This window comes from Urocampus carinirostris, chromosome 20 (genome assembly GCF_059441175.1).
Source record: "Urocampus carinirostris isolate Australia breed hairy pipefish chromosome 20, RoL_Ucar_1.0, whole genome shotgun sequence".
Classification (NCBI taxonomy): Eukaryota; Metazoa; Chordata; class Actinopteri; order Syngnathiformes; family Syngnathidae; genus Urocampus; species Urocampus carinirostris.
The window spans coordinates 17,419,278-17,640,299 of NC_142368.1; the positions used below are offsets into that span (position 1 = coordinate 17,419,278).

Here is a 221,022-nt window from a genome sequence, read left to right on the forward strand (position 1 = left end):
CCCTTGAGCCACCATCAAATCAATAAATGGCTAGACATGTTTATTGTTACCTACTGAATGCCATTATGGTGGCACCGTCTCAAGCAAAGCACCAGAGCACTGAATTTCTCCTCATGGAGATATTCTCCCTAACGTATGTACGCTCATCTAAGCTGAACTATAAAATGAAATATAGGCATTGAGGGCGTCAGCTTATAGGCACCTTTTTGGTTGTGTGTCACCAGTAGTAAATAGGCAACACTTGGGATGGGTGGGTAATACAGGAACAACAATTGAAGGGGAAATCAATGAGGCAAAGGTGAGCACAAACTGGGTCTTTTTTATTAGTAAAACCATTTTTTCAATACACCATACCTATAGAAAAACAATTGTCTCGAGCTGTATCCTGAATTGAAGAACGAGCCCAGAGACGACAATGGATATGGAGTGTCTCGGCTAAAATTCATTAGAGAGCTCTCAAGGTTGCCCAAGCCGAGACATCTAAAGACGTCGCCGCTTCCACAGGTTGGTTTACCAGTACTTGTTTATAATGTGCATTTTCTAGTACAGTGGTACCTCAACTTCCGAATCTAGTCCATTCTTGGAGTAACATTTGTAAGTAGAGACGCCTTTTGAATGTAAATGCTCTAATCTGTTTCAAGCTCTGCAAAAGTATAATTGTTTTAATAAATCTTAAAAGAGCATTAAATACAATTGAATACTGTGCAATAAACAAAAAAAAGTATATAATAAAACATTCATTCACCTATTAAAGGGGGTCGAGCTGGCGTCTCGTGACCAAAAAAGTCACAGGTTTGATTCTCGGCTCCTCAGAGTTAAATGTCAAATCGTCTTTGGACAAGACACTGAAGCTTCTGGTAAGCCGCCGCTATCGATGGATGAGTGTGTGTGTGAATGGGTAGAGTCAGGACCAGGCCAAGCCTTCATGGGGCCCTCAGCAAAATGAGATTTGGAGCCCCCTTTTTCTTGATATTACTGTAGGGTTTTTTGTGTTCTTTTTGGTATTGCTATAGTCGGATTTTTATTGAAGTTCTGTAGTTTTTTTATTGTTACTGTAGTTTTATTTTTGTAGTATTTCTGAAGTATTTTTTTTTTGTACTTCCATAGTAGCATTTCCATACTAGTATTTTGGTCATATTACTGTAGTATTTCCATATTAAAATGTTTGTTGTATATCTGTAGTATTTTTGTAGTGTTGCTGTAGTTTTATTTTTGTGATATTTCCATAGGATCATTTTTGTAGTAACGCTATAATTTGCAGTATTTGTGATGTTCGCCTCATTTAGTATTTTGTAATTTAGTAATATTTCTGAAGTCGTTTTTTTTTTTTTTTAACATTATAGTATGTATTGGTATTTTTTTTTTCTTATTTCAATAGATGTATTTCCAAAGCATTACTTTTGTAGTATTTCCATAGTAGTATTTCTCGTATATTTGTGATATTACTGTAGTATTTTTGGAGTAAATTCTGTAGTAGTATTTTGTAACACTCTATAGTATTTCTTTAGTAGTATTTTGTAGTAATTCTGTAATTTTTTTATTTTCAGAATGAAAGCAAAATACTATATTTGATTTTTAGTTTTGTAGTTATTGTGTAGTATTTTTGTTGTATTCCTGTAGAAGTATTTTTAAAGTGGACACAACAAAGTTGTGGCCCCATAAAAGTCTACCACTCTTGGGGGGCCCCCTAGTGGTTGCGGGGCCCTAAGCAGCCGCTTAGCTCGCTTATGCGTGTGAGTCTCGGTTTTTAAATCCCTTCTAGGATACAGTCCTGAAACAGTTGTACTTAAAAATATTACTATTTATTTTCATACTGATAAAGTTTGCAATGTATTGCTTTAATAAAAAAAATAGTGCCTAAAATGTTTATCATAATTATACACTAACTCGGGGTAAAGGTTTCATTTATTCAACAATCATGACATTTCCAAGCAAAAGTGATCGGTATCGATCGATACTATCCTGTGTTTCCTGGACCAGATCGATACCAAGATTCCCAGTTTCGCCCACCCGTAGAAAATTGTAAGTAGGAAATTCTGCACCTATTAAAATGATGTAAGGTTTGTTCCAAACTCTTCCTTCGTAGCATCCAAAAAGTTATTAATATATAGTGCCACCAGGGGATGCCACATCCGGATGAAGCAGAAAAACCGTACTGTCCTGGAATTGGAAACGGTAAAAGAACCAGTTCTAGTGCCTCATACGGTTCCTTCAGGAGGACTTTTCAGTCCAGCATCAGTCATGGCCGCCTGGTACACATCTGTTGGCAGATAGCAAAGCACAATTGGGGAATGGATTTTGGTACACAAGAAATGTTTCGGTCCTCGTTCCTAAAAAGATTGTAATACAAATAGTAATAGATTTTTTAAAATACTCTTAAAGTTTGCATTGTAGTTCATGAATCAATTTTAGGCTGTTTTTTGAAACGGGACACAAGAAAGCGGCCATGTCACTCAACACACTCCTCTGGTCAACAGCAGGGCCTGACAGCTTTCACTGGTTTACCCCTGCCGCATCATAGTATACGTGTTTGTCTTGCTGTCGGTCACCCTTCTTGAGGGATATGACCAAGGTAGATAGATAGATAGGCTGTTTTTATCATAATTATACACAGGGATGGGTAGGGTTACTTTAACTTGATTACTTTCAATTACTTTTGGATGACTCCAATACCAAATATGCTAATAAAAGACAAAAGAAACTAAATATGAAAAAAATGATGACTCACAACACGTTGTAAGCTTTCTCTCCTGGCTTTGATCTCCGGCAAAAACATAAAATGCGTGAATTATAATCTCTTTTTTGTTGTGAACTAATTACTTGAAGTACAGTAGGCTAGTTCTACTTGACCAGTTGTGTCAGGTAGTGAGAGTTAGATTTAATTCATTAAACTTACTTTATATTGTTTTTTGCTGATTGTAATTTTAGTCATTTGATTCATATTTAGTTTCTTTTGTCTTTTATTAGCATATTTGGTATTGGAGTCATTCAAAAGTCATTGAAAGTAATCCAGTAAAAGTAACCCTACCCAACCCTGATTATACAGTAACTTGGGGGAGTTGAATTATTCAACGATTATGTGATTCCCGAGAAAAAAGATCGGCATTGATTGAACTCGCCTGTATCCATCGATGTCATAGATCACCAGTATCCCTCACCCTCAGGGTAGGTCGGATTAATTTTAAAATGTAATTTCGATATAGTTGCTTATTCCCTGTTGAAAATCGCCGAAAGTCACGTCATCCGAATACTATAATATCAAAATCATGTAACTTCATTAATTTGGATTACTTTTGCGTTACTCGAATACGGAATATGCTCATAGAGTGCTAATAAAAGACAAAACAAACTAAATATGAATGAAATTAGAAAATGTTATCAAAAGATAGATGACAAATGTAGAAGAAAACAAGAACAGGAAGTGTTGCTTTGTTTTCGTTCAGGGCATATCAAGAACCCATTCTTCTAAACACGCGGATAGTCCTGAGTGTGCTGCGTGTGTGGAATCTGAACGAGACCGCGCAGAGAGAGGGGCGCAAACGAACATGGCGAATGTAAACAAATAAAAAGAGTTCAAACCAATGTCAATCTTGCCCCCTGTAGTGTGCAGCATAAAAATACTTATAAATAAAATTGTAATCCTTATTTTTACAATATATATACACCCATAAATGTGATTTTCATGTCACTGTCATGGAATACATTTACAATTTTTGTTGTTTTCTAATTATGGAACTCCGTTACGTGTATTTTGTTAGTCTTCAAGCTTCCCACCCCTTTTACAATAAAAATACTTATAATTAAAATTGTAATCCTTATTTTTACAAAATATACCCATACATTTGATTACATCTTTTTTTCATGTCACCGTCACGGAATACATTTACAATTTTTATTGTTTTCTAATTATGGAACTCCGTTACGAGTATTCTGTTACTCTTTTAGCTTCCCACCCCTATTACAAGCTGCTACTTTTATGCTACTGCGGCTTTAACTACGTTGCGGCTTTTCTTTTTTTTGTGGCAAGAAAAAAAACATTTTGCCTAGCAACAGTTGACCAATAAAAATAATGAGTAGTTTACAGAGGGCCAATTAAATTTCATGATTAATCACAACTTCCAATGATGCAAGTCAGGTGTGCGGAGGCACTTATCGGAGGGAAACGACATGGTGCCCTAGGCACCGAGTATCAGACATAAGAACTGTTATTGCGAAACATTTATGATGCCCTTCTAGAGGAGGAATGAGCCGATGTAGTTTTCCTACATCATTCATATAATGCATAGGTGTCAAACAGGCGGCCCGCGGGCCTGAACTGACCCGGGTTTTGTTGACTCAGCATTTTTTTCCATAAAGACATTCCACTCTCTCAGGCCAGAACGACATTAAATATCAACACCATCTTTTTAACAGACACTCAGGTAGGTTGCCCTGGAGGTGAAAAATGCCATAAAAATATGACACATGAATTTTGGTTTTGCTGACTCAGCAGCTTTTGCAGAAAGACATTCTACTCTCCCAGGCTAAGGGTACAACATTTTTAATATCAGACACCGGCAAATGACATTGCATCGGACGCCATTTCATCATTTTGACTATTATCGCACACTGTTGATCGTCGTTTCGACTATTCCTGCCTGTTAGCATCCTTGTCACTATCAATAATGCTGCTATTCTTTGATCTCCACATCCTATAGGGCGGACCTGCTTTTGTAATTTAGGGCATTAAAAAAAAGACCTATGGAATATGTTGGAATTTCCTACTTGAAGGCTCGCGCTCCTGTTCTCCTTGCAAGTTTAAAATCCATAGCTGTCCTCTCTCCTTGTTTTGAGTGTCTACTAAACTTTAAACCACAGGTGTCAAACAGGCGGCCCGCGGCCCAGATCAGGCCCGCTAAGGGATTGAATCCGGCCCGCGAGACAACACTCAGAGAAGCGCAAGAGAAAAACAAGCTGCAGGTTGAAATGTGTCAAGTTGATGTTGCCAAAGCCAGGTGCCTCGAACAAAGACACTGTACTTGTATTTGTCTGTCTCTCTCTCTGTCTCTTTCTCTCTCTGTGTCTCTCTTTTTCTCTTCCTTTGTTGCTCTTTGTTTCTTTCTCTCTCTGTGTCTTTTTAACTTCCTTTGCTCTAACTTCCTTTTTTCCTTTTCTTTCTCCCTACCTTTCGCGCTTTCTTTCCTCTTTTCTCTCCCTCTGTCTTTCTATTTCTCTTTGGATTTCTTTCCTCCTTTTCCTTTCTTTTCCCCCTCTCATGACTTTTTATCTCTTTTGTTTCTCCCTCTCTCTCTTTTTCTTTGTCCTGCCCTCTCTCCTTTTCCCTCCCTCTTTCTCTTATTTGTTTATCTCTCTTTTTCTTTCTCTTGAATCTACTAGTCCGGCCCCAGACAGAATGTTTGTTCCATCGTGTGGCTCCCGAGTTAAAACGAGTTTGACACCCCTGATATAATGCATACCAAGATTTGACGGTACTTTATTCAATATTGACTATGTACGGGTGGAAACATGTTAGGCTGGTGAGGGATGGGTGACACCAGGCTGTACTAGGAAATGACGCTAGTGGTTAAGTGGTCCAACTAACCCACAATATTTCAACTTTTTCACCCACGTTTCAAGTCCTAAACTTATACATCTGAATTAAATAGTAGCGTCAATGTCAGGTCGCTGAAGTTTCCTTTAATCCTCGAGGGACGATGACAAGCGAATGCAATCTGGACCATTACCAAAGCAACATCTAATGACAATCTGGCACTATTCTCCACAGTATGGTGTCCTTGGTGCTCTTGTCTGGATGTATAGTGCTCACATTTCCAGTAACCTAGCTTTCATTTGCGTTTTCTATCTCGAATTGTTACAAGATCTGAAAACATGTGACCTAAACAACTGAAAACGGCGACCGATGTGGGCTGGGTTTAAAATGTTAGAAATAATTGTGAAAAAGTTCATTTTTATGGTTGTTCTAGCCCCCAATGCGGCTTGTACGAAGAGAAAATTAAATCTTGGTCTCAAATGTATTCAGGAAACCCCTGTTAATTCCTATCAAGTGGGAAATCCCCCTTTTGAATCCCGCCAAAATGGCCGCCGTTTACCTTTCTGTTTTCCGGTGAGCCTCTGATGGCATCTGTAGATGGCAATGAGCGTCATGGCCTCCAACAGCTGGAAGGAGATGTAAACCATCGGGAATAGGAATAGGGGGCCGATCACCTCCGGTGGGAAGGCCAGTTTCAGGATGGTGGAGCACAGTTGAATGTTCTGGCAACCCGTTTCCATAGCAACGGTCCTCCGCTGCCTAAATGACAGCACAGATGAATATATATATATATATTAGGGCTGCAACAACAAATCGATTACTAAAAGAGTCGGCCACAAACTGATCATCGATCCGCCGTGATTTACGTGTTAAGGCACTCGGTACGTTGATTCAAAACAAACAAGGCCTTCAATTTCCTCTTTGCTCCGACAGAGGGCGCTACGAGACTGTATTTTGATGCACAATGATCAGTGATTCTTGACTGATCTCACCATCCTACCCTGATTACAAGCAATCCGAATAAAATAATCTACTTATTACAATGTGTTGGATGAAAGGATTGTGTCTTTTAAAGCAGTCATAGTAGAATACACAGAAAATTACCAGTAAAACCAAAATTACTTCAAGTAATAATACTGCATTCACCAATAATCTGCATTTTATAGGAAAACCCTAACGATTTACTTCGGTTTCTTTGTTTTCGAGATGATAAAATCCGTAGCTCATATTTTCTCCGCTGTATTTGCATTTGGCCCATGACCCACTGACAACAGGTCCGCGACACACTTTCGGATCCTGACCCCCAAGTTGAAAAACACCGATCTTTATCCAAATTTCCACAGTACTTTGTAGACACTGACACGGAAATCAAAATTTCTGTATGAAATATTCAGTTGTATAGCATACTATTGTATGTATGCATGTATACTGTTAGGCTATTTGACACTTAGATTTTTTTATTGTTTTCCATTATTGAATAATCTGTTTTGTGTACTACTTTACCATCTGTTCTAAACTTTTAAATGGATAACATTTAAATAGAGGGAGAAATAAAAAAGGGGATTTTTAAAAATTCGATTAATCGGGGAAAAAAAAACGAAAAATATCTATCATCTATTGTTAAAATAATCAATAAATGGAGCCATAATATATATATATATATATATATATATATATATTATTTTATATTTAGTTGGTGCTGGCTTCAACTTCACAAATCATTACTCGTGCTGTAAGCACAATGCTAATGAGTTGTGCTGGCTAACTGCTACATGCTAACAAGTTATGCCGCCAGCTAAATGCTAACAGGTACATGCTAACGAGTCATAATAACAGCTGAATGCTGACTGCTTCATGCTAGCAAATTATGCTAACGGATACATGCATACTAGGAATGCTAATGGCTATATGCTAACGAGTTTTGCTAATGTCCACATTGGTGCTGGCTTCAACAGCACAACTCATGACCTCTAGTGCTGTAAGCAGAGGAAATGGTGCCCCTAGGACCCTAGCGGTTGAAGGAATCATCCACCCAAAGAATAGTTATTTATTCTACGTACCTTTCGTTCACATTTAGTTACATTTTTAAGTTACCTCAGGCCCTTTAGGGACAGCAATTACGCCGACGTGGCCCTAGGTGAAAATAGGTTAGACACCTCTGATATTCTCGTGGAGCCCGAGCAATATGCCCCGAGATATGTAAAACAAGATGCAGAGAAGTCTTGGCGTGAGAGGGAGAGCTCGTTTAATTATCTTCATCAGCGTACAAAATAGAGGTCTCATTTTTTTCAGAGACAATTGGCTTTTTATATAAACAGACAACATCTCGTATTACTTTCGCCCGTCCCCCTCGCGGTGACGCACGTGTTTATCTCAAAATGCGCGCTACCAGACAGAATGTTTTGTCCTCTTTCGATTTTCCCAAGTTCCCAATTTCCAAGAACTGTTGGGGTCAGCTTGACATCATGTTCCCCGCCAAGAAGAACTTTGCAGAAGAATGATATCCCTTGGCAGCCCAAGGCGATTATTAATAACATTCGCTGACATTTACACCTGGGAGAAACAAGCAGGGAATTTCCCTATTTAAACTAATGCGTTCTCCTCGTGTCAAGCTCGACTCCAATAATCCACAACAATGGACGTGGATGAACACGATAGTAGTTTTTGAAGGAAAAATAAGGCTGTGTGGATGCCTGTTTTTAGCACAGGAAGAAACCATTCAGTGCGACTCACGCTTGGTTCAGTCTGAAGATGGACGAGATGACGTAGCCGAAGGCGAAGCCAATGAAGGGCATAACGGCACCGGTGGTCAAAAGTGGCGGAGACATCACGGTGAGGATAGCGCTTCGGATCGCCGCGGTAGCCACCACAGCGATCACCACGGAGGAAATGGACATGATGGTCAGACCAACCTAATGGAATGAAGTAGGAGTGCTGTTATTTCTTTTGTTCTTTATTTGTTAATTACCCATTGTAGCGCCTTATAATCCGGTGCGCCTTATGTATGGAAAATAGAGGACCAAAAACTATTTTTGGGGGGTGCGCCCTATAACCCGGTGCGCCTTATAGTGCGGAAAATACGGTATATAAAACAAAGGTTTCTACTTGATTTTGACTTTCACAGGTCCCTAATGGAACGGAACCCCTGGAATAAAATAGAAGTTCCTGAACTGTAAAATATCAAAGATTCTGCGAGTCACCTTTGTGATGATCTTGGAGTACCGTGGCCTGTAATGGTTGATGAGAATGCCGATGCCGCAGGGTACGAGAATCATGGCGAGGGACACGGTGATGTCCACGTAAGGGACGGCGTTGTGCAGGTCACCGAAGCTCTGGCAGTAGATGTAGAGCAGCAACGGCATCATGCCCAGAGCCAGCAAGGTGGAACAGGAAGTCATCACAATACTGTAAAAGGAACATGTGGATTCAAGTAGACCTGGGGGAGACCAATGGACCCAGGTACGCAGGTGTTCAAACCTGGCCGGGCCCAGACAACTTGAATAGCAGGTTGACTGTTCCCGGTTCGAGGATCCCTTAACCGGCAGGGATGTTGAGGTACCAGGTCATGTTCTGGCACGCTACTTGAACAGAAAGGCCTTAAGGACGTAGAAACGCTCTGTGTTGTTTGACAGACATCGCGACGGTCTTCGATGAGATAGTGAAGCCCAGAGGGGGCTTCCTCGGCACGCCCATGGGAGGAGTCCGCATGCCATTATGTACACACTTGCTTCCAATCCTATCACACATGACCCTATTTAATGATTGTTTAGATAGCAGATAGGGTTTGGTCATTGCCATTTACAGGCCATTACCATCCTGTCTTTGGTTACCATGTGAACATTTTACTATAAAGGATTTTATACAATTAAACACAAGTTACATTTATTGAGTGCAATGAAACTTTCACTGAGTGGGCTTCAGTCATGCCGTTCCAAATGCAAAATATTTTGACCAAGGAATTTTGATAACAGGCAGCACGGCGGCGCAGGGGTTAAGCGCGTGTGCGGCACAGTCTCGGAAACCTCCTGTGTGGGTTCAAATCCAGCTACCGGACTTCCTGTGCGGAGTTTGTATGTTCTCCCTGTGCTTGCGTGGGTATCCTCCGGGCACTCCGGTTTCCTCCCACATTTTAAAGACATGCATTTCAGGTGGAATGGCCGGTCCAAATTGTCCCTAGGTGTGAATGAGCAAGTGAGTTGTCTGTCCCTGTCTGCCCTGCTACTGGCTGGCAACCAGTTCAGGGTGTCCCCTGCCCACTGCCCGATGATAGCTGGGATGGGCTCCAGCACCCCTGCGACCCTACTGAGGATAAGCGGTGCAGCTAATGAGATGAGATGAGAATTTTGATAACAGGACTGCAGGCATTGTTTTGATAAACGCTCTGGTGTTATGAGTTTTTCAGACATCGGGACGCTCTTCTCCGAGATGATGGAGCCCACGCGGGGGGGGGGCTTTCCTGGCACACCCATGGGAGGAGCCGGCACACCAGCTTGCGGGAAAAGTGTGGGCTGAGAAGGGAAGCAGAAGATCAAGAGAGGAGGCTTGACAGAGACTCGAGCGACACTTATTCAGCTAATTCGGCCATATTCGATGGAGTTCACTTAGTTAAATCTCATCTCTCATCTCATTAGTTGTACTACTTATCCACTTGTTTTAAGAGCTGGTTTGTTTTTGTTGGTCGTCTCTGGTTTTTCTGACTTTCTAACCTTGCTCCGTTCCGGCTTCCCTACATCTGGGTCCACCTGCGTAAAACGTGAGGAATGAACCCACCACTGAAGGACCCACCAGGAAGCTTCCATATCCAAGGGTCCCTCGGCCGCTTCTGAATCCTGTCCCACTAGTGAGTTGCTACAACTGTTGTCTATTCATTTCTTCCCAGGAAATACTAAAACCTTCGAAGGAAACGCTCATCTGTTTTCTGCCTTTATTTTGAAAACCGGCCTTTTCTCTAACCAGAACTAACAAACATGCTGAGGAAAAATCCATTCCTCAACATTATCTCCTTACAAAGTTCAACTAAATGAACTTATGACTGCGGTGTCTCAAGCACAGAGTGCTATGAAAATGATGAACTTTTCCTCATGGAGATATTCTCCCTACCAGGGTTGAGTAGGGTTACTTTAACGTGATTACTTTCAATTACTTTTGGATGACTCCAATACCAAATATGCTAATAAAAGACAAAAGAAACTAAATATGAATCAAATGATGACTCACAACACGTGGTAGGCTTTCTCTCCTGGCTTTGATCTCTTTTGATCTCCGAAACAAACTGAAAATAAATCCAAACAGCTTGCCAACATCATTTTTGCCGTTCCATGTATTCCGTTACTCCCCAAGCCTGCACAAAATTGAGTCATTTGATTCATATTTAGTTTCGTTTGTCTTTTTTTAGCATATTTGCTATTGGAGTAATCCAAAAGTAATTGAAAGTAATCCAGTGAAAGTAACCCTACCCAACCCTGCTCCCTACCATATATACTCTCATCTAAGCTGTATTGAAAACTGCAAATATTGAGTTGTGAGTAGCGAAGACTGTGGTGTTGAAGGATTTTAGACATTTGACGATAAAGGATTTTATACAATCGAATAGAAATTACATTTAATGCAAAAGATATTCACTGGCTGGGCTGTGGGGCGATGTCAGGGCACCCTGGTGGAAACTGTTGTTTACAGGAACGGCGGGAACGGGACGTAAGGCTGACGCAGAAAGGCCCTGATGACGTAGAAACCCTCGGTGTTGTTTTGAGTATTCCAGACATGGCGACGCCCAGGGGGGGCTTCCTTGGCACGCCCATGGGAGGAGTCGGCACGCCATTGTGCGGGGAGAAGATGGCCAATAGGAGAGAGCTAAAGGACTTCCAACGACACTAATTCTGCCGTTTTCGATGGAGTACACTTAAATTGTTAATGAAATGAAATCTGCCCCCGTGTGAAAATGTCGGCTTTCTGGTTCATCTTTTCCCTCAAGAAACGAGCGCGCATAAATTGTTGGGTGAATGAAAATTGTGTTTGGTTAATGGAGTCAGATATTAGTTCCCCACAGTGTGTCTTGGGCAAGTACAGTCTGGTGTCGCCCATCCCTCTCCAGGCCAACACATTTTTCTATCCGGTCTCGAACCAGGGACCTTTCGATGTCTGGCAATCGTGATAACCGTAGGAAAACATGAAGAAAGTTTGTCAGGTTTGCAGTACGGAAACCATAGGATTTTCCATTATCAAATCTTTTTGAAATAGCGGTAGGGAGCCACTAGGGTGCGCTAAAGAGCTGCATGCGGAGACTCCTGTTCCAAAGCCATCCGATACCGATACACGCAACAGGTCGGCGCAGAAGACGGGACACGCCTTCTGGGGTGAAAGGCCGACTGTAATAAATATTACGCTATCGTTGTTTTATCACGAAGCGGGTCATTCCCCTCTAATGACTAGAAGCGAGAGCGTGTCTTCCACAGCAGCGTCAAGGTTATTGAACTTTGCGGTCAAGTCGAGAGAATACTGTCAATTCCGGACGACAGAGCACACCTGATTAAAAGCGGCGTGATCGAATTCACAGGTCTCAGACAGGCGGCCCGCGGGCCAGATCGGGCCCGCTAAGGGATTGAATCCGGCCCGCGAGACAACACTCAGAGAAGCGCAAGAGGAAAACGAGCTGCAGGTTGAAATATGTCCACTTGATGTTGCCAAAGCCAGGTGCCTCCAACAAAGATGCTGTACTTGTATTTATCTCTTTCTTTCTCTTTCTCTTTCTCTTTCTCTTTTTTTTTCTTTTTTTCTCTTTCTCTTTTTTTCTTTTTTTCTCTTTCTCTTTTTTCTTTTTTTCTCTTTCTCTTTTTTTCTCTCTCTTTCTTTCCTTCTCTCTCTTTCTTTCTTTGCCTGTCTTTCCCTCTTTCTTTCTATTTCTCTTTCTTTCTCTCTCTCTTTCTCTCTCTTTCTTTCTTTCTCTTTCTGTCTCTTTCTTTCTTTCTCTCTTTCGTTCTTTCTTTTTGATTATTCTTTTCTGTTACTGATTTCCCCGTTTGTGTCCAGGTATGACTGTTTTTTTGACCCTGACCACGTTTTAATGTCCCGTCCCGACATATGACTCGTTTTTTAGGTCCCGACCACGTTTTGCCCTCCTGTCCCGGCTATCGACCTGTTTTTTCGACTACGATCTCCTGCTCCGGAAGATCCACATCCGCACTCTGAACACGTTTCGATTCTGTGAGCGGATTGTTTCCTGCGTCCAGCGAGCATTGGACCTCTTGATCTCAAGAAACTTGTGGTTAACGTTACGCATCTGGGTCCTAATTCCGTCCTGGTCGTGACATTACTACGCCGAAAGAAAACGATTACGTTATTTGTATCCCTAAACGACAGTGGGATACTGTGGAGAATAGTGCCAGATTGCAACACAGACATTTTTTTTGGTACTGTTTTCATTGGTAGTTGCCTTGGTGACAATTGCATTTTCTCACCGTTCTTCCAGGATTGAAGGAAATTCCAGCAACCTGACAACGGCTCCAATCGATCGGAAAGAGAACAGAAGCGATTTTGACAGTTAACTACCACTGCCGTTTTATCCGGATGTATAAATTGAGGACCGGATTTGTGGGTGGAGAAAAAATGAAATTTCGTGAGTACATTGGCAATCAGGAACAGAGCACAATCAAACCCCAATGTTTTTCACCTCTTATGTGTCATGAACAATGTTGACTGATTTTTCCTCTAGAAGGGCGTCCTAAATGTTTTCAGAAGTCACTGCGTTTTGTATTCAGAGCGTATGCATCGTGGAAAATGAGTTTTTTTGTTTACCTCTGTTCCCAAGACACTTGAGGAATCATTTCTATTAACTGTTTCAAAACAAAAGCTCATAGAGTCAAACAATAAAAGCAAAGAAAATACTAATACTATAACAATTTAAACCAGCGAACCAAAATACCTCCCATGACACTATGTTTCGAAAATAATCAAAAGAAATATCATTTTTTTTTCTCATTGGCTCTGTTGCCATAGTGACAAGGGATTTACAGGTTTGTTTACATTTTTGGTTGCAGCTCATTGCTCTTTTTTTCATATATTTATGTCATTTTGTGGTGTTGCCACAGGAGCAGGCCACTTAAGAGGACAAATGACACCTGGCGTTGTCCTTTTTTGTAGTTGTAGCGCTTCCTGTTTGCCAGTGTCATTTTTAGCTTCTGGTACAGGGTTTTTGCATAGATTTGGCCCTCTTTTTTGCCTGGCAGGCAGGATACAGCAGAATCCAAGTAGGGAGGGGTGCTAAAAGCCTAGTATCGATAATATCAATGTTTGGATCGGTTAACCCAGGCCAGAAATTTAGCGTAAAATAAGCGGCTTACCTTAGGTTCATGTCCCCGTTTATAGCCAAGGCTAAGATGTTGGAGAGGGTCCCCCCTGGGCAGCACCCACAAATCAGGACCACTATTGCTGCCATGTCAGCCAATTGAAAGCCCTGTGAACAACACAATGTTCTCTGGTTGATTAATGGTCATTTGCTAGGGTGGACGCTTTGGCGACATTCAGTGGACATCTAAAAAACTACAAGTCGTTGTTTGACGTGACAAAGCTTATTTTTCTCCTTTGCTTCTCGGGATTGTCTTGAGTCTCTTGAGTTTTTTGAATATGACATTTTGTAAAGGTGTACTCTCAGTCCACATTCTAAATTTAATGTCATCACCTTTTTGGTATTTGAATATACTCCATTTGTATTGCACTGCAGTAAGAAATACATGTTTACAGTTTTTTTATATATTGTACTGCATCAAAAATATGTACTGTATTCGTTTGGCATCAGAATAGGAATTACTATGTTAAATTTGAAGTATTATTAAAAGGAGATCGGTAAATACTTGATACCACTTTTTTGTATCAGTGTCTAAAACCTTCTTTAAAGGGACAGTGTGTGTTATTTGACCACTAGGTGTCGCTCTATGGTGTATTGCAAGCGAATAGGAGTGCAGTAAGGAGTAAGGGATTGAATCCAGCCCGCGAGACAACACTCAGAGAAGTGCAGGAGAAAAACAAGCCGAAGGTTGAAATATGTCAACTTGATGTTGTCAAAGAAAGGTGCCTCGGACAAAGACACTGTACTTGTATTTCTTTCTCTCTGTCTTTTCCACCCCTTTTCTCCCACTCTATATCTCTCCGTCTCTTTTTCTCTCTCTGTGTCTCGCTTTTTCTTTTTCTTTGTTGCTCTTTGTCTCTTTGTCTCTTTCTCTGTCTTTTCCACCCCTTTTCTCCCACTCTCTGTCTCTTTCTCTCTCTCTGTGTCTCGCTTTTTCTTTTTCTTTGTTGCTCTTTGTCTCTTTGTCTCTTTCTCCGTCTTTTCCACCCCTTTTCCTCCCACTCTCTCTCTTTCTCTCTCTCTGTGTCTCTTTTTCTCTTCCTTTGTTGCTCTTTGTCTCTTTCTCTCTCTCTCTCTGTCTTTTCCACCCCTTTTCTCCCACTCTCTCTCTCTTTCTCTCTCTGTGTCTCTCTTTTTCTATTCCTTTGTTGCTCTTTGTCTCTTTCTCTCTCTGTTTCTTTTAACTAATTTTGCTCTAACTTCATTTTTATCTTTTCTCTATTTTCTCTTTCTCTCTTCCTACCCTTTTGCACTTTCTTTTCTCTTTTATCATCTTCTGTCTTTCTATTTCTCTTTGGATTTCTTTCTTCCTCTCCCTTTCTTTTCCCCCTCTCTCATGACTTTTTATCTCTTTTGTTTCTCACGTTCCCCCCCCCCCTCTCTCCTTTCCACCCCTTTTCTCCCACTCTGTGTCTTTCCTTTTCGCTTCCCTTGTTGCTCTTTGTCTCTCTCTCTCTCTCTGTCATTTTAACTTATTTTGCTCTAACTTCCTTTTCTCTCTTTTGTTTCTCAGGCTCTCTCCCTCTCTCTCTCTTTTTCTTTCTTTGTCCCACCCTCTCTCCTTTTCCCTCCCTCTTTCTTTCTCTCTCTTTTTCTTTCTCTTTTTTTCTACTAGTCCGGCCCCCGACAGAATGTCTGTTCTATCGTGTGGCCCCCGAGTTTCACACCCCTGATCTAGATCTATATGTTCAGGGTAGGTTCAGAGAGACTAATAAACCGACCTTAGCTAAGCAAAACGCTGTGAGCGGCATGATACAATACTGGGCCAGGACGGCGATCAGCACTCCTTTCGGTTTCAGTACGTGACCCTGGGAGAAGAACACAAACAAAATGATTAGAATTAGGGTTTTTAGTGTCTGGCTTCCTCCCACCAGAAAGCCCCAACCGGGTTTCCAACTGAGCATAGATGTGTCCAATCACCACACACCTTCCCTTAATTATCTTGACCCTTTATATCAGGGGTGTCAAACTTATTTTAACTTGAGGGGCCACACGATAGAACATTCTGTCGGGGGCCGGATTAGTAGATTAAAGGGAAGGAAAAAGAGATAAAGAAATAGGGAGGGAAAAGAAGAGAGAGGGCGGGGCAAAGAGAGAGGGAGAGAGTGTGAGAAATAAAAGAGATAAAAAGAAGTCGTGACAGAGGGGGAAAAGAAAGGGAGAGGAGTAAATAAATCCAAAGAGAAATAGAAAGACAGGAGGAGAGAAAAGAGAAAAGAAAGCGCGAAGAGAGAAAAAGAGAGAAAAGGAAAAAATGAAGTTAGAGCAAAAGAAGTTTTGGCATATCTCAGCTTGTTTTTCTCTTGCGCTTCTCTGAGTGTTGTCTCGGGGGCCGGATTCAATCCCTTAGCGGGCCACTTGTTTGACACCTGTGATCTAGCAAAAACGGGACAGGCGGGAGTCAGGGTCGAAAAAAGGCTTGCCTAGTATACACTGAGGTTTGCAGACGGACTGACAACAGGGGACAGACAGGACTGTGTTCAAGTAGTGACAGGGAGCCAATCAGAACCCGCGGCGGCTGGCACAGCTGAGTCAAATCTGACAATGGTATCTATTGACATCTATATAGTGTCTCTGGTTTTTGTTAATAACTACCATTCTGGCCTCCCCGCAATTGGGTCCACCTTCGCAAATCGAACAGAATAGAGGGTCAGAATAATGTTAGGAAATTAATATTAAAATCTGTAGCGTTTACCAAATTGTTCTAATTAGTTATCCATTAACCAAACACAAACTACATTCTCCTAACAATGCGCGCTCATTTCTTGATGGGAAGAGACGGACAAGAATAGCTGATATTTTCACACGGGGGCAAATTTAATTGCCACATCCCAAAACATGCATGTGAGGTTAATTGGCCAGTCCAAATTGCCCCTAGGTTGTGGATGAGCTAGTGAGTTGTCTGTCTCTGTGTGCCCTGTGACTGGCTGGCAACCGGTTCAGGGTGTCCCCTGCCCACTGCCCGATGATTTCTGGGATGGGCTCCAGCACCCCCGTGACCCTACTGAGGATAAGCAGTGCAGTTGATGAGATGAGAGATGAGAACGCCATCAAATTAGTGTCGCTCGATCATCTTCCTTTCTCTCGACCCACGTCTCTTCCGCCAGCTGGTGCTCCTCCCATGGGCGTGCCAATGAAAGCCCCCACGTGGGGTCCACCCCCTCGCCTCGATGTCTGGAGAAACTCAAAACAATGCCTGACGTCCTTCGTCAGAGTCCTGTTATTAAAACTCCCCAGCCAAAGCATTCCGCATTTGGAACGGCGTGACCCGAAGCCCACTCAGTGAAAATTTTCATTGCAGCGTCCGATTGGAGTATGTGTGTCAAAGCCTCTACGACAAAGACATCTCTTTGTTTTCCTTATCCTCACTGTAAAATGTGGAGCTGGAGTGCCACGTCCAATTTCCTTGTCACAATATATCCCATGTTGTAACAATGACAATAAAGGTATCTCATCTCATTACCTGCACCGCTTATCCTCAGTAGGGTCGCGGGGGTGCTGGAGCCCATCCCACCCATCTCGGGCAGTGGGCAGGGGACACCTTGAACTGGTTGCCAGCCAATCGCAGGGCACACGGGGACAGACAGCTCATTCACACCTAGGGACAATTTGGACCGGTCAATTCACCTGAAATGCATGTTTTTTTTGGAATGTGGGAGGAAACTAGAGTGCCCGAAGGAAACCCACGCAAGCACGGGGAGAACAGACAAACTCTGCACAGGAAGTCTGGAGCTGGATTTGAACCCACACAGGAGGTTCCCGAGACCTTAGAACTGTGCCGCACACGTGCTAACCACTGCGCCGCCGTGCTGCCCACAATAAAGGTATATTCTTTTCTATTCGATTCTAATGTAACTTGTATTTAATCGTATAAAATCCTTTATAGTAAAATGTATAATATCCTTCAATAATTAGGGGACATGTGTGCAGTGATTGGACATACCTGTGTCCAGTTCAAACCCCGGTTGGGGGTTTCTGGTGGAAGGAGGCGAACCAGATCCTAACAGTGATCACACGCTGTTAAAAATAGGGATCTGGGGCCACCTTGATTTTGGAAACTTCCATTGTGCATCCTAAGGAGATCATGGTGATGAACAAGACGATCACCATGAGGACGTTTATCGTTTTGTCCACTATCGGCGATAAAAAAGGCTTAAAGAGGACAACGCTGCTGTTTGCAGGCGTCGCGTTAAAAAGGTCCGTGCTGGAGTTCTGCGTCGGATCGGCATCGTACAATTGGCCCGCGATGCGATTCATGGTTCGAATCCCCGAAAGGCCGAGACCTAAAAAAAATACATGAACGTTAGAACATCTATCGGATAACACCGCTGAAGGTATTGTCCAACTGGTAACAACAGAGACTAAAGGTGGGTGTATCGTTTTAAATGTCGATTTTATCGATACCGAGCGACTACTTCACTCTCTGTGTCTGTCTTTTTCTCTTCCTTTGTTGCTCTTTCTCTCTCTCTCTGTCTTTTCCACCCCACTTCTCCCACTCTCTGTCTCCGTCTTTTTCTCTCTCTCTCTGTGTCTCTTTTTTCTTCCTTTGTTGCTCTTTCTCTCTCTCTCTGTCTTTTCCACCCCTCTTCTTCCACTCTCTTTCTCCGTCTTTTTCTCTCTCTCTCTGTGTCTCTTTTTTCTTCCTTTGTTGCTCTTTCTCTCTCTCTCTGTCTTTTCCACCCCTCTTCTCCCACTCTCTGTCTCCGTCTTTTTCTCTCTCTCTCTCTGTGTCTCTTTTTCTTCCTTTGTTGCTCTTTCTCTCTCTCTCTGTCTTTTCCACCCCTCTTCTCCCACTCTCTGTCTCCGTCTTTTTCTCTCTCTCTCTGTGTCTCTTTTTTCTTCCTTTGTTGCTCTTTCTCTCTCTCTGTCTTTTCCACCCCTCTTCTCCCACTCTCTGTCTCCGTCTTTTTCTCTCTCTCTCTCTCTGTGTCTCTTTTTTCTTCCTTTGTTGCTCTTTCTCTCTCTCTCTGTCTTTTCCACCCCTCTTCTCCCACTCTCTGTCTCCGTCTTTTTCTCTCTCTCTCTGTGTCTCTTTTTTCTTCCTTTGTTGCTCTTTCTCTCTCTCTCTGTCTTTTCCACCCCTCTTCTCCCACTCTCTTTCTCCGTCTTTTTCTCTCTCTCTCTGTGTCTCTTTTTTCTTCCTTTGTTGCTCTTTCTCTCTCTCTCTGTCTTTTCCACCCCTCTTCTCCCACTCTCTGTCTCCGTCTTTTTCTCTCTCTCTCTCTGTGTCTCTTTTTTCTTCCTTTGTTGCTCTTTCTCTCTCTGTCTTTTCCACCCCTCTTCTCCCACTCTCTGTCTCAGTCTCAGTCTCTTTCTCTGTGTCTCTCTTTTCCTCATCCTTTGTTGCTCTTTGTCTCTTTCTCTCTCTCGCTCTCTTTTCCACCCCTTTTCTCCCACTCTTTGTCTCAGTCTCTGTCTCTTTCTCTGTGTCTCTCTTTTCCTCATCCTTTGTTGCTCTTTGTCTCTTCCTCTCTCGCTCTCTCTTTTCCACCCCTTTTCTCCCACTCTCTGTATCGGTCTCTTTCTCTCTCTCTGTGTGTCTGTCTTTTTCTCTTCCTTTGTTGCTCTTTCTCTCTCTCTCTCTGTCTTTTCCACCTCTTTTCTCTCAGTCTCTGTCTCTTTCTCTGTGTCTCTCTTTTCCTTATCCTTTGTTGCTCTTTGTCTCTTTCTCTCTCTCTCTTCCACCCCTTTTCTCCCACTCTCTGTCTCAGTCTCTTTCTCTCTCTCTGTGTGTCTGTCTTTTTCTCTTCCTTTGTTGCTCTTTCTCTCTCTCTCTGTCTTTTCCACCTCTTTTCTCCCACTCTGTCTCTGTCTCTTTCACTCTCTGTGTCTCTCTTTTGCTCATCCCTTGTTGCTCTTTGTCTCTTTCTCTCTTTCTCTTTTCCACCCCTTTTCTCCCACTCTCAGACTCCGTCTCTTTCACTCTCTGTGTCTCTCTTTTTATCTTCCCTTGTTGCTCTTTCTCTCTCTCTCTCTCTTTCTTTTCCACCCCTTTTCTCCCACTCTGTCTCTTTCACTCCCTACTCAGAGTCATCGAATTTATAATGAATTCCATTTTTGCATTGTTTTACCGGGATTGTTATTTTTGTTAAGTATTGTCTTACGAGGTTATTACTACATTCACTATCACCAATATGATCCGATCCAAGTAGTCGCTTAGTATCAAAAATATCGATATTCGGATCCATCCCCTATTGGTAATAAAGCATTATTCCTAAAACAATCAGCAGAGAAGTGCAAGGTCATCAGCTTTTATGAAAGAGGAAGAAAGGTCGCCCTGGGATTGATTAGCAGTACTTTCCAACAACGTAGTAATCAGTTGCCATCAGTTCATAGTACGCCTTCTAAGGTATAACTTACTTCAGAGGTCGGTAGAGTAGCCAAAAATGTACTGATACTTCAGAAAAACATTATTAGGGTAGGAGTAAAGAGTAGTAGTCCACATAGAATTATTCGGATAGTATAGTAAAATAAAAAAAGTGCTTGGTGAAAAAAAACTACTCAAGTACTATAACGCCTTAGTTACTGAATATTTTTTTTACGGAGAGAAAAAAAAAAGCGAAGGACTCGAAGAAATGCGTGTACTTTCATGGACGGAATTTAAGTGGCGGTTTCAATGTAGCCTAATCCACCGGAGTAAGAGTACTGTTTCCTTTTCACAAATCTAATCATGTCAAAGTATAAACTATAGTCGTTTGAAAATACTCCGAGTACGAAATGTCCCAAAACGTACTCAAGTGAATGCAAAACGGAGTAAATATTACTTGTTACTACCCACCTTCAGCCTAGTATTTATTGTATACGTTGGGTACTTTGCAAATACTTTGAAAATTTTGGATACGTCGTCATTCAGAAATGAGAATTTCTTTATACCATTTGTTCTTTGATTGCTTAGTAAATATAATCGAAAATAAAATACTACAGTATTGGTAGATCCTTGTAGTTACTTTGTGTGTCCACTACAAACTGATACTAAAGAAATTCAACAAAAATACTACTAAATGAAAACAAAACTAGATATCTAATTTGGTGCTTATAAACGGGGACCTAATACTGTGTACATTTTGATTCAATACTGAAAAATAATGCTACTGCAGTTATACTATACTGTATTGCCAAAATCCTACTCCGGGAAAATCTACAAAATCAAGTACTACGAAAATACTATTAAAGAAATACCACAAAAGTACTACTACACAAATACCACAAATATCCTAAAAAAATACTACAGTACTCCTAAGACGACCGTTCTACCTCCAGAGCTTTACAATGCACTTTACCCATTCAGACACACACTCACACACCGATAGCGGAATCAGCCATGAGAGGTGTCTACCTGCTTACCAGGGAATTAGGGGTTCAGTGTTTTGCCCAAGGACACTTTGACACTTAACTCTGAGTAGGCGGGAAACGAACCCACGACTTTTTGGTCACGAGACGAGCGCTCTACAATGCACTTCACATTTTACCCATTCACACACACACCGATAGCGAGGGGCTTATCGGGGGCATCAGGGTTTTAGTGTTTTCCCCAAGGACGCTTTGACACTTAACTCTGAGGAGCCGGGAATCGAACCCGCAACCTTTTGGTCACGAGACGAGCGCTCTAAAATGCACTTCACATTTTACCCATTCACACACACACACCGATAGCGGGGGCTTATCGGGGGCATGAGGGGTTCAGTGTTTTGCCCAAGGACACTTTGACACTTAACTCTGATTAGGCGGGAATCGAACCCGCAAACTTTTGGTCACGAGACGAGCGCTCTAAAATGCACTTCACATTTTACCCATTCACACACACACACACCGATAGCGGGGGCTTATCGGGGGCATGAGGGGTTCAGTGTTTTGCCCAAGGACACTTTGACACTTAACTCTGATTAGGCGGGAATCGAACCCACGACCTTTTGGTCACGAGACGAGCGCTCTACAATGCACTTCACATTTTACCCATTCACACACACACCGATAGCGAGGGGCTTATCGGGGGCATCAGGGTTTTAGTGTTTTCCCCAAGGACGCTTTGACACTTAACTCTGAGGAGCAGGGAATCGAGCCCGCAACTTTTTGGTCACGAGACGAGCGCTCTACAATGCACTTCACATTTTACCCATTCACACACACACATACACCGATAGCGGGGGCTTATCGGGGGCATCAGGGGTTTAGTGTTTTCCCCAAGGACGCTTTGATACTTAACTCTGAGCAGCTGGGAATCAAACCTGCGACATCTTGGTCACAAGACAAGCGCTCTACAATTCACTTAAAACTTCACCCATTCACACACACACACTCACACACACCGATAGCGGAATCGGCCATGAGAGGTGCCTACCTGCTTATCGGGGAAAATAGGGGTTCAGTGTCTTGCCCAAAGATGATTTGATATGTAACTCAGATGATCCGGGAATCGAACCTGTGACCTCTTTGGTCCCGAGACAACCGCTCTAACACCTTCCTAAGACTGACAAAAATGTGCTTACCTTTGAAAGCATGTGAAGTGAGCACCACTTCTCTCTTATTAGTGTGTTGCTCTTTTTATGGCTTGTGTTCTCACAGGTGACCACTGCCCTTTGTCGTAGGGTAGGGCGATACTGGGGATTTTGGTATCGAGCCACGTAAATACAGGGTAGTATCGATTGATACCGATCCGATATCTTTCGTCTGGAAACATCAAGAACATTGAATGATTGCATTCTCACAGGTGACAACTGGCCTTTGTCGTAGGGTAGGGCGATACTGGGGATTTTGGTATCGATCCACGTAAATACTAGGTATCGATCAATATCGATCCAATATCTTTTGTTGGAAAATGTCATGATCATTGAATGATTGCATTCTTACAGGTGACAACTGGCCTTTGTCGTCGTAGGGTAGGGCGATACTGGGGATTTTGGTATCGATCCACGTAAATACTAGGTATCGATCAATACCGATCCGATATCTTTTGTTTGGAAATGTCATTATCATTGAATGATTGCATTCTCACAGGTGACAACTGGCCTTTGTCGTCGTAGGGTAGGGCGATACTGGGGATTTCGGTATCGATCCACGTAAATACTAGGTATCGATCAATATCGATCCAATATCTTTTGTTGGAAAATGTCATGATCATTGAATGATTGCATTCTCACAGGTGACAACTGGCCTTTGTCGTCGTAGGGTAGGGCGATACTGGGGATTTTGGTATCGATCCACGTAAATACTAGGTATCGATCAATACCGATCCGATATCTTTTGTTTGGAAACGTCAAGATCATTGAATGATTGCATTATCACAGCTGACAACTGGCCTTTGTCGTAGGGTAGGGCGATACTGGGGATTTTGGTATCGAACCACGTAAATACAGGGTAGTATCGATTGATACCGATCCGATATATTTTGTTTGAAAACGTCAAGATCATTGAATGATTGCATTATCACAGCTGACAACTGCCCTTTGTTGTAGGGTAGGGCGATACTGTGGATTTTGGTATCAATCCAAGTGCATTGTAAATCACAGGAGGTAGAGCGGAACTCTTGGGACAAAGTGGTCGCAGGTTCGATTCCCAGCTCCTCCGGGTTGAATATCAAAATGTCCTTGGGCAAGACACTGAACCCCTGATGCCCCCGATAAGCCCCTGTTATCGGTGTGTGAGTGTGTGTGAATGGGTAAAGTGTGTATTGCAGAGCTGTCGTCTTGGGACCAAGTGGTCGCAGGTTCGATTCCCAGCTCCTCCGAGTTGAATATCAAAATGTCCTTGGACAAGAGACTGATGCCCCCAATAAGCCCTCGTTATCAGTGTGTGAGTGTGTGTGAATGGGTAAAGTGTTAAGTGTATTGCAGAGCTGTCGTCTTGGGACCAGGGGGTGGTAGGTTCCATTCCCAGCTCCTCCGAGTTAAATATTAAAGTGTCCTTCGGCAAGACACTGAACCCCTGATGCCCCCGATAAGCCCCTGTTATCGGTGTGTGAGTGTGTGTGAATGGGTAAAGTGTGAAGTGTTTTGCAGAGCTGACGTCTTGGGACCGAGAAGTCGTAGGTTCGATTCCCAGCTCCACCGAGTTAAATATCAAAGTGTCCTTTGGCAAGACACTGAACCCCTGATGTCCCAGATAAGTGTGTGTGTGAATGGGTAAAGTGTTAAGTGTATTCTAACGCGTTTTGGAGGTCCTCGGTGACTGGTAGAGCGCTACATAAATCCAGTCCATTTATAAACTAAAGACTAATTCTGAACAACTGCTAGTGATCGTGACTAAGCTACGTCTTAATAATCTCATATAATAGACTGCAACACATTATCCGAACTACGACAATGTTACGCAGAAATCGTTGAAATAAAAATAAAGGATCATCCGGCAAAGACTACACTTCCCGCACTCCCGCCGAGAGTGTGCGCATGCTCAATAGGTTCCGCGACCTGGCGTGCGGCTTCCGAATCACGTGGAATCGGTCCGCCTGGATTCTGTCCAAACAGAACTGGAAGGAGAGAGCAGATGCTAGCTCCTGGTAGCTAGCTAGCTAGCAAGCAGTCGGACTTGGAACCTACGATCCCCGCTTGCTGTGCACAACAAATTCATGTTGTTTTCGAAAAGCTTCTAAACTTGACCGTTCCGTCGAAGAATGAGTGATAACGATGACATCGAAGTCGACAGTGACGTAAGCGAGACCAACTTTCCACATGTTTTCGTGTCATATTGACATTTAGCGGAGTTAGCCGCTCTGCTAACATTAGCTACCCCGATAAGACTCGAGACTTCAGTATGGAGACTTGACTTTAGCGCTAACTCCTGTTTTTGACGCTTGACTGTTTTGTGTAGAGTTTTCAAGTAATTTGTTCAAAACTGTTCTAGTTCTTCACAATGATGCCTACATTTTTACTTTTTGTGGTGTGTTTTTTTGCAGGAAGACTCGCCGAGATATCACAATGTGGTGCGTAATTCTGTGTTGGGTGTTGTCTGGTTATATTTACAGTTTATTTTGCAACAATTGTGCTTATTTTATTTTATTCTCATCGATCGTGTGTCTGTGACCAAAATCGAATGCGAAAGCAACGGGTCTCGTGATCAAGCGAGATGTTATCGTATTTTTCTCCTGGATGGAGAGCAAATGATCTACAAGACTCTTAGAATATTAGAATACCCTGTAATGTGATTAAAATGGTAAATGGTCTGCATTTCTATAGCGCTTTTCAAGTCAATGAAGACCTCCCAAAGCGCTTTACAATGTGCTTCACACTTACCCATCCACCCACACACTCACACACCAATAAGGAGTCAGCCATGCAAGGCACCTACCTGCTTATTGGGGGCGTTAGGGATTCAGTGTCTTGCCCAAGGACACTTCGACATATAACACGGAGGACACGGGACTCGAACCTGCGATCTCTTGATCCCAAGACGAGTGCTCCACCTAAAACACAAATTTTATACGTTCTGGGTTTATTATTAAATAAGTCTGTTGTTTTCATATTATTATGTCATGCACTATCCCAGGTAAAATTATGTTAGAAATAATAAAGTAACTATTATAAGAGTAGTGATATTATTATAAATTGGAGATTAAATTTCTTTGTTATGCCTAAAACACACCTATATTCTATAGCTTATGCATGACCCATAGTTCATGTTGACAATATCTGTGTATTGGTTATTAATGCTACATCTGTTGCAACCTGGTCATCCTTTTTATTTTATTTTGTATTGTACTTTAATTATTTTATATTTCAATTGTATTGTTTGTTATTGCAACTATTTCAGCCTGGTCGTTGTGGAACCTCATGTGCAAGGTTTTGTCATTTTTCTCATGTTGAGGTTTTTGAGTTTTTCCTTGCCCTCATGTGGGTTTTAGAATAGAATAGAATAGATCAGGGGATGGTGTAATAATTGTCCAAATTTGCAATAATCTGTGGTCTGTACAGCCCTTTGTGACTCCTTGTGATTAAGGGATATACATAAATACATGACTGAGGTTTTTGAGTTTTCCCTTGCCCTCATGTCGTTCTTAGATCAGGGGAAGGTGTAATAATAGTCAGTAGTTTGCAATGTGCAAGGTTTTGTCATTTTTCTCATGTTGAGGTTTTTGAGTTTTTCCTTGCCCTCATGTGGGTTTTAGAATAGAATAGAATAGATCAGGGGATGGTGTAATAATTGTCCAAATTTGCAATAATCTGTGGTCTGTACAGCCCTTTGTGACTCCTTGTGATTAAGGGATATACATAAATACATGACTGAGGTTTTTGAGTTTTCCCTTGCCCTCATGTCGTTCTTAGATCAGGGGAAGGTGTAATAATAGTCAGTAGTTTGCAATGGTCCGTGATCTGTGCAGCCCTTTGAGACTCCTTGTGATTAAGGGCGTCACAAACATGACTTGGCTAGAGGTTTTGAGTTTTTCCTCGCACTATGTAGGTCTTAGATCAGGGGATGGTTTAATAAGTCTGTAGTCTACTGCCCTTTGAGACTCCTTGTGATTAAGGGTGTCACAAATAAGCATGACTTGTTCTAATCCTCTTTTGGGACTGTTTTCTTCTTATGATCTTGAAGTATTGGTTGCCTTAGAGAGGGATAGGTGCCACTCTGCTGTACTTGCCCAAGACACACCACAGAAAATAGTGCCCCTACTTTGATAGTGGTGTAGGGAGATACATACCTCCCACCCACCGCAACCAGCAAGATACATAAAGGAATAGGGGTAGGCGCTTAAAAGCTTCGGCCTACTCCATTTAGGTACATGTTTGTGTATTGTACAACTGTGTTTGTGCAGAAAAGTAAATAAGGATTTTTGTTTTTTTTGTGTTGTGCCTAAACAAAAAAAAGTATACTAGCAGCCTGTAAGCCATATTTGGCAATCTTAAAATAGTATCAGGTTTGCGATATTTTTGATTTATAATAAATCCAGAATGTTTTTTAATTGAATTACAGAAGATATACAACTTCATCTCAATATTCTAATTTTCTGAGACAGTCCTGTAGGATTTGCATCGCAGACTGTGCCCCCAGGCTTCCCGGCCCCCACACACCCAGCCTCAGTCTAGACCAGGGGTGTCAAACTCATTTTAACTCGGGGGGGCCACACGATAGAACATTCATTCTCTTGGGGGCCGGACTAGTAGATTAAAGAGAAAGAAAAAGAGAGGGAAAGAAAAAGAGAAATGGTGGGACAAAGGGATAAGAGAGGAGAGAGAGAACATTTGAAACGAGATAAAAAGAGAAATAGTGAGAGAGGGAAAGAAATACAAAGATAAATCAAAATAAAGAAAAGAGAGAAGGGGAAAGGGAAAAGAGAGCAAAAGAAAGTAAAAAGACAGAAAGAAAGGAGAGAGAAAAGGAAAAGTGAGCAAAAGGTAAAAAGACACAGAGAAAAGGACAAGAGAACAAAAGAGGGTAAAGGAAGAGAAAAAGAGACAGCAAGTGAAAGAGAGTGAGAGAAAAGAGGAAGAGAGATATAAATACAAGTACAGCGTCTTTTTGAGAGGCACTTGGCTTCGGCAACATCAAGTAGACAAATTTCAGACTGCAGCTCGTTTTTCTCTTGCGCTTCTCTCAGCGTCGTCTCGCGGGCCGGATTTCATTCCTTAGCGGGCCGCCTGTTTGACACCCCTGGTCTAGACAAAAGCAGAGCAAACTATATTTTGTCCAAAAGCTTTTACAGCTGCACAGCCATGTGCCGTTGTTTCTAGGTTGTTATATTCACCAAGAAATACAGTGAATAGACTATCATAATGCATGGCCGGGTATTCCGTTCCAACACACAGCAGAGGGTTGTTTGACAGCAAGTAATGCTGCATATATGGCGGAGAGTGACACTGGAATAGATGATGCTGGTGCAAGCATGCATGCATTAGTGGGGGGGTTGTTAGGGAAAGAGCTGCAGCGGGAAATTCTCCCGTGAATTGAGGTCGTTCTACTATAGGGCTTGCAGTCTTGAGCGTGGAACACAACATGGCGCACACACCTTGCACGATGCACAATGAGTCAAATTTTCCCCCTGTTAACCTATTCTACATGTCCTCATTTTATGCATTCGTTTAAGCCAATCGATCACCCAGTTCCAAGATTTACTTACCATTAAGGCCGCAACTCATGATTTTCATCATCGATGAAACTGATTTTTAAAAAACGCAATTTGAATTTCCTTCTCTACTAAAATATTGACGTTCTAGACGGATAGAACAATAAATGGTAAATAGTCTGCATTTCTATAGCGCTTTTCAGGTCAATGAAGACCTCCCAAAGCGCTTTACAATGTGCTTCACACTTACCCATTCACACTCACACACCAATAGCACCCATGCAAGGCGCCGACCTGCTTATTGGGGGCATTAGGGATTCAGTGCACAAAACAACAGAATATTCTGTTGTATAAAACAATTTAAAAAAATCATGTGTTTGTCAAATAACTTAACAATAAACAAACATAAAAATGAATAATATACACCTGCAAATGTCCAATGTACTCTTTTCCTACCACATTATCCAAGTGTTGAGTTAAACGTGTCATCATTATTTTTAATTATTTTCTGTTTTTTTCTGCAGCAAATTTTCTGTCCCTTTAAAGGTTTTATGTCAATTTTGTTTTGGAATGATGCAATGTTCTATGAAAAGCATTTAAAAAAAAAAATACTTATTTGGATACTTATAAAAAAGGTCTTAGGGTGCCCCCTGTCAGGTCAAAGTGGTACTACAACCATATAACTTCGCCACAGAATGAAATATACAGACGCTACCCTACTTATGACCATTTGACTCGCGTAAAACGGTATATACGGAATTTTTTTTGAGGACATCCGGACATTGCTGTAAGTTAGATTTTGTATTGTGTGCTCTACCAGCGTGTGGCCCTGTGAGAGCTCACCCAGCATCCACCCCAAAAAAGAAATCTGGATTCTACTTCCTGGTTCGTGTGTAAACCTACTACGTGGTCTATATTGCTAGAATTTTGACGTTTTTATTGTTTAATATCTGGTGCATCCATTCAATACGGTTGGTGTAAAGTGTAAAGAAGAGACGAGCCGTTTCTTTTGAAATGAAAGTGGAATAAGAAAGCTTTGATGTGGTTGAGAAAATGGTCAGAACGCTTTTTTTCATGCAACTTTTTGCCATGGAGGAGGACCTCTTGAAGAGCATCTTCCAAATGTAAGTCAAACTCAACTTTATCTTTATAGAGTATATTATGTTATGAAATGTTTATTTTTTAGTACAAAACAATACAGGTTACTTATACAAGCCTTAAACATACTTAGATAAACCTTAAACATAGAAAATGTAGCACTAGAGCAACTTACGAACGATCATCCGGAACCCCATTCATAACTAGAGAAGCGTCTGTATAGAAAAAAACCCAACTAAAGGTACTTCTGCAGCAGGGTGTCAGTGCGGATCTTTTCATAATTTTGTTACCGCCGCGGAATATAGACCTTGGACATGTTGAATGTGTTGCAGAATCAGATACTTACACAAGATTTGATATCGGCCATTGCAGGCGGACAAACGGGCACACCACAATGCTCTGGAGCGCAAGCGAAGGGACCACATCAAAGACAGCTTTCACAGCCTGCGCGATTCAGTGCCTGCCTTACAGGGAGAAAAGGTTGGTAATGGGATTGGCGCACACCACACTAATGGAAGAAAGGCTTTTTTTTTTTTTATTCCCTTGCCTAATGTCACTTGACTCTAGGGCTACCACTAAAGACTGTTTTAATAGTCTAGTAGTCGCCAGCTGCTGAAAAATGGGCCCAATGGAAAAGTACATCTTTTGTTGAGCATAGTGTGGATTTTTGCACGATGCAAAACCAGTTTGGCGTAGCGCTCGGTCAGTAAAAACTTATCATGAAGCCATAAATATCATATTGAACGTTACTTGAGTTTTACAGAGGCGAGTCAGGGTCCGTTTCCATCTCAAGCCAGACGTGCTTTTTAAATGTTGGTGCATCATCGAGGTCCTGTCATGACACGCAAGGTCTGCTTTGCAAATTTGGCAAGTTGTGTTTTTATGTGCCTTATCCAGGATTAAACGCTCCCAAACTTAGTAGTGTCGGTATCCGTACTAGATGTTGACACATCTAGATGTTCACGTTGCCGCTCCAGACACGATTGCGCATGTGCGACTCTCAGTAGAGATTAGTATATTCATGTAATGGCAAGGTTCCTGTGGATCCTTAAACAGTCTTAAAAGGCATTGAAAGCATTATTCTTACAATAAGGACTGAATTGGCATTAAAATGTCTTAAATCCCATTTTAAAATGTGCACACATAAGATTTAGTAACATTTATCATGTTTTCTTTTAACGTGGCAACATCACATCTCATCTCATTAGTAGGGTCGCTGGGGTGCTGGAGCCCATCACAGCAATCATCGGGCAGTGGGCAGGGGACACCCTGAACTGGTTGCCAGCCAATCGCAGGGCACACAGGGACAGACAACTCGCTCGCTCATTCACACCTAGGTACAATTTGGACCGGCTAATCCACCTGAAATGCATGTCTTTGGAATGTGGGAGGAAACCGGAGTGCCCGGAGGAAACCCACGCAAGCACGGGGAGAACATACAAACTCCGCACAGTAAGTCCCGTAGCTGGATTTGAACCCACACAGGAGGTTCCCAAGACCTTAGAACTGTGCCTCACAGGTGCTAACCACTGCCCCACCGTGCTGCCCCGGCAACATCACGTATCCACAATAAAAGAAGTGTCGAAACGGTGATGTGGTATCAGTCAGGCCCCTCAGCGCGGACGCATGTCTTGGGTATTACACACAATACACATAGCAACCTGGGACAGAGATGTTTACTTTGGACAGTGGGGAAGTGTTAATTTAATGAGAAGCGACTGTCTGCCGAACGATTTTCGCCATGGCTAAAATCTGTGCCAGGTAATGTGTGTAGGGATTTTCTAGCTTTAATTTTGAAAATCGTTAGGATTTAAATGAATTATTCTTTACTGCAATCAGTAAACGAATTTGCCTCTCGGTGTTGCTTGTGCTCCACCATAAATCTTTCAATTACTCTAAGGGTTGTTGGAAATTTCTACACTGATAACAAAATTAAATTACGTTATTACTTCGAGTTCTGATATGAATTAGTCATCCCAAGAAAATGGAATCAGTGAACCAGGCAGTTTGAAATTGGACACACAATTTATTAACATAGAGAATCAATGATAAAAAGGGGAGGGAAGGGGTGCTGGAGACTATGGGAGTTTTTGACTGCTGAAAGTCTGGGAGTTATTAGCTCAAAAACAGTTTCCTGTTGTAATGCTAGTCGATTTGGGGAGATTCCCTTGTACAGAAAAAACTCATTGAAGAACCAGCAAACATGGAGTAATTCTGAAGCCGTCATCTTACTTGTCGTTGTGGAGAGATTTGGTCTCGTGCTCTGGATGGTCGCAACGTATGGCCCATGTGCTCAATTCAAGGCCGCAGTGCAGAGCCTCTATGCGCGTGGTCTCTGATACTCTCAGTATCGGGTGACGGTGTTTAAAATTGCTAAATTTGTTAAAAAGCCGAAGGAGTGAGAAATTTGCGTAACGTTCTGTCCTTACAATCCAAAGAATTGCGTACGGTGAGAACATTATTTTATCAATTTATATCCGTGGATGTTGTAATTACATTCACAACTTCATGTTATCAGATTTCATTATGGTACATGGTTAATTGTTACGCCCAGGATCTGTCCAAAAGGGGATGTAGTCGTTCAATCCACTCCAAAGTTCTGAGTTATTTGAAACAAAGAATGTGGAAGTCATTTTAGTGCTGTTTTTTTTTTTTTTTTTGCCCTACATGTGTAGATTTTTGTCGACAATGTCAACTGATCGTTGCAGCCCTATTCAATTGACGAAGCACTCGATGGGATGGACTTTTGAGAGCGTATGCGTGAGAGAGTTAGGGGGAGAGGATTGAAAAGCTCACGTCTGCCTGCTTTGGGCGGGTGTCAGGAAGTCGCAATAGGAAAATGTCTCTGCTCTCTTCCTGTTTTGACACAAAAAAATGCAGCAAGCGGCCTGTTGAGAAGCTGCCGTTGTGGCGTTAGTCAGGTGTTTTGCACAGTTTTGGGAGTAACCAGTACACTAACTCGTCAATACAAATTTGTAACTCAATTGTCGTTACATGTTGCTTTACTCCACTTTTTAAAAGCAGATCATGAATTTCAATTTCGTGTGTTTTCCTTCATTCTTAAAACCGACAATCAGTCAGCAATACAATGTTAAATAATACCATGCAAGGATGGGTGTATTCATATGTACCTACATAGTATAACTAAATATAGTTACGGTGGTGCTGTTTCAAGCACAGAGTGTGAGGTCATGTAATTTTTCCCTACTGATATTCTCCCTGCTTTGTTTAAGCTGTATTTCGATTGACATTCTTAATTTCTGTCATTCTGCCAGTATAATGTCAGTTTGTACCAGCCTATTGTTAGATCAAAAATAGGAACATCTCAAAATAGCAACAAGACAGCGATTTTATCTAGGCATAAAAGTCTAGGAAAAAACATTCTTTTGATCCGTGCTTGATTTATTCCTTTGAGAATTCTGAAAAAAAATTGTCCTGTATTGTCTGGTATTTGAAGGATTTAAAGTCTGGGGCAATAATTACAAAAGTTCACTACAGCCCCTTTTTATCTTCCAAAAACGTGCAATTAGAACCATCTACAGGGTAGGATATCGAGATCATACTAATATTTTATTCCTGCGGTCCAAATTATTAAAATTAGATGATTTAGTAAAATTTTTCACTGCACAACTGCTATTTAAGGTCAACAAAAACATCCATAAATTATTCATTCAAAAAAAAGGAAATTATAACTTAAGGGGCTGTAGTGAATTCATAATCCCAAAGGTGAGAACCACCAGGAAAAGTATGTGTGTGTCTGTGTGTAGAGTCAAACTTTGGAGCAATTTACAAGACAAGATCAAACAATGTCCAACTATTCACGTGTTCAAATTTAAATACAAAAAAAAAAACATTCCTGGCGTAATACAGAGATGAAGAAAATCTGGTATGAGTGATACGAGAAATTGGGAATAGTGCGTCTAGAACTATGGTTACCTTTGTGCTATTGTTGCTATTGTTATATCATAACTGTTATTGTTAATATTATTACAATTGTTATATAATTGGTGTGTTTAATAGGGAAAATGAAAGGGTAGGGAATATAAGCATTTGCTTCTGACTACCACTTTTCGAACATCCATCCATTATCTGCACGCTTATCCTCAGTAGGGTCGCGGGGGTGCTGGAGCCCATCCTAGCCAACTCCGGTTAGTGGGCAGGGGACACCCTGAACTGGTTGCCAGCCAGTCGCAGGGCACACAGGGACAGACAATTTGCTCGTTCATTCATACCTAGGGACAATTTTGACCGACCAATTAACCTGAAATGCATGTTTTTTGGAATGTGGGAGGAAACCCCCGCAAGCACTGGGAGAACATGCAAACTCCGCACAGGAAGGTTGGAAGCTGGATTTGAACCCATGACCTCAGAACTGTGCCGCACGCGCGGTAATCACCGCGCCGCCCCTTTTCGAACATATTACATACTATTATTTTGTTGTTGAGTTATTGTTTTTGTTTTATTTCAATGTTCGAATAAAGTTTTCATTCATTCATTATGGACATTTATTATCGTTCATGGTTGTGAAGATGCTACCTTGTTTGACCAACCTGTGAGGTGAAAGTCCTTGGAGCAGTGAGGCACGAGTGAAGCGCATTGCTACTCGGAGATTAGGCGTTAAAAGTATTGACGTCACTTTTCTTTTGTATGCGTCTTTTAACAGCAGTCTACCAAACAGGCGTCCCGAGCTCAAATCCTAGACAAAGCCACAGAATACATTCAGTACATGAGACGAAAAAATCACACGCACCAGCAGGACATCGACGACTTGAAAAGGCAGAACGCGCTGCTGGAACAACAAGGTAAATGCTCTTCTAGTCGCCGGCGTCCACGCCGCCTTAACATGAACCTCTGCCGTCTTGCCAAGTGCGCGCCCTGGAGAAAGTGAAGGGCTCTTCCCAGCCGCAAACCAACTATTCCTCGCCCGACAGCGGCCTGTACACCAACCCCAAAGGCAGCGCCGTGTCGGCCTTCGACGGCGGCTCCGACTCCAGTTCCGAATCGGAACCCGAGGATCCTCCCAACCGCAAGAAACTGCGCGTGGAGGACATCTAGAAAGTGGTCGGCGCGCCCAAAAGCAGGTGAAAAGTCGGGAGTCGCCACCGTCACGGGAAGGGCGCCCTCGAAATCGGAGGTGGGCGCTCTGGTTCTGGAGGGCCGCGTGTCCTACATGATTTTGGAGCTTGTTAACGATGCTGGTGTTTGACATCACCTAGAACACAAGTGTCAAGCATGTGGCCCGTGGGGCAGATCAGGCCCGCCAGGGGGTTTTAATCTGGATCGTGAGACGAGACCAAGCGAAGCACAAGAGAAAAATTAGTGGCAGCTTGAGATAAGCAAACTGGAGCCATATTACTTTTTTTCCTTATAACTCTCTCACTTCTTTTTTTTCCCACTCTTTGTTCTTGCTTTCTCTGTATTTCTTTTCCTCTTTTTCCCTCCATGCCTCATTCTCTCCCTCCCTTTTTGTCTCTCTTCTTCTTTGTCTAATTATCACCGACTTTTTCTTTCGTTCTTTTTCCCTCTCCTATCTCTCTCACTCCCTCAAATCTATTATTCTAGCCTCCGTGAGTTTTTTCCCCCATGTGGCCCTGAGCTCAAACGAGTTTGACTCTTCTGACCTAGAAAAAAAACACACCTCCAAAAACATGCGGGATATGCGACCCTCCAAGACCAGCGTGCCCACCCCCTGATTCAAATGTTCTTCGGCCTTTCTACCTGATGCCTGCGCACTCTCTTTTCTTGACCCCGGAGACTGTTGAACTTATCTGCAAACCTCTTCACAACTACCGCCATGATTGTTTTTTTATATCGGGGTGGAGGGCTGGAAACGAAGCTTTTCAGCAGCACCTCAACCTCTTCAAATTTCACTCTCGCAATACTCCGAACCTTTAAAAGACAGTTTTGGTAAGCACCTTTTTATGTTCTTTACCCTGCGCTTGTGGCGACAAGACGTGCTCTTAAGCTCTCCAATGACCTACGCCAACTACTAATGATTAGTACACCTTCCAGTCAGGTATTGCTGGCTGGGTCCAAACATATTTCAGTATTTATTGGATTCCAAATTAAAACCCTAGCCGCACCACTAATCATGCTGTATAACACCAGAAGTCCCAGTATTTCTCTTACCCCCTCCAGAATGACCAGCGGACAGCCAAAAGGCTGTGTTATTTAAAACTAGCTACAGAATTGTACTTTAAATTCGGAGAGGTGGGGTTGTTTAAATGGAATGTGGTACAAAACTAAACATCCAATCTAGTCCTTCAAAAAAGGGACCAGATATATTTTGTCTTCATTTCAATAAGAAAGAAATACTGTAGTAGTTGTCGTATTGTAATACTATGAAACAAATTCTGCAAAAATCAACTACAGTAAGAGTAAACATATTAACTACAAAGATACTAATAGGAAAAAACACTTACAGAAATACTACAAAAGCATGACTAGAGTAACTGTATTATATAAATTCTGCAACGTGAATATTATGACAGAAATACAACAAAAATACTACAAAGGTACTACATATATTCTACCAATAATATATGAAAATACTACAATTTAATAGTACAGTAATATGAAAATTACATTAAAAAAAAACACAAAACCCCCAACATTATTTTCTTCACATTAGCATGCGAAGGATCCTTAGAGTTGTGTTGTTTAGAGTTTTCCTTATTTGCAGATCAATGGTGAAACAAATCCAGTCAGTTGGCTGTCCTTTGAGCATTCTATGTAAGAGAGCCAAACGGCTCAGCAGTGGTACTTCTAGTGTTAAACCCAAAGCTTGAAAATGATTTGGTCATTCATAGACATAGTTATTTTGCCCAAACTTTAGGAAAATCTAGAATTGGTAGTGGGTCGATTTTGGCCTACAGCCCAGTTGCTTAGTACAGTAGACCCCCGGGTTATAGGGTCCCCATCTTATAATATTTTCACATAACCATGAGGAATATGACTTTTTCGGCCATTTCCCCCACCATATAATTATTTCGCATGCTCAAAAATTCAAACTCTGCAGTGTTTGTGTGCACGTCTGAGTTGTTTGCTTCATACGTCCGCGAAAAGCCCGTTTGCGTCACAGCTTCATGAGGATGCTGACATGCTATCGGCTTGACTGAACTCCTTCCCACAATGCTCGAGTTCTTTATTCGGTTCAGAATCTAGGGTTACAAACTTAAATTTGTCGAGCCATGGGTCCAAAAACTTGAAGGCTTTTAAGTGTAAAGTTATGGAGAGAGGACAACAATGCATTTTGAACTTACAAGGACAGCTTGAGAAAGAAAGTTCAACTTGTTTTAAAGGCCCCCAAATGGGCCTTTTCCTAGGTTACAAAAGATCTGCCGCAGAAAGTGTGGAAATCAAAGAATAGAAATATGACTGACATTGGCACTATCGGTCATAGTCAAAAAAATGAACTCGCAAGTTTCCAATATTAAAAATTCTAAAAACTTATCAAAAGCACCCGCATTGTTACCCTTGCTAAGGGATGTAGCCTAGACCGATCAATGACTGTAAAGACGATTAAGAATAATACGAAATTGAAACATCAAATTATTCTAGGGGCATGACAATTCTCGCAAGTTGCAAAATCCGTTTTCATTTTAAGCGGCACTTCCTTCCCCTTTTGCATCCACCCACTAACCCCACTATACCAGCTCACTTCAGGTCAAACCAAAAGGTAGATATGTGTAAAGAATTAATTTAATCGTATATTTTTTTAATCATGTACACGTATGTAACATGCAAGTAGTACTTACTATAACTATCGCGTTACTGATGTTTAATATGTATAGATGTTTTGAATATTCGACCTGGGGTACATTATCTAATTGCCATAAGATTCATGTCGTATCTGGGGGCGGGGGGTCTACTGTATAAGATAACACCAGGTGCTACATAATGCCCCACTTTTTTATTTTTTTATATATATATATTTATAAATATTTGTTGTGCTGCCAGTAGCTGTTGATTTCACATCAATGAATACACAAAAAAACCAACACGCATTTGCTAGGGAAGTATCCCCAAATTTCCGAATATGGGAACCCCCAATTGTGGCAAAATATTCAAAGCTACCTAAGACCCCCCCCCCTAGGAACAAAAGGTCGCCCACCTCAGTCCCAACAAATTGCAGTTTTCTGCTGCAACACATTTTGTGATTGAGATTGAAGAAGAAAAAAATGTCACTATTCCTAAAAGTGTATAGTTTCTTATGTATTTAGCTTAAAGTGATGGAACGACTTTAGGTGGCTGAACACATTAGGCAGCTTTTGTGATAGAAAAAAAAAAAACAGATTAGTACTATTTGGATGTGTTCCAGCTGAAATGTATGTTATGCATTTTCTTACCGTCACTGAAGATTTGTCTTAGACCGGAAGGTTTTTTTTCCTGTCGTTTGCAGTAATCGAAAGCCATCGAAGACCACCCCCCGCGAATACGCGTTCCTGAAACTTTCCTTATGGAAACAAAAAGGGCAAAGTAAATTTGTCCAGGACGCGTGCATCCCATCATTGTTTACATTCGGGAGTATGAGTAGTGCACTGTTTGTTTCCTGATTTCATTCCGCGGAAATTACAAGTATGTTGTACATACTGCCTGCATTTGTCTTGCAAGTTGAGGCCTACCTTTAATATGAGACTATAAAATAAAATATTTTATCCTTTATGCCTTTTGGTCTCTTGTGTTTTGTTTGGGGTTTGATTATTTCACGTCTTCCTTGACGTTAAATATATGCAGTCTACATATTTTGATTCGTCCTTGTTTGGCATCCCTACCAGAAATGTGTGTAGAATAAATTGACAAATGTTTAGATTGATTCTCCCTCTATAGTCTAATCTGTTTAGGGCTGTTTGCTGGAGAAGTTTGATGCAATTGTGAACAAAAAGAGCACGTTCAAAAAGATTGGGAGTTTAGCATGTAGTAGGAGGATTTTGCAGGATTTTGTATGTACCGCTGACCATGAGCCTTATAATATGGTGCGCCTTATGTAAGGATCAAAATTGAGTTGCACAAATCTCGCAACTACGGTAAGCAGCTACCGATTCGATTTGTCCCCTGGACAAGAAGGCGTTTCATTTCCTAACCAATGTGTCAATCATTTGAATAGGTCATATTGGCTAAAGTTATTCAGAGGTAAATGTGGCAGGTCTTTTTTAACCTTTAAAAGTTTCTATAGACAAAAGCGAGGTAAAACAAAAGCCTGCAATTTGCCGAAAAAGATGTGAATCACAAGTTAGGTTAAGTCTACAGCAGAGAGAAAATAATTTTACTGGTCTGTTTATATGTAAACGGGAATTATGGGGCTAAATAGACAGCTGGCAACCTCCATTGATGCAGAGATGCTTTTGGGCGTTTTTAAAAAAAATATTTGTCGGCATTATTGTGTGTTTTGGAGTACGGAAATTTCCTACACGGTTGGATTCACCAGGCTCGCGGATGTAGGGAGGCTATGGTTGCGCATTATCATCAAATGGGATGGCGACGTCTTTGGTGAGTTACCCCGACTTTATAGTTTTCGGGTATCTTGTTTCAGAATCATGGCGATGATTCTGTGATGAGTATATTTTAAAATGGTCAGCATATCTTGAATCCGAGCTTTCTAATGATATGTGGCATAACTGATTTCAGTGACGGGTGACATCGTACCCGTCTGAGACAAGTATTTGCTTCTCAACAGTCCTTAAGGGGTTAATAAAGATTGACTGACCTACCTGACTTTTGTTGCTGTTCCTACTGTAGCAGCTTACAGTACAGTGCGCCCTATGTATGGGAAATATATGAAAAGATTTTACGGTAATTGGTATTACTATACATAAAATAATAAGTTCGGAGCTCCTGTCTTCCCAAAAAGTGCACATTATTCCTAAATTTGGAAATGCAGGCCAACCGCTGCATTTTTCTGAATTGTGTGAAATTGATAAAATATGGCATAAAAAAATCGATTGAGGTCACTCAGGTGAATTGGTTTAGCCCTGACCGCTTGTTGTGAGGGACAGTTGGGGGATGGGCATCTGTTTGGAAAATAAACAGATGGAAATTATATGTATTTATTAATTAAGCATTTTCGGATGTTTGCCATTTTTATGTAGTTTATTTGTATTCATTATTTAAGCGTTCTTTGATATTAATCGCAATTTTTTAGGCATTTGTGCCATTGCAAATTACATCTACCGCTTGTATTCATGTTAATTATTGGGGGCGCTCAGGGGGGTCTCGCCCAGGGAGTCATTTAGTGTAGAACCACCACTTCCGGAGCCAAACTGAGTTTGACAACCCTGCCCTACAACAACTCTCAATCACATCGTAGGTTGACTTTTACATTAACTTGAAAAAAGCCGACTTAAAAACGTTTAAAGTGTTGTACAATTTATTATTATAATCCTGAAAAATGTTGCTGCGTTATCAGTCATGTAGAAATGTTGTTGCGTTTACCTGCTTGAACTATGTTTCCAGTTAATGATTACATTATGCGCTACAACGAGCAAGCCAGTCTCACTTCTTCCTCTACACTATGGCTGCCGCTTAGTGGAGGCGTTTTCCATCGGGACGGACAGCTGGTGAAAATGCCGGAAAGCCTGAGCCACCTTCTCCGGGCAGATGTTGTAAACGGGATGAGTGGGTGCCTATGGAAGAGCCAAAAAAAAGACCCCCATGATTACCACAGCGTTGCAAATCAGACTGTGAAAGTCAATGACAGGGAGGCACTAACAAGTAAACACTCAAAGAGGAAGCATAGGACTTTTCTGTTGTCGCTACCCCGACGTGCTAGTAAAGGAACTGGATATTGAAAATGTCAGCTTGACACTACATGATTTCTTTATGTGAAACCACATGTGCTTATGCCAAGCATTCTACAATCAATTTTGACTTCTCAGGGGCTAATGCCTCCCATCCACATTGGCAGGTAGGTTAAACAAATGCTGATCAATTTGCTTGAGTAAAAACGTAGAACCTCCAATTTTTTGTGAGTTTCGGAGTATTATTGTAGTCCTATACAGACGCTGCCCTACATACAAACGATATAGGTTCAAGACAATGGTTTGTAAGTTGCTTCAGTGCTATATTTTGTATGATAATGGTTTGTATAAGTATGTTTAAGGCTTGTATAAGTAACTTATATTGTTTTGTATTAATTAATAAAAATTTCATAAAATAATAGGCTCTATAAAAATAAGTTTAACTTACTTTTGGAAGATATGCTTCAAAAGTTAGGCGACTTCCTCCTTCGTGGTAAAAAGTGGCCGAAAAAAGCGTTCTGACCATTTTCTCAACCGCATCAAGCTTTCTTATTCCACTTTCATTGAAAAACAAACGGCTCGCCTCTTCACTTTACACCAACCTTATTGAATGGATGCACCAGATATTAAACAGTAAAGATGTCAAAGTTCTTAGCGTGTTGGAGATGCAGTATAGAATGTACACACACTAACTAGGATGAGGAAGCCGATTTATTTTTGCTGAGAACTTTCACAGCGCCACCACACGCCGGGAGCGACGGAAAGAAGCACTACAGTAATTTCCTGTACAAAAGCTAACTTACAGCAAAATAATTTTTCGGTATCCTGAAAAAAAATGTTCGTATCTACCGTTTTTCGTAAGTCGAACGGTCGTCAGTAGGGGAGTGTCTGTATTCGTAGTGTTTTGGGTGGTATTACGAGTGTAGATGTATTTTTGTGGTAGTGTTTGTAATATTTCTGTAGCACATTAGCCTAATACGCGAAATGTCCCTGGTTCGAGCCCGGGTGGAAATATATGTTGGTTTGGAGAGGGATGGGCGCCACCAGGCACACCACAGGATCAACTTCGCAACCCTAGTCGTTAAAAGCTGTCCAACCAAACCTGTGAAGTTCTGTTCTTATGGACTGACGGACTAAGTGTACCCAATTGGAAATGCTCCATACAGTCGTACAGCAGACTAGCAAGGTGGGAAATTATACTGATACATTCGATGAGGTGGGATTTAGCCCCATATTTTCATAATTGCTTTTATGCTTCACTAGTCTGGGACAGCGGTCAGCAACCCAAAATGTTGAAAGAGCCATATTGGACCAAAAAACTAAAAATTGTCAGGGGCTACAAAAGATTAAAAGCCTAAGTAAGCCTTAAAATGAACACAACATATGCTATATATGTATCTAAATGAGCCTAGTGGCCAAATTAAAGTTGAACGAACAAATTATTTTTACTTTACTTTTTTTTTCTGTACTTCTACAGCACTTTCTATTCCCTTGAATTCTGAAACTTTAATAGCTATTTAGTTAGTAATGTGGCAAAGTCCAATATTTAGGATTCCCCAAAAAAGTAAGATATTTTGTCCCTCTGCAGGACCAAAGCGACACTAAAACTCCCAGAGTCACAACGGATTAGTGTGCACTCTTATTTGCATTGATTTAACATAATTAATGGCTCATAAATTACATGATACAACAAATCGGTAAGCTAATTAGTTGCCAACGCTTTTAATAATCAATTTTATCGATTAGTTGTTGCGGCGCTAGTCAAATACAATGTTTTCGTTTTTCAGATTTCAAATTTAACAAGGTACCAGGTAAGGCTTCAACCCATTGTCTTGCCTATTTTTCAGCTAAAATGGCTGTGCTACACTCATCTGCATTCTTGCAAAAAAAAAAAAAACAAAACAAAAAAAAAAACCCTTCTGTTTCCGTGTGTCCCAACTCCGATTACTTCATGTTAGTAGCACTTGCAAAGTTTTTTTTCCGTTGGGGACAAAATTTGAGTTACCGTCCTAAAGAGCCCAAAACTATCATTCTCCAAATGGTTAAAGAGAACTAATGCAATAGATTGACTTTTGGGTGTCATTATTTTATCAGTACCTTTTATTTATCAATGAGAAGGGTAAGTCAGTTACTGATGGCATAAGGTCTACTTAGGGTTTCGTGCTAGCAGTTGTTTCCGCCTCAACCCTTAGGACGGCGCACGGGGGGCTTACCAATCGGTTCTGTTCCTTTCCAAGGACCATCTCCTGATGGCTGTCTGGATTCCCAAAATGCTGCGCTATGGAAAGGCCGCTCAGGCAGTAACAGGTATGGTAAAAGTCTCTGGATCTGCAGTTGGGACATGGACGCGTTGTCAAGCAGATGAGGATGAGAGTGTTACGCTATTAATAAATTGTGTGTCACACTGACTTGCCAGGCTTATCTAGAAGCCCGCCGCTTGGGTTCTGGCAGCAGAGGAGGATGTATTCTTGCAGAGCTTGTTGCTCGAACATCCACCGATGATGACTCAGCTCGGTCTCCCCTGTTAAAAATCATCGAGTTTGATCTGGTCGGCTGTAAATTTGAGGCATAGCGCCCTTACCTTCTTTAAAGAAGGCCCTGTGGAGGAGTGGTAATAATCCAGCCTGCCAGTAGGAGTAGCAACCATCCACCAGTTTGTTGCAGCGGCCCTGGAAACCCCCTTCGAATCGCATCTGCCTGCTGACGACCCACCTCTGCAGACCACACGGGATGAGAAAGGCGCAGAATAACCTTATGTACCGCAATTTTGGTAGAGCAGAGTGTGCCTGGTTAAAAACTGCAAGCTCAGATTTAATAAATGTTGCCTTTGTACTAGCTGCACCGGATTCTAAACTGCAGGATTACGCAAGGGCTGCAACAACGAATCGATTCAAATTGATTCTTAAAAGCGTTGGCAACTAATGACCTCATCGATTCGTCGTATTGGTCGATTTATGAGGCGCTAAGCATGCTAAGTCAATGCAAATACGTGCATTGGATCTTGCTGTGGAGTTAGAGTTGTAGGACCACTTTCGTCTGCAGGGTTCATACGCCTTCTTCATAGCCAAATTCAAGCACTTTGAAGGACAAGTTATAAACTTTTCCACTACCTTCAAAGGAAGAAATCCAATTAAAAATCCAATTAATCTTTTGTTGTTGTTGCCCAAAATAAAGTCGCTATCTTGCTGCTAGCACATACTTTGTCCTATTTTAATCAGTTTACTATTTATGATCTACAATCTTTTTGTGTCAATGGCTGCTATAAACTAACATGAATTCTGCCATTTTTTAAAAATTCACACGCAGTTTGGCTATGTCAACACTTTAAAAAAAAAAAAAAAAAATCATCGATTAATCGAAAGAATGATCGATCAATTCATCGATATCAAAAATAATTGTTAGTTGCAGCCCTAGATTACTGGATACTGCTGGAAGTGTGAATTTCCCTACGGCGATGAATAAAGTTATCTATCTATCTATATATCTAGATTAAACTGCCATAAAAATGAACTAATTCGAGTCTATTTCATACATATAGCCCGGCAAACATGGCGGCAACTGCGTGGGGAATTGCCGTCGACGCTGTTGGCTGCAAAATGCCAACAGCACTGTGCCCCGGCACACCTGCTTCAATTTTTAGCTGCATCGTTTGTTCAGTTCTGCTCTGAGATGTTTATGTCATGTTTTTGAAACATGTGACCAACCAAGATGGCGATAAAAACGACAACGTATAAAAAAAAAAAGTGTGCTGTTTATTTCCAGATGAGAGCGCTAGAGGAACCATACTGTGGAGAATAGTGCCAAATTGCAACACAGACATGGAATTCACCTTTTTGTGCCGTCATTGGCGGATGTCGCAGTACTAGACCGAATTACATTCACTTGTCGTTTTCCGAGGATTAAAGGAATCTTTAACGACCTGACATTGAAGCCGATGATACGGAAAGAGAACTGTAGCGTTTTTGATGGATAACTTCCACTCTGTTCATTTTGGAGTGTAAAGGACTTGATTTGTGGGTGATATCGAGAGTAGTTTCTAAATATTGATTAAAATACTCTCATACCTTCCATTTTTTTTCTCTTGTTGTGCATTTTATAAATAATGTTGGCAAAAATATGGACTCATTCCCCTTGAAGGGCGTCATACATGTTTCCAGACATCACCGCAGTGTTTTGTTTAGAGAGATGCTTTTCCTCAGTACCGCACTATATTTGAAGCTGCAGTATTGAAAATCTAGCAGACAAGTATCTGCTTGTAGTCCGGAATTTACGGTAAATCTTACAAACACAATTAATTGGCAAATTCCTCACCAGTAAGGATTTGAGATCCAGCATGTGCTCTTTTCCGAGGATAACCAGTGCGGCTGTGCCGCAGAACGTGTACCCGCCGTGGGCCTCAAGACCAGGTACCCCGCTCAAGCCTCCTTCCCAGTTCTGACAACTGCAAAATCAAACATGTAGGTGTGGGGATTGTTCACAAATTGATTAAAAAATAGAATAATGACCTCGCTTACCTGACGATCCAATTTGTGGTGTTCTCGAACAGTTTGGGTGAGATGATATTGGTTAGCGATGCTACTGAGGCTGCACAATAAGCGCTCCTGTAAAAAGGGTACATTGAAATAAAGGGAAATGGCTTTCGTTTGCACAGTAATTTGGACACGAACACTACCAGTGTTGGGAATAATGCCGTTATAAATAACACAGTTATGTAACCAGTTATTTTTTCCAGTAACAGGGTCATCTGACTAATTATATTTTCCGCTAGTACCATTACAGACAGTCAAAAGCGGGGCTTTACTTTGAATAAATGTTGGCTTGGAAGGGTGTTTACTTTTGTGTGACTCGCAAGTAAACCATACCATACAATTGTAAACATGCCTAATAACAGTGTAGTTTTATGGGTAATGTAGTTCTTATTTCATTAAGCACATCACATTACATAGAGAGGGATTAGAAAGTCACATTATATTGTTATACTGTTGACTTTTGTGAGCAAAATATTTTAAGTTCAGTTGCAGCTTTCTACTTGACTAGTTGTCTCAGGCTGTGAGAGTTTAATTTTTTTTTTACACTGAAGTGTTAAACACTATATATTGTTGAACTGTTTACTTATTTTGTGTGAAAATACTTGAAGTAATGTAGTATATGTCTATTTAAGCAGTTGTCTGACTACTGATTGTGATTTATTCTAGAGAGAAAAACTCACTTTATGTCGTTTAACGAAATATTTGAAGTACAGTAGCATATGTCTACTTGACCAGTTGTCTCAGGTTGTGAGAATTAGATTCAATTCATTAAACTCACTTTATATTTTATTAAACCTTTTGCTGTTTTTTGTTGTTGCATTTCAAGTGTAGGATCATCTGTTGCTGGTGAGGTCCAGGGTTGGGTAGGGTTACTTTAACTGGATTACTTTCAATTACTTTTGGATTACTCCAATAGCAAATATGCTAATAAAAGACAAAAGAAACTAAATATGAATAAAATGATGACTCACAACACGTGGTAAGCTTTCTCTCCTGGCTTTGATCTCCGGCAAAACGAACATCAAATGCGACAGAAACAAAATGAAAATAAATCCAAACAGCTTGCCAACATCATTTTTGCCGTTCCATGTATTCCGTTACTCCCCAAGCCTGCACAAAATTTAGTCATTTTATTCATATTTAGTTTCTTTTGTCTTTTATTAGCATATTTGGTATTGGAGTAATCCAAAAGTAATTGAAAGTAATTAAGTTAAAGTAATCCTACCCAACCCTGGTGAGGTCTAATAAATATTACATGGTTCAATAACAACTACCGTATTTTCCGCACTATAAGGCGCACCGGGTTATAGGGCGCACCCTGAAAAAATGGTTTTTGGTCCTATTTTTGACATACATAAGACGCACCGGATTATAAGGCGCTACAATGGGAACGTCGACAAAACAGTCAGATAGTTCAGTCCAACTTATTACCCCCTTAACATTCCCAAAGCTTGCAAAGACGCAAATACGTGTCGAGAACACGTGCGGATGCGGTGTCCGTACGATGTCACTCAAATGCATCGTTCCATCATTCGGAAGGTTAAAGTATTGGGATTCAAGAAATGCCATCCATTCCTTAGTTTCTATTTTCTTTTTCGCTCGCACCTTTACTGTATATATGACAATAAACACTTGGAATTGAGTCTCATTTAAAAATAGACACTCCATTCCATCCATTATCTGCACCGCTTATCACAGAAACATCGAGTTCAGTCTGAAACAAGATACAGGGATAATATAGAAAGCCGGAGTAGCTCACCGAAGTCGTTGTGTTCATAATAATGTGCAGCCGTGGTCCTCTTATATCCGTGAGTTTAGTAAATCCAGAAGAATAAAATACTTACAAATACAAAATAGTAAAAAAATGCTTTCTGTATGCCGTCAGCCACATGCTATACGCATTCATCTTTTTCGGCCAATTGCAGGCTTTGTTTTGCTGTTTAAGCCAATGCCAGCCTGTAAATGACAAAAAGGATCCGCGTCTTGACCTCCGAATAACTTTAGCCAATAGTGATCGATTCAACTGATGATTGACACGTCTTTTTGGGCCAAGTGCAGGCTTTGTTTTGCCGTTCAAGCCAATGCCAGCCTGTAAATGATAAAAAGGATCCTCCCCTTGACCTCCGAATAACTTTAGCCAATAGTAATCCATTCAAATGATGATTGACACATTGGTTAGCCAATGAAACGCCGGTAAATAAATCCCAGCATACACCGCTGACTACTTGGCGTTCGGGGGGAAATCGAGTCGGCGGCTGCTTGCCTTAGTTGCAAGACTTTGCGAATTAATACTGATCCATAAATAAGGTGCACTGTATTATAAGGCGTATGGTCAGCTTTTGAAAAAAATAAAGGCTTTTAGGTGCGCCTTATAGTGCGGAAAATACGGTACTTGTCTGTTCTCCTTTCAACTGACTTGAATCCTGAAAATTTAAATTTCTTTGACATACAACAACTTCTTTGTAAAGTAACGGAAAAAGTTACTTTCCTTGGTAACTAGTTACCTTCACTATAGAGTAATCCAGTTACCAACTCAAGGTACTTTTTGGAAAAAGTAGTGAGTAACTATAACTCATTACTTTTTTTAAAGTACTGTGCTCAACACAGACTACTACTGACTACTTTTCCCTGCATGCAATAATAACATTGGACAAAGAATATTGGATTCTAGAGCAATCAGAACGAATCATTTACATGCCCAGAGACAACCCCCCCCTGTATATAATTGGCATTTGTGAGTTTTCAGATAACAAAAAGAGAAGCGGGAGAAATGTCATTACACCAATAGACGTCATTTCCACGATTAACTTCTGACATTTAAGAATGATTTATTTCATGTCACTCATCAAAACCGTGAAAACTAGTACAATTTTCCAGGAACAGGGTATTCCAGGCTTGTATGTTAGCAAATATTGATTGTTCATAAAGGTGTGATCTTCCATCAACGTGCCCGGCCATCATTTTGTGGCACAAGTATGTTATAAAGCAGGGATGTCTTTGTTTCCTTATCCTCTCTGTAAAATGTGGAACTGGAGTCGTCCAATTTCGTTGTCAGAATATATCCCATGTTGTAACAATGACAATAAAGGCACATTCTGTTCTATTCTATTCTATTCTAACTCAGTTGGGCTCTGGGGTCAGATCCAGACTTTCTGTTCTGCGGCCAACTCCAATTTTTTAGCTTTGTTTTTCAGTATTCTGCTAGATCGTTCAGTCGCCATTAGTAACCTACCCTACATTGGCGTAATCAAGGGTGACAAGGGATTTTTTCTAAACACAATACTTTTATTCACAAACAATGTAGAAAATATTTTCATGTTTGGCGTTAAACCCCACCCTACATTTGCATATTGCCCTATTTTCATTACAGTGTGTATTTTCCGTAGCACTATTTAAATACAATTTTTTTATTCTATATCTTTTATTTTATTTTTTTATTTTTCAACACAAGGATACTGCTGGAAGTGTGAATTTTCCTACGGGGATGAATAAAGTATCTAACTATCTAAATGTGTTAACTGGTTTTTTTTAACAATTAAGTGAATGCTAAAGCAACTCACCACGCTTTACAAATATTACACTGCCCTCTAGTGATCGGGAGAGAGCATTTGGTTTGTATTTAATAAAAAAAAAAAAAAAACATAACTTTTGATAGAAATGACCTAAATCAGTGGTTCCCAAAGTGAGAAACTGGCAGTAGGGGGGCTGCTGTCCGAAGTCGAAGTCAGAAGATTAAACGTAGTGCGGTTGTGAAACCGCAAAGCACTGCGTTTTTTTTCAAGGTTTTGAAGTGAGTGATGGTGTTTTGGCCAACCACAACTGTTACTGTTCAAAAAGCGCCGACCAATCAGAGGCAAGTTTTAATAATAGCACAGGCCAATAAACCGTGAGCTCATTGAGTGTCATGGCGGACTCCGTAAACATAGTCCCAGAGTCAACAAACGAGAAGGAAACAAAGCTTGCACCGAAGAAGGGCGGTGCATCAATTGTATGGACCTCTTTTGGTTTTGATGAAGCGGACATGACACAGAAGAAAACGCCCGTTCCAGAATTTACTTTTGTGTTGTTGCTAGGTCCAGAAGAAACACAAGTCATTTGTACCAGCACCTTAAAAAGGGTCACGGCATGTAAAAAGGATTACAAGAAAAAGAAGGTGCATCTACAAAAGGACTGAGAGGTAAATAAACCTCCATCAAAGCGGCATTTGCGCCCTTCACGCCGTATAAAAAAATGGCTAGGAATACACTGGGGAGCCAAGGTGGACGCCAGCCTGCAAAAGCTTGGGAACCATTGACCTAGACTCGCTTCTTCTTTTAAACATACTGAGAAATGTATTAATCATCCAATTGGACGGATCTAGCCTGCAGGTCATATGTTCTACATGCCTCTTTTTTTATATATATATATATATATATATATATATATACACACACACACACACACACCGTAAATTCCGGACTATAGAGCGCACCTGATTATAAGCCGCACCCACCACATTCCGGGAGGAAAACCGATTTTGTACATACACAATCCGCACCTGTATTTTAGCCGCATGCGCCCACATTCAAAATATGTAATACAAACACGAAATTAACCCATACCCGATACAGTCCAACAAACAGCCGGCAAAAAGAAAGGAAAATGTTACCGGTACTTAAGATTTAATGCAGACCTGCAGAGTCCAAGTGCCCGTTGAAAGTAATCCAAGTAAAAAAAGTGTATATTTCCAAAGGTAAGAGTGGGAAAAATATATATCCACTATTGTCGGCCGCGTCCACAAACACGTCTCACCTTTACTCCACTTCCCGTCAGCCCGCATTTGCCCCGCCCCTTCTTTTTCATTTGCTTGTTCAAAACATTTCAGAATAAGTGTCTCAAATGAATACATTACAAAAATATACAGTTGCAAATACATAGTATACATGGTTACACATATTTACAAAGAAAGACGGTACACCGAGAGAGTTTTCAAAGCTTTAATAATAATATTATAACTTTCATCCCAAACCGTGCCTGTGAAGGGTAGCAAAACGCTACTAGCAACACGCTCGCAACACAGTAAACAGGTCTGTTAAAAAAACATACCGTGCTTGTGGTAAGCACGGTAACCCGTCCTTATCTTCTTCCTAATACAGGTATCAGAATGGAGATTTTTATTTTCAGCTGAAATAGCCAGGGTCCAGGAATAAAGCAGGGCGGAGCCCCCCCAGACCCCCCCAACAATGCGGCCAATTTTTCTAACGGCCGCCAGGGTGCGCCAGAGCAATAAAGGAAAGAGTGAGACAGTCGGATTTTGAATTTGTTTGCTACGCAAGAGAAAAAGTGAAAAAGTCGGAATGCCTTTGGGGTTCAAAAACAGCGGAAATCCGCGGATCCGCGGAAAATTCTGATCCCTGCTAATAACTGACGTCATCAAAGTCGTCTTCCTTCAGTATGGGAAAGAGACTTTGTCATATAGACGTTGTCCCACGCTCTACCTTTTGTTCAAAGACACGCTACCGTCACGGTCGCAAAGTATAGGTCACATGTGGTAGCTCTGTTTCTTTCTATATCGGACTGCTCGATTGCGTTTAGCTTGGAAGTTGCATCATGTGCCTTTCTTTTTGCAATTTGCATGATAAGAATATGTCTACGCTGATTTAATTTGTGCATAAGCTAAGAAGTTGCAGTCTAAATCTTACCTTTTGTACTCGAGCCCCGCTGGCGGCCGTTAGAAAAATGACATAAATTGGCCGCATCACTGAATAAGCCGCAGGGTTGAAAGTTTGGGAAAAAAGTAGCGGCTTGTAGTCCGGAATTTACGGTATGTATATATATATATATATATAATGACAGAAACCCCTTACCTGACATCCACCTCTCCTCCCACATGCATCACAAAGGAGCCATCCGGCTGCTTCACTGACCATAGGAAATCCAAAAGCTTCTCCCTGGAATAAGGGGAAAAAAATGATATGCTAGAACCGAATGTGTGTCTAAAGCGGCTACGACCAGCCTACCTGTCAATGACATTGTAGGCTTCCTCCGTGCCAATAATGCAAAGAGCATTGACAGCGGCGTATGTGGGTGCCAGGTGGGCGTGCTGTAAGGGTCCGCCTCCGAATCCCCCCGTTGGGCTCTGACATCGGGCCAGGAATTGACACACACTGTTATAGAAATAATTCAACGTTAGGGTTGTCGCATATTGCCATATTCGACTAATCGGTAATATTTCTATTAATCGCAAATATTTTTCACATCAGCGAGTATAGTCTTTTTCCCATTCATAGCTCCCTTTACTGTGTACTCGTCTTTCTTATCACAGCTGAGAACTTGAAGCAAAGAAGCGATATTTGTCTTTTACAGTTTATTCAATTTGCATTCACTTTAAATGCGATGAAATCTTAAAAATTGAAGCAAAGCAAAGAGACAAGTATCTGCTCTGCTGCTGTATTGGCCCGTGGTCCAGATCAGGCCCGCCAAGGGGTTTAATCCAGCCCGCAAGACAAAAATGAGCTGTACTTTTAAATGTGTCCACTTGATGTCACTCAAGCCAAGCACCACTCGCAAAGCAACAGAAGTGGCATCTCTCGCTCTCCTTATCTGTCTCTCTCTCTCTGTTGCTCTCTCTCTCTTTATCCTTTTCATTCTCTCGCTCTATGCATTTCTCTTGCTTTTTTCTCTCCTTTTCTCTTTCTTCCTTCCTCTATTATTTATCTTATTATTTATCACCCTCTCCTTTTCTCTTTAGTTCCTTTTTCTCTTTTGACCTTTCCTTCTTTTTTCTCTCTTTCATTCTCCGGCTCATTTTTTTCCTCTCTCTTTCTCTCTGTCATTTTCTCTTTGCATATTCTATTTATCTTTTTCTCGCTTACTCTTTCCTTTTTAGTTTCTTTCTTTCTCTCTTTTTTTCCTATTGCTCTCTCTATTGTTCTCTCTCCATTTCTTCCTCTTCCTCGGTTTTTCAGTCTCTCTAATATTTTCCTCTCTCTCTTACAGTGTCCCCCTTGTTTTCATTCTCTTTTTATCCTTCTATTCCTTTTTCGTTCCCTCAAACCTTTTTGTTCGGACCCTGTGAGAATTGTTTTGTAGCATGTGGCCCCCAGCTGAAAAAACACCCATGGCTTAAAGCACAGGTGTCAAACAGGCGGCCCGCGGGGCAAATCAGGCCCGATAAGGGATTGAATCCGCCCCGCGAGACAACGCTCAGAGAAGCGCAAGAGAAAAACAAGCTCCAAGTTGAAATATGTCCACTTGATGTTGCCAAAGCCAGGTGACTCTCACAAAGACACTGTACTTGTATTTATCTCTCTTTTTCTCTCTCCCTCTCTCTTCCCTTGTCTCTTTCTCTCTCTGAGTCTTTTTTTGCCTCTAACTTCATTTTTTCCTTTTTTCTCTTTCCCTCTTCCTACCCTTTGCGCTTCCTTTTCTCTTTTCTCTCCTTCGGTCTTTCTATTTCTCTTTGGATTTCTTTCTTCCACTCCCTTTCTTTTCCCCCTCTCTCACAACTTCTCTTTTTATCTCTTTTGTTTCTCCCGCGCTCTCCCGCTCTCCCTTTTTCCTTTCTTTGTCCCGCCCTCACTCCTTTTCCCTTCCTCGTACTCTTATTTCTTTATCTCTCTTTTTCTTTCTCTTTAATCTACTAGTCCGGCCCCCGACAGAATGTTTGTTCTATCGTGTGGCCCCCGGGTTAAAATGAGTTTGACACCGCTGACTTAAAGTGTGTGAGTGTGTGTGTGGAGTATTTTTTCTCATTGGTGCACCTCAATGTGTTCACATTTTTAAGACTATTCGAAACTGGATTCAAGACATTCTAATGACAATATAAGGCCTTGATTTTAGAGTAATAATTTCAATGCATTACAAGACTTTAAGGATCCGCAGGAACCCTGATCATAGAAGCATGTAATGCAGGTGGGAAAATAATTGACAATTTTTTGTCAATCCTGATTATTGATGTGGCAACTCCTCATCTCCAGAAATTCCTTATCATGACACATCCTGGGAATGCAATAACTTTTCTCTGTAATGAGTAAAATGCGTTATCGATAAAACTTTGCAACTCCACTGCGTTACAACAGGCTGAGTTATTCCGCTTCTTTTTAAAAGCAGATTGTGAATCGCAACGTCTTGACGGTTGCTCCTTTGCTCATGAAGTCGTATACAACCCTCCTTCCGACAGCAACACGACGCTGAATACTGTACTACAAACTCTCATGGCCAATTTTCCAATTTCTCCCCATTGTGCCTTCTGTGCTCGTCATGGATTGTCCATAAGGAACACAGTGTTAAAGGATAAAGGTGTCACTAGGACAACATTGGCCTGAACTCTGGATTTTGTGAGTAAGTGGGAATACTTCAACCCTTCTCTTCTTGAGGAAGTAGAGTCGTGGGACTCTGGGATCAAAGTGCCTCGGAATATTTTCTATAGCAGGGCAGTGGATGAGATCTGCTTTGAGTTCCTGAAGGATCTGGAAGTATTGGGGCTGTTCTGACAAACATGCATCTACAACGTCACACGGACATTTTGGGCAGTGCCCCTGGAATTCAAAATTGGAACGTGGTACCCCTCTATTAAGAAGAGCCGAGAAACCAAACGTCAGGCAGATAAAGTTACATAACCAAATCCAACAGATCACACATGGTAAAAACTAAGGCTGGATGCCAATAAGCAAGCAAAGCATGTTCATGATAAGATGAAGAAAGTCTTGTTCCATTGCAAAGCAAAGAGGAAGGTGGAAGAGTGAGGGACACAAGCCCCATATTAAAAAGTCAAGTCGGAAGCACCCAAGCATCTCCCATGTCGCCCTCCTTTCTGCATTACTGACCAGCTGGAAGCAATCGAGGCAGGGATTGAACCAATTTTGTGTTTATTTTTTTTGTGTAATGGAGCATAAATTCCCACAGAGGGCGAGAGACATCAGAAAGCAAAGCGACACAAGAGGGATGGCTGCGCAGAAGATAAGAAAAGAACAAGAGGGAAGTGCATTACTCTAGCGGCACTCGTTTCTGTTCCAAGTTGAACACTACAATCTTATTTTTGTAACCAATTTCAATGAACGGTTTTGAAGTGATTGAAGTAAAAAATAACAAAAAAAAAAAAAAGGAATCAACAATTGTCCATCCATTGCATTGCTGAAAAATATTTCGCACTGGTACAGAGGACCATTGGTGCAAATCACTGTCGACCAGAGGTACCACATTTAAGAAGCACGTTCCTTTTTCTATCATAGCCACATTCAAACACTCTTAAAGAATTTTAAACCCAATTTTGCGAATTCTCCAGTACCATTAAAAGAAGAAATCTGGTGTGAATCATGCATATTGCAGAGTCACTGATTTTCAATTTTATATGTACATTTACCAAGACATGAATTTGAAATCGTGAGGAAATTGCAAATAGATGTGTAGATGACAGTAATATGTAGCTTACATTTTCAGTTGCAGGAAATTCTTTGCTTTACAGTTAACTACTAGGACACTACCATAATCTATCACATGGCCAATAGTAAATCTCCACAATTCATAAATAATCCTTGCAGTAATACTCATAGAACTCTGTTTAGGTGCAGCATGCACATGTACTCTTAGGCGCCACCTGTAGGAAGCAATGACGCTTCATAAAAACTAATGCCAGCTCTTGCGAAGCCACAGAGAGCAGCGTCAGTGTAATTTTAAAGTAATCTTGAGAAACATGACAACAATCTCAAACATTTACAAGAATTTTACCCAAAATGTAAGCAGTTTTTAATTCTTAAACACTTTGATTTCAAGCATTTTAAGGATTTCAAGCATTTGTAATAACTGTATTGTCAAAAGGCAAGTAAAGCTGCATTGGGATTCAGATGAATAAAATAGATTATGCGACGATGTCTTGAACATGGATGCAATGAAAGCTTTTGTAGGGAAGCTTTAACACAGGTTGTCATGGTAACAGAAACCAGGGCCAGCCAGCTGTATGTAAGGTTAAGTGTGCAGTCATTACGGCACGTGATTATATGGGAGACTGAAAAAGAGACCCCCCAGTGCATTGGTGGGCTGCTAAATTAGGAGTGTGAGGGATCGAACGCTTGGTGTACAACAGCGTAAACCTGAGTGTGCGTGTGACTCACTCGGATGCCACGGCAGCAGGAACAGGCTCCTCAAGTAACTCCAGACTGTGAAGAATCCAGAAGCAAAGCCATGGTCTGCTTGCATCTAGACACTACAAAAACCAGATGGAGACACTAGATATTACATATCAATAACAAGAAAAAGTCCCTGCCTGATGTCATCGGCTTTCAAAGGCTCAAGCTGGCCTCATCCCTAAATTCTATCAGTCGTACCTCATAAGAGTCTGATAAGTGCCGTAATCCCTTCTTGAGATACTGATAGTGTTGTTCCCGCAGTAAGTTCGGCCTGCGGAGCAAACATATTTTGAATTTTCAATGCGTTTGTCAAATTATACATCAGCACATTTCATGAATTTTTAACAAACCTATTTAATAGAGAAAATATTTAACCTTCAGCTTTTTAAGGATAGTTAAAACGACACATCCGCACTTTAAAATGTAAATTGATGGACAAGATGGGATTGGACGTGATTGGAAGAGCCATGAGGACCTGACAAGACTTATGCCCCATCTCCACGACACGGTTCTGGCCTTCCTTGCCTCACTTTGCATCTTTTTGGTTTTCCATTATAAAAAAGTAACCCGTTCTATGTCCCTGGGAGCCCAGCCTTAGGTACCCTCTCTGTTGAGGTTCTATACCCCGGACTGGAGCTACGTTGGGGCACTACTGACCAGTGACTATTTAGAGAGGGTAGTAGAGAAAAGAAGGTTCAGTTTGTCCTCCTTGCTGCTTTTAAAACAGCGTTGCACGTTTGTTGCACGAAATGTAGCACCTTGGTCTTCTGAAGAGGTGCCGTGTTTCCTAACTCCTAACCAATCGATGATGAACAAATCCACAAACTGTAACCTTGTTGCTATCAAGTACATTAACATCCATTGTCGCTTGTCTGAGTGATTGTGCTTCTGGTTCGCGCTGAAGATTTGCGCCAAATATGACACTGAAATGACGTCAAGACGCAGCACCGACCTACATTTGGAAAGGTACCCGGGGAGAGGCCGAGCGACACCAGGCCAGGCGAGGCGAGGAAGGCCAGAATCGTGTTGGAAAAGGGGCTTAAGTGAGAGCCTATGACTAGAGCCCACACCCTGTGTTTTCTTGCAGTTCGGCTGGGAATGGCATCACCTCTGTTCTTGTAGGAGACTGTGGACCAACATTTAGGTTTGTCTCGTATGCCACGGCTTGTTGAACCTACATTTTGAGCACTTTCTCCAAAACCTTGCTTGGAGATGTCAGCCAAATTTGTGTCTTCTTGGGAGGCCAATTCAGCTCTGACTTCACCAACTTATTTGAAATTTGAAGCAAAACTGAAGGTCTTCATTTTGCTCTGAATGACAATAGTCTGCGGGACACGACAAGGTCTTCATTTACAGTCATGTTTCAATCGGAGTTGAGATATCGTCCGTTGAGCGGCTGTCTGACTTTTGGTTAAGGTTGAGAATAATGCTCAAATTTTGTACCTTACGGGGTAGGATTTCACCATTCTCTTCCATATTATAATTCTTCATCCTTAAATCCCAGAAATCCTTTGTTGGTTCTTTAATTTCTTTCTCATCATATTCCAACTCTTTCTTTCGGGAAGTTCTCAATTTCTTAACTGCATCCTTTGGAATATTTGAATCATTCAGTTGTCTTGTCATCTTTTGGAATAATCCATTCTATACTCTTTCCAGGGCTGATTAAATCCAGTGCTTATTGTCGGCTTTCATTGCTTTGGACGTCATTTGCAGTTGTTTAAGTTTCTTGGATATGAAGTTTTGTCACGAAGGGAATGAAATTCACAGCAAGTACGAGAAGCATCCTTTGTCATGAGACCATGGAAGTGAATTAACAATAAATTGACAAAAACGACACTTAATATGCTTGTGTAATTTTCTCTATGTTTTCATTATGCAATTTAGAGGCGGAAACTAGGTACGCTGGTTGATTTTGACAATACAGCGCTCAAAGCTGAGTGAACCAACTCAAAATGCCCAGCAGGTGGGGACAATGCATTATGATGGTGGTAGAACTAGGGTTACACGCAATTTGAAATCGGAAATTCCCTTCTTACTTTTTTTTATGAAACGTTGAGGTTGGGAAATGTTCACAAACATCAGGGTACATACTGTGGTATGCTGTGGAATTGCTTGTAAACGTTGATGACTTCTTCAATGCTGCGTTCGACCCTTTTCTGTTGCAACAGGGAGAACATAGAGCCAAAATTCACAATTTGACCAAAACATATGATCTGCATTCACTGGAGCCACTCATTAAAAATAGTAGAATGTTGCTGTAAAGGGTAGCACCTACAGTTATGTACATTGTTTGGATTCAATATTTCAACCCCCTTGTACTTTAGTTCATTTGAAACCAAGAACAAAAACATAAAAATACTTTCCACATTAGTTTATGCAAACTGCCATCTCACAAAATAGCACACAAACAGGAATCTCCACTCAAATAACCTCTTCAGAACCTGAAACTTAAAGTGTGTTTGCTTTTTATTTTTATGTTTTACGAAAACGTTTCCCTGAGTTTGCGAATCATAGAATTAAGCGTTTTGATACTTGTGCAAAAACACCTTGTGCCTTATTATCATATAGTCCCTTTAGGTGTCTTTTTCTTTCTTTTCTATTTAGTTTTGTTTTTCATCCTTACTATTGTCACTTTGAAGTTAAATACTCAATGACGTTCACCATTCCAAATTACCCAAAGGGAAAAAAAAATTCAATTCTTAGACTGTGTTGTGTGGACCTTTTTTTTCCCCCGAGTTCAGGACAGTACTGTAGTGCTTCTTTCCGCCACTACGGGTGTGTGGCGCTGTGGGAGCTAACCCAGCATCCGCACCGAAGAAAAAAATCCCCTTCCTCTTCGGTGTGTAAACATACTATACTGTATCTCCAACGTGCTAAAAACGTTGATATTTTTATAGTTTAATATCTCGTGCATCCCTTCAATACGGTTGGTGTAAGGTGTAAAGAAGAGGCGAGTCGTTTCATTTGAAATGAAGGTGGAATAAGGAAGCTTGTTGATGCGGATGAGAAAATAGTTGTATCGCTTTTTTTCGCCTACTTTCTACCACGGAGGAGGAAGCAAATGAGAAAAAGCAAAAGAAAAGAGAGCAAAAGAAAGACAGAAAGAGCAACAGAGATCCAATATGAGAGAGAGAGATAGACAGAGAGATCCAGAGAGAGAGAGACATAGACAGACAGAGAGAGAGAGAGAGACATAGACAGACAGAGAGAGATCCAGAGAGAGAGAGATCCAGAGAGAGACATAGACAGACAGAAAGGTCCAGAGAGAGAGAGAGAGAGAGAGAAAGAGAGAGAGATCCAGAGAGAGAGAGACATAGACAGACAGAGAGATCCAGAGCGAGAGAGAGAGACATAGACAGACAGAGAGATCCAGAGAGAGAGAGACATAGACAGACAGAGAGAGATCCAGAGAGAGAGAGAGAGACATAGACAGACAGAGAGATCCAGAGAGAGAGAGACATAGACAGACAGAGAGAGATCCAGAGAGAGAGAGACATAGACAGACAGAGAGAGAGAGAGACATATACAGACAGAGAGAGATCCAGAGAGAGACATAGACAGACAGAGAGATCCAGAGAGAGAGAGAGATCCAGAGAGAGACATAGACAGACAGAGAGATCCAGAGCGAGAGAGAGATCCAGAGAGAGACATAGACAGACAGAGAGATCCAGAGCGAGAGAGAGGGACATAGACAGACAGAGAGATCCAGAGAGAGAGAGACATAGACAGACAGAGAGATCCAGAGAGAGAGAGAGAGACATAGACAGACAGAGAGATCCAGAGAGAGAGAGACATAGACAGACAGAGAGAGAGATCCAGAGAGAGAGACACAGACAGAGAGATCCAGAGAGAGAGAGAGATCCAGAGAGACATAGACAGACAGAGAGATCCAGAGAGAGAGAGAGAGAGAGAGACATAGACAGACAGAGAGATCCAGAGCGAGAGAGAGAGACATAGACAGACAGAGAGATCCAGAGAGAGAGAGACATAGACAGACAGAGAGATCCAGAGAGAGAGAGAGAGAGAGATCCAGAGAGAGAGAGAGACATAGACAGACAGAGAGATCCAGAGAGAGAGAGACATAGACAGACAGAGAGATCCAGAGAGAGAGAGACATAGACAGACAGAGAGATCCAGAGAGAGAGATCCAGAGAGAGAGATCCAGACAGAGAGATCCAGAGAGAGAGATCCAGAGAGACAGAGACATAGACAGAGAAGCAGATAGCTCCAGAGAGTGAAACAGAGAGTTGGAAAAAAGAGAGACAGACGGACAGCCAGACAGGGCTAATAACAATAGGGAGGCAAAAAGGGAGAGCAATAGAGAGGAAAAAAAGAGCATGGGGGAAAAGAGTGAGATAAAACGTGATACGGAGAAACACAGAGACAGACAGACAGTTGGATAAAGAGAGACATAGACAGAAAAACAGTCGGAGAGAGCAAAAGAGAGCGAAAGGGAAATATACTGATTTGAATATTATCTTATTATTTCTTAACACGGCTACTCTTTTATCTTTTTTGCGTGTGTAGGGAAATAATGATATTTGACAATAGCAGAATGTGCTCATCTTGTGGAAAAACCCAATGCAGCCTCATGGACCCTAACTCCGGCGGCCCCCAAGTAAATTGAGTTTGAGCCGCTAGCACTAGGGCTTATCCGAGCCGCCACTTCACTTACCTGTTCCCGAGATGTGACTGTTCCCAAGCCGTCGTCGACAAACATTTCAACGTAGTGACACTCCCGGAAACACCGCATAGGAGTTGTTACGACGTCCATTATGATGTAAAAACCTCCTTGTCGTCTAGTTCTTACCGCTTTTTGCTCTTTGTCGGTACTTAGCAAGCTTCTATTTGAGGTTGGAAGCAAAGCGGAAATGACGTCAGGTGACTGGTACGGGAGGGCATTGGGATAAAAATATTAGCCTCGTTTTTTTTATTTTAAATTACTGGTTTTCTCGAATACAATTTTTAAAACGTCATATTGTCAGATATAACGAAATTGTGAAAATGCTTAATTGCTGTTAAAATTGTCGAGAAAAATTGTTCAAACCTCACATTGTTTATTTGCTGTTAACAGTGTCAATAAAATTGTTCAAACCAAAAACCAAAAAACTCTTGATTCTATAAAGTTAAATCATTATTTATTCTTGGTTTATTTGTTTTTTAACTGGTGATGTACCATTGCTACACAAGAAACACAACAACTAAGCAATTTGATAAATATCAGTCGCGGGTGGAGATTTTTCATTCTAAAACCGGATAACGAAATGTGTAACCTTCAAAATAAAGTAACACTCGTCCCACCTCTTATAAGATTTAAGATAATAGTTAAAATATAATTATACTGATATTCAGGATATTTGATTCAACTGTAATATTGGAGCTTGATTGGAATGTAAATTCGACGAGGAAGTCATCAGTGAAAAAATATATATATTTAAGCTTGACAGCGCTTCACCGCACCCACTGTGATGAAAATTCCGGCTCTTTTTCGAGATCCGGCTCTTTCGACTCGGCTCAGTAAAAGGAGCCGACTGTTTCAGCTCCCAAGAGGCTCTTTGGATTGTTTTGTCGCTTTAATTCATACATTACCGGTGTATCGTGTAATATTATGCACGGAATGACGTAGAAAGAGGGGAATAAAGCAAAAAATGTAAAAAAAAAAACGATTAAAAAAAACAAACAAAAAGAGAAAAGATCATAAAATTAAAAGAAATGAAATAAAAAGGAGAAAAAAGGAAAAACAACAACAATAAAAAGCTGCAAAAAGCTAGAAAAAAATAAACCAAAGGAAAAAAAAGGGGAAAAAGGGAAAATGAGAGAAAAAATGCAAGACAGGGGTAGTAAAAACCTGGGGAGTAAAAACAAAATAAAAGAAAATAGCGTGGGGGTAAAAAGTAGAAACAAACAAGGAAAAATAAATAAAACACTAAAAAAATAAACAAAACAAGAATAAAGAGAGAAAAGAAGGTGAAAAGGGGAAGATAAAATTAAAAACCTAGGGAAAAAAACAAAAAGAGAAAAAAATAGAGGAAAACCAAAAGCAAGAAAAATCTTGATAAGCTTTAAAAAAAACATAAAAAATACGGTCCCTTCAATTGTTATACTTCCATTTATGTAATAAACTAACATTAAGCACAAAACGAATTAAAATTTTTAAAAAAAAAGTATTATTCTACAAAATCATAACACCATTCATTTTTTTCACTCTACTGCAAACCTTTAATCTATTTAAACTTTGAACCTAATAACACTCAGCAACTTTAAAGTCAAGCGAGATGAGAATCTCGGAAAAACCCACAGAACAACCGACTCTTCAGTACAATTAAACTTCAAAAAACAAGAATAACCTTTAAATGTTTGAGTTAAAATACAATTTGAACATTTCATACACCCCAAAAATTTCAAAGCCAACTAAAAACCGATATATCGACTAATCACAAGAGGAAAAAAGAGGATTCTGCTGTTAAAGGATTCAAAGAGTCGGCTTTTAGAGCCGTTTCTCTCACGAATGACATACAGGAGCCTGAAGACTCCTTCGGCTGGGGAGAGTCGCGACAAGAAACACATGAAATCGGAACCTTATCGAAGCCAATATGGTTCTTTTGTGGGGAAGCAGCCATTGGTCGCCGAGTTAAACGACTGTCAGCCTTAGTCTATTCGCTTCCTCCCTTTGAATCCATCACCATGGCTAAGCAGTATGATGTGCTCTTCCGACTCTTGCTTTTAGGCGACTCCGGCGTCGGAAAAACATGCTTGCTATGTCGATTCACCGACAATGAATTTCATCCTTCTCACATTTCGACTATCGGTAAGTACCAGTATACGTAAAATCCCTCAAACACATAACGTCTCATCTCATCTCATTAGCCGTACCGCTTATCCTCATTAGGGTCGCGGGGGGGCTGGAGCCCATCCCAGCCATCTACGGGCAGTGGGCAGGGGACACCCTGAACTGGTTGGCAGCCAATCGCAGGGCACACAGGGACAGACAACTCATTCACACCTAGGGACAATTTGGACCGGCCAATTCACCTGAAATTGCTGCATGTTTTTGGAACGTGGGATGAAACCGGAGTGCCCGGAGGAAACCCACGCAAGCATGGGGAGAACATACAAACTCTGCACGGGAAGTCTGGAGCTGGATTTGAACCCACGACAGGTTCCCATGACATGAACTGTGCCGCACAAGCGCTAACCTCTGCGCCGCCGTGCTGCCCACCAACAACGTATTCCGAAATATTCCAAAAAGGAAAACATAATGTGTCTTTCTGTCATATTACTGTCACGTTTAGGGCTGCAACAAACAATCCTTTTCAGTATGGACGACCAGTGTTCATTTTACCTGTGAAAAGTGATGGGTCCCGGGGACTCGTCCCAACAGAGATCTATGGGTCCCCCAAATTTGGTGTTATCAAGGTTGAAATTGTAAATCGGCGACAAATATATAATATAAATCTATATATTCATTCAGTTTTAATCATCAAATTATGAATTCATTTTCTGCATCAAATTATTGTTGGTAATATACCAATTAAAGGGATAACCACAAACCTGTCTTTTTTTTTATTTTCTCCTTTTATACTTCCTTTTTACTTCTTTATACAACATAATTCGTAATATCAATCATCAAAGCAAGTGAGCCATTTGAGAGCCGGCTCTTTTTAATGAGTTGAGCCGAAAAAGCCGGTTCTCTAAAAAAAGACGGACTTCCTTTCACTACACAACGAGATCTCGTTGGTCGAGATCGGCGTGCAGACGAAAACTCGAACCGCGAGACCAAAACAACAATGGCGGATCTGCCTGACGAAAAGTTTGGAGTGCGGTAAATCTTTGTTAAAAAATGATAATGACAATTTCGTGTCAAAAAAGTTGCGTCCCGGGGACGCACGTTGATTTGAGACGATGCGTCCCCAGCAAAGATGATGCGTCTAGGACGCGGGGACGCGGGCAAACGAGAACACTGGACGACTCAGTCGATTATTCTTTCGATGAATCGAAAAATCGTATTTTTAGATTGAAATGGTAAATGGACTGCATTTATATAGCGCTTTTCAAGTCAATGAAGACCTCCCAAAGCGCTTTACAATGTGCTTCACACTTACCCATTCACACACACACTCACACCAATAGGGAGTCAGCCATGCAAGGCGCCTGCCTGCTTATTGGGGGATTCAAATATTGAAGTCTTGGACGATTGGAAAATGAGTGCAACAAGCAACAGGATATTCTATAGCAGGGGTGTCAAACTCATTTTAACTCGGGGGCCACACGATAGAGCAAACATTCTGTCGGGGGCCGGACTAGTAGATTAAAGAGAAAGAAAAAGAGAGATAAAGAAATAAGAGAAAGAGGGAGGGAAAAGGAGAGAGGGCGGGACAAAGAAAGAAAGAGAGAGAGTGGGAGAGAGCGTGAAAAACAAAAGAGATAAAAAGAGAAGTCGTGAGGGAGGGGGAAAGAAAGGGAGCGGAACAAAGAAATCCAAAGAGAAATAGAAAGACAGAAGGAGAGAAAAGAGAAAAGAAAAGGGCGAAGGGTAGGAAGAGCGAAAGAGAAAAATGAGAGAAGGAAGTTAGAGCAAAAGAAGTTAAAAAGACACAGAGAGAGAAAGAGACAAAGAGCAACAAAAGAAGAGAAAAAGAGAGACACAGAGAGTGAAAGAGACAGAGAGTGCGAGAAAAGGGGTGGAAAAGTGGGAGAGAGAGAAAGAGAGAGAAAGAGAGAGAAAGAAATACAAGTACAGTGTCTTTGTTCGAGGCACCTTACTTTGGCAACATCAAGTTGACGTATTTCAACCTGCAGCTCGTTTTTCTCTTGCGCTTCTCTGAGTGTTGTCTCGCGGGACGGATTCAATCCCTTAGCGGGCCTGATCTGGCCCCCGGGCCGCCTGTTTGACACCTGTGTTCTATAGTATAAAATAATAAAAATAATCCGAAATAAAGAAAAGTACATACAATTGTATGGTATGAACCTGCAAATATTGTCATATTATATTTAGACATACAAAACAAAAACGAGGAAAGAGCGATACGATTTATACTTAGCAAAATATTTATCCGCCAGAAAATATTAAAAGTGTAAACCTACTTTTCAAAATGTTGTCAACAAATTTATTATTTTAGTTAAGTGATCAAAATTTCCAATGTGCAAATTATTTATAATATACTCTGTGTTGGGATTATTAACATGTCATCATTATTATTTTCTTTAAAATTGGTTGCTTGGATACCTTAACCACTATTTCTAAAGTGGGATTTTATTGAAGTTCTGTAGCTTTTTTGGAGTGTCACTGTAGTTTCATTTTTGTAGTATTTCTGAAGTCATTTTTACTTAGTATTTCCATATAAGTATCTCTGTAGTACTTTTGTTGTACTAATGTCAGAGCTTGTGTCCCACATCAAAATATATACTACTTAAAATTTGTATCGCCCCGGCAGTTACTTAGTATCCGTCGGAAATCCTGGTTTGAAAACAAGGTGCGAGCAGAGTTCTTTTATAAAAATGTCATCAAATAGTGCAAACTAAAAGCATATGGATGTGTTTATGGCAGTGCGCTGTGTGTGCAGAGATTCGCCCACTCTTACCGCTGACCCTATTAATCTGGGTGCTTGGCTGCTGTTTTCAAGTGGTTACAGTTTGTTCTGTGAGTTTTCATCATAAAATGTCTCAACACTAAACATACATTTTTAAATGAGCTTCCATATAAAGCAGGGGTGTCAAACAGGCGGTCCGCGGGCCGGATCATGCCCTCTGAGGGATTGAATCCGACCCGCGAGCCAACGCTGAGGGAAGCGCAAGAGAAAAACGAGCTGCAGGTTGAAATATGTCGACTTAATGGTGCCAAAGCCAGATGCCTCTTACAAACGCTGTACTCTTATTTCTCTCTCTCTCTCTCTCTCTCTCTCTTTTTCACTCTCTCTTTTTCACTCTTTCACTCTCTCTTTTTCACTCTCTCTTTTTCACTCTTTCACTCTCTCTTTTTCACTCTCTCTGTCTCTCTTTCACTCTTTCTGCCCCTCTTTTTCTCTTTCTTTGTTCCTTTTTGTCTCTTTCACGCTCTGTGTCTTTTTACCTTCTTTTTCTTTCTCTTCCTTTTTTCCCTTTCTCTCTCTCTACTCTCTTTCTCTCTCTCTTTATTTCCCCTTCTTTCTTTCTCCCCTTTTCTCTTTCTATTTCTCTGTGGATTTCTTTCTTTCTTTCTTTCTTTCTTTCCCCCTCTCTCACTATTTCTCTTTTTATCTCTTTTGTTTCTCAAATTCTCTCTCTCTCTCTTATTTCTGTCCCTCTCTTTCTCCCTATCTCTCTTTCTTCGTCCCATCCTTTCTCTTTTTCTCTCCCTCTCTTTCGCTTATTTCTCTCCCTTTTTCTTTCTCTTGAATCTACTAGTCCGGCCCCCGAGAGAATGTTGGTTCTATCGTGTGGCCCCAGAGTTAAAACGAGTTTGACACCCCTGATATAAAGGGTTACTCAAACACGTACAACCAAAACTATGTCTTTTCGTTTAACACTGTCAGTGTAAACTGTATTTGAGACTGAGATCTGCTTATGACAGGTTGGAATTCTTTATCTCCGATTTCTCCTGCACCCCTGTTTCTTGGAAATTCAAAATCCATTAATGTCTTCTCTCCTTGTTTTGATTAAAACTTAACAGTTAGAAATTCAAATTCAGTCCAATGGTACACATCTACTTCCGATATTAACTTATGTCTTCTGCAGGGATCGACTTCAAGATGAAGACCCTGCTAATAGATGGTATCAAAGTGCGAATCCAGATATGGTGAGCGTTGATTTGTGTGAAATGTGTTATTCCCCCAGGACCGTTTTTTACAAACTTGACTACGTTTTTAGACACAAAAGGGGTTGGATTGAAGTACTGAATGGAGTCTCAGTCTATGGAGCAAGATAGTTGTAAAAAGGGTGTATTTAAGAAAGAGAGCGTGTACTTGTAGGAAGGCGACTTGTACCTGTAACAGTCAGATACAAATCCTCAATCGATTTGTGTATTTTAAATATTTTTGGGATGTGGAGTAAAAATTCTATCTACAGCAATGTTCCCTCTAAGCTGCGCGTGTGCGCAATTGCGCACTACCCAGCGCTTTTCCGCGCACAAGAAAATCTAGCCAGCTCACAAAAATCAGGGCTCGAAATTGCTAATTAAGAAGCGAATTAAGTCAAAGTTACAGTGCATGGAGGTAAAAAAAATACACGGGTTCCCCTGACGTTGTGTCCTAAATGCGGTATTTTGAAGTCGAGTCGAAGTAGAACGAAGTTGAGTAAAGTCAGTAGAGTTTTTCGAGAACCGGCTTCTTCGGCTCGGCTCACTAAAAGGAACCGGCTCTTTTGGGTCCTTAACGGCTCTACAGGTTGTTTTTGCTTCTTTCATCCCTATATGACCAAATATTATGTAAGATTATGCACAAAATGACTTAGTAGGTCGAGACATTTGTAGTTATATGACATACCATAAGGCTGACCCTAGAGGGAGCTGACGTAATTGTTGGCCATCTTGCTGCTATGTGTACCATCAAAAAATAGAACAAAAAAGAAAAGAATAATAAAATGAAAAAGTTGAGAAAAAAAGAAACAAAAGGAAGAGAAAAAAAGAAGGAAAAATTTAGAAAAAAGCCAGAAAAAAAGAAAAGAAAGAAACAAAGGAAAAAAAGTAAATAGAGAACAAAAAGAAAAAAGTAACAGCTAGGAAAAAATAAACACAATGAGAGTTAAAATATATAAAAAAAACAGGGAAAAAGAAGAAAAGGTTTGTGTTGCATTCAAATAAAATACAAATACACGGTAAAAATACACGGGTTCCCCTGACGTTCTAAATGCGGTATTTTGAAGTCAATCTCGAAGTCGAACAAAGTTGAGTAAAGTCGGTAGAGTTTTTCAAGAACCGGCCTCTTCGGCTCGGCTCACTAAAGAGAACCGGCTCTTTTGGGTCCCAAACGGCTCTTTGAGTTGTTTTTGCTTCTTTAATCTCTACACGACCAAATATTATGTAAAATTGTGCAAAAAATGATTAAAGGAAGGGGGGGAAATAGAACAAATAAGAAAAAAATACCAAAATGAAAAAGCAGTGAAAAAATCAGAAAAAAAGAAAAGAAAGAAACAAAGTAAAAAAAGTAAATAGAGAGCAAAAAGAAAAAAGTAACAACTAAGAAAAAATAAACACAATGAGATTTTTTTTAAAGGAATTAAAAAAACAGGGAAAAAGAAGAAGAAGTTTGTGTCGCATTTAAATAATTTCCAATTATACCAAGTCAATCTTGAACCAACATTGTACTTCCACTCAAAAATGTAATTAAATACAGTTGGTTATCGTGCAACCGACTAAATAAACCCCCAAAAATGTTAGTATTATGCGACAAAATATATCAGGAAATAAAAAGAAACGGATATCTTGTGAAAGAATTGTAAGAACAAATGACATTTGTAGGCCGTACAACTTTTGCAATAGTACATGAGTCAATTCATTCAGTGAATTTTCTTTTTGCATTGCCGGAAACTCAGCAAAATGTAACGTGATGTCAAGTTTTGTACATGTTTGATAATGACTTAGTTGCCACACTTGGGATTGCCGTTGCTCACTGTTCTTTCAAGCGTTGGTCACCGACTTTGTGTGAACGCTCAGACCCGTGGAAAATTACAGGGAACATTGCCCGGAAGTAGTAGTATTTTGTTCCGCTTTTCAACTTAAAGCTCAGATAAAAACGATTCATTTGTGTAAAACACTCCAAATAAACGTAGATCTGTTTTTAGTATTATATTTTAAACACAGTGTTTTTACGGGTACAAGTCGGGGATTTTTGGGGTACAGTTGCGGGTACGAGTCCTTATTTTTAAATACAGCTATCTTTTTTAATAATAGTCTCCCCTTTTTCCCTTTTTTTGAACATAATGGCAGTTGTCTGTTTTCTCAGGGACACAGCAGGCCAGGAACGCTACCAGACCATCACGAAGCAGTACTACAGGCGAGCACAGGTAGTCATTTCTGTGGGACAGTAGCGCCTCCTAGTGATACAAATCAAGTCATTTGTTAAGAAAAACAACAATGATTTGAATGCTAATTAAAAGTACATGCATTTAAAAAAATACATTTGTATTTATATGACATACCATAAGGCTAACATAGAGGGAGCTGACATAATTGTTGGCCATCTTGCTGCTATGTGTACCATCAAAAAACCAAAACCTTTTTTTCCCCCCTCCTTTTTTGGTCTTTTTTCCCCTGTTTTCTTCCATCTTTTTTTTTAGCTTGTTTCTTTTATTCTTATTTTTAATGTCCTTTTTACTTTTTTTACCAAGTTTTTGTTCTTTTCCTTTTTCTTAGTTTTTTCCTTTTTTATTTCTCTCTTTTCTCCTCCTTTTCCATTATTTTTCTTCTTTCTTTCTTTTACTTGTTTTTCTTCTCTCCCTATTCTCCTTTATTTTTCTGTTTCCCATATTTTTTTGTGTCTTTTTTTCTTCCTTTGTTGGCTTTTTTCCTTTTTTGTGTAAAGAAAAGTGAGAAAAATCAATTGAGACGCAAAATGTTGCAGTTTTGGTCACTTTAAAGCTCCGTAGTTTGTATTCTTGTGCTTTGTAGCATTCGTTTTCGTTTGCACTACACAACACGGTGATATCTATTGGTCGAATAATACGTGCAGCACCTTTAAAGAACTAAGAATCTTAATTTGTGTGTGGGATGTGTAAAATAAATTGGTGTTTTTGGCGCCCCCTAGAGGTTCTCATAACACAATGTCCTCAATTTGCATATATTCATCAAGGAAGCAATAAGGTCAGTTGATCAAATGGTTTCTAGCGTCACATAGTGGTTCAAAACTCGCAACACAAAATTTCCTAAATTATCATTATTATTTTCAACTCGTCAAGAAAAAAATTGGGACAGTTTTCCTGTGAATGCATTTATAACACATTTGATTTACAGTATAATGGGAGTAAAAGTACCCAAAATTGGGCATTTTACAGCAATGTAAAGCAGATATTAGTATTCCTCACTTCATGACCGTTATTACTGTAGAGTTTTTGTTTTTTTTTAGTATTCCTATAGTCTGATTTATTGAAGTTCTGTAGTTTTTTTCATACTGTAGTTTTATTTTTTTATTATTTTTGTAGTATTTCTGAAGTATTTTTTATGTAGTATTTTCATAGTAGTATTCTTTTTAGTGTTTCTGTGGTACTTCTGTTGTATTTTGAAAGTAGATTTTTGTTGTTATTGTCTATCTGTAGTATTTTTGATTTTGTTTGGACAGTTTGTTTGATTGTTACTTTGTACCTCCCTTTATTATTAAATAGTAAAGTCAGGTCAAAACATATTTATTTGTGACGCCCTTAATCACAAAGAGTCTCAAAGTGCTGCACAGACTACAGACTATTAGGGACTACAGACTATTATTACACCATCCCCTGATCTAAAACCAACATGAGGACAAGGGAATACTCAAAAGCTGAGGTAATTCCAGGATGACCAGGCTGGAATAGATGTTGCATGGGGCATCGTCTAACTCAGGGGTGTCAAACTCGTTTTAACTCTGGGGCCACACGATAGAACATTCTGTCGGGGGCTGGACTATTCAGGGGCCGACTAGTAGATTAAATTAAATAAGAGAAAGAGGGAGGGAAAAGGAGAGAGGGCGGGACAAAGAAAGAAAAAGAGAGGGAGTGAGAGAGAGGGAGAAACAAAAGAAAAAGTCGTGAGAGAGGGGGAAAAGAAAGGGAGAGGAAGAAAGCAATTTAAAGAGAAATAGAAAGACAGAAGGAGTGAAAAGAGAAAGGAAAGCGTGAAGGGTATGAAAAGGGAAAGAGAACAGAGAGAAAAGGAAAAAAGGAAGTTAGAGCAAAAGTGGTTAAAAGACACAGAGAGAGAAAGAGACAAAGCAACAAAGGAAGAGAAAAAGAGAGACACAGAGAGTGAAAGAGACAGAGACAGAGTGGAAGAAAAGGGGTGAAAAAGAGAGAGAGAGAGAGAGAGAGAAAAAGAGAGAGAGAGAGAGATAAATACAAGTACAGACTGGGAGGTCGGTGGTTCGCGCCCCGGCCGAGTCATTCCTAAGACTTAAAAAGTGGTCGGCGGCGCCCTCTGTTGGCTGCGGCTGCATCGGCTCGCTACAACGGGTCAGGTGCAATCGACATTTCGTTCTGTGTACATTGTTACACAGAATGACAATACAAGGAAATTATTATATTATTATTATTGTCTTTTTTCGAAGCACCTGGCTTTGGCAACATCAAGTGGACGTATTGCAACCTGCAGCTTGTTTTTCTCTTGCGCTTCTCTGAGTGTTGTCTTGCGGGCCGGATTCAATCCCCTAGCGGGTCTGATCTGGCCCACGGGCCGCCTGTTTGACACCTGTGGTCTAACTTGTGTTCCGCCCCTTATTTGTCAACCATTTTGAAAACACACTTGTGAAACCGGATATAGCTAATATCGATACATGTGTTGCATTCATCATGAAGCTTATGTAAGGCTTTCATAATTATTTTTTTACGGGGGGTTTCGTGGTCCAATATGGCTCTTTTAACATTTTGTGTTGCCGACCCCTGGTTTAGAGTGTGTCGGGTCTGTAATAGGAAAGAGGGATCTGGAAGTTTGTGTTTTCATGTGTTTTGATAACAAACTACTTTCCCTCAGGGAATTTTCCTGGTCTACGATATCACAAGCAAGCGCTCCTTCCAGCACATTATGAAGTGGGCCAGCGATGTGGAGGAGGTGAGGGGCAACACAAGTTATGATAGTATTATTATTATTATTTGTTTTAAATGAAGTCATTTTCTTTCAGTATGCTCCAGTAAAGATCCAAAAGATCCTGGTGGGGAACAAGTCCGACGTGGCGGACAAGAGACAAGTGGCCACGGAGCAAGGTGTTGAGGTGTGTTTGGCAAAAAAAAATATTTTGATTATTTTTTTTTACTGGAATCTCTGAGTCTGAGATATTTTCAACACTTTCAGTGTCAGACGATTCTCTCAAACAGGAAGTGCCATGTTGACTCCTTTTTAAAGGCTTACAGAAATTGAGTTTCTTAGTTATATTGTCAAGACCGGAACGGAGACAGGACCCACTTGCGTTACGTTTCTCTCAGTTATATTGGAAGGAAGGAAAGGATTGCACCCACCATACGGTGATCGGAAGCAGGTCGCTCTGAACGCGGAAGTGGGACTTCCGTGGCGAGCGATGGCGGTGTCGGGAACGGACAAAACGGGTCAGAAGCCGGGACAGGAGAGCAAAACACGTGGTCGGGATCAGAAACGAGTCGAAAGACAGAAGAGGAGAGTAGACGTGGTCAGGATCAAAAAACGATCAAAGCCGGGAAACAGATGGGAGCAAAAACAGGTGTGAGTCAGGGTCGAAAAAAGCTTGCCTAGAGTAAACTGAGGTTCGCAGACGGACTGACCAAAGGTGACAGATAGACGTGGATTTAAATAGTGACAGGGAGCCAATCAGAGTCCGAGGGAGTTGGCGTCAAAGGAGCGGGCACAGGTGCATCACATCGGTAATCATGACCTATATAGGCATAGGACACATTAAAAGCTAGCTTGAATCCTCATTTTTCATTAGAAAAACAAGTAAATGAAAAAAGTATGTTTCTAGCTTTTTGTCAAGACCAGAACGGAGACAGGACCCACTTGCGTTACGTTTCTCTCAGTTTTATTGGAGGAAAAGAAAGGATTGCACCCACGATCCACCGATTGCTGGTCGCGGGAAGCAGGTCGCTCTGAACGCGGAAGTGGGACTTCCGTGGCGAGCGATGGTGGTGTCGGGAACGGACAAAACGGGTCAGTAGCCGGGACAGGAGGGCAAAACACGTGGTCGGGATCAGAAACGAGTCGAAAGACAGGAGAGGAGAGTAGCCGTGGTTGAGATAAAAAAACGGATCGTTATTCAGGACAGGAGAACAGATGTGGTCGAGATCAAAACAGGTCGTAATTCGGGATGGGAGAGCAGATGTGGTCATTCGGGATGGGAGAGCAGATGTGGTCGAGATCAAAACAGATCGTAGCGGGAGACAAACAGGAGCAAAGAACGGGGCAGGCGAAAAAGGGCTTGCCGTGAAAAAACAAAGATTCGCAGACGGACCGACAAAGGGGACAATTTGTTAACAAGCTGCAGCTGGCGCAACACGGGCGGGTCCAATTGGGCGCTATGGCAACCTTGACACTTTTATCATTGTGTCATGAACAACAGTCCTATCCTTCTTGAGTATTTTGTGACATTTTACACAAGAACTCTGCTTGCACCTTGTTCGAAAACCAGTATTTGGGACAAAAAATGTTGGTCAAAGTGAACCTCAACGATCTTAAGTGACTTCAGAGGGGAGGGAAATTGTACTATTATATACACTTCTTATCAGTGCTAACTTTGCAGTCGCTCAAAAAGTGACTGTAGCCTTCAACCAGGAGGAGATGTCATCTGGTGGTGTCCAACTATCACTGGGCGTTTAGGAAAACGCAAGGCTGGCCAAAGAAAAAATACACAGTGAGCAGCCAGGCTAACCAGGAACCAACATTGAACGATAGCTGATCAAATTACACGCGGAGGGCAGCCAGGCTAACCCACACCAACGACAAAAAGCAGATACGACTTAAGCGAAAAGCGCAAAGTCGACCAGGAATAAACCAAGAGATGTGGCAAAACTGGCGCCAAGACTTGGTTACCCAGCCAGACAACACGCTGTGGGCAGCCAACGAGCGCTAACCGTGAGCAAACAAAACATGAAAGCCGGGGAGCTAGCCGGACCAAAATATACCAACAGTGAGACACACGGCGAAAAACACAAACGAAAATTCATCATCGCCTACCTCCAAGCAGAAATAAGCATTATGCAATCGCTGTTCACTACAACCGATGTCTGTTTCGGAGCTGGCCTCACATGTTGTGGTAATGGGCTTCTTTTGAAAGTGTCGCGTTTCTTCAGTTTCGTAAGATGGTTCAATTTTTAGGATAAATTTCTCACGTCTCCCATATTTTGCAACATATCTGCAAGATTGTGGGGAGGAACACGACACGTTCTGTGCCTAATTGTAAAAGAAAATCTATTTGGGAATACCTTACTCTCAGAACATTTTACTAAATGTAAATCAGTTTTTGTATTTTCTGTCTTCCAGCTTGCCCGAGCCTACGGAATGGATTTTTTTGAGACAAGTGCTTTCACCAACCATAACATAACAGAGGTGAGAAAAGTGTTTTTGTATTGGACAAAAACTGAAATGTCTCTCTTTCACAATACCGGTTTGGTGCCACATCTCGCTTCACATTTCGGTCTGAGGCCAGATGGCCAGATTTGTTTTTTTCTGGTACAAAACAGAAACTTAAAAGAAGGAGAGCAGACCAATGTTTTGCTTTGTTTTGGTTCTACAAATCTCACATAGAAGGAATGCTAATGTCATGTATTTGATAGATTTCGTTTGTTAATTTCTCTCTTGTTCGTTTACAATGAATGGGACGAGATGTATTCATCTTTTTGGTATTCACTCAACCGGTGAGGGGAACATGGCACAATCAGAGGGAGTAAGAAAGAGAGGGACAGTGCAAGAGAAAGTGATAGAAGGAGAAAGCAAGGGAATGTGTGTGTGTGTGTGTGTGTGTGTGTGTGTGTGTGTGTGTGTTTGTGAGAGAGAGAGAGTGAGAGAGAGAGGCAAGGCCGTTTGTGTGAGAGAAAGAGAGCAAGACTGTGTGTGCATGAGAGAGAGAAAGAGAGAGAGAGAGAGAGAGAGAACGAGAGAGAGAGAGAGGGCAAGACAGTGTGTGTGAGAGAACGAGAGAAAGATAGTGTGTGTGAGAGAGAGAGCAAGACAGTGTGTGTGTGAGAGTGTGAGAGAAAGAGAGAAAGAGAGAGAGAGAGGGCAAGACAGTGTGTGTGAGAGAGAAAGAGAGCAAGACCGTTTGTGTGAGGGAACGAGAGAAAGATATTGTGTGTGAGAGAGAGAGCAAGACAGTGTGTGTGTGAGAGTGTGAGAGAGAGAGAGAAAGAGAGAGAGACAGAGAGAGAGCAAGGCATTGTGTGTGTGAGAGAGAGCAAGACAATGTGTGAGAGAGAAGGAGGGAGAGAGGAAGACGGTTTGTGATTGAGAGAGAGCAAGACCGTGTGGGAGAGCTAGAGAAAGTGTGTGTGTGTGAGAGAGAGAGAGCAAGACAGTGTGAGAGAGAGACAGAGGGAGGGAGAGAGAGCTAGACTGTGTGGGAGAGGTAGAGAGCAAGGCAAAGTGTGAGAGATTGAGAAAGAAAAAGTGTGTGTGAGAGAGAAACAGAGTATAAGAGAGAGCAATAGAGTATGAGAGAGAGAGCAGGAGAAAGTGTGTGTGTGTGTATGAGAGAGAGCGAAAAAGTGAAAGCAGGATTAAGTGTGTTTTAGAGAGAGAGAGAGAGAGAGAGAGAGAGAAAGCGAGAGCAGGATAAAGTGTGTGTTAGCGAAGAGCAAAGAGAGTGAGAGAGAGAGTGTGAGAAACAGAAAGCAAAAAAAAAAACGAGAGTGCAAGAGCAGGTAAAAGCGAGGGAGCAAGATAAAATGTGTGTGTGTGAGAGAGAGAGAAAACTAGTGAAAGTAAGAGTAAGCAAGAATGGGAGAAAAGTGAGAAGGGAGAAAGTGTGAAAGAGAGAGCAAGAGAAAGTGTGAAAGAGAGGAAGCAAGAAAAATGTGTGTGTATGAGAGAGAGATAGAGAGGGGGCCCCACCAAGGGGGTCGCGAGTCGCCGCCAAGGGGGGCCTGTTTGACATTAGGAAGTTTTTTATTTTTACTGTCCTGGAATAAAGTGGGGCAGCAGCGCTCTCATTGGCAGAGAAAGCATCCGCAATCTGTACATACCTAGCCGAGAGAATGAGTATAAAGTGTAGACACGGAGTGTTGCAAACCCTCCTGTGAGCAATGTTCCCTCTAATTTTCCTTACGGGTCTGAGCGTTCACACAAAGTCGGTGAGCAACGCTTGAAACAACAGTGAGCCACCATAATCCCAAGTGAGGCAAGATAATCAATTATCAAACATGTCCAAAACTTGACATCCTGTTACATTTTGCTGAGTTTCCGGCAATGCAAAATTATTTTTCACTTTTGAATGAATTGACTCGTGTATTATTGCAAAGGTTGTATGGCCTACAAACGTCATATGGTTTTACAATTCTTTCACAAGATTTCCATTTCTTTTTCTGGTATCTTTTGTCGCATAATACTAACATTTTTGGGGGCTTATTTAGTTGGTTGCACGATACACAACTGTATTTAATCACATTTTTTGTGGAAGTACAATGCAACAAGATTGACTTAATGGAATTGGAAATTATTTGAATGCAACACAAACTTTTTCTTCTTTTCCCTGTTTTTTTAAATTCCTTAAAAAAAATCTCATTGTGTTTATTTTTTCCTAGTTGTTACTTTTTTATTTTTGTTCTCTATTTACTTTTTTACTTTGTTTCTTTCTTTTCTTTTTTTTCAGAATTTTTCCGGCTCTTTTTTTCTCTTTCTCTCCTTTTGTTTCGTTTTTTCCTCAGCTTTTCACTACTTTTTCATTTTCTTTTTTTTTTCTTTTTTGTTTTATTCCCCCCCTCCTTTAAGTAATTTTGTGCAGAATTTTACATAATATTTGGTCGTGTAGAGATGAAAGAAGCCAAAACAACCTGAAGAGCCGTTTGGGATCCGAAAGAGCCAGTTCTCTTTAGTGAGCCGAGCCGAAGAAGCCGGTTCTCGAAAAACTCTACTGACTTTCTTTTTCAACTTCGTTCGACATTGACTTCAAAATACCGCGTTTAGGAAACAGCGTCAGGGGAACCCGTGTATTTTGACCTTCATGCACTGTAACTTTGACTTAATTCGCTTCTTAATTAGTAATTTCGAGCCCTGATTTTTGTGCGCTGGCTAGATTTTCTTGTGCGCTGAGAATGTGCACGCGCATAGATTAGAGGGAACCTTACCTGTGACCCCATAAAAATATTCAACAAGATTGAGAAGACGGGGAGAAAGACGGGAATAAAGAAGAAAATGAAAGCCTCCTGGAAACTATGACGAAGAAGTTCAACAAAGCATGTAACAGTCAGCTTCATTGCGACCACTGTGTTAGAAAAACAGCTGTGATTGCTATGTTTACAAATGTCGGCAGCAGACAGCATGAAGCCAAAAGCATTACGGTGTTAATTAACGATCAAATGGCGTTGATGAGACGCTTCAGTTTTTTTGGAAGGGGGTCACGAGAGGTTTCCTTCTTCCAAATGGGGGTGCCACAAAAAATAACTGAGAAGCAATGATTTACAGGAATATTTTTTTATCACTTTATTTGAGTTTATTTATTTATGAATTTATGTTTCTACTGCAAATTCACCAGCCTTCCTGTGGGGGGTTTGCATGTTCTCCCCGTGCTTGCGTAAGTTTCCTCTCACGTTCCAAAAACATGCATGTCAGGTCCAAAATGTCCCTAGGTGTGAATGAGCGAGCGAGTTGTCTGTCCTTGTGTGCCCTGGGACTGGCTGGCAACCAGTTCAGGGTGTCCCCTGCCCACTGCCCGAAGATAGCTGGGATGTGCTCCAGCACCCCCGCGACCCTACTGAGGATAAGTGGTGCAGATAATGAATGGATTGATGAATGGATGGATGTCTCGTCTGACTGATGACTACGCCTACAGTATTCTTTAGACCACAGGTGTCAAACAGGGGGCCTGCGGCCAGATCAGGCCCGCTAAGGGATTAAATCCGGCCGGCGAGACAACACTCAGAGAAGCGCAAGAGAAAAACGAGCCGCAGGTTGAAATATTTCCGCTTGATGTTGCCAAAGCCAGGTGCCTCGAACAAAGACACTGTACTTGTATTTATTTCTCTCTCTCTTTTCAACCCCTTTACTCCCACTCTCTGTCTCTATCCCTTTCACTCTCTGTGTCTCTCTTTATCACTTCGTTTGTTGCTCTTTGTCTCTTTCTCTCTGTGTGTTTTTTTAACTCATTTTGTCCTTTTTTCCTTTTCGCTCTTTTCTCTTTCTCTCTTCCTACCCTTTGCGCTTTCTTTTCTCTTTTCTCTCCTTCTGTCTTTCTATTTCTCTTTGGATTTCTTTCTTCCTCTCCCTTTCTTTTCCCCCTCTCTCACAGCTTTTTATATCTTTTGTTTCTCACGCTCTCTCCCTCTCTCCCTTTTTTTTCTTTCTTTGTCCTGCCATCTCTCTTTTCCCGTCCCTCTTTCTCTTATTTCTTTATCTCTTTTTATTTCCCTTTAATCTACTAGTCCGGCCCCAGACAGAATGTTTGTTCTATCGTGTGGACCCTGAGTTAAAATGAGTTTAACACCTCTGCTTTAGACTATAAGTCCCTCCGGATTATAAACTGCACCAGCCCTAAAAAGCATAATCAAGAAAGAAAGATCATATATGTCGCACCGGAGTATAAGGCTCATTTTAGGACGAAATGTATTCAATATTGATTTATTCATCCAACACCGAAAACATGCATGTCATTTTGAAAGGCAATCAAAACTAAGAGTGTAGAGGTTTAGTTCTAAATCACTAAATCCAAAGAAATGATCATCCTCTGTGTCACTGTAGTAATGCGCCGCTTCCTCCTTCCGCCTCACTGTCGCTTACGTCAAACGTCATTTCCGCTTCTCTACAGTAGCTTTGAGGTGTAGTGTGTCGTTTTAGGTTGGGTTTTGGACCACTCCTCGGTGGAGAAAAGTATACATACAGTAGAACACGTACGGCTTCCATGCACCCATTTAATGAACACGCAACAACTCGAACTCACAGTTTCACGTGCGAACTCTCGAACTGGGCACCCCGCTTGCATCATCATGACGCACCTCACTTTCTGCGCCTACGCAAGCTTTGCAAACTCTCCTTCTGTTTTTCGGCCGCATATCTCACTATTTGCAGCTTGTCCATTCATTATCTGCACCGCTTATCCTCAGTAGGGTCGCGGGGATGCTGGAGCCCATCTTCGGGCAGTGGGCAGGGTACACAGAGAAGGACAACTCACTCGCTCATTCACACTTAAGGACTATTTGGACCAGCCAATTAATCTGACATGCATGTTTTTGGAATATGGGAGGATATCGGAGTGCCTGGAGGAAACCCACGCAAGAACGGGGAGAACATGCAAACTCTGCACAGGAAGGCTGGTTTTGATCCAATGACCTCAGAACTGTGCCGCCGTGCCGCTATTTGCAGCTTGTAATCTGCAGAATATGATTTTCTTTTCTGTGTCATTACATTCTGTCTTCTCAGTTGTTTTTATAAATACCGTAAATTCCGGACTATAGAGCGCACCTGATTATAAGCCGCACCCACCACATTTTAAGAGGTAAACCGGTTTTTTACATACACAAGCCGCACCTGTATATTAGCCGCATGCGCCCACATTTAAACATGTAACACAAACACAAAATTAACCCAAACCCGACTTTAAGTCCCGCGATTGAAACTAAATGGCCTTCATTGAAGTCCACAGTCCAAAAATCACAGCCGGCAAAATGAACGGAAAATGATATCGGTACTTAAGGTTTGATGCAGACCTGCAGAGTCCGGGTCCCTTTGAAAGTAATCCAAGGAAAAAAGTGTAGATTTCCAAAGGTAAGGGTGGGAAAAATATATCAGATGAACACATTTACTCACGCAACTCCTTTTTCTTTAACCAACTTTTTACCCCCTCTTCTTTCCTTGTCTGTCCCTCACCTTTAGCGGTCCCCACTTAAACTCGGCACCCCGCGTTTGTTCCGCCCCTCATTTTTTGTTCACCCGTGCAAAACATATCAGTATAAGTGTCTAAAATAAATACAAATAAATACATGACAAAAATATACAGTTGAAAATACATATTATACATGGGTTACACATATTTACAAAGAAAGACGGTACACCGAGAGAGTTTTCAAAGCTTTATTATTAATAATATAGCTTTCATCCCAAACGGTGCCTGTGACAGGGCAGTTAATGGTAGCAACACTCGAGCGCCGCTAGCGGCCGTTAGAAAAATGACATAAATTGGCCGCATCACTGAATAAGCCGCAGGGTTGAAAGTTAGTGAAAAAAGTAGCGGCTTATAGTCTGGAATTTACGGTACCTGTGTGTGCCAAAAACTGCGCCCCCTAGCAAACATCACTCGGGCATAGCTCACTAAAATGACTTCGTATCTCATTTTGGGGGGAAATGTCATTCAAGAGTAAATCACAGAGCATTTGTTCTTTTCATAGAAATCCATTTTGAGCAAGTTGAAAATATTTACTTTGCTGTCACTTCTGAACATTCTTGTTCCTGTATGGCAAGGTTGAAAGGATCAACACAGGCCTGGAGCGCCCTCTTGCGTTTTAGTGTGAGAATTACATGTGAAGTTATATACCGGGTAAACATGTGTTTCTAATTTTCATACCTGTCAAGCTCCAGGTCTCAATGGCCTTACAAAATGTCCCTTACAAATTACAAAATAATCTTACACCATATTTTATTTTTCAAAAGGGGTTTATTTATGTAGTTTAACATGTTATATTGTACATGTGTTTCGTTATATTACATATTGTTAATGAACATTTTGTTGTGAGATACTGAGTTGCTCGACATGAATGAGGTTTATTATCAAAACAGTTCAAAATTGAAGTCGCTTGGACATTCACCATAGAAGGAAAAAAGACATGCAAATATAATTAAGTAGAATTTTCTGATTCAAATTATGAATTCATTTTCTGCATTCAATTATTATTGTTAATATACTGATTAAAGGGATAACCACAAACCTGTCTTTTTTTCATTTTCTAATTTTATACTTCGTTTTTTCTTAACTTCTTTAGACAACATAATAATTTGTAATATGCATCAAAGCAAGTGAGCCGTTTAAGAGTCGGCTCTTTTTAATGTGTTGAGCCGAAAAAGCCGGTTCTCTAAAAAGAGACAGACTTACTTCCACTACACAACTACCACGGAATGATGCATGATGGGAAATCCCTAGGCGGCAGACGGATGCGCACAGTAGCATAAAACCGCTCGCTTTGTATGCAACGAAAAAAATGATACCGAGATAGAGGCTACTGCGGCGAACTCCTCTGACTCGATTGATTTGCCATTTCGTGATAGTCGGTGTATACCGGATGGTACCCATCATTGACAAATTTTCGTTTTTCCGTACAGATTTCCTTGTACTTCGTACACGTCTTAAAATGCACAGTAAACATACTTTCTACAGCAAAAAAATAAAGTAATTGGTTTTACAGATGGTATGTTCATTTCGAGATGTATTTTTCAGGGTATCCATTTTTCTTGATTTTATTATAATTTCACATGTATCAACTTTCATTCTTAAGAAAGGACAATATTAATATTTACCTGATTATTGGTTTCAGTAGTCTGTGAATGGTTGACTATTAAGATAGTACCGTAAATTCCGGACTATAGAGCGCACCTGATTATAAGCCGCACCCACCACATTTTAAGAGGAAAACCGATTTTGTACTTACACAAGCCGCACCTGTATACAAGCCGCATGCGCCCACATTAAAAAATGTAACACAAACACAAAATTAACCCAAACCCGACTTTGTGTCCCACGATTGAAATTGAATGTCCTTCATTAAAATACACAGTCCAAAAATCACAGCCGGCAAAATGAATGGAAAATGATACCGGTACATAAGGTTTGATGCAGACCTGCAGAGTCCGGGTCCCGTTGAAAGTAATCCAAGGAAAAAAGTGTATATTTCCAAAGGTAAGGGTGGGAAAAATATATATCCACTATTGTCCGCTGGGTCCACAAACAGGTCTCACCTTTACCCCACTTCCCGTCCCCCCTCGTTGTTCCGCCCCTTCTATTTTATTTGCCCGTTTAAAACATATCAGAATAAGTGTCTCAAATCAATACATTACAAAAATATACAGTTGGGTTACACATATTTACAAAGAAAGACGGTACACCGAGAGAGTTTTCAAAGCTTTAATAATAATAATATCACTTTCATCCCAAACCGTGCCTGAGACAGGGCAGTTAATGGTAGCAACACGCTCGCAACACAGTAAACGGGACTGTCAAAAAAACATACCGTACTTGTAAAAATCACGGTAAACCGTCCTCATCTTCCTCCTTAGAACTGAAGCCGTCAAAGTCGTCTTCCTCAGTGTCGGAAAGAAACTGTCATATAGACGTCGTCCCACGCTCCCAGTTGCAGTCTTCCTCTGTGCATATAGTCCACCGGTCTAAATCTTACCTTTTGTACTCGAGCGCTGCTGGCGGCTGTTAGAAGAATGACATAAATTGGCCGCATCACTGAATAAGCCGCAGGGTCGAAAGTTTGGGGAAAATGTAGCGGCTTATAGTCCGGAATTCACGGTAGTTCCAGCCCGAGTGTCAGCCGGAGCACAATGTTGGAGCATGCCACTGCCTGTGTTTGAATTCGGTTCTAAAACTGAAACCACTTCCATTTTGTGTTCTGTCAAGGCCTTTACACGGCTAGCCGAGCAGGTTCTGGTGGCCAACAAGAAGGACCTGGACCTTCTACGGATGTCTCTGAACGACAATCTAAACCTGGCTGCTCTGGAAGAAGCGGAAGGACTTTGTGACGGTGTTTCCGCAGACCAGGACAAAGGCTGTTGGTGCTGAAAGACCGAAGGATGCGTGGCGAGTGAGAGACGGACACTATGGAGAATGGCGGATTTTTTTGGGAAAACTGTTGTGGATTATTCATATCGAACTTCAGGTCAGGTCAGAGAACTAGTGCCTCTTTCCCCACAGGAGTCCATCCTACTCTTAGAACACAGGTGTCAAACGGGCGGCCCGCGGGCCGGATAAGGCCTGCTATGGGATTGAATCCGGCCCGCGAGACAACACTCAGAGAAGCGCAAGAGAAAAACAAGCTGCAGGTTGAAATGTGTCCGCTTGATGTTGCCAAAGCCAGGTGCCTCGAACAAAGACACTGTACTTGTATTTCTCTCTCTCTCTCTTTCTCTCTCTTTCTCTCTCTTTCTTTCTCTCTTTCTCTCTCTCTCTCTCTCTCTTTCTCTCTCTCTCTTACTTATCCACCCCTTTTCTCCCACTCTGTCTCTTTCACTCTCTGTATCTCTCTTTTTCTCTTCCATTGTTGCTCTTTCTCTCTTTCTATTTTTCTCTTCCATTGTTGCTCTTTCTCTCTTTCTCTCTTTCTCTTTCTCTCTTACTTATCCACCCCTTTTCTCCCACTCTGTCTCTTTCACTCTGTGTCTCTCTTTTTCTCTTCCATTGTTGCTCTTTGTCTCTTTCTCTCTCTGTGTCTTTTAAGCTCTTTTGCTCTAACTTCCTTTTTTCCTTTTCTCTCTTTTCTCTTTCTCTCTTCATACCCTCTGCACTTTTTTTTCTCTTTTCTCTCCTTCTGTCTTTCGATTTCTCTTTGGATTTCCTTCTTCCTCTCCCTTTCTTTTCCCCCTCTCTCACGACTTGTCTTTTTATCTCTTTGTTTCTCACGCTCTCTCCCTCTCTCTCTTTTTCTTTCTTTGTCCCACCCTCTCTCCTTTTTCCTCCCTCTTTCCCTTATTTCTTTATCTCTCTTTTTCTTTCTCTTTAATCTACTAGTCTGGCCCCCGACAGAATGTTTGTTCTATCGTGTGGCCCCCGAGTTAAAATGAGTTTGACACCCCCGTCTTAGAAGAACAGTGGACACTCTTAAGACCGATACTGGCCGAGCCGCTTTATGGGAAACGCGCGTGAAGACTTGGCCCAATAACTCAAATTACAATTATATATCCAGGAGGTAGCCGATACTGGAATCGATTCCAAAGAAACACATAATAGTATCAATTGGTTCCGATACTGGATACATTTTGTTTGGAAATGTCATGATCGTTGAATAATTGAACCCTCTTGTCAGAACCAGAACAGGAGGAGGACCCAGATGCGTAACGCTTCTCACACAAGCTTTATTTTACGGGAATGGGGCAGTCATGCACGTTAACACAAACGCTAGTGATTCGGTGATCGTTGGGCGGAAGAAGTAAGACAGAAGTCCGGCGTGGAACAACAGGAAGCCGGAGGCCGGCGAGATCGATACCAGATGCACGAGCAGATACCAGACAGACGGGGTCGATACCGGTACAGGATGGGACAGACAGGATCGACATCAGATACAGGAGACTGGAGACAAATATCAGACAGGATGAGTCAGACGAGATCGATACCATAAACCGGCGATTGTAGCAAGGTATCAGACAGGACGAGACAGACGGGTTCGATACCAGACACTGGAGACCGGAGTCAGATATCAAACAGTACGAGATAGATGGGAATGATACCCGATACTGGAGATTGTCGCAAGGCGTCTGACAGGACGAGACAGACAGGTTCAATACCAGACACTGGAGACTGGAGTCCGATATCAAACGGGACGAGATAGACGGGAATGATACCTGATACTGGAGATTGTCGCAAGGTATCTGACAGGACGAGACAGACAGGTTCAATACCAGACACTGGAAACTGGAGTCCGATATCAGACAGGACCAGATAGACGGGATCGATACCGGACAGGATACACAAGCAGGAAAGTGAACAGAGTCAAAACACACGTCCTGCGGGTGCAGAGGTTCGTTGACGGACTGACAAAGGGTGAGTGAGAGCACTGAGCCTAAATAGGAGGGAAGCCAATCAGTCAACGAGCCGCAGCTGGCGCCAAACGGTCGGGGCCAATTGGGGGCAATGGGCAACCATAACACCTCTCCCTTGAGTTGGCTCATATCAGGCGTCTCCAAGCTTTTTCGATTTTTACTAATTAGCGCAAAGAACACCCAGTTTGATATGCATTTCTAAAATAACTTCCATGTTGTTACTATGTTATTACCAGGTTAATTATTACTAGGAAATCACAATGACCCAGCTCTGGTGAGCTATTTTCAGAACAGGTCAGCCGGCACCCTCAGCTGTCCTTAGAGGGCATCTTGGTGCCCGCTAGCCCCACGTTGGAAACCCCTAGCTTATATTTCCGATAAACACTATACTGTCAGGACCAGAACGGAAACAGGACCCAATTGCGTTACGTTTCTCACAAGTTTTATTGAAGGAAAGGGGAAGGGCTGCGCCCACGATCCGGTGTACGCTCGGCGCAGGAAGCAAGTCGCTCTCGAACTGTTTGTGATCCGAACACGGAAGTGGATATTCCGTAGCGAGCGATGGCGGTGTCAAGGACGGAAAAACAGGTCGATAGCCGGGACAGGAGAGCAAAAATGTGGTCGGGGTCAGAAACGGGTCAAAAGCCGGGACAGGAGAGCAGACGTGGTCGGGATCCAAAAATGGGTCGTAAGCTGGGACGGGAGAGCTGACGTGGTTTGGATCAAAACAGGTCGCAGCCGGAGACAGACGGTAGCAAAAACAGGACAGGTTGGAGTCAGGGTCAAAAAAGGCTTGCCTAGTATACATCAAGGTTCGCAGACGGACTGACAAAAGGGGACAGACAGGACCGGGTTCAAATACTGACCGGGAGCCAATCAGAACCCGCGGCAGTTGGCACATCAGTAATCATGACATACACAAAGATTTTAGGCACTAAAATGTTTTTATGTTTCATTAAATAACTACAGTCCAAACTTTAGCTGTATAAAGAAATACATAAAAAATATTTCTATTACAACCGATAACAACGAAAACACAAAGGTCCATAAGAAAAACTACACTTTCCATTGCACAATATTTTGCAAATAGTGTCAACAATACACTCTAAAAACCTTAAACAGTATACAAAATAGAATACTACAACAACTGTTAAAGAGCTAAAAGTCAAAAGAGTCAAACCAAAAACTAAACAATGTAACAAACAAGCTCTTTTGGCCCTGTCGCCATCGTGACAACAGATTTACTGGGTTTTGGTCAGGAACAGTAAGATGTTTACATTTGTAGTCGCAGGTTGTTGCTCTTTTTTCAGGTGTTTATTTTTCTCATATTGTCTTATTTAGCTTGTGATAAGGGTGGGTTCAAATTTGGCCCAATCTTCTGCCTGGCAGGCATGATGCAGCAGTTGGCCAGGTAAGGAGAGGTGATAAAATTGTGCCTGTCAGTCACGCAAACAAGCATAACTTCGACCAGGTGTCAGGGAACCATGAATGGCTCTTTTTACAAGCTCATGCAGTATGGCTTGGAGATAGAGTAGTAACTTGTAATTTTTTTGATGTAATATCGCATGAAAACCGATTGTCGCACTTCCTGACTGTTCACAGGGTTCGATCCACTATATATAGAAAACAATTTTAACTACATTTCACAGTCAAGGTGTCCCACTAACAGACCCCGTTTTGGCTGTTAATCGCTAAATAATCCTTTACAAGGAAGCTTATGGATGAATCTATGTTCATTGGCGAGACACCTAATGATAAAAAGTCACAGAACAAACTTTACATAACTATTAGCTCTAGCAAAGCACCAAGAGCAATCTGATTGGTGAGCGGAGCTAGACACAGGACGAGCACACTCCTCGGCATCTGCACTGAAGGTAAATAAGTTGGTATTCTCATTTGCTGTATTTGGGGACATTTTTACAAAAGAACTTTGCTTGCACTTTGTTTTGAAACCATTCATTAAAACTATGATAAAATGAGCTGCAACACTTTTAAGTAACAGCAGGGAGGGGCAAATTTTAATGGGTATATTCATATTGATATGAGACACAGGTTTCTTGCTTTCTGATATTTAATATTGATATTAAGATCAATCCGCCCAATTCAAGTTTATTTCTTACACTTTAAGCCTGGCACGCACTTGGCGCAGTTTTTCAATTCTTTGTGTTTATTTACAACACGTGCTTTCGGATCATGTGACCATTCGAGACGAGCACATATTTACTACCGCGGCGAAAGAAAACGGGAAATGAGGGCTTTGTCCCGTGCAATGTGAGCCTTATATACGCGAGGGCGATACCGTGGAGAATAGTGCCAGATTGCAACACAGAAGTCGTCTTGTTTTGTGATTGTTTTTGCTGCGGTAATGGACCACATTGCATTCGCTTGTTATCGTTCCTTGGGGATTAAAGGAAACCGCAGTCACCCGACTATGACGCCGATAAATAATAAATAACTTCCGCTGCTGTTCAATACACAAAAATGAATTGAGAACTTGATTTGTGGGTGAAAAACTTGAAATATTGTGAGTATGTTGTAAATATTGAATAAAGTACCAGACTGTCAAACCTGTTTTGCTCCTTTCATGTATAAAGGATTTTATACATTTGACTATAAAGGATTTTATACGATTGACTCACTTTAATGCAAGGGCAGGCTGTTCGAAATACATAATATTTTGTCTAGGACATTTTGATACCAGGACTCGTGGATTTGCTGTCGCAAAACGACAGGCGATGTTGTGGGAGAGCCAGACCTCAAGGCGTGCAAACTTGGCACGCCCATGGGAAGAGCCGAGACGCCATCTTGCGGGTAGACATGAGCCAATAAGAGAAAGCTAAAGAAGTGGAGAAGAAGGCTTCACACAGACTCCAACGTCACTACTTCAGCCATCTTCGATGGAGTACACTTAGTACTTCTGTTAGGAAAAATAAACACCCGCTCCCGTGTGAAAGGCCTTCCTGGTCATTTTTTTCTCTCAAGAAACCAGTGCGCATAATTGTTGGGTGAATGTAGTTTGTGTTTCGTTAATGGAGTTCGAACAATTTGGTAAACGCTACATTTTTATAGTTAAATTCCAACATGTACAATATAAATTGTGTTGGCATTTCTCTCGAAGGGCGTCATAAATGTTTTCAGATGTTAAATGCAAAAGAGCAGCTCGCCGTTTTCCTCTGTGCCGCTACAATAAAAGAAAAGAGCAACATATTAAAAGCCACAGTGTTTGAAATGTAGCAAATGTCGCGGTTCCAAGTCTGGAATGAATGACCATTGAGGGCTGGATTCTGACATGTGAAGGATCTTGGATTTGTTTACAAGTCTGGTTTCCGTTTTATCAAATTACTCCCTGTAAATTTAATACTGTGCATGGTGAAGGATATTATACGATCGAATACAAATTACATTTAATGCAAAAGATATTCACTGGCTGGGCTGTGGGGCAATGTCAGGGCACCCTGGTGGAAAATGTTGTTTACAGGAACAGCGGGAACGGGACATAAGGCTGATAAGATAATCAGCACATCCAGACGCAGAAAGGCCCTGATGACGTAGAAACGCTCGGTGTTGTTTTGAGTATTCCAGACATGGCGACGCTCTTCGACGAGATGTTGAAGCCCGGGGGTTTCCTTGGCACACCCATGGGAGGAGCCAGCACATCATTATGCGGGGAGAAGATGGCCAATAGGAGAAAGCTAAAGGACTTGAGAAAAAGGCTTCACACAGACGCCAATGACATTAATTCGGCCGTTTTCGATGGAGTACACTTAGTTAAATTGTTAATGAAATTAAATCTGCCCCCGTGTGAAAATGTCAGCTTTTTTGTTCATCTTTTCACGCAAGAAACGAGCGCGCATAAATTGTTGGGTGAATGTAGGTTGTGTTTGGTTAATGGAGTCAGATAACTAATTCGAATAATTTGGTAAACGCTACATTTGGAGATTAATTCCCAACAATTCATAACATTATCTTAAATATAAGTCCAAGTTGTGGTAATGCGCCAGGTACCCGAGGGACAGACTTAAAGACAACGATGTCACAGAACGGGATTTATTGAAATTTACTGTGTCGAAAGACCAGAATCTGTCAGGACCGGAACAGGAAACAGGACCCACTCGCGTAACGTTGCTCACGGTTTTATTGGAGAGAAGCGAAAGGATCATACACACAATTCGGAGATCGCTGGTCACGAAGTGGTATTTCCGTGGCGAGCAATGGCGGTGTCGAGAGCGGAAAAAAACAGGTCAGTCGCCGGGACAGGGAATCAGAAAATGGGTTGTTATTCGGGATGGGAGAACAGACGTGGTCGAGATCGAAACAGGTCGTAATCCGGGAAGGAAGAGCAGACGTGGCCGAGATCAAACAGATCGTAGCGGGAGAAAAATAGAAGCAAAAACACAGGACAGGCGAAAAAGGGCTTGCTGTGTAAAAACGGAGATTCGCAGACGGACCGCCAAAAGGGGACTGACAGGACAGAGTTTAAATACTGACAGGGAGCCAATCTGTCAACAAGCTGCAGCTGGCGCCACACAGGTGGGGCCAATTGGGCGCCATGGCAACCGTGACACACACAGGCGCGGCCAATTGGACGCCATGGCAACCATGACACATTCTAAAAACATACAAAATGTGAGAAAATCGTAAAAAAATTGCATAATATCTATATCATTTGGCAAATTCAACTTCTGGTAGCTTTTTGGGAGAATGCCTAGGCCTTGTGTCCCAGGTGGATGCAGCAATGGTACAACTAATGGCGAGCAGCCAAAAATAAAACATAGATAAGAGCTAAAGCAGCCAGGACACGGCAGGATAAAAAGCTACTAAAAAAGGCTAGCCAGGACCGATTGGCGGAAAAACGGGAGGATGGCCGACCAAAAGCATGCAGTAAGCAGCCAGTATAACCAGGAGCCAGTGACAAAAAAAAGATCCATGGCAAATACCATGAACAAATTATCACAGCAGGCTTGCCAAATGCGAACTGGGACCGACCGACGGAAAAACAGGAAACTGGCCGACCGAAAACATGCAGCACACCTACAACGAAAAACTATCATGGCAACAAACACTAACCCAGCTGGGAATAAAAAACAATGGGCACAGCAGGCTAGTCAGCTAGCCGACTACTTACTGGGCTAACCTGGACCAAACGAAACCGGAAGCCTTTTGGGGCCTGGACAGTAGTATACCAATTGCAAGACAGGTGGCGAAAAACACAAAGGAGAAGTCACAATTACAATTCGCCCCATGCTGCCCCAGTCTGATGCGGGGATTATAATTCATGCGTTTGTTACCATTACGGTAACGTACTACTCTCTGGTCTCCTGAAGTCCAAATTTAAGAGCCTGCAGCTGGTACAAAATCCTGCAGCAAGGCTTTTAACTAAGAAAAGAAACTTTGATCACATGACCCCGATTTTGGCTAAACTGCATTGGCTCCCTGTTAGCTTAAGATGTGATTTTAAGGTTCTGTTGGAAGTATACAAAATCATGCATGGATCAAGGGTGTCACAAATTAACATGACTTGACTGAGGTTTTTGAGTTTTTCCTTGCCCTCATGTAGGTTTTAGATCAGGGGATGGTGTCATAATTGTATTTTGCATCAATCTGTGGTCTGTGCAGCCCTTTGAGATTCCTTGTGATTGAGGCCTATACAAATAAACATGACTTGACTGAGGTTTTTGAGTTTTTCCTTGCCCTCATGTAGGTCTTAGATCAGGGGATGGTGTCATAATTGTATTTTGCAATAATCTGTGGTCTGTGCAGCCCTTTGAGACTCCTTGTGATTAAGACCTAGACAAATAAACACATACCTGTCAACTTCGCGTACAAACTGTCGTATTATGGCGTACAAAATACAAAATAATCGTACACCATATTTGTTTTTTTTCGGAATGATGCATGATGGGAAATCCCCAGGCGGCAGACGCATGCGATTGACGAATTTACATTTTTCCGTACAGATTTCCCTGTACGTCGTACTTGTCTTAAAATGCATAAAAAACGTACTTTGTACGGCAAAACCGTACTGGTTGACAGGTATGTAAACATGACATGACTTGACTGAGGTTTTTGAGTTTTTCCTTGCCCTCATGTCGGTTTTAGATCAGGGGATGGTGTCATAATAGTCTGGTCTGTAATAGTCTGTTGTCCGTGCAGCCCTTTGAGACTCCTAGTGATTAAAGGCATCACAATAAACATGACTTGACCTGACTTGACTGAGGTTTTTGAGTTTTTCCTTGCCCTCATGTCGGTTTTAGATCAGGGGATGGTGTCAGAATAGTCTGTAGTTAGCAATAATCTGTGGTCTGTGCCGCTCTTTAAGACTTCTCATGGGGGATTACCTCATATGCGATCTCTTCCTTTTCCTCATGTTGAGGTTTTGAGTTTTTCCTTGCCCTCATGTAGGTTTTAGATCAGGGGATGGTGTATCAATAGTCTGTATTTTGCAATACTATGTGGTCTGTGCAGCCCTATCTTGATATATCCTATGCCTATAAAGCTACCGAACTCCATTTTCTGCAGCCCATGAAAAAAAAGTCAAAAATTGTCTGTTACCGGTTCCCAATTCAAGAAAAATAAATGAAAAATATATGAGTTAATGAAAACATCAACAAACAGGTAAGCAAAGGAAATTAGGAGGAAAAGGCAGAAAACTGGCGGTATCTAGCGAGTTATCGCAAGCTTTCACTAGCAAAACGTGCGGTGTGAAAATCGCTTTTGACGGCCATGTTGCCATGGTAACCAAACCTGTGATCGCGATCGACTACGCTAACCAGAGATGAGATCAATCCTTCTTTTAGATGTAAAATTAAATGTTAATTTTCATTCATGCCGTTAAATAAAAACACCTAATACGCGTTTAAAACCTTAGTGAACCCTTTATTATTATTATTTATCTTTATCTCAACTTGTTTCAGTAGAGGTCGCTGGCAACAACTCGTTGCTATGGTAACCTGCTGCCAGCCTTGTGTCCGTAGCACAAATCTTGCTTTCGTTTCCTCAGTCAACGCGAGACGACAGGCTGCAAATGTATAGGCTTCGTTTGCTCTCGCGAGAGTTGATTCGTGGATAAGATTGATGGGAATTCAGGCTCTTTATAGAGAACGGGCTCTTTCGGATCGGCTCACTGAAAACAGAGACTCCTTCGGCTCCCTAACAGTTCGTTCGATTGTTTTTGTTGCTTTATTCCAAAGATTATTGATTATTAATCAACATTAGGCATCGAATCGATTCATTTTAATACATTGATTGTGCTATGATATTACTATATTCCATACACAGTCAACATTGACCCTTATATTTGTTTTTTACTGAGCAACCACAAGCGAAAGAGAGCGAAAGAGAAAAATAGAGACAGATAAACAAAGAAAGAGAGAGAGAGAGGGATTGAAAGGGAGACAAAAAAGAAAGAGAGAGAAAATAAAGAGTAAGAGAGAAAGAAAGAAATACAGTGGGAGAAATAATAAAAAAGAGAGAAAATGGATAGAATGAGAGAAAAAGGAAAGAGAGAAAAAGAAAGGGAGAGAAAATAAAGAGAAGGTGAGAGAGGAAGAAAGAGAAAGGAATACAGTGGGAGAAAGAATAATAAGGCTGAGAAAAAATCGAAAGAAAGAGAGACAAGGGACAGTAAGAGTAAAAAGGAAAGATAAACAAAACAAACAAAAAGAAAGAGGAACAGAAATATACAAAAAGACAGATATTGAGAGAGAAAGAAAGAAACAAACAAATAAACAAAAAAGGAAAAAAGAAAGAAAGACAGAAAGAAAGACAGAAAAAAAGAAAAGAAAAAAGAAAGAAAAACAGAAAGAAAACAGAAAGAAAAAATTAAGAAAAGAAAGAAAGTAACAAACAAACAAAAAAGGAAAAAAGAAAGAAAGAAAGATGGAAAGAAAGACGGACAGAAAGAAAGACGGAAAAAAAGAAAGAAAGAAAAAAAAGAGAGAAAAAAAGGAAGAAAAAAGATAGAAAAAATGAAGGAAAGAAAGAAAGAAAATAAGAAAGAAAGAAAATAAGAAAGAAACAAAGAAAAAAAACAAAATAAATAATGAAAGAAAGAAAGGAATGAAGATAGAAAGAAAGGAAGGAAGCATGAAAGAGAGGAAGAAAATAAGAAATATAGAAAGAAACAAACATGAAAGGAAAAACGAAAAAAGAAATAAAGAACGAAAAAAGGAAGACAGAAAGATAGGAAGAAGGATAAAAGGAGGAAAAAGAAGAGAGAAAGAAAGGAAAGAAAGGCAACAAGAAAGGAAGAATGAAAGAAAGAAACAAAAAATAAGAGAATTCAGGTTTTGTGCCAAAAAACGTTACAAAAATGACTTTACTAATAGGACATTTAATCTCACTTTCTCCCTTTCTATTTCTTCCTCTTTCTTTCTTTCTTTCTTTCTTTCTTTCTTTCTTTCTTTTTCTTCTGTTCATCTGTTCAGCCTTCCTTCTGTTTATCCTTCTGTCCTTTCTTTCTTTTTTCCTCTCTTTCTTTCTTTCTTTCTTTGTTTCTTTATTTTTTTCTATCTTTCTTCTGTTTGTATTTCTTTCCTTCCTTCCTTCCTTCTTTCCTTCCTTCCGTCCTTCCTTCCTTCTTCCCTCCCTTCCTTCCTTCCTTCCTTCCTTCCTTCCTTCCCTCCTTTCGTTCTTTCTTCTGCTTGTCCCCCTGTCCGTCCTTCCTTCATTCCCTCGTTCCTTCCCTTATTTCTATCTTTCTTCTGTTTGTCCATTCTTCCTTCCTTCCCAGCTTCCTTCCTTCCTTTATTCCTTTTTTCTTTATTTCTTTCTCTTTCTCTCTCTCTTCCTTCCTTGCTTCCTTCCTTCCTTTCTTTCTTTCCTTCTTTTTTTCTTTCTTTTTGCTTTTTTGCTTTCTTTATTGCTTGCTTCTTTCATTCTTTCTTTCTTTCTTTTTGCTTTTTTATTTTCTTTCTTCTTTGCTTTCTTGCTTTCTTTCTTTGTTGCTTGCTTGCTTGCTTGCTTTCTTGCTTCCTTTCTTTCTCGCTTTCTCACTTCTTGCTTTCTTACTAGCTTTCTTTTTTTCTTGCCTGCTCTTTTTTGCACTTGCTTTCTTTGCTTTCCTTTTTTCTTTTCTTTCTTTCTTTCTTTGCTTCTCATTCTTTCTTTCTTCCTTCCTTCCTTCCTTTGTTTTCTATCTTTCTTCTGTTTGTCCCTCTTTCCGTCCTTTCATCCTTCCTTTCTGTTTCTTTGTTTCTTTCTTGCTTGCTTTTTTTGCTTTCTTGCTTTCTTGCTTTCTTTCTTGCTTTTTTGCTTTCTTGCTTTTTTGCTTCCTTGCTTTCTTTCTTTTTTGATTTCTTTCTTTCTTGTTCCCTTTCTTTCTTTCTTTTTTGATTTCTTTCTTTCTTGTTCCCTTTCTTTCTTTCTTTCTTTCTTTCTTTCTTTCTTTTTTTCTTTTTTGCTTTTTTGCTTTCTTTCTTTCTTGCTTTCTTGCTTTCTTTCTTTCTTGTTTTTTTGTTTTCTTTCTTTCTTTCTTTCTTGCTTTCTTTCTTTTTTGCTTTCTTTCTTTCTTGTTTCCTTTCTTTCTTTTTTGCTTTTTTCTTTCTTTCTTGCTTTTTTGCTGTCTTGCTTCCTTGCTTTCTTTCTTTCTTGCTTTTTTGCTTTCTTGGTTTCTTTCTTTTTTGCTTGCTTTCTTTCTTGTTTCCTTTCTTTCTTTCTTTCTTTTTTTCTTTCTTTCTTTCTTTTTTGCTTTCTCGCTTTCTTTCTTTGTTTCTTGTCTGCTTTCTTCTTCCTTCCCTTGTTTTCTATTTTTTTTCTGCTTCTTTGCTTTCTTTCTTTCTTGCTTTTTTGCTTTCTTGCTTTCTTGTTTCCTTTCTTTCTTTCCTTCTTGCTTGCTTTTTTGCTTTCTTTCTTTCTTTCTTTCTATCCTTCCTTCCTTCCTCCCTTCATTTCTTCGCTACGCCCTCCCGCCCTCTCTCCCTCTCTCCCTCCCTTTCTCACTATGTTTCTCCATTTCTCCCTCGTTCTCCTCGAGGTGCCGGCTCACAGAACCGCATCGTTCGCGAACGACGCATCCCTGGCGACGAGGGGCGCCGCAGCGGACCTCATCCGCGGCTGCAACTTTGCAACAACTTCCCATTCGAACGCACGGAGGAGGCGGACGGCGGGCAGGCAAGCGAGCGCTCCCTTCGCGCTCACACTCTCAAAGGCAACGGAAAGAATGGCCGCTTTGAGCCCTCTTTGATCAACCGAGTCCACCCTCAACGTTGTTTTTTTGGCATCCCTCGATGAAGATCGGCGCCAGACTCGAAAGGTGCACGTTTGCTGCCACGCGAACGAAGCCGCCGTCACAACGAGAAGGTCGGACCAAAACCATATTTTTTTCCCCCCCGTTCGTTTCGTTCGATTTGTCTTCCCTGGGGATGTTTTATCATTGGCGTTTCAGTTGACGTGACGCTTCTTCGACAGCGAAATAAGCGGAAGAAAAAGTTGTGCAGCCGGCTGAAAAATATGAGATCGGGATCCATGGCACCCTACGTGGTGGTCGCGATCGACGACGGGGGTGGGGGTTTTGATGTCTTGGATGGTTGTGACGTCACCAAACGCCATTTCGTCGTTATTCCGCGTCGAAACGGGCTCCGTTAGGAATGAGTGTTTCTTGACTGCTTGCTACAGGAAGCTCTCCGGGGTCGATACCATCCGCGATGTCGAGCTGAAAGTCGGGGGTGGGAGGATCAATTCAAAGATCGATATTGTCGATACGAGCCATGTGTTTGCATCCTACTCTTCTGGGATCCAGACTTCACTCCTCCAATGTTCTCTATGTAGATCAAGGGGTGGCAAACTCTCATTTTAGCCTGGAAAGAGAAAAAAGACAGAGGTGGGAGAGAAAGAAACAAGGGAAGAATAATAGGAAGACAAATAAAGAGAGAGAAGAGCAAAAGCGAAAGGGAGAGACAGAAATACACAAGGAAAGAAAGATAGAAAGAGAAATATATAGAGAGACACAGGAAGAAAGGCAGGGAGAGAGAGAGAAAAAGAGACAGTAAATGGAAGAAAGGGAGAATGAGAGAGAGAGAGAGAGAACATTAAAGAGAGGAGGGGAAAGCGAGGAGAAACAAAGAAAGATAAATACAAAGAGAGAAGGAGAGAGAGAGAGAGAGAGAAGAAAAAGAGAAAGAGTTAAAGAAAGGAAGAGAGGAAAAAGAAAGATAGAGACAGAAGGAAAAAAATAAGAAAATAAATATAGAAGAAGTAAAAAGAGAGAGAGAAATAAAAGAGAGAGTGAGAGAAAATTAAAGAGAAAAGGAGGAAGAGAGGAGGGACAACAAAAAATGAATACAATGAGAGAAGAAGAAAGAGAGAGGTGAAAAGAGAGAAATAATTAAAGTAAGGAAGAGCGGGAAAAGAAAGATAGAGACAGAGAAGGGGAGAAAGAATGAGGAAAAGGAATAGAGAAGGAGAAGTAAAAAGTGAAAGAGAGAAATAAGAGTAGGTAAGTGAAGAGAAGGAAAAACATGGAAAAATGAAAGAGTGAGCGAAAGAGAGAGAGAGAGAGAGAGAGAGAGGAAATAAAAATACAGGCTTTATTTAAAACTGCAGCTTGTATTTTGTCTTTTTTTTCTCTTGAGCTCCTCTCAGCCTTGTCTCGTAGTTCGGATTCAATCTGTCGTTAGTTCCGAACTGGCCTGCGGGGCGCATGTTCGACACCCGTGATGTAGGCTTGTCAAACATACGGCCCGCGGGCCGTATCTGGCCCGTTGGATGATTTATGCTGTCCCACCGTAAATGTTTGTAAAGGCGCTTGAAATCCTTAAAAATGCTTGAATTTAAATGCCGTGTTTCCAAGGGTTAAACAAGTACTTGAATTTTGGGTGAAGTGCTTGTCGATGCTTGAAACTGTTGCCACGGTTCTCAACAGGTCTGCTCACAATGACACTGCTTTCTGGCAACTTGGCCTTGCCATTGCATTTCTTCTAGCGATTAACGGCAGCTGGCATTAGTTGGTATGGTGTTGTCCTATGGAGGTGCATGCTACACTTAAACAGTACAATTTGTATCTGTGCGAGGATTGAGTATCAAATATGGATATTTACGCATAGAATGAAGGTAGTATTTAAAAAAAAATCTTTTATATCTTTAGAAATTTTATATTTAATCCTTAAATATATTTGTGGCACTGCAAAATACACGATTCCTTTCGATTTCTTCTTTAAATGGTACTGTAGTAATTGTAAAATTGGCTTTGAAAGTCCTTAAGTGCTTGAATTTGGCAGTGAAAACTGTTTCCCGCCACTAGAGGGCAGTAGAGTAAAGTAGAATTACAGCTCTGACGTCCATTTCGGTTTTATTGATGTTAGATCCCGTTGACTGCTAAAAGTTGTACTTTGTATTTCTTTTGTTTTTTTATATGGAAGCAGTATGACGGTCGTAGCTCTTGAGATTGTTTGTTTGTGGTGAGTTGGTTCCGATGTAAAGCTGCGTTTACTCTCCGGCCCACCTAAGAACATGAAGTCTGGACCTGTCCCTAAGTCCAACTGACTTTGAAAAGCCTGATGTAGCTGCTGCAACTACAGAAAATGACTAACTTGTTTTCATTTGTCTGGTAAAGCGGTCTGCTACTGTTGCAACACCACAGATTTACATAAACACGGGAAAAAAAAGCTCACTCTGCAGAGAGTAAAATAGCTGCAACCAAAAACGTAACTAAAGTATGTTTCTGGACAAAAAGCTGTTGTCTCCATGGCGGGGTCAGCAACCTGCGGCTCTAGACCCGCATGTGGCTCTTTAGCGCTACCCTAGTGGTTCCTGGGCCTTTTTAGAAAGTTGGGGAAGAATTTATGTGTAAGGATTTTGTAGTTTTCTTTAAAAAGGACCGTGATTAATATTTGCCCACTAGATGTCGCTCTACCGTGTTGTGTGACCAAAGAGGAGTGCTCAAAAGCACCAGGTAGAAAACAAACTATGGAGATTAAAAATGACCCCCCCATTTTTTTGCCTGTGCCTTTTGAGTATTTTTCGGTTTTCGAGTACCCGTAGCAGCACGATGGCAGATGATTATGTCAGTATATAAATGCAAATTTCTTGACTTACGAGTAGAAAGAAATACATGAGTAATTTTTTTTACTTTTTTTAAATCAAAGTTTTTTGTGTGTTTTTTGAAAAATTAATTACGTTTTTCTTCTATCACAAGGAGGCGCTAAATAATACACACTGTTCCTTTAAGACAGGTGTGATCAATATACCGGCTTTTTCATTTGGCCCGCCAAACAATAATGGTCACAATACAATGACAATATATAGAGTATATAATGGTAAAGTACTTCTAAAGGAAAAAAACAGGGTGCCAACTTTGTCCCCAATTTGTGTGTCTACAGCAAAAATACTACTACAGAAATACTACAAAATTACTACTTATTTAAATATCAAACATAGTGCTTAAAAACAGGGACCTAATATATTATTTTGCTTTCATTCAAAAGTAGTATGGAAATACTACTACAATATCAATAGAATAGAAAAATACTACTACATAAATATTACAACAGAAATACTACAAAAATGCAACTCCATACATATTACAAAAGTACTAAAGCAGTACTACAATAACACCACAGAAATACTACAAAAATACTACAAAAGTACTACTAATTCAAATATCACACTTAGTGCTTAAAAACAGGGAAATACGACTACAATAACATTATAACACAAAAATACTACTACAGAAATATTACAACAGAAATACTACAACAAATATACTGCTACATAAATATTAAAAAAAAAATCTAAAAATATAGTACAAAATACTACGAAAAATTCAATTGCATAAATATTCAAAAAAAAATACTAAGAAATACTACAAAATGACTACTAATCGAAATCACATTTAGTGCTTAAAAACAGGGACTTGTTATATTATTTTTATTTCATTCTTAAAAGACAAAGATAGTATAGAATACTACTACAATAATATTACAATACAAAAATACTACTAAGGAAATATTATAACAGAAATAGTACTAAAAAATACAACTACATAAATATTACAAAAATACTAAAGAAATCCTTCAATAAATACAACCACATAAATATTAAAAGAATACAATGACATAAATATTACAAAAATACTAAAGAAACACAACCACATACAAAGTGAAAAAATACTAAAGAAATACTACAAAAATACCACAAATTACTACTTATTTAAATATCACATTTCGTGCTAAAAACAGGGACCTGATATATTATTTTGTTTTCATTTTTAAAATAGAATAGAATAGAGAATAGAATATACCTTTATTGTCATTGTTACAAAATGGGTTAACATATTGTGACAACGAAATTGGGCATGACACTCCAGTTTTACACATTCACAGTGAGGTATGAGCCAACAAGATAAAGGAACAGAGAAGATAAGGTTATAAAACAAGGGGGATAAGGCTATAAGTATAATTTACATGGTATTTACACAAGAAATGTCGGCATGTGGGATGTTACATACAGTGTTGTCGTGATACCGTTGGTATCGTAAGGGTTGTGCAATATTGCATTTGGTGCAAAGTCATCATAGTGACAAAAATAGTAAAGAAATACTACTACAATAACATTATAATACAAAAATACTACTACAGAAATACTACAAAATACCACAAATTACTACTAATTTAAATATCACATTTAGTGCTAAAAACAGGGACCTGATATATTATTTTGTTTTCATTTTAACAGACAAAAATAGTAAAGAAATACTACTACAATAACATTATAATCCAAAAATACTACTACAGAAATACAACGACAGAAATACTACTACAAAATAAAAAAAAATACTAAAGAAAACTCCAAAAACAATTGCTACATAAATGTGAAAAAAAATACTACAAAAATACAAATACATCAATATTAAAAAAATACAAAAGAAATACTACAAAAAATACTACAGAAATGCTAAAAAAAATACTACTAATTCACAGATCACATTCAGTGCTTAAAAACAGGGACCTGATATATTATTTTGTTTTAATTTTTCAAAGACAAAAATAGTAAAGAAATACTACTACAATAGCATTATAATACAAAAATACTACTACAGAAATACAACGACAGAAATACTACTACATAATTAAAAAAAAGACTAAAGAAAACTACAAAAACAATTGCTACATAAATATGAAAAAAATACTACAAAAAATACAAATACATAAATATTAAAAAAATAACAAAGAAATACTAAAAAAATACTACTAATTCACAGATCACATTTTGTGCTTAAAAACAGGGCCCTGATATTTAGAGGCTTTACGGTAGCGCCCCTCCGAGATATTCATATATAGGGTAACCTACCTGACTGCCTTTAAGAGATTGTGTTGATATTCAATGTTGTTTTGGCTTAGGAGTGTAGAATGTCTTTTTGGGAAAATGATGAGTCAACAAAACCAAAAATGCTGAGTGAGCTTTTTTGGGCAGTTTTCTCATCTAGGGTAATTGGCCTGACTCTCTGTGAAAAATGTTGTTGATATTCATTGTTGTTCTCTCGGGAAGAGTGGAGTTTCTTTCTGGGGAAAGTGCTAAGTCAGCAAAACCAGCCATGTCAGCATTTTGTGCAGATTTCACATCTAGGGCAACATGCCTGACTGCCCGTAAAAAGATAGGGTTGATATTCAATGTCGTTTTGACCTTGGAGAATGGAATGTCTTTCTGGGAAAATGTTGAGTCAACAAAACTAAAAAGGCCATCTTTATGGCAACCTAACTGACTGACTCTGAGAGATGTCAATATTCAATGCCGTTCTTCCTGGGAGAGTGGAATGTCTTTCTGGAGAAAATGCTGAGTGAGTGAAACCAAAAGCAATAAGTTGACTTTTGGGGCAGAGATCAACCCCTCTTACTATCTGTGGGGAATTAAATATCAAAATGCACCGTCTACCAAATTGTTTGAATGACTCCATTAACCAAACACAACCTACATTCACCCAACAATTTATGCGCGCTTGTTTCTTGATGGAAAAGATGAACAAGAAAGCCGACATTTTCACACGGGGGCAGATTTCATTTCATTAGCAATTTAACTGAATCAAAAATGGCCGAATTAGTGTAGTTGGTCTCTGAAGTCCTCTAGCCTTCTCCTCTCGGCTTTCCGCAAGATGGTGTGCCGACTCCTCCCATGGGCGCGCCAACAAAGCCCAACGTGAGCTTCACAATCTCCGAGACGAGCGTCCCGATGTCTGTGGTTCCTCAAAACAACGGCAAGCGTTTCTCAATACATCGCCTGCTGTTCTGCGTCTGGATGTGCTGATTATCTTATCAGCCTCCCGTTCCCGCCATTCCTGTAAACGATACTTCCTACCAGGGTGCCCTGAACTTCCACTGCTCATTGAATAAAGGCACAGTCAATGAATAACTACAGCATTAAACTCAATAAATGTAACTAGTATTCCATCGTATAAAATCCTTTATAGTCAAATGTATAAAATCCTTCAGTAATAAATGTAGTTCTGGCCTGTAAGAGTGAATGTCTATTTAAAAAGGGATTTAACTGACCATAACACAGATGCCAGTGTTCATTTGACCTGTGAAAAGTGATGGGTCCCGGGGACTGGCATGCTCAAAAAATCTATGGGTCCCAACAGAGATCTATGGGTCCCCAAAATTGAGTGTGCTCCATGACCTTACAAACTGTCGTATTTTCCCTTACAAAATACAAAAAAAAATCTTCTTTTTTTTTCAAACACGTTTATTTATGTGGTTTAACATGTTATATTGTACATGTGTTTCCTTGTATCATATATATTGTTAATGAACATTTTGTTGTGAGACACCGAGTTGCTCGACATGAATGAGCTTTATTATAAAAAAAGTTCAAAAATGAAGTCGCTTGGACGTTCACTGTAGAAGGAAAAAATACATGCAAATATAATGAAGTAGAATAATACATTTTCTTGGTCAAATTATGAATTCATTTTCTGCATTCAATTATTGTTGGTAATATACTGATTCAAGGGATAACCACAAACCATTCTTTTTTCATTTTATGTTTTTATACTTCCTTTTTTTCTTAACTTCTTTATACAACATAATCATTCGTAATATAATGCATCAAAGCAAGTGAGCCGTTGGAGAGCCGGCTCTCTTTAATGAGTTGAGCCAAAAAAGCCGGTTCTCTAAAAAGAGATGGACTTTCACTACACAACTCGAACTGGAGATCGGTGTGCAGACGAAAACTCAAACCGTGAGACCAAAACAACAATGGCGGATCTGCCTGACGAAAAGTTTGGAGTGCGGTAAATCTTTTTAAAAAATGATAATGACAATTTGGTGTCAAAAAAGTTGCGTCCCGGGGACGCACGTTGATTTGAGACGATGCGTCCCCAGCAAAAATAATGCGTCTAGGACGCAGGGACGCGGGCAAACCAGAACACTGAGATGCTATTCAAAATTCCAAAATATGTATTATTTAACTGATTATGCCTCTCAATGTGAAGGATATAAACTTCCAAAAACAAGGGCTCAAAATTACTAATTAAGAAGCGACTTAAGTCAACGTTACAGTGCATGAAGGTAAAAATACACGAGTTCCCCTAACGCTGTGTTCTAAATGCGGTATTTTGAAGCCGAGTCGAAGTAGAACGAAGTTGAGTAAAGTCAGTAGAGTTTGTCGAGAACCGGCTTCTTCGGCTCGGCTCACTAAAAGGAACCGGCTCTTTCGGGTCCTAAACGGCTCTTCGGGTTGTTTTTGCTTCTTTCATCCCAACATGACCAAATATGATGTAAAATTATGCACAAAATGACTTAAAGGAAATGGGGAATAGAACAAAAAAGAAAAAATACCAAAATGAAAAAATAGTGAAAAGCTGGGAAAAAAAGAAACAAAAGGAAAAGAAAAAAAGAAGGAAAAATTTAGGAAAAAGCCAGAAAAAAAGAAAAGAAAGAAACGTAGGAAAAAAGTAAACAGAGAACAAGAAGAAAAAAGTAACAGCTCGGAAAAAAATCAACACAATGAGATTTTTTTTTAAAGGGATTTTAAAAAAAGTAGAAAAAAACACGGAAAAAAGAAGAAAAAAATTGTGTCGCATTCAAATAATTTGGGCAAGTCAATCTTGTTGCCAACATTGTACTTCCACTCAAAAATGTGATTAAATACAGTTGTGTATCGTGCAACTGACTAAATAAGCCCCCAAAAATGTTAATATTATGCGACAAAATATATCAGGAAAAAAAAAGAAATGGATATCTTGTGAAAAAATTGTAAGAACAAACGACGTTTGTAGGCCGGACAACCTTTGCAATCGTACATGAGTCAATTCATTCAAAAGCGAAAAATCATTTTGCATTGCCGGAAACTCAGTAAAATGTAACTTGATGTCAAATTTTGGACATGTTTGATAATGACTTAGTTGCCACACTTGGGATCGCCGTTGCTCACTGTTGTTTCAAGCGTTGCTCACCGACTTTGTGTGAACGCTCAGACCCGTAAGGAAAATGACAGGGAACATTGCCGATGAACACTAGCCCAGTTATTGCATAGGTCGTATCAACAGTGGAGTGCTGTCATCTTGTGATGCACCTCTGCCTGCAGATAGTCAATTTTGCATGAGTGGGAGGCAGAGTAGTAGGAGGGCTGGTGTGAACATTGCCTGCGGAAGCCTTATATAATATTGGATGCGACCGGCTGTGTTGAATCCTCAACCCCGTGTATTCGGATTGAACAACATACTTGCTCGGGATGAGGTCATTTGGCGTCGATGGGCAGTCTGCTCGCACGGTAAATTCAACTTAGGTGCCGGTTTTCGTCTCCCGAAGCGAGAAGACTGGAGTCTAACTCGAGGACAAAAACATGGGGATTATAACCCAATGGCGAATTGATCAACATCCCACAGTAGTTATAAATAACGCTGTTGCGGACTCTCCCCTGAGTTGTTTACGTCGCGTCTTTTCGGATCATGTATAAATAGCGACTGCCGTATGGTTGGATAGCGATTACAAATGTAGCATTCCATCCATTATCTGCACCGCTTATCCACAGTAGGGTCGCGGGGGTGCTGGAGTTCATCCCAGCTATCCTCGGGCAGTGGGCAGGGGACACCCTGAACTGGTTGCCAACCAGTTGCAGGACACAGAGACGGACAACTCACTTGCTCATTCACACCTAGGGGCAATTTGGACCGGCCAATTAACCTGACATGCATGTTTTTTGGAGAGATCATGCAAACTCCACCCGGGGAGGATACAGTGGCTGCACACTATCAACCCAGCCGCCTCTTTGCAAAAATAATGATAAGAAAAGGATCATAAAAACTCTTTAACTGGCTCATTCACACCTAATGACCAATTTGGTTAGGCCAATTAACCTGACATGCATGTTTTTTGGAGAGATCATGCAAACTCCACACGGGAAGGATACGATGGCAGCACACTATCAACCCAGCCGCCTCTTTGCAAAAATAATGATAAGAAAATGATCATAAAAACTCAACTCAACTTAACTTGCTCACTCACACCTAGGTAACATTTTGGTTAGGCCAATTAACCTGACATGCATGTTTTTGGAGAGATCATGCAAACTCCACACGGGGAGGATACGGTGGCTGGAATTGAACCCTGGACCTCCTCACCGTAGGGTTGCACACTATCAACCCAGACGCCAATTTGCAAAAATAATGATAAGAAAATGATCATAAAAACTCCTTAACTTGCTCACTCACGCCTAGGGACCATTTGGACCGGCCAATTAACCTGACATGCATGTTTTTTGGAGAGATCATGCAAACTCCACACGGGTAGGATACGATGGCAGCACACTATCAACCCAGCCGCCTCTTTGCAAAAATAATGATAAGAAAATGATCATAAAAACTCAACTCAACTTAACTTGCTCACTCACACCTAGGTAACATTTTGGTTAGGCCAATTAACCTGGCATGCATGTGTTTTGGAGAGATCATGCAAATTCCACACGGGGAGGATACGGTGGCTGAAATTGAACCCCGGACCTCCTCACCTGACATGCATGTTTTTGGAATGTGGGAGGAAACCCACGCAATCACGGGGAGAACATGCAAACTCCACACAGGAAGGTTCGATCTCATGACCTCAGAACTGCGCCGCACAGGCGCTAACCACTGCCCTGCCGTGCTGCCGAATATAGTATTTACTCCCCTTATTAATGATTGCCTTATAAACACAACGTGACACCTATTTACCCAGAATCAGAAAACCGCGACAATAGTAGCAATGATTGTGTCCCACTTGATGTTTGAAGTCTGAAATGTGGCAAAAAAAAGTTCAAGGGGGCCAAATACTTTCGCAAGCCACTGTACGTTCAGGTGGAGACTGATAAATGAGCTCTTATCATACCATAAGTCCATCAATCAAGCGTGTGTGTTTTGATTGAGCGAGAGCATAAAAATCACGCTGAAGTGGAAGTGATGAGCTCTTATCATAACATTAGTTTGTAAATCTGGATTTAAAGCAGGAGGTCCCACTTTTTTCAATTTGCACTTTTTCTTTTAAGTTTGTTTAGGTCATGGTCATCGGTTGCATGATATATTTTTTTCATTTAGGTTTTTGTAAAACTTTTCGGGAGTTATTTAAGTTTTGACGCATCCTTATTTGAGTTGTAGCCTAATTGTATCTCCTGCGCTGTTCATTTTTGGGGGATTTCTAAAAATGATTCTTTGTTTCTTTTTGCCTTATTACAAATTTCAGTATTCAAGCTTTTATAGCGAATGAATATCAGCTCCAAAATCGGCTTTCAGCATTCTCTTTTTACAGGGGTGTCAAACTCATTTGAACTCGGGGGCCACACGATAGAGCAATCATTCTCTCGGGGGCCGGACTAGTAGATTAAAGAGAAAGAAAAAGAGAGATAAAGAAATAAGAGAAAGAGGGGGGGAAAAGGAGAAAGGGCGGGACAAAGAAAGAAAAAAAGGGACAGCGAGAGAGAGCGGGAGAAATAAAAGAGATCAAAAGTCGTGAGAGAGGGGGAAAAGAAAGGGAGAGGAAGAAAGAAATCAAAGAGAAATAGAAAGACAGAGGGAGAGAAAAGAGAAAAGAAAGTGTGAAGGGTGGGAAGAGAGAAAGAGAAAAGTGAGAAAAGGAAAAAAGGAAGTTAGAGAAGTGAGAGAAGCGCAAGAGAAAAATGAGCTGCAGTTTTAAATATGTCCACCTGAAGCCAGTTAACACTTGCAAAAGAGCTGTGGTAGTATTTCTCTATTTCTCTCCAACTCTCTTCTTTTACATTTTTTTCCTCCCTCTCTTTCTCCTGTTCACTCTCTCTTTTCCTCTCTTTTCTCTATTTCTCTCTCACTCTCCAACTCTATTTCTTTCTATTTCCTTTCTCTGTAACTTGTGCTGTAATTATCTTTCTTTCTTTCTTTCTTTCTTTCTTTCTTTCTTTCTTTCTTTCTTTCTTTCTTTCTATTTTTCTCTTTCCTTCTCACCCTCTCTTTCTCTCCCTTTTTTTGATCCCTCTCTCACCTCACTTTGTCTCTTTTTCCCCTGCTCACTCTTTAACTCTTTCTTTCTCAGTCGTTTCACTTCTCTCATTCTTTTTATTTTCCTCTTTTTCTTTCTCTCTTCATTTCTCTCTTTTTTTTTCTTTATTTCTCTCTTTATTTCTCAAGTATTATATCTCAATTCTGCTCTCATTTTCTCTCACCGTTACTCTTTCTCCCTATCTGTTTATCGCTCTCTCTTTCCCTCCCTGTCTTTCTCTCTCTTTTTCTCCCTTTCTCTTTCTCTTAAACTTACTAGTCCGGCCCCCGTGAGATTTTTTTATAGCATTTGTGGCCCCCAGCTAAAACCAGTTTGACACCCCTTGTATATATCCAATTTTTGTCATATTTTGTGAATACATATATATGCAGAGATCCTCGTCTACATATATCAATAGACCATTTCATCATATTGGAATTAAAGCAAAGTCATATATTGCGCCCCCTGTGTAATATTTGACCACTAGATGTCGCTGTATTGTGTAGTGCAGCCCAAAATAAGTCTGAGGAAGACTACAAACTACAGGGGCTGAAAGTGAGCAAAAAGCACCATTTTTCTTTTGATTTTTACTCAGACTTTTTTTCAAAGAAAGACAAAGGGAAGAGAAAACTATTTTTTTTAAAAGGAATAGAAATGAGGGAAGAAGAATTAAGAAATAAAAAAGGAAAACGGGAATACAAAAAAAGTGGAGGAAAAGAAAGCAATACAAGGTAAATGGAGAAAAAAAGGAACGAAAGAAAAGAAAGGAATTAAAGAGAAAAATGACAAAAATGAAAAAAAACAAAACAATTTTCTCTTCCTTTTCCTTTTTTTTGAGTTTTACTTTTTTCAGTTTTTCGGTTTTTCTCCATTCTTCTCTTTTTTCTTTTGGTTTTATTTTTTTTCTATTTTCCCTCTATCTCTGTTTGTTCTCTTTCTCTGTTCTGTCTCTCTCTCTTACCCTCTCTGTTTTCTCAGTCTTTTATCTTTTCTTTCTCTTTTCTCTCTCTCTCTCTCCGTCTCTCAATTTTCTTTCTCTCTAATTTAATTTTTTGCTTTCTTTCTCTCTCTCATTCTCGCTTTCTTTTTCTTTTGTCACTCTTTATCTCTCACTCTTCTTCCTCTGTCTCTCTTCCTCTCCCTATGTCTCTCTCTTTTTATTTATTTCTTTTTTTCTCTCTACGTCACTCTTTCCCCCCTCTCTTCTCTCTCTCTCTCTCTCTCTCTCTCCCAATATTTCTCTCTTTCTCTCCAAACATTGTATTTGACACATTCTCTCTAATTTTCTTTTTTTGCTTTCTTTCTCTCTCTCTCATACTCGCTTTCTTTTTCTTTTTTCACTCTTTATCTCTCACTCTTCTTCCTCTGTCTCTCTTCCTCTCCCTATGTCTCTCTCTTTTTATTTATTTCTTTTTTTCTCTCTACGTCACTCTTTCCCCCCTCTCTTCTCTCTCTCTCTCTCTCCCAATATTTCTCTCTTTCTCTCCAAACATTGTATTTGACACATTCTTTCTAATTTTCTTTTTTTGCTTTCTTTCTCTCTCTCATTCTCGCTTTCTTTTTCTTTTGTCACTCTTTATCTCTCACTCTTCTTCCTCTGTCTCTCTTCCTCTCCCTATGTCTCTCTCTTTTTATTTATTTCTTTTTTTCTCTCTACGTCACTCTTTCCCCCCTCTCTTCTCTCTCTCTCTCTCTCTCTCTCTCCCAATATTTCTCTCTTTCTCTCCAAACATTGTATTTGACACATTCTCTCTAATTTTCTTTTTTTGCTTTCTTTCTCTCTCTCTCTCATACTCGCTTTCTTTTTCTTTTTTCACTCTTTATCTCTCACTCTTCTTCCTCTGTCTCTCTTCCTCTCCCTATGTCTCTCTCTTTTTATTTATTTCTTTTTTTCTCTCTATGTCACTCTTTCCCCCCTCTCTTCTCTCTCTCTCTCTCTCCCAATATTTCTCTCTTTCTCTCCAAACATTGTATTTGACACATTCTCTCTAATTTTCTTTTTTTGCTTTCTTTCTCTCTCTCTCATACTCGCTTTCTTTTTCTTTTTTCACTCTTTATCTCTCACTCTTCTTCCTCTGTCTCTCTTCCTCTCCCTATGTCTCTCTCTTTTTATTTATTTCTTTTTTTCTCTCTACGTCACTCTTTCCCCCCTCTCTTCTCTCTCTCTCTCTCTCTCCCAATATTTCTCTCTTTCTCTCCAAACATTGTATTTGACACATTCTCTCTAATTTTCTTTTTTTGCTTTCTTTCTCTCTCTCTCATACTCGCTTTCTTTTTCTTTTTTCACTCTTTATCTCTCACTCTTCTTCCTCTGTCTCTCTTCCTCTCCCTATGTCTCTCTCTCTCTTTTTATTTATTTCTTTTTTTCTCTCTACGTCACTCTTTCCCCCCTCTCTTCTCTCTCTCTCTCTCTCCCAATATTTCTCTCTTTCTCTCCAAACATTGTATTTGACACATTCTCTCTAATTTTCTTTTTTTGCTTTCTTTCTCTCTCTCTCATACTCGCTTTCTTTTTCTTTTTTCACTCTTTATCTCTCACTCTTCTTCCTCTGTCTCTCTTCCTCTCCCTATGTCTCTCTCTCTTTTTTTATTTATTTCTTTTTTTCTCTCTACGTCACTCTTTCCCCCTCTCTTCTCTCTCTCTCTCTCTCTCTCTCTCTCCCAATATTTCTCTCTTTCTCTCTAAACATTGTTTTTGACACATTCTTGTAACGGTAGGTCTAGGCCTTTCCATGAGTGGCTATTTGGAGACGACCAGTTCATAGCCCTTAAAACATATATTCATGTATTTTACTTTGGTCAATTTTTAGACATTGTGAAAGAGTTTTAGATGTTTGACTTATCTCTCTTTGGGTGGATTTACCTTCGACACTGATTTGAATACACACCGTAAATGGAAACATATTTGCGTTGGGAATTGATTAGCTAACCAATGTGTCAATCATCATTCGAATCGGTTACTACTTGCTGAAGGTATTCGGACCTATTGGAGGCAATATTCACTTTATCAAACCGGTCTGTATTGACTAATGTTGGCTGTCGACCGTGAAAAGAAGCCTGCTATTGGCCGATAGTGGTGTCAATCGAAAGGGACGTAGATAAATACCTTATAGGGAATGATTTCACGAAAATGTTTACTTTTGAAGGGGGGTTTTGGAAAACAATATTTCAAGAAGCAAGGTCCAATGAAGCAGACACCCTTTTAGGCGTATTTTTATTTATGTGTCGGCATTATCGTGAGTTTTGGAATAAATATTTTTCATGGTTTGATTTTATGGATTGTCCTAGATGTAACGAAGCCATTTTCACGGACATTAAAAGAATTTGATGACAGCCAGGGGACGTAATGGTGAATTATGCCGGCTTTATAGTCTCGGGGTATCTTGTTTAGACTGATCATGATGTTTCTGTGATGAGTCTATTTTGAAACAGTATCTTGAATCCCAAGAGTTGAAACTATATTTACCAATGTAGCGTTTACCAAATTGTTCGGATTAGTTATCTGACTCCATTAACCAAACACAAACTTTATTCTCCTAACAATGCATGCTCGTTTTCTTAATTTTAGGGAAACATATTGACAAGAGACAGGCATTTTCACACGGGGGCAGATTTACTTTCTTAATTTATTATTAAGTGAATTCCATCGAATTTTGCCGAATTATTATTGAATTAGTCTAATTAGTTCTCCGATCTGATCCCCCGTCTGTCTCTGCTGTCCCTCTCCGTCTTCCGTGCTCTGTCTGTTTGACACGTCGGGGTATCGGCCCCTTTCATGGACTCCTCCCGTGGGCGTGCTGACTCCCCACCTCATCTGACCGGTTCGTCACGAAGGCCCCCACCTATGGGGTGGGTCAGGTGCCAGCTTCACCACCTCCTCTGGCAGACTTCTCACGTGGCCTCGACCCAGTCGCCACCTCCTCGCCAAAAGACGCCGCCATGTCTGAAGGACTCACAACAAGAAAGCTCATCAGAAAACCTTGTCTCCTTTTCCCGTGTCACCCCTTGTCCTCGTTCTTGTTTTTCTGTATACCGTATTTTCCGCACTATAAGGCGCACCGGGTTATAGGGCGCACCCCCAAAATATTTCTTTGGTCCTATATTTTCCATACATAAGGCGCACCGGATTATAAGGCGCTACAATGGGAACGTCGACAAAACAGTCAGATAGTTCAGTCCCCCTTAACATCCTGAAAGCTTGCAAAGAAGCAAATACGTGTCTCAGACATGTACGGAAACAGTGTCTGTACGATGTCACCAAACAAACATTTCTTAGTTTCCATTTTATTTTTTGCTGGCAACTGTGTGGACAGCAAAGTAAGAATTTTATTGTGCAGGGAAACGGGGTTCTTTACTGTGCATATGACAATAAACACTTTGAATTGAATTGAGTTTCAAAATAGACTCATCACAGAAACATCAAGATCGTTCTAAAACAAGATACCGGGAAAATATAAATCCGCATAGCTCACCTAAGTTCTCTTGCAGCCATCACGTTCAATAATGATACGTAACCATGGTCTTCTTACAACCGTGAGTGAAGTAAATCCAGGAGAGTCAAATATTTACAAATACAGAATAGTAAAAAATGTTTTCTCTATGCCGTAGTTCAACCCAACGTGTGATTCACATTCCATCTTTTTCGGCCAATTGCAGGCTTTGTTTCGCCCCTTTAGCCTATGCGAGCCTGCAAATGATAAAAAGGATCCGCCCCCTTTACCTCCGAATAACTTATAGCCAATAGTGACTGATTCAAATGATGATTGACACATTGGTTAGCCAATGAAACGCCGGTATATAAATCCCAGCATACACCGCGGACTACTTCGGGGGAAAATCGAGTCGGCGGCTGCTTGCTTTAGTTGCAAGACTTTGCGACTTAATATTGATCCATATATAAGGCGCACTGTATTATAAGGCGCATGGTCAGCTTTAAAAAAAATAAAGGCTTTTAGGTGCGCCTTATAGTGCGGAAAATACGGTACATAATTCTGGTCCAGGCCACACTGGCCTTCCCTGTGAAAAACCCCACTGCATTCAACAAATGTAATTTGTGTTATAAATCCCTTATAATCAAATAAATCTAATAAAAAATCCTTCAGGTTCAATGTTTTTTTTTTCTCATGAGTTGAATGTTTTGTGGAAGCATTGATAGACAGCCATCCTTTGCCATCCCGGTGTGCTTCCGGATGAATTGTTCCCCGTGAAAAAAGGGTCCAGTCCTAGTACATGAGATGTGAAACGGCACGTTTTGTTCCAATGAATGCTCTCCAGTACTCGCTAAATGTCCCTCGCCGCTTTCTATTCTCTCTCTCACCTCCTCCTCCTCCATCCAGAAATTCCTCTCTCCTCCCACGCACTCATCCACACATAGAAACAGGCATGAGTCTTTTGGCACATGCTGCTCGGAGAGGTATGAGATACATGGGTGATTAGTACTGGAGAGAGAAGAATTAGATCCTAATTTGAAACACCTTTAGGGTCCTTTCGGGACCTTTAGGGTCCTTTCGGGACCTTTGGCCTATGTGAATTGTATAGATCCGAGGGGAAAATGTTTTGAGGTGAGGTTGGGGGGGGGTACTGTGAGATTTCCCAGAGGTAGTGCGCTTAAATCAAAATCAGTTTAGTTTGTGCTGGGAGGAGTACTAGATTTATGCATAACGCTCATTAGGTTATATCTCATTTTTATTCACGGTACCAGAGACGAATGGTGGACAAATCGGAAAGTCGTGCTGAACGATAGAAATAAATAGCACGACCAGGGAAACAAGTCTGTGGTGCACAGGTGTCAAACAGGCGTCCCGCGGGCCAGATCAGGCCCGCTGAGGGATTGGATCCGGCCCGCGGGACAACAACCAGAGAAGCGCAAGAGAAAAACAAGCTGCAGGTTGAAATATGTCAACTTGATGTTGCCAAAGCCAGGTGCCTCTCACAAAGACACTGTACTTGGATTTATTTATCTCTCTCTCTCTCTTTCTTTCTCTCCCTCTCTCTCTCTCTCTCTCTCTCTTTCTTTTCCACCCCTTTTCTCCCACCCTGTCTCTTTCACTCTCTGTCTCTCTCTTTTTCTCTTCCTTTGTTACTCCTTGTTTCTTTCTCTCTCTGTGTCTTTTTAACTTATTTTGCTCTAATTTCCTTGTTTCCTTTTCTCTCTTTTCTCTTTCTCTCTTCCTACCCTTTGCGCTTTCTTTTCTCTTTTCTCTCCTTCGGCCTTCCATTTCTCTTTGGATTTCTTTCTTCCTCTCCTTTTCTTCCCCCCTCTCTCACGACTTCTCTTTTTATTTCTTTTGTTTCTCACGCTCTCTCCCTCTCTCTCTTTCTCTTTTTTTGTCCTGCCCTATCTCCTTTTCCCTCTCTCTTTCTCTTATTTTTTTATCTAACATGGCGGCGCATGGATACATGCTTGCGGCTCGTCCAGCTAATCTTCTATTTATTGCCGTTCTCTTGTCTTTTTTGCTTTCACTTTTGGACACATGTGTGGCCAAAAACACTTACAGTAGGGACGAACTTATTCGGTTGGGTGGGCGTCTAAATTTCGACTTTTCGGGCACTTTTTATAACGCCTATGATATACCGAGCGAACTTCAAAGAGACCCGGCATCCTTGTGGACAGCTATTCCTCTTAATAAACGACGGCGGCGGCCCCGTAAAGAAAGAAAACAGAAACGTGGTTGCCGTGCAGGTAGATGTGTGAAGCGTGTGAAGTCCAAGCAGCAAGATGGACGCGAGGATGGACGCGAGGATGTAACTAATTCCACCATTCATTCCTCGCCGGACAACCGACGCTTTAAACTCAGCGCTCACGAACGGCCACAACGCCGGGAGCTTTTGAAGATCTCGACAAAGACTACAAAGAGTTCAGCTAAGTCAAATGATTCAGCAAAACTGAAATTTGGTCTGTTAAATATTAGATCGCTTGCTCCAAAAGCTTTACTTGTTGATAACATTATTCGTGATTATAAACTTAACTGTATGGGTCTTTGTGAAACGTGGTTACGCCCGGATGAGCACTTAGCGCTAAATTGTGCCTCTCCCCCAGACTACGAGAGTAGTCATATAGCACGCACGCTGAAAAGAGGTGGTGGTGTTGCGCTAATCTCTGAAAAATCGCTCAAATTTAATACACGTACCTCTAATAATTACAAAACGTTTGAGGCTCTTGTGATGCGGTCCCCTCAATTGTCAATTGATGTAATAACTATCTATCGTGCACCTGGGCCATACACAACTTTCTTAGACGAATTTGCTGAACTTTTGTCTGAACTAGTAACCTATGCAGACAAAATTATAATTATGGGAGACTTTAACATTCATATGAACTCCCCACACAGTTCACTTACTATTGCGTTTAGTTCTCTAATTGATGCATTTGGTTTTACTCAACTGGTTGACTTGCCAACCCATAAAAATGGGAACACGCTAGACTTGATTCTGACTCGAGGAGTTTTAACCTCAAACATTATGGTGCTACCGTGTACTACTGTTATCTCTGATCATTATTTAGTGACATTTGAGGTGCTAACTAAATGTAGAGTTAATAAAGATGAGGGATTTAGCGGACGCAATATAAGCACTGGCACAGTTTCTGAGCTCTTTGAACTCCTTCCTGGAGCAGTTGCGTCCTTTCCTAAATACAATGGCTCGATTGACTCACTCATGAATGAGTTCAATACCACCCTGACTAGTGTGCTGGATTCAATAGCGCCCATAAAACTAAAATCACGTCCTAAAAGACGCACACCTTGGTTTACTGATGAAACTAGAACCCTTAAAAAAGAATGCAGGAAATGGGAGAGAAAATGGCGCGCTACCAAGCTTGAGGTTTTCCATCAAACCTGGTGTGACAGCTTGTTAAAGTATAAAGCGGCCCTTGCCTCTGCAAAATCGGCCTACCTTTCGAAGGTGATTGCGTCTCAAAAGAACAACCCCAAAGCCCTTTTTGACACTGTAGCATCGCTTACAAGGCAACAGCCTATCGCAGACAGTTCGACACACTCTGCTCAGGAGTTAATGGTCTTCTTCACTAAGAAGATTCAATGCATACAGGAAGAAATTGCAAAAGATATTGTTAGTACCACACGTATTAAAGGACTGAAATTTACAGATGCACGACAGGGTGGCTGCCCTGGGAAAATGGCCGGTTTTAGTGAACTGTCACTTGATGATCTCAAACAAGTGGTGAATGCGGCCAAACCGACAACTTGCCAGTTCGACCCGCTCCCAGGTTCACTTATTAAAAGTCTTTTTAGCGTCCTTGGGCCTTCAGTTCTAAATATTATAAATACATCACTCTCCTCAGGTGTAGTTCCAGCAGCTTTTAAGTCCGCCGTTATTAAACCCACACTGAAACGACCCAACCTTGATCCAGAAATATTAAGTAATTACAGACCTGTGTCAAACCTACCTTTCCTCTCTAAAGTACTCGAAAGAGTAGTGGCACAGCAGCTGAATGCTTTCATATCCGAGAATAACCTTTTTGAATCCATGCAATCAGGATTCAGGGCTAACCACTCTACTGAGACAGCTCTGATCAAGGTAACAAATGATCTCCTAATGTCAATGGATTCTGGCGCTTCATCACTTTTGCTGCTGCTGGATCTTAGTGCTGCTTTTGACACAGTGCGCCACAATATCCTACTAGAACGGTTGGAAAAATGGATTGGTCTCTCAGGAGCTGTCCTCTCGTGGTTCAAATCCTACCTCTCAGATAGGACGCACTGTGTTAAATATGGTGAAACGACATCTGAGCCCTTTAATGTTACCTGCGGTGTTCCGCAGGGTTCAGTGCTCGGCCCCCTACTTTTCAACATTTACATGCTTCCATTAGGTGATATTATTCGCAAGTACAATATCAGCTTCCATTGCTATGCAGACGACACTCAACTATATCTTCCGTTGGAGGAATCTTCCACACTAAACTGTGGAAATTTGGAGGCCTGTCTCACTGAGATAAAAGAGTGGATGTCACTCAATTTCTTGCGTCTTAACTCTGAAAAGACTGAAATGTTAGTCATTGGTCCTTCTAAATGCCGGGACTTATTCTCAAAAACTGCTGTGAACATTGACAAATGTCACATCACACAGAGTGACTCAGTTAAAAATTTAGGTGTCATATTTGACCCTGATCTATCCTTTGAGATGCATGTAAAGCAAATTACTAGAACTGCCTTCTTCCATCTTCGCAACATTGCTAAAATCCGTTCAATACTGTCTCAGTCTGATGCGGAAACAATAATTCATGCATTTGTTACCTCCCGTCTCGATTACTGCAATGCACTACTCTCCGGTCTCCCGAAGTCCAGAATCAAGTCTCTTCAGCTAGTACAAAATGCCGCAGCGAGGCTCTTAACCAGGACAAAAAAGTACGATCACATAACACCGATTTTGGCTAACCTGCATTGGCTCCCAGTTAGCCAAAGATGTGACTTCAAAGTTCTCTTAGTATTGTACAAAATCATACATGGACTTGCTCCCTCTTATCTTTCAGATCTGATCTGCCACTATGTCCCGGTCCGAAGCCTACGATCTGAGAGTGCTGGTCTTCTGATGACCCCGAGAGCAAAGAAGTCTTCTGCTGGTTCGAGAGCGTTCTCCATCCGGGCACCGGTGCTGTGGAATGCTCTTCCCCCTGAGATTCGATCTGCAACCTCGGTGGAAATGTTTAAATCTAAACTTAAAACTCACTTCTACTCCATTGCATATGAATAACCTACTCCTCTTGTCGGTTGAAAATAGTTTGTGTAATATAGTGTAACAATCTGTGAAGCCCTTTGAGACTCTTCGTGATACAGGGCTATACAAATAAAAATGACTTGACTTGACTATCTATCTTTTTCTTTCTCTTTAATCTACTAGTCCCCCCCCTCTCTCTCTCTTTCTCTCTTTCCTTTCCACCCCTTTTCTCCCACTCTCTGTGTCTCTCTTTTTCTCTTCCTTTGTTGCTCTTTGTTTTTTTTCTCTCTGTATCTTTTTAACTTCTTTTGCTCGAACTTCCTTTTTTCCTTTTCTCTTTCTCTCTTCCTACCCTTTGCGCTTTCTTTTCTCTTTTCTCTCCTTCTGTCTTTCTATTTCTCTTTGGATTTCTTTCTTCCTCTCCCTTTCTTTTCCCCCTCTCTCACGACTTTTTATCTTTTTTGTTTCTCACACTCTCTCCCTCTCTCTTTCTTTCCTTGTCCCGCCCTCTCTCCTTTTCCCTCCCTCTTTCTCTTATTTCTTTATCTCTTTTTCTTTCTCTTTAAACTACTAGTCCGGCCCCCGACAGAATGTTTGTTCTATCGTGTGGCCCCCAAGTTAAAATGAGTTTGGCACCCCTGCTCTAATAGGTATAGATTTTGGCATGGACAAAGGTGACGTTTTACCATCAATATCTAGCAATCTTTGTTTTATCCTCGCCAATATTGTTTGATAGGGGGGTGCGGGAGGATTTCTTCTTCCAAGGGGGGCCATGACAGATAACGATTCAGAGTCACTGGTGTATTCGACAATGAACGGAACTTTGAAGGACATGAGATAAATAAACCGATTTTTAATTGTTGTGCGTTATACATAATTAAATACAGGACAGTACTTTTCTTACCTTTTTAAGCCCTGACCCATTTTCAGGCCTGTTGAATAAACCTAAGTTGAGGGGAAAGCGGTGGAGGCATTTGAATCGATGCCAAAATGAAAACACATCATTGTAAAAATTTAAAATGTATTTTAAATTAAACATATGAGACAAAAACACCTCTATTCTTATAACTTTATCCTCTGATTTAGTAAATGAATCAATAATATAATAGTAATGATTTGAAATCATATTTATTTGTTTGTTCCTTCGATTTCTAGAATAGAATAGAATATACCTTTATTGTCATTGTTACAAAATGGGTTAACATATTGTGACAACGAAATTGGGCATGACACTCCAGTTTCACACATTCACAGTGAGGTAAAAAACCCAAGAAAATAAAGGAACAGAGAAGATAAGGTTATAAAACAAGGAGGATTTTCTCGACTTACTGTAATTTTTTTCGTGTTTATATATCTCTTCATTTTTGGTCTTTCATGCAATTAACGCTCTAAAAAGAATTTTTTTTTTACTAGAAAGTTGTTATTGCAACATCTGTTCCAGCCTGGTCATCCTGCAAGGAGGATTATCTCATGTGCGGCCCCTTCTCAAGGTGTCTTCATTCTCATGTTGAGGTTTTTGAGTTTTTCCTTGCCCTCATGTAGGTTTCAGATCAGGGGATGGTGTCGTAATAGTCCGTAGTTTGTAATAGTTTGTGCAGTCCTTTGAGACTCCTTGTGATTAAGGGCATCATAAATAAACATGACTTGACTTGACTGAGGTTTTTGAGTTTTCCTTGCCCTCATGTAGGTTTTAGATCAGGGGATGGTGTCATAATAGTCTATAGTTCGCAATAGTCTATAGTCTGCATAGCCATTTGAAACTTCTTGTGATTAAGGGCGTCACAAATAAACATGACTTGACAGAGGTTTTTGAGTTTTCCCTTGCCCTCATGTAGGTCTTAGATCAGGGGATGGTGTCAAAATAGTCTGTAGTTTGCAATAGTCTGTGGTCTGTGCAGCCCTTTGAGACCCCATGTGATTTAGGGCGTCACAAATAAACATGATTTGACTTGAGTTGCAGAGGTTTTTGAGTTTTTCCTTGCCCTCACATAGGTCTTAGATCAGGGGATGGTGTCATAATAGTCTGTAGTTTGCAATAGTCTGTGGTCCGCAAAACCATTTGAAACCTCTTGTGATTGAGGCCTATACAAATAAACATGACTTGACTTGACTGAGGTTTTTGAGTTTTCCTTGCCCTCATGTAGGTTTTAGATCAGGGGATGGTGTCATAATAGTCTATAGTTCGCAATAGTCTATAGTCTGCATAGCCATTTGAAACTTCTTGTGATTAAGGGCGTCACAAATAAACATGACTTGACAGAGGTTTTTGAGTTTTCCCTTGCCCTCATGTAGGTCTTAGATCAGGGGATGGTGTAATAATAGTCTGTAGTTGCAATAATCTGTGCTCCGTACACCCATTTGAGAAAGGGCTATACAAATAAACTTGACTTGACTTGACTAGAAAATCACAATGACCCAGCATCGGTGAGCTATTTTGAGCACAGGTCCCGCGGGCAATACCTTGGAACTTCCTGGTTTAGCTTTTGAAGGTATCACAAATGCAAAAAATAGATGAAATTTCTACTTATAATGCTTCACAAAAAGATGTTTTTCTCAGAAACGAGTATTTTCGAGAAACTTTGGAACTGTTGTTTACAAAGCAGTTCGAAACTAATGAAAGCCGAGGGTCCAAGTTTTCTTTGGATCTTTCCTACATTTATATAGCTACCAAGCTAAGTTTTCGGTAGGCCTTCGAAAATGAGTCAAAAATGGCAAAAATAACAGTTAAGAATAAAGGCGTCTGGTATAGAATGAGTTAATGCTCGCTAGGCGAGCCTTTATGTATCGTTATGAACAGGGTTGGGTAGGGTTACTTTAACTGGATTACTTTCAATGACTTTTGGATGACTCCAATACCAAATATGCTAATAAAAGTCTCTTTACCTGCATCTCTCTCTTTCAATTTTTCTCTCTTTGCTTTTCTTTTCTTTGCTTTCTTTTTCTCTCTCTCATACTCGCTTTTTTTCCCTTTTTTCACTCTTTATCCCTCACTCTTTTCCCTCTCTTTCTCTATATCGCTGTCTCTCTTTCTTTGCATATATTTCTCTCTCTTTTTATTTCTTTCTTTTTCTCTCTCTCTATGTCACTCTCTTTTCTTCATTTCTCCCTGTTTCACTCCACCAATGTGTCAATCGTCATTTGAATCTGTTACTACTGGCTGAAGATATTCGGACCTATTGGCAGGGTTGAGTAGGGTTACTTTAACTGGGATACTTTCAATTACTTTTGGATGACTCAAATACCAAATATGCTAATAAAAGACAAAAGAAACTAAATATGAATAAACTTACAAAATTTTGTGCAGGCTTGGGGAGTAACGGAACACATGGAATGGCAAAAATGATGTTGGCAAGCTGTTTGGATTTATTTTCATTTTGTTTCTGTCGCATTTGATGTTCGTTTTGCCGTAGATCGAAGAGATCAAAGCCAGGAGAGAAAGCTTACCACGTGTTGTGAGTCACAATTGTATTCATATTTAGTTTCTTTTGTCTTTTATTAGCAGGGTTGGGTAGGGTTACTTTAACTTGATTACTTTCAATGACTTTTGGATTACTCCAATGCCAAATATGCTAATAAAAGACAAAAGAAACTAAATATGAATCAAATGATGACTCACAACACGTGGTAAGCTTTCTCTCCTGGCTTTGATCTCTTCGATCTCCGGCAAAACTAACATCAAATGCGACAGAAACAAAATGAAAATAAATCCAAACAGCTTGCCAACATCATTTTTGCCGTTTCGTGTATTCTGTTACTCCCCAAGCCTTAGTCATTTGATTCATATTTAGTTTCTTTTGTCTTTTATTAGCATATTTGGTATTGGAGTAATCCAAAAGTAATTGAAAGTAATCCAGTTAAAGTAACCCTACCCAACCCTGTTTATTAGCATATTTGGTATTGGAGTAATCCAAAAGTCATTGAAAGTAATCCAGTTAAAGTAACCCTACCCTACCCTGGTTATGAATAGCACAGCCCCAAGTGCACAAGCTAGGCCTTCTCTGCGTGCAGCCAAGCTGTTTTCAGCCTTTAATTGCCATTACTTTGCCGCTTCAACGACTGCACTCCGACGATAGCGTCAGTGCTCTGAGGAAAAAAAGAGACGGGTTGAAAAGGACCTAAACTAATTGACTTGACTTACCCTCCTTTTACATCCATGTCGACTGTTCCCACAGGCTGTCTCCTTCTTCTCCGCCCACACGCTCTCCAACCGAGAGAGGAATCAAACCGGCACTCCCCCATTATCTTCCCGCTTATTTACTACATCTGCTGCTTTCTCTCTTCCGGCCGCCGCGTTCCAGATCTTCCGACTATCTGTCCAATTTCTCCAGTCTCGCTATCTCGGCGTGGCCTACTCAAGTTTTCGAGGGCGCATCTTATCTGGATCATCCCTTTTCCTGCTGTAATTTGACAAAAATGCTTGGTGTCCTGCAATGTTCCCTCCAAGCTGCGTGTGTGCGCAATCGCGCACTACCAAGAGCTTTTCCGCGCGCAAGAAAATCGAGCCAGCTCACAGAAATCAGGGCTCGGAATTGCTAATTAAGAAGCGAATTAAGTCAAAGTTACAGTGCATGAAGGTAAAAAGACACGGGTTCCCCTGACGCTGTGTTCTAAATGCGGTATTTGGAAGTCAATGTCGAAGTAGAACGAAGTTGAGTAAAGTCAGGTGAGTTTTTCGAGAACCGGCTTCTTCGGCCCGGCTCACTAAAAAGAACCGTCTCTTTCGGGTCCCAAACGGCTCTTCAGGTTGTTTTTGCTTCTTTAATCCCTACGCGACCAAATATTATGTAAAAATGTGCACAAAATGACTTAAAGGAAGGGGGGGAATAGAACAAAAAAGAAAAAAATACCAAAATGAAAAAGTAGTGAAAAGCTGAGAAAAAAAAGAAACAAAAGGAACAGAAACAAAGGAAAAGTTTAGAAAAAAGCCAGAAAAAAAGAAAAGAAAGAAATGTAGGAAAATAGTAAATAGAGAACAAAAAGAAAAAGTAACAGCTCGGAAAAAATGAACAGAATGTGATTTTTTTTTAAAGGAATTTTAAAAAAAGTAGAAAAAAACACAGAAAAAAGAATAAAAAGTTTGTGTTGTATTCAAAAAATGTCCAATGATATCAAGTGAATCTTGTTGCCAACATTGTACTTCCACTCAAAATGTGATTAAGTACAGTTCTGTATCTTACAACCGACTAAATAAGCCCCCAAAAATGTTAATATAATGCGACAAAATATATCAGGAAATAAAATGAAAAGGATAACTTGTGAAAGAATTGTAAGAACAAACGACGTTTTTAGGCCGTACAACCTTTGCAATAGTACATGAGTCAATTCATTCAAAAGTGATTTTTTTTTTGCATTGCCAGAAACTCAGCAAAATGTAACTTGGTGTCAAGTTTTGGACATGTTGGATAATGATTTAGTTGCCACACTTGGGATTGCTGTTGCTCACTGTTGTTTCAAGCGGTGCTCACTGACTTTGTGTGAACGCTCAGACCCGTAAGGAAAATTAGAGGGAACATTGGTGTCCTGTCAGCTTGGAGCCGTGGTTCACATTGATTTTTTTTCAAAGAGCCCGTTTTTGCCATTTCGACTCATTTTTGAAGGCTTACAGATAATTTAGTTCTGTCGCTGTACAGGCATAGCACATATCAAAAGAAACCTTGACCCTCATCTTTCATTGGAGAGAAAGTTGTCACGGACCAGAAACAGACACAGGACCGAGTAGCGTTCGTTTACTCAGTTTTTATCGTCGCCGGCGACTTTAATCAGGCATGCTTAAGGACTGTACTTCCCTAATTCATTCAACACGTGGACTGAACAACCAGGGGAAACACTGGATCGTGTGTACAGAAATATCAAACATCTAGTTGGATGCGGCCATCTCTGTCTGTCCCTCACCCCCTCATACACCCCCCTCCGGAGGAAAACAAAGCCTGCAACAAGGACAGTACAAACATCTTCTTTGTTCCTCTATCTTCTATCTCCTTTATCTGATTTCTTTATCCTCACTGTAAAATGTGGAACTGGAGTACCACGTCCTATTTCGTTGTCACAATATATTCAACCCATGTTGTAACAAGGACAATAAAGGTGTATTCTATTCTATATTATTTTATTGATAAGAGGGAGAGTAGGGATTGCTTCCACGATCCGATGGTTGACGGACAAGGGTAGCAGGTGGCTGGAAACGCGGAAGTGCCAGCAAGGATGATCGTAGATTTGTAGGAATACTAGTCGTTAGCCGGGACAGGAGAGCAAGAAGGTATCGAGTTCGGAAACAAGGTTGGCAACAGTTGTCAGGCAGGTAGCGGGGCAAAACAGGGCAGAATCAGGTCCAGAAACAGGTCGGCGACAGGTATCAGGCAGAGGAAAACAGGGCAGGAAAAATGTCTGAAAGTGTGAGCTTGCCTAGCTGGGAGCATCGGTTCGCAACGATCTGACGGTGTCCTCCTGAAAGCCGGGGGTTTCAAAAGAGTCTCTTAGCCAATCAGCTGTTGGCCCCTATTGGGCAGTCACAGGTGCCTTGAATCGGCAATCATGACAAAAGTATATTTCTAGCTTTCACTGTTATTTTAGTAAACAACAGTTGAACATTCTTGAAAATACTCGTTTTCTTGAAAACTTCTGAAAAACAGATTTTTGCGAAAGGATGCATTTTAGGCAGAACTTTCTCTTTGGTGGTCTTTTATTGTTATTGCACTTTTGATATCTCCAATATCCAAACCAGGGGTCTCCAAGGTTAACATTAATCCTGATCCATGTAATTATATGAAGACTGCGTGACTATTTTAGTCAGGCTTTTTTTAAATGACCATTATTTTTGTTCAGTCTTGCAATTGCAGATAAAGAATAAATAACACTGTACTATTATACTGTATTTGAGCGCTAAAAGGCATCGTATCCCAATAAATACCAATCACTGAATACACTTTCCCTTGATGGACCAGGACTATGTCAGGTTCAACCCAACACTTGTAACAACAACCTGTATACAAAAAGGACAGAGAGAATTGTTTATGGTTATCTGCAGGGAAGCGAACGGGAGACCGCTTTTTATCACAGTGCCTCCAACTCACTTCGAAGCAGTCTCCCGCCACCCTGCCTTTTATTCAGAAAAAGGTATTTCCTAATTACAAGGTGGTTTCGGATTGCTAAATGCAATTGAAAGTTAAATTTCCAGTCGAAACCAGTTTTCGTGCAAACACTTGGGAAACTTTGCTTGTGAGAACATACTATTTCGTAAGCACAATATTTCAAGCAAACATATAACACACATGAATGATAGTAAAATTGAATAACTTATGTACATTATTCCAACAGACTACTTCTAAAATTGATGGGTAGAATTCGATTGACGTGAGGAGCACCCCTGACATTGTGGGTCCATTGCAGCTTTGACCACTCATTGTTCAAGGGGAGTACTATAGAAAATAAGATTTTCTTTCTCTTTTCAGGTCCAAATGTGTCTGCATCCAGGGTATTCCCTCTTTCTAAGGACAAGATGTTGAACAACATCTAATTTCAGCAAGTCCCCGTTGCTACCTACATCCAATCCCCTGAAATCCAACATCACAATGACCAGTCTCAAGCGTTCCCAGACTGAGCGCTCCGTTGGGGGCTCGGTGCCAGCTACTGATGAGTTCTACACTCGGCGTTTGCGTTTGCCAAATGGAGGGGCGCCTCCGCCCCGCAGTGAGAGCGCACACACTTCATCTTCCCCCGCTGCCGGCACCAACCCCGGAGTCCCTAAGATGGGGGTTCGGGCTCGAGTGGCGGACTGGCCCCCGAGAAAAGACGGAGGAGGAGGGGTTCTCTGGCACATCACTTTGGAAACGGACTCACCGAACTCCACCACCACTAGCTCCTCTGGATCAGGGAGTGGAGATAGAGAGAGAATTATGGGAGGTGGCAGCAGCAGCGGCAGTGGGGGCGTCTCAGCTTCTAGTAATTTGTCAGCCAAGCTGGGGCATCTGATTAGCCCTCAAGACACATCCATGCTCCGCAACATCCAAAATACTCTGAAGAACAAGATGCAAATAAAAGGAAAGGACAACCGTTTTTTATCACCCGATGGCTACCTCGGGTCGCCCCGTAAGGGTATGAAACGCATTCGTCAACGGAGTAACAGTGATATAACAATAAGTGAACTAGACGTGGATGGTAATGAGGGCTGGTCTTTTTCTGGGTGGACTCCCATGCACAGAGAATACGGCAGCACTTCATCCATTGATAAACATGGGGTCTCAGGAGAGAATTTCTTCGACATACTCAAAGGGTATCAGTCATCTGAGGCCCCTGATCAACGGAGTCCTGCGCCAGAAAGGTTAACAGAGCTGCTCACTGTTGCACCTGTGAAACAGACCGCCTTGGATTTGCCTGATGGCTCCCTGGGACCAGCCAGAGGTAGCCCTGCCAGTCGTCTGAAAGAACGGGAAAAACAATTGAAAAGGAGGTCCAAGTCCGAAACTGGCGGAGAGTCCATATTCCGTAAATTGCGCAGCGTGAAGGTAGAGGGTGACACTCCACGAGCGGTGTCCGACGCTGAGGACGGAGGCAGAGTGGATGAGAGTTTACCCCCTCCTAAACTTTGGATGTGCCAGAAAGGCTTTGCCCATTATGATGTTAATTCAATCCTGTTTGACCTTAATGAAGTCATCCAAAGCAGGCAGTCAGGAGCCAAACGCAAGAACACCACGACCGGTGCCTCAGCTGCTGCTGCTGCTTCTGCTTCTTCGTCCCTGTTCTCTAGTCAAAGCTTAGGGTATGGATCGCCTTGTGGCTCGCAAGAAGAACTGAGCAAGGAAGGCGTGGGAGGACATGGACCCAACCAGGCCTTAGACCCGGGTGACGACAAGAGCAACGACCTTGTTCTCAGCTGCCCTTGTTTCAGGAATGAAATTGGAGGAGAGGAGGAAAGGAACATAGCTCCTTCAAAACAGGTACGATTGTGGTCACCTCATAGATATTTCTGACAATTTGGTGGAGAAACCCCTATAGTTCTTTGTCTTGGTGCTTTTTAGCAGGGCAGTATTGGAAGTGGCGGAAACTCGAGCAATTCTAGTAGCAGCCCGGAGGAAGGACCATTGGAGGCCACGCTCACGAGTCGTTTTACCAATGCTGGTGTTGCGGTACTGGAGGCCATGAAAGATGGCCAGAGTCAGCATGCTGACCGGTCCAAGAGATACATTGTGGAACATGTGGACCTCGGAGCCTATTACTATCGAACATACTTTTATCTCAGAGGTAAAGCATTTGTTTATTTGTATAGAATACAAACTAGGGTTAAGCCTCCGTCAGTCCTTCATTTTCCTTGAACCTATGTCTGCCCAGTTCCATACTACGTTAGAGAAGCTTCCACTTGGTGAACCCGAGGGTAATCTTAGGACCACAGTACTGTGTGTGCATGTCCCCATTTAAAAAAAAAACTCTTCCACAGTGCCGCAGTGTTACTAAATGTAGAAGTATTTTATGCATTCCTGATTTTATGTATCGCATTTCTGGTCTTTCATGCGCACCGGATTTTACGGCGCACTTGCAAATTTCCGTAAAAGTTTGTGTCTTTAGGTGCGCCTTATAGTCCAGAAATACTGTATTTTCTCAGGTGAGGGATAAGGCGTTCATGATATTACACCATATTATTACTTTTTCTTAAAACGCTGTTGCCATGGCAACACAATTTTTTTGCCAGGAAAACAGATAAGTGAGACTGGGCTATGAGCTTTACGAGAACCGCATTAGCCACTACACAAATTCATTGAGATTTTTCCTTCATCTAAGTCGTTCATCTACAAAATTAGATATTCTTTTTTATGTACCGTATGTTCCGCACTACAAGGCGCACCTAAAAGCCTTTATTTTTTTTCAAAAGCTGACCATGCGCCTTATAATACAGTGCGCCTTATATATGGATCAATATTAAGTCGCAAAGTCTTGCAATCTAAGGCAAGCAGCCGCCGACTCGATTTTCCCCCGAAGGCGAAGTCGTCCGCGGTGTATGCTGGGATTTATATACCGGCGTTTCATTTCCTAACCAATGTGTCAATCATCATTTGAATCAGTCACTATTGGCTAAAGTTATTCGGAGGTAAAGAGGGCGGATCCTTTTTATTATTTACAGGCCCGAATAGGCTAAAGCGGCGAAACAAAGCCTGCGATTGGCCGAAAAAGATGAACGTGAATCACACGTTGGGTTGCACTACGGCATAGAGAAAACATTTTTTACTATTCTGTATTTGTAAATATTTTTCTCTCCTGGATTTACTACACTCACGGTTGTAAGAAGACCATGGTTACGTATCATTATTAAATGTGATGGCTGCAAGAGAACTTAGGTGAGCTATGCGGATTTATATTTTCCCGGTATCTTGTTTTAGAACGATCTTGATGTTTCTGTGATGAGTCTATTTTTAAACTCAATTCAATTCAAAGTGTTTATTTACAGTAAAGAACCCCGTTTCCCTGCACAATAAAATTCTTACTTTGCTGTCCACACAGTTGCCAGCAAAAAATAAAATGGAAACTAAGAAATGTTTGGCATTTCTTGAATCCCAAGACTTTAACCTTCCGAATGATATTTGGAACGATGCATTTGAGTGACTTGTTGACATCGTACAGACACTGTTTCCGTACATGTCTGAGACACGTATTTGCTTCTTTGCAAGCTTTGGGAATGTTAAGGGGGTAATAAGTTGGACTGAACTATCTGACTGTTTTGTCGACGTTCTCATTGTAGCGCCTTTTAATCTGTTGCGCCTTATGTATGGAAAATATAGGACCAAAAACTATTCTTTGGGGGTGCGCCCTATAACCTGGTGCGCCTTACAGTGCGGAAAATACAGTATCTCAGTTTTTATTGTCAACCGTGAACACTTAGGCTCCCTGGCACCTTTTCAAAAATGTTTGATAATGGAAAATGATATGGTTTCTGTATGAGGACAAACATTTGTAAGTTTTTCCAATGAATATAGATGTATAAATATACAGTATATATATAACACTATGTGTTGCCTTCCTTGCAAAGCTTCTATAAAGCTTTTAATTTTTTGCAGTTCCAAACATGTTTTGTTTTTTGGTCTAATATGGCTCTTTGAACATTTTGGGTTGCCAACCCCTGGACTAGATTAACGGTGACATTTTTTGGGGTTGTGCAATAAAAGTCTGAAAAAAAAAATACACAATTTCCTATGCATGATACAATAATGTGTGAAGATCATCCCAGGGACCATAGAAAACCTTCTCATGGGCCACAGCGGGCCCGCGGGCTTTGGCTTTGACATATGTGCTTTAATACTATGACAAATTCAAATCTGAAAATCCACATTCTGCATTTATTCTCTACCTTGTGTAGAACACTGGAACTACTTGGGGCTGGATGAGAACTTGGGCCCAGTAGCGGTGAGTCTCAGAAGGGAGAAGCTGGAGGAACACAAGGAGCATGGGCAGCAGTACAACTACAGGATCATATTTCGAACGAGTGAGGTAAATGGAGATAAAAGTGTTACATTTTTTTGCCTGGATTTTCACTCTTTTATGCTTTAAGATTGAAATTAGTAATACATGAATCCACCATTTTAGGCTGCCTATGAGGCAGGAGCAGGCGGATCGATCCATATATCGAAATAATCCGTTCTAATCGGGTACTCGGATTAGGCCGATACTAGAGTCCTGGGATCGATACTTCCCCCTCCTCAAATTCTCTCAAAGCGCCGCTTATCTACTCAGATGGCGAATAACTCTCTCTCGTCCAGCCCCCTCTGCTCTTGTGACTCTTTGTCCGAACAAGAGACTGGCAGGCACACCTTTTAGGCCCTTTTACGACCTGGCCACTGATCCGCCCACCCCTACCAGAAGCTAGAAATTACCGCGGAAAACAGGAAGGACAGGGGGGCGTAGTTCGCTACTGTGGCAACAGCACAAATTTACATACAGAGAAAAAAATAGCTATTTGAACACCTTATTAACATTCATTCCTCAGGTGTTCAAATACTTATTTGCAGCTATATCACACAAATAAATTGTAAAAAAAAACATGCATTGTAATTTTCTGGATTTTTCTTTTTAGTTTATCTCTCTCAATAGGGACATGGACCTACGATGGAAATTTCAGACCCCTCCATGATTTCTAAGTGGGAGAAATAGAAAAATAACAGGGTGTTCAAATACTTGTTTGCAGCTATGTCACACAAATAAATCGTAAAAAAAATATGCATTGTAATTTTCTGGATTTTTCTTTTTAGTTTATCTCTCTCAAAGGGGACATGGACCTACGATGGAAATTTCAGGCCCCTCCATGATTTCTAAGTGGGAGAAATAGAAAAATAACAGGGTGTTCAAATACTTATTTGCAGCTATATCACACAAATAAATCGTGAAAAAAAACATGCATTGTAATTTTCTGGATTTTTCTTTTTAGTTTATCCCTCCTAAAGTGGACGTGGACCTACGATGGAAATTTCAGACCCTTCATGATTTCTAAGTGGGAGAAATAGCAATATAGCAGGGTGTTCAAATACTTATTTTCTTCACTGTAAATACATGGAAAAAAACCTTTCCCTACAGAGAGCAACAAACTGTAACCAAGAAATGTAAACATGTTACTGTTCCTAATCAAAAACCTGTAGCGCTGTTGTCACTATGGTAACATAGGCAAAAGTACACGAGCAGATACACGAGCAGATATTACCAGACGGGGTCGATACCGGGCAGGGTGGGACAGACAGGATGGATACCAGATACACGAGCAGATACCGAGCAGACTGGGTCGATACCGGACAGGACAGGACAGCCAGGATCGATACCAGAAACTGGAGACTGGAGTCAGATATCAGACAGGATGAGACAGACGGGATCGATACCGAATACTGGAGACTGGCACAGGACATCAAACAGGATGAGACAGGCGGAATCGATCCGGATACTGGAGACTGCAGAAAGATATCAGACAGGACGAGACAGACGGGATCGATACCAGTCACTGGAGACTGGAGTCAAATATCAAACGGGGCGAGATAGATGGGATCGATACCAGACACTGGAGACTGGAGTCAGACATCAAACAGGGCGAGATAGAGGGGATCGTTACCGGATACTGGAGACTGGCACAGGACATCAGACAAGATGAGACAGGCGGAATCAATCTGGATACTGGAGACTGTACCAAGATATCAGACAGGGCGAGATAGACGGGATCGATACCCGATACTGGAGACTGTAGTCAGATATCAAACAGGGCGAGATAGATGGGATCGATACCCGATACTGGCGACTGGAGTCAGATATCAGACAGGACAAGACAGACGGGATCGATACCGGATACTGGAGACTGGCACAGGACATCGGACAGGATAAGACAGGCTGAATCGATCCGGATACTGGAGACTGTAGCAAGATATCAGGCAGAACGAGACAGACAGGATCGATACCAGACACTGGAGACTGTAGTCAGATATCAAACAGGGCGAGATAGACGGGATCGATACCCGATATTGGCGACTGTAGTCAGATATCAAACAGGGCGAGATAGACGGGATCGATACCTGATACTGGCGACTGGAGTCAAATATCAAACAGGACAAGATAGAAGGAATCGATCTTGGACAGGATTCAAAAGCAGGATACCGGACAGAGTCAAAACAAACGTCTTGCCGGTGCAGAGGTTCGTTGACGGACTGACAAGGGATGAGTGAGAGCACTGAGCTTAAATAGGAGAGAAGCCAATCAACGAGCCGCAGCAGGCCCCAAACGGACGGGGCCAAGTGTGGGCAATGGGCAACCGTGACATGTACTCTTCAACAGTATGATGAATAAAATACTTTAAAGGAAACTAAATATTTGTAATACAACTGTTTCAGTTCAAAAGTTAATTGGGTCAAACCAAAAAAGCAGCAATGTAACAAAAATACAAAATATTGTGTAACAATGTCAACATCAGAACTAAAATACCGTATTTTCTGGGCTATAAAAAGCACCCAAAACCCAATTTTCTTTGCCAGAGATTTAAAAGTGGGCATTGTAATCCGGTGCAGTTGGAAGTACGGTAAATACACAATTTTTTTTTACCTTTTTTGGGGCGGCAGTAGCTCAGGAGGTAGAGCGATCGTTTTAGGATTAAGGGATCCCAGTTCGAATCCCGGCTTGTCCTTGGGTAAGACACTGAACCCGCAACACCCCCAATAAGGAGGTTAGCGCCTTACATGGCTGCTATTGGGAAATGTGAAGCACAATGTAAAGCGCTTTGGGAAGTCATTGACTTGAAAAGCTCTGTATAAATGCAGATCATTTCATTTCATCACCTACAGTACCTTTATGAATTCATTAATTCATTTTAGTTTTTAAACCAGGTTCCCTAATACTTATGTCCTAAGAAATATGTTTTTATCCTTTGTTTTTATTTAATGGGCCTTCTAGTTTGATGATTTCTTCTCGAAGACACCCCTCATAATTGAGAGCGTCTTTTAGTCCGGAAAATACAGTATCTCTCAAGTCTTAATATTTCGAAAATGATATCAGTAGTGCAAATAAAGTGTAACTACGATCAGATTGAATTTGAAAGTTCTAATGTATGTATAATCTTATAATAATTATAATAATAATTTCCTTTGTATTGTCATTCTTTGTAACAATGTACCCAGAACGAAATGTCGATACACCTGACCCGTTGTAGCGAGCCGATGCAGCCGCAGCCAACAGAGGGCGCCGCCATTTTACCAATGTTATAAGTCTTAGGTATGACTCGGCCGAGGCGCGAACCAGCGACCTCCCAGTCTCAAAGCGGGCGCCCTACCATCTAGGCTATGACACACTAACAACATTATTATAGTAATAGAGAAAAGTTTGTATCGATTTTAAGACAATAAAGATCCGCTCCAAGTCATTGCGCGGTATCTATAATATCGCTATTTGGATCGATCCGCCCACCGTTATCTTGAGACTCTCTTAAGGAAGTCTCCAGGGAAGATGATGATCCATGCATGCATGTGTTACTCCTGTTGCCTGCCCTTAGGCTTTATACTATTTGCTATTTTCAGTTCTTAGATAAATATATTAATGTTGTGTCTGTTTGGGAGTGAGTGGAATGCCTATAATATGCTGAATCCTGATCTCTCTCTTCAGTTGGTGTTCCTCTTAAAATTTAGGAAGAGCTGCTCACCTCAATCTATTCTCATCATGTATACAATGCTAAATCCGACAAAGATGTATCAGGGATTATAGTGTTTTAAAAAAAAATGACAATGAGTAAAATAAAATAAAGTCAAGTCATGTTTATTTGTGACGCCTTTAATCACAAGGAGTCTCAAAGAGCTGCACAGCAACTACAGACTATTACTGCACCATCCCCTGATCTAAGACCTACATGAGGGCAAGGAGAAACTCAAAAACCTCAGTCAAGTCATGCTTATTTGTAAAGCCCTTAATCACAAGGAGTCTCCCAGGGCTGCATAGACCACAGCCTATTGCAAACCACAGGCCATTATTACACCATCCCCTGATCTAAGACCTACATGAGGGCAAGGAAAAACTCAAAAACATCAGTCAAGGAAAGTCATGTTTTTTGTGGCGACCTTAATCACAAGGAGCCTCAAATGGCTGCACAGACCACAGAGTACTGCAAACTACAGACTATTACTATATCATCCCCTAATCTAAGACCTACATGAGGGTAAGGAGAAACTCAAAAACCTCAGTGAAGTCATGTTTATTCTTATAGCCCTTAATCACAAAGAGTCTCAAAGGGCTGCACAGACTTCAGACTATTGCAAACTACGGACTATTATGACACCATTTCCTGATCTAAGACCTACAGGAGAGCAAGGAAAAACTCTCAACCCTCAGTCAAGTCATGTTCATTTGTGACGCCCTTAATCACAAGGAGTCTCAGAGGGCTGCACAGACCTCAGACTATTGCAAACCACCTACTATTATGACACCGTCCCCTGATCTAAAACCTACATGAGGGCAAGGAAAAGCTCAAACCTCCGTCAAGTCAAGTCATGTTTATTTGTGACGGCCTTAATCACAAGGAGTCTCAAAGAGCTGCACATAGCACAGATTATTGCAAACTTCAGACCTTTTTCACACAATAACTGTTTTTCCTATCGATAGCCACTAAAATCTAGGCTATAGAGCCCGATACTGATAACCAAAAACTTTGTTTTTACTACATGCTATATTTTTATGTGTAAAAGCAACCCAAAATCTTGTTTTTTTTTCTATCTATCTATCTATCTATCTATCTATCTATCTATCTATCTATCTATCTATCTATCTATCTATCTATCTATCTATCTATCTATCTATCTATCTATCTATCTATCTATCTATCTATCTATCTATCTATCTATCTATCTATCTATCAATACTGTCAATTACTGTTATTGCATACAAATATTAGTTATAAATGTATGCCAGTGACAGCAAAGGAGTACAAAACATATAAACGAAATATTTTCGGCATCTTTTCTAGTACTGTGTCCAAAATGAATCTCTTCAAATCTCAAAATATTAGAAAGAGGACTATAAGGTTATGACACCTGATTGATTAGTATATTGCGGCTCTAAGTGAACGATTATCAGTTCATTTTTCATTTAAAAAACAAGTTATCCTGAAGCTGATACAGGGATAAGATCAATCGATACCAATCTGATACTGAATTTTAAAAAATAAAATCTCAGAGGCTTCTCATTTTTCTCACAAGATCGGATTCATGAAGGTGTGATTTCTTGTTTTTTTATCACGCAGCTGAACACCCTGCGTGGTTCCATCATAGAAGATGCGATACCATCCACATCCAAACATGGTTTAGCAAGAGGGCTCCCTCTGAAAGAGGTGTTGGAGTACCTGGTTCCTGAGATGAATGTTCACTGCCTGCGCCTGGCCCTCAATACGCCCAAGGTCACTGATCAGCTGATGAAGCTGGACGAGCAGGGGGTAAAAAACACAACACACTCATTTGAAATTTAGTGTCCGTCCATCCATTATCTGCACCGTTTATCCTCAGTAGGGTCGAAGCTGCGCGCGTGCGTGCGCAATTGCGCACTGCTCGCACATTCTCAGCGCACAAGAAAATCTAGCCGGCGCACAAAAATGAGGGCTCAGAATGACTAATTAAGAAGCGACTTAAGTCAAAGGTACAGTGCATGAAGGTAAAAATACACGGGTTCCCCTGACGTTGTGTCCTAAATGCGGTATTTTGAAGTCGAGTCAGAGTAGAACGAAGTTGAGTAAAGTTAGTAGAGTTGGTCGAGAACCGGCTTCCTCGGCTCGTCTCACTAAAAGGAACCGGCTCTTTCGGGTCCTCAACGGCTCTTCGGGTTGTTTTCGCTTCTTTAATCCCAACATGACCAAATATGATGTAAAACGATGTACAAAATGACTTAAAAGAAAGGGGGAATAAAACAAAAAAGAAAAAAATACCAAAATGAAAAAGTAGTGAAAAGCTGAGAAAAAAAGAAACAAAAGGAAGAGAAAAAAAGAAGGAAAAATTTAGAAAAAAGCCAGAAAAAAAGAAAAGAAAGAAATGTCAGAAAAAGGTAAACAGAAAAAAAAGAAAAAAGTAACAGCTCGGAAAAAAAGTAGAAAAAAAACACGGAAAAAAGAAGAAAAGGTTTGTGTTGCATTCAAATAATTTCCAATTATATCACGTCAATCTTGTTGCCAGCGTTGTACTTCCACTAAAAATGTGATAAAGTACAGTTCTGTATCTTACAACCGACTAAATAAGCTCCCAAAAATGTTAATATTATGCGACAAAATATATCAGGAAATCAAAAGAAATGGATATCTTGTGAAAGAATTGTAAGAACAAACGACGTTTGTGGGCCGTTCAACCTTTGCAATCGTACATGAGTCAATTCATTCAAAAGAGAAAAATTATTTTGCATTGCCGGAAACTCAGCAAAATGTAACTTGATGTCAAGTTTTGGACATGTTTGATAATTAATTATCTTGTCCCACTTGGGATTATGGTTGCTCACCGACTTTGTGTGAACGCTCAAACCCGTGGAAAATTACAGGGAACATTGGCACAGACCACAGATTATTGCTAACCACAGACTATTATTACACTTTTCCCTGATCTAAAACCTACATGAGGGCAAGGAAAAACCTCAAAAACCTCAACATGCTGAAAATGAAGAAACCTTGAGAAGTAATCCCATTTCCAAGATGACCAGGCTAACAAATAATACACAGAAATTGTCAACATGAAATATAGGTCATTCACCTGTGGATGTCTTCTGGGCTCTTGGGATTTGTGTATTCAAACTTTCAGAATGTAATGCCTGTAGTACCTTAACACATATAGAATGTAGAGGAGAAAAACTCAAAGTGTTGTCTTCAAAAAGAGATCAAAACGATGCCGATACTCCAAATGGTTTAAGTAGCTTCAGATTTACCTTGGGTGGACCTTTTTAGACCTTCATTTCAGGTAAAAATGTTTTGGGTAGAGTATATTGTAATATTGGAGAGTCTGAACAATGTGTACCATTCAGTAGTTGATTTACTTCTGTGTTTTGGATCTTTGTCTTGGTGCAGCTTCCATGCCCCAGACTACCGTAAATTCCGGACTATAGAGCGCACCTGATAATAAGCCGCACCCACCACATTTTAAGAGGAAAACCGATTTTGTACATACACAAGCCGCACCTGTATATAAGCCGCATGCGCCCACATTTAAACATGTAACACAAACACAAAATTAACCCAAACCCGACTTCAAGTTCCGCGATTGAAAACTAAATGTCCTTCATTAAAGTCTACAGTCCAAAAATCACAGCCGGCAAAATGAACGGAAAATGATACCGGTACTTAAGGTTTGATGCAGACCTGCAGAGTCCAGATCCCATTGAAAGTAATCCAAGGAAAAAAGTGTATATTTCCAAAGGTAAGGGTGGGAAAAATATATCAAATGAACACATTTACTCACGCAACTCCTTTTTCTTTAACCAACTTTTTACCCCCTCTTCTTTCCTTGTTTGTCCCTCACCTTTAGCGGTCCCCACTTAAACTAGGCACCCCGCGTTTGTTCCGCCCCTCATTTTTCGTTCACCCGTACAAAACATATCAGAATAAGTGTCTAAAATAAATACAAATAAATACATTACAAAAATATACTGTTGCAAATACATATTGTACATGGGTTACACATATTTACAAAGAAAGACGGTACACCAAGAGAGTTTTCAAAGCTTTAATAATAATAATAATATAGCTTTCATCCCAAACGGTGGCTGTGACAGGGCAGTTAATGGTAGCAACACTCGAGCGCCGCTGGCGGCCATTAGAAAAATGACATAAATTGGCCGCATCACTGAATAAGCCGCAGGGTTGAAAGTTAGGGAAAAAAGTAGCGGCTTATAGTCCGGAATTTACGGTAATCTGGTTTTCCTTAAAGACATCCTGATAAACTTTTGAAATCGTTTTTCCATTAATTTGTCCAGGCCCTGAGGCAGCAAAACAGCTCAAAACCATGATGCACCCGCAAACATTTTTCGCAGTGGGGATGAAGTGTTGATCTTGTTGAGCTTTTTCAGTTTTCCTGTTCAAATGACATTGTGTATTTCTTCCTGTTTCATCAGTCCACAAAATATTTTGCCCAAACTTTCGGTGTGGAGTCCTCCCATAAACACCAATCTTGGCCATAGTTTTACAAATAGTCAAGTCAAGTCAAGTCATTTTTATTTGTATAGCCCTTAATCACAAAGAGTCTCAAAGGGCTGCACAGGTTATTGCACAGACTATTATTTCAGACTATTATTACACCATCCCCTGATCTGGAAACAACATGAGGGCAAGGGAAAACTCAAAAACCTCAACATGAGGAAAATGAAGAAACCTTGAGAAGCGACCGCACATGTGGTATTCCCCTTTCAGATTACCAGGCAAAGGATGTTGCAATTACAAATAATACAGAGAAATTGTCCACAAAATGTATAGGTTATTCATATGCTATGGAGTAGAAGTGTGTTTTAAGCTTAGATTTCAACATTTCCACTGAGGTTGCAGATCGGATCTCAGGGGGAAGAGCATTCCACAGCACCGGTGCCCGGATGGAGAACGCTCTCGAACCTGCGGATTTCTTCTTGGCTCTTGTGATCACTAGTAGACCGGCGCTTTCAGAACGAAAGCTTCGGACCGGAACATAGGGGGAAATCAGATCTGAAAGATATGAGGGAGCAAGTCCATGTATGATTTTGTATAATACTAAGAGAACCTTGAAATCACATCTTAGGCTAACAGTTAGCCAAAATCGGCCTGATGTGATCGGACTTTTTTGTCCTAGTTAAAAGCCTCGCTGCAGCATTTTGTACCAGTTAATATGTGCATATAGATCTTGATCTGTTCCAGTCAGTGGTTCTCAAATAGTTGGGCGGGACCCCTGGCAGGGCGCGAGGCTCCGTCAAGGGGGGCGCGGGCGCAGTCTACTTAGGATAACTTTTTTTTTTCCGTAAGTTACCTCTCGCTAAAAAATGTTAACACTGATGCAGGGACCTGTGAAGAGAGACGGGTTAAAGAGACAAACAAAAGTCTCCTCACGAAAGCTAAGACAAGGCAGTTTGACTTAGCGTACGCAGCACTTCAACCACAGAGGGAGACGAGCAAAGTTTGCCTGTTCTCCCCATGCCTGCAGGTACTCCGGTTTCCTTCCACATTCCAAAAAACATGCATGCCAGGTTGATTGGCTGGTCCAAATTGTCCCTAGGTGTGGACGTGCGAGTGAGTTTTTTGTCTCTGTGTGCCTTGCAATTGGCTGGCAACCAGTTCAGGGTGCCCCCTGCCCACTGCCTGAAGATAACTGGTGATGGGCTCCAATACCCCCGCGGCCCTACAGAGGATAAGCGGCGCAGATAATGGATGGATGGACGGATGTATATTGCAGTAGAATGACAAACATCAAAATGTCCTTTCCGTTTTCCACTGAACAGCTAAGTTTTCAGCGCAAGGTGGGAGTCATGTATTGCATGTCAGGCCAGAGCAGCGAGGAAGAAATGTACAACAACGAATCGGAAGGTCCGGCACTGGAAGAGTTTCTGCATCTTCTCGGAGAGAGGGTTCGACTCAAAGGGTTTTCCAAGTACAGGGCCCAGCTGGACACCAAAAGTAAGTACTTCCCTTCGGGTTCAAAAACCGATTGAGATACATGGACGCCAGGTAAAAGCTTCTCAAATACCTATTGCTGGCCTCTGTGTCCTAATTCCGTCTCACAATACTCTGATTTTGAGCAAAAACATGCACTGTAACCGATATTGTTTTAAAAAGGGCTGTCAAAAGCAGTGTTTCTCAACCAGTGTTCTGTGGAAGACTCATGTGTTGTAACTGTTGTAACTAAAAATTTATTGTGATTTTTGGGGAAAAAGGGAGTGGTCAGTAGTGGTTCACAAAGTCCAGTAATCGAGTTTTATGATTTGAGCCAAATTGATATTTCCGACTACTGATGAGTATTTTCTCCAAATGTTATTAGTTGATGTTACAACACGTTTACGCTTCATTTCCAAAATGCTGCTGCTCTGGTGGTCCAATTTTTGCCCCAAAACACAAATCTTGATAACATCCATCAAAACGTGCAATATAATAAAATGGATTTCGAGATTTTTAACAAAACTGCCTCACCAGTGCCTAGAACTTTTTCAAAACGGACCCAATTTTAGCAAGACTTTTGAAAATGTATTAGTATGTGTACATACAAAGACATTTCTTGAACTCAAATGCTAAAATGAACAGGAAGTGAATGCATTTTAGCTTGCCATTTTTTAGGACTTGCATTGCTTTGTACAGATCACATATATATTATAGCTTTGTGGAGAAGGTGGGTTAGCAATCGCACGACATTTGTTAAGATTTTGGGAAGGCAGGCCAATAGGCAGGCATTACTTCATTCCATTAATGGGTCAAAACGCTCCAGGAGGGGAGCAAAAAATGACTCAAAAGAAAGTAAAATACAGTCCAGTACAAACTCACGGCTGTCAGAGTTCAGGGGATTCAAAGCTTGTTGGCGGCCCTAGGGGCATGGTGGCGTGCCAGATCGTCGTGCCCTTGTCAAGGTTGACCCAATGTGGAATCCATAAATGCTCCTACAGACATGCCCCTCCCATTCCACCAGATAGTGGTAACCACAACACCTCCAGCGGATGCCTCAGACCTCCCGAACTGTGTACGGTGGAGCTCCATCGACGAATCAGACCTTGGGAGGATCTTCAAGATAGGACCTCATCCCCGCCTTGTGGACCTTCAACAATGTCAGGAGCCTCAATCACAAAGCTGGGTTGACCACTAATAGGGGTGCCAGCTTCCCAAGCCTTGCTTGGATTGGAAGGTCTTTAGCAAAGACCAGGGCCACAGCGTGGAGTCTGAGTTTGCAGTTTTTGCCTGATGATGACACAGTTTTCATCTGTAATGAGTGGAGCTGTGTCTGTGATTACCCTCTTAAAGTCAAGTTTGACTTCCTTGGAATTGATGGTGTTCTGTCAAGACCAGGAATGCCTTGCTGCTCCATCCAGTCAGTTACGCCACTCCTGGAGGGCCAACATCAGGGTCAAGAGTTCCTGATTGCCGATGTTGTAGCTCTGTTAGGCCTAGGAAAATCCATTGTCTTTGGCTCTCTGCTGGGATAGCTCCGCACCTACCCCTGTGTCAGAGGCATTTTTTACTCACAACGAACTGTCAGGTTGGGTCCTGGTGACAGCCCATGGGGGAGGCGGTTAAAGCGTTTTCAGGCGTGTGTAAGCGCCCTCCGTTTCCTCAGTCCAAACAAAGGAGTGGAGATAGGAGGTAAGCTAGATCAGTGGATTAGCCACTCTACTGCAGTCACAGATATCCGACGGTAGAAGTTTAAAAACCCCAGTAGCAGTGGCCTTCTAACGGGTGGCGTCGGAACACACTCTTCTCGATCTTAAGGTTGTTCTCAAGCAGCAGTCTCGGCACCAGCCACACTGGCTGCTCACAAAGAAGATCAGAATATTATCCTAGTAAGAGAAACTTGTTCAGCATGTTGTTAAGGACATCATTGACGCAACGGAATGGCATTACAAGGGATTCAAACTGCTCTGCCGCGCTTGCTTTCAATCACGCTGATGGTTGTCCAACTAAATAGCCCAAATGATCATTTCTGTCAAGTCCGGTGGTCGTGCTACTGTTAGCGGGGTGTCACAAACCGTGTCATTGTTCCCTTGACAAAACACACGTTTCTGAGCTGGTTTGCCGTTTTCAGCTGCCACAATGCTGAAATATAGCATCAAAAAACCCATACGTTTACTTCGACTCCCGTTGAAGAGCTTGGGTTCGCAAGCGTAGGAGGGGGATGAAAGAGGTGCCCCTCCACTGCTCGGGGTAGCTTGAACAAGCTGCTGGACGAGCTTGTTCCACATAGTGAAGCGATTAAGATGGGCAATTTAAATGCACCATTTGCTTTGTGCAATCGCAGCGTCTCAGCTGGCCATAACTGCATGTAAGCTGGGCCCATGGAGGTCTGAACATTATTTTATGATTAAGGAAATGAAGACCCAAGCAAAGACATGACTTGTGTTGTCAAGAAGGGGTTTTTAATCGAAAGTGGACACATGATAAGAGGGAAAAATTGCGAATTGAAACAAAAATACAGTATGGTGCACACTCTTGGCTAACAGAGTTCAGTGGATTCAGAGCCGGTCAACTGCAGAAGTGCTAGAGTCAAAGTTAACACGGCACTATCAAGAAAAAACGATCCGACAGCCTATGCTGTTGACACAGTCCAATACGTGGGCGTCCTTGACCCTAATATTGATGGGAAACGTTTGGATGCCTGTGTGTGTGTGTGGTTCAATGTCTCTCCAAGGTTGGCACCCCCTTGGGGGACGGTAGCGTGCCAGGTCCTGACAACATTTTTATTTTGCAGCTGACTCAACTGGTACTCACTCCTTGTTTACAACACACAAGGAGTATGAGATAATGTTCCATGTGTCCACCATGCTTCCGTATACACCCAACAATAAGCAGCAAGTAAGCACGGCCTTCTAACAATTTGTTCTTGTATACCGTAAATTCCGGACTATAGAGCGCACCTGATTATAAGCTACACCCACCACATTTTAAGTGGAAAACCGATTTTGTACTTACACAAGCCGCACCTGTATATAAGCCGCATGCGCCCACATTCAAACATGTAACACAATCACAAAATTAGCCCAAACCTGGCTTTGAGTCCCGCGATTGTAACTGAATATAAAGTCCAAAAACCACATCCGGCAAAATGGACAGAAAATGTTACCGGTACCTGCAGAGTCCGGCTACCCGTTGAAACTAATCCAAGGAAAAAAAGTCTATATTTCCAAAGGTAAGGGTGGGAAAAATATGAATCCACTATTGTCCGCTGCCACAACAGGTCTCACTCACCTTTACGCCACTTCCCGTAAGCCCGCGTTTGCTCTGCCCCTCTTTTTTAATTCGCAAAACATATCAGAATAAGTGTCTCAAATAAATACATTACAAAAATTTACAGGTGCAAATACATATTATACATCGGTTACACATATTTACAAAGAACGACGGTACACCAAGAAAGTTTTCAAAGCTTTAATTATAAAATTATAACTTTCATCCCAAACCGTGCCTGTGAAGGGTAGCAAAACGCTACTAGCAACACGTAACACAGGTCTGTTAAAAAAAACATACCGTGCTTGTAGAAACCACGATAAACCGTCCTCATCTTCCTCCTTATAGCTGACGTCATCAAAGTCGTCTTCCCCAGTTTGGAAAACAGACTTTGTCATATAGACGTCGTCCCACGCTCCCTTGTTCAAAAACACGTTGGCAACACGCTTGCAAAGTAAAGTTTACGTGCAGTATCTCTGTTTCCTTCTTTACCGGACTGCTCGTTTGCTTTTAGCTTGAAAGTTGCGTCATGGGCTTTTCTTTTTGCAATTTGCATGATGAGGATATGTTTACGCTAATTTAATTTGTGCACAAGCTAAGAAGTTGCAGTCTTCCTCGGCGCATATATTCCAGCGGTATAAACCTTACCTTTTGTACTCGAGCGCCGCTGGCGGCCGTTAGAAAAATGACATAAATTGGCCGCATCACTGAATAAGCCGCAGGGTTGAAGGTTTGGGAAAAAAGTAGCGGCTTATAGTCCGGAATTTACGGTATTTTTCATACGATATATATGAATAAAGAAGTTTCATGTCATGTTTTGACCCGCAGCTGCTGCGGAAACGCCACATCGGGAACGACATCGTCACCATTGTATTCCAGGAGCCCGGAGCACTCCCCTTCACTCCCAAAAACATCCGTTCGCACTTTCAACATGTCTTTGTGATCGTCCAGGCGCACAACCCTTGCTCAGAAAATACTTCATACAGGTCAGATCAGCCACTTACGTATTTTTTCAATTCACCTTACCAGATTCTGTTGGTAATGTGCGACCGTTTTTTTCTGGAGGAATTGTGTACAAACCCTCAAATGGTATTTTTTTTTGTATTAGAATACTGTACAGTGATACAGTGGAACCTCGGTTTTCAAACGCCTCTCAGTTCGAACAAATCGGAGTCTGAACAAAAATTTTGAGAAATTTTCGCTGTTCGGTCAAAAAAATCGGAGTTCGAATGCCGGTAATGCGTGAGTGCGTACGCTAGGGTGCGATGCTGAGCGGCGTACGGGTGTTTTAGCCCCTTATTATGCCTCCGAAGAAAGTCAGTGCAAGCAGCAAAGTTGCTACAGGTGAAAAAAGAAAAGTAGTGCGTACAACTATTGCAATTAGGAAAGAAATAATAGCTCCACCGTCCACCTGCGCCTTCTGCTGACCACCACAAAGGTAAGTAATCCTATTCATAATTCTTTTCATTATCCTTTTTTAATTATTTTTACACGTTCATGTTAGCGTAATCTTTCGTACTGCAGATTACGATAATGCGAACGTACGATTAGCCTGGGTTAGCTTCATGTTTACGTTAAACATTCAGGGTGTTGGAACGGAGCCCAACATTCAGGGTGTTGGAACGGAGCCCCCTTTCCAATGAACCGCTCACCACTTGTTGTGGAGACCCGGGTGCTAAATGACTTATAAACGACCTGATTCTTTAATTTTTACACGTTCATGTTAGCGTAACCTTTCGTACGGAAGATTACGATAACGCGAACGTACGATTAGCCTGGGTTAGCTTCATGTTTACGTTAGACATTCAAGGAAAACATTCACGGTGTTGGAACGGATTAAAACGATTTACATTATTTTAAATGGGAAAAATGATTTCGGTGATCGAACAAATCGGTTTTCGAACAGGGTTCTGGAGCGGATTATGGTCGAGAACCGAGGTTCCACTGTACTTCATTATTCAAGATTAATTTGTGCAATGATCATGCTCGTATCTCAATTTATGAAGTAATTGAACAAAAACATCCAACTGAACCCTAAATGGATAGAAAACACATCTTCATGATCATTAAAAACACACTCAAATAGGAATTGAACATTAAAGAAATCCAGTGATAAGATAAATAATTCGATATTAACAAAAGTCATGTTTATTTGTACAGCCCTTAATCACAAAGAGTCTCAAAGGCCGGCACAGATCAAAGACTACTGCAATCTATTATTACAGACTATTATGACACCCAGGGTTGGGTAGGGTTACTTTAACTGGATTACTTTCAATTAGTTTTGGATTACTCCAATACCAAATATGCTAATAAAAGACAAAAGAAACTAAATATGAATAAAATGATGACTCACAACACGTGGTAAGCTTTCTCTCCTGGCTTTGATCTCTTTGATCTCCGGCATAACTAACATAAAATGCGACAGAAACAAAATGAAAATAAATCCAAACAGCTTGCCGACATCACTTTTGCCCTTCCGTGTATTCCGATACTCCCCAAGCTTGCACAAAATTGAGTCATTTTATTCATATTTAGTTTCTTTTGTCCTTTTTTAACATATTTGGTATTGGAGTAATCCAAAAGTCATTGAAAGTAATCCAGTTAAAGTAACCCTACCCAACCCTGATGACACTATCCCCTCATCTAAAACCTACATGAGGGCAAATAATACACATATTATCAACATAAATTGTTCATATGCTATAGAGTAGACGTGTGTTTTAAGCTTAGATTTAAACATAAAACGGAAGTTTATCATGAGGACTTATCACGTAGGAAGTCGTGGTTGCTAAAGTGACAGAGGTGTATGCGTCGTGCGGGGAGAGCACGATAAACTGTTGATGATACTTAAGCACTTACTGTACCCTAAAATTTAAATTACTGTAACATTAAATGATAATACAGTGGAACCTCGGTTCTCGACCATAATCCGCTCCAGAACCCTGTTCGAAAACCGATTTGTTCAATCACTGAAAACGTTTTTCCCATTAAAAGTAAAGTAAAATCGTTTCAATCCGTTCCAACACCCTGAATGTTTACCATGAACGTAAACATGAAGCTAACCCAGGCTAATCATACGTTCGCGTTAGCGTAATCTTCCGTACGAAAGATTACGCTAACATGAACGTGTAAAAATAAAAAAAAAAGGATTATGAATAGGATTTCTTACCTTTGTGGTGGACGGTGGGGAGAGAAAAATCCTCAAAAGTTTTTCAACCTCTTCCAAAACTTGCGGCAGTTGCTCGCTTATAGCGCTAACTTCCTTAGCCGCATCACTTGATTTCACAGCCTCCTTTTTCTTGACTATCGTACTAATAGTAGATTTAGCCATGCTGTATTCACTAGCAAGATCGGAAATTCGTACACCTCTTTCATATTTAGCTATTATGTCTTTCTTAAAGGCAATAGTTGGACCAACAACTTGTTTTTTTTTCACCTGTCCTGCTTGCACCGACCTTCTTCGGAGGCATAATTAGGGGCTAAAACACCCGTACGCCTCTCAGCATCGCACCCTAGCGTACCGGCGTTCGAACTCCGATTTTTTGACCGAACAGCGAAGCAAGAATTTCTCGAAATTTTTGGTCGAACACCTATTTGTCCGAACTGAGAGGCGTTCGAAAACCGAGGTTCCACTGTATACACCAACATTTTTACAGCATCATCTTTTATTTTAATGCATACACTCTTACATTAATTTTTCTGCCTTTGCTGCTACCCAGTGCCATACTACAGAGGGTATACCAGTTGTAGGTCCTTGTCGATGGACAGCCTCTTCTTGGAGATGATGCTCTCCATGGTGGTATATCCCTCTTGCTCAGGGAACCTATGGCTGGCGAGCCATTTATGGCTCTTTTCGAAGATAAGATTCAACAATTTCACATTTCTCTGTGGTGTTAAAAAGTCTGGCTAATTCATCCCGATTTAGGTGCATGCAATGCAACACTGACTGGATCAATATTTCAGTGTAGAAAGGACACATTCTCAAATACAGTTTTCAGTCAGGGTGTCACACCAACATACCCTGTTTTGGCGGTAGGTCGCTATGAAACCCTTTACAGTGGGACCTCGGTTATCGCGGTTAATGGGGACCAAAACCAACCGCGATATGTGAAAATCCGCGAAGTAGCGGCGCACCTTAAAAAAAAAAAAAAAAATAAAAAAAAAAAAATATATATATATATATATATATATATATATATATCTCATCTCATCTCATCTCATCTCACTAGCCGTGCCGCTTATCCTCATTAGGGTCGCGGGGGGGCTGGAGCCCATCCCAGCCATCTCCGGGCAGTGGGCAGGGGACACCCTGAACTGGTTGCCAGCCAATCGCAGGGCACACAGGGGCAGACAATTCATTCACACCGATGGACAATTTGGACCGGCCAATTAACCTGACATGCATGTTTTTGGAACGTCAGAGGAAACTGGAGTGCCCAGAGTAAACCCACGCAAGCACGGGGAGAACATACAAACTCCACACAGGAAGTCTAGAGCTGGATTTGAACCCACGACAGGTTCCCATGACATGAACTGTGCCGCACAAGCGCTAACCACTGCGCCGCCGTGCTGCCATAAAAAAAAATATATATATATATATATATATATATATATATATATATATATGTATATATTAATGGGGACCAAAACCACCCGTGAAAAGTGAAAATCTGCGAAGTAGCGCGCCCCTTCAAAAGTGTTAAAAAAATGTCAAATAAATATTTATTTTTATTTTTTTTTTTTATTTTTTTTTATTATTTTATTTTATTGTTATTATTTTTAAGACCTGCGAAGCTCTGAACCGGCGAACATGGAACCACGAAGTAGCGACACCCCTTCAAAAATGCTTAAAAAAAAATAAAAAATATAAATATATATATTTTATTTTATTATTATTATCATTATTTAGGCCCGCGAAGCTCTGAATCCGCGAACGTCGAAGCGCCAAGTAGCGAGGTTCTACTGTACAGTAAACGGAAGGTCTTTAAACTATGTAGGGGTTCACTGTTGGGATAAAAACCACGGATCCAACTGTAAATAAATAAAAATGCCAGCAAACCACTCAGAGCAATTTGATCGGATGAGAGGTGGAGGTGGGCAGATTCCTGCACACGGTGCATGACTCTCCAATATCTCTCGCTCGGTGCAGTTTGCGCCGAAGGTAAATATGATGATGTTCTTATCGTTTGCAGTATTTTGGGACATTTCTACAAAAGAACTTTGCTTGCACCTATTTTTGAAACCACTATTTCTGACAAAAATAACGGTCAAGATGAGTCTCAACACTCTTAAGTAACTGAGGGAGGGTGACAAATTATAAGTTGTATATTTATATTGGAATGGGACACAGGCTCTGGCAATATTCTTATTTCATAGATTTGATCAAATCATTGAATGACACACAGTGAACTTAAACTTGCTGAAGAATTAGCTTTTGTCTGGGTTTGGCGGTTTTGTTGAATTTTGTCTCAGAATATATGGTGTGGCTCTCTCCCAAAAAGTTTTTAAATATTTTTGCTTTTATAGTTGCCACACTTGGGATTGCCGTTGCTCACTGTTGTTTCAAGCGTTGGTCACCGACTTTGTGTGAAAGCTCAGACCCGTGGGAAATGACATGGAACATTGGTCCACGGGCACCTCAGCTATCCTTAGAGGGGAACCTTGGTAGCGTCTGGAAACAATAGCAACTTGGATTTTTCCTCATATGCTCGGCAATATTTTTGGCAAACGATATCTCAAGTGTCTCGTGTCTTAAGGACCTTGTAAGTAGAGGCAACACGGTATTTCATATTACTGAAGGATGACCTGAGATGGTACCGCCAATAATTCTGCTGTGGTTATATTGTTTTTTTCAATTAGGTCTTTTTTTTAATCATTGTTTGAATCCTCGTAGTCCTCCTTTTAATTGCTGTCTAATCACATTGAGTTGGCTCATAATTGGCTCCTCATGAAGCCGCTTGGTTGCTTAGCAACAACTGACACGTACACAACAATTAATACCATGTTGATTGATTGCTGTTTATACAAGCCTGATGTGATCCAGCAATATTTGGAATTTGAGAGCCTTGACGTAAACACGGGATTTTGGCCGAAAAAAAGCAGGATTTGTAGGTATTGGCACTCGCAGAGTCCTTTGCTCACACACTACTAATGTTCACGGTTTACGGATCCCTTATGGGTTGTCGGGGCAGCAATGAGGACGCAACTCTGGACACGTTTCTCCACTGATGGTTCCTGGCCTGTTCTTGGGTCCAGGCAAAGTTGGCACCAGGCCATTCCTTGATGTTGTCGGCCCAGTTCTTTATCGGCCTTCCTCTCCTCCTGCCGCCTTGGGCTGTGCCCTGGAAATAGATCTTGGTCAGTCCTGATGATCTTGTGATGTGACCATACCCCTGAAGTTTCCGTCCGCGCACAGTTGACAACAGTTCTTCATACCTTCTGAATTATATGTGAAATTACGTGATGACCTCAGTTTTCGATTTGTAATTGGATTTTTTGCTCGAACGTCATCAAGTTGTGAAAATCGGTAATCATACCTGGAATGATCTCGTTCTAAACATTTGACTGTCAAGAAAATTTGTTTTTTCTGGCCTCAAATGAGGTGGCAACATCCAAGCTAAATGAATAAGAGAGCAGCAATACAGCAGGGGTGCTCATACTATTTTAGCATGTGAGCTACCTACAAAATTACCAAGTCAGACACACAGGCATGTTCAAGAACTTTAGTGTTTTTAGTATTCACAGATGGCAATCCCATTGTTTTACAATACCCCACAAGGATGTGTTTTATCACCTTGTCTTTATTCCATATTTACGTATGATTGCAAATCCATTGATGATAACAATCTAGTTGTTAAATTTGCTGACGACACTACTGTTTCTGGTTACATTATGAACAATGATGAGAGCGCATACAGACGGCAGGTGGATAACATTGTGGAATGGTGCAATGGAAATGATTTGATATTGAATTTGGACAAAACCAAAGAAATGATTATTGACTTTCAGATGAAAAACAAAAACCAGAAGGAATTTTTACTTATCAATGGTAAAAGAGTCAAGCAGGTGAAACATTTCAAACTTCTCGGGACTTTTATTTCAGAAGATCTAAGCTGGGCACTGAACTCGGAGAAAATTCTAAAGAAGGCACGCCAAAGAACTTTCTTCCTAAGGAAGTTGAACTCCTACGATGTTCACCAGGAAATCCTAGTTCATTTTTATCGTGCGATTATTGAAAGTGTTTTAGCAAATTCTATTATTGTTTGGTTTGGTCGAATCACAAAGAAAGATCTGTCGAAGTTCAATTCTGTAATCCGCACAGCGGAAAAGATTGTGGGCACCGGTTTGCCATCCCTGGAATCTATATATAATAATAGAATTTTGAAACGTACCTCCAATATTCTTAAGGATGAGAGTCATCCTGGTAATGATCATTTTCATCTCGAATATTCCATTATATGGATTTTTTTTTTCAAACATAATTCAACTATTATGAAAAATTTTACCTGTCCGAATCTTTAATAATTGTAAATTGTAATTTCTGTTTTTCGTTTGTATTCTGAATGTTGAATGTTGTTAAATTTTTAAATTCTTACTTGAGCCGAGACAACGAGACAATTTCCGATGATTTTTATGTGAAGATTATTGGTTGAATAAACTATAAACATAAACATTCTTAGGGTCCAATGTGCCCTCTGATAGTGTTGCGCACCGTTTTGTTTGGCACATGGGCTAAGGAGCTGATGCCTAGAAGTTTCCCTTAGCGTCACATCTCCAAGGCATGGATTTTCTTTTCAGTTTTGCTGTGAGAGTCCATGTCTCACTAGCGTAGAGGAAGATCTGATCTTTGAATTCACTGCCATGTTCTTGTTCCTCCAGCTGGGTTTAAGTCTGGCAAGTGCGGCCATGATTTCTGGTTCCGACCCCTCCTTTGATATGACATCTCCAAGATATTTAAATTTGGTGACAGGTTCTAGCTCTATGTTTTATGGTGATGTTTGCGGCGATACCTTGGGGATTTTTGGTCATTACTCTTGTTTTTTCTGTGCTGATTTTTATCCCAAACTGGCATGATGCTTTGTCCAGGCGATTGACCAGATCTCTGAGTTCTGTCTCCCGCCAACCCAGCAATATCATCAGCAAAATGGAGGTTAGTGTAGGTGTATTCTCCAATACTGACTGTACCTACATGTTGCTCCAGAGTTTAAGACATAATCCTCTCCAGGATGATATTAAATAAAGATGGAGAGAGAATGCAGCCTTCCCTCACACCCAATGGGGTTCGAAACCACGCTCCAATGGTACCATTGCTCAATATCGCACTGTTGGCATTGGCATACAGTTGTTTATTGGTTTGAACTAGAAACCTCTATCATGTTTTTGTTGATTTCAAGAAGGCATTTGGCAGATTATGGCAAGGCGCTTTATTGGCTACCGTACTACAAATGTAGATAAATCAAATCACTGAGTGCAGGTGGATTGATACTAGCCATCGATTGTACTTACTGACTGCCTTAAAGTGAACATTTTTTTGCTGTTTTGTTTTTAGCATGGGCAAACATGAGTCACAGATGTTTGGCAGACTCACTCAGAGATGCTAGGAATTACCGTAAATTCCGGACTATAAGCCGCTACTTTTTTCCCAGATGTTCAGCCCTGCGGCTTATTCAGTGAAGCGGCCAATTTATGGAATTTTTCTAACGGCCACCAGCGGCGCTCGAGTATAAAAGGTAAGATGAAGACCAGTAGAATATGTGCGCCAAGAAAGACTACAACCTCTAAGTTTTAGCATACATTGTCTGTAAAATTAAGGTACGTTCCGATAATGAGGAAGACGCCCTTGATGGCGATGGTTACTAGGAGAAAGATGAGGACGATCTTCCATGAATTTCAAAATTACGGGATGCATATTTTTAACAGTCACGTTTGATACATTGCGAGCGTGATCCTACTAGCGTGTTGGTACCTTTCAAAGTCACGGTTTGGGATGAAAGTTATAATATTATTATTAAAGCTTTGAAAACTCTCTCGGTCTACCGTCTTCCTTCGTAAATATGTGTAACCATGTATAATATGTATTTGCAACTGTATATTTTGTAATATATTTATTTTAGAGATTTATTCTGTTATGTGTTCTACGGACGAATCAAAAATAAGGGGCGGAGCAAATGCGGGCTGATGGGAATAGGGGGTAAAGCTGAGTTACCGGTAGATCTGTCTGTTGTCGCAGCGGACAATAGTGGATATATATTTTTCCCATCCTTAACTTTGGAAATATACATTTTGTTTCCTTGGATTACTTTCAACCGGACTTTGCAAGTCTGAATCATACGTTGATTACAGGTATCATTTTCCTTTTATGATGCCAACTGTGGTTCTAGAATTGCATACCATCTATGTAATTACAATCGTGGAACTTACAGCCAAGTCTCGGTTAAACTCGTGATTGTGTCACAAGTATTATCGCGGGCGCACGCGGCTTATACATGTGTGCGGCTTGTGTAAGTACAAAATTAGAAAATCACCTAAATAGTGGTGGGTGCGGCTTATAATCAGGTGCGCTCTAAAGTCCGGAATTTACGGTATGATAAAGAAGGAACATTGTACATTGTAGTCAAGATGTAGTTCTTACGCTAGTCTGTTTTACTTGTGAGCTGTATGTCACACCCACCCAACACACAAGTCCTCTCTAACATACCCCCATGACAATAAAGACAATTCATTTCAATTCAAAGTCCACAAAGCAGAATACCAGCAATAGCTAAAGCGCAAAGTAGCGAGGTGTCTCTGTACTAGGTTCACTATACAACGTCCCATAGCATTAGATTGAAGGAAGCTTGAAATTGACACCCATATGTAAATTTTAGTGGAAATATGTCACGAGATGTTGTGCATGGAGTCCATAGTAACGGCTGACTGAGCGGTGCTGAGTTTGAACAAATAGCAACAAGAACTGGATGTTTTATAATATGACAGAATTGTGGGTTGGGAAAATCCAAGGCAGAAAAGGAAGCAAAGATCCCGGTAGTGTAGCTTTTATTCCAGAGATGGGACAGGTAACCCAAAGTGGCAGTCATGTCAAACATACCGCCTACATGCCAAATCTGGCCCCCTTGAATGATTTACTCCCGCCTTACTAGGTCATTTCTATTCAAAAGTTACATTTTTTTTCTTTTTTTTTTACAAGAAAACCAAACTCTCTCTCCATCTGTTAGAGGGCTGTTTTGAGTTAGTATAGTGTGGTGAGTTGGTTCAGTATAAAATGTATTGTTTTCTGACTGATAAAAGAACTATTTCACACATTTAATGTCAAACATGAAAATATTTTCCCCCATGTGTTTTAAGAAAAGATCCCTTTTTAATCCCGATTATAATATGTTAGGTAGGCTACTAAAGTAGGCTGAGTGATGAAATGAAATGATCTGAAATGATCTGCATTTATATAGCGCTTTTCAAGTCAATGACTTCCCAAAGCGCTTTACATTGTGCTTCACATTTCCCAATAGCGGCCGTGATCTGTGCAGCCATGTAAGGCGCTAACCTGCTTATTGGGGGTATTGGGGGTTCAGTGTCTTACCCAAGGACACTTCGGCATGTAACACGGACAAGCCGGGATTCGAACTGGGATCCCTTCCTCCAAGACGAACGCTCTACCTCCTGAGCTACTGACATAGGAGCAAAGGAATTTGAATGTTATTTTAATATTAAGTTGTTTAAGTTCTAAGTTGTATAATTTAACAAGATATTTTTATTTACAGCAAAATAATAAATACTTTATAAGTGATTTAAGGTTTAAATTGAATATTCTTGTCTGTTTTTATTCATATTTATGTTCCAAAAACATTCCGTTTAAGTGTGTTCAATAAATGTTTATCCTGGTTGGCCCTCGACCTTAAGTGTGTTTTGAATTTTGGCCCCCTGTGCAATTGAGTTTGGCATCCCTGACTTAAATGGTTGGTTGGTCGGTTGGTTGGGTCGGAATGGATGGATGGTTGGATGAAAGGATTGATGGATGGAGGAATCCCTTAGAGTCGTAGGAGCACCATTTCCTGTTGCATGTCTTGGGCAAGTACAGCCTGGTGGTGCCCATCTCTCTCCAGGCCAAGAAGCAAAGCTACAATTTTGGAGTCGACATGTTTTTACTTATCCTGTTCGAACCAAAAGGCTGGATCTGGCCCCAGAGCCAAACTGAGTTTGACATCCCTGCCTTACAGCCTGTGGTTACAGACTGTTGGCCGATCTAGATTCTCTGGCCTATATGGACTGGTATCTTCTGCCTGGAAAAGGAGGTTAGGAGGATGTGGCTGGTCCTGGCAATTGTTGAGAATTCTTCTTAAAAGGCAGTTGGTGTGGGTTGTGCTGACCTCAGGTAGAGTTGATTCTCCTGACAGCTTTCACCACCCACTGGGGCACCTGCTGGTCAGCCTTAGCAAAGCTGGAAAACCACACTAAGCATCTGTACGTCAGTACACTGCTGATGGAAAAATCGTAAGAATTTTCCATCAGAGGTTTGGGGATGTGAGTGCTCCTCAGCTTGCTCAGATAGTAGAGACTAGAGAGGCTGCTGTTCTTTTAGCCCGTTACAATGAAATATTTATAATAGCTGGACAATCAATTTTAGCTGAGGAAAAACTGAAAGCTTTTGCCCTGGCTTATGCAAGGTCGAGAGTTTGCTCCGAGACCCACTTCTCACATCTCTTTTAAAGACATTTTATGGATTCTTTGAGGAACAGATTTGAAATATGGTCAGTTGCCCTCCTTAGATGGGCGTATTTTAAAATGGTGGTCAAGAGGCCCCTGTAGAGAAGAGCAATTTAGACATGAGTATTTCAAACAATTACCATTCAGTGTGCAATTTATCGTTTTTAAGCAAGATTTTAGAGTAATTTGTTTATTCAGCTTCACTCTTTTTTCAAATAAAACAGCAGTTCAAGAGACATTTTAGTCTGTTTTTATGATCAATAGCAGTAAAGAGACTGCCCTTTTAAATGAAATGAAATTATCTGCATTTATATAGCACTTTTAAAGTCAATGACTTCCCAAAGCGCTTTACAGTGTGCTTCACATTTCCCAATAGCGGCCTTCTATTGCAGCCATGTAAGACGCTAACCTGCTTATTGGGGGTGTTAGGGGTTCAGTGTCTTACCCAAGGACACTTCGACATGTAACACGGACGAGCTGGGTTTTGAACTGGGATCCCTTGATCCCAAGACGAGCGCTCTACCTCCTGAGCAACTGCCGCCCCAGATTTTAATTGATTATGGGCACAATTTGGATCTTATTGAACTTACACTTCTGGTGCTACTGGATCTCAGATCTGGATTTGATACAGGAGAGCACCACATTTTAATAAATAGATACAGGAACGCTTGTAATGTTTTGACAAAGTTTTATTCCTACCTCACTGACCGTCATATCTCAAGAATTGTTGTTCCTCATTATAATTAATTTGGATTTTCTATGTAGAAGCAGTAGAACAACTTGGTTGTGTTTTCTTCTTTACCTTGCTGTCATGTATACGAGGCATTGGAGAGCTCGGGCGGTTGCACTACCCTTAAGAATAGAATAGAATAGAATAGAATTGAATATACCTTTATTGTCATTGTTACAACATGGGATATATTGTGACAACAAAATTGGACGTGGCACTCCAGTCCCACATTTTACAGTGAGGATGTAAGGAAAACAAAGAGATAAAGGAACAAAAAAGATGTTTGTACTGTCCTTGTATAGGCTTTGTTTTCCTCTGGAAGGCGGGTGTATGAGGGGGTGAGGGACAGACAGAGATGGGCGGATCCAACTAGATGTTTGATCTTACCGTACACATGGTCCAGTGTTTTTTTTCCCTAATTGTTCAGTCCATGTATTGAATGGATTTGGGAGCTTAGCTGAGGATGTGTTTGACACTGTTTTAATTCTATGGACTTCTGAAATTTATCTATTGATTGAGTTTTGGTTACAATGGTTTTTTTGTAAACTCCAGAGTATATTTAAAAGCTTGAATGCAGATCTAATTAAAATCGACAGTTCTGGGTTCGCTCGTCGCTTAAGATTGAATACGGCTCTTCTAAACGTCATTCGAGTGCTCCAATACTTAATCTCACATAAGCCTAGGCCAAGAAAAGTATATCAATTGTTCTTATTAGGTGGCTTTGTATAAACTGCACTTCTGGGATTCTTGCTTGGTCTGGTCATTATCGAGAAGACTTGGAAAAAACGCAGTTCAGCAAAGGTGATAGGTCTGAAAATGAATCACCCAGCATGACTCTTTGACTTCAGTTTGCAATCCTGGGTTTTAATGGTTTTTAATGTCCGTATGGTCTTGTCCTAGATCTAGATGTACCTTGGCTTGGATCTTGCATCTTCTTTTGGTTAGATTTTTTTGTTTCATTTTAAATTGATAATTTCTCTTCAGGCAATGTTGCTACAAACATCACATCACCAACTTTACAAATTCGCCCCCACCTGCATCCCCCCCAACCCAGCAAAGGAAAAGATCAATCAAAATTGTTTGGTAAAGCACTTTTTGGTCGATGATTTTGTGGGTATTTATTGGGGACGCCTTAACACGAAATCTAGCTAAAGACACTCACGGAGGTCTAAAGTAAACGTTGTAAATTTTTAACAAAAATCGTTTTAGCCGTTTAGGAGCCTATAAGTCACGCACACACACAAATCAGGATTTGTAAAGTAGTTTAGATTTAGATTAGATAGACACAATTGAGACAATTTGAGTGGTCACAGAGTTGCACAGCAGAGAATGTTACAATGTTTTTGTTTTTTCTCAAATCAATCAGTAGCAGAAGTACAGTAAGTGAGATAAAACAGATGGTCCTTGTGCCGATTGCTGTTCCTAAAAAGTAGCAGACATAAACAAAACAAACGTGGTGTTCTCGCAGACAACAGAGCTCTCCTTTGTGGATTTCACGGCTTTATAAAGGTGCCGGGGATGACAGCACCCCAAATGTTCTCCATGCTGACGCCATTAGTGTGAGTTATGATGATGAAGAGGCTCTTGAGCTGATTTTTTTTCAACTGTGATTCAGAGGATGTATCAGAAGAAGATGGGGACGAATATAATGCAGATTATGAAAAGAAGAAAACTCTGAAGGTGAAAGACAGACTTTTAAAAAAATGGCAAAATAACCTGGTACTTAGAAGCTGATAAAAATCCCAGCAGAAATTCTGAACAAAACTTCAAAAGGTATGCCGTTTCCCATGCCCATGACATTGTCTCTACATTCATACTCATCACACAAGTAATAGAAAAACTATGATCTTGGATATGACAAATCTGGGATGAGATTGACCTGCAGGCCCATTTAGTGCTATCACTTTTAGCATATGTATACATGACAAAGGTGAGGCTGCAGCTAGTCTATGGGATGGAGAAAATGGATGGTCAATTGGGTCACAAACAGTGTTCCCTCTAAGCTGCGCGCGTGCGCAATTGCGCACTGCTCGCACATTCTCGGCGCACAAGAAAATCTAGCCAACGCACAAAAATGAGGGCTCAAAATCACTTATTAAGAAGCGACTTAAGTCAAAGTTACAGTGCATGAAAGTAAAAATACACAGGTTCCCCTGACGTTGTGTCCTAAAAGCGGTATTTTGAAGTCGAACGAAGTCGAGTAAAGTTAGTAGAGTATGTTGAGAACCGGCTTCTTCGGCTCGGCTCACTAAAAGGAACCGGCTCTTTCGGGTCTTAATCGGCTCTTCGGGTTGTTTTTGCTTCTTTAATCCCAACATGACCAAATATTAAGTAAAATTATGCACAAAATGACTTAAAGGAAGAACAAAAAAGAAAAAAATACAAAAATTAAAAAGTAGTGAAAAGCTGAGAAAAAAAGAAGGAAAAATTTAGAAAAAAGCCAGAAAAAAAGAAAAGAAAGAACTGTAGGAAAAAAGTAAATAGAGAACAAAAAGAAAAAAGTAACAGCTCGGAAAAAATAAACTCAATGAGATTCTTTTTAAAGGAATTAAAAAAAAAAAAGAAAAAAACACAGAAAAAGAATAAAAAGTTTGTGTTGCATTCAAATAATTTCCAATTCTCATTTCGATAAATAGATATCGGGCGGAGCCGTGTAAATAAAAAGTGAATCTTGTTGCCAACATTGTACTTCCACTAAAAAATGGGATTAAGTACAGTTCTGTATCTTGCAACCGACTAAATAAGCCCCCAAAAATGTTAATATTATGCGACAAAATATATCAGGGAATAAAAAGAAATGGATATCTTGTGAAAGAATTGTAAGAACAAACGACGTTTGTAGGCCGTACAACCTTTGCAATCGTACATGAGTCAATTCATTCAAAAGAGAAAAATATTTTTGCATTGCCGGAAACTCAGCAAAATGTAACGTGATGTCAAGTTTTGGACATGTTTGATAATGAATTATCTTGCCACACTTGGGAATTATGGTTGCTCACTGTAGTTTCAAGCGCTGCTCACCGACTTTGTGTGAACGCTCAGACCCGTGGAAAATTACAGGGAACATTGGTCACAAACCCACTTTTTCATACCTACTCAAGCCTGCCTCAGTTTGATGACCGAGTGTCAAGACAGGCAAGCCAAGGTTATTGATAAATACAGCTGCAGAAGGATGACTGTCTATTGGTCCAAGGCCATATTCCACAACATCATTGATGTTTCCTCCAACAATGGCTTTCCAGTCAGGAGAGACATCAACCCAACCTGGAGATCTCAAAGAGAGAGGGGTGTTCTGGAGCAGCTAGGAAAGGCTCAGGTAACTCCACTCATTGAAAGAAGAAAGCATATCCCCCGCACAGAAGCCTGAGCAGCAGCTATGAAAGCTATTCAGAGTGAAGGAGCTCCTGACAAACATGTGGATACGGTTACCAGGGATTTTAGTCCTTCCCTCAAACTGAGTGCTGCAGGTGTAAAAATAACCTCTGTATTGTATTGCACTCTATTGTATTGTCTTAAGTTGTTCTCTGAAGGGAAAAAGAAAGAAACTTGAGTCATAGAAATGACTACCGTAAATTCCGGACTATAGAGCGCACCTGATTATAAGCCGCACCCACCACATTTCGGGAGGAAAAACGATTTTGTACATACACAAGCCGCACCTGTATATTAGCCGCATGCGCCCACATTGAAAAATGCAACACAAGCACAAAATTAACCCATACCCGACACAACAGAAACATCACAGCCGGCAAAATGAACGGAAAATGATACCGTTACTTAGGATTTAATGCAGACCTGCAGAGTCCAGGTGCCCATTGAAAGTAATCCAAGGAAAAAAGTGTATATTTCCAAAGGTAAGGGTGGGAAAAATATATATCCACTATTGTCGGCCACGTCCACAAACACGTCTCACCTTTACTCCACTTCCCGTCAGCCCGCATTTGTCCCGCCCCTTCTTTCTCATTTGCTCGTGCAAAACATATCAGAATAAGTTTCTAAAATAAATACATTACAAAAATATACAGTTGCAAATACATATTATACATGGTTACACGTATTTACAAAGAAAGACGGTACACCGAGAGAGTTTTCAAAGCTTTAATAATAATATTATAACATTCATCCCAAACCGTGCCTGTGAAGGGTAGCAAAATGCTACTAGCAACACGCTCGCGACACAGTAATCGCGTCTGTGAAAGAAAACATACTGTAATTGTAGAAACCACGGTAAACCGTGCTCGTCCTCCTCCTTAAAACTGACGTCATCAAAGTCGTCTTCCTTCAATATGGGAGAGAAACTTTGTCGTGTCGTCGTCGTCCCACGCTCCCTTATACTAAAACAAGCTAGCACCACGCTCGCATAGTAAAGCTTATGGGCTGTAGCTCTGTTTCCTTCATTATCGGACTGCTCGATTGCGTTTAGCTTGAAAGTTGCGTCATGTGCCTTTCTTTTTGCAATTTGCATGATGAGGATATGTCTACGCTAATTTAATTGGTGCACAAGCTAAGAAGTTGCAGTCTTCCTCGGCGCATATATTCCACCGGTCCAAATCTTACCTTTTGTACTTGAGCGCCGCTGGCGGCCGTTAGAAAAATGACATAAATTGGCCGCATCACTGAATAAGCCGCAGGGTTGAAAGTTTGGGGAAAAAGTAGCGGCTTATAGTCTGGTATTTACGGTAATAATGCATCCAAAACCTCTTTTCACCCATTTTTTTCCTCTAGAAATCCAAATAAAAAGGGATAACTACATCACCTATTGTGGTGAGGGACAAGTTGTTCCTACAAGCAATATAAAATGTGGTGTTTAAAAATCAATTAATCTGATAATATTAAGGCAGTGGTCTGTAACCTAGGGCTCGCGAGCCATATATGGCTCTTTCTATGAGTACCTGTGGCTCAGAGACAAATTTGATTGTATGCAAATTTTCTCCATCTCGTTCAAAACTTGAGTCATTAATCCTGTTTAGATACACGCAAAGTATAAGGCAGTACTTCGCAGAATATATAGGGCACGTTTTTCCTCTACAATTTACAGTTAAGGTGTCACACCCAAAAAAAAAGTTTTGGCTCTGTACAATGCTAAAGTATCCTTTATATAAAAACTCACTAAATAATCTGTGTTCAGTGTTCAGATACCTTATGATGAAATCCACAGAACAAACTGTAAATACGCCAAAACACCGGAAGAGAACGTAAAGTTATTTGATTGGGTGAGTGGGAAGGATGGGTGGAGCTATGCAAAAAGTGCAAGCACTCCCTCCCATCTCTCGCCCTACGCCGTCTGCGCCAAAGGTAAGCACATCAGGCTCCCTGTTTGCAGAATATTGTGACATTTTTACAAAATAACTGCTTGCATCTGGTTTTGAAACCAATATATATGAAAAAAAGGGTCAAAATGAGTTAAACCGATCTTGAGTAATTGCAAGAAAGAGACAAGTTTAAAGTGGTATGTTTGTTGATTTTGGAACACGGGCTCTGGCATTATTCTCTTTTCATAATTTTGATCAAATCATCAAAAATAAATGGGCTGAAGACTAAGCTTTTGTCTGGGGCGCGGGTTTAGCAATTTAGTAAATTTGTCTCATAATTGTCAAGATGGACTGAGAAGCAGGAAGTCGGAACTCATATGCGTAGACGATCTGTCACTTTATTTAGGAAATAAAAGTTGTCCAACACACAAACGGACCAAAACAGGTTTAAAGGCAATCAAAATTACAAACTAGGCATTACTCAGAAAACTCAAAAACCTCAACATGAGGAAAATGAAGAAACCTTGAGAAGGGACCGCACATGAGGTAATCCAGAAAGGAGAATGCTCTCGAACCTGCGGATTTCTTCTTGGCTCTTGGGATCACTAGTTTTAAAACGTCGAGCTGATGAATCTTCATTTGCGAAAGGACTTACGATTTTCAAGCATGTTTTGTAGTGTACAGGCTTCCTTCTTTGCTTCAGCCTCCTCTTGTACCCGTCACATACTGCGAGTGTCTTTTGTATAATTGGGTGTCGCAGCTCTCCGCCGTGAGACTTATCCTACAAGCAATCAAAGGTTTACTGTCTAAACCAGACTTGGAGAAACATATCCATTCATTTATCTCTATCAGGTTAGACTACTGTAACGGCCTTCTGACTGGACTTTCTAAGCGAGCTGTAAGACAGCTGCCAAACATCCAGAACGCTGCTGCTCGGGTCCTGACTCGAACCAGGAAATACGACCATATTAGTCCTGTGCTCAAGTCTCTGCACTGAGAATAGACTTTAAAACAGCTCTGCTGGTGTTGTAGAAAATAAACTTGCATTTGTAGAATAGATTTGAATACATTTAGAAAGAAATGTAGAAAGACTTGCTTACAGTTGGGAGAAATGTTGCTTACATCTCGGGAAGGTCTCGGCGGACGAATTAGTATAAACAATCCTCCTTCAGGGAGGACAACAGATAACGGCAAAGGGCAAGGTGACATAAACTGGCATAAACTTAAAAACACTTCCAAATAAGGACGGAACTCTGGGCATGTACGCCTTCAGGCGTGAAAAGGGACGGGGCCAAACCGGGTACACGTGCTATGTTGAAAACTATAAAGATCCACGCATATCTGTGATTCGGTGAGTCTCTTGTTGAAATTGTGTATCAATAAAAAAGAACTCCCTCTTACGTCATTTTTGATTCCTGCATTCTTTGAACACGTATGAGACGATTCATCAAATTGGTCTTATCTTCATCACTGGTGCATAAGTCTCTTCATGGTTTAGCACCAAAGTACATCTCGGACCCTGAGAACCTCAGGGACAGGCCTTCTGCTGGTGCTCAGAGCCAGGACTAAACAGGGTGAAGCTGCGTTTCAGTTCCATGCAGCTTAACTCTGGAATAGTCTTCCTGATGAAGTCAGACAGGCGTCTATTCTGACAATGTTTAAGTCCAGGCTGAAAACAGCTCTGTTCAACTGTGCATACAACTGAAAGGCTTCTATCTGCACTCTTCACTTTTACCTTATTTTAATTCATTGATTTTTATTATGTTTTATCTGTGGTTTTGATGCATTTTAAAAACCGCATTTTAAATTTTCAATGTCTTTTATTGTGTGTTTTTAACCTGTCTGCCATTTCTGTAAAGCACTTTGAATTGCCTCGTGTATGAATTGTGCTATACAAATAAACTTGCCTTGCCCTATCAGCTCTAGTATTAGACAAGGTGATCCATGACGTCTTTACGTGTGCTGGGCATTGTGAGTCTGTGTGGGCTGACTCCTTTGCAGTCCTATTTATGTCAGTGAGTGACACTGTCTGTGAAAAGACCATTTTGGTTTGGTATGGAATAGATTTTTGAGCCTCACATAGAAAGATGAATCTAGAATAATGCAAAATATTTGTTTAAATAAGACATTGGGGTCTTTTTGTTTTAATTGTTATCCATGTTAAAAATCACGGTATTGAAACTGTTTTTTGATGGTTGAAACTACGTTTTTATCAAATCGGCTAATACAGTGCAAAAGTGAGCACCCTTATCACGGATTTAGTTATACTGTATTCCCAGATCTGCGAGTACCGTATTTTCCGCACTATAAGGTGCACCGTGTTATAAGGCGCACCTTCAATGAATGGTATATTTTAGAACTTGTTCCATACATAAGGCGCACCGCATTATAAGGCGCTACAGTAGAGGCTGTAGTTACGTTATGCAACCATTAGATGGTGCCACGCTAAAGGGAATGTCAACAAAACAGTCAGATAGGTCAGTCAAACTTTATTAATAGATAACAAACAAGCTTTCCATAACTCCATTCACTCCCAAAATGAATAAACAGCTGTTTTCATATTTTCTCTGAGGTAAAGCATTTTCTTGACACATCTTTAACATCATTGAACAACAGCAAGGCATAACATTTTACTTTTCCTTCATTTAGTCAACACGCAAAAAAACGTCTGATACTGTTATGGTAAATTAAACGTTAGTGCGATCGCAATATAGTGACACTCGTAATGTGCAAAACAATAACAATAAAGCAATAAGATGATAACTGTAAAATGTGAAACGTAAACAGACACCAAGTAGGACCACCTCTAAATTCTTTAATGTTAAGTTCCCGTGCCAGCGCTGTTGCCTTCATTCGAATAGTTATTGTACTGACACTTCTACCTTCTGCTCTTTGTTCAACAACCCACTGTTCAAGTGTGTCCTCTAACTGTGGCCATTTTGCTTTTATTGCCACGCAAACTTTGTTTAGTCTTCCTTACTTGGCCATCGATTCATTAATGTTGAACTCTCTCGCTGCTGCTCTATTCCCGTGTTCTACTGCGTGACTGATCGCCCTGAGTTTAAACTCTGCGTTATAGATAGATAGATAGATAGATAGATAGATAGATACTTTGTTCATCCCCGAAGGGAAATTCACATCTCCAGCAGCATCCCTGAGCTGAGAACAATCGAGAACAATCGAAAACAACACGGGAGCTGCTGGAGTGGCTGCCATTCGTGACGGCGCCGGAAGAAAAGATTCAATTTGAATCATTTACAAACAAACAAACAATTGAATCATGTACAAACAAACAAACAAAATATTCATGTTTCAATAAGTGGAGTGTTAATAAAATATTTCTGATACTGATATAACCAGATAAAACTAATTTTAAGTTACCTGTCCAAATGAATGTTGTGCCATCTCACCTTTCCCACTCTCTCTCCTGCAGTTGACTTGCTGCTGCTCGCTCCTGAAACTAATACTTACCTCTTTGTGTATTGCCTGCATATGGCGACACCCTCTTTCAGCTTGTCTGTCAGAACCTTGATCTAAGCGTGTCCCTTAATAGGAGCCATTTCAGGGTCTTTATACAAACGCACAAATAATAATATTTTTCACAAAATAATTTGTAAAAGCAGCTCATATATCTAGCAAAATATGCATTTTTTATCCAACTGATATTGGGCACATCTTACCTTCAGCGCGATGCAAATTAGCTGAAGCTACGGCAAGCGCTGAAGCCCATAAAGTGCCAAACGAAAAAGACAGTCGCAGACGCCCATGACTTAACAATTGAATAAGGTACCGGAATACAGTGCAACCTCGGTTTTTGAACGCCTCTCAGTTCGAACAAATCGGTTCTCGACCAAAAATTTTGAGAAATTCTTGCTTCGCTTTTCGTTCCAAAAATCGGAGTTCGAACCCCGGTACGCTAGGGTGCGATGCTGAGCAGCGTACAGGTGTAGATTGCCCCCGCCCCGCGTGAAGAACTGTTGTCACGTGAGCGCGCACTTCTTTTTGCTTTTGTTTTGAATATCGGTGAACGGAGTGTTTTAAGCCCTAATTATGCCTCGGAAGAAGAGTAGTGCGTACAACTTTTGCATTTAAGAAAGAAATAATAGTAAAATATGAAGGAGGTGTGCGAGTTTCCGATCTTGCTATACATACAGCATGGCTTCTGCTGAGCACCACAAAGGTAAGAAATCCTATTCATAATTTTTTCTTTATCCTTTAACCGCTCACCACTTGTTGAGACCGGGGTGCTAAATGACGTGTAAACGACCTGATTTTTTTATTTTTACACGTTCATGTTCGCGTCATCTTTCGTACGGAAGATTAGCCTGGGTTAGCTTCATGTTTACGGTCATGGTAAACATTCAGGGTGTTGGAACGGATTAAAACGATTTTACATTACTTTTAATGGGAAAAACGATTTTCCGTGATCGACCAAATCGGTTTTCGAACAGGGTTCTGGAACGGATTATGGTCGAGAACCGAGGTTCCACTGTATTAACAGTAATACAACAAAAACACAGATTTTGTGAGAATTCCAAAAAAACATTCAAAACAATCAAATTTTAACTCTGTTACATCCATGTGCCAAACGTCTTGTGTTCTTTTCCTCCTTTTCATATATAGTGTGGCCGTTACCCGCTCCAAAGATGTGCCTTCATTCGGACCCCCCATCCCTGAAAGCGTGACCTTCCCCAAGTCTTCGGTGTTCCGTGACTTCCTACTGGCCAAGGTCATCAACGCTGAGAACGCCGCCCACAAGTCGTACAAGTTTCGCGCCATGGCCACTCGGACCCGTCAGGAGTACCTTCGGGACTTGGCCGAGCGGCACACCACCGGCACGCCCATTGACCCGTCGGGGAAGTTCCCTTTTATCTCGCTGGCCCACAAGAAGAAGGAGAAGAGCCGGCCGTACTCTGGAGCTGAGACCCGCAGCCTCGGTGCCATCACGTGGCTTGTCCACGCAGAAGATCCCAGCACCGGAGGAGAAATCGAGGCAATTCTGGCAATTTCCAACGATTTTCTCATACTGTTGGACCTCGACATCAAAGCTGTGGTTTTCAACTGCGCCACAAAAGATGTGATTGGGTGGACGCTGAGCAGCCCGGTGTCTTTGCGGATATTCTACGAGCGGGGAGAAAGTGTGTCTCTAAGGAGTGTTAGTAATAACACGGAGGATTTCAAGGAGGTTCTCAAACGTCTGGAGGTGAGAACTGGCACTATCCTGACCATCCTTAATTTTAAGTCCAATGTTGTTGATTACAGGATTTATGTTTCTAAGTCAAATCTGCTATTCATATACCGAATTTTCCGCACTATAAGGCGCCCCTAAAGGCCTTTTTTTTTTTTTCAAAAGCTGACCATGCGCCTTATAATACTGTGCGCCTTATTTATGGATCAATATTAAGTCGCAAAGTCTTGCAACTAAGGCAAGCAGCCGCCGACTCGATTTTCCCCCGAAGGCAAAGTCGTCCGCAGTGTATGCTGGGATTTATATACCGGCGTTTCATTTCCTAACCAATGTGTCAATCATCATTTCAATCAGTCACTATTAGCTAAAGCTATTCGGAGGTAAAGGGGGCGGATCCTTTTTATCATTTGCAGGCTCGCATGGGCTAAAGGGGCGAAACAAAGCTTGCGATTGGCCGAAAAAGATGGAATGTGAATCACAGTTGGGTTGAACTACGGCATAGAGAAAACATTTTTTAGTATCCTGTATTTGTAAATATTTGACTCTCCTGGATTTACTACACTCACGGTCGTAAGAAGACCACGGTTACGTATCATTATTGAACGTGATGGCTGCAAGAGAACTTAGGTGAGCTATGCGGCTTTATATTTTCCCGGTATCTTGTTTTAGAACGATCTTGATGTTTCTGTGATGAGTCTATTTTGAAACTCAATTCAATTCAAAGTGTTTATTGTCATATGCACAGTAAAGAACCCCGTTTCCCTGCACCATAAAATTCTTACTTTGCTGTCCACACACTTGTCAGCAAAAAATAAAATGGAAACTAAGAAATGTTTGGCATTTCTTGAATCCCAAGACTTTAGCCTTCCGATATTTGGAACGATGCATTTGAGTGATTTGTTGACATCGTACAGACACTGTTTCTGTACATGTCTGAGACACGTATTTGCTTCTTTGCAAGCTTTCGGAATGTTAAGTTGGACTGAACTATCTGACTGTTTTGTAGCGCCTTATAATCCGGTGTGCCTTATGTATGGAAAATATAGGACCAAAAACTATTTTTTGGGGGTGCGCCCTATAACCCGGTGCGTGTATTATAGTGCGGAAAATACGGTATATCGGTCTATCCATCGCCTGCACCGGTTATCCTTACTGGGGTTGCGAGGGTGATGGAACCCCTCCCACCCTCTTCAGGTAGAGGGAAGGGGAAACCCTGAACTGGTTGCCAGCTAGACGCAGGGCATTTGGAGACATACAACCATTCACACGCTCACTTACCGACACCGATTGACAATTTGACACTGTCAATTGACCTGGTAAGCACCCAGACATGGGGAGAGCATGCAAACTCTGCACTGGGAGGTCAATAGCTCGAATAAAAGCTTGGACCTCCATACCATTGGACTGATGTGGTAACTGCCCCTACAGGACGTATTCCTTGGTGGTTTCCCATCCAAGTACTAACCAGGCCCAACCTAGCTTAGCTTCCAAGAACAGACAATATTGGGCGTTCTCAGAGTCGAATGGCCGTAAATTGCGTCGCACCTTCATAAAGACCCCCAAGGGGGCAACTGGCCTCGGTATGACGTCTTTACTGACCGAGACCATACAACTTTGACAAAATAATAACTATAGATTTACAAATAAAAACACAGAAAACAGAATTGCAGTTGATTGAATGGTCTTCAGGCAGCACGGTGGCGCAGTGGTTAGCGCGTGTGCGGCACAGTTCTAATGTCTTGGGAACCTCCTGTGTGGGTTTAAATCCAGTTACCGGACTTCCTGTGCGGAGTTTGTATGTTCTCCCCGTGCTTGCGTGGGTTTCCTCCGGGCACTCCTGTTTCCTCCCACATTCCAAAGACATGCATTTCAGGTGGATTGGCCGGTCCAAAGTGTCCCTAGGTATGAATGAGCGAGTGAGTTGTCTGTCCCTGTGTACCCTGCGTTTGGCTGGCAACCAGTTCAGGGTGTCCCCTGCCCACTGCCCGATGATTGCTGGGATGGGCTCCAGCACCCCCGCGACCCAACTGAGGATAAGCGGTGCAGCTAATGAGATGAGATGAGATGAATGGTCTTCATTGTCATTATCCAAAAGTAAAACTAAATTGGAGGGATTCTCCTTTCAGTTCAAGAAAGCAATTTAGAGAGCAGTCGATTAGCTGCGCGCTAGTATCGAGTGTCCTGATCTCCGCAACGATTACAATTTAACTGTCCTGAATGTAGCGGTTTCCAAAAATTGTAACTCCATCATCATTCGTTTCATGGCTAATAGACCTGGCGTTTTCAAGATAGCGCCGTAGCGGTGGCTTATTTTCCATGTAACGAGCCACTAAAAGCTAGCGGTCACTATGCTTTCCGGTTTGTATACGTAGGCAGTGCCCGCCCGCTGTTTGACTGACAGTATACACCAGCCTACCATAGTCACACCCACCCAACTCAGAGCATCCTCCCTAATCTCTAACAGAACACAATGCATAATAAAATGATATCAATGACAAAAACGACAAAATCAATTGAATTTAAAAATCCACAGGGTGAACCAGTGATAACTGAAGCGCGAAGTACTGGGGGTGGGGGGGGGTAACTGTTTATAAATATATATAAAGATTAGTCTATCTGTATTTTTTGCCTGTATCACTTTGTTCTAGCACTTCAGACAAAGGCTGCCATAGTTAGTGATTAGCTAGCAACACTGATGGGATTTTGTCTCTAATTTTCTTCAAAAAGACCACTGGCCAACATGCTTCTTATGACTCATACACCTACACATTGCGCAAGCCATTCTCTTCACAAGCTGTTGCCATGGAAACTGGTCCAGGGCGAATTTGTTGTTTTGTACAATTCCCAGTTCTTTTGAACTCATACGTTTCCCTGTGGTCTAACTACCTATGCATCTGCTCTTGGTTTAGTGCTAACTAGTGCATGTCAGATTTTGCGCGTTTTGGTGGAATACATAAACAGTAGTACCTCTTTATACCAGCACCCTTAAACATCGGAATTTCAATTTATAAGTTTTATCTGGAAAAATATTGCCGTGCATACGACAGAAAATCCAGCTCAAGAGCATTCCCAGAGGCTACCAAGAGACTGCTCGAGACCTTGCACCACTTAAGATCACTCACCGCCAGCATTCTAGTTTGCACAGGCAAACTACTACAGACAGAAAAATAGATATGCTGTAAAGAAAATGTGTGTACGTTCATTTAAAGCTACAGTAACTTTCATTTTAAATGAATAGTAAGTACTTGCATAGCAACAGTCTCTCAATCTCACAACCTCAGCCAATTGCTCCCCTTGTTAAGTGTTGCAATTCCACTTTTTAAGCGATAATTAACCTTATAAACACAATGCGGCACCTATTTACTCACAGTAAGACAGACAATATTTGCAATATGTTGCCGCTGCTACCAGCGACTGAGAGGATCTGGATTAGACCCGAATCTTAAATTTCCTCTGACTATTTTACGGAACTGGATGAGGGAATGTTGGTATGAGGGTTTTGTTTTAAATCAAAGATTATCATAAAGAACCCATACTAAACAGGTCCAAGAGACTCTTGCGGGGAGGTTTGTTGCTGGTGATTTTCAGTCAGTGTCAAATTGTTGATGTTATTATTGTTCCAGATCGCAAGAACATTGTCAGACATTAAACCAGACCTTGGTACAGCCGACTGGTCTTTCGGAAGTGCACAAAGGTCAGAAGTGAATGAGGATAAGGGCATTCATCTCATCTCATTAGCTGCACCGCTTATCCTCAGTAGGGTTGCGGGGGTGCTTAAGCCCATCCCAGCAATCATCGGGCAGTGGGCAGGGGACACCCTGAACTGGTTGCCAGCCAGTCGCAGGGCACACAGGGACAGACAACTCGCTCGCTCATTCACACCTAGGGACAATTTGGACCGGCCAATCCACCTGAAATGCATGTCTTTGGAATGTGGGAGGAAACCGCAGTGCCCGGAGGAAACCCACGCAAGCACGGGGAGAACATACAAACTCCGCACAGGAATTCCGGTAGCTGGATTTGAACCCACACAGGAGGTTCCCAAGACCTTAGAACTGTGCCAGCACACGCGCTAACCACTGTGCTGCCTGATAAGGGCATTGTGGGAAGCAATTCTGTCTTTCTGAGCTGAATGAAGAGAACAGCATCGTGGGAAGTAATTCCATCATCCTGGGAAATAAAGGCACGGCGGCACATAATCACAACGTTTGTCACTTGCGAGGCTTAGTTTGAGCTTAACAAAGTGAAATTATATTCTGTCTACTCTAACATATCAGTTAGAGTAAATAAAAGTAGTGTGATAATGAGATATTACCTGATGCCTTTTATGTGTCATTTATATCCCTAGGGGGTTTATTGGATGAGAACTGGTGCACTCCACGCTGCGATCCGGTTTGATTACTGTTGCAATCAAAGTTATGCAATTGTGAACAACCGTCCATGTCCCTAGTGATTTGATGGCAACAGGATCGGCGATGTTAGCATTGCTCTGTTCGATCCTCATCGCTACCATTGCTGCGCAATTGTGGCCAACAATCAAATTTATCGACTGATCAAATATTGCACAAGCATGGTAACGCATTTCCTATTTATTCAGCATAGAAGGCCGGCTTATAAGGCGCACCTTCACATTTCTGGCCAATTTGTTTTTTTTGGTGCGCCTTATTTTCCGGAAAATATGGTAATTCGGGAGATGCTGTTACCAGCATTTCTTCATGTTTTGGTAGCATTCTGCCTCCGATTTCTCACCCCATGTTGCAATGTTCCAAAGTAAATCCGTGAAATCTACTTCCAGTCTTTTGTCCCAAAATTGCTTCACTGTTTCAGATTATGTAGGACGATTGTGTCACTCAACACAGCTGGAACCCAGCTCTAAAAATGTTTTTGCTAGCAAGTCGCGGCACTGCGGAAAATTCTTGCAGGGTTAGGGGTTATTTGAAGAAGGATGACTACTTCAAAGCTAGACATTGTGCTGACTGAATGAGGATATCCATGTCGGATTTTCGTGTTTTACACTACATGCGTGTTTTTAAGTCCCCTGATGGCCCAGTTCATTTTGTCGTAAAAATCTGTTTCTTTCACCCCTCATGAACAGTTCCTGACAAAAGGCTGCGAGACTTCAGAAATGACACTCCGTCGAAATGGCCTCGGTCAGCTCGGCTTCCACGTCAACTACGAAGGCATTGTTGCTGAGGTATTTTTAATCGTCTCTATCAACTGTCATTTATTAGTAGTCAGGTCAAGTTTATTTGTGACGCCCTTAATCGCAATGAGTCTTAAAGGGCTGCACAGACCACAGACTATTGCATACTACAGAGTATTACACCATCCCGTGATCCAAACCTACATGAGGGGAAGGGAAAACTCAAAAACCTCTGTCAAGTCGAGTCAAGTCACGTTTATTTGTCCAGCCCTTAATCAAAAGGAGTCTCAAAGGGCTGCACAGACCACAGACTATTGCATACTACAGACTATTACCCCATCCTCTGATCCAAACCTACATGAGGGGAAGGGAAAACTCAAAAAACCTCAGTCAACTCGAGTCACACCTGCCCTGTTCTGGTTAGTCTTTGTAGAAGTCAAGTCATGTTTACTTGTGATGCCCTTTATCACAAGGATTCTCAAAGGGCTGCACAGATCACAGACTGTTGCAAACTTCGAACTATTATTACGCCATCCCCTGATCTAAACCTACATGAGGGCAAGGGAAAACTCAAAAACATCTGTCAAGTCGAGTCAAGTCACGTTCATCTGTCCAGCCCTTAATCAAAAGGAGTCTCAAAGGGCTGCACAGACCACAGACTATTGCATACTACAGACTATTACCCCATCCTCTGATCTAAACCTACATGAGGGGAAGGGAAAACTCAAAAACCTCTGTCAAGTCGAGTCAAGTCACGTTTATTTGTCTAGCCCTTAATCAAAAGGAGTCTCAAAGAGCTGCACAGACCACAGACTATTGCATACTACAGACTATTACACCATCCCCTGATCTAAACCTACATGAGGGGAAGGGAAAACTCAAAAACCTCAGTCAAGTCGAGTCACACCTGCCCTGTTCTGGTTAGTCTTTGTAGAAGTCAAGTCAAGTCATGTTTATTTGTGATGCCCTTTATCACAAGGATTCTCAAAGGGCTGAACAGATCACAGACTGTTGCAAACTTCGAACTATTATTATGCCATCCCCTGATCTAAACCTACATGAGGGCAAGGGAAAACTCAAAAACCTCAGTCAAGTCGAGTCAAGTCACGTTTATTTGTCTAGCCCTTAATCAAAAGGAGTCTCAAAGGGCTGCACAGACCACAGACTATTGCATACTACAGACTATTACCCCATCCTCTGATCTAAACCTACATGAAGGGGAAGGGAAGTTTCAAAAAAACCTCAGTCAAGTCGAGTCACACCTGCCCTGTTCTGGTTAGTCTTTGTAGTAGTCAAGTCAAATCATGTTTATTTGTGATGCCCTTTATCACAAGGATTCTCAAAGAGCTGCACAGATCAAAGACTGTTGCAAACTTCGAACTATTATTACGCCATGCCCTGATCTAAACCTACATGAGGGTAAGGGAAAACTCAAAAACCTCAGTCAAGTCGAGTCAAGTCACGTTTATTTGTCTAGCCCTTAATCAAAAGGAGTCTCAAAGGGCTGCACAGACCACAGACTATTGCATACTACAGACTATTACACCATCCCCTGATCTAAACCTACATGAGGGCAAGGGAAAACTCAGTTTTTTTAAGTGAGTTTTTTAGTATATATTTTTAACGATATTTTAATGAAATATTATTTGTGTTTTGTTGCTCAGGCCCAAGGATGGGTGCGTTAATACGGTATCAAAGGAGAGTGCAGAGAACGCTGCTGCGTTTTCCCAATGCACAGAAATCAAACTTAAATTGTATTAATTTGATTTTGTTTAGCTTTTAAAAAGGCTGTCATTTATAAATACATTCTGCGTTTTATTGCACTCTTTTTGTTGCTGAGATTAGCGGCACATTATGCACGTTCCATTTTGTAGTTTTTTTCAAATCCTCAAAATAAAAATGACATAAAAATTGAATTTCTGTATTGCATTTCTTAAATTTAATCAAAGCAATGAAACATATTGTAATTCATTAATATTATAATGAAGTTGAACTTCAGGTGGTATCTTACAACAGAGATGGTGCGTCATTCTCCACAGGATGCACTGCATCCAACTGAGTTATACAGAGAGTAGGCTAATATAGCTAATATAGATACACACAGGATGTGTTGCATTCATTGTGAGGCTCATATAAGGCCCTTATTTATTTGCCTTAGCCAAAAACCTTTGAAACGCTTTAAAATCTTGCCTAACTCTAGTTAAAAACCGGAAACCCTAGGAACGGTTTATAACCCTAGCATTAAGGCCAAACCCTAGTTGGAAACGCTAGGGGCGGCAGTAGCTCAGGAGGTAGAGCGATCGTTTTAGGATTAAGGGATCCCAGTTCGAATCCCGGCTTGTCCGTGTTACATGTCGAAGTGTCCTTGGGTAAGACATTGAACCCCCAATTACCCCTAATAAGCAGGTTAGCCCCTTACATGGCTGCACAGATCACGACCGCTATTGGGAAATGTGAAGCACAATGTAAAGCGCTTTGGGAAGTCATTGACTTGAAAAGCGCTATATAAATGCAGATCATTTCATTTCATTTCATTTCATAGTTCTAACCCTGGGAACGCTTTTTAACCCTAGTTTTAGGGCCAAACCCTAGTTGGTGACCCTAACCGGAATCACTAGGTCTACTTTAAAACCCTAGTTTCATGGCCAAACCCCGGTTGGAAAGCCTAGCTGGAAACCATAGGAACCCTTTCAAATCCTAGGAACGCTTACAAACTCTAATTTTGGGCCCAAACTGTAGTTGGAAACCATAGCCGTAAACACTTTAAAAACCCTAGTTTCAGACTCCTGTGATGTTGGACGACACAATACAGTATAAGCAAAAACTGCCATATTGTGTTTTCTAGCCAACGTCAAGCAGAAAGAAACAGATTTAACACTAACTGCTAGAATGCAGAAACCCACTTCAAGTTACTTAAATGGTTAACGGTCTGCATTTCTATAGCGCTTTTCAAGTCATTGAAGACCACCTAAAAAGCTTTACAATGTGCTTCACACTTACCCATTCACACACACAGCCGATAGCGTCGTTACCCATGCAAGGCTCCCTACCTGCATATCAGGGGCATTAAGTTTCAGTGTCTTGTCCAAGGACACTTTGACTTTTAACTCGTAGGAGCCGGGAATCGAACCTGAGACCTCCCGGTCCCAAGACGAGTGCTCTCCCTGCATGGCGTATCCACTATTTTAACTGCTGTGACACACACAACCGATAGCGCCGTCAGCCATGCAAGGCTCCCTACCTGCATATCAGGGGCATTAAGTTTCAGTGTCTTGTCCAAGGACACTTTGACTTTTAACTTGTAGAAGCCCGGAATCGAACCTGAGACCTCCCGGTCCCAAGACGAGTGCTCTCCCTGCATGGCGTATCCACTATTTTAACTGCTGTGATGAATTGGAATATAAAGCGTGCAAAGTATTTCATTTGTTCACCATTAGATCAGACGAGGACAAAGCCGGTCCTTCAGGGCTCCGTGTCCTCCCTGATTCTGGAGTTTTTCTACTCCAAATCGAGTGATTCCAATCACAATTGACTTTAACAAGCTCCTACCATCTTGCTAACGAGCTGATCATTTGTTTAACCAGATTTGATTAAGAGAAACCCTTTCGAAAACGTGCAGGGCATGCGGCCCTTGAGGACTGGGTTGCTCACCTCTGCATTACATGTTAACTAGCAGAATTTTGTGAGGTCACTAGTAGAGGTGGTGATTTTTCATGATATTAGAGCCTCATCATGTCACGAAACGGGTCGGAAAGCAGGAAGTTGGAACTCATTTGCGTAGACGATCTGTCACTTTAATTGAGAAAGAAAAGTTGTCCATCACGCAATCGGACCAAAAACCAAACAAAGCAGGCTCAAACGCAGGCAAAACTACAGACTAGGCATTTAACGGGATTAAACAGAACTTGCAGGAATCTCTATGAATGTTACATTCATTCATTAAAGTCCACAGTCCAAAAATCACAGCTGGGAAAATGATACCCAAACTTGATGCAGACCTGCAGAGTCCGGGTCCCGTTGAAAGTAATCCAAGGAAAAAAAGTGTATATTTCCAAAGGTAAGGGTGGGAAAAATATATCAGATGAACACATTTACTCACACAACTCCTTTTTCTTTAACCAACTTTTTACCCCCTCTTCTTTCCGTGTTTGTCCCTCACCTTTAGCGGTCCCCACTTAAACTCGGCACCCCGCGTTTGTTGCGCCCCTCATTTTTCGTTCACCCGTGCAAAACATATCAGAATAAGTGTCTAAAATAAATACAAATAAATACATGACAAAAATATACAGTTGCAAATACATATTATACATGGGTTACACATATTTACAAAGAAAGACGGTACACCGAGAGTTTTCAAAGCTTTATTAATAATGACATAGCTTTCATCCCAAATGGTAGCTGTGACAGGGCAGTTAATGGTAGCAGCACTCGAGCGCCGCTGGCGGCCGTTAGAAAAATTACATAAATTGGCCGCATCACTGAATAAGCCGCAGGGTTGAAAGTTAGGGAAAAAGGTGGCGGCTTATAGTCCGGAATTTACAGTAGATATGTAGTCCGCCAAAAGATACGGAATAAAACCTAGTCAAGTACGTTTACAGTTTCTCTCAGTAGTAGTTTGCAGTTCAGATGGAATCATTCCAAGAACTGAACTTCAACACATGCTGAATTCATCCACTTTACTGGTCTTTTACCTTCCATAACAACTTTAAACTTGCTTTACTCTGTGCAATTGTCAAACAGGGCATTTTGTCCATTTCAATATGTTTGAAATGTGAGCGTTTATGAAACTGTCTGCTTTGTACAAGGTGGAGCCGTACGGTTATGCCTGGCAGGCAGGCCTGCGTCAAGGAAGTCGGTTGGTGGAAATCTGCAAAGTGTCCGTCGCCACGCTCACCCACGAGCAAATGATCGATTTTCTGCGCACTTCTGTGACCGTTCGCGTTTCTATAATTCCACCCTATGACGACGCCACGCCACGCAGGTAGGTGTGAACCAAGGAAATAGATGACGCCTTCATTGGTTGTCACCAAAGTGCTTTTTTTGTCATAACATACATGACAACAACTGACTTACTTGCCACACTGTTCCACTGTTGTCCATCATCTCTACACCTCTGCGAAATACTCTTGCATTCACCTCTCTCACCACACCATCCAGGTACACATTAAACAGCCATGGTGACATCACACACCCCTGTCTCACACCAGTCAACACAGGGAACCACTCACTTGTCTCACTCCCTACTCTGGATGGTGTTATGAGTGCACTGTAGGAAAGAGGTCTAAATATAATGGAAGCTAGAGCTCTTGTTGGTGATAGAAAGGAGTGGAGAGGTGTTGTTAAAGGATAGTGGGATTGTGGACGCGTTCTTAAGGATGCGGCAGGGGTAAACCAGTGAAAGCTGTCGGTCCCTGCTGTTGAACAAAAGAGTGACATGGCCACTTTCTGGTGTCCGTTTCATCTGGAAGGAAAAGCATGACCAACTTAGGTGCCGAGGTGCCTAACTTGTTTTGGTGTTTGGGCAATTGGGTTGGCCATGGTCCAAAAATGTTTGTGTGTTTTTTTTTGCTATTTTTTTCCCTTTTATTTTCTTTGTTAGTGTATGTGTTTATCTTGCTGTCGGTCAGGGATATGACCAGATAAATACATGACAAAAGTTTGATTTTCAGTCTTGTATGTAAACTTGATTTGTAACCTTGGACTCCCTCGCCACACTAGGGGCTGCACTGAGCTCTATCGCATGCCAATGGCGGACTACAAGAGCAGCAGCAGCGATAGCAGCTCCATTGAGTACAAGTTCCCCTTTCGGAGCAACAATAACAAGTGGCAAAGAACCTCCAGTAGCCCCCAGCAGTCTCTGACTGCCTCACCGCAACCCCACACACCCAACAGGGCTGTCAGCCTTGGGAGCTCCATTGGGAAAACGTTGTCGGCAGAGAAGCTCGAAAGGGGTGGCGTGATCCCACGCAGTGTCAGCAGTGACGGACGCCCGTTGGACACAAAGAGGTATCCTGTACCTTTTGGTTTTGGACGTGCATGAGTAGATACGCTGTTGTTCAAAAGTTTGTGGATGCTTAGAAATATCCCTATTTATTAATTAGGATAACATGAAATGAATCAGAAGCACACGCTATCTAATGTGGCAATTGACCATTTGAACTGCAATGTTTTATGTTCAATATCTACATAGGTGTATATAGGCCCATTTCCAGCAACCAGCATTCTAGTGTTCTAACAGTACATCCATCTACTCTAAATTCTGGACTATAGAGCGCACCTGATTATAAGCCGCACCCACCACATTTAGGGATTAAAACCGATTTTGTACCCACACAAGCCGCACCTGTATATTAGCCGCATGCGCTCACATTGAAAAAACGCATTACAAACACAAAATTAACCCATACCTGATACAGTCCTAAAAACACAGCCGGCAAAATAAACGGAAAACGATACCGGTACTTAAAATTGAATGCAGACCTGCAGAGTCCAGGTGCCCGTTGAAAGTAATCCAAGGAAAAAAGTGTATATTTCCAAAGGTAAGGGTGGGAAAAATATATATCCACTATTATCGGCCGCGTCCACAAACACGTCTCACCTTTACTCCACTTCCCGTCAGCCCGCGTTTGCCCCGGCCCTTCTTTCTCATTTGCTCGTACAAAACATATCAGAATAAGTTTCTAAAATAAATACATTACAAAAATATACAGTTGCAAATACATATTATACATGGTTACACATATTTACAATGAAAGACGGTACACCGAGAGAGTTTTCAAAGCTTTAATAATAATATTATAACTTTCATCCCAAACCGTGCCTGTGAAGGGTAGCAAAACGCTACTAGTAACACGCTCGCAACACAGTTAAAAAAACATACCGTGCTTGTACTAAGCACAATAAACCGTCCCCATCTTCTTCCTTAAATCTGACGAATACCCCAAAGTCGTATTCCTACAGTGAGGGAAAGAGACTTTGTCATATTGACGTTGTCCCACGCTCCCTTATCATCACGTTCGCTAATTAAGTTTACTGATTCCTTCTATGTCGGACTGCTCGATTTCGTTTGGCCTGAAAGTTGCGTCATGTGCCTTTCTATTTGCAATTTGCATAATGAGAATATGTATACGCTAGACTAATTTGTGCTCAAGCTAAGAAGTTAAAGTCTAAATCTTACCTTTTGTACTCGAGCCCCGCTGGCGGCCGTTAGAAAAATGACATAAATTGGCCGCATCACTGAATAAGCCGCAGGGTTGAACGTTTGGGAAAAAAGTAGCGGCTTATAGTCCGGAATTTACGGTATTTATTATCTGCACCGCGTATCCTCTGTAAGGTTGCGGAGGTATTGTAGCCCATCCTAGCTATCTTTCAGGCAGTGGGCAGGAGACACCTTGAACTGGTTGCCAGCCAGTTGCAAGTCACAGAGAGACGGACAACTCACTCGCTCATTCATACCTAGGGACAATGTGGACCGGCCAATCACCCTGACATACAGTGGACCCTCGGTTCTCGACCATAATCTGTTCCAGAACCCTGTTCGAAAACCGATTTGATCGATCACCGAAATCATTTTTCCCATTAAAAATAATGTAAATCGTTTTAATCCGTTCCAACTCCCTGAATGTTTACCTTGAATGTTCAACGTAAACATAAAGCTAACCCAGGCTAATCGTACGTTCGCGTTATCATAATCTTCCGTACGAAAGATTGCGCTAACATGAACGTGTAAAAATAAAAAAATCAGGTCGTTTACAAGTCATTTAGCACCCTGGTCTCCACAACAAGTGGTGAGCGGTTCATTGGAAAGGGGGCTCCGTCCCAACACCCTGAATGTTGGGCTCCGTTCCAACACCCTGAATGTTTACCTGAATGTTTAACTTAAACATGAAGCTAACCCAGGCTAATCGTACGTTCGCGTTATTGTAATCTTCCGTACGAAAGATTACGGGTGTTGATTTAACAAGAAATTCCAACAACGTGTAAAAATAAAAAAAGTAAAGGGTAAAGTAAAGAATTATGCATAGGATTTCTTACCTTTGTGGTGGTCAGCAGAAGGCGCAAGTGGGCAGTGGGGTATTCCCTGGCAAGATCAGACCCTCGCACACCTCCTTCATATTTTGCTATTATTTCTTTCTTAAATGCAATAGTTGTACGCACTACTTTTCTTTTTTCACCTGTAGCAACTTTGCTGCTTGCACTGACTTTCTTCTGAGACATAATTAGGGGCTAAAACACGTCCTACACCTATATTAAAAGCCAAAGCAAAACGAAGCACGTCCGCACGCGATATCAGTCGGTCACGAAAAGAGCGATCTACACCCGTACGCCGCTCAGCATGGCACCCTAGCGTACGCACTCACGCATTACCGGCGTTCGAACTCCGAATTTTTTGACCGAACAGCGAAGCAAGAATTTCTCGAAATTTTTGGTCGGACTCCAATTTGTTCAAACTGAGAGGCGTTCCAAAACCGAGGTTCCACTGTACATATTTTTGGAATGTGGGAGGAAACCGGAGTGCCCGGGGGAAAACCCATGCAAGCACGGAAAGAACAAGCATACTGTGTACAGTAAGGCTGGTGACTGGATTTGAACCCATGACCTCAGAACTGCCGCGGACGTGCTAACCACTCAGCTGCCGTGCCGCCCTCTAATGGTGCATTGCTTTTGCTAATTGCGTCAGAAGGCTAACGGATGATTGGAAGAGCCTTGTGCAATAATGTTAGCACAGCTGAAAACAGTTTTGCTGGTTCACGGTTCATGGATCCGGCGATGGGTCGTCCAGGCACCATTGATGATGCAACTCTAGACACTGACGTTTCCTGGCCTTGTTTGGGGTCCAGCGCCTTATTATGTAACAACTATGGTAATTTGGTAACTACAGGCAGAAATAACTGTACAACTTAGCAAAGTCAAAGAAAGGTTTAATCAAAACATGCTATTTTGGCCTCCCTGTGTCATCTGACTTTGTGTTGCCCCTATGCCTGCGTGGATTTCCTCCAAGCGCTCCAGTTTCCTTTTCATTTCCAAAACCATGTCTTTAATCTAGTCAAGTCAAGTCAAGTCGAGTCAAGTCAAGTCTTATTTGAATAGCCCTGAATCACAAAGAGTCTCAAAGGGCTTCACAGGTTATGACACAGACTATTTTTTCAGACTATTATTACACCATCCCCTGATCTGGAACCAACAAGGAAAAACTCAAAAAACCTCAACATGAGGAAAATGAAGAAACCTTGAGAAGGGACCGCACATGTGGTATCCCCCTTCCAGGATTACCAGACAGCAAAGGATGCTGCAATCACAAATAATACAGAGATATTGTCCACGAAAAGTATAGGTTATTCATATGCTATAGCGTAGAAGTGAGTCTTAAGCTTAGATTTAAACATTTCCACTGAGGTTGCAGACCGGATGTCAAGGGGAAGAGCATTCCACAACACCGGTGCCCGGATGGAGAACGCTCTCTCTCGAACCAGCGGAACACTTCTTGGCTCTTGGGATCACCAGAAGACCAGCGCCCTCAGAGCGAAGGCTTCGGACCGGAACATAGGCGAAATCAGATCTGAAAGATATGAGGGAGCAAGTCCATGTATGATTTTGTATAATACTACGAGAACCTTGAGATCACATCTTAGGCTAACAGGGAGCCAATGCAGGTTAGCCAAAATCGGCCTGATGTGATCGGACTTTTTTGTCCCAGTTAAAAGCCTCGCTGCGGGATTTTGTACCAGCTAAATACTCTTGATTCTGGACTTCGGGAGACCGGAGAGTAGTGCATTACAGTAATCGAGACGGGAGGTAACAAACGCGTGAATTATAATCTCCGCATCCGACTGAGACAGTATAGGACGAATTTTAGCAAAGAGTATGGTACATCCACTCTGTGTGTCCTAAAATGTCTTTATTCCAGGATATCGCCAAGCAGTGAGAGCTACAGCCTTGCTTCCTCCCTGGCTCTGGGTCGCTCGGCACACAATCGCAGCTCTCCCAGCAACTTGTCATGTTCCAACGATGCCTCCGGCAGCTTAGCTCACTGGAAACAGAAGTCCATGCCTGAGCAGTAAGGGGAAAAGAGAGGCCGGCTTTCTGCTAAAGCCGTCTTTTTTTTAAGGATTCTAGTCCCCACATACCACTGGAATACCCCAAATGGCACCATATCTTTATACAGGTTCGCAGGAAGTCGAAACCTCCCAAAGTCCAACGAGAGACAGGCTATCGGAGAGGGCGGATCAAGTGCAAAATCTATCGCCGGTTGGTCCCGGTTGGAGGAGGGAGCTGTTGAAAGAGCCGCAGCAGGTGATTTCCCCAAAACATTTCAGGTTTATCAGAGACTAAATCAAGGTTATTTTTCTGCTACTGATTTGTGCAATATTATATACAGACGCTGCCCTACTTACGGACGTTCGTAAGCTGAATTTGTTCGTAAGTTGCTTCAGTGCTATATTTGTCAAGGACCAAGAACGGAGACGGGACCCAATTGCGTTCGTTTTACTCAGTTTTATTTAGAAGTAGGAAAGGACTTGCGCACACGATCCGGGGATTGGCGCTCACGGGTAGCAGAACGCTGGGAACGCGGAAGTGGCACTTCCATGTCGAGCGCAGGCAATGTCAAGAGCGAAAAAAAATAGGTCGATGGCCGGGACGGAGGAGTAAAAACATAAACGGCTCCAGGAAAAAGGTCGGCAACCGGAAACAGACAGAACAACAGGGCAGGATAAAGTCAGGAGTCACAAAAGTTTGCCTAGTGTGTAGCGTAGGTTCACAAACGATCTGACGGGTTCTTTCAGGAAGACGGGAGTTTAAAAAGATTCCAACAGCCAATCAGGGTCCGTGGCTGTTGGCGCCAACGGTGCCCTGCATCAGTAATCATGACAATATTTTATATGGAATGTATGTTTAAGGTTTATGTTTAAGGCTTATATAAGTAACCTGTATTGTTTTGTACTAAAAGAATAAATATTTTATTAAATAACATGCTCTATAAGGATAAATAAAGTTAAGTTTAAATTACTTTTGGAAAATGAGCTTCAAAAGTTAGGCCAATTCCTCCTCCATGGTAAAAAGTGGCCAAAAAAAAGCGATCCAAACATTTTCTCAACCGCACCATGCTTTCTTATTCCACTTCGTTTCAAAAGAAACGGCTCGCCTCTTCTTTATACTTTACACCAACCATAAAGAATGCATGCATGAGATATTAAACAATAAAAATGTCAAAGTTCTTAGCGCGCTGGAGATACCGTATAGTATGTTTACACACAAACTAGGAAGAGGAAGCCGGATTTCTTCTTCAGGGTGGATTCTGGGTTAACTCTCACAGCACCACACGCCGGTAGTGGCGAAAATAAGCGCTACAGTTCTGTCCTGTACTCGGAAAAAGTGCACAATACAGCAATGTCCGGATATTTTTCGACGTCCCCCAAAAAATATTCTTATCTCCCGCTTTTCGGAACTCCAATGTTCATAAGTAGGGGAGCGTCTGTACACCTTTGAAATATCACATTTGTGTCACTTGTATTTACTTTTTATTTTATAATGAGTAACATTTCGTTTTTATCAGGACTGAAAACAGGGTTCATACGGGTGCGATTATTTTAATTTTGAGTTTTCAAGGATTGAAAAGCGCTTTCTTTTTGGGTGTAGTGCTTGTATTTATTTGAAATTGTGCGTGTCTCTAAACAAGTCTGCTTAAAATTACGCCAACAGTGCTCTCTGGTGGATTCCCTTTGTCGTCGAATTTTTTCTTACGCTGTGATAACGGCAACGGGCATTAGTTTGTATGGAAATGTCTTATGAAGCACCATCGCACCCAAAAGCGCATGTGACACCTAAACAGGGCACTATGAAAAGTGTAATAGTGCAAGGATTACGAATCAATAATGGGAATTTATTATAGGCGATCAATGTTTTTTTTTTAACGTAAAACCGGTAATTTTCATACCATGGCTCGTGTCATTTCGGTAATTTTTAACCAGTCAGGGATAACACATTCAATGACCACACAGTGCTGAAGCGGAGATTGTCAAATATCATGTACAGTGGAACCTCGGTTCTCGACCATAATCCGTTCCAGAACCCTGTTCGAAAACCTATTTGTTCAATCACCGAAATAGTTTTTCCCATTAAAAGTAATGTAAATCGTTTTAATTCGTTCCAACACCCTGAATGTTTAGCATGAACGCAAACATGAAGCTAACCCAGGCTAATCGTACGTTCGCGTTAGCGTAATCTTCCGTACGAAAGATTACGCTAACATGAACGTGTAAAAATAAAAAAAAGGATTATGAATAGGATTTTTTACCTTTGTGGTGGACGGTGGGGAGAGAAAAATCATCAAAAGTTTTTCAACCTCTTCAAAAACTTGCGGCAGTCGCTCGCTTATAGCGCTAACTTCCTTAGCCGCATCACTCGATTTCACAGCCTCCTTATTCTTGACTATCGTACTGATAGTAGATTTAGCCATGCTGTATTCACTAGCAAGGTCGGAAATTCGTACACCTCTTTCATATTTAGCTATTATGTCTTTCTTAAAGGCAATAGTTGGACGAACAACTTGTTTTTTTTTCACCTGTCCTGCTTGCACCGACCTTCTTCGGAGGCATAATTAGGGGCTAAAACACCCGTACGCCTCTCAGCATCGCACCCTAGCGTACCGGCGTTCGAACTCCGATTTTTTTGACCGAACAGAAGCAAGAATTTCTCGAAATTTTTGGTCGAACACCGATTTGTCCGAACTGAGAGGCGTTCGAAAACCGAGGTTCCACTGTATGACTGTTTCAAATACCACATACAGCTTCCCATGTCATTTGGCACTCAGAAATGGTAGAATTGGCTATACACAAACCTTTCTCATAGTTAAATAGTGTGTGGAGCACGAGAGATGAGCCTGCATGTATCTTACACACAGTGTTCCCTCTAAGATCTCATCTCATCTCATCAAGCTCTCACATTCTCAGCGCACAAGAAAATCTAGCCGGCGCCCAAAAATGAGGGCTCAAAATTACTAATTAAGAAGCGACTTAAGTCAAAGTTACAGTGCATGAAGGTAAAACTACACGGGTTCCCCTAACGTTGTGTCCTAAATGCGGTATTTTGAAGTCGAGTCGAAGGAAAACGAAGTTGAGTAAAGTTAGTAGAGGTTGTCGAGAACCGGCTTTTTCGGCTCGGCTCACTAAAAGGAACCGGCTCTTTCGGGTCCTAAACGGCTCTTCGGGTTGTTTTTGCTTCTTTAATCCCAACATGACCAAATATTATGTAAAATTATGCACAAAATGACTTAAAGGAAGAACAAAAAAGAAAAAAATACCAAAATGAAAAAGTAGTGAAAAGCTGAGAAAAAAAGAAACAAAAAGGAAGATAAAAAAGAAGGAACAATTTAGAAAAAAGACAGAAAAAAAGAAAAAAAAAGAAATGTAGAGAAAAAGTAAATAGAGAACAAAAAGAAAAAGGTAACAGCTCGGAAAAATAAACACAATGAGATTTTTTTTAAAGGATTTTTTTTTTTTTTTAAACACGGAAAAAAGAATAAAAAGTTTGTGTTGCATTTAAATAATTATATAATAATCATTTTCATGCCGGACACGTTTCCATCGTTTAAACTTTGCAGATGGTCTTTATTTTTGTCCTCCATGGTCAGAGGCAGCCACACAAACGTTCTTCTTGTTTGTCACTGGATTTGAAATTCAGTGGATTTTTTAAATTCTCCACCCTACTCTGACTCCTGCAATTACATAGAAATCTATCTTTTTGTGGTTTGTTTCAAGGCCTGGTTTCTTTTTTTGTCAGTCTAACGGTTCAATGAGAGTCCGGCTCAGGCTGTGGTTTTAGCGCTCTTCATGTCTTTGCTCCTACCGTGTAATCATTTTTTACTGAGGCTGGTAAACAATGAGGATGTCCTTCCATCCATTATCAGCACCGCTTATCCTCAGTACGCGGGGTGCTGGAGCCCATCCAAGTTTTCTGCGGGCAGTGGGGAGGGGACACCCTAAACTGGTTGCCAACCAGTCGCAGGACACACAGGGACAGACAACTCACTCGCTCATTCACACCTAGGGACAATTTAAACCGGACAATTAACCTGACATTCATGTTTTTGGAATATGGGAGGAAACGTGGGGAGATTGTGCAAAAATCCACACGGGAGGTTGCGGCAGCTGGACTTGAACCCTGAACCTCTGAACTGTGGGGCTGCACGCTAACCAGTTTTCCCTCTAAGCTGCGCATGCGCAATTGCGCACTACCCAGAGCTTTTCTGCGCACAAGAAAATCTAGCCAGCGCCCAAAAATGAGGGCTCAAAATTACTTATTAAGAAGCGACTTAAGTCAAAGTTACAGTGCATTAATGTAAAAATTCACGGGTTCCCCTGACGTTGTGTCCTAAATGCGGTATTTTGAAGTCGAACGAAGTTGTGTAAAATTATTAGAGTATGTCGAGAACTGGCTTCTTCGGCTCGGCTCACTAAAAAGGAACCGGCTCTTTCGGGTCTTAAACGGCTCTTCAGGTTGTCTTTGCTTCTTTAATCCCAACATGACCAAATATTAAGTAAAAATATGCACAAAATGACTTAAAGGAACGGGGGAATAGAACGAAACAGAAAAAAATCCAAAATGAAAAAGTAGTGAAAAGCTGAGAAAAAAAAGAAACAAAAGGAAGAGAAAAAAGAAGGAAAATTTAAAAAAAAGCGAGGAAAAAAAAAGAAAATGTAGGAAAAAAGTAAAATAGAGAACAAAAAGAAAAAAGTAACAGCTTGGAAAAAATAAACACAATGGAGTTTTTTTTCAAGGAATTAAAAAAAAAGTAGAAAAAAAAACAGGGAAAAAGAAGAAAAAGTTTGTGTTGCATTCAAATAATTTCCAATTCTATCGAGTGAATCTAGTTGCCCACATTGTACTTCCACTCAAAAATGGGAATAAGTACAGTTCTGTATCTTACAACCGACTCAATAAGCCCCCAAAAATGTTAATATTATGCGACAAAATGTGTCAGGAAATCAAAAGAAATGGATATCTTGTGAAAGAATTGTAAGAACAAACGACGTTTGTAGGCCGTACAACCTTTGCAGTAGTACGTGAGTCAATTCATTCAAAAGAGAAAAATAATTTTGCATTGCCGGAAACTCAGCAAAATGTCAAGTTTTGGACATGTTTGATAATGATTTAGTTGCCACGCTTGGGATTGCTGTTGCTCACTGTTGTTTCAAGCGTTGCTCACCGACTTTGTGTGAACGCTCAGACCCGTGGAAAGTTACAGGGAACATTGGCGCTAACCACCCATCCGCTGTCCCGCCCACAGTGCGGATGTGTCCTGAACAAAAGAAGCCCTAGCATTGTAATGCAACATATGTTAATGTGGTGTTTTAAACATTCCGTAAATGCAAAAACACTTGAGTCTTTTTCCCATGAGAGCGACTAACTATTGAAGGTAAACTTATGTGGCACCCACCGCAAAAGAGTCAGTGCCATGCTTTTGTATTTTATACATATCGTATTCGACATGCACAACGTCTTAACAATTTGGTCTGAAATCTTTGTAGAAAACCAGATCTGTTCTCGTCCAGCAAGATTTTGTTTAACGGGTGTCCCAAAAAATGTACAGTGCTGTTGAAACTTAAAGCGGTGCGATGTGACTAACCAGAATTTCTCTGCTTTTTTCAGTATATTTTTTATTGTTACATGCGAGACAAGTTAGCAATAGGTGCAGGTATAATGGCGGCGCCCTCTGGCTGCGGCTGCATCGACCCGCTACAACGGGTCAGGTGTATCGACATTTCGTTCTGTGTACATTGTTACAAAGAATGACAATACAAAGGAAATTATTATTATTATTATTATTATTATTATTATTATTAGTAGATTGTCATAAAACAAACAAGACCAAGCATTCTTAATAGGTACACTTCGAAGGCGGTGCAATTGGACAAATAGTTCAAAAGAGTGTGTTAAAAAAAAGAAGTGTCTGCTGTTGACTGTACAAACTCAAAACTATTTTTATTCCCCCCCCCCCAAAAAAAAGTAGGATTGAGAAATCCTAATATTTAGTTGCAAGGCCACAGTTTTTTACAACTGCTTCACATCTGTGTGGCATAGAGTCAACCAACTTGTGGCACCTTTCAGTTGTTTTTTCACTCCATGGTTGCTTAACAACGTTCCACTATTCATTCCTATTTCTTGGTTTTGCTTCACAAACAGCATTTTTTATTTCACCCCACAAGTTCTCGATTGGATTGAGATCTGGGGATTGGGCTGGCCGATCTATAACGTAATTTTTATTGGTTTGGAACCAAGATTTTGCTCGTCTTGATATAATTGGAAGTTATTTGAATGCAACACAAACGTTTTCCTCTTTTTCCCTGTTTTTTTTCCTCCTTTTTTTAAATTCCTTTTTTAAATCTCTCTTTTTAAATCTCATTGTGTTTATTTTTTCCTAGTTGATACTTTTTTCTTGCTTTTTTTGTTCTCTATTACCTTTTATTCCCTTTATTTGCTTCTTTCTTTTCTTCTGGCTTTTTTTCTGAATTTTTCCTGCCCTTTTTTCTCTTTTTCTCTCCTTTTGTTTCGTTTTTTTTCTCAGCTTTTCAATACTTTTTCATTTTGGTATTTTTTCATTTTTGTTCTATTTCCCCCCCTTCCTTGAAGTCATTTTGTGCACAATTTTACATCATATTTGGTCGTGTAGGGATTAAAGAAGCAAAAACAACCTGAAGAGCCGTTTGGGACCCGAAAGAGACGGTTCTTTTTAGTGAGCTGAGCCGAAGAAGCCGGTTCTCGAAAAACTCTACTGACTTTACTCAACTTTGTTCTACTTCGACATTGACTTCAAAATACCACATTTAGAACACAGTGTCAGGGGAGCCCGTGTATTTTTACCTTCATGCACTGTAACTTTGACTTAAGTCGCTTCTTAATTAGCAATTTCGAGCCCAGATTTTTGTGAGCTGGCTAGATTTTCTTGTGCGCGGAAAAGCTCTTTTGTGCACCGTAAAGTTGTTGAGTGGTACTTTCCATTAACCCTTGTGTATTTATTTCATTTCCCCAGAGGCACCAATCTCCAAATCAAGCCAAGGGTACTCTGGAGGACCCCGCATTCAAAGACAGGAACAGGTCATCCAGCTGTCCCCTAAGAAAGGCAGCCAGGTATGTTTCTTATTTATTGGAATGAATGAATGAAACATTCAGACCACATGTTGTGTTCCAGGAGTCTCCAACCTTTTTCAGGCGTCGAGCTACTTTGTGTTACTACCAATTAGATAGGAATTTTTAAAATAGAAAATAAATGGCTTGCTAAGTAGCTAAAAAGGCAGCTTGATAGTAACTGTTATATTATGAAAATAGGTCTCTTGGAATGCTGTCAGTAGCTCTATTAAGTTTACCATTACCGTATTTTCCGCACTCTAAGGCGCACCGGGTTATAGGGCGCACCCCCAAAAAATAGTTTTTGGTCCTATATTTTCCATACATAAGGCGCACCGGATTATAAGGCGCTAACAATGGGAACATCGACAAAACAGTCAGATAGTTCAGTCAAACTTAACATTCCGAAAGCTTGCAAAGAAGCAAATACGTGTCTCAGACATGTACGGAAACAGTGTCTGTACGATGTCACCAATCACTCAAATGCATCGTTCCAAATATCATTCGGAAGGTTAAAGTCTTGGGATTCAAGAAATGCCAAACATTTCTTAGTTTCCATTTTATTTTTTGCTGGCAAGTGTGCGGACAGCAAAGTAAGAATTTTATCGTGCAGGGAAACGGGGTTCTTTACTGTGCATATGACAATAAACACTTTGAATTGAATTGAGTTTCAAAATAGACTCAAACATCAAGATCGTTCTAAAACAAGATACCGGGAAAATGTAAATCCGCATAGCTCACCTAAGTTCTCTTGCAGCCTTCACGTAACCATGGTCTTCTTACAACCGTGAGTGTAGTAAATCAAGGAGAGTCTAATATTTACAAGTACAGAATAGTAAAAAATGTTTTCTCTATGCCGTAGTGCAACCCAACGTGTGATTCACATTCATCTTTTTCGGCCAATTGCAGGCTTTGTTTCGCCCCTTTATCCTATGCGAGCCTGTCAATGATAAAAAGGATCCGCCCCCTCTACCTCCGAATAACTTATAGCCAATAGTGACTGATTCAAATGATGATTGATACATTGGTTAGCCAATGAAACCCCGGTATATAAATCCCAGCATACACCGCGAACGACTTTACCTTCGGGGGAAAATCGAGTCGGCGGCTGCTTGCCTTAGTTGCAAGACTTTGCGACTTAATATTGATCCATATATAAGGCGCACTGTATTATAAGGCGCAGGGTCAGCTTTTGAAAAAAATCAAGGCTTTTAGTTGCGCCTTATAGTGCGGAAAATACGGTACTTTGATAATCACATTATACATTTTAGTTGTTGTAAAATACACAACATATTTATCCACATATTTGACTATAGTATTTACTTGCTGATCAGTTCACTTTCAAGCAATGGCCTTATCACATTACCTTGAAGACTCAGCAATGTGCAGTACATATCTTGTACAGGAAGTTCCTGTTTTTTGGATTTGTAATGTGAGGTCTGAATTCCGAGTGTTGTAATGCTGCATGTACACCCTTTTTACTATAAGAGAGTTGACGAAACATTGTCGCAACATGGTCCGGAGTACACTTTGATTTTACCTTTATTTTGAAACTTTGTAATAAATGTCGTCGACTGTTTCTCTCCAGCTCTATTTTTTTCAAAATCCAAATACTCGTAAAAGGAAAAGAGCATGCAGCGAGACATCAGAATGTCCTTTGTCTTCATTACCTAGAAAAGTAAACCGGGAAAAAAAACTTCAAAGGGAGCTAGATAGCTAGCTAAAAGAGTGAAGGGCTAACTAAACAGCTGGATAGAAAGCTAAGAAAAAGAAAAGCAAGATAGCTAGCTTGAAAGATGGCCAATAGTTGTTTTGCTAACTGGCAAAAAAAGTTGAAATGATAGCTAAATAGCATGCAAATAAATGTAAAAGGCTAGCTGGAGAGATAATACGGTAAGAAGATAGCTAGCTATTAAGCTAAATGTTACCCGGATAGCTAGCTAAAAAAACTGCTTATGTTTTTGGACCTTCACATTATAAAACCCATACATTGGAATTTAGTTTGTTGTATTTCCTGTAAAATAAACCAATAAATAAGAAAAGAAAATCGCATCTTAGGTAATTGCTTAAAAACAATTATCAATACTTGAATAGATTTTCTTTGTCTGTGAAGCCCATGAACTGGGATTTATTTATTTTAAGTTCTAAAATAAAAACTCATGTTGTTAATATGTTTTTAGCAGGTCAATTAAGGGAATCAGTGTAAAATAGACTCAGTCAACAAATAAAAAAACAAAACATTTTACTAAAAAATCACAATGATCCAGAACTAGTGAGCTATCTTCAGAACAGGCCCGTAGGGCGCCTCAACTGTCCTTAGGGGGCACCACGTTGGAGACCCCCCGCTGTATAAAGGCCCATTCTTAAGTCTTTTTGTGTGTGTTTTTTTTTCAATTTACATTTTTTCTCAAAAATAAAATATGCGATGTGAAACGACATGACAAAGGCCATTTATTTCTCACTGTTTTTTTTTCCCTTTCCTGGGTACAAGAAGCCACATAGGAGACACAAGTAACAAAATTGAACTTTTTTGGCTGAATGCAAAGCGTTACGTTTGGGATAAGAAACTGCACATCACCCCGAAAACACCATCCCCACTGTCAAACATGGTGATGGCAGCATCGCGCTCTAGGGTTGCTTTTTATCAACAGGGACTGGGAATAATTAGTGTTGATGGGAAGATAGATGGAGCCAAATCTAGGGTGATTTTGCCAGAAAAAAACTGTTAGGTCTGCATGAGACCAGAAACTGTGGCACAGGTTCACCTTTCAACAGGACAATAACCCTAAAAATATCCAAAATCTACAATGGAATTGTTTCAAACTACCGTAAATTCCGGACTATAGAGCGCACCTGATTATAAGCCGCACCCACCACATTTTAAGGGGAAAACCGATTTTGTACATACACAAGCCGCACCTGTATATAAGCCGCATGCGCCCACATTTAAAAATGTAACACAAACACAAAATGAACCCAAACCCGACTTCAAGTCCCGCGATTGAAACTAAATGTCCTTCATTAAAGTCCACAGTCCAAAAATCACAGCCGGCAAAATGAACGGAAAATGATACCGGTACGTAAGGTTTGATGCAGACCTGCAGAGTCCGGGTCCCGTTGAAAGTAATCCAGGGAAATAAGTGTGTATTTCCAAATGTAAGGGTAGGAAAAATATATCAGATGAACACATTTACTCACGCAACTCCTTTTTCTTCAACCAACCTTTTACCCCCTCTTCTTTCCTTGTCTGTCCCCACTTAAACTCGGCACCCCGCGTTTGTTCCGCCCCTCCTTTTTTATTCACTCGTGCAAAACATATCAGAATAAGTGTCTAAAATAAATACAAATAAATACATTACAAAAATATACGGTTGCAAATACATATTATACATAGGTTACACATATTTACAAAGAAAGACGGTACACCGAGAGTTTTCAAAGCTTTAATAATAATAATATAACTTTCATCCCAAACCGTGCCTGTGAAGGGTAGCAAAACGCTACTAGCAACACGCTCACGACACAGTAAGCGGGTCTGTTAAAAAAAACATACCGTGCTTGTAGAAACCACGATAAACCGTCCTCATCTTCCTCCTTCCTCGCAGTTAATGGTAGCAACACTCGAGCGCCGCTGGCGGCCGTTAGAAAATTTACATAAATTGGCCGCATCACTGAATAAGCCGCAGGGTTGAAAGTTAGGGAAAAAAGTGGCGGCTTATAGTCCGGAATTTACGGTAATATGCGTTCGAAAAGCCCAGCTGAAGTCCATACCTCAATCTTATGGGCATTTGTGTAAAGATGTGAAAAATTCTGTGCACAATCAATGTTTCTGGTTTAAGGTGTGCAAAAGATTTGTGGCTGGCATCCAATCCTTAAAGGTGCGGTGTCCTTTTTCTTCTTTTCGCCAGTCGGACACGGCCTACTCCGGTCACTCCAGCTGTAACACACTCTCCAGTACAGCCTCCAGCGGAGGCCACAGCGACAGCGATAAATGGGGATGCCCTGGTGGGGACCAAGGCGAGCCAGAGCCCAACGGCCTGGGAGGCGGAGGCTACCTGCAGGGTTCCTCGGCCGACCCCGGTATCGACAGCGGGGCCTCCTCTCAACCGCGGTCCCATCACAGCAGCACTGGCTCCCTGCTGGCCCCTGGCGGCGGTCGTGAAAGCAGGGAGCGCTCGCCATGGCACAACCCCACCGAGGGCGGCCGTCGGATGTTGGAGAGGTCGACAACTGCTGCGGAGTCCCCGGTGCCTCCGGCGGATCGGGGCAGCGACAGTGCCGGTCGAACTCCTCCCACTCATCTCCTCGTTCGAGACAGCAGCACCTTCAGTCTGAGCGACGGCGGATCTCACTCAAGGTTGGTCGGGCGGGTCTTAAAGGTGTTCCAAAACAGATTTTCTATTACACTTTGGCACAGAAAGTGTAGTGTTCTTCCCAACAATTATGCAACTACAGTATTGTTTATGTTAAATATTATATAAACTCTTTGGTGACAGCATTATTCAAGTAAAAACAGATATTACCGTATTTTCCGCACTATAAGGCGCACCGGGTTATAGGGCGCACCCCGAAAAAATAGTTTTTGGTCCTATTTTTCACATACATAAGGCGCACCGGATTATAAGGCGCTACAATAGGAACGTCGACAAAACAGATAGTTCAGTCCAACTTATTACCCCCTTAACATTCCCAAAGCTTGCAAAGACGCAAATACGTGTCGTGGACACGTGCGGATGCGGTGTCCGTACGATGTCACTCAAATGCATCGTTCCAAATATCATTCGGAAGGTTAAAGTCTTGGGATTCAAGAAATGCCAACCATTCCTTAGTTTCTATTTTCTTTTTCGCTCGCAACTTTACTGTGCATATGACAATAAACACTTGGAATTGAGTTTAATTTAAAAATAGACACTCCATTCCATCCATTATCTGCACCGCTTATCACAGAAACATCGAGTTCAGTCTAAAACAAGATACAGGGATAGTATATAGCCGGAGTAGCTCACCGAAGTCGTTGTGTTCATAATAATGTGCAGCCAATGTCCTCTTATATCCGTGAGGGTAGTAAATCCAGGAGAATAAAATATTTACAAATACAGTATAGTAAAAAAATGCTTTCTGTATGCCGTCAACAATGTGCTATACACATTCATCTTTTTCGGCCAATTGCAGGCTTTGTTTTGCCGTTCAAGCCAATGCCAGCATGTAAATGATAAAAAGGATCCGCCTCTTGACCTCCGAATAACTTTAGCCAATAGTGATCGATTCAACTGATGATTGACACATTGGTTAGCCAATGAAACACCGGTAAATAAATCCCAGCATACACCGCACCGCGGACTACTTGGCGTTCGGGGGGAAATCTAGTCGGCGGCTGCTGCATTAGTTGCAAGACTTTGCGACTTAATATTGATCCATATATAAGGCGCACTGTATTATAAGGCGCATGGTCAGCTTTTGAAAAAAATAAAGGCTTTTAGGTGCGCCTTATAGTGCGGAAAATACGGTAAGTTTTAAAATCTCCCTCGAGGATGAGCCAGCCCTGTCGGGATGGCATGTTGTCAAAAACGTGTCTCCGACAGAACCGGGGACTTCCGGTGAGGTGTGGTTTTATTGACACAAACAGGAAAAGGAACACACATGAGCGCGACTTCACAATAAAAGAATATAAGATTGATAAATGTATAAAGATGTCATTAGACTGATGTTTGAAACGTGACTTTATGTGTTTGTGTGTGAGAAAGATTGTTTTTATATTGAGGAATATAAAAACAGGTTATTTTCATTGCATTGAATTCTGAGAAATGGACATATCCAAAACGGCCAACTTTACAAGAATGTTACAAAAGATTCCACATGCCAGGGGACTTGGGACTTTTAGTCTCAAAGTTGACACATCTGGCTTGTTTCCTGTAGAGCTGTGATGTCATTAAAGGAACGCAACACTTTCAAAATGACGAATCCCATTAACACATCATGTGAGGCTACCTCTGAAACAGAAAGAGATTGTAGTGAACAGCGATTGCATATTACTCATTTCTCCTTGGAGGTAGGAAATTGTGGCTTTTCGTTTGTGTTTTTTGCCGCGTGTGTCACGGTTGGTATAATTTTGTCTAGTTAGCTCCCTATTAGCGTTGGGGCTGTTGAGTGCGTTCCTGTTTTGTCTACTCCCAGGCGGTTTTGCCGGGTTCCTTGATTTATTCCAGGCCGGCGTCACATTTATCTCCGTGGCTATTGTGGCTTTTCTTTGTTGGTTCCCGGTTAGCCTAGCTGCTTACCGCGTGTCTTTTAATCATCCAGCCTGGCGTTAGCGCCGGTTCTGCCGTTTCCTTTGGTTTATACACGGCCGGCTTTGCGTTTATCTCCGTAGTCGTTGCCGCTTTCCATTGTTGGTTTCTGGTAAGCCTGGATGCTCACTCTGCCGAGGCTGCTGCCATCTTTTTTTGATCAGTCCCCGTTAGCCCCCACGGTTAGCAGCTCTGTGTGTATTTATTTGCCAGTTAGCCCCTTTTCGGCTGCTCGCCCTTTGTTGCACCATTGCTTCATCCACTTGCAACACCCGCCTAGTACCAGAACTTCGCTAAACACTTGTAACCTCTTACACTAATTAATACATAAAACAATATGGCGACTAGTTTTCAAGGGTGCTGGTCCGTGTTCCCTCTAAGCTGCGCGCATGCGCAATTGCGCACTGCTCGCACATTCTCTGCGCACAAGAAAATCTAGCCAGCGCACAAAAATGAGGGCTCAAAATTACTAATCAAGAAGCGACTTAAGTCAAAGTTACAGTGCATGAAGGTAAAAATACACGGGTTCCCCTGACGTTGTGTCCTAAATGCTGTATTTTGAAGTCGAGTCGAAGGAGAACGAAGTTGAGTAAAGTCAGTAGAGTTTGTCGAGAACCGGCTTCTTCGGCTCGGCTCACTAAAAGGAACCGGCTCTTTCGGGTCCTAAACGGCTCTTCAGGTTGTTTTTGCTTCTTTCATCCCAACATGACCAAATATTATGTAAAATTATGCACAAAATGACCTAAAGGAATGGGGTAATAGACCAAAAAAGAAAAAAATACCAAAATGAAAAAGTAGTGAAAAGCTGAGAAAAAAAGAAACAAAAGGAAGAGAAAAAAGAAGGAAAAATTTAGAAAAAAGCCAGAAAAAAAGAAAAGAAAAAAAATGACGGAAAAAAGTAAATAGAGAACAAAAAGAAAAAATAACAGCTCGGAAAAAAATAAACACAATGAGATTTTTTTTAAAGGAATTTAAAAAAAAAAGTAGAAAAAAAACACGGAAAAAAGAAGGAAAAGTTTGTGTTGCATTCAAATAATTTCCAATTATATCAAGTGAATCTTGTTGCCAACATTGTACTTCCACTAAAAATGTGATTACAGTTCTGTATCTTACAACCGACTCAATAAGCCCCCAAAAATGTTAATATTATGCGACAAAATATATCAGGAAAAAAAAAGAAATGGATATCTTGTGAAAGAATTGTAAGAACAAACGACGTTTGTAGGCCGTACAACCTTTGCAATCGTACGTGAGTCAATTCATTCAAAAGAGAAAAATGATTTTGCATTGCCGGAATTGCAGCAAAATGTAACTTGATGTCAGGTTTTGGACATGTTTGATAATGAATTATCTTGCCACACTTGGGAATTATGGTTGCTCACTGTAGTTTCAAGCGTTGCTCACCGACTTTGTGTGAACGCTCATACCCGGGGAAAATTACAGGGAACATTGGTGCTGGTGTTCCTGTGATGACATCACAGCTCAGGATGCATTATCTCGCAAAATAATTGGAATATACCAATACATATATATATTTTATCCAAAGAAATCATGTACTATTTCCTCACATTTTGCATGTTTAATGGGAATACCTTTACCATGGGCAATTTTTGCCAAAGGAGTATTCACTGCAGTGTTGACCTTTCAGGCACAGTTCCCCCAGAGAAGAGTCCCCCTTGACCACCTCCCCATCTTCGCAGTCTTCAGTGTGTCCTGGACCAAAGAGCTTTTATCCTCGCCAGGGAGCGCAGTCCAAGTACCTGATTGGCTGGAGGAAACCTGGCTCCACTATTAATTCAGTGGACTTTGGAGACACGCGCAAGTAAGGAACATGATATCATTACCATTTTATAATCTTTCCAATTAATCCACACTTATTTTCAGGGTTGGGTAGGGTTACTTTAACTGGATTACTTTCAATGACTTTTGGATGACTCCAATACCAAATATGCTGATAAAAGACAAAAGAAACTAAATATGAATCAAATGATGACTCACAACACGTGGTAAGCTTTCTCTCCTGGCTTTGATCTCTTTGATCTCCGGCAAAACTAACATCAAATGCCACAGAAACAAAAAAACAAAAATCCAAACATCATTTTTGCCCTTCCATGTGTTCCGTTACTCCCCAAGCCTGCACAAAATGTAGTCATTTTATTCATATTTAGTTTCTTTTGTCTTTTATTAGCATATTTGGTATTGGAGTAATCCAAAAGGAATTGAAAGTAATCCAGTTAAAGTAATCCTACCCAACCCTGGTTGTGGGTGTAGGTTCAAGTGTGCCTAATGATGCGGAGTAAAAGTACTGTTCTTTTTCCCACAAATGTACTCAAGTCAAAGTAAAAGTATAGGCACTTGAAAATACTCCTAGAAATACAAAACTTCCCAAAACTTACTCAAGTAAATGTACTTCATTACTACCCACCTCTGTAATTGTGATGAGTATATCTTGATTCCCAAGAGATGAAGCTTCCTAATGATATGTGGCATGACGTATATCAGTGATTGGTGACATTGTACAGACACGTATTTGTTCCTGTTGTTTACTTCCAACGACACATCCCTGAAGGCCATAACTGATTCCTATTGGCCTTCAAGTCCAGCTACCGCAGCCTCCCCATGTGGAGTTTGCATGTTCTCCCCATGCCTGCGTTTGCCCTTCTGGCACGTTAATCAAATATTTTTTTGCGTTAAAAATATTATTACCGTAAATTCCGGACTATAGAGCGCACCTGATTATAAGCCGCACCCACCACATTTTAAGAGGATAACCGCTTTTGCACTTACACAAGCCGCACCAGTACATAAGCCGCATGTGCCCACATTAAAACATGTAACACAATCACAAAATCAACCCGAACCCGTCTTTGAGTCCCGCGATTGTAACTGAATATAAAGTACACAGTCCAAAAAACCACAGCCGGCAAAATGAATGGAAAATGATACGGTTACTTAAGGTTTGATGCAGACCTGCAGAGTCCGGGTCCCGTTGAAAATAATCTAAGTGGAAAAAATGTATATTTCCAAAGGTACGGGTGGGAAAAATATATATCCACTATTGTTCGCTGCGTCCACAAACACGTCTCACCTTTACTCCACTTCCCGTCAGCCCCCGTTGTTTTCGCCCCTTCTTTTTGATTCGCTCGTGGAAAACATATCAGAATAAGTCTCTAAAATAAATACATTACAAAAATATACAGTTGCAAATAGATATTATACACGGTTACACATATTTACAAAGAAAGACGGTACACTGAGAGAGTTTTCAAAGCTTTAATAATAATATTATAACTCTCATCCCAAACCGTGCCTGTGAAGGGTAGCAAAACGCTACTAGGAACACGCTCGCAACATAGTAAATGGGTCTGTTAAAAAAAATATACGGTACTTGTAAAAATCACAGTAAACCGTCCTCATCTTCCTCCTTATGACTGACGTCATCAAAGTCGTCTTCCCTAGTATAGGAAAGAGACTTTGTCATATAGACGTCGTCCCACGCACCCTTATTCGAAATCACGCGAACAACACCCTCGCAAAGTAAGTTATACGTGCAGTAGCTCTGTTTCCTTCTTTATTGGACTGCTCGATTGCTTATAGCTTGAAAGCTGCGTCATGTAACTAATAATAATAATAACTTCCTTTGTATTGTCATTCTTTGTAACAATGTACACAGAACGAAATGTCGATACATCTGACCCGTTGTAGCGAGTCGATGCAGCCGCAGCCAGAGGGCGCCGCCATTATACCAATTAGGTATGTCTCGGTCGAGGCGCGAACCAGCGACCTCCCAGTCTCAAAGCGGGCACACTACCATCTAGGCTACTGAGCTGGTATGTGCCTTTCTTATTGCAATGGAGAGGATATGTCTACGCTAATTTAAATTGTGCACAAGCTAAGAAGTTGCAGTCTTCCTCGGCGCATATATTCCACCGGTCTACATATCATATAGTCCAATCGGTCTAACCCTGAATAACAGCATTTTTACATAGTCAATCATTTTAAATGATCCAACTCTTGGTATTATTATTATTTCTCGATTCTCCCAAATTCAGGAAATCTCCCGGGGACAGTGGGATCGAGGGCATCCCGACTCCTGCAGCCAGGCCGTCTTTAAGGGACATGCATTCCCCACAGCCTCATGCTAAGTCCACTATCGAAGAAGACCTGAAGAGGCACCCTGCTAAGGACAGCCCTCTGCCACCACGGAGACATAAAGAAAAGGTAGTGCTATAACGGCTCTATTGTTTAAAAGTTTGGGGTTGACTAGAAATTTACTTTATTTTAAGGAAAAACACTGTTTTTTTCACTGACGATGACATTAAACCAATAATGAATACCCCCACACATTATTTCTGTGATTAATGACTATTTTAGCTGCAAACGTCTAGTTTTTTTTCATTTTGTTTAATTCAGTGAATCTGATCTGAGATCATACACCATTGCTCCTTTTTTAATGTATTTGATTGATTTATTTTCTAATGTGTTTATTTGTGCTCTCCAGTGTATCTCTTCATAATACTCTGGCTGTTCCCGCGTAGCCTCGACTCCAAAGTAATTCAATTAACGTAAATTCCGGACTATAAGCTGCTACTTTTTTCCCTAACTTTCAACCCTGCGGCTTATTCAGTGATGCGGCCAATTTATGCCAATTTTCTAACGGCCGCTAGCGGCGCTCGAGTGTTGCTACTATTAACTACCCTGTCAAGCACGGTATGTTTTTTTAACTGTTTTGCGAGCGTGTTACTAGTACCGTTTTGCTGCCCTTCACAGGCACGGTTTGGGATGAAAGTTATATTATTATGATTAAAGCTTTGAAAACTCTCTCGGTGTACCGTCTTTCTTTGCAAATATGTGTAACCATGTATAATATGTATTTGCAACTGTATATTTTTGTAATGTATTTATTTGTATTTATTTTAGACACTTATTCTGATATGTTTTGCACGGATGAACGAAAAATGAGGGGCGGAACAAACGCGGGGTGCCGAGTTTAAGTGGGGACCGCTAAAGGTGAGGGACAGACAAGGAAAGAAGAGGGGGTAAAAAGTCGGTTAAAGAAAAAGGAGTTGCGTGAGTAAATGTGTTCATCTGATATATTTTTCCCACCCTTACCTTTGGAAATATCCACTTTTTTCCTTGGATTACTTTCAACGGGACCCGGACTCTGCAGGTCTGCATCAAACCTTAAGTACCGGTATCATTTTCCGTTCATTTTGCCGGCTGTGATTTTTGGAACTGTGGACTTTAATGAAGGACGTTTAGTTTCAATCGCGGGACTTGAAGTCGGGTTTGGGTTCATTTTGTGTTTGTGTTATATGTTTAAATGTGGGCGCATGCGGCTTATATACAGGTGCGGCTTGTCTCATCTCATCTCATCAGCCGTACCGCTTTTCCTCATTAGGGTCGCGGGGGGGCTGGAGCCCATCCCAGCCATCTCCGGGCAGTGGGCAGGGGACACCCTGAACTGGTTGCCAGCCAATCGCAGGGCACACAGGGACAGACAACTCATTCGCTCATTCAAACCTAGGGACAATTTGGACCGGCCAATTCACCTGAAATGCATGTTTTTGGTACGTGGGAGGAAACCGGAGTGCCCGGAGGAAACCCACGCAAGCACGGGGAGAACATACAAACTCCGCACAGGAAGTCTGGAGCTGGATTTGAACCCACGACAGGTTCCCATGACATGAACTGTGCCGCACAAGCGCTAACCACTGCGCTGCCGTGCTGCCCAGGTGCGGCTTGTGTATGTACAAAATCGGTTTACCTCTTAAAATGTGGTGGGTGTGGCTTATAATCAGGTGCGCTCTATAGTCCGGAATTTACGGTAGATAGGAAACCCACGGATGTGAATAGTAGATGTAGCAGTGTGATACCTGACTTCATCCTCCTAAACTCAGAATTCTAGAATTAATCCATCCATCCATCCATCCATCCATTATCTGCACCGCTTATCCTCAGTAGGGTAGGTGGGTGCTGGAGCCCATCCCAGCTATCTATGGGCAGTGGGCAGGGGACACCCTGAACTGGTTGCCAGCCAGTCGCAGGGCACACAGGGACAGACACCTCGCTCAGTCACACCTAGGGACAATTTGGACCGGCCAATTAACCTAACATGTTTTTGGAATGTGGGAGGAAAACCAGAGTGCCCGGAGGAAACCCACACAAGCACGTGGAGAACATGCAAACTCCACACAGGAGGTTCGATCTCATGACCTCAGAACTGTGCCGCACACGCGCTAACCACTGCGCCGCCATGCTGCCTCTAGAATTAATACTCAAAAGATTTGGGGAGGGGCGGGGGCTAAATTGGTGGGTCTGACAAGCATGTGGTCTTCCCTTGAATTGCTCATTTTCCTTCACCAGATGTAGTTTCACCGAGGTCAGTGCCTATCTTTTGACGAAAACCAAAAGAAGAATGAGAATGAAGTTAACATTGCCAGATTTTTAGCCATAAACCCCAGTATTTATAATCTGAATACTCTTAAAGCGGATTATTCTCTCGAATCATGGTAGGTGCTGGTGTGGTTGTAGAGCTGGACATGCAAAAAACACACATGATAATTGAAAAGAGTGTTTGCCCCAGCAGTCAAGTCAAGTCACATTTCTTTTTTATAGCCCTTAATTGTCATGATTACTGATGTGACTCAGCTGTGCCCGCTCATTTGGCGCCAACTGCCGCGGGTTCTGATTGGCTCCCTGTCACTATTTGAACCCTGTCCTGTCAATCCCCTGTTGTCAGTCCGTCTGCGAATCTCCGTGTATACTAGGCTAGCCTTTTTTGACCCTGACTCTCGCCTGTCCCGTATTTGATCCCGACCACATCTTATCTCCCGTCCCGGCTTACGACCCCTTTTTGTTCCCGACTATGTCTACTCTCCCGTTCTGGCTTACGACGCGTTTCCGACCCCGATCACGTCTTGCTCTCCCAGTCCTGGCTACCGACCAGTTTTCTGCCCCTGACACTGCCATCGCTCGCTAAGGAAGATCCACTTCTGTGTTCGGATCACAATCCGAGTATGAGAGCGACTTGCTTCCCACGCCCAGCGAACACCGGATCGTGGGTGCAGCCCTTCCTCTCTCTTTCAATAAAACCTGTGGTAAACGTCACGCAAGTGGGTCCTGTTTCCATTCTCGTCCTGACATTAATAACAAGATGTATCAAAAGACTGCATAGTATTACAATGACACCATCCCCTGATCTTAAACCAACATCCAGGCAAGGAAAAACTCAAAACCTCAGCACAAGGAAAATAAGAAACCTTGAGAAGGGGCCTCACAAGTGGTAATCCCCCTTCCAGGAAGACCAGAGTGCAATAGATTTAGCAATGGGTAACAGTACACAAAACATAGTGAGCATCCATAAAATAAAACAATAGGTAATATGTTGAAATGTGTCCAGAAAGTGCATGACAGCAACAACTCCTCAAGCCTGTAAAATAGTCCAAAAAGTCCATAACAGTAACGACGCAGCTTCCCATCTCTGCCGGCTGGTCGATGCAGGCATTGACAGGTCTGCATGCCCTCCCATCCTCCTACCCAACCAACTCCCGGGATGCAAATCCCACCCCGGCAGCAGTACCTGCCAGAGTACCAACCCTAGGGCTCGCCATGGGGACGACTAGCCACCCCCATCCCAGCAACATGGAGAAATTGCCTAGAAACTGAAGATCGCCAACATTGGTGGGTACTACTCCCTTTACAGAACAGTACACACAGAGTAGGAAGATAAGTCGAAGGCCCTCTGCACAATAAATCAAGAGGAAATGTACAAATGAGTCTCTAATTGGAGGAAAAGACGACTTACAGGTCCAAAACTAGCTGTTTGGTTTAATAGTACCCGCAAAACACCGGTGTCAACATCAACAGTGTTCTTTATTTAGGGAAGCGTACAGGGCTAGCGGGAGACGTGAGGGCTGTCGGACGTCAGCAGCTGAGCCGGGAAGGAAGTTTCGGAACACGTAGCCGATCAGAGTGCGGAGTTCTAGCAGGTCAAGTTTACCGGGGCTGGAGAGAAGATCGTAGCGTGGGACGGAAGCAGGTCGGATCGGAGGCAGGCAGAAACAAGTAAACATAGGTCAAGACGGAACAGGTAATCAGGAGAGTCACTCAGAGTACAAACGTAATCCTCAGACGAAGAGGTCTGGGCGTAGCGTGCTTAAGAAGGGAAAATTAGCCAATCAGTGGGCGTCCACGTGATTGCTCCAGGTGACTCGAGTTAGCAATCACGACAGGCGACTTCGAGATGCCTTCAAGGCACAGTGGCAAAGCCATATCCGAGACTAGCTAACATTGGCGAAAGAACTCATACACTGGACAACTCGTTTGACCCCAAACTTTTGAACAGTACTGTATGTGCAGAAACTCGGGTTACCGTGAAGCTAACATTTCTTGCTACTTTGTTTCCCTCCCACGCGTCTTTCTATTTTTGGTTCCGCAGCAGGCACAGAAATCACCGCTTAGCCAGCCCCCGAGCCGCCGTTCGCTCCACCGGACCCTTTCCGACGAGAGCATCTACCGTGGTCAGCGCCTGCCCTCTTTGACCGACTCGGTGATGGAAGCGACCCTCGGTGCCGACGTCCTTTTCAGCTGCTCTACTCTGCCCCGCTCGCCCGTCACCCGCGGTGTACCGCTTCGCCGGCCTTCCTACAAGCTGGGGGTCAAACTCCACGGTAACTGCAACAAAAAGTTTGTCATTTCGTACTCTTTGTCAAATTTTGGGCACTTGATTAAACAGATTAGAATATAATTCAATTTGCAGGGTTGGTACAAGTGCTGGAAATCCTTAAAAATCCATTATCCATTATCTCCACCGCTTATCCTCAGTAGGGTCGCGGGGGTGCTGGAGCCCATCCCAGCTATCCTCGGGCAATGGGCAGGGGACACCCTGAACTGGTTGCCAACCAGGTCACACTGAGACAGACAATTCACTTGCTCATTCACCCCTAGGGAAGATTTAGATCGGCCAATGTGGGAATGTGGGAGGAAACCAGAGTGCCCGGAGGATACCCACGCAGGCACGGGAAGAACATGCAAAACTCCACACAGGGAGGCTGCAATCGCTGGACTTGAACGCTAAACCTCTGTTGCAGGCCGAGCAAGCTCAACGCATGCAACGCCAGATGGAGCAATTAGCTCAGCGGACTGAGTCCCTGTCGCGTCTGCTGATTGAGCTCCTATTGGCAACGGCCCCGCCTTCCGCGGCTCCTTCTCTGGCCGCGACGTCACCTTCCCTTCCCACTCGAACAACGGCCCCGCCCGTCGTGGCCATTGCTGTGCCTCGAATGGGGTTCCCGGGAGGATTTGGCGCCGAGCTGTCCGTGGTTCCTGTCGGCCTCAACGCCGCGCCTGTCGGCCGACCTTCCATTACCTGTCGGTCTGACTCCCCTGCTTGCCTGTCTGACTCCCCTGCTTGCCTGTCTGACCCCCCTGCTTGTCTGTCTGACTCCCTTGCTTGTCTGTCTGACTCCCTTGCTTGTCTGTCTGACTCCCTTGCATGTCTGTCTGACTCCCTTGCTTGCCTGTCTGACTCCCCTGCTTGTCTGTCTGACCCCCCTGCTTGTCTGTCTGACTCCCTTGCTTGTCTGTCTGACTCCCTTGCTTGCCTGTCTGACTCCCCTGCTTGCCTGTCGGACTCCCCTGCTTGCCTGTCTGACCCCCCTGCTTGTCTGTCTGACTCCCTTGCTTGTCTGTCTGACTCCCTTGCTTGCCTGTCTGACTCCCCTGCTTGCCTGTCCGACTCCCCTGCTTGCCAGTCCGACTCCCCTGCTTGCCTGTCCGACTTCGCCGATCGCCAGTCCGACTCCGTCGATCGCCAGTCCGACTCCGCCGATCGCCAGTCCGACACCGCCGATCACCAGTCCGACACCGCCGTTTGCCAGTCCGACACCGCTGACCGCCAGTCCGACTCCGCTGACCGCCAGTCCGACTCCGCTGATCGCCAGTCCGACTCGTCAGCTCACCGCTCAGATTCGTCCGCCTTCCGCCCCTGCCTCTCCCCGTTGCTGCATTTTCGGAAGAGGGAGTGGGGTTGCCCTCATCGGGAGCGCCGACCCATTCTGGGGGGCGAGGTATTTGTTTCCTTTTGGGACCTCGGGAGCTGCCCTTTGAAGGGGGGGGTTCTGTCATGTCCTGCACGGTTGTCATGGCGCCCAGCTGGCCCCGCCCCTTGACACCGGCTGAGACTCATTGGACTGATTGCTCTTGGAGTACTTAAGCGCTCCTTTTGGAACTGCCCGCTGCTATATCATTGTTTAACCCTCGTTGAAACCCTGTTCATGCCTGTTTGATCTGAGTAATGCCTAGTTTGTAATTTTGATTGCCTTTGAACCTGTTTCGTTTTGTTTTTGGTCCGTTTGTGTGTTGGACAACTTTTCTTTCCTAATTCAAGTGAAAGATCGTCTACGCAAATGAGTTCCGACTTCCTGCTTCCCGGTCCGTTTCGTGACAAGATTATAACCTTTATCTTCTTTGTTTTCTTTTATCTTCACTGTTAAACGGGAGACTGGAGTGCCACGTCCAATTTCGTTGTCACAATATGTTCAACCCATTTTGTAACAATGACAATAAAGGTATATTCTATTCTATTCTATTGTATTCTAATATCTCTATTTGGATCCATCCGCCCACCCCTAGTGTTATTACACAGTGTTACTGAGTTTTTTTTGGTTTTTTTTGGTTGGACACCATTTTGTAAAGGCTTTTCTACTCACAGGTGACCTCTCGGCATCCGACACGTCATTGGTGGACTTGGTGGAGCGTCATCGGGGTCCTCTGCCTCAGGAGCTGATGCCCCTCCCAACTTCTGGCAGGGACAGTCCACTGGACTGGACACACTTGGTTGACGTGGCCAACACCTTTGACAGTGAAAGAAACACGCACTACGGTAAATTGTTTAGGTGTTATCTGAAAAGTCATTTTAACTCGGGGAGCCACACGAGAGAACAGACATTCTGTCGGGGGCCGGACTAGTAGATTAAAAAGAAAGATAAAGAGATAAAGAAATAAAAGAAAGGAGAGAGGGCAGGACAAAGAAAGAAAGAGAGAGAGAGCGTGTGAAACAAAAGATAAAAAGTCGAAGGAGAGGGGGAAAAGAAAGTAGAGGAAGAAAGAAATCCAAAGAGAAACAGAAAGACAGAAGGAGAGAAAAAAGAAAAGAAAGCACAAAGGGTTGAAGAGAGAAATAGAAAAGAGAGAAAAGGAAAAAAGAAAGTTAAAGCAAAAGAGGTTAAAAGACACGGAGAGAGAAAGAGACAAAGAGCAACAAAGGAAGAGAAAAAGACAGACACAGAGAGTGAAAGAGACAGAGAGAGAGAAAGACATTCATTCCCTTGGCGGGCTTGATCTGGCCCGCGGGCCGCCTGTTTGACACCTGTGCTCTCACGGGTGTCAAACAGTGATTCTATCCGACCCGCGAGGCAACGCTGAGGGAAGCGCAAGAGAAAAATGAGCTGCAAGTTGAAATATGTCTACGTGATGTTGCCAAAGCCAGGTGCCTCTCATAAACGCTGTACTTGTATTTCTCTCTCTCTCTCTCGCTCCTCTTTTCTCTCACTCTCTATTTCTCTCTCTTTCACCCTCTGTCTCTTTCTCTTTTTTTGTTTCTCTGTCTCTTTCTCTCTCTGTGTCTTTTTACCTTATTATGCTCTCTCTTCCTTTTTTTCCTTTTCTCTCCTTCTCTCTCTCTTGTTTTTCCCTTCTCTTTTTCTCCCCTCTTTCTCTCCTCTCTTTCTATTTTGTCTCCTCTCTTTCTCTCTTTCTATTTTTCTTTGGCTTTCTTCCCCCCTCTCTTTCTTTCCCCCCTCTCATTATTTATTTTTATCTCTTTTGTTTCTTACATCCTCACTCTCTCTTTTCCCCCTCTCCCTCTCTCTTTTTCTTTGTCCCTCCCTCTCTTTCTCTTATTTCTTTCTCTCTCTTTTTCTTTCTCTCTAATCTACTAGTCCAGCCCCCGAGAGAATGTTTGTTCTATCGTCTGGCCCTCGAGTTAAAATGAGTTTGACATCCCTGCTCTAGATCATTGGTCAGGAACCTTTTTGACCCAAAAAACAAAATATATTTATTTCATTTTTTGAGAGAGAGAGAAACACTATATATTATAACACAAAATACAACAAAGCCCGCACTCCAAACAGTTTTTCAGCGCATTTTATTTTACAGTGTGACGTTAGATGATTGGATCAAATCTATAAAATAATAATCATGCCAAAGCCTGTGTCCCAAAACATTGTAAATACTCTACTTAAAATGTATTTCCCTCCCACAGTTACTTAAGCGTGTTGAGGCTCATTTTTGTCCTAGATAATGGTTTCAAAACAAGGTGCAAACAAAGTTATTTTGTAAAAATGTCACAAAATACTGCAAACAAGGATAACAAAGACATGCATTTCAGGTGGATTGGCCGGTCCAAATTGTCCCTAGGTGTGAATGAGCGAGCGAGTTGTCTGTCCCTGTGTGCCAGTTGAGGGTGTCCCCTGCCCACTGCCCGATGATTGCTGGGATGGGCTCCAGCACCCCCGTGACCCTACTGAGGATAAGCTGTGCAACTAATGAGATGAGATGAGATCCTTCAGTGGACACATTGACATGTTCCCCAGCCCTGCCGTTTGACTGACAGCAAAAACCAGCCTATCACAGTCGCGCACACTGACAGTCACCCCCATCTAAAACACACACATATACAACCTGCCGTTCTCGATAGCATTTACTGTGTGCTGCCTGCTCAGAATACAGTGCACAATACGTTGATATATTCATTTCTAATCTCTTAATCCTTCGGTACATAAGGGTGCACCCGGTTGGTCATATGGCACAGTTACGAAGTCCTGGAAAAATTGGGGGTTTTTAGGAGTGCTTTCGGGTCGGGAAAAATGTGTAATTCTGTACAGTTGAACCTCGGTTCTCGACCATTATCCGTTCCAGAACCCTGTTCGAAAACCGATTTGTTCGATCACCGAAATCATTTTTCCCATTAAAAATAATGTAAATCGTTTTAATCCGTTCCAACACCCTGAATGTTTACCTTGAATGTTCAACGTTAACATAAAGCTAACCCAGGCTAATCGTACGTTCGCGTTATCGTAATCTTCCGTACGAAAGATTACGCTAACATGAACGTGTAAAAATAAAAAAAAAGGATAAAGAAAATAATTATGAATAGGATTTCTTACCTTTGTGGTGGTCAGCAGAAAGCGCAGGTGGACAGTGGGGTAATCCCTAGCAAGATCAGATACTCGCACACCTCGTTCATATTTTGCTATTATTTATTTTTTAAATACAATAGTTGTACGCGCTACTTTTCTTTTTTCACCTGTAGCAACTTTGCTGCTTGCACTGACCTTCTTCGTAGGCATAATAAGGAGCTAAAACACCCGTACGCCGCTCAGCATCGCACCCTAGCGTACACACTCACGCATTACCGGCGTTCGAACTCCGATTTTTTTGACCGAACAGCGAAGCAAGAATTTCTCGAAATTTTTGGTCGGACTCCGATTTGTTCGAACTGAGAGGCGTTCGAAAACCGAGGTTCCACTGTACTTGATTGACAAACTTGTTCCATGGGCATGGTTTGTTTCTTTGCAGTCCAGAGAAGTTACTTGTTCGGGGATTCAAACCACAGAAGTAGCGGCGCCTCCAGTCCTCAGCAGAGCCACATAGAACTGCAACCTGCTCCCATGTCCCGGCCCACATCGAGGTAATACAGGAGCTCAAAGGCTCTAAGTTTAAAGCGTGATTGGCGATCAGTAATCCTTACATAGATAAAAAAAACTATGAAAAAATGGAATTCCTTAAAGGTGCCGAGCGTCATTTGAAACCATAGGCTTGCAATCGTGACTTTAAGCCAGGAGATGGCAGCAGAGTACAAAGTTTTGTGTTCAATTCTTAGACACGTTTGAATAAACTCTTCTTTTTTCAATTTTGGGGGGGTTTGTTCCGCCCCAAACAGGCCTGATGGAAGTAAGATAAAAGCAGATAGACGCAATGGAAAATTAAGCATAAGGGCTCTTCGAACTCAGCTGGGCATTTTTAACACATCCTTAATAGAGAAAATCTTGTGTAAACACTCTTCAAACTACGCACCACATCTTTAATAAAGGATTTTTTTTCATGTACACAGTGAAGGCCACATAGGACTGGAGAGAAAGGTGACCAAGTTGGAGGCCATGGTCAAAATGCTTCAGGAAGACCTGAAAAAGGTAGGCAATAAAAACCTGACTGGTAGTAACAGCAAACCATGTATATTTTGAATATTAAAATGTGTCACTGGTAATCATTTTACTTCTCGATTTATATATTTATTTTATTTTTTAAATTGTTTTAGATGTGTTAACACTACTTGCTAGGACCAGTTTAATAAAGGGCCAGTGGGATTTTCCATTACTTCTCTACATTAGGTTTTGTTTTTGTTTTTGTTTAGGCTTGCTCTCTTAGTATAAAAGTAGTTGTCAGGCTTTTTGACTGCGCAGCCTTGGTGGGGAATGAAATGAAAGGAAATGAACTGCATTTATATAGCGCTTTTCAAGTCAAGACTTCCCAAAGCGCTTTACGGTGTGCTTCACATTTCCCAATAGCGGCCGTGCAGCTATGTAAGGCGCTAACCTGCTTATTGGGGGCATTAGGGGTTCAGTGTCTTACCCAAGGACACTTCGACATGTAACACGGAGGAGCCGGGATTCGAACTGCGATCTCTTGATCCCAGGACGAGCGCTCTACCTCCTCAGCATTGCGTCCCTGCTTTTGCAGACGATGTGTTGCTGTTGGCTTCCTCAAGCCGTGATCTTCAGCTCTCACTGGAGCGATTCGCAGCCGAGTGTGAAGCAACAAGGATCAATGATCAGCACCCTCAAATCCAAGACCATGGTAAAAGGGTGGCATGCTGAGATTTTGCCCCAAGTGGAGGATTTCAAGTATATCGGGGTCTTACTCACAAGTAAAGGTTGTATGAAACCACGGATGGACAGACAGATCGGTGCAGCGTCTGCCGTCATTCGGACCCTGTACCGGTCCGTCGTGGTGAAGAGGCAGCTGAGCCGAAAGGCAAAGCTCTCGATTTACTGGTCGATCTACGTTCCTACCCTCACCTATGGTCAGGAACTGTCGGTCATGGCCGAAAGAACACGATCCTGGATACAAATACAAGTGGCTGAAATGAGCATCCTCAGCAGGGTGGCTGGGCTCTCCCTCAGAGATAAGGTGAGAAGTTCAGTCACCCAGGAAGGACTTCGTGTAGAGCCGCTGCTCCTCCGCATTGAGAGGCGACTGTTGAGGTGACCCTGGCATTTGATAAGGATGTCTCCTTCCGTGGTGTTCCGGGTATGTCCCAATGGCAGGAGCCCCTGGGGTTGACCCAGGACAAGCTGGAGAGATTACGTCTCTAGGCTGGCATGGGAACTTCTTGGGAACCCGTCAGAAGTGGCTGTAGATAGGGAGGTCTGGGCTTTCCTGCTGAGGCTGCTGCTTCTAAAACCCAGCCACTGATAAGCTGAAGAAAATCGATGGATGGATGGATGGATCGACTTCTGAAATTTAACCCTGTACCTAGTATCAGTATTGCCACACGCCGCTGTCTGTATCTGAGTCAAATCAGGAGGCTTCTTCTGTCAAGTCAAGTCACATTTATTTTTATAGCCCTTATTCACAAAAATGTCTCAAAGGACTGCACAGAATTACAATGACACAATTACCTGATCTTAAACCAACATGCGGGCAAGGAACAACTCAAAACCTCAGCATGAGGAAAAAGAGAAACCTTGAGAAAGGACCTCACAAGTGGTAATCCCTCTTCTAGGATGACCAGGGTGAATCACAATTAGCATTATTATACACAAGCATAGTAAACACTAGGTAAGATGTTGAAAATGTCCGGAAAATGCAGGACAGCAACGACGCCCCCAGCCTGTAAACTAGTCCAGAAAGTCTATGACGGCCACGACGCAGTTTTCCATCTCTGCCAGCTGGTCTATGCAGGCGTTCACATGCTTCAGGTCAAACACTGGTCCGCTGACTCATCTCCAAATCGTCCTTCTCCTTCGTATCACCACCAGGCAGGCAGTCGGAAAAAGACAGGACAATACAGAATATGAGGTGGGCATCAATCATAAGCTTTGGAATAGAAGTGTGTCTTGAGCCTCGATTTAAAAACTTCCATTGAGGTTTCAGATCTTATCTCCGGAGGCAGGGCATTCCATAACACCGGGGCCCGGATGGAGAACGCTCTCGAGCCTGCAGACTTCTTGGCTCTCGGAGTCACAAGTTACTCCTACTACTGGGAACCATGAAAACCAGGACTACCTCTTTCATGTAGGGGAGCAACCCCCATACCCAAAGAAAACAGCCTGGAGAGGGATGGGCGCTGCGAGGCTGTACTGGCCCAAGACACACCACATGTTCATATTTTATAAGAAAAACTTCAATGGAACTGCTTATCTCCAGCGCTCGGTTTACCCGTCTCACAGCTTGGATATAAAACAAACACGAGGAAGAAAAAATGGCAATAGCCCTTCAATTTTAACAAAGCACTAGCAAGTTTTCCCCCCCAGAACAGATTTCATAGGTAGTACCAGGATTCATCTGTAAGAGGCAGCATAGTTTCACAGACCTCCCTATACCGGATTTCATCACAGGGGTTACTCAATACTTACAGGATTAGTTCAGGGACCATTTCTCAATACAGTAATCGTGTCAGGACCAGAACGAAGACAGGACCCACTTGCGTGCGTTTCTCTTAGTTTTATTTGGAAGAAGGGAAAGAATGGTACACACGATCCGTAGATCGCTGGTCGCGGGGAGCAGGGTGCTCGGACGCGGAAGTGGTATTTTTGTGGCGAGCGAAGGGAGTGTCGAGAGCGGGAAAAAACAGATCTGTGGCCAGGACGGGGGAGCAAAAATTGTAGTCAAGTTCAGAAAATGGGTCGGAGCTGGAAAACAGACGGGAATCAGAACAGGAGAGAGTCAGGGTAGAAAGGCTCGCCTAGCGTGAGCTGAGGTTCGCAGACGGACTGACAACCGGTGACAGGTAGCCAGTAATCATGACAAATCACTCGTTTTTTGTTCGATCTGCATTCCAAGAGAGTCCTGTCATAGTCAAAACCTGCAAAGTATTGACTCATGTATTTATCAAACACTGTTTTATACATTAAAACCAAAGAACAAACCCGATTTACAAGCTCAACCATTTGTTCCAATCTTTCTTAACCCAATGCGGTCCACGACTCAAAAGGTTTGACGGTGCATCAACAGATGGTTTCACCAAAGAGGTTGACTCACATTTTCTTTTTCTTCTCCCGAATTAAAAAAAAAATCGCAGGAGCACGAAGAGAAGGTGCGTCTTCAGACTCAAATCAAGCGGCTGTGGGAAGACAATCAGAGACTTCAGGAAGAGTCTCAGACCTCTGCTGCCAAACTCAAGAAGTTCACAGAGTGGGTTTTCAATACCATCGACATGAACTGACGGTTTGGGTGGAAGCTAGAAGGCCTCTTACTTCTCCCAGTCAGTTGGACAAAAGCCATTTCCTGACCTGCTGTAATCAAACAGTGGGTGTGGACTTTACAATCTTTTTTTTGGTGTTATTTCTACGGCCGGATTTTGAAATCATCACAGGCCGGCCGATGATGAGTTTGTGAAGAATGAAGACGAGGCTGGATTTGTATCTTTTTTCCCTTCTTCTCTTTTTCCATCCGAGACAGTGACCCAGCACTGTCGGTAATTTATTGGTGGTCTCTCACGTCATTGTGATTTCCCCTTGAAAGTTGATGAGGAAGAACGGAATTGTGTTCAAAGCCATGGGCAGCCATGCCACGCCATATCGTCAAGACTCCGTCCGGTCCTGGGGAGCATTGCGTCTTAGAGGCAATACACCAGAGATTGGAGAGGGCTCTCTCAGCAGGATTGGACCTTGAGAAGACTCTGGATCAGGGGTCGGGTAAGGTATGGCTTGCGGGCCGGATATGGCTCTTTTCATGAGTGTATCTGGCTCAGAGATCCTCCAAGATCCATAGTAATCTTCTCTGGGACTTTGCGACTTGAGTATATGCCGGTGGTTCTCAAATACTGGGGCGGGTGAAGGTGTGTTTGACTTCAGGTAACATTTTATTTTTAAAATGAAATTGCATCTCCGTTACACTAGGGGGCAGTGGCGTTCTCAGTGGCAGAATGTTTTGTTTTTAATTTAGCCTACACAGAGTATAAGAATATAGCACAGGTGTCAAACAGGCGGCCCGGGGGCCAGATCAGGCCCGCTATGGGATTGAATTTGGACCACGAGACAACACTCAGAGAAGCGCAAGAGAAAAACAAGCTGCAGGTTGAAATATGTCAACGTGATGTTGCCAAAGCCAGGTGCCTCAAACAAAGACACTGTACTTGTATTTATTTATTTCTCTCTCTCTCTTTCTTTTCCACCCCTTTTCTCCCACTCTGTCTCTCACTCTCTGTGTCTCTCTTTTCCTCTTTGTTGCTTTTTGTCTCTTTCTCTCTCTGCGTATTTTAACCTCTTTTGCTCTAACTTTCTTTTTTCCTTTTCTCTCTTTTCTCTTTCTCTCTTCAACCCTTTGTGCTTTCTTTTCTCTTTTCTCTCCTTCTGTCTTTCTATTTCTCTTTGGATTTCTTTCTTCCTCTCCCTTTCTTTTCCCCCTATCTCACGACTTTTTATCTTTTGTTTCACACGCTCTCTCCCTCTCTCTCTTTTTCTTTCTTTGTCCCGCCCTCTCTCCTTTTCTTTCCCTCTTTCTCTTATTTCTTTATCTCTTTTTCTTTCTCTTTAATCTACTAGTCCGGCCCCCGACAGAATGTTTGTTCTATCGTGTGGCCCCCGAGTTAAAACAAGTTTGACACCCCTGGCATATAAAATGAAGTGTAGACTCAAATTGTAGCAGGCCCTTAAGTGACCCCTTACTAAAAGCAATGGTGGGATCATTGAAGAGAGACAGGGTTAAGAGACTAACAAAAGTCTCCTCCCATAGCACTTCACTGCAACCTAGAAGGGAGCAAAGACAAGTGTGCTTACTATGTTGGCGGCTGACAGTATTAAGTCAAATAAATTAGACTGTCATTTGGAGACATTACAACCCAAGCGGATTAGATGCTTTCGTGTCAACTTGAACGGAGATGCCATGTTACCATCAAATCTCTGTTTTGCCCCTACCACCAAAATGTGATCTCTTTAAAAAAAGATTGATCTTGGGGGTGGCCTTAGAGGATTTCTTCTTCTGAGGGGGGGTGTGACAGAAAATATTTGAGAAGCACTGATGTATGCGAAGCCGAAGCAACACAATGAGCCAATTTTCAGTCTATAAAGAAGCAAAGTTTAAACTACATTTAAGACCACAAAAACTTGTTGACTCAAAGAGCAATGAAAGCGAAAATATATGTGTATATTTTTTATTTTATTCTATTTTGAGAGAGAGAGAGCCACACCATTTTTTTTCAAGATAAAAATTGACAAAATCCACAAAACCACCAAACACGCTCTCCGGCCAAAAGTTAATTCTTCAGAGCATTTTATTTCACTGTGTGACGTTTAATAAGTTGATCAAATCCTTAAAAAAAAATTCATTCCAGAGCCCCATATCAATAAACATACCAGTTACAAATTATTTCCCTCCCGCAGTTCCTTAAGATTGCTGAGGTTCATTTTAACCGTCATTTTTGTCCCAAGTTATGGTTTTAAAACAAGGTGCAAGCAAAGTTCTTTTGTACAAATGTTACAAAATACTGCAAATGAGAAGGATACCGATTGTATTTACCTTCTGCGCAGACGGTGCTAGGCGAGAGAGAGAAAGGTGTGCGCTATGTGTGCATATCTCCGCACAGCCCTACCGCTCAGCGGATCAAATTGCTCTAGCTGCTTGGCCGGCATTTTCAGGTGTTTATCGTTTGTTCTGTGGCTTTTCATCATAAAATATCTCAACAGTGAACATACATTGTTTAATTAGCTTCCATATAAAGAATTCCATTGCAACATACACCCAAAACTGGGTCTGTTGGTGTGACACTTTGACAATAAACTGTAGTTGAAACTGTGCGCCATATATACTACAACAAAATGCTTGAAATCTCAGCGTTGCTTAGGCTTCTCACGCGTCAAAATGGGAACAACACAGAGAAGATTTGCAGGTGCAACAGTTTTATCTCTGAACCAGATGTGCCCATAAAAAGAGCCATATCAGGCCAAGAGCAAAAGGTTCCCGAAACCTAGTTTACACTCATGGTTTTACACCCACAGACCCTATTTTGGCTGTACGTTTCCTAAGGAATCCTTTATATGGAAGCTCATTAAACAATCTATGTTCACTGTTGAGATATTTTTATGATGAAAGGCCACAGAACAAACTGTAAACACCCCAAAATGCCAGCTAAGCAGCTAGAGCAATTTGATTGGGTGGCGGACCCATATTAGGGCTACAACAACTAATCATTGATTAAAATCAATTACTAAAAGTGTTGGCAACCAGTTAGAGCATTGATTTGTTGTATCACGTGATATATGAGACACTCAGTATGTTAAATCAATGCAAATAAGAGGTCACACAATTCCGTTGTAGTGCCACTTTGGTCTGGCAGAGGGCGCAAGGCCGTTTTTAAAAAAAAAAAACAAAGGTTATCTTTATTCTTTATCATTACAAACAAAATTGCCATCAACGCTTTACTATGTAGGGTTTGACTGTTTCATCATGAAACAAAGTTGACAATTTTCAAGGGGACAGAAAGATCTGTAGAAGAAAAAAAATCTGAATATGAAATAAGTGATAAAAAATGAATACATTCAATAAATTATCTAAAAAAAAAAACAATTATAATGGCATGTTAAACTACACAAGGGGAAGATGCTTAAGCATAATATATATATATATATATATATATATATATATATATATATATATAATTTTCATATTGGGAATGTTTATTATATTTAACAAAAATTTAAAAACGATGGTGACAAAATTTTGAAAAGTGGGTTTACATTTTTGATATATTTTGATGGATAAAAAAAATTGCTACGCATCAAATAAAATATATTACTCTTTATCTTTTGTCGAAATATAATCTGATATTTGGACACGGTGGTAGAAAAAGTGTATCTTACATATTTGCAGGTGTATAGCATACATTTGCATGTACTTTTATTTATTGTCAAGTTATTTGAAATGTGTACAGAATATTCAGTTTCGTAAAATATTTTCTATCCTTTAATATTTGAATGAAGTTGAGGTACAAAATGTCTATAAGAAATCTGATTCATCAAAAAATCGTAAAATAATCAACCGATTCATCGATTATGAAAATAATCGTTAGTTGCGGCCCTAATCCGTATCCTCGTTGCAATATTTGGTGACATTTTTACAAAAGAACTCTGCTCGCACCTTGTTTTGGAGCCATTATTTACGACAAAAATGACAGTCCAAATGAGCCTCAAGGATCTTAAGTGTCAGCGGGAAAGAGACATATTTTAAGAGGTACATTTCTTGATACGGGCTCTAGCAATTTTTCATATACCGTTAATTCCGGACTATTGAGCGCACCTGATTATAAGCCGCACCCACCACATTTTAAGAGGATAACCGCTTTTGTACTTACACAAGCCGCACCTGTATCCAAGCCGCATGCGTCCAGATTAAAACATATGGCACAATCACAAAATTAACTCAAACCCGACTTTGTGTCTTGCGATTGTAACTGAATATAAAGTACACAGTCCAAAAAATGAACGGAAAATGATACGGGTACTTAAGGTTTGATGCAGACCTGCAAAGTCCAGGTTCCGTTGAAAATAATCCAAGGGAAAAAAATGTATATTTCCAAAGGTAAGGTTGGGAAAAATATATATCCACTATTGTCCGCTGCGTCCACAAACATGTCTCACCTTTACTCCACTTCCCGTCAGCCCGCATTTGCTCCGCCCCTTCTTTTTGATTCGCCCGTGGAAAACATATCAGTATAAGTCTCTAAAATAAATACATTACAAAAATATACAGTTGCAAATACATATTATACATATTTACAAAGAAAGACGGTACACCGAGAGAGTTTTCAAAGCTTTAATAATAATATTATAACTTTCATCCCAAACCGTGCCTGTGAAGGGTAGCAAAACGCTACCAACAACACGCTCGCACTATAGAAAACGGGTCTGTTTAAAAAACATACCGAATTCGTTGAAATCACGGTTCCTCCTTTTAACGACGTCTTCAAAGTCGTCTTCCCCAGTAGGGGAAAGAGACTTTGTCATATAGACGTCGTTCCACGCTCCCTTATTCAAAAACACGCTAGCAAAGTAAAATTTACGTGCAGTAGCTCTGTTTCCTTCTTTATCGGATTGCTCGATTGCTTTTAGCTTGAAAGCTGCGTGATGTTCCCTTCTTTTTGCAATTTGCATGATGAGGGTACGTTGTTGCAGTCTTCCTCTGCTCATATATTCCACGGGTCGTAAATCTTACCTTTTGTACTCGAGCGCCGCTGGCGGGCGTTAAAAAAATTACATAAATTGGCCGCATCACTGAATAAACCGCAGGGTTGAAGGTTTGGGAAAAAAGTAGCGGCTTATAGTCCGGAATTTACGGTACTTTATTAAATCATCAAACGTCACGCAGTGGAATTAATTGTGCTGAAGATTTTGCTTTTGTGTGGAGAGCGGGTTTGGTGGTTTTGTTGATTTTTGTCTTTTGTCCCAAAGTATCTTACTTTCTTGTCTCTTTGAGTCCAACATTTTTGCAAACCCATGCTATGGATCCTGGCCGTTTGCATTTCGGGGAGGGTGGGAGGATAACAGGTTTACTTTCTTGTATTATAATTGCAGGTATTTAGTTCTTTGTGCAGTACAACGCTCTGATGTAACGGTTTTCATTCTTTCTTAACCTTAACAGCTGGAGCCTGCCTTTGTGCTTTTGATTTCTGTGTTTGGTGGCCCGTTTCGTAGTGCTCAAGCCTGTTATTGTGTTGTTTCGAAAAAAACAGAAAGAAGAAAAAAAAACAACTTCTCATGAATATTCGATGTGCAAAGTCCGTACACTTTGAAGTTGCCCACCTTGAAACATGAACTGGGCCAGAAGCACATCAGCCGGCTTTGAATGATAATGAGAAAGCGTATAAAAAAAGGGGAACTGAGCGTTTTTCTTCACTTCTCATCACTTGTGTACTTTTCCCTCAGGTTTTGTGAAATTCTAAGAGTATTTATTTCGACAAGAGAAGGATTTCTCTTTGGAGAATCCCTAAATCATTACTGATGCGTGTGTGTCATAGTGTGAGCAAGTTTGTACAGCCGTGCCTGCAGTCACTTTGGTCACTTTTCCTCTCAAGATGAGCAGGGACGTACGTGCCTTAGCACCTGGCAAAACGTAGAAGCCAAACATCCTTCTTCATCCCGTTAATCCACCCTAGAAAGAAAGAAATAAAACGATTGTATTGCTCGTCACACCGATAAGAATTGTTTCAACACTCGTCGGATAGGGGTAAGATCTTAAACTGCCAAACTGCCAAACTGAAATTCTGGGTATGAATCAAGTCTAAAATGTCAATCATTACGTTCGGGTTCGGGCCAGGGTTCTCTCTCGCAGTTTTTTTATTATTATCCAGCTGTCGTTGTTCTTTATTTCTTGTTCTTTGTGGAGCATCCTTGCAATTGATTCCGCCCCCTTCTCATGCATCAGAGCCTGCGTCCAGACCAAATCACTCCCTCTCCCTCCCAAGTCCTCAAAAATATAATATGAAATTCCGGGTTTATTCCCTCAAATCAAGTTAGATGTAGGGCTGGATTTTTTAGCCCTGACCTTACCTTTGAATACCCTACTGGATCCATATGTAAAAATAATCCACTTGCAAACATTATTATAAGTGCTCAAATACTGAATGATAGATTGAAGACTCATTCTTATCAAGTCAAGTGGCATTATCTTACACATTTGGAGCTCTATTAGGGATAAACGCGATTGCCGATGCACAAAATAATCAAGCAAACATTTGGGCATATTATCCATCCATCCATCCATTATCTGCACCGCTTATCCACAGTAGGGTCGCGGGGGTGCTGGAGCCCATCCCAGCCATCTTTGGGCAGTGGGCAGGGGACACCCTGAACTGGTTGCCAGCCAGTCGCAGGGCACACAGGGACAGACAATCCGCTCGCTCATTCACACCTAGGGACAATTTCATTCATTTATTCATTCAATTTGGACCGGCCAGTTCACCTGACATGCATGTATTTGGAATGTGGGAGGAAACCGGAGTGCCCAGAGGAAACCCACGCAAGCACGGGGAGAACATGCAAACTCCACACAGGAGGTTCGATCTCATGACCTCAGAACTGTGCCGCACATGCGCTAACCACTGCGCCGCCGTGCTGCCCTTGGGCATATTAGTAAACGTAAAATACATTATTAAGATTACAATGTAGTAGACGTTCAAAATAAGAAGAAAAGACATAAATGGATTTCGAACTTACTAGTAGGACAGGGAGAGAAGCTGTCATATAAAAAAAATCCAACCTGTTCCAAAAGCCCTCCCCTTGAACCTTTCTTTTATTAAATCTTAAATGAATGAATGAATGAATGAATGAAACTTTATTTTAAATAAGATAAAAACAAAACAACAAAAAACAATGTTAACGTATATTTCGGATTAAAAGCAGGAATGCTTGTTGAATCATAAACATATGCTTCTTACTTTTCCTTTTTGGGCATATACATCAACATTGTTTTTATTTATTTATTTTTTTACTCGTTTTGTTTTTAATCATGTTTGAAATAAGGTTTTGGTTATTCATCCATTCATTTGTTCAAGATTTAATAAAATAAAGGATTCTTCATGGTTACAAAAATCCCATCAGCCATAAGCGGTGTAGAAAATCAAAGGACATTATTGGCTGATAGTTATGTAAATGTTGCATAATATCAAAACAATCCAAATAATAGTCAAAACAACAAACAGTATGCCAAAGTAACAAACAATTTTGCGCAATAACAATAGAAAAAAATGAAAAAACTAAACAGCCCTGCCTGGCATCCTTAGTAAACTACTTCGCTAGTTTCTGATAACAAAACAATAAAGAATGTACTTATCGTTCCTCCATTTTCATTCAGCAAAGAATCAAATCAATCAATCTTATATTGTAACAAACATTACATTTTTATGAGTACATCTTAAAATATTTGTTGTTTCTGCAAATCTTATTAATTATGACACATGAGAAGCCGAAGCAACACCGAGATAACAAGGGCTCTGGTCTAGTATCTATAGGGCAGAGTTTCAACTACAGTTTATAGTCAAAGTGTCACACCAACAGACCTTGTTTTGGATCTATGTCGCTATGGAATTTTTTACATGGAAGCTCATAGAACGATGTCTGTTCACTGTTGAGACACTTTATGATGAAAAGCTACAGAACAAACTGTAAACACTTGGCACCCAAGGGATGGGAAGAGCTATGCATACATAGCGTAGAGCGCAGGTGTCAAACAGGCGGCCCGCGGGACAGATCAGGCCCGCTAAGGGATTGAATCCGAGCCGCGAGACAACACTCAGAGAAGCGCAAGAGAAAAACAAGCTGCAGGTTGAAATATGTTAACTTGATGTTGCCAAAGCCAGATGCCTCGAGCAAAGACAGTGTACTTGTATTTATTTCTCTCTCTCTCTCTTTCTTTTCCACCCCTTTTCTTCCACTCTTTCACTCTCTGTGTCTCTCTTTTTCTCTTCCTTTGTTGCTCTTTGTCTCTTTCTCTCTCTTTTGCTTTAACTTCTTTTTCCCTTTCTCCCTTTTCTCTTTCTCTCTTCATACCCTTCGCGCTTTTTTTCTCTTTTCTCTCCTTCTGTCTTTCTCTTTCTCTTTGGATTTCTTTCTTCCTCACCCTTTCTTTTCCCCTTCTCTCACGACTTTGTATCTTTTGTTTCTCGCGCTCTCTCCCTCGCTCTCTTTTTCTTTCTTTGTCCCGCCCTCTCTCCTTTTCCCTTCCTCTTTCTCTTATTTCTTTATCCCTCTTTTTATTTCTTTTTAATCTACTACTCCAGCCCCCGACAGAATGTTTGTTCTATTGAGTGGCCCCCGAGTTAAAATGAGTTTGACACCCCTGGCGTAGAGCCTTCTCTTTCTCGCCCAGAGCCATCTGCGCTGAAGGGAAATGTTCTCCTCATTTGCAGCATTTTGTGACATTTTTAGAAACCAAATTTGCTTGCACCTTGTTTTGAAACTCAGGACAAAACAGTTCCAATGAGCCTCAACACTCTTAAGTAACTGCGAGAGGGAGATAAATTCTAAGTGGTATATTTATTGTTACGGGGCTCTGGAATTATTATTTATTTTCATAGATTTGATCAACTCATCAAACGTCACACAGGGAAATAAAATGCTCCAAAGACTTTTGCCTGGCGAGCGTGTTAGGGCACGGTTTCAACTACAGTTTATAGTCAAAGTCTCACATCAAAAGACCCCATTTTGGATTTACGTCGCTATGAATTTCTTTATACGGAAGCTTATTAAACAATGTATGTTCACTTTATGACGAAAAGCCACAGAACAAACTGTAAACATCCTAAAATCACAAAACAAATTCTGTAAAAATACAAAACTTGATGTACTCACTGAAGTTTGGAAGCATTTACAATCACAACAGCACTGTACTCGTCCTGAGCCGTTCGATTAGTAATGAAAGACCTCTCCGTTGCCCCGAGCACATTAGAGAGGTACAAAGGAGACACAAGCAATTTGCGTTTCTATTTCTGTATAAAAATACAAAAATATTAGCACGAGGAATAGGAATGCTTGGAATCTTTGTAAAAGGCAGTGTCGGCCGATTGATTCAGGTTAGTAACAGCGACGTCGTATTGTTTTCTTTATCGTTCCCAACAATAATCGACTCAGTAATTTCTGTTTATACTTAATAACATTAGGACATTGAACAAAACTCCTTAAACCAAACAAACTGTCCTCTTACTAGCGTTTGGCCCACGGCCGTCATGCGAGGCAGTAGAAAAGAGAGCGAGCTATCGATCAGCTCCTCTTTTTATACCAAACAAACTGTCCTCTTACTAGCGTTTGGCCCACGGCCGTCATGCGAGGCAGTAGAAAAAAGAGCGAGCTATCGATCAGCTCCTCTTTTTATATGGACCAGGGACGCTTCATGCTGGATGAATAAATCCGCCCAACGTTAATTTCTCAATACGTCAAAAAAAAGAAGCAAGCATTTTTCTATTAAATACAAACCCTACGCCCCTTTTCACCCCTAGAGGGCAGTCAAGGTGTAAAGGAGCTGACGTCCAGCAAAGGTTCTATCCATGTTTGGGACTACTTTGTGAACTGGTGTTCTCTGTGATGAACAATAATAAAAGAAAGCAAGGCTCAAGGTCATCAAAGACTTGAAGGACGTTGTTAAAATGTGCTGCTACTCAGGATTTGACACTTTATATGGATGCACTCGTAAAGGGAAATATATGCCGAGTTTCAGGAGCATCAAGTAGACTGCAGGAGTGCAAAGAGGGAAGGGGAAAAGGGTGTAAAGGCACAACATTTGTTTGCACAAATCATTTAAAACAAGATTAAGACGATATCGATGTTATTGCCCATTCACTGCTCATACTCTTGTTTTGTATTTCTTTTTTATTTATTGTAAATTCGGTACGCCACTCGAGGCAAACGTGTTCTTTGTTTATAGCTCCCACTTGAGTTTGTTTAGTGTGGTGAGTTGGTTCAGATGTAAAGCCGCGTTTATTCAACTGTTGGAGAATTTGTTAACACATTCAATGCCAAACATGAAAATATATTTTAATTTTGTTTGTGAATAAATGTATTGTGCTTAGACGAGATCCCCTTTCATCCGTGATTGTAATTTTTTTACTGACAGGACATAAATTCTAGAGCCAAACTCAATTGAATTCCACAACTGGATGGTTTTTGTTGAAATATTTCATCAGAGTGCCAGAATCCCGACACTCGCCTGTGCCATAACTGTTTCAGAAGCATTGTTCTTGAGTGGCCAAATGTAAAAATATGTTTTTTTTTGTTTTTGTTTCATTTAAAAAAAAAAAAAAAAACTACCGTATTTTCCGTAATAGTTTTTGGTCCTATATTTTCCATACATAAGGCGCACCGGATTATAAGGCGCTACAATGGGAACGTCGACAAAACAGTCAGATAGTTCAGTCCAACTTATTACCCCCTTAACATTCCCAAAGCTTGCAAAGAAGCAAATACGTGTCGAAGACACGTGCGGATGCGGTGTCCGTACAGTGTCACCAAAAACATTTCTTAGTTTCCATTTTATTTTTTGCTGGCAACTGTGTGGACAGCAAAGTAAGAATTTGATTGTGCAGGGAAACGGGGTTCTTTACTGTGCGTATGACAATAAACACTTTGAATTGAATTGAGTTTAGAAATAGACTCATCACAGAAACATCAAGATCGTTCTAAAACAAGATACCGGGAAAATATAAAGCCGCATAGCTCACCTAAGTTCTCTTGCAGCCATCACATTTAATAATGATACGTAACCATGGTCTTCTTACAACCGTGAGTGTAGTAAATCCAGGAGAGTCAAATATTTACAAATACAGAATACTAAAAAATGTTTTCTCTATGCTGTAGTGAAACCCAAACAACGTGTGATTCACATTCATCTTTTTCGGCCAATTGCAGGCTTTGTTTCGCCCCTTTAGCCTATGCGAGCCTGTAAATGATAAAAAGGATCCGCCCCCTTTACCTCCGAATAACTTTAGCCAGTAGTGACTGATTCAAATGATGATTGACACATTGGTTAGGAAATGAAACGCCGGTATATAAATCCCAGCATACACTGCGGACGACTTCACCTTCGGGGGAAAATCGAGTCGGCGGCTGCTTGCCTTAGTTGCAAGACTTTGCGACTTATTATTGATCCATAGATAAGGCGCACTGTATTATAAGGCGCATGGTCAGCTTTTAAAAAAATAAAAACTTTTAGGTGCGCCTTATAGTGCGGAAAATAGAATAGAATAGAATAGAATATGCCTTTATTGTCATTGTACAACATGGGATATGCTGTGACAACGAAATTGGACGGCTCCAAACAAAGAACAAAGGAACAAAGTACTAGATGCCTTTGTTGTCCTTGGCGCGCGCTTCAGAGGGGGGGGGGCATGTTGTGAGGGTCAAACAGAGTTCCCGGACCAAATGTTTGATCTTACATGACACAGTCCAGCGTTTTTCCGAATTGCTCAGTCCACAATTAGTAGATTAGCGAGTCCACAATTGAAGGATTTGGGAGTACAGTCATTAAACATTCCCGATTAAAGTCGCCGTCGACGATAAGCTCCGTTGGGGTAGTGCAAGCTGATATTTAGCAGCGAAAGGAGATATAGCGCTATGCTAACGTTAGCATCTGGTGAAAATACAGTAATATAAAAGGTTTGGCGCAGCTCTTTAGGAAGTGTCAAGCCTCTGGGAATGATTTCAGTGTGAAAAATCAACATTAGATGGCAAGAGTGGCTTTGATCTTGTCTACACATCGAGGGAGCCCCAACTTCTTAATGTTTCTCCCTGCATCAAGCGATGGAGTGTGTGCTGGTGGCCCATATGGAAAGTAGACGTAGTGAAGCAGTGTGAGAAGAAGCGAGATTGATTGATTGATTATTGCTCCAGCGAAGGTCGGGGGGTCCCGTCCCTGTGCGTTGAGCCGACCAGATGAACCAGGTTTTTCCAATGCTGGTGGTCTTGTGCCAGCTGTTCTGCATCCTCTACAGCAACTCCGTGTTGTTGGAGGTCGCCCGCAACGACGTCGAGCCATCGAGTGCGGGGTTTCCCTCGTGGTCGTCTCCAGCCTGCGGCCTTTGGGTCAAACTGGAGAATGGCTCGTGTCGGATGGTCTGGTGGTAGACGAAGGACATGGCCAAACCAGCGGGTGCGGCGTTGTGCGACCAAGGAAGATGCTCGGGGCTGGCACGTGCGGGCTCTGAGCTCTTTATTGGAGACTCGCTGGGGCCACCTGATGTTCTCGATGGTTCTGAGAGCCCTGCTATCAAAACCGTCGATTCTTGTGGCCAGGGTGTCGTTCAGGGGCCATGTTTCTGAGTCATAAAGCAGGATAGAGAGTACGGCGAGGTTGTAAATGCGGAGCTTCGTCTTGCGTGCGATGGTCTGGTGCCGCCAAAGTGGTTTCCAGAGAGACTGCAGAGCAGATGCTGCCAGGGCTCTTCTGCGGAGAATCTCTGGTTTTAGGTCGCCATTGTCTGTCACCATGGACCCCAGATACACAAAGCTCTTGACAGGCTCTACGATGTCGCTACCAATTTGGATGGGCGGTGGATCTGGTCCATCACCGACATACATGAACTTTGTTTTCGTCCAACTCACTTGGAGGCCAAGCCGCGCTGCCTCTTCGCTGTAAATGCCTAGAGCGTCTCTCAGCTGGCTGAGAGGAAGCGAGGATATGGAATAATAGTTAACGCTTCAACCAAGCTTTTTTTCCTTTCTAAAAAAACGACCAAGTCCCTTCGTCATCGTGGGGGCAAAGAGGAATGACGATTCGTGCACGTACGCAGAAATGCGATCGCCGTGGTGACCGAAATCGTCTTGTCCCCAGAAAGTTTGGCCGCTGAAAAGTCTTTGCAAAGTTAATGCATAAGTTCAGTGTTCTTGTAATTTTGCAAGAAAAGTGCCCTTGTTTTTATAGAAAGCATTATTTTGATTTTAGACATATCACAATTGCAACAAAAAGGGGCATCAGGGTGAAAGTTCTGCTTAAAATGCATCCTTTCACAAAAAAAATGTTTTTCTTAGAAGTTTTATCGGAAATCAGTATTTTCAAAAAACTTAGTAAAGTTCAACTGACTTTTACTAAACAATGGAAAAACTAGAAACACACCGTTTTCTTATGTAAGGTGAAGCTGGAGCCATCCTAGTGGAAAAGCGCCTTAAATCGCTTCCTTACTATGAAAGGAGAAGCCCATCAATTTCGTTCTACTTTTGTATAATGTCAATAAAGACCATTCATTCAACTGACATGTTGTGTTCTGTGTTTTTAATTTGTAAATTTATATTTGTTATTTTGCTATTCATATACTCTCAGTCGGTAAGGACAACATCTCGAGGTAAGTTTGATCCTTTGGGGGCTTTTATGACGGGGCGTCGCTGCTTCTGGGATTTTCACTTTTTCCGACTGTAGGGCAAATAAGCCCGGCAAATCAATGACTTCCACCTTTTTTGTTTCAAATAACTCACTTTAGAATGGATAGAATGACTGTATCCTCTTTTGTACAGTTCCCTGCTGTACTAATTAGCCGTGTACCATCATGAAATCTGATAACATGAAGTTTTGAATGTAATTAAAACGTCCAAGGCTATGTATTGATAAAATAATGTTCTCACCTTAC

General features: G+C 41.4%; 5 protein-coding genes across 6 annotated transcripts; 3 read left to right on the forward strand and 2 right to left on the reverse strand.

Moving 5' to 3' along the window:
* Positions 1–1,853: 1,853 nt before the first annotated feature.
* slc10a1 (solute carrier family 10 member 1) lies at positions 1,854–30,081 on the reverse strand. Of its 2 annotated transcripts, none has more exons than XM_088325741.1 (8): positions 29,309–30,081; positions 17,916–18,154; positions 15,593–15,679; positions 13,867–13,979; positions 8,731–8,935; positions 8,264–8,442; positions 6,090–6,289; positions 1,854–2,260 (listed from the first exon to the last, which is right to left on the reverse strand). In XM_088325741.1, the coding sequence occupies exons 1-8, from the start codon at positions 29,385–29,387 to the stop codon at positions 2,199–2,201; spliced, it is 1,164 nt and encodes a 387-aa protein (XP_088181867.1). In that variant the 5' UTR covers positions 29,388–30,081; the 3' UTR covers positions 1,854–2,198. The 2 variants fall into 2 exon arrangements, with proteins under 2 accessions (XP_088181867.1, XP_088181868.1); XM_088325742.1 differs by lacking the exon at positions 29,309–30,081 and adding an exon at positions 25,152–25,224.
* Positions 30,082–31,650: 1,569 nt separating this feature from the next.
* Positions 31,651–34,017, forward strand: LOC148346421 (protein max-like). The gene is made up of 3 exons (XM_088325651.1): positions 31,651–31,722; positions 33,626–33,764; positions 33,830–34,017. The coding sequence occupies exons 1-3, from the start codon at positions 31,651–31,653 to the stop codon at positions 34,015–34,017; spliced, it is 399 nt and encodes a 132-aa protein (XP_088181777.1).
* A 5,291-nt stretch (positions 34,018–39,308) lies between these two features.
* Positions 39,309–59,208, reverse strand: fntb (farnesyltransferase, CAAX box, subunit beta). Its single transcript, XM_088325740.1, has 12 exons — positions 59,009–59,208; positions 56,425–56,489; positions 54,532–54,604; positions 54,319–54,410; positions 50,227–50,373; positions 50,074–50,157; positions 44,213–44,299; positions 44,010–44,139; positions 42,280–42,412; positions 42,108–42,219; positions 41,912–42,026; positions 39,309–39,584 (listed from the first exon to the last, which is right to left on the reverse strand). The coding sequence occupies exons 1-12, from the start codon at positions 59,105–59,107 to the stop codon at positions 39,471–39,473; spliced, it is 1,251 nt and encodes a 416-aa protein (XP_088181866.1). The 5' UTR covers positions 59,108–59,208; the 3' UTR covers positions 39,309–39,470.
* A 1,659-nt stretch (positions 59,209–60,867) lies between these two features.
* Positions 60,868–85,361, forward strand: rab15 (RAB15, member RAS oncogene family). Its single transcript, XM_088325409.1, has 7 exons — positions 60,868–61,141; positions 65,047–65,107; positions 67,251–67,311; positions 69,962–70,039; positions 70,110–70,199; positions 72,434–72,499; positions 80,712–85,361. The coding sequence occupies exons 1-7, from the start codon at positions 61,018–61,020 to the stop codon at positions 80,871–80,873; spliced, it is 642 nt and encodes a 213-aa protein (XP_088181535.1). The 5' UTR covers positions 60,868–61,017; the 3' UTR covers positions 80,874–85,361.
* A 7,470-nt stretch (positions 85,362–92,831) lies between these two features.
* On the forward strand, positions 92,832–210,508 carry sipa1l1 (signal-induced proliferation-associated 1 like 1). The gene is made up of 23 exons (XM_088325724.1): positions 92,832–93,145; positions 121,380–122,864; positions 122,946–123,168; positions 125,273–125,403; positions 130,664–130,852; positions 134,848–135,022; positions 137,793–137,896; positions 139,097–139,254; positions 160,577–161,156; positions 166,237–166,335; positions 171,090–171,265; positions 172,003–172,290; positions 176,192–176,341; positions 176,450–176,577; positions 183,314–183,411; positions 187,317–187,765; positions 191,344–191,517; positions 193,748–193,916; positions 198,136–198,367; positions 200,410–200,580; positions 203,277–203,388; positions 203,812–203,890; positions 207,001–210,508. The coding sequence occupies exons 2-23, from the start codon at positions 121,500–121,502 to the stop codon at positions 207,142–207,144; spliced, it is 5,394 nt and encodes a 1,797-aa protein (XP_088181850.1). The 5' UTR covers positions 92,832–93,145; positions 121,380–121,499; the 3' UTR covers positions 207,145–210,508.
* Positions 210,509–221,022: the final 10,514 nt, after the last annotated feature.

Coding starts and splice junctions, on each gene's coding strand:
- LOC148346421 (XM_088325651.1), top strand. CDS start 31,651: ATGTCAACTGATCGTTGCAGCCCTATTCAATTGACGAAGCACTCGATG. Junction 31,723..33,625: donor GGACTTTTGAGAGCGTATGC/GTGAGAGAGTTA, acceptor GTCTTTTAACAG/CAGTCTACCAAACAGGCGTC. Junction 33,765..33,829: donor CGCGCTGCTGGAACAACAAG/GTAAATGCTCTT, acceptor CGTCTTGCCAAG/TGCGCGCCCTGGAGAAAGTG.
- sipa1l1 (XM_088325724.1), top strand. CDS start 121,500: ATGACCAGTCTCAAGCGTTCCCAGACTGAGCGCTCCGTTGGGGGCTCG. Junction 125,404..130,663: donor TCATATTTCGAACGAGTGAG/GTAAATGGAGAT, acceptor TTTATCACGCAG/CTGAACACCCTGCGTGGTTC. Junction 183,412..187,316: donor CCCCTAAGAAAGGCAGCCAG/GTATGTTTCTTA, acceptor TCTTTTCGCCAG/TCGGACACGGCCTACTCCGG.
- rab15 (XM_088325409.1), top strand. CDS start 61,018: ATGGCTAAGCAGTATGATGTGCTCTTCCGACTCTTGCTTTTAGGCGAC. Junction 67,312..69,961: donor AGTACTACAGGCGAGCACAG/GTAGTCATTTCT, acceptor ACTTTCCCTCAG/GGAATTTTCCTGGTCTACGA. Junction 72,500..80,711: donor CCAACCATAACATAACAGAG/GTGAGAAAAGTG, acceptor TGTTCTGTCAAG/GCCTTTACACGGCTAGCCGA.
- fntb (XM_088325740.1), bottom strand. CDS start 59,107: ATGGACGTCGTAACAACTCCTATGCGGTGTTTCCGGGAGTGTCACTAC. Junction 54,605..56,424: donor CAATTCCACAGCATACCACA/GTATGTACCCTG, acceptor TTTGCTCCGCAG/GCCGAACTTACTGCGGGAAC. Junction 44,140..44,212: donor ACCACAAATTGGATCGTCAG/GTAAGCGAGGTC, acceptor TTGATTTTGCAG/TTGTCAGAACTGGGAAGGAG.
- slc10a1 (XM_088325741.1), bottom strand. CDS start 29,387: ATGTGGTCCCTTCGCTTGCGCTCCAGAGCATTGTGGTGTGCCCGTTTG. Junction 18,155..29,308: donor TGGCCGATATCAAATCTTGT/GTAAGTATCTGA, acceptor TATTTTTTTTAG/GTCTCGGCCTTTCGGGGATT. Junction 13,980..15,592: donor CAGCGTTTTGCTTAGCTAAG/GTCGGTTTATTA, acceptor TGTTGTTCACAG/GGCTTTCAATTGGCTGACAT.